At 38.9% G+C, this 240,614-nt stretch overlaps 1 protein-coding gene and 1 long non-coding RNA gene across 2 annotated transcripts; one reads left to right on the forward strand and one right to left on the reverse strand.

Annotated features, from left to right (window-relative positions):
* Positions 1–10,865: 10,865 nt before the first annotated feature.
* On the reverse strand, positions 10,866–236,471 carry XKR4 (XK related 4). Its single transcript, XM_039703005.1, has 3 exons — positions 235,509–236,471; positions 99,391–99,590; positions 10,866–26,016 (listed from the first exon to the last, which is right to left on the reverse strand). The coding sequence occupies exons 1-3, from the start codon at positions 236,348–236,350 to the stop codon at positions 25,070–25,072; spliced, it is 1,989 nt and encodes a 662-aa protein (XP_039558939.1). The 5' UTR covers positions 236,351–236,471; the 3' UTR covers positions 10,866–25,069.
* Positions 67,645–73,593, forward strand: LOC120499325. The gene is made up of 4 exons (XR_005626848.1): positions 67,645–67,666; positions 68,499–68,555; positions 73,224–73,405; positions 73,501–73,593. It is a non-coding gene; the product is annotated as an uncharacterized LOC120499325 (long non-coding RNA).
* Positions 236,472–240,614: the final 4,143 nt, after the last annotated feature.

Genomic DNA, 240,614 nt, shown 5'->3' on the forward strand with positions numbered 1-240,614 from the left:
AGAAATAAAACCCACACAGGATGAACAGATTTCACAATGAGGAAACCTGATATTTTCAAATATAAAAGTGTAGTTCACCTGTAGAAAGGGGACATCCCAAAAAACTTAAATTTTCATACTGGGGCTTTTGTTCTGAAGAAGCTTGATTTCTTTGGCAGGCTGTCCTGTTTCAACAGTCCCTCCTCCTTTCCAGGCAGCATGCCAGGCAAGAGACAGCAGCAGAGACAGACACTCAAAGGAAAATACATGAGTGTAGTATCAGCTCTTTTGGGACAGAGTGAGGGCCTGCTTCCATCAAATTTAATCAGATTTAATTCTCAAGCCGCTGGGAGCAGCTACTGTTTTGCAATTGGAGAGAGGAAAAGATGTTTGGCTGAGTGCAGGCAGGATGTGTTGGAGAAGGTGGTGGTGATTCAGCCCAATATAAATGTGCCACTGCTGGGGTGGGGCAAAGTCAATTTTAAGAGGTGCAGCAAGTGTTGGCAGCTGCATGAAGTAAATTAGTAAGTCAAATGAAGAAAACATCACTGGCTCCAGGTAATTCATAGCCCATGACCCAAATTTCCCTTCCTGGCATGCCATACTGCCCTGTGTATGTGCTGGGTTTACCTTAAATTTTAGCAGAAAAGCTGAAGGTGTATTTCTCCCAAGAATCCATTTGTGTAACAGCAGCACATCTGGAGTAGAAATATTTGATCCTGTAGAGGTTGCTGGGCTGTTTTTTCCCCTTCCTTCATTACCTAAATTTTTTGTTTAGTGAGCACTGCTGCCCCATTGCAACCATCCTAGTATGAAATCACCAAATTCAGCTGCCACTAGCACAGACATTACTTAGCAAGGCAGATTGTCTTAAGTTAGAAAAGCTGTCAAAATGCGAGATCTATGAGAAATAGCTAAGTCACTTGGTTTATTCAGCCTAGAAAAGCAGAAACTGAGGGGAGACCTCATTGCTGTCCACAAATTCCTCAGGAGGGGAGCAAAGGGGCAGGACCAATCTCTTCTTTCTGGTGACCAGTGACAGGGAATGGACTGAAGTTGTGTCATGGGAGGTTTAGGCTGGATATTAGGGGAAGGTTCTTCACCCAGCAGTTGGCTGGGCACTGGAACAGGATGTCCAGGGACGTGGCCACAGCACCAAGCCTGGCAGAGTTCAAGATTTAGACAATGCTCTCAGGCACATGGTGTGACTCTTGGGGATAGTAATGTGTGGGGCAGGGAGTTGGATTTGATGATCTTGTGGAATCCTTTCAACTCAGGATATTTCATGATATCTCAACATGGCTTAGATACTGCAGTTATTACCCTTTGTAAGAGGAAAGGAATTTTTTTTTATATGCCCAATTCCTTAAGATGTTTCCCCTGGCCAGCCTGAAACCTGCCCACCCCATGGCGTTAAGTCTGCTCAGTTCACATTTACAAATGCCATAACGCACATAATGGAAAACCCCAAACATTGCATCTCCTTTGCTGGCATCTGAGGGCAAGGGAAGGAAGGATTTTTAAACAGGGAAGCTTGCAGTGTAAAAAGGTTTGCTAACACTTTGGCCTCTGTTTTTTTGTTCTTTTCCCCCAAGCATATTGGTGGTAAGTAAGCTTGCAGTTCGTGTTTCCGATGTCAGGAACAATAAGGGCACAGGGAATTTAAAAGCATTGCTGCCTTGGCACAAGTGGAAACCCGCATTGCTGAAGCAGAGATTATTCCTTTGAACACTCTCTGAGCACCTCTGAGCACTCACACCAGATGCTGCATCCGTGTTCTGACAGCTCTCAGGAAGAGCTCAGACGGGCGCCGTGCACCGTCCGAGCCAGCAGCAATGTGAGCTGGCACACAGGGAGCCTGTTCTTCTTGCAGCCTGATGTGGACTGAAAAAGCCAGCATGAAAAAGTTCTCGTTACAGCCTCTGCTTAAAAACCAGACATGTGGGACCTGGAAAGTGCCAGAACAAGGAGCACTGCCCTGCCATGTATAAAAGCTCAGCTCTGGCAGGGCGGCAGGACATGGTTACCATGTCCCCAGCTCCATTCGCCACCCTCCCTGCCGTGCCTGACCAGCTCTGTGTCCTTGCTGCCTCTGCTTTCTCCTGCTGCACAGTTCGATCTGTGCACTCATGCCTTGACACTTTGTATATTTGTCCCAGGCAGTTAAAGATAAATAACAGAGAGATCCTGAGCCTAGAAGCTTCTCTGCTTTCTTCCCCTTAACCAGCTGCCTTCACAAGAGGCAGAGCATCTCCTTTGGGCCTGTCTTCCTGTCTGAATTCAAATAGCAGTGCTTTAGTACTTCCTTTGAATCGGGGTAGTAGATAATGCAGAGCAAATGACTGCTTCTGATAACTCAGGTTTCCGAGAAATGTCAGATAAAGTCTTCAAGGCAAACTGTAATGAACACAAGGCTTTTATGTTCTTCCAAGATTTTTTGTTTTTCTTGAAGGCTGCCCTGTTTTTTCTGAGTCTTCCTTTAGGAAATATAAGAGCTATAATCTCAAAAGAGGTTGCACATGTGCACACAAGAAAAACTATTCCAAAGGATAAAAGTGCAACCAAAACTTCACTTCCTATTTTAATTCTGCTTCAGGCAGAAATAAAAAGAGAGTATATTATCTCTGTGCACAGTCAGAAGCATCCTGTAGCATAGGCTGCTGGTAAAAATGAATTATCTATGCAAGAAAAGTTAATTAAATAAAAGGTTTTAGGAGATCTGTATTCAAAACAACGTTGAAAAAGTGAAATTTAAAATTGAGGTTTCTCCTGTCCTACTTGCATGCACTACCAGGGCAATGGCATACCTGATTGGAAGCACAGTGCAGTGACTTCCAGTCACTGCTGAGGGAGGAGATGTGTCATGCTGGATCAGACCATGAGCCATGGCACCATCCAAACCATGCACTGGTGAGGAGTGCTGAGTCCAGCTTGCCCTTGTGCAGTTCCATAGGGCTGCATGGTAGGTGAGACGAATCCAGAGAAAGCAGCAATTGTCCTGTGCTGAGCAGGAGGCACAAGAGCCTTTAAATTGGGCAGGAGCCGGAGGTGACCTCCTGTAGGGGCTGGGAGACAGGTTCAGATAGGAATGGTCCTTTCCATTCCCTCCTCCCCAGCCCACACTTTAAAGTCTCACCATCATGATGTGTCAAACAATCAACCAAGCACCAAGAACAAATACTAAGGACCATGTTCTTTGGATCCCCAAATTTCCAAGAACATTTCTCACTTAATTGCATATTATCTGAAGATGTCTGATTCTAGACATTCGTACAAAGATGTCAAAGACAGAAGTTTCACCCTGAAATTCTTCCTGCAACAAAGCCTCACAGAGGTGCTCTACAGGCAAGGTAAAATAATTTCATGTGCTAAATAATACACCAGTATAATGAAATCTTGTCCCATTAGGGTGTTGAAGAATTACTGTCACTGAAATCTCATGTCTTATCAGCACAGACTAACAGTTTGGGACCAAATGTAAGAAATTGATAACTACATAAATGGAATGAAGTTGGATAATTATAACTTTCAATATGAGATGGGTCAGATATATAACCAAAAGCCCATCTAAAGGCTAAACCTGATTCATTATTAGTTATGAGTCACACATAGGAGTTGATGCTGCTTTAAAGAAAGATATAACCATGAGGCATAATTATTCTTCATAGCTTGTAATGCTCTGTCTGCCATCAGCTGGGGCAGAGAGGGGAGAGCTGTAACCCCTGTGTGAACACCAGTGCATCTCATAGGAGGCAAAGCAGCCCATTTCTGCCTTTAAACCATATAATGGAACTGAAGCTTCAATCTCATTTTTGCTTTACAAATACAGCACACCCTGCACTGTGTAAGCTGCTCATGGGGGTAAGATAATTGGAGATGTCATTAAAGGAGGTCATTAAGACATGCTACGTGATTTATGCTAAAGCAGAGTTTAAGCACACGGCAGTTATTCGTGTTCTTGGGAAATGCTCTAGGATATAGAACAGCTAAAGAAGGGTCTCCTTGTTTTGAGTTGGGTTTTTCTAGATTTTAAAATATGGGCACATATAAAAGTCACAGAAATTCCGAGTCAGCACAACAGATCCTGGGGTGAAACTGCAGGCAGAAAATGGCACAGAGTACCTAACAAAACATTAACAGACAGGGAAGACGAGAGATGGGTTCATTTTCCTGCTTTTATCAGGACATTGTTAGAACATTGCTCAGGACATCAAACTCTGACAAAACATCACAAAATGTTACCTGTAACATAACCACAGAGCTCCTCACAAATGCTGCACCAACACAGTCAGCTGGAATCAAAGTCAGCACACAGAGGTGACAGAACTTGAAATGTAGTCTCAAACATAACAGATGGCAAGCAGAGCCCAAAGCAAAACAAATCCCCAAAGGAAAACACAAAAACAAATATCAGAGACAAATGGGCATTTAAAATAAATGAAGAAATGTATACAAAAGGAAAATGCCTTAAAGGGACAATCTTGGAAGAGTTACAAAATCATCAGACAAGAAAAAAAGATCAGTAGGGATAAATGTAAAATAGAGCTATGTAATGCTGCTCACTCAGTCTGAAGGAGACTCCAGATGTTCCCTCTTACTTTCATTTAACTACAAGTTGTGAAATGGCTGGTTTGCAGGGGGTGGCTGAGCTGAGGCTGGTCATGGTGCCTTTTGTCTCACTACAAGAGTGAAGATGCACTTAGGGAACAGAAACTACATTCATTCCACTGCAGTGATGGATCCCCTGGCCTGGTGGAAGAGTGCACAGAGCTAATGGAGGAATCAAGTAGGGTCAATGCTGGTGAAGATATAGAGGAACTACAGGCAGCAGCTAGAGCCCCACTAGTCATGGGGCTAAAATTAAGTTAGGTCTGCATTGAAAGGATTGGTGGACTTTAATGAATTCATGAAATTCTAAATTTGGACTGCTTATTGTCTTTACAGACATAGGAAATTTAAAATTAGTACAAGACTAACATGCTTAAAACTATGAAATAATTTGGTGATGACCTGCTGGAGACCACTATATCTGTAATAAACCACGAGCTCAGTTCCAATTATTTATAATAGTAGTGTACTTAAAACTTGTCCTTCCATGCTTTGGAATATTATCAGTGATCATGACTTCTATAAACTGGTCAAAGTAAGTCCATATAGCACACATAGCAGTCACACAGCAGTGGGAAGCAGCATGTGTACCTTGGGTATGATCATGGCTACAAAGCCTGTGCTCACAGTGCTTAACAAGAACCTGATTTAAAATAAATGATCTGGCTGCTGAAAGACATAGTAAGCATGAGCATCAATTTTTTTTGTGTAGCTTCTTGTGGATGAGAAATCCTTCTGCCTTGGATGAAGCCTAGCACTGGAGAGCAGCCCCTGAAGCCAACAACATGCACAGCCCGCTGTGCTAGGTGGCAGCAAAGGCAGGGAAAGCCACCCTTCCAGTCGGCCTGGCTCTACATCCTCCGGAGCTTTTTGTCAGCAACTGAGCTCTCTTGCCATTGGAACAGAGTGCATGTGAGCAGCTGGGAATAACACCAATGTAAAGTAGTTAAAAAATGCATTATTGTGTGGAGAACACACTGTAGAGAGTAGAGAACTTGAGAGTTTGCTTACCCCAAAACCATGCCTGAGAGTAGTTTTCCAACCCATCTTCACATCAAACCTGAGTTCTGTGCTTGACCGTGGGTCTGAAATATTCCCACAGCAAAAGTGCTGTATATCAATACTTTTCTGCTTTCCAGCTTTGTTTATGAAATCACTGAACAAATGCTGCTTATACCTGTGCAACATTCTGGAGGAAAATAAAAACCTTCTTATATCTAATCTACCTTTCCAGGTTTCCCATTGCTATAGTAGGAAGACACTGCTCCTTCCCATGCACACAGGTCTCTAGGTGCATTATTAGCACAGTACTAAGCTCAGCCTCTTACTAGCTCCCAAACTAAGTAAAGTAGGAGAAAAACCCTGCTTGAATAATTCTGCCAAGACACCCAGGACTTCTATTACCAAATCCCTATATTTTTCAGATTTTCTTTTTTTTTTTCCCCTTGAAACTATAGACATGTCAATTTGTTTAAGCCAGGAGAGACAAGTTCTCTGAATAAGCACTTTTCAAGCCACTTGCAGGTTTTTTTCTCCCCTTCTATTGTAAAGAATCTAATTAAACTGTCTACTACCTTTGTTCAGCCTAAAAAGAAGCTGCTCTGATTCTTTCATGTAGGGATGCATTAAAAGTCCCCTGAAGAAAGCTTTTTCCCTGGAGGTAAGTAATTTGCATAAACCCATGCAAAATAAATCCCTTTTACCCCAAGCTAACTAGACCCCACTGTGGCAGCAGCCCACCCAGTTAATGTGTCCCATGCAGCCTACATTTGGCGAGAGAAGTAGGAAACCATGCTAGGGGAGGGGGAAATATTTTAAAGTATGTTTCTATTACTGGCCTACTGGTTTTGGAGCCTTTGGTGGCGATTCACAGGGTTACAGGGACTGAGGATTTAGGACTCGCGTGAAACAATCCCAGTAGTGCTGCTGGGCTGCTGCTCTCTTCATCATGTTTTTCCAAGTTAAAATAACAAATTACTCCCTTCAAACCCTTAGCCACACGACAGACACAAATGAGAAGCAAACCCTCTGGGAATCTGTCAGTCACACATCATCCCTACTGGCAAATTCACTTACCAAGATACATACACATATATTCTTTTGTCTCTTTGAACATGTGACAGTTATTTAATTATTTTGTGGGTTGTTTCCCCCCTCATCTCACTTTCTTGATCACCTGAGGAAGGTCAAGAAGCAGCATCTAAGGAGTGGGAGCCTGGCTGTGGGACAGAAAGGCTGAGGGATCTAGGAGCTTGCCCTTCTACTGCTAAGCTTGCCCTTGCCTTTGGCTGCTGCTTGAGGTGGCGTTGCGCACACAAATGTGGCAATGACTTCCAAGAAGGTTATCAAGGATATTGGAGATGCTGCCAAAGACAGCAACAACTTGTGTAATAGTTCAATGATTTAAGCAGTTATCCAGGAAGCAGAGGTAGAACCATCTGCATCTTCCCTGGATGTTTTCCCAATTTTTGGGGGCAGGAAAAGCTTGGGTTGAGGCTCAGCTCTCCCTTCTCCACTACTCAGTGAGTATCACTGAAAGGTGATCCTTTCAGGGGTCTGAAGGGGGTGTGAAAACAACAAAGCGCCTTCTTCTGTCTCCTGTGGCTGGGGCCCTTCTCAGGTGATGGAAGAATCCTGGGTTTCTGCTGGTCTGTTCCCTGGGCCAGGGCAGCTTTTTGGAGACCTTTCAAGACAGCACAAGGAGCCCCATCCGTGGTGGCAAGAGCACCCTCTTCTGCTGCTCTGGGTGGGATGTCTGCTGGGGTATCTCATGCCATCCTCAGTGTCCCTGCTGGGGCAACCACCTGTAAGGTTGTCCAAGCTCCAGGTAAAGTCTTCTCCCAGTCCCAGGGGTAAGCTGGGAGCCACTTGCATCACTCTCACGTTCAGGGATGGGAACTCCTGTGGTAATGCTGCTTAGAAACACAAAATGATTACTGGTGGAGAGGATCTCTAGAGATCATCTGTTCCAAACCATTGCCCAAGCTGGACTAACTTTTTACTAATAATTTCACAAAGGTTAGCACCCTTTTTCTGATGCACTAGGATAAAAAATTTTAAAAAGGACTCAAGAGACAGGGTAAAATGACCACAGTGTACTTTATTTAATGATTTTGGTACCTTGTGTTGCAATAAAATAAAAAAAAATCTACAAAATCCAAATATATAAAATTTTCAAGTTTCCCTTTTAAGTTTTACAAGAAAAATCAAGTTGTAACCAAGGAAATTTGTTAGTATGAAGCACTACTTTCAACTTCATTTCATCACAAATTGCAACTTACTTAACAGACCAAAATAACTATGGTACTGCAGTACATCAATTACTTCACACACTGTGTTCTTTACTATAGCACATGTAACCTCCACCACGGGAGGCAGCGGTCTCTAGCCAATAAAGACACTCTTCACAATCTGAACTCTAAGGGAATGTTTGTATACATGGATTCAGAATATATATATTTACAGGAAGATTTCTTTTTCTTTTTCTTTTTTTTTAATAACTATTTCGATTCTTCATTTCAAATAAAATACCAAATACATTTTTACAATGTTTACAAGTCAAAGCACAAAGTTCTGCAATGATTATCATTCACCTATAGTCACTGTGCTTGTACTGGGGTGGGGGGGTATCTACACTGTTCCATGAAGACAAATGTGATCTTCCATCACTTTATTTCCGCAGTGGTGACTAAGGAGTATAAGCACAGTAACAATTCTTTTAGCACAATCAGTGTATAATGCAACAGTTTACAACAGACAACTGAAAAACTATTGGTCCACTCTGGTCAATTTGCTGTTTATCTGCCAACTGTTATGTTAGTCTTTGTCACATAAATTGTGTACAAGAGAAGAATTAAATAACACAACTTGAATAGGAAAGAGCATACATTTTTAAGGCAAATTAATAAGCAGCTTATGGTGGTTTTTTGTTAAACTATACCTCAACACAACCTAAAAATAAAATGTATGTTCTGCAACTGTCAATAATTATGTCTTCTTAAACTGATCTCCTCTATAAATTGATCAGCATGGCTTTGAACCTGGTTATTCAAAACTGAAATAATTCCTCCCCCCAAATCCCCAAATATAGAAAGTGCATGACTTCATATGCGCCAAAACAAAATAAAAGGTAGCTGAGGTAGTTAGATGTAAAATGTATTTATGAAAACTAACTGAAAAATTTAAACAAGGACATATACAGTAAAAACCCACTTATTTGGAATTAATTTTATATCAGGCAACAACTTAAAGCAGGAAAATTTATGACTTCTGAAAAAAAAGCAATAAAAACATATGAATGAAAACAGAATATACTATTGTAGTTTTAATTTCAAGTATTTGAGTGTATTTGCATGTGCATTTTTTTTACAGGCTTTGTATAGTATTAGGAAGTCATTTACTTTTTATCAGGCATCACATGAGATCTGGTTGATCTCTGGGAATGAAGCTCCTGGAAGGTTGAAATGTACTGCGGGTGCCTGAAGGAATGCCACCATGTGTGCCTGGAAGAACCACCATCTCACCTTGGGTGAACTTCTACACACCCACTCTCTGCTGAGCTCACCTGAGAGTGACTGGACAGGGATCCTGTGCCTCCTGGGGACTGACTGGATAGATGTCCTGGGAGCCTGCCTGGGATGTACCCACATGCCTGGATCCATGCAGGATGTGTCCATGTGGTGGGGATCCCGCACGTGATGTTCCTGCAGAGCTGGTGTGTAACCCAGGCAGTGACCCTGTGCACCAAAGAGAGGATCAGCTTCCACTTTGGAGCACAGTCACAGCTCCTCATGGGCCTTCCTGCCTGTGCATTTCTTCCTGCACCATTGCATTTCAGCTCTCACGGGGACCTTTGCTCATCTGGAGAGGGGGACTGTTACCACTCTGGCAGACAGGACAGTCTCCAAGTGTTTGCTTGATTCCACTGAGGATGAATTGGGATTTTGGCTCACATCATGGACCCAGGGCTCCAGAAACAGCCCTGGCACAGAGGCAGATCCAGCTTTCCCTTCCATTCCTGTCTAGAAAGACAAGCATGCAGATTTCTTTAATGAAATGCTCAAATGGAGTGTGCAGGTGCATGGAAAGTCTTCAAGCTCTGGGAATGAAATTCACAAAAAAACCCACCTACTTGTAGGAGACAGACCAATTTGGAGATGTGTTCCTGCCTTCAGTAACAACAACTCAAACCATCACATTACTAAATGTGCAATGTGCTGGCTTTTCTGAGCCCTACTGTTAGACCCCTCTGCTGATGGCCACAACGTGGGTGTGTGCAATTTACTTTAATGAAATCTGCACCTGACTTGAAGAGCATCACAGCAGTGAGCATCACAAACTGAAATAGTTCTCATGTGAGTAGTCTTTCTTTTTTTTTTTTAATTGGCCTGTGAAAAAGTAGGATTTGTACTTCTGAACTGTGTGCATATGCCATCATTTATTCTTATTTTCTATTAAACAAGGAAATCCCGAAACCCTTTTTTCCCCTCCTTTTTTTTTTCCCTTTAATTTTACCCTTCTAAGCTTACTGTATTATAAATATAATTTTCAAAAGTGAAGTGTGATTTTGGCCAACTTAATCTCTGGCAACCCAAAATGAGGAGTCACTAATGTTCACAGAGTGCTGAATGTATGTATTACGGTGGCAGAGATGGTAAAGGCCAATTACTGTTGGACATCCTGCACATCGTGGCCTTTTAATTTTTCCTACTAGAACTAGATGGAAAACTAGAAGACTGGACAGTGAGATTTCTTGATGTGGCATGATATTGCAGCTCTCCCCAAAATTTTTGTCAGGAATTTCTGCTCAGTTGCCCACATTGTTTCATCATGAGAGGGAGTTTCTCAGAGAAGTCATGGTTTGATAACTTTATATAAACCTAAGCAGAAAAAGACGCTCTGATTTTAAAGAGGGGAGAAATATTTTTTTTCAGGTCTGATTTCATAAAACAGAAAGATGCTAAAAGGCACACATTTGAAATGGATGTAAAAATTATTTTTCTGCTTGTGAAACAACAGAAAACAATCCTCTACAGCCTAGCAAATCCAGCTTGATGTTTCAGCATGTTGGCATTGTGGGTACTTGGCATATGTAGACATCCTCTTTACTGTGTCAGAACTTTTATTTGCCACATTTCCTTTCAAAATACAAATAATATTTCCAAGTCTCAGTACTCACAACCAACATTTGTCCCGAGAAGCAACCCCCCTTCCCATCCCAATTCAGTTGTGTCACTGATAGCCAATTTTTTTTCAGGTCTGATTTCATAAAACACAAAGATGCAAAAAGGCACACTTTTGAAATGGATATAAAAATTATTTTTCTGCTTGTGAAACAACAGAAAACAATCCTCTACAGCCTAGCAAATCCAGCTTGATGTTTCAGCATGTTGGCATTGTGGGTACTTGGCATATGTAGACATCCTCTTTACTGTGTCAGAACTTTTATTTGCCACATTTCCTTTCAAAATACAAATAATATTTCCAAGTCTCAGTACTCACAACCAACATTTGTCCCGAGAAGCAACCCCCCTTCCCATCCCAATTCAGTTGTGTCACTGATAGCCATTGGAGAAACTGGAAGAGAAGAGGATCTACCTGCACCTCCCTCATCCCTACCCTTGTGCCATTGAGCTGCCTCTGTCCAATTGCTGTAAGACTCAGCAGCAAAGAATGAGATTAAATTTGTCAGGATACAAATGCTAGATCCATTTTCAGTGATTTCAGTGGTGAAGAATGGCAGGAAAGTACCATGGAGGGCTGGGTAGCAGGCTAAGTAGAAATGCAGGACTCTTGCCTGATCTTAGGATAAAATTCCACTTCCCAGGTTTTTCCCTGAAGTCCAGTGGCTTGGACTTCACAGAACATTTGTCTTGAAACCAAAATTGAAATATATAGCTCTAGTGACAGTTTTTATTTCATAGAAAATATTAAAATATAATTAATATATTCAAAAACTATATGAAAATTTAAGCAGACATTTTAATTTATCCTGGAATCCAGTGAGGTATCTTGGCCTCATCCAGTGACTAACAGAATTGGAAGACCTAGAAGTGCTTTAGTATTATTTCCAGTAGACTCTTATTTTAAAATATAAAGCCTGATATTTCTTCGTCAGACATTTTCAATAACTTAGCCAGATCAGTATTAAGTGCACAAAGACTGAAAATTTCACTTGACAGTAAAGTTCTAGTGCACTGTAAAGTAGCTACTGAAGAGATTCCTTAAAAATAAATTCTACTTAGTCTGGCGTTGCAAAATTTAAAAGCAAAATGCCTGTGTGCTTTCTCCTGGGGCTTATTGGACTCCACTAAAGTCAAAAGAAAGTTATTAATTTTCTGTGGTGGACCTTCAGGGAAGCCCTTTATGATTATAAACTGCCTGTAATCAAAGCAAGTCCCAGTATAATAAATGCTTCTGTCCAGAGCATTGGTGTAAATATGACTGATTGACTTATTGACATGTGCATCAGGCAAAGTTTCTCCATTAGTGTTCTAAGAATGTCTTTTGGTTGCCTTTGGTTTTGTTTTTCTTTTTTTCTTTTCTTTTTTTTTTTTTTGCTTAGCTGTAGATTATTGAAGATGATTTTGTAAGCACAGCTGTTATCAAGTCTGTCTTTTAGGATTATTTGCCTCTTGTGAAATTGCTTTGGAAGGCTCCCTTGTTTTACTAACAGCCAAGAAACACTTTTGCACATTTCCCCAAACCAAATCAAATCCACCAGTCAACCTGAAAACAGATTTGGAGTTCTGTATATTAAGAAATAGAGGGTGGAAAAACACACAAATTAGCCTTATCTGAATATAAATTTTTCTGTAATGAATGGATAATATGTTCTTTTAAATTATTACTGGATTAATTAATATATTTTGTAGGAATCCATTTGAAATATTCAATATGAATTAACTGACATGCTCCTAGTGCATTGCAAATTTCAAGAGAACAATGAATGCTGAGAAAGAACAATTAAAAGTTGAGGGTCCACTTTTCTTTTCTTTTCTTTTCTTTTCTTTTCTTTTCTTTTCTTTTCTTTTCTTTTCTTTTCTTTTCTTTTCTTTTCTTTTCTTTTCTTTTCTTCTTCTGCATAAAGTTTCAAAGCATAGCTGTACTCTGGAAAATTGCTACAAAACCAATATGATAATGAACTGTGTTTATTGCATCCCAGAGGGCACCATTTCCAATGTACTCAGCTTGCAGTAAGGAGAGGAATCTCCCATTTGCTAATGCCACAGGTCAAATCCAGAAGACAAACTGGGTTTTGCTTGGCTCTGCAGCATGTGCAACAACAGTTGTTAACATTTGATTAAAGAGGCAGGTGAGCGGGAAGCATGGGAAGAGCAGCAGAGGCTGCCCCTGTTGAGACTATCTCATACACAGAATGGCACCTGCAGGAAAACACAGTGATTCTCATTTGTTAGAATAAATATTAGCTTGTTAATAATGCAGAACTTGGAGAAGACACTACAAAATATCTGTCCCCTCAAGCAGAACAAATTACACGTGGGACAGTTTCTGCCCTTGAGAATCAATGGGAATTGATTTAAAGGAACTGTGGTCCTGGTAAAGGAGAACTGTGGTGGAATGGCAGATCCTTCTTTGCTAATCCAACATGATCCCTATTACAGGCTGTTCTGTGAGAAATTACCTCAGAAACAAGAGATACCAATTTTTAGGTTGCTATGGGCACATACCAAGGCTGTGGAATGATGAAGTAAAATCAGCTGACCTGAAGTAAAATCAAGATATGACAGCGGTCTTTAAGAAAATTCCTGCTTTGCAATTGAGAAAATTACTGCAGTGTTTGAATTTTAACTCAGTTTTCCATCTTAACTATAGAAGTTACCCCATAGCCAGGTGTTATGCAAAGGAATTTTTGAGTTTTGTATTATGACATGAGAAAAGAAAGTTTCTTAGATAACCTGAGATTGCCTTTTCTCATTGGTGAGGTTTGTATATGAGACTCATACACACAAGAAAAAAATGGAAGCAAGGAAAAACATCAGAACAGTATCTAGCAAATGTTGCCAACCTTTCTGAGTAAATCTTTGCAGAAAACAAATCTATTGTAATATCCCACACTTACAGATCATGCATAAGGTTACAGATAACTTCACAGCGTTTTCTACTGAAATCAAAATGAGACTGTTTCTGCTACTAAACAACAAGAATTGATGGTAACATCTAATATAACTGGAAGTCTTTCAACAGTAATTTCCATGAAGAGCTGAGTGACAGAATACCTGAGCATGAACAAACGCTATGAAGGTTCACCTACTCTAAAGCTTCACAGCTCTTTCCTAATTATAAGGCTTCTACCATATCTACTGATCTCCATTTTCTCCATTTTTTTTCCTGCTCTAAGCCTTTACACTGTCCCATGCATGTGTTCCTCCGCTGTGCATGAAGAAGTGGATGTGAGGACTATTAGCAATAAAGGAACATGTACCTGCAAATCCACTATTTGCTCATGGATGTACTGTGTGAGAAATTGAGAGCATGAGAAAATGCACAACCAGTTGAGCAACCAAGCCTATAATACTTCATACACAGAAAAGACCATCTTTTGAGCCTGTTCTAAACTTTATATTTCTTGTGGAAGCCATCTGAGATTTATCCTCCATAAAGAAGGCAATGAGGTTCTCTGACCCATAATCTATTATAAAGATCTATCATTTCTAAATCTAATGATCACTGGCATAACTGACATACAAAATCCTTGTCTTCGAGGCCTTAGTTTGAGATACTTTTGTATCTTATTGCTAATAAACAATAAAGAGCAACGAAGTTATATCTAAGAAATATCTTTCACTGTCTCCCTGTGTGTTTCAGTTAGTTTGTAACACAAAGAATTTTCTCAGTCAATGTCTTTCCCCGAGGAGAGAGTAATTGCACCATAAATAGTATTTTGGCATCAAGGTTTGTTGGTTTGAGTTTTGGGTAGCTTTTTTTTGGCTGTTAAAAGACTCTGCTCCTCCTTTAATCCACTGAAACACCAGGGGCATATTTTCCACAGTGTTTCACAAATATCTCTTAATCTTGACCAGAGGAATCATCCTTTTGCTTTCATGTCTTTTTGATCTCTGGCCTCCTTGCTAAGATCACTAAAGAAGAGGCTTCTGCAGTGGAATGTGTGTACAGATCATTCACATGCCCTTCTGCACAGGGCACACCCTCTGTAGCCTGACTGGAGGGGGCTGTGACATCATCCCACCTGAAAATTCTGTATCAGGAGGGTTCCAAGCCAGAGCCCTTGCTGAGTCCCATGTTGCCATAATTGTGTTCCTATAAGTACCAGAGTTAAGTTAAATATTAAACCACCCACTCATTCTTGCTGATTTTTATAAAACTGCAAATGGACTAAGCTACAGTGTTTCTGATAATGAAAAAAATTAAATGCTTTGCTAATCACAAGCCTTCCATTATTGAGATACCTCTGTAAGCAGCATTGCTTATTTTTTTAATAAAAAATGTCATGGCAAAGTAGCTAAAATCCAACCGTGTGTTAAAAGCAGTGAAAACCAATATTTTCTTCATTCATTCCCCTAGTTCTTACAGCTGTTGCCAAATGCTGTATGTTTTTTGTTACAGTAATTTCTCCAGGATAAACTGTTGCAAAATCAGTAAAGTAATCCCAAAAATGAAATTGTACTGCTGCTGGATGGAATGGCTTTTTGGCTGATAAGATGAATAAATGACCAGAAGGAAATGTGGCCATTTTCACACTGATGGTAACTAAAGCTGTCTCAACCCTAACAATCCACTTTAAAATACAACTCCTTGCATATATGAAACAAATCAAATAGATAAATATTTCACAAGATGAAAGCTTAGATAGGATGAATTCACTAATGTTGCATTTCTTCTAGATCTCTCTTTCCAGTGTGGGGACCTCACTGAACACAGCTAACAATGGCTTTTTTTTTTCCTCCTGAACTGATTAATGTTTGCTCACAGAACCTTGATTACTGTATTACAAGCCACACATTTGCAAGATTTAAAATGTCTGCTGAATTAATTAGCTGCAAATCAACCCAGGCAGAGCTCGACAAGTTCTAAGCAGTTCCAATAAAATAAAAAAGAGGGAATCAATAGCAACCACAAATACATGACAATATGTTGGCACTTTGTGACTATAAATAGTGGCAGCTGCCCTCTCTGCTGACAAAGGAAGATTTTTCATTGTCCATATAGTGCTATCTAAAGGCTAAATCCTGTCCAGATTGGTGTGGCTGTCTCACTGACAGCTTAGGTGTTCTCAGTGAAATATATCCCATGGGCCAGCCCAATAACCCAGCGAGAACTGGAGCTGGAAACAACCTGCCTGCTTTGTCTTCACTTTGAGCCAGAGTGAACACCACAGTGCAGGTGCCAGGAGTGATCCCAGCACACATGGATGTTGGCTGACAGGAGGACGAGGTGTGTCCCAAAGTGGAAATTCAGGGAATGATGTTGAAAGTCATTACTGACTACTTTTGAACTCTTCCTCTGCAGTAACGGTCATTATCTTACCCAGTCATGACAATTTTAGATCTCTCTGACCATATAACAGATCTCCTTGGAAACGTACTAGTTTTTTCAAACATTGTCCTTAATGCTGAATTGTGACACAGGTCAGGAACTCTAAACATATGTCTAGAGTTCATATATATCTGAACTTCAGAGAAGCATCTGCCTTCACTGGCTGGTAGTCTCTTCCACAGCTTCATAAAATTTAAAACTAATTTTCATCAAATATTTTCTGGGAAACAGTCTGGGATTGACACATAATAATGTAGAACATATTGAAAAAACCATCAGTGGTTAGAATTTCAGAAATAGTTACTGCATATGTATGATACATTTAAATTGAGTATAATTTTCAAATACATGCATTTGAAATTTATCTTCAATACATAATCTGTGCAAGAGCAAATCTTTCGTTCCAACAGCTTGCATCAGGAAACTGCATATGTGTTGGATAACAAGCCCAATTAGCATTCTTCAGTCAAAATGCAAATAAACCATCCTAATTATTGCAGGTTGTTTCCTTCATAAGCTATGACAATGATAACTGATAGTGCAGCAGATACAACCAACATTACATTACATGAAACAAAAGTTTAATTGATCCCTTTGCCATTTTTTATATGATTGTTTTTTTCCTTAAGTAAATGTGATAAATTCTTTTTTTATTTCACACAATTATCCCTGCTCTATACCATTACCAAAATATTTAAGAAATGAAATATAGTGTTAGACATATATTCTCCATAACTTTTTCTTAATGTGCTGGCACATTAAATCACAAGGCTGTTTCCAATAATGACTGGAATGTATTTTCCAATAATATAATTTTTTTATTTTGCAGTTACCACTTGGTTATCCTTGATGACAATGCTGTTGATTATTTTTTGTTTTAGGCTTAAGATTTGAATGAATTGTAAGATTGAATCCTAATAGAATCTCAGGACTCACTGTTGTGTGGCTACACAAATACACACACACACACACACACACATATATATATATACACACATGTTATATATATATATAAATAATGCATTTGAAACTGTAAATTTGCTCCCAAGCATGAGATAAGGTCCTACTATTTTTACTATGATAAAACTGAACACTTCCACACAGAGTATTCATTATAGTGTGCTATGGACACTGAATATGTTGCATTCACCACAACCTGGGCAATCTTCACACAACAGTGGTCCAAATGTCCAGAGAAACCATGTCTGCTCCACATGCTTTGCTAGATGGCACAGAGCCTGTTTGCCTTTTGCTCAGCCCAAACTGATCCTTGTTTGGCAAAGTGTTGGGATGTCATGTATGAAACTTGGGCTCAGGGAGCTACAGATAAGCTACAAGTGTAGCTCTGGTGCCCATACAAAGTCTGGCTGAGCTCCAAGGAAAAACCACGCGAACGTGGTCAGAACAGCACACAGTGCATTAATAGACCTGATTCAAGGCAGCATGTAGAGATTCAGGCTTTGTCACAGTGCTAACCATGTTCATACAGCTTTTGGTCAGGTTGGAAGGTGAGCAAAGTGATTTTTGCTTCTGCCCCAGATGTTTACTGCAGACATTACCCTGGCTGGGTGTAGGCCATGGCACTGAATGTGCTCAGCAATTTCAGAGTCCTCAACACTAAAGGGACTGAACATGTCAAGATACTAGAAGTATGTCTACACTGCACACGTCTTCATTTATATGTCCACATTTACATTTTCCACAAAGAGGAAGAACAGTTCAAAATATGAGGCAGAGAGCATTGCCCTTCTCCTCACCAGCGTGCAGCCCTATATCCCTCCCCTGAGAGACAGCAGCTAAAGGTATGAATCATTGCTAGCTGAAGAGATCACTGTACCTGGCTCACCCCTTGGCCTCTGCTTACCACCATTTACTGCTGGAAAAGCCCTCAAGAGTACTTCAGTGCAAAGCTCTGTCTGATAGCACCACAGAGGACCCAAATCTTTCAGGTAAAATGGGCAGGAGAATATCTGCTCACAGGATCCTGGCAGCCTTAGGTGGGAGATAGCAGCTGAGCTAACCTTGTGCTGTGAAGGCCAAGTTGTATCTGACCAAGTCCAGGAGGCAAATCTGAGCTCCTTGAACATCTGGCATTAAGATGTTCAGGAGCTGCCAGTTAGTGCAGTTTGGAGGAGCAGTATGAGCCTGAGACCCCCGACGTGCCTGCGCCCACCTCTGCACCTGCGCTGCCATGGGCCGGCTGTCTGGTCCCCACGTGTTGTGGCTTTCATCCAGCCCATGCACAAGGTTTTCCTCTCTTCTATGAGCTCTTTGGCGCATGGGGTGGGGAAGAGAATGCTGGACTATGGCCAGGCTTTGCCCTGAGCAGGCTTGTAGCACACAGACACAGCCTATGCCTTGCCTTAGCACTGTGTTATGTCTCTGCAGGCTCTTCTGACCATTCAACTAGCAGCTTTTTTTACCTTGAGGAAATCACTTCTCTGTGAAATTCTGTTTTGCAGTGATGTTACACACGAGGTGGCTGAATGGACACACCTATTTTATGCTAAAAATGCTTCTGTGAGGTTTAGTTCAGTGGGAAAAAACTACCCCAAGCTCAATGCTTTGTTAAAAGGATGTGCACTCTCCTATAGCAAAGGGATCTTGTGTAGAAGAGTTGCTAGCATTCCTAGAGCTGCAGCATGCCAGAAGCAATTGTTTCCAAAGTTATCTGAAACAAGAGGCTGAAACCTACAGACAGAGAAAACTTGCAGCAGTCATATCTTTCTTTCTATGAATGTTGCATTTTGTTACAAATTGACAAATCTGTTACATTTTAAAATTTATTCCAACCATTCCTTGAAATGAGATTTTTGTTTACACTTTAAAGTTTCTTGGCTGATTTTATTTTACCCTGCCTTGCACATAGAAGTTGAGATTTGATCTTTCTATTAGCTGGTCACTTATATCACAATTTATTGTAAATCTCTCTCAATGAATATAGCAACTACATGTATAAGTCTGTTGCAATTATACACAAGCTTCTGTTTGACTTCTCTGGCTCATGCAAATCACCCTATAAGTGTGCTGAAGAGGACTTTTTGCCCTGAATCTTGCATATCTGTTGCCTTTGCCCCAGGATTCAGAGTAGGCACACAGTTTACTAATGGGTGTATAAAATCCTATGCATAAGAATGAAATGCTAAGCATTTAGAACAAAATTAAATACAGGAGCCAAGCTTACACAGTTCGAAAAAATTCCTTTGAATGAATGTACTGGTCAGGAATTGGCTTTTGTAAGAATCACTGGAAATGATTGGTTTCAGAGACATTTTTCAAAGTCTTCTTAAGAGGATCACAAAACAGCAACTCAGTCAAAGTGGGTATAATCTGGAATGTTTGAACTAAAACGGAAAGAATAAGAAATCTTTGATTCATGCTGAGTCAGCACTAAGTTTAGTGCGTGTATTTCAGCTGAGCCAAGTGCCATGCAGGCTTTTTGGCATTCAGCAAACCTCCAGCTGAGCTCAGTTTGGAGTGAAGAGGTGAAGACTTCCACTACCATGGTCTGAATTCATGTAGTTCACTCTAGGCCAGGGTCTGATTTTAACATATTCATACCAGTGAAAAAATCTCACCAAAGTCCTGAACTGTGGTCACTGAGGTAAAATAAACGGTAGGGGACCCCTCATGTGTTCAAACAGCCTTGCAAATCATCTCTTCATCAGTGACACCATTCCCCTAACTTTGCATGAACAAGGCCTTGTATTGTCATCTCCATCTCTCCTGTAATGAAGTCTGCTCGTGCCAGATGTGAGAAATCATCTCAGAAGCAGATCACTCAGCAATCTGCATCCAAGTGAAAATGATGGCAGAGTTTGTTTTAAAAAATCACTACAGGGGAAATGCAGTAATCTGTTGTGCCTTTTTTTATTCCTAGATTTAAAAGAATCTGTTCTCATTTTGCATTTTATCTCTTTTATCAGAATAAAGAGGAATGGATTCCATACCATAATGAAAAGACATAGTCCAATAAACAATCAAGTGAGGATTTTATAGTTTAATGTCTCTGGTATACAAATGGCTGTTTGCCCCTTACTCCATTTGGCTTTCTGCTGAGAGCATGGGCTCTATGTGAGCTAGTATAATTGCTACAAGTAGTGAAATTCAATGGCTTATTGTGTATTTAGACAATTCTTCTCATGTCCTGCATTGTTACACTGCAGAATTAGTAATTGTGGTGTTGGGCTTGTAGATTTATGGACAAGGATTGCCATTAATAGCATCACACACATCTTGTAGGGGTTTAACTTACACAGGCTTGTTTAGATGGATGCACAGATGCAATTGACTCTGCTTCCCACCATGCACAGGAGTAAGAGAGGCAGCAGTAGGACCCCAGGAATCTGCTGAAGTCTTTTCCTTGGCATTGTGCAGGCAGTGCAGGGGGTGCAGAGTAAATCACAGAATAAATCTCAGCCACTCTGGATTGCACAACTTCAGGCAGGGATCAGAGAAAGGGCAGGGACTTTGGAAGATGATTCACTGGCAGAGCCAACTAAAACTCAGTACAGTGCCACTTTTAAGGCTCTTTAGGAATGATATGATAAAATCACAAACACTTCAAACTCATTTAATTTGTGTTCTAAAAACCCCAACAGTCTAGTTATGAATATTTTGCTGGCCAATAAAAAGTAAATGAACATATTGCATGATTGGGAGTCCCTTTCCAAGTAAAGAAGCACTTCTACTTTTATGAATTGCTCTTCTGGGGAGATAATGATGTATTGGAAAGACCATCATATGGTTTAAATTAATACAGGTTTAATAGCTATTCACCACATATTAAAAATTAAATTACCAATAAAATTGTAATTTTCCTCCTCTGCTTAAAAGTTTACAAAATCAGGCAGATGAGACCTAGAATTAAATTTTGGAAGGAAAATTTTCTCCAATTTTATGAAAATTAATTAATAGAAAAGTTGTTGGTTTGACAATGAAAACATTCTATATATGCCATCAAGTCCATAATAACCCAAGAAAAGAAACATTGCTCTGTCACAGGAAGCATATTTAAATTGACATAAACAAAATTGGATACTAGTAATTCCATTATTAAATATGCATGGAAAGAAAGTATTGCACATATTTGTAAAGAAATTTTTAAAGAAAAATTATCCCATTACAGAATAAACAGCTTTTAAAATAAGTAAAAAGTTTTCTCTTGCATTTTCTTACATGTTTTCTGAATGAACATGGGTATACATTACCTTTACTTAATTAGTGATAGTAGCTGAATTGTCTTTTCTGCAACAGACAGATCCACAACTCTCCAAATTTTAGGACCAAGTTTTTAACCAGATAAATTACAATTAAGTCTACTGCTAAGTTTGTTTGGTTAATTAGAACAATGCTCCCGTAAGTCTTACTGCTAACAAATAGATGTGATTGCTTTTCTTTGCCAGAATGTAAATATGAAAATGTGAACTTTTTTATATTCCTGTATTCTGCTGTGAAATTTAAAATGCTTGATGTTTTCATTATTTGAAAAGCAAAAGTTCAGGTTTTTTACAATTCCTTTTTTTAAAATTTTATTTTTGCTATTGCTGTCTCAGTTGAACTTTATTGATTTTAAAACTGTCTGTGGCAAAAAGAAGAGTGCATATTGATTATTAACTGTCCATAAGGCCATAATGGAATTTCAGCATGGACTATGTTTATTCTTGGCAATTTCTATAAAAAATTCTTACAGCTTTTAATATGATGACTCACAGTAATGCAAATTAGGAAACTGTCCATGCAGTCATCAGTGTTAATATTTAAGTCACTGCCCTGTTCTCAGTGTGGGTGACACTGGTGTTATGATTGTAAGAGAGCAAGATTTTGAAGAGCAAATTTTGACTTAGTGCATAAGGACTTCTACCTCTGCTTCAAACCATCAGACTGAATTCTGAGGACAAGGTGTGTATATGTAGTGCTGCATATATATAAATATATGTACACAAACACACATATATATCTCACTCTGCACTCACACCCTGCAGTAGTTTCCTTTAGATAAACTTTTTTGCAAACATTAGTTAAAAAAATTAAAAATGCTGTGAGAGTAAAGAAAATAAATGCTAGGCATGAAAAACCACATGGATAAATAACATCTCTGTGTCCTTCCTTCCAAAACCAAATAAAAGCAAATCAAACAAACTCATCCCAAACCTTCTTCAGAAACCTTGCAATGCAAGCACTGGTGAAGACCTTAACCCTTTAAATTCCATACAAAGCAACTTCTCTTCAATTCTGTAAGCCTGGCCAAAGGGCTCAGAGCTCTGAGGAAGAGCGAGAGGATGCGAGGGACTTGAGAAGAGGCAGAGCCTCACTGACAGCAGTGATGCTGCCTCTGTCCCCAGGAGCTGCTGGTGGGAGAAGGCTGCCCACTGTGCCTCACTCAGGCTGCAATTTCCGAGCTGTTAAAGCAGCACCAAACACTTCAAACTGTCTCCAAAGGAAACCCTCACATCTTGGATCACAGAGCTTACATTTGCCTTCGTTGTAAAGAAAAACAGCAATTTTCTTGCGTGAACTGGAATTTGGTTCTGGAGTGAAGGGTCTATTGAATGCAACAGGACAAAGGACTTGCTTCCAAAATATTTTTTTAGCATTTTTTGCAGGGTATATTTTCTGAAAAAACATGAGTGCTTTTCTCTGAATAATCAGCTGTATCTCCATGAGGAAAAGGGTAATCACTTTGTAAAAAGCTTCAGGTTTGGACTATCAAAGATTTGATTTCTTTAAAAAATTTTTATAGAGGCAGTTGGCAATTGCTTAATTTGAAAATACCTAAGAAACCCCTGAAGCATAGGTTTTTTTCTCATCTGTGTAAAGTTCCCTCTGCTTTGCAGATTCCTGCACTTCCACAAGTTTTTGTTCAGAGGAACTTGCCCCAGCAAAGAACAACAGGTATTGAATATTTCGCTAATAAAAAAAGTCAACATTAAAAATGGCTAATTGAACACATACAAACAAACATAGTCTGTGTAACCTTGGCCATTTCACAGTACAAATATTTGTAATAGGAAAGACAGAAATTTACCCAGCAGCATACACAGCAGTGACTACACTGGATATATCTGACAGTCCAAGTATCAGGTCTTCTCCATCCTGACAAAGCCATTTATAACAGTAACTCTTCAGTTCAGCTTTGCTCTCCTAAAATGGATGGAAATAGTTATAGCAAATTGTTTCTCATGGAATCACTTGGTGTCTTTACAAGCCACTTACATTTGAAGCAGGATCCACAGTTTATAGAGTATTCTAAAAGTACCCATGTAGGCTTTCATATGGCATTACACTGCAAAACAAATCCATAATGTGTGAAAAGCAGGTTTATGTCAACCTGCAAAAGCCATTTGATAAAATTCATGGACCAATTCTTAAAATCTAAGCTATAAAGAGAATGAAATGTATTAAAAGATTTGAGGTTTATAAAAAGTAACCTTTTATACCATATTTTTACTTTACAAAAATATTAAAATAATCCATGAGTTTTTAATTCTGCACCAGCTTTAAAAAAAATACTATCAAATTTTGACTTGCACCTTTAATGCATCTGAAAGCACCATCAGGGGATACTTTTAACATAGAGTATAATATCTTTAACTAGATTTAGGGAGGTATTTAAAACCCAAAAGCTTGCATCAAAAGTACTCTGTTACAAGAGATTCTAATTTTTAGACACGTCTGGACACCAGTCTTGAACAGGTAGAAGAGGCTCTTCCACATAACTTGTTTATATTATACTTCTGTGAATATACTTACTAAGAGGTGGCTGAAAGCCTTTAAAAGACATCACTTTCACCTTCAGGGGGAAAAATCAGAGCTGTCTCTACACATTGAGAGCTTGCTTGGTCTTTCCTGCTTCTTTTTCTGGTAGGGCTTGTGCCACTTGTTGTGTCCCTCAGGCAATATCAACCTTGCAGTTATACAATGTTTGGCACTAGAAGGGTATGGCATGTCAGTCTCTTGTCACACCTGCATACATTCACACACTGAATCATGCGTTCTCAGTCCTGGAACAGAGAAGTTTCAGTGTGTCCAGCTCCTTGTGGTTTCTTCTGAAATATCTGAAAGGGGTCCTCCAAAAAGTTTAGAATATGAAAACTATACTTCCTTGTTCTTTTACCTTTTTTTTTTTTTGCAAATTGTACACTGAATCATGATTATCATTTAATGAATATCACTACGTGCTAGAGCTCCTTATTTCTCCTCAAAACCAGAAGTGAGCTGCATAGAGTTTCTGTTGAAAATAATATCGAGAAGTTAAATTACATTTAAAAAAGACTTTGAAATTCCACAGAAAACAAACAGTTCTGGTAGTGTTAATTTTAATGACCTAGTTAATCAGAATTTAGTTTATTTTCCATTGACAGCCTTATAAACATGATGACGTTTCTTTTTAATTAAGAACTATTTTGCAAATCTATTCTAACCTGAATGGTTGATTTGTGGGAGTGTTGAAGACTACTAAGCTCCTGTTTTTTGCCCCAGAAAACAGTTTTCCTAACAGCAACACTGTGTGCTACAGTATTTTTGAAAAAGTGTGGTTTGTTTTTTTTTTGCCATTGATTATGGAAATATCAATAATTCATTTCTAAAATAAAATGCACTACTGGCTGAAGCTGAAAGCTCTGGTCAGAGCCTTTATATTGGTTTGATTGTAAGTACTGTGCAGTCAGAGTTTCATAGCAGTGAGGGGTGGTGGGTGAGTTCCCCCTGCTGATGTGACTGATCTGTATGTGTGGGTCAGGGTTTGGGTTTTTTTGAGGCTTTCAGACGATGCTGCTGTATCAGTGTCCTGCAGACAGACTGCACACAGTGGATCAAATGATAATCATGATGATAGCCAGACTAAGAACGCTATAGCTTGCTGCTCTACTTGTAGTACACAGTTTGGTTGTTCCTACAGCCCTACTGTCAACCCTTAATTTGGACTGTAACGTTGGAGCTGCTCCAAGCTGTGTTTTTGCTTTGTTTACAACGTGGTTTCATATTCCAAGCGCTCCTGAATAAGGGCATCATCTTTATACTGTAGCCGCGGAGGAGCAGGGGAACATTCAAACGCTAAGATCGCCTTCCTTAGGCTCCTGTCCAACACATGTCTCTCCCATGCTGGGTACCTGTTCCTGAACAGATCGATTTTAATGACAGACTCCTCAATCCTTGGTGGCCGGGAGGAAGGTGTGGATGGTGCAGTGGGTCTCACCTGAAACACCGGCACACACCCGTCCCTCTCCGCAAATTTTTGATCCCGCTCGCTCGTGACGCTCCGGTTGTTGGAGATGGAGCGCAGCGTGCTCGTGGCCACTTCTGGGGGAAGGGTGAAGGCAGCGGCAGGGTCCTCACAAGCACAGCTTGGTGACTGCCCAAACCTTGGTCCGTTGGGGTGAAAGAAGGCATAGTACATTAGCATAAAAACAATGCCTGTTAAAAAGCTGCTGAACACTACACACAGTGCTGGTATGGCAAATGCATCGGAGATTGGAGGGGCCTTGTACAGATACCAGAGAACACTCAAGGCGGTGTTTTCTAAAAGGATGACAAAATAGTAAATGAAAAGCCTACAGCGTGTCCTCCCTTCCTTGACGTTGAACCAGCTGAAGATATAGATTATCCCAACAACCATGTCGAAAACTATCTCCTCCCATTTAGTGATGCAAAACTCTGTCTCGCAGTGAACGATCCAGAAGGTCATGATGCACCAGTGCAGCACGATGAAGATCCCAAAGTACAGCTGGAAAACCGAGGCAAACAGAGCAAAAGTAATGACCCTTGCTGCAATCGTGAAGAAGTGCCAGCAAAACTGGATTATAACAGCCATATAACTGATGGGTTTCTTGTCATCGCGGGAGTCACGGAGGGCCTTTTGGTAGGAAGCCAAAGCCCAAGCCAGGGATACAAGGGATGCTGCAGCAGTAAGACCTAGGAGGAAACAGGAGATGCAGTTAAGGTATAATTAGTATGTCAGCACTTGGCTGAAAACAATGAGATCCTTGCTGCTTTAAATATGTTCTCCACCACTGGCACAATAAAACCTCTTCCCTCTCCTTTAGCTCAGAGAAACGAACCTCTGCTGCTGAGATTTCATTGCCCAGTGCCAGATACACACAAACAAGAGCAGCTATTAAACCACACTCCAAACCTCTTCTCTAGCAATTGCATCTTTGAAACACATTAATTCACAACTTTGAGCAAGTAGGTGTCTCTGTCACCTGGGTGATTTAAGGGGACCTGCTGTGGTATGTGTTTTCAAGAAAGAATATGAATTTTCTGATTTTGATAAGTCATTAAAGAAGCCTAATATAATGCAACCAAGTTTTTCTAATTAACATGCCAGCATCATCTACATATAAACTAAATCAATGACAATGTGAGCATAAATCTGCATTAAATCTATTAAAAACAAATTTATGTTTCTTTTGTTACATCAAAATTTAAACTGACTGCCTTACTTTTGATGAGGGAAAAAATGCCCATATTGATATTTTCACCCCTTTTAAACAGAATTTTAATAAGTAGAAAATGTCAAAACTTACTGTCTCCCATCTGGAAATTAAATTTATTTTAAAAATGTTGGAAATTTTTACAGAATTAAAATAGTGAGTAAAGATACTCTTAAAGTAGGGGGCTATTTATTTTAATTTACATAGCCATTCTGTCTCCAATATATCTCAGAATTGCCTATTTACAAGGCCCTAAATGACAATATTTTAGTAAAACATGACAAATATTTAGAACATTCAATATGAAACTATTTCTCATGAGATTTAAAACATTAGTTTTGTGAAAATACAGAAACTGTAAAACAATTGTTAAAAATAGACCTTTCTATGCTTATTTTAAATGTGTATTATTCTTTTCTCCTGAAGGGAATTTGATTCTTGTCAGTAGGTAAATTTAGGAAAAAAAAAGTTGCTTTGAAATGAATCTGACCTTCAAACTAATCTGCTGCTTCCATACACTACCAGAAAAACACCTTACATTCCCATTTCAAAAATGGTATAGATCAGTATAATTATTCAAATGATAAATACTTACATAGCATTCTGGTAGAAATGCATGATAATTCTTCTTTACTAGAAGATTAATTTTTATTTACTTACGCCTTGTATCCAGCTGCTTTGGATGGAAATGGGAATTGCAATTGAAATGCAAAATCCTTGCCTTTCAAGTGTATTTATTATTTAAATAAAATTGCAATAAATGTTGTATACAGAGGAAAAATGTATCAAGCATTTTATATTTAAAACTGGTTTACTACAAAAGCTAATTTTACATACAGCTAATGAATGAATTCATAAGTCTCAGGATCCCAGACTGAGAATTTATTCACAGGCCATTTAATGATAATGATGCTTCAGCTTATTCTATTTCTAAGCAGTTCCTTAACTTTGAACTAGTTATTGAAGTAAATCAAACTGGCATGAAGAAAACATTTCTTTTGTCAGCTGTTAAAAGGTGTTTAATCATTTCAACAAGCTTTAGTTTTGGATGCATAGCCAGTATTTTTCTTTCCAATTAAACAGCTTTCTTTAGAACTTAACAATCAAGAATATATTTTGTAAATATTATAAATTTTAAGAAGTTGTATTAATAGAAAAGGTTAAATTTAAGCCTAAATACATGTTGCTATTTATTTTGAAAGAAAACAAAAAGGAATTATTTTAAAAGAGAAAAAAAGTAAGTTTTGGAGATAAAATCTATTTAAACATTTCACTTGGCATAACACACTAAGATTTTGCTCAGTATGTAGTATAGAGAGAATAATTGCTTTCAGGAGGGATTCTGTCTGCCAGTGTTTCTCTCTCTCTGGCAGGGTGCTAATAATGTGAGCTCCCATGAATCCATGAATTGAAAACCCCCTCATTTTAAAAATAAAAATAATAACAAACAATCAGCAGAAATATAAGGTGAACTTAGGATTCCAGGGAGAATTTTTATTATAAAACTTCATTGTTTCTCTTCCCATGCAGATGCCTGCATGAAAAACCACCGAAGTTACTTCTGGAATCTTCCTTCATGGACAAAATAATCTATCAGCAATGAAGACAGGAAAGAGACGTGGTATAAATTGGTGTTTTCATTTCTGACATGTATATTTGCTTTTTCACACTGAGCAGCATTTCTGTATCCATTATCTCTGATGACAACCCTGGGAGCTGAAAATGTAAGTTCTTGTTTTCCTGTAGGAATGTTTTAAGTATTGAAAAAACACAGTTCATTTCCCTCATGAAATGAAAAGCTGGGAAAGGTAGATGAATAGGATAAAGAATCTTTCAATACAAACAAGCCACTCTGAACAAGAACTCAAGAACAGCATTATCAGCACAGGAAAAAATAATGTGAGCGAGAAATCCATATATTTTCTTTGCAAACCTAACTATAATGACCTCACACACTCCCCCAGAGGTTTGAAGAGATATCATCAGTTTTGCATTAGGAAGTGTAAAATCATTCAACAGTGCACACAAAATACAATGTTAAACTCACAGGAATTTCCACTGTTCTAATGCTAATTAATTCATAGTCACTGTCTGGGACATAAAGAAGCAAGTACAATAGCTATGTAATTCTGTTATTTAAATAGTCATTAATAGGGAATCATCATCTGCTTTTACAGAACAAACTCAGGGATACTGGCATACAGGAGAGAAAAGGAGACAAGGGAATGTAGAAAAGGGAGGAATTGCCAGTTAATATATTATGTATCTGCTCTTGGCTATTGACGGTGGTATTAGGGATATAGAATTAAGATAAAGTTAAATGCTTCATGGACTCCATCCACTTTTCTTTATTGAGGAGACCAAGCACTAAAGAATTCTTGAAAGTAAATTAATAATGAGAAGAATGATGTAGAAGTGATGCAAATGGCAGTTTGCTAATAAATGCCACTATATAAATAATTCACTGGGAATAGTTAGAAATAAAGTGAATTATTCTAGTACTAAATGGATAATTAATTAATTAGAATATAATGATGCATTTGCTGAGTATATGTTCATATAAACCTCTTTATCCCTATTTCAAAGAGGAACTAAAACAAATTTCTATTACTTTCAAACAAACATTGTAGCAATGCAGTTGCAAGTCAGGATGACTTATTTGCCACTCAGAAATGAACAGAGATTGGATAAGATCTGTGGGGCCACTGTTCATGAAGAATAAGAATCAGCTTTCCCACTTGCTCATCTGCAATCTCTGCACTTTTTTTGGATACTGCAGCAACAGCTTTCCGCTGTATTTGACTCTCTTGTATTATGAATCTTATATTTAGGGTCTTGATCTTGGAAATTAACACTAAATAGCCATTCCCAGTGAACATGCACACAAGCAACTATATGCTCATCCACTACAGACTGTTACAAGAACCAGAAAGCAGGAATTCTCTAAAATGGCCTTGGGAAGCATGAAAGGCATGCTCATGTTTCTTTCTTTTCTAAAGCTCAACCTTTAAACATTTTCCACAGTATGTGATTTGATCTCTGAAGTTATGTCCTGAAGTGGAAAGAGATGCAGGCTTTGCACAGGAAAAACATCACAATTTGCATCAGCAAAAGGATGCTTTTGTATGGTTCTAAAGTGGACACCTAAAAGACTCTAAATAGCAAAGAGTGGGAGTGTACATCCCCACTTTCAGACTTTGCAGCATAGCCCATCCACAATAGTCACAACAGCAAGAAAATAGTGCATTGTATCAGGACCACATTCTGCCAGGAACTAATTATAATCTGTTTTGAGTGAAAAATACAATTTAACCTCTTTTATTCTGTGAATGGTTTGCATTACTTAATTATATTATTTGAATAAAAGAATGACATTTTTTAATTAAAAATGAGTTTTGGATGTTCTTAACATAGTGAGAGCATATTACACTTTCTGTCTGATAAACAAAGAACAGGACTGCTTTGATTCAATCATAATTTTAATTTCTTTCCCAGAAATTATTAATTTCCCCATATATGATATGTGCTTGCATTTTATAGATCGTGGCATTTCTCTATGTATACTTTAAATATAATACATAATACACTACAATGAACTACAGCTCATTAAAGGCAAGATAAAAAACTAACACACGTGACTTTCACAAGTGAAAGCAAATGCATATGAAGGAAAAGATAATGTATAGAGAGATGAATACCTTCACAAATGTAATATTGTTTCAAGGAAGCAAGCAAGCTTGAATAACTAGATGAGAATCAATGGAATTCTCAATGGCATTTTTGAGAAACCTGATTTGGACTTGAAAGATTAAAGGTATCTCCAGGTCCATAAATGACTTTTTTTTCTAATCATATCAGTACATAAATCCAATATAGCACAAGGACAGAACAGCTCGAGTCAGCTGGAAACCCTACAAACGAATGAACTGATCTGAGAAAGTGCTCCTTGACATTCAGCCTGATTTCAGAAACCAAACTCCTGCCAAGGCGTCTGTCTGCTTTATCCTTCCTTTAAAACTTGTACTCATCTCACCATTTCCAGAAGTAAATTCATCTAAAAGCAGGAACACCAAATGCAGCAGGACATCTAGGTGTGAAAACAGTGCCTGGGATGTGAGACTTTGAAACATTATTTTAAGAAAGCCTATTTTTTGATTTTCCTTCTCAGCTGGAGAAGTGACATTATATGCATCCAAGCTTCCAGGTGCTTCTCTGAACCACAGCCAAGGATCTCTAATATTCACATCTTAGTCCTTTAGGAAACAGCACATCAAGACTGTATCCCCCCAGCTTCAGAAAAAGTCTTGCTATATTTACACATCTATTGCCACACTGCTCTGCAAGTATAGGCACAAGCTAAAGATTCATGTGGAGGCAGCCTTGCAGGCAATTTGAAAATAGCCTATGGGTTTCTGCACGAATTCTTTTGTTCTCAAACACAGTGTGCGAGAGCAATGTGTGTCATGGTGTATATACTGTGCTTCCATATGTGGTTTAGTACACAGGAGGCTTTGCAGGCTTTAAGGGCAGCTTTTGGTCATATCAAGGGCCATGTGGCCAGGTCATGTTGTCAGTATTTCATGCTCATGGATCTCATTCCCTGATCAATACAGTGAGATGAAACCTAAAGATGAACCTTATTTTTGTTTCATGAGTTCCTGTTTTCTAAAGGGATAACAGTATAAACTCTTGCCCCCACCTGGGCTATTTTCCCATAAACATATTGCCAAAATAATCCTATTACTTTCCCACATCAACAAGTTTGTCACGTATTAGCTATCATAAACCAAGATCAAAGGCTTTCTGTTCAACTGAAATAAGCTTCCTGAGGTCAGAAAAGCACTTTTTCCTTTTTTCTTAACTCCCACTATATCTGATTGTGACTAGATTGAAACGGCACCCTACTGAAATGTTCCACTCCTGTGGTTTTAACACTCAGACTGTTTCCTACCCGCAAACATGGGAGTGTCAGTGTCTGAGGATGAGTCTCCAGTAGTTCACATTTCCAGTTTTTGCCACAGGCTTCATTTATAGCTGAGGATTTTCAAGGCAACATAGATGGTTTCATCAGCTTGCCAACATTCAGCTTAACTTTCTCCCACTGCTCACTGGTGTAGATTAATGCGTCATAATCTGTGTCAGGAACTCCTCCTTGTTGAAATGTAAGTCAGAATTACATCTGATATTACTCCTCCTATGTGTTACACAATACTCATATATCATGCTAGCATATATATAGGAATAATGTCTCCCATGATTCCTCTCAGCTGCTTTCAATAGACACTTCTGGTGTTACAACTTCCAGCTGCTTCTTTAATTTGCCTCTCTACAACTTGTCATTGCCCTGAAAATCAAGAAATACTCTCTGTATTGTATTACTTTCAGCCTTATTCATTTTACCTACTCCTAATTTTTACCAGAAGTAGTTTGGATTCTGTGTAGAGGACCAAAGTTAATTGGCAAAAGTTTGGCTTATTGTATGTATTTTTAGCAGTTTCTTAGGGTCTGTACAGGACACCTGTTTAATGATTTATCTCCTGCTGCACTCAGAGTCTTATCCACCTTAGCAAATCTAACTTTTAGACAGTGTTGAGAAGCTCCTGCTGAGCAGCAACTCTGGTCATAGCTTTAAATACATGGACAATGGTCATAATTTTATTTCAAGATAAAATCAAGCACGGTTTCCCTTTGTCTTGCCTCTAAATGCAAACTAACTCTTTTACCCAGTTTTTGTTGTTAATGTTTCAGGAATTGTATTAGAAACTATGAATACAATCAATACACATAGAGAGAGAAAACTTGGTATGCAGGGACCACAAGAACTATGAAAGTTGGCTCTCTCCTGTCTTTTAAAAGACCCCAGTAAGTAATTGAGATCTCTCTTTCTTCACAGACACCAAAAGCTCCACTACCTTCTCCTCTATCTGTAGAAGTAATTGGCTATTTCAGATACTTGAATGGAAGTCTCACTGTCAGGATACCCCAGCTAAGGCCAGTTACTAGCTCACATGCTGGGTGATCTCTTCCCCTTCAATTACATTTTTCTAAGATTTGTTATTTTCTTGCTCTACTAAAGATATGTTAGACTTAAAACTTTGAGTATAGGAGTCCTCATTAGCCACCAATCAAGTCCAGTCCTTCACTGGCAGTGACAACCACCAGGTACTCATGTGTGCCGAGCAGTCTGTGTGCTGCCAGGCTTGGCAAGGCAGCATGAGATCATTTTGCCTGTTAGGAATCTAAACTTAGATTCTGTACTTTCACAGCTAGACTTCTTGTCTGTTAGGTAATTTGGTGTCTTTTATTCCAGTGAAGTACGTGCAGCACAAACATACCCACTGACTCCAAGCTCATTTCCATGATTTCTACATTTCAGGGCTTTCAATACCTTGAGCCTGCTGCAAGAAATCAAGGGATTATCTAGAGGGTACAGCAACCCCAAGCAGAACAAACCCCCTGCCATTAGCTCTTAAGAAACATCATGACAACCTAATGCTAAGTTAAATATAGGGCATCACCTACGGGAGACAGCTCCACCTGTGCAAAGCACTGCGCGCACAGACACCTTCCCCAGCACCACTGGCAGCAGGAGCAGCCCGCTCCCTGCCACCCAGCAGGAGAAAGAGAAAAAGATGGAGCTTACTAGACATGTAAAAAATCCTGTTAGAACTTAACTCTTGAGGAAATGCCTTTCTGCTGGCCCACATTTCTGTGATTTCACTGGTATTCTTCTGTTGAGCCTTTATATGCTTTTGCTTATGCAGCTTCTGTACAAATTCTGTCCTCATACATTTCACTGATTTGGAGGAACCAGCCACACAGATTTTCTTTCCATGGCATCTAACAAGAACAACTGGAAATCTTTTAATGGGAAATGCTTTGGAAAAATATCAAAGTGACCCACCCCCTCCACCCCACATCCTGACAATATACACAGTAAATGCCATTTGGATTATTTAAGTCTTCTATTAAAGAATACACAAAATTAAAAAAAAAAATACATTACTTATCTGTGAGAGTGCATAAGCAGGAATAGGGAGAAAATTAGTATTAGCATTTGTTTCTTTTGCAAAGTCACTGTGTTACCTGCCCCAAGCTTTGTATGCCATCCTCTCAGCTCACAGGGCAGGGGTCTGCCAGACCTTGGTGGCTGGCTTGGCACTGCTGCAGGTGTGAACTGAACCCACAATCAAAAAAGGGCAAGAAAGTAAAACTTTGGACTAAAACCTCTCAGAGCAACAATACAAAACTAGAACTGAAATGATTACAAAATTTGGAAATAAATCTGTTGAAGCAAAAGTATGGTGGTGCTACAAACAGTAGTGGTTACCCAATCAATTTTCTATAAAACTTTTTCCTAATTGTTTTCTAACTGTTTTCTAATTGGGTGTGAGGTGCCCAAGTGCTGTCAGGGAGGCACATGGGGTAGCCTCCATGAGGAGAGGTCAGAGCCTGTCCTGTGTGGGACACAGTTGCTTCCAGCCAGTTTCCAGCTAGCTCCAAAGTGACTCACCACAGGAAGCAGCTAAGCCCACCAGCCAATATGTTGGTGCCTCTGGAAAACATATTTAAGAATGGACATTAAAAATGTCTAATAGGCAGAGGAGGGGGAGGGGAATAAGGATGAAAGAGCAGCCATGTAAGCACTAAGGTGAAAGAAGAAGGAAGGGGATGAGGTTCTCCAGGCAACTCTGGGAGAGAATCATAGTAGAGCAGCTTTTTCCCACTGCTTGTGAAGGACCATGATGGAGAGTATTTACAGCCTGCAGCTCCTGGATAATTCTTGAAGGAAAGTATGGCCATTGGAGAGCCCATACTGGAGCAGTTTTTTCATGAAGGAACTATACCATGTATGAGGGATACCATGATGAAGCAGAAGAAAAGTGTGAGGAGAAAGAAGCAGGAGAGAGAAAATGGTACTGACTGACTGCAACTCCCCATTCCCCATCCTCCCATTCCACATGGAAGGGAAAGGCAGAAAGGTCAGGGATGAAAGAATGAAGTTTATTCTGGTAAAAAGGGAATACAGGGGGGAAATCTTGCTTTAATTAGTCCATGTTTCTCACTATCCATGTGTTTTCAATGTCAATAAATTATATTAACTATTATATTGAAAGTTGAATCTATTTTGTGGTGGTAACTGGTGGGGTAACTCCCTGCCGGAAGGGAAAGGCAGAAAGGTCAGGGATGAAAGAATGAAGTTTATTCTGGTAAAAAGGGAATACAGGGGGAAAATCTTGCTTTAATTAGTCCATGTCTCTCACTATCCATGTGTTTTCACTGTCAATAAATTATATTAATTATTATATTGAAAGTTGAATCTGTTTTGCCTGTGGTGGTAACTAGTGGGGTATCTCCCTGCTTTTACCCCAGCCCACTAGGTTTTTTATCCTCTTTTCTCACCCTGTCCTGTTGAAGAAGAAGAGTAAATGAACAGCTGGGTGGGTGTCTGTCTGCAGTCCAAGGTCAACCCATCACATGAATCACCTCACTCCAATATATTTTTGCATGCACAAACTGTACATATGGCCATGGCTTTAGGGGCCAGGTTGTATCTGTTCCCTCCAGGACCACTCAAGAAAATTATTTTTTCCTTGCACAGGGATACATGAAACATTCCACAAAATACTGTAAACCATCCTCCCTCTGAAGTGTGTCTCACCACCTGCCAGTGACCTACAATGTACTGGCTGCCTCAGGAATGGATGTCTGGGAATATCAAAGCTGTCACATTATTTCCTGAGATTTAATGAGAGGATGTGGGAGAAGAATGCACTGAACACCCGGGAGAATTGGAAGGTTACTACAAACACAGTTTTTCAATGCCTGTAGAAAAAAGTACAAATTCTGTAAAAAGAAACACCTATAACATTTTTGTGTTTTAGTTTAACATAGTCACAACAAATTCACCATCTTAATTTCTTTAGTGAAACATGTAAAAGATTTGATACTTTAGTAATGTGCTTCATAAATGCAGAGATATATTGAAAGTGAGATAGCACTGTAACAGTGTAAAATATAAGCCACTGAGTATTGCATCATGGACACCGAGTGAATCCTATAGTTGTGTTCAAAGAAGTGAATAAGAATTCAAAAGTTTCAAACAAAGACAAAACATCCTTCCAAAGGATATTGCCTTGACTTTAAATACACACTTTTTTCAGTCTGAATTTATCTACCTTTGATTTTTGGCCATTGATTTGGCTGAAGTTCCATAGGGTTCAAATGATTTAAGGATAATATTTCATGGAACTTCAGAGTTTTAAAAATTAAAGGTTTCCAGGGCATCCATTTTTTACTCAGAAACCCTCAGTACTAAATAGCTGAAGACAATTTTCCTAAGCCTGAAATGAGCTGATGAAAGATATATATTTTTACTATTAACTAAGATTTCTGATGTGTTTTCCACAAGCATCCCACAAGCAAAACAGCTTGAAATAATCATACTGGCTGCAATATGGTGGAACATATCAGAAATAGTATCTAGCAAATTCAAACTATCTCTTCTGAGTATTTTTTCCAAGACATAGTAAATATCCTAAACTACAAATAGTACTATCACACTGGCTCTAGAAATGTCTGCTGAGGATTTGGAAAAAGAAAGGCTAAATCAATGTTTCAAATGCACCAGAGATTTTAATTTTTTTTAAGATACTACACTAGGTGTGGCCAGCATCTAACACAGACAAGACTAGAAGCCAAGAAGCATTTTGGTGTGAAAAATACCCCAAATATCTTATACTAAGTTTTATTACAAATCAATAACAACGGACCAGGCCACTGGCAAAAAAAAATATTGACTCCATACAAAGATAGCATGGGGCCCTTAAATCTCCTTAAGTCATGATTTTAGAATTGGTTTTCAGTGGTTCATAGGCTCATATTGGCTTTCTGAAAGGGGATAAATTTCAGCCCTCATTAAGGAATTGATATTTCTCCCACTTGCACATTAAAATCAGTCTGAAGTTAGTACCTTATTTGACACAATTTCTCTAAGAAATATTTTGTATACGTAGCATTTTTTTGTGTTTGTCTTTTAAACTTTAAGCTCATAAGAAATGTTGAAGATAATGCCTGATATGGTGCTCAGGGACAAAACACAATTAGTATCACTCTGAAAAAGAAATCAATTTAGTATTTGTTCAATCCCACTAAGCCAAGGAAAAACTAGACCTGTTAGTTCATGTTAGTACATGAAGAAGTTTCCTTTGGATCAAATTCTTTGCTATGTTTCTTTCACTTCGATAAAAGTCCAAGTGTATTTTCACAGTAATTCATTAAATAGACTTATTTTTCTGTTTGTGAAAAAACAATCACTAACCTCTTCTCCTCCATCTCAAAAGAAAATCCATATTTTCACCTACTGTGGAGATAATGCAAATTGAAGCAAAGCCTAACAAACTGTTTTGAAAAATATTCAGTGTATTTTGAAGATTAATTCTGCTTCCAGCTCATGCTATGCTTGGATTATTTTAGTTCTCATATTTACATCTTTGTCTTCAATATTAGTTGCAAAGTTATTAATTTGCATTAAGGAAGATCTACAACTATGTATCTACTACTCATATATACCTATGTCTCATATAGTTGGAATATATACACACAATATATGCAGGTAAGTATTACACACATTCTGTATGTGTGGCATATTTAGAGTTATATACTACATGCACACAAGCTATACTACTATAACAACAAGCACAACTTGAATATACCAAGAAAAATAATGACTCAAAATTTCCTCCGAAAATCTTTTTCAATATTTATCTGTGTCTTGTGCCAAAAATTTGCTCCTTGTTGCAAGTTTAAATGAATCTAATTTCCATTTCTGCTGCTTGTCTAGAAGATTGAAAAAGTTCCTCTGGCTCCTGTCATTAAGCTTCTTTTCCCCCAAATGTATAAGTACCCAGAGAGAGTGATTGAATTACTTCTTCAGCCTTTCCCCAATATTCTAGTCTTATGAGTTCCTAAAAGACATATATCCCAATGGTTGATTGATGGCCTCTGAGACCATTTTTTCCTGTCCTTTGAATTTCCTTGAGTAGCTACTTCCTCCAGGAGGTGTGAGTCACAGAACAGGGCACAGTGGTCTTATTGATGGTGTTCAAAGTGGCTTGATCTTTTTAATGTGTCTACTGTATATTTTTTTTTTTCTCTTCATGCATGGATCAATATAAGGTTCCAAGTGTCAACTTGATACTGAGATCTCACAAAAAAGCTCTTCTCTCTCTTGCTATGCCATCTTCTGAATTACTGTTTTCTAAGACAGACAATTTCCCATCCTATGGGTGTGTTTCTGATTGTAAAATACACTTTCCTGTATTAAACCATAACCAGTTGGTGGTGATAAGTTTTGACCAGTCAGTGAGATCAGCCTGTGATGGCAGCTCTCCTAGGCACTATCAGCTACCCTCACATCTCTGTGCAAAGCCTGGAAATGCCAGTCACCCGAAACCCAGCTGGCAAATGATACATGTCATCATCCATAAGGCTATCAAACAAGATGAGAGCAAGGACAAGCATTTAGTAGGTACTCCTGAACACTCCCTCACTTTTTCTTTCCTAATTTCCATATCCATCTAGATGACAGATTTTAGTACACTTTAAATGAGATCCACTCCCTCCTGCTTCAAGATCTCATGTGATTTTAAGTCATATGAACTTAAAAAAAATATTTATACATTATTCATTGTAGTTGCTGTGATTGTTCTGATTTCTGAGCTTGTCAGTGAACGATTACAGGTCTGGATAACAAGACCTGATATCCAATAAACAAAAAGGTTTGCAGAATTCTACTGTCTCACTTCTTTGTTACCCGAGTACACAGTTGACATTTGTATTATTTTCTGCTGAACTAAAGTCAGGATAATCTATATTAATGTTTACTTCTGTGTACACTTCCTTTTAAAATTTTAGATTTGTTTCTTTATGCATCTGCACATCAGTGTGCTCTATGGCAATTTTTAAGAATGACCAACTGATTTCAACAGAATTTGTCACAGAAACAGATGTCTCAAAGATACTAAATTCGGTGATGTTTAGGGAAGACAGCAGCTAGAGAAGGGCCCAAAGAAATGTTCCCACTTAAAGTATAGTGGACTTCAGGCATTTCATTTTAATGCCTGAATTTCAGGCATTTTTATGCCTTCAGGCATTTTTTTTGCAACAGCTAGGGACCAATTAGTAAGTGAATAAATATGTCCCTGGCAGCTGGCAAATTCACAAAGATGGAACTTTGAGCAAATCCCAGCAGATATTGCCTCTTAGCCATCCAAAGCCAAAGTCATGAGAGAGAACTCAGAATAAAGCAGGGAGTGAACAGCACAGTGTGACAACCCAGGGGATCTGAGAAAAATTGATATATTCTCAGGGCAGTGGTTAAGGCAGGGAATGAGGCTTCATTATTTTTGCTGCTTAAAGAATGTATGTTAATAGGCACTCTCCTTTTCTTGAACTCATTTACTTCTCCAATATTTTGTTAAAATGTAATGTTTCAGTGTCTCCTGACATACACGGCAGGGTCCTCCAGGCTGGAACGTGAAATAGTTTAGGCTGGACACAGAACACAAAGAGGGCCCTGCAACTGGAGTTCAAAGACTTAGATCATGTTTTAAAGATTACTGAACATCTACCTCAAAGTGCAGATAAATGAGTATTAGTTTTAACACCAGTGTGACTGTAAATCAGATTCTCTGCACACACAAAGGGGGCGGGGGGAGTGACAGTCAGCTGCATGCCTAATATTTATATGATTCATTGTTTTTTTGATACAGTGTGACAGCAGATTAGCAAGGCATTTTTATGACACTGGTGACCAAGAAGTTATCAATTCACTGGGACATTTTAACAAAGATTATAGCAATAATAAAGCATTCAATCTATAACAGTTACCTAAGTAAAAAATTTGATATAATAATCCAGTAACAACTGATAAAAGCCCAGAAGGAGTAGTTCTAAATGTATTGGTGAAAATACTAGACTAATAGGATATGGTTACTCTGGTCCACCTTATTAATTCTGATTTGGAAAGGAAGGAGGATAGTGTGCATGCCCTCGACTGGGGGAAGGTGTGCTAGGAAATATGCTATTTCCCTTCAGCTCTGGTAGTTGTTTGGATGTGCAGCTGTGAATGACTCTTCATTCAGCCTGCAGAAAAAGAGCTAATCTCTGCTACTGCACCTAGATAACTCATCCCTCTCTTTAGAAACTATTCTTTAGAAAACAAAGCTCATAGAAAGCCCTCTGAGCCATGCCATTAACACACTGCCAAGCAAAGAATCAAAATCAACACCATGACAAACTAATATCCCATTTTGAGATTTGAAAGGTAATATGAAAATACACTTCAAAGAGTTCAGATTCCCAGTTAGAGAAAAAAAAAAGCCATGATCTATTTGAGTAAATGATCTTCCACAGAGAGATGAAATAAATAGGTTAGGCAATTTTACATTTTTTAAAATAATTGTGGTTCTTACTAGAGTATGCACAAAACACCTTTCCCCAAACACTGAAGCACTGGTGGGAAAAAATATTTCACATTAATCAGAAATCCATTCAGTTTGTATGTAGATTGTCTCTATGTCTCTACAAGTTTTAATGTTAGGATACCAAGATGAATCCTATTTTGAGCTCCTAGCATTTAATTTGAACTCTTAGCACTTCTGGCCTGGTTATACTGTAGTGAGTTTCAGATTTTTCTATTGCTGTTCCTGATTGGTTTGAAACAACATATTATGGGCATTGATACTAGTCAAGGAATAAATGCAACACATTTGCAATAACCTAGCATACTTAAATTATTACTTTATTTCCAAATATTAACCTGATCTGGGAAACAGAAGACAGAAATTTTGTTTTGATCATGCTTAGAACAGTATATGAATACAAAACTGTCCTTATTTTGTTCTTGAAAAGCAATGTCTATCAAGGGGAAAGAGTGTGATTTAATTCATCTTTCTGAGATACTAAACTCTTCCTTCTCCTCTCACAAAATAATTAACCATCTTGTCCATTTCAGTTCTACATATTTTCCTTCTACTGTTTCTGACCCCAAAAGGATTCAGCATCACCTCCTTCCCAAATGCTTCCTGACACACCTTCCTTTTTTCTGTCGCCTCATCCACAAGGTTTCCAAACTGCTTTTTTTCGCAATGCTCCTTATATTTCTTGCTTTCCCACAGGTTTCCCAGCTCATGTATTTGTTTTCTGTAGAGGTGCTCCAAATTCTTAGCTCTCTTCCTCCCTTCCTATGTCCATCTCATCTGGTATCTCCACATCCCTGTACCCATCCCATCACTGGGACAGAGTGCCCAGGCATCTGCATTTAGATAAAAATTCTTGATGGCTGGAGCATTGAGATCAGAGCTGTCTGGTTCAGAAATGTGTTGTGGTCTACCATAAAACCAGAGACCTACCTTTTCATGCTCATTCTTCTTGGCAGCTCATTCCTCCTGTCCCATCAACTCACTGCTCTGGTTTCCAGCCTGTGTGTAGTCAAACACAGGTAGCACCTATTTGCTGTTCTTCATGCTTTCCCTCCAAGTCAGCTCATCTGCTTTCCTTAAACAGACAGGGTTTTTTTTAAGTCCTGGTAACTGTGGTTATTCTTTTATTTTTTTTTTTTTTTTTTTTTTGTTATAAGATTCTGCTACAGCAATGAATTTCATAGGAAACTAATATTCTTATGAATTTTAAAGCAAGTTTTACTGGTGCTACCTGCCTCATATTTTAATACAAGATGTCCTATTGAGGACAAAGGTCTGCTTGTGTGAGTAACTGTCAAGCCAGCAAGGAAACTCACTACTTTCTAGTTTTTCCAAAGCAGCCTTTATTATCTAGGGCATTTCAATTCACTTTCTTCTGTTCTGACTACCACTCTTGTTTCCTAAATTATGTCATCAGAATAACCCCTGCCCTGTGCCTCTATACATTTTATTACCTCTCTTTCTCATAATGAGGTGAGAAAACTCCCAATACAATAGTCAAGTAATCAGGTAAAGTTCCATAGACTGCAGGAATATATTTGTAATTATTTGCCATCACACTGTTTTTCTGTCTGCATTAAAATAATTTATGCTATTCACAGAGTACCTAGATCCATAAATTCATAACTTAACATTAAAATAGATAAAGTCATAGGCATGATCTCAACACTGCCTATTCTCAGTGCAAAGAGTTCATAAACTGCGTACCTCAGAGGCTTCTGGGAAATGCAAAAGACATTTGTACAAAAAATTGTGTCTGACAATATTCAGTTAATAAAACCCATCATTTCTGTCCCCAGTATAAGATTCCATCTCCTTTTTCCATGCTGAAAAGGTGACAAAATTTATAGCTCCATTGTATTCCTTTAAGCTCTTCAAGAAGAGCAACGTTGGCTCCCAGAATGTACATGTTCCAGTGAATGGGATGTTTAACAATTCTCTGCAGATCTAACACCTTTTCTCAAAATATTTTAGTAGTCTCTGCAGTCATCTCATTATTCTTAAAATAGCTGATGAAGAATGTCAGGATGACATCCATTTTCCTGATGCATGAACCAGAGAAAAAGGAGCTGAATGATTTTTCTGAAATATCAACCTACAAAGCCTTTTCATGAGTAGGAACCCAGGAGTTTTAAAGCAGAGCCTATTATCCCAGGCACAAAGAGCACGGCTTCCATGGCACCTCAGTACCACGTGGCAGCAGACTCCTTGGCTAAACTTTCACACACCAAATTATCTGCCAGCACTACAATCTGTGCCGGCACTGCAGACATTGGCTCATCAGCATTGAGCTGGATCTTCGGACTTGGTTTATCTCAATTCTCTGGCACCTCAAAACTTTCTAATAGAAGAGGTATGAAGTACAAAGTACTCTCAGTGGCAAGGATGGAACAAGTTCCCCATAAAGAACCCTCCCAAACAGTCCAACTATAACACATTTCTGACCTCCCACCTCTAAAATAAGTACAGAACACTAAAACCTCCTAATAATACTTCCAAGACAAAACAGCCCACTCTATCTCCTTCTTCCCTAGAGAGAATGAGAGAACAAACACATGATACATTAGTCATAGGCTCCAAGATCAGAGGAGACCAAGATCATCTTGTCTGACTTGTTGTGTAAGAGGTCATTAGGATTTTGGCAGTTAATTCAGGCTTCTTTCCTGAGCAATCAGTTTACCAAAAAAGATATACAACTTGTATATTTTGGGAGCCAGTTGAGTCCCACTAAATCTATCAAAAGCAACTGGGTTTTGAAAATAGGTGAAAGCATGAAGGAGAGAATGTTTTTGAATGACGCTTTTTACAGTTGTGGGCAGTGACAGGTATATATTTCATTCTTTCAAGCACTTGGCTAGCAACTACAGTTCAGAATTATCACAACTGCCATTTCTCAAGAGCTATACAAATCAAGCTGTCTTACCAACTTAGCAGCTCTCTACATTCTAGATCAAGAAGGGCTTAGTTTATCTTCTTACAGCTGGAGGTGATGCTTTGTGCCTGTGCTCACCCAAGAGAGTGTTTAACCACTGTGTTTGAAGCACGCTGAGAATGCCTGCTGCGAACACTGGTATGCCTTTGGCTGAGTTTGAGAGACATTTTCCTGGAGTTTTTCCAACCTTAGATGCCATTCACAAGATTATGACAGTGGTGATATATTTGTTCAAGACTTCACATTTGTGCACGCAAATTTCTAACGGGTTTTGGGCCAGTTCACTGGCACTGACTGTTAGGTGAATTAATTCTAAGATTAGTTTTGCAGAGGCATAAAATTCCAATGGCTTTCCTCATCTGAGACACTTAAGGACTGAGCATAAATTCTATGATCATAAATTCGATGAGCATAAATTCTATGGGCCATTAGTGATATTTGGTTCACTAAACCCTTATGGGCCTTATTTTAAAATATCTTGCCTGGTATACTCAGTACAATTATTCAATCAAACACTGCAACTTGAAGTCATCATTTTTGGCCAATGGCACATTCCACATCCATGTCTGGAATTTCTGAGCTATACAGGGTATATACTCTGATGTTTAAATAGCAATTTAATAGCAACACTGTCTAAATAAGGATATTTGCCTAAATCAATTATTTTCTGAAATAAGAAAGACTTGCCACTTGTCTTTAAAAATTTCTTTTGTATCTATAGGAATCAAGCAGCAATTTTACTGATATATTTGCAAGTAGAATATTAACAAATTTCCCTAACTCTACAAAAGCTATTGTATTCTAGGTATCACCAAGCTGAACTGAATTATTACTGCATGGTAAAAATGTCCTCAAAATAGAAGTCTATAATGTGAACACTTAAAATCATGTAATGAATGCCAATTTTTCTATTACTGGACTTAGTGTATAATTACAGAAACTGGAGAATATTCTGGGCTTACAGTTTCTCTATTGTTGGACTGTTTGGTAAACTTGACTGGCAGCTTCTCTGCTAATTTTTTTTTAACCAGAAGGGAATCAAGCCATGCAGATATTTTGAGTGACAGCTAAAGAATACTGACTAATGAGCAAACACTCCACACTGCATTTTAAAAATGCAAACACCATCCAGTAAAAGGAATTGAAGTAGCCAATTTGTATAATAAATTACTTTATAAGGCATGCATGATAACAGAACTGAGGAAAAATGGGATGCCAATCTAGGTGGGCTCGATGCAGCAGGCATCCACAGCCAGGATGCCTTTACATCTTGAAAGGCAAACACCACATACCTTGGCTAAATTTTCAATTAATTAAAGAAGTTGCTAATATAATTAGCTCGCTCATTTTGGCTTTCCTAGGATGAAATTAATGAAAGAACCCTTTGCACTTTTGAAGACAGACACTTACATAATCACACGCATTTGCCATAGGAAATGTAGGTCCTTGGCCTTCAGAGCAGGAGGATGGATTGAGGGAGTCTGCCAACACATTATCCTGGCATAAATTAAAGGAGCTTGAAGGTGGCTGTCATTTGCCTTTGCTGCTGACAGTTTTAAAGGATTATTGACTCAGCTGACAAGCTTTGGAGGAGTGTAACCACATCTCCTTTCCCAAGGCCACAGTCTTTGCACAGGAGGGAACAGCTGCTTGCCTTCCAGAGCATCAGGGGATTGCTGCACACCAGAAAGCTCTCCTGCAGTCCCTGGCTGTGAATTAAGGGCTGCTCCACCGTGGGAGTAATTGCCTGTGTTTGTGAAATAGGTCAGCCTGCCAAGCAATGCACGGCTCTTCCTTCAGCTGCAAAGTATCAAAGCCTTAGAGAACCACCTAAGTTAAATGTTTGTGAGAGACCACAGTAAGGGAGGGAGGAAAGCTAAGCAAAGGTCTAATGCATTGTAAGCAACCAGAAAACACCTGTGAGTCTTTCTGTGAGGAAAAAGAAGGCTCACCAGAACTGCTTTTCAGTAGAGGCACATAGTCACACAGAAGGAAAAGAGTATTGCTGGGGAACATAAAGAGCTGGTTTTTAATATAAATTTCTCTTCTGGTTGTACTTGCCACCAACATTTCACCTTAGGGGTAAAACTTCTTGTTTGTTGACCCCTGATACAAGAAGGTGCAAAGGAAATGCACCATAAGAAATGCATCATAAGAAATTTGTGAAATGTCTGGTTTCCAGTTTCAAAAGTAACTTAAGCTTCAGCAATAATTAAGTGCTTAACGCCCCTGCTGTCAGTGGGAATTAGACATTAAAGCACTTCAGATGAAATCCTATGGGCCAAGATCTCAACATCTAAAAATATCATTGATGTTAATCTTGCTATAAGACTCCTACTACAGCTCAAAATAAACCCTTACCTTGAATCCTTAGTGCCAGCTCCAATTCAGTTACAGTTTTGGAAATGTAACCTGAGGGAATGTTGACCCAGTCCCTTGCTGAGAACTTCTTCACTGCCTGTCTGGGAAAATTAGGTTTTTCCAAGACTTGAACTATGTTTTCAGTGGTAGTGTTGTTCTGCTAACTATTAAAAGCTTCCTGTGCTGTTTCCAGGGTTCTATCCAGCTAACGTATCTGTGTATCTCTTTTCTTACTTTGGTCATGAGCTTGCTTTCCTTCTGTGCTGAAGATCCTACTTAAACAATAGAACTCAATGAAAAGGCCAAGATAAGGCTAAAGCACTATTAGAATGATCTTCCAGGAGGCAAAGTAGACATGGCCAACTTTTCTTCTGAATTCAGTCAGAATAATACAAATGCTCAGAAGAAGCAGCAGTATAACAAATGGCTTCACTAATGCTTACCCAGGTGAAACATCAAATAACAAGCCCAGAATATGTTTAAAAATCCTATCCATGATTCTGATGGAAGTACAATTTTTTTTACTGGTTTTGTGAATATCTCCTGTAATCCAAATGAACCCTCTGCCATGTTTCTTATTTTAAATTTTTTTGTTTTATTCAGAAAAAATTCAATAGATGTTGAACATACTTGGGGAATTTTCAAGGTTAATTGTCAAATTCTTCATGACATCATGTCAACTTCTCTGTGGTAAATATAGGCTTGTGATCAGCAGACTGTCAACTGTATTTATTTATAAGCCAGTGTTCCTAGAAACACATCTAAAGGCTATACTTAGAGGTTGTGCCACAATACTGCAGTGCTGCAAAAACTGGTCACATATGGAGGTAAACAGTTTTGAAAGGTTAACCCTCCTCACTTGTGATATGCTCTGACATCCTGTGGATGCCAACTGGCTGAACACAACACAAGAGGAAGAGCTGTGGGTATGTCAGAAAAACAGACAGTTGCTTATTCCGATGAAAATTTACAGCTTAAAGTGGTAGGAAGGAAAATCTGCAGGGTACTGTAGGAAGGTCAATGATATGGATGTTAAGACCAGGAACAGACTCACAACTGACTTAGTCCTCAGTGAGTTTTATGCCTGAGATCCTGAATATTTATTCTAAGTAGTCAATTATTTATATTACATAGCATGCAAGTACATTTATTATAAATATGTTTTAAATACAGCATTAGTTAGGAAAGGCAAGGCACCTAGTCACTCTAGACAAGCATGCAAAAATTCTCAAAGAGATTTTCATGGTCTAATTTTGTGCAGACTTAAAATAAACATGTCTCACACTCATCTGTTCTGAGAAAATCTCCTAAGCAAATATGAGCTGAGAGTCAGTAAATTCAGTTTGGTATGCACTCCTCTTCAAGCTAATAGAGCCTATACTATCAAACAACTCTCTCAGTTAAAGTTCCCTCAGTATTTATGACTGAGCCTCAAACATCCTTGAAAAGTATTATACTATTTTTATTCTCATTTTATAAATTAAAAACTGAGACACTTCTTTAAGAAATGTGGCTTAAGCTTTTTCTTTAGTGTTTGGCAGTGATGAACCATTAGTTCATCTCGTTCTCTCTATGCAGCCAGGTTAGCTATTTTTAGAAACCAAATGCGGCTGGGGATATACGGATAGCTGGACCTTAGATCCTATGAAACTCCAACTGTCCCAACCAGCGTAATGGCCTCCAGGAGAAGTTGCAAGATTAACCCATTTTCCCATGTCTCTTCCCATAGAGACCTGCAGAAAAGGTCCTTTTCTACAGGGTTCTGTGTTCTCTTCCTAAAAAGAACAGAATTCTGTGGTCAAGAATATTTTACAGAAAGCATCACTCTTTTTGCCTTAAGCCCATCAAAATCTGCAAATATATGCACTGCTGTGATATTTCAGAAGGCATATTCCATGGAGACAAAGATAAAATAATGAAAAGAACAAAAACCCCTCACCCAGTAGATAAGGCAAAACTCATACCAGTCACATGTAGTCCAAGATGAAAATACACCACTTTGTTAATGTCCAGTGAATTAAAGAGAAGTGGTAGGTCATTGTTTATATATCCTTATTCTTTCCAGGTAGAATTGTCCTCTTCCTACATTAGCAGCCTTGTTCAGGGTCATTGTAAGGACACCTGGAACTGTTCTTGATGACACTTAATATGTTTGAGAATATGCAATGTTCTTTTCCACAGAAATGTGTTGTGATGATCACAAAAGTACAATTCAGAGATGCAAACAACCTGTCCATATAACTCTGCAAAACCAGATTGTTCAACTTGATTGATACATAAAAATGTAATAGCAATATCATCTGATCATTGAAGATATTAATTTAGAAAATTCATCAAAAATTAAGGAAAATTCACCCAAGTTTAAATCTACACATTTCCTAGTAGAGTGTTTTTATAACAGTCTAAAAATAAAAGAGGTCTTGTCAGAAAGAAGCCTTGAAAGAAAATACTGTCCTTAAGGGTTACTAAAAAAGGAAAGTTAGTTCACAAGAAAAATGTTCTGCCTTGTGCAGGCTAAAACAGAAGAACCAGCAAATTCCGTACAGGCCAATGTAGTCTTCCCAGCAAAGCTATCTCCAGTGTCTTCTCTTCAGACCAGCTGGTAAGGTGTGTGGTTCTGTGTTGCAGGGTATGGCTGAGACTGTGCATCATTTGCACAGCTCTGCAGCACCATGTCCCAGTGTGTGCATGTCCCCCCATGCTTTGCCTATTCCTTTGGGCAGGCTGTGCTGGTTTTGGCTGGGGTAGGGTTAACTTTCTTCCCAGTGCCTGTGGTTTGGATTTGTGCTGGACACAGTGATGATAATACAGGGATGGCTTGGCTTGCACAGAGCCAAGGCCTTTTCTGCTCTTTGTGCTGCCACACTGGTGAGGAGGCTGGGGGTGCATGGGAGGGTGAGAGGAGACACAGCCATGACAGGTGACCCTAACTGACCCAAGGGACATTCCAGACCTTATGGCATCATGTTCAGTATAGAAAGACAGGGAAGAAGCAGGATGGAGGAATGTTTGGAGTGATGGTGTTTGTCTTCTCAAGTTGCTTTTATGTGATGGAGCCCTGGTATCCTGGGATGGCTGAACACCTGCCTGCCCATGGGAAGCACTGAATTAATTCCTTGTTTTGTTTTGCTTTTGTGCATAGCTTTTACTTTCATTATTAATCTGCCTTTATTTCAACCCATGAGTCTTCCAGCTGTTACCCTTCTAATTCTCTCTCTGATCCTGCTGGTAGGGGAATGAGAGAGGAGCTGCGTGGGGCTTGGTGCTTGCCTGGGGGTAAATCATGACACAGACTGTGCTGTGCTGGCTCACCTGACTTTATATTGACTCCATGATGATGATAAGGGAGCATCCTCAAAGATAATGGTCCTGACAGGACTATCATTTAAGGTTAGGATAATTTTCAGATGGCTGATGTAATTTCTACAGGAGTCCATGCTATCCTTGAGGCAAGGGAGTGAGGCTGATGGAAACCTAAGCCTTGCCTTCGCCTCACCTTGAGAGGTGATAGCCATTGAAGAGTCATACAGAAGTGTTTTTTTGCTTAGTTGAGAGAAGTCTCAGAAAAGGTATGATATTTAGAGGGCTGATTCAAAAGACACAGAAATCATCTTGTGATAATTCCCAATTTTATAAAAAATTTTAAAAGTACCCAATTACCTGCAAAGAACAGTGTTAATGAGTAATTATTTTTTATTATTAATATAACAAGAGAAAAACATAAACAGCAACGAAGAAAGATTAAGAAGATAGAGCTGCCACACAGGCTCAGGCAAAGATGCAAGAAGCCTCATATGTGAGATGTAAAGAAGCCTCTGGCAATGGCCCAGATCAGTCACCTAAGGAAAGGTACATAAATAGGACAGCTGTACTCTTCTCTTTCCCCAAATGTGAACATAGAGCATTGAAGGCAACTGACACATTCTCTTTCATGACTGCTCTCAGCTTTGCTCTGGACTTGTCTAACATTTACCACCCAGAAGATCCTCACACCTTAAATATACCCTATATAAAAACCACCTCTGTTTTTTCATTCTTAATGTATCATCTGCTAAATTCCCTTCTTAGTCATCAGACAACGTACCAAATGAAAATGCAAACCACTGGTTACTTCTCATTGCACTCTCAAGTTCTTATTTCACATACACCATGTGAGCTGTCAGATTTCAGAAAGGGCTGAAAACACGATCCATAAGTGTTGAATGTCTTCAGTGCAATAATGCACCCACTTTTGTTCTCCAGAGAAGAGGAGCTGCCACTAGGACAAAGACACTGCAGAGCTGAATCAGGCACCATGTGATTGACTCATCCCTGGTGGACAAAAGCCAATGTTAGGTTTTTCCTGCTGCATAATGGGCTATTCCAGTCAGAAAGATGAAGGAGAAAGATGACACAGCTTTTCAGAAACTCCGTAAGGATGAGACCAACCCAAAAGGTCTGCCTGTACAATACTTTCGATTTATTTGCCAGTCTTCATTTTCATACACAGTAAAGAGCAGTGAAATAGTTAATAGACTGGTCTCAGTTCAATAACTGCCACTAAAAACCTGACAACATATTGACACAAAGAAAATATTTCATGGTGCTCAACACCATTTATTCAGAATTTCTGAAAACACAGGCATACCTCACCTTCTTCATCTGGAGTTGTTTCCATTTACTTAACAACTAGAGGAATTAGGAACTTTAGATATAACTCAGCTGAGATTCTGGAGGACAAAATACCAACATCAAACAAAACCAAGATACCTTTGAACTCATCTGAACTGAGCTTCTGGCAGAAGCAACAGAAGCTTTCATGTGAGATTTTTCTTACTTTAGTCTCAGTTTCTGAGACTGTACAATTTCACAGCACACACCAATATGTCAGATGCATCCTGTTGAAGAGGGAAGAAACTGGAAGATAACCAGGATGATTAAAGTCAGAAGATTTGCATATATGTCTTATAGACATAGGAAATAACATGACAAAATGGAAACCTTTAATATATCAGTCACTCAGTATCTCTGTTTATAAACCAATGAAGTTTGAGGCATGAGGCCTCCTGATGTCATTGATAAGAAAAATCAAAGGAGTTAAGAAAACAGTTAAAAGCCACATATACTCTCAACACGTCCCTTTGCAGTGGCCTTGCATAGAAAGCAAAAAGAAGATCTTAAACCTACTTACCCGAACTTCTTTCATTACTAGATTATTTTTCTGGTTTCCTCCAGGAAATAACTGACATTTCCTTGTAAAGTAAGTGATTATTTTGAATTGATGGCAAAATCAACAGGATGTGTATGGGACCTACTGCCCTCAAATTCCCTAAATGCTGCTTACTTGGACAATTGTTCTAGGTTCAATTTTTGCAATTAGGCATTTAAAAAAAAAACCCCTGTTGACCCTAGGGCTGTCATGGTATTGTATTCTGAACCAGCAGTTCCAATTAACTTTGGCAAGTATTAGTGACAGGTACGTTAGCATGAGGGTCCAGGCAACAAGTTTTTCTTTTTCTGAAGCAGTTCCATGCACATATTTCTACACATACAGTTTTCTACATATTTCTACACATACACTGCACATACAGTTTGTATAGGAAATTTCCCCACTGGTTAACAGAGGGGCTATGTATATATACACCATAGGGGCTGAATCTGTCACTGATTTCTTGGCAAAGATGACCAGCTTGTGGCTTTTCCAGAACTTCATCATAAGAAACATTCTGCAATGAGAGCAATGTTCACTGTAGTATACACCACCAGTTGAAAATACATACAGAAAAAAAACCCATATTCAGTATTTAGTACCTTGCACTGTTACAGCATGTAGCAAAAAATGCTAAGAAAACACCTTGCCTCAGTAATCCTTGGCTGCAACTTAGGAAAAAAAAGAAGGAACCTTCTACCTGGAAAAATCTGTGTTGTTGGAAATAATAAAGCTCTATTGTATGGAGTCTGAAGGGTTTGCCATTTGAATAGACTACAATGCTCACCTTAGTTATGGTAGCACCTTGCTCACTACATCAATTTTCATCTTCTAAAAAAATAGATTTTGTTAATAGGGGAAATAGCATTTTTCTGATCAACTTGCACTGCCTGCATGATGTAATAGATGACATAGGGGAAGTTTTCTGCTTTATGGTGACCAAATGGGGCAATAAGAGCCTTTGCACTAATTGAGGTTTAGATTCTTTATCAGACAAATCCTGACCCATTTCAATATAGTATACTGATATATAGATATCACTAAAGATATCTTGTATAAAGTCTAGCTTTACTTCTTCCTTGTTTGCCAGTAATTGATGGCCAGGCCAACTCTGATTCATGGGTCATAAATATATCTTTCATTTAGCTGATAGAACATGCTTCTTTCAAAAACATACATAGGATTCATTGCTTTGTTGTGAAGAATTACTAATTATTGCATTATTTAGATTCTTAGAACAAATAGGTTTCTGTCCCATGGTCTCGGTATTTTCATGTCATTTAATCTCACAATCAATCTAGTGTCTCCCCCAGCCAACAATAAATGCTGTGACAAACAAATTAAATAAAATCCTAGTCACTATGCCTAGACCCCTCTATAAGAAACTTATGCAAAGATGAGTTTTCCAGAGAGTTTATAAGACAGACAGAGACCTTAATCACACAGGAGATGCAGCCTAGAGCTCAGAAGTTCATGATAAAAAGCATTTTGCCAAATGCACAAACCTGTACCAAGGGAGTTGCAGTACTTCAGCAATACCAGCTGCAACAGTACGAAATGAGTTGTACCAAATTACTCAACTTAAAGTGATAACAGCTGCTGTTTTGGCATGTTACTTGAAAGGGAGAACATGGAGAAGTCTTGCTTCCTGAGCTATTTTGGTATCTGCCTGCTGTGTGGTGAGAGACTGAACTCTGCAATGACAATGTGAGATTAGACACTGTGCTTAAATGCCCTAGAAGCACAAGGAAATGCAGTTGCTTATAGGCAGCCAAAGGAGAAGGAGAATACTGTATATGCCTGTGATAAAAATCGTGCTGTCCCTGTTTGCTAACATCAGTAAGATCCCTTGCTCTCTCTATGAGCTTTCCTTCCATCCATCACCTTTCAGTCTGGATGGATTTATGCATGCCTCTTACAGAACACCACACAGCTGTGAGCACATCACGTCTACTTGTAACCCATACTAAAAAGACCTCATGACAGCAGAGCAATTACCCTCAGGAATTCATTAGGTTCTGCCTGAGGACAAAAGAGGAACATTGTAAGGACCACATCACCCATCCTGTTAGACCTGTGCTTCACAGTAAGACTGCCTTTCACAGTAAGAGTTTGCAGCTTCTCATAGCCCTACAAGAATCAGTATTTACAACTTGTCCCTTCTCCTGCAAGGAATGGGTGAACAGGTCATGTAACTTCTTTTCCACATTCAGATTCCAATCAGATTGCTATCATTTCAGTACCATTTTGAGGATAGTATAGATCTGAGATATTTTATTTACAAAATAACTAAATGAGGAAACTAACAACAACCACTGGGACCAGCCTTCTAAGTCCATTTGTGAGCAGCAAAACAAACCATTGTTGATGTGGGGAACTGCCAATGCATATGAGAGTTTCTCTGACTATTCATCTGCAAGTCTGTGAGTAAGAATAAAAGCCAGTAAGGAGTTGCAGAAATATTCAAGATAACATCGTGCTGCCTGCTATTGAAGCAACAGCAATAGAAAAACTGTTCCCAATTGCCACTGTAATAATTCACCAAGAATATGACTTCAATAAACACATAAACTTGTAGTGCTGCTTCATGGCCAGTGAACTTGGGATTTTCTGAATTAATTAAATTGCAGGAAAAAAGCATAGTCTCAGGGAAAATTCTGCCTCTGGTTGTCCCAAATACAACGGTTGGCTTGGTAGGAGAAGCATTATAGTGTGTCTGCATTGTAAACATTATTCATTGGGAATACTAAATGGAAATTGAAGCTAATATTCATTCCAGGGTTGTCCTATCTACAAGCATCAAATACATATCAATGGGAAAAAACAGTACTGTAGTGGCAAATTGTATTATTTTTCTCTGGTTTGGATTAATACAGTCTTGTAGTCTGAGCAAATTTTAATTGCCAAACAGCTTTTAAATAAGAAGAGTTAAATGCAAAGAGCAATTAAGCATGTGATAAGTAATTTTTCTCATAAACAGCTGTTGAATTTCTAATTCTGACGTTTCTTTGATTCAAAAACTCCCAAATGTTCTTTGGGTACCAGGTAAATATTTAAAAGAAGAAATACAGCATTTATATGATGTGGATGATCTCTGATACTGTTGCTTAATTAAACAATAAGGTTTACAGAGGCACAGCCCAAGGCACAAAGCTCTGTTTGATTTAGAATCTGGCTATCTGACAGTCATCAGGGTGTGGAAAAATGTTCTTAAACTAATAGCCACCTATCAGTAGTTGACAGGCATCAACCTTACCTGTGGTAAGGTATGTCAGAGAGAGACCCTAGAGTCTAAAAACTCATTTTGTTTTAGTGACAGAACTAGAAAGAATTTACCAAAGGGTTTTCTGCTGGATTTGTGCATGAGTCATGTTTACATTCTTATGTTGGGTATAGTTTCTGAAGAAAGTGTAAGATGTGCATTTCATAATGGTAAAGTTTCATTTGGTATCTATCACTGTAGTGCTGTGTAGCTGAAGTATTTTGATACTGGATATCCATGCTGGCCAAATTCTTGAAAATTTAAACTGAGGAATACTATAGTTAAAAAAAACAACAAACTAAACCAAACCAACAAACAAACAAAAGAACGTGCTACAATACTACAACCTGAGCTAAAGAATCTAGATTTGCGAGGCAGCACTGTAGAAAACTAGGCACAGCTGCAAGATGACCTCCTATTGCATACTTCCTAATGGGATGCACAACATATTATTGACCCAAGTATAAATCAAAACAAGTTAATAACTTTTAGATTGATATGTTTTTGCTGCAAACTCTTTCAGGACCTTTGGCTCATATGTAAGAATACTTACATATTCCAATTAAATATGAAATATAAATACTAATAATATTATGTGTATTTGCCAGTGCAAGCTGACATCACAACTGTAAGTGAATTGTATTTACAGTGATTTATTCACAGCCTACTAGAGATTTGATCTTTCTCATACTTGTCTCTGAAGATTTTATAAGCTATGTATGATTAGACTAGGTCAGATTTAGAAGCAATTTAGAGGTGCTATGAAAATTTAGATATTCTGGTTGAATGTCTCAATGCTAAAGATTTGGTCTTTTATCCAAGTATTTCACTTAAGCTGAACTGTGAGTATTGAAAATTTAGATATTCTGGTTGAATGTCTCAATGCTAAAGATTCAGTCTTTTATCCAAGTAATTTCACTTAAGCTGAACTGTGTGTAGGTATAGAGACTTCAAAAGGACTTTTCCTAATGTTTGAAAATTGAGTACAAAAAGCAGTTGAAATGTAAGCATGGTGTTTCTCCACTAATATGAAAAAGTTCTGCTAACATTACTTGCTTAAATGTAATTCAGTGCAATTTCAAACAAAGGACTTCAGACTTCTCCAGAAATCCCAGTTGCAAGTATAGTTGATTCATGGAAGTGGATACAGTGGACACACAGCAAGATTTTGGCACGTAAGCAAGATGAATGCCTGATTAGTACGTGTGGCAATAAACCATTTTTAATTTGCCAGAAGCAGAAGAAAGGGCACTGCTGTCTTATCTTGTGTTCACAGTCTGGCCCACTTTTCTGCCGGCCTCTGCAATACTGAGGCAATGCACTGAGTGCCTGGCATGAGCCCTGGGGCCTCCATCTATCCATTCTTCCATCCCCAGAAATCCTCTTCAATTGCAAGGTTCCCTGTGAAGGCCATGTCAGAGGTTAAGCTGGCACAGATGGGTGTTGCACTGGGCTCAGTAATAACTCCCTAGGGATCAGCCATTTTACCAACTTGTGTGTGAGACCTGGCTAAGCTCTCCTTCCCCTCTTTCCTCTGCACTTTGCCCACTGTGGGTTGGCAATGCCATTGCAGAGGAAACCCTTTTCTTTGCTCTGGAAAGGTAATAAAAGAAGCTGCCTTGGTTTTCTCAGCCCCTGCTGATACAAACACAGTTAGATAGTGCACTACTTAGGCACTCATGGATGTGAAACAGCTCAAATGCACCTGTTGAGGGGGTATCAGATAAACACTGGGACTGAATCATCACTGCCATTGCAGCTGTTAAGAGGACTTATACAGCAGATGGGATGCTTGGAATTGCTAAATGAAGGTTACATCATTCCCAGGTAACATTCAATCTCTCTAGTGCATTTTTTACAGGAATGTCAGGCTCATTTCTAAGACCTGTTTTGATAGTACTGGTAAGACTCTGATCAACCAGGCTCTTTGTAGACAGACTCAATAGTTTGCAGACACATAATGGTCACTACAGATATTGAGAGTTGCTGATAAAATCTTAAACGAAGAATTAGTTTCTGCGAAGTTGGTCATCTAAGGCCATGTCATTTACACTTATTTCAAGGCAGCAGTCATGTGCACATCTAAACACATTTTAAATGTTGATTTTTTGATACTCTTAACAGCCTGAGAAATCCTTATTTTATTATTACTTTTACCAGGTAAAATGTTAGAAATGTTGCTGGTGGCCTTCTTATGTCAAAATGTCTTGTCTTTCCTTTCCTGTCTTCCTCCTACTCTTAAAAGTGCCATCCTTAAGAATGAACAAGTAGCTTTCATTCCATAAGATGTGATTGAAGATATTTATTAGCTATATAGTCCCTAACATGGACAAATAAAAGTGCCCAGATTCAGCTGAATACATAGATGAATATATAGCTTTAAACAATCTAAAGTAACCACATTTAGGAAAGTATTTGAAGTGAGGTGTATTTTATAATAAACTCCAACAAAAGCATTCAAATACCTAAGGCAAATAACTTGTTTAAGGATTTTGCTGAAGCAGAGTCTAAAGGAGAAATACAGATTTGAAAGACAAATAAGGTGATCTACAAAAAATTGACTATGGAGTGCTAGGGTGATTTTTTTTCTTTAATTGGTTTATATTTTAATTGGTTATATGTTAACTTCAGATATGTATATATTAACACTTAAGATACATAAAAGTTTGTGTGTGTGCACCTTCCTACTACTTAGGTGTGCAAATGATTAGTTTATGCAAAATAAATTACACGCTGACTATTTACATGCTGACTGTGGATTTCTTTAAAAATGGTGCCTTAAGAATGGTTTTTTGCTGCAAAGGTACTGGAAGAACAATATTGCAAGAAAAGTGAGGGTCACGGTTTGTTTGTTTCAAATCAAATCAACTTAAATGTACAAATTAAAAGTGCACTGCTTTTGCTGCCAGTTATTTAAATTTAAGATATTCTTAAAAGTGACATTACTGTCTTACTTCAGCTACCATGAGAATTGGGCACCTGAAATTTAGGGCTGAACCCTGGTTCATAGAAAGGTGTCTTGGTGCTCTTTTGACTTTGTAAGGGGTAAAAAGCTTTCCTAGGACTGACACACTGCTGACTGACACAGAATTTTGACCATAATACTCCAACATGCATTGAGTTTCAGGGACAAAACCAGATGTTTTTCAAGGGAAGAATGGGGAGCAGTAACCTGTCTTGCTGTGCCCTGCTAGCCATTGTTTAAAGGTGCTTGAAGACTGAGAAAAAAAATGAATTATTTAGACCATGCACAAGCTGCAAAAGCAACACTCCTTTCAGGTTTGTTAGAGGCTGAAGGACCATTGTGGTAAAGGCTGTAGTGGTGTTCAGGTATTGTGTTCTTTGTACAGCTTAGACTGGTTGGTCATGAATGACAGCTGCATGAAACTGCAATAAAGGAAAACAGGACAGATGGTTTATAGTCAGACTCACAGTGTGTCACCCTGACTCCTCTAAAATAATATTATTGGACAAGAAAATGGACTGTCTGTGTAGTTCAATGAAGAAACTTCTCAATGTTACTTGAGGAATTGGAAAACATCTGTGGTTTTTAATCACACCCAGAAAACCTAGCGCTGTTAAAAATCAGAATATGTATGCTTGGTTACTTTACATCCCAAAATAACCATGTGAGCCTAAATTGACAAAAATCTAGGGGGAGGAAAGAAGCAATTAAAGCTGCACAAAGAATTAGGTTGGCTGTGGTTATTGTAGGGGGTTGCTATTTTCTTCTTTTCGAGGAAGGATTGAAATCAGCTGTAAGTTGTGTCATTATCTGCAATTCTTTTAACAGCAGCATGGTGGAAAGCTGCCAAAGCATTTTAAATTAATTCAATCAGGCTAAGAGGAGTATGTCAAACTGACTTCTTTGCCTGCAAATTACAAAATTATCTATAGTTAAAATTAGCTTCTAACCATCCTGGAGAGGGAGGAGATGAGCTCCTAAAAGCCACTGTATGCTGTGATGAGTCTGTGATGGAGACTTGATGTCCCATCAGCAGGACTTGCACAGTCACTTGCTGTTGGTAGAGCTGTTGAGGTGTGTACATGATGCACATGTGATTCCCACTGCAAAATGAAGAAGGTGATAATAGTAACTGTAAACTAAGAATAGAAGATTATTAACATGAAAAAAGATAAAAACATCTAGATACTGAGTTATGTTCTCATTAAGAAGGTGATAATAGTAACTGTAAACTAAGAATAGAAGATTATAAACACGAAAAAAGATAAAAACATCTCTTGAAAAATCAGCATAGCATAGCCTACTTAGCTCTTGTGTAAAGTAAAATTAACTTTTTGACTTATTACTATTGGCTAGAAATGCCAATAAAATTTCCCTTAGCAAATTTGGTTTCGGCCACATCTATCTTCTGTCCTTCAGCACAGGGACCATTACAGTCAATTACGTTGTTATCTGACTCAAACATGTGGACAGCTCAGTCAGTGACCTTAATTACTTTCTCATCAAAGCCATGTTGGACAGTCTCTGAAATTCCTTCTTTGCCTCCTAGGACATTGTAAAGGACAAATGATTTTTGCATTCTGTTCATCAAACATGACAGGAAATCTTTTAGTTTAGTTATCTCAAGTCAAGTTCTACCAAAAGAAAGGAACTATACCTGGATTGTCAGTGGGCTCATATCCTTTGAGATTTGACAGGCATTGTATACCTTCAGCTTCATGGTTTATTTTCAAAAATAACAGGCAAAAATACACATCTTTACTTGAAGTCTGAAATCAATCTATATGAACAGAATCCTTTCCTTAAATTATTCCCTTCACAATGCAAACATATTTTGAAGTCGTGTCCTCTGGAATGAAGGTTCACAACATCCTGTTCTTACATGCAAATCAGTTGTGCCTTGCTTTAGCCTTGCCAGATCTGCTAGATGGGGCATGTATGTTTTTCCACACTGACTAGGGCTTCTGGTCCTAACTGTAATTGCCAAGACACCTCTCTGCAGTTATTTTCTAGCTTGCTCTAGAATTTCAAAATATCACATCAACAAAAGCAAAAAAAGCACCCTCAAAATATTTGTAGATTATTTTGAATGTGCAATGAACTTAATAATACTTAAATACTTCTTAATGTTACTAAAGTCCATGGACACGTGGATAAAGAGAGAAACAGGATTCAATTACTGGGTGTTCATAACATCAACAAAAGGATATTGCATTATTGTAGAAAGCAGGACAAATACCTATAGCAGATGCATCTCACAAAACTACTGAAAATAATTGCCCCAAGGGGCCATAATTAAAACTTTTCAACCAAGAAGACTTATTTCCACAGAAGGTGTATTTGAAATGTCACTGATTTCTGTTGTATAGTTATAGCTGCCAGTCCATGCATCTAAAGGTGACATTTGAGCCAATGTTTGAATAAAAATAATCACTGTCTTTGACTGAAGAAAATTTTATGAAATTATAGTCTAAATACTGTTGCCTTTAGAACAAACAAAACTGCAGCTGTTCATTTCATAAAAAACAGATTTAGACACGTGCAATCAGGGCAAGAACTGCTCAGAGATGTGATAGCTCTCTGATTGCAAAAGGGACAATTACTCCTACAAGGTTTCTAGAATCAATGAGGGACCTGGGTTACCTAGTCAAACTCCTGTTCAGAGCAGCATCAACACTGAATACAAGCCAAGACATTCAAGTCTTTTGATAATCTCCAAGGAGGAAGGGTTCACAACCTCTCTGGACAATCTGTTCCATGATTGTCTTCTTGATGAACTTTTTGTTCCCTCTTACATACATCTTGTTTCAATTGATGATGACAGATTCCCATACTCCTGTGTTGTGCAACACAGAGGAGAGCATGCCAACAGGAGGGAACAATATTTCCTACACATTTTTCCCAAGTATATCTACTACTGGCCACTGTCAGAAATAAATTATTGGTCTAACATGACCTTCAGTTTCATCAGGTGCAGTGCCTCAGGCTCCTATGACAGAACCTCCATCACTTTTCTACATAGATCACTGAATAATAACTACAAACATTACTAATATTACTAACAATACTAAAATTATAATACTACAATACTAACATTACTAACATTACTAATAATTTTAACACTTCTGCTGAGCTAATGACTAACATATAAAAAAATGAAGGAAAATAAATGGTCTAATCTACAGATATTACAAAAGATGTTCGCCATTAAATGCCTTGCATATAATCTAGAAAACTGTATTGATTTTCTTGAGAAAACAACATACAGGATTCATAATTCAACAACAGAACCTGGTGTATTACAGAACAGGGATGAGGAATGGGAAAGAGCACTGGGAAAGAGCATGCAAAAAACCATGTAGGTGCCAAACTTGCATTTGTTAGGAAATATGTCACTCTGATTCTGAAGTGGAAAGTTACATCTCCCATTGCTGTAGCACTTTTGCACCTCTGTCCTTACATAAATGTGCAAGAAGAAATTGCAAGCGGTACAATGGAGGCGGGGGTGCATGATTACAACCACCCCCACTCTGGGAGGTACCCAGGCATTGCTGAAAGAAACAACAGGTTTAGACCTGAAGGAGTGCAGTTTGGAGGTGATGCTGAAGCTGTTGCAACAAGTGACCTGACAAGTTGATTAGCATGGGACATAAGCATGCATACCATAAAGGGTTTGGGCAATGCAGTGGAGTGCTATCAGAAGACAAGACTGATCAATAGGGCTTAAGCAGAACTGCGGTCAAGCATAAAAGTATTGGTATTGAGTTTATGATCTGAGCACACTTGCTTGATCTCTTCAGAGAGTTCAGATGGACTAGCAGAGTGAGCTCAAATGTACCATTTAAATATGTCATATTAATTTCTGTGTTTGAGTTGCATATAGAGGCACATGGGGCACTGTAAAACCTGCTACTTCTTTAAGAAAATAATTTACTTTAGGGTAAGTTTGTAGAGGGAAACAATACCTTTTTACACAACAATACCACTTATATCCTCAGAGCATCATGCTTCCAATGTTATTTGAAATTCTTTTAGACAAGAGAGAAGTGGATTGTATGCCATCCTTAGAACTGTGATCCTCATAGGCTCTATCAAACCATACAGTAGCAGTCCTCTACTGGCACTTCCCCCCCAACCCCCCCCCCCCAAAAAAAAAAAAAAAGAGATTTGAAGTACATGTTATACAGAAAAGGCTTCCAGAACACTTACTTGAATTTAAAGAAAGCCAAAATCTAATCCCAAGTAATTTTTTGTTATAAACACAGAGTAACTTGTATATACTCATTAGAAACACAAAGCATGGCAGATCTTTTGCTGGTTTTAATTTTAATTTCTTAGGTTATAAAATATTTTAGGCTTGGTTTATAATACAAACAGTAGTGGGGTTTGTTTTTTCTTGTTTCTTATTGAGGTAGTGCATGGAAGAATATATCTTTGAGCATTTATAAAAAAAATAATCATTGAGGCACTGCAAGTAGGATATGGGAAGTTTGTACAGACTTCACAGTTGTGCTGTGGACTTCCTCTTTTACTCTGGACAAATGTTTAAAAAAATCTAATAAACTCCTCCTCCAAACTTTGTCTGTTTGCATATTAATTTCACTTGAGAAGAAACAATAACGTAACAAATGAAGGCAGAGTACAACACAGACCAAGAGAAATGCAAATCCTCTGCTTACTGTAACTACATGCACTAGACTGACAATGGTGCCAGTTGGTTAAAATATTAATTGCTGCAAGTATGTAATTTTCTCCCTGAATACACAAATATTTTGTCTAGGAAGCTGTAGAAAACTTTTACAAGTCCACATATGAGCAAGCTTCTTATGCATTTTTGTGTGGTATAAGGGATTTCAAATTTTAACATTTAGTGCATGCCACTTATGTGCATACATAAGTGGTGCCACTTAAACTGGTTTAAGAAGTTGCCACCCTCCCTTCCTAGAATTGGTTTACACGTCCACACCTCCCCCAGTGTTGTCATGGCATATCTGAAATCATGGCTCTGCAGCAAACTGGATCAGTTATGTCATCCAGCCAAAACTGCTTCTGTCCATTCTGTTATTCTTCAGCAGGATTAGCTCTGCACAAAGAGAGAGTGAGGGTTGCATGGCTGGGCCCAGAGGTTGGTGGTTAATGGGTTGTGTTCTGCATGGAGGCTGGTGAGAAGCAGAGCACCACAGGGGTCTCTCCTGGGACCTTTGTATCTTTGGCAATCAGGTGGAGGATGCAACACTGCTCACTCATCAGATGAGCTGATGGCACCAAACTGAGGGGCCAGCCAATATGCTCCGAGGCAGGGCTGTTTCCTGGACACGCTGGAGGAGCAGGGCAACAGGACACTTATGAAATTCAGTAAGAACAGCATAGTCCTGCCCCTGAAAAGGAAGAATGGCTGGCAGCAATGCAGACTGGGGACAGATTGGTGGGGGAGTAACTCCAATGAAGAGGCCCAGAGAACCATGGCAGACATAAAAGTGGGACATAAACCTCATGTTCCCTGGTTGAATGGCATCCTGAGCAGTGTCATTAGAAGCACAACGTTTAAATTGAGGGAGCTGGTGACTCCATTTATACAGCAGCTGTTAGGCCACATGTACATATGCACACACACATATATATACACATACATACATACATACATACATACATACATACATATCTACATGTAGAGTTTGGAGCCCGCAGTACAAGATGCATCAACTGGGTGGAGTTCAGCAGAAGTTCACTGCCATAGCCAGGGGCTGGAGCCCTTACCATGTGGGAAGATGCTGCAGGACCAGAACTTATTCAGTCTGGAGAACCTATGAGATTGCCAATAAGATGGAGGCAGGCTCTTCACAGAAGTGCAAGGTGGAAGGATGAAGACAATGATGTTAAGTTTAAACACAGTGCAGAGCTAAAAACCTTTTTCCCCAAGAGGACACAGGCTGCCCAGGGTGGTGGTTTTACAGTCCCCACCTTCAGAAATGTTCAATATCTGACTGGATAAAGCCTTCAGCAGCCTGGTGTGACCATATAGTTGCATTTGTTTTGAGCAGAGGCCACTTCCAACCCCAGTGACTCTGTGATTGACATGAAAGTCAGGGAATGCTTGAACTGGCTCTGCTATGGATGAAACAGATATGGAAGTGTGTTATTTGTCTCCAGGATCATGCAGTGTATTATGTCAGCAAATGAAACACAATACTTTCAACCCCTAAAAACACATGAACGAGAAATACCATGGTATTACACCCTTTTCATTAATAACCACTGGATAAGCAACACAAGGAAATTCATTGCTAGAGATTGTGTTCATCTCTTTCCATATATACAATCTATATTTTTTTTATTTATATCTGTGAGTATGCAAAGATATCACTGCTTGAAATGTTTATCCCATGCAAAAATTACTCTGTACAGAGTGTTTGCTATGGTGTTGCTTACATTTCATAGCTGGCTCTACAGTGAGAAGAGTTAAATGTTTTAGAAGCTTTTAGAGGGCTAGAACTGGTAATAAGGGTGTGGAGAGATCTGGATTATGCATCCCTGATTATATGAAATTAGACAAGCTGATCAATGAAGCTGATCTCGGTATCACACTCGTGCTGTACTACACGTGCATATAACTATCTTGGATATATTAGGAAATAATTGGTTTGTTGTGCTTGTGTGCATTGTATTTCAAGAGATGGATAAAATGCCTGATTTAAGAAGAAAATAAATATCAAACCTCAATTCTAGCAGACTCTCCCATGAAGCTTGATATATAAATTACCAGTGTTCCTTTCCCATTGCATTATAAGGCAGGCATGCTTCATCCTCACCTTCTCAGACGAAGAAAGAGATGAACTGAAATTGAATGGCTTGCTCAGGATCACATGTTAAATCTCTGATGAAATCACAAAGAAAACCTGCATATTAAGGGCAGCATGTCCTATGTCTTTCTAAGCTTATCTTCAGTCATCCTGTTCTGCTAAATAAGAAGGTTACAGGCTCAGAGAACCTCGTTTTCTACCTGCATGTGAACCACCAATTACAACTTACCATATTACCAGTTATTAATTCAGTTATTCCTTAACGTAAAACTGTTCCTGTCTGTGCAAAAACATGAATGTCAGCTTTGCCCTGGCAGGCAGCATCTGCAATTGGAATGGAGTCTCTGTGAAAGATGCTGATATCCATCGGATACCATCTTGTAATTTAGCTTTGTATGAGCAGAAAAAGAGATCTTGGGAAAGGAAGAGCAAGAGAGAAAAAACAGAATGAAAGGGAACACCTTTGTGTGTTATTATATCTGCAATTTCCAAGTTGTGGCAGAAAAACCAAAATGTGGAAAGGAAAGATTAATATCAACAGTCATACCAGGCCACACAAAGTTCAGCCTGATCTGCATTGTAAACTTTCTGGAGACAAACTTATGCTTAGTATAACAAAGTGGAAATTTTTTTGTATAGTTCACTGTGTCTCCTAAAGTAAATCCATAACAAAGTACACTCAAAATACTGTATTACATGATAATATGGAAAGGGAAGCATCAAAAAGCTTTATGACACCTTTTTTTTTTGCCTGGCTTTTGCAAAACACCTTCAAAGTTCATTCTGAAACACATACACAGATTTTACCATGTACACCACCACAGGAACAGCTATTATTTGTTCATTTAATTAATTTAAACTGTCATAACTTCTTTTAAAGATGCTATATTTGGGACTTTAAGCATTTCTCACTTGATTTTTTTCCCCAGCTTAACAGAGCAGCTGGAACATTAGTAATAAAGAAAGGAATCAAAGATTTACTTTTCTTCATTCTCCCCAAGGCTAAGCAAATGTATTTAGACAATGTATTTTCAAGTGAAACAGATTATCATGTGTAGATACTTCTGTATCAAGCTGGAACTAAGGTATTTGTATTAAAAGATGATTCAAATCTACTTTGCAGAATTTTTCTTACTACATTAAGAGATTAGGCATAGATAACACATATTCAGAGAACCAGATACCATTACATTATGGTATGAATAAATACCAGCTAAAAATCTCGCAAATTGTAAAGTTTTCTCAATCAATAAAAAACAAATGTGAAAACTTAATTTAGTGGAGAAATATGCATGTAACCATATCTTCCTTTTTTTTTTCTTCTTTTTTTTTTTTTTTTCCTGTGGATATACTTTTCTCACTTTCTCTCAGTCAATTTTGGAAGGTATAGCCAGTTTAGCCTGACTTCCTATGAAAGTTTCTGAGATCCTTTCAATAAAGTAGCACAGGTGAAGAATCATATCTTTATCTGTGTTCAGAGAGTGGGTGGGCACAATGTGCTTTTGCCTTAGGTCTGGTACTTCTCACATACATACTCTGTGTCTTAACTTTTCCCATTTGGAGGCACTGACTACCTTCACTCTTCTGGGTAAAGTACTGTCTTTCTTCTTGCAAGGGCGAGGACACTGACATTGGTTCTCATCAAGCTTTAATTTAAAGAGGAAAAAAATAATCAAAACATTATGTGCACACTTGTCTGCCCTCAGCTCCACAATTCATCATAATTCCAAAACATTTAATCTGTGTTTTCATCTGAGAATGGGTCTTCTGGGCAAATGACAAGCTTGTGTTTTTTTGAGGTTTGCCCTGCAGGACATGGTAGACAGGAAACAGAGATTAAATAAAAATGACATTAAAAAAATCCTAAGTACATCAGTCTCCTAGGAACTTTGCTGTCACTACTTTTCAAAGATGACCCAACTTAACCCTGCAGTGGGTGTCAAATGCTACCAAAACACAGGAAGTTCATTTATTTTTGTCTGCTGTGTGAGGGGAAGGTGTGGAACGGAAAATTTGTCCTTTCTGAAGAGCAAAAGACCAACAAATTCATAGAAACCTTAGGAAATCTAGTAGTGAGGCAGTGCTCCAAGGCTGACAACCAAGTAAATGCAATACATTCCTCATCAGCTTGAGGGACATAGAGAAGAAATGAGTGAAACTATCACATGTGAAGGGATACAAAACATTTCTTTACCTCACGCTGACCTCACCTGATTTCTGCAAAGGCCAGCACCAACCCAACCCATTTCTGTGCACCCAGTCTTCAACTGGGAGTGATTATCTGTGTTTAGAAGAGGTGGGCATGTCTGAAAGGTCAGCTGTTCTGCACCTTGGTACCTCATTTCCCAATCTGCTGGGAATAAAACTAGTTTTGATTGGGGCCATTCAGTAAGAATAAATGTGAAATGTGGTATTAAATACCATGAGTCGTAGTCCCCCAGAATGAAGCAGCATGATTTTATGCATTAACCACATTGCTAAAGCATTCCAGCCAGGTTTAGAGCAGATCCTTCCAGCCTACTCAGGAACAGGGGCCTGCCCTAGCTGGCCTCCAGCAGGTACCCTGTGCTGAGCTCCCTCCCACCACTGCTTGTAGACAAGTGATTGCTCCTCACAAACCCACAAACCTCACCAACCTCAACAAACCCACATCATCATCACAAGGGTGACCAAAGTGAGGTCAAACCCATCATCTACAACAGTATTTAGGAAAAAAACATGTAGCGCTCAGGTGATGGCTGCCTTGTGAGGGGCAAGACCAGATAAAGATGATTAGAAACCAGTTGTAGGTATTTCTCAGGGTGGTCTCAAACTGTTTCGTCTTTGCTTTTACTGGTGCCCAGGAACCAGTAAAATTGATTTTTAAACTGCTCATAGTTTCAAAAGGACCACATGTTGACGTCAAGAAAACGATAACTATCACTGAGGGTTCAAGAAGGAGAATGGTAGGACAACTAAAGAAGATAAAGTGGTTCCAAAGATCAGTGCATGAAAATTTCAAGTCTTGAAATAAATTTGACACAAGGATGATACCTGTTTTGAAAACCAAATTAGAATTTTCAAAAGCAGGCTCTGGCCTGAAATGACTTTGAACACATAAAAATGCCCCCACTGAGATAATTTGGGTTTGAGACAAATACAAAACAAAAGAACAAATTGCTGTTCCTTGGTCTTGGTCTGATTTTCCAAAAGTTACCACACTATGCATACTATTTTCAATTCATGAACTGTTTAGGCATTATTTCACAGCTATAGTACAGAGAATTAAAGAAATGCAGTGCTGAAATTACACGCATCCACAACCTGCACTGTTTCTCCTTTATAAAGGTGGGCAAAGAGTTGCTCTCATCTTGATTACATCTGTGCATGTCAGCAGGAAACTGAGGGTGCACGTCTGTTGAATCACAGGACTGGATAAAAATAGATTTATTTAGTCACTGGTACAATTAATCACGTGTGTATGTATATATCGATACATACACAAACTATTTAAAGACTTAAAATTTCCGTAGATATGCATGCACTTCAATACAGCACAATGTTAACAAGCAAAAGGGTCACAGTAATTAAAAGCCCAAGTGTAAAACACACTTACTGTTGTGTGGCTGATGAGAGCACTGAAAATCAGATGGTTTTGGTGTTAGGTGAGAGGCCGCCACACTGGCTGTTGGGTAAGGGTGGAAGGTGACACACAGGCACACCGTCTGGGGGAATGACCTGACTGGCTTTTCTGCTGCCCCCATCATGTGTCCCACCACCAAGGAAGAAGGTGAGGAGGATTCTTCCCGTCGTTCTTTCCTTCTCCTGGGCTCAGACTCCCTCTCCTGGCTTCTAGCACCACTGCACCTTGTCCCCCCTTTTTAATCCTGTGCAGAGATTAAATGTGCCTTCAGTGTCACTGCTCCCCACAGAAACGTGGTGTCAGTTTGCCAGGGCTCCAGCACAGCCCCTACGTGTATCAATATGGACCTGCCTTTTGCTGTTTTCCCATGTTTTACCTCTAGCATAGAGCTACCCAACACAGATGTCACCAGAACAGGGGGACAGTTCACAGTATGGGGATCTGAAGGGATTTTTGGTTTCCTAGGTGGCCGTTGCTCAGAGACTGGCTGGGCATCACTTTGCTTTTGGAAGCTGGTGAGTGATTTGCAGCAGCAGTATAGATTTTTCTCCTTTGCTTCACTTATTAAGCTGTCTTTATCTCAACTGTCAGGAGTTTTCTTGGGTTTACTCCTCCTGTTCTCTTCCCTGTACTCCTGGAGGAGGGAAGAGGAGTGAGTAAATGGTTGTGTAGGTACTTGGCTGCTGGCCAGGGTCAACCCACCACAGCAGGATTTTACCCCAACCTTGTAAAACTTTTACAAAAGTGTACAGAATGTTATGCATATTTTTCTGTCGTGCATAGAAACACAAGAGATATCTATTTAAAATATGATTTTGTTAATTAAAAGGAAAAAGAGAGGGATTATTTAATTGCCAGCTTGATTGTAAATTTTAACATTAAAATGTATATTTAACCAAAGTTGTCTTCAATTATATGCCAAAGTTTAAATGTGCAGAAAACTGCAGAAAAACTGTATTTCCTAACCAATCTTTTACCTTTATGACTGTAACACTAATCAGCATAGCCAGCTTATTTCTATTGCATAGAAAAATATTACCGTGAAGAATCTGAAGGATTTTTTTTCATCAGAGACAAAAAACCCTCAAATATCTAAAGTTGGAGACAAATTTTCACTCCAGTTCCTACTTGCTATAAAGACTCAGGCATAAAAGAGAGAAAATGAATGTCCTTCCTCAACTGAAGATTTTACTTCTCAGACTTATTTATTGACGTATTTATTGGAGTGGGCAGAGTGTCATTGTCTTTTAATAATCTTTGTAAATTAAGTTTGTATGTAATATACTTTTGCTCAATTATGTCCTTAATTTACAACAATTCTACTAATATTATCTTCTCCTTCTGCAGTCCTGTTTTGGTGATGACTTCTGGAACCAGGCTGGGTTGCTGCATCTCCATGGTGTGGTAGGAAACACAGGCATCACCTGCAAGTCATGTCCCAGAGAGTGGATAAAGAAAGCTAAAAGCCTTTAGAAAAGGAAATTAAATTTCTCTATTACTTCAAGGAAAGAATTTTATGACCTAATATTTTGTTCTTAACCAAGCTGTACTGGCATAGGAAAACACAACCAATTTTTCAATTCAGGAAAAATTGCATGGAAAAAATGTAAAGAAATGCCACAGATTTCCATACATTATATTGTAGTAATTTTAACAGTAAATAGTCTTCAGAAGCTTCCTTTTTTCAAAAATTAGCTTCCTTTTTCTAAAATTAGCAATTCAATTAATTTGCCATGGTTACCTGCATGGACATTTGTTTTAAAGCAACACTTTCTTTTGGGTGTGCCTTTCCACAAAGAAGCTCTCCCCCCTAACATGTGAAGTGCTGATGGCGGCACTGGGCACCTGGACACCTGCTCATCCATCACTGATTCAGCAGTCCTGCTGCTCTCTGCCCACAGTGCAAGTAAATCCACCCTCTGTCTCCCAGGTTCCTTTGGGCAGGAGCTTGAACATGCTGTTTTTGAACAGAGAGGGAAGTATTACTGAAGTGTGGTTTGCAAAGATCCCAGAAACCAGACAAGCTTCCTCTCTTGTAGAAGGAGCTGCCTACCTCCTCCTATCCTTCTCAAAGGTACAGGAACAAGGGCTGTCTTGGCAAAGATTTCTTCTTCCTTGTTCAGCCAAACGTTCTTTCCTTTTTCCACACTCTACATCTTTTATTAAGAGTTTATGCAGACCTATGGCAATCTTATAGGTTTTCTGCATAAAGGATTTTAATAAATAGAAGGCTTGGTGGGAAATCTTATTAATGTATGTAAGTAACTGAGGGGAGACTGTAAAAAAAAAATGGAATCAGACTCTTCAGGACAAAAGTCAATGAGCAGAAACTAAAACACGGATGTTCCCTCTAATAACAAACACTTTTTTTTTTTTTTTACTGTGAGGGCCATGGAACATTGGAACAGGTTGTACACAGAGGCTGTGGTCTCCATACTGGGAGATACCCAAAAACTCTCTGAAAATGGTCCAGGTCTGTCAATGATGACCCTGCTTTGAGTAAGAGGGTTTGACTAAATTACCACCAGAGGTTTCTTCCGCCTTAATCTAATCTGTGATGTTATGATTTGCTGTTTGTTTCTCCTCCTAACCATTGTGGGAGGAAATTTTGGACCCTTCCTTTTCATTTTGCTTTGCTATCCAAGGCACACACATCTGCAAACATGGATTTGCAAACTCCATAAGGGATTTATGCAGGTTTGTGTGTCTGTGGTGGATGTTCCTCTGCTTGGTTCTGGACCCTTTTCCCCTCTCCTGGACAGTGTACTGTAACATAATATTGCACTACTAGAAATGGCAGGACCCCTCTCTTGGCCTGACTTGTGTTCAGTCATTTCTTTCCATATCTCAGGAGGCATTTTAACCCTCTCTACATGACTGGCAGCAGTAAGGGATCATGTACTACCTTGCAGATGGTAGATCCAGTGGTTCATTGTAGCTGGTTTGTGCCTGGATTCAATGAATGAAATGAAGCTCTTTGGCCAGAAGTTCTTCAGCCTCCTGTCAGTGTTCAGATGCAATTTTGATTCTCTTTGTATTGTGGTGTCTGGTCCCAACAGAGCTGGGTCAGCTTCAGCTGAGCAGATGTTCTACTTGATGTTGTACTAAACAGATCTTTCTCTCTGCACAGTCTTCCTCTGATAGACCTCTCTCAGCTTGGAAGGCTTGCCACTATGTTGCACAAAGCCTTCAAAATTCTCCTTGGGGTTTTCTTCCTAAATTCTTTCTGTCATTTGCTGTCACCATGACAGCTTAAAACTAATCTTCAATGTTTCTGTCCCACGTCTCTCTTAATTTCTAGCCACGAATAATTCTTGCTGTTGCTTTCTGTTCATATATACCTGCCAGACACTGGCTCTCAAAACATAATTTGCTGATGCTTTAGCCAAATTAGCAATCTCATTTTCTGACTTTATCCCAGTAGATAAATTTCTGAACCTCCACATGAATGATTCCGCTGCTGACACGTTCTTGTTTCTGATCCTGTTTTTCTCTTCCCTGAGCATAACTGGCAACTTCTCAACACTTTGAGTTTCACATTACAACCTGGTCACCCTGTTCTTTTTGTCTTTTTTGAGCTCGTCTGGTCAGCTAGCATTTCAGCCCCCCACACCATCAGCAATACACCCCTGTTCTGCCTGTGTTTAATGCACAGAAGTAGCTCCCAGCTTGTCTTTTCCATACTAACAGCACCATCCTTTACAATTATAATAGGCAGCCCAGTGAAAGGAGGTAGAGTGTACCTGTTGTGATCAGGGCAGATTGTCCCCATCACTGTTTTAGGTTGCTGACATGACCCAGGGCATTTCCTGCCCTCCTGAATGCAGGGCAGCAGGGCTTCACACAAAGAAGATGCAGAAGAATGCCTCCTGTCAGACTTGGGGCTCCCTTACACTGTGACACTCACACAAATAGGACAAAGAGAAATTGAGGAATGCAAAGAGAAGAGTGAATGCTTGTTTCAAAGCCATGCTGCCAGTTAAGTAAATATTACAGAGCTACCTCCAGATCTGTGATGTAGAAACAAACAGCTTCTAGTTCCCAGGTGTCTGGGTTGGGGTGATTTCTTAAGCTTTGCTTACAAAAGCAAAAGTGGTTTGTGTTACCAAGGTGTGCTAGAGGAAAATCTAAGGCTGCTGTGGTTGAATAAATAAATATAAAGGTGGGAAAGGATCCCTTGTGCCACTACTCATGCCACAGAGGGAGGTACTCCAGGGCACTTGATCTTGCACTGAGCTCTTCAGCTCTTGCAGTGTTGAATTTCTAAGAGGCTCTTGACTTTTGTTCCTTTTTCCAGATTCTAGTAAGCTATGGTCAAGAGTTCTACTGTGCTAGCCAGCACTAGCCACCAGAAAAGAGAGCAGACAGCCACTTGGAGCCATTTTAAAGAAAATCCCTGTCATTATTATTTATACTAACTGCAAACCCCAAATATTCTGCTCCCTATTCCAATGAATTTACCATCCTGTTGAGGACAAAACCTGTCACAGCCTCCTCATAACTGTCATCACACTTATCTCATCTACTGTCTCTCTGCCTCTGCTTTCCCCAGAATACAGCTCCTCATTGTCCATCAGCCCACATCTTCTTGTTGCTCTCTTGTAGTGTCTCTAGTCTCTTTCACTTACAGCAAGAACTTCAATAAAATACCTGGATCATAACAAAATTTTCCTCTCTTTTGTTCTCCTCTTTTTGTGCTTCCATCCACCTCATCTTCATGGATAGGTAAGGAGACGACAACCTATGAAAATTTATTATATTCAGTGGTGGCAAATGGAATGTTTATCTTCCCTTTACATTTTTTTAATGTTTCTGCTTTGACCTCCACATGTTTTAATTCACTATGAGTTACTGCTTTTAGTATATGTAGGGATGGCACATAGCCCAATTTGGCAAGTTTGACAAGTAGTTATAAATATTAGCAAAATACTAATGAAAGACAGGGAAAGGAATTCTTACAGTAATTTCTGTATGTGCCTTGGCAGAATCCTGCTTACTTAAAACTTCTTCAACTTTCTGTTACTCTTCTATAAAAACTCTTATGGTATACCCTCTGATTCCAATTTTTCCTCTTTATGTTCTCAAAGGTACACTTTGAATTTCACTTCAAAAGACAAGACGTCATGAAAGAGACACTGTTGAAATTGTAGTTCTAGCAGACCATTTGTGAGAAGAAAACAGGATGCTTTAGTGTATTAACTTATTTTACCCAAATGCTCTGCTCTGAATTCATATAGTTCAAAACAAGAAACTAGAATTTTGATTTAACAACATAAACCTCTCTACATTTCCTGATAAAGTCTGAACAATAGTAATCATTTAGCTGAACACTGTTTCAGTGTAGAAAGCGATCAGTATTTGAGTCTGAGTTTGTTATGCAACCAGGGGCAAGAGCAGGCAACTTGAATGTTAAAGTGAACAATTTGCATTTACTGTAACCATTTTGTGGCTGAACAGTGTCATGTTCCAGCATATCACTGCTCTCACCATCACTAGGAGTTTGATTTCTCATTGCTTTATGCCTCTTGAAGTGTTTCATGCCTGTGTAAAGTGGGTATTTAAAAATACTCTTCTGGTTTAATCATATTTCATACCTTCTTTGTGCAGTATGAAGAGAACAAACTTTATGTCACTCCAGATGTCCATTACCGTAGACATGATGATCTCTTAACTGACTAAATCTGTCAATATTTGGAAGCATAAAACCATACTCATTTCAGGAGCTAGTGCCTTGACGTATAAAATTGCCATTTTAAAAATAAGTTGTCTTGCTTGGCTCTTGCACCCCCATTTCCTCTTCCCCATACTAACATCATAATGGGAACATGAAGAGGTTCAAACATGCCAGATGGCACCTCTGGGGATGAGGGAATGCCCTGCCAGTGTGCTCCTAGACCATTTATTCTCAGCTTGTTATAACAAAACTGAAGGTTCCTATATTCTAAAATGTGATTGTAGTAGACAACACCTGGTTGCAGAGGTAGCTCTTAGGAAAGCCAGCAAATACAGGAGATATGCCGTACCTCAGTCCACAAAACCATTAACTTAATGAATGCATTTTCATTTTTGCAGTGTTCAGACCATTAGACAACAGGATAAGATTAACAGAAGAAGAAAGAAGACAACTTTAATCAGAGCTTTGTGAAGTGTGCTAATTATCTTCAGGGAATAAGATGCCACAGTGAAAGACTGGTTTAAACTCCCTTTCCCGAGACTCTGGAGCTTGCATTTGTTCTGAGTGAGCAGTGTATTAGGTAGGGACTCTGGGGTAAACCTAGAGTAGATGTGTTTTGTGATCAGTGGACTGTATAATGAAATACTGATGCAATATATTTCCCTTTTTCTTCAGGGGAGCTCCTCTGGGATTTGATACAGCTACATTTGATATTATAAAGAATTTAAAACTGGTAATAAATGTGTGCATATCTGTTCCTAAACAGCAGGTATGAATTTTGATGCACTGACTACTTATTATGTGTGGAGTTTGTTGGATTTTTTTTGCCAAGCAATATCACAAATGTGCCTTGCTGTGCTTTCTTTTAGCAGTTTGGAACAATTTTATATGCACACCATGTATTAGCAGCCCCAGCAAGAAAGCTGAAGAAGCCAGCAGGATGAGAGAAGCATCCAAACAACTGCAAGCCTACATGACTACTCCTTTGATAGATCCTCCTGCTCATCCTCCCCAGATTACAGCTGCTTTCAGCTTCCCCTTCATCCAGCTGCATTGCTGTTTTCTGGTGGTCTATTGACTCTCACAGATGCAAGGAATGAAGTTTGACCTGAATTCCCATTTGGACTTTTTCAGCTTTTATAGCACTCTAGGTTATGTGCCCAGTGGCATCAATTCCATCCCCAGACATCCTGAAGAACGCCGCCAGAAATGAAGAACTTCGAAGTCTGAACTTCCAAGTGTCTCCCAACGTTCCTCAGCAGTTCTCTCAGGTAGTGCTTAAAAGCCAAAGCGTGTGCTTTGAGCTGCCGGAGCCATCCTCTCCTCTCTCTCCTCCCTGCCCATCAGCAGCGCCGCAGCTCCAGCAACAACTTCTTAGCACCGCCAGGCTGCCAGGAGACGGAGCAAAGCCCTGTTCCGTCCAGCGGGAGGGTCGCTAGGGAGCCCTGGGGACACAGCACAGCGTGACCCCGAGCGGGGCGGCCCGAGCGCCGCTGGCTGCGGGGCCGGGCTCGCACTAGGTGGCACTGCGGGGCTGCGGCGGGACCGCGGCTCGGCACTCCGCACCCCCGCCGCTAACTTTGTCTCAATGAAGCCTAAGCGAGCTAGGAAGGCTGTTCCGTGTCTTTCGACAGCGAAAGATAAACAGGGTCTGGCGGCAGAATAGTCCTGTTCCCTCTCTCCAGCGTGAATGACGCACCGAGAAGGATTTTTCTGGGCTCTTTCTTCCAGCAGGCACGAGGAGATGGCTCTCCTGGGTTGCTCTCCCACAAGAAGATGTGTGGCCTGAAGGAGTGGGAAATCATACCTCACAGCTCAGTTTTGAATTGTACCACTGAGCTATGCCAATGTGCTTTAGGAGATCCTTGGGCTCACAAATGCTTTGCGTCTTTCAAAATCCCCCCAAACAGATCTGACCTGTTACCAAGAACTTGCTCTAGCCTCTGTAGAAAATTCCCTCCCAGACTGAACATGCACATGCAGCAGCTGAGAAACAACAGCATTCCTGATGTACCAGGGAAAAGCTGGAACTTGATTCTGCGCATGAATGAGCTAGCTGGACCCAAACTGCTCATTACAGACTCAGTCAGAGAAGCTGCATGAATGACAGGCTGGAAAGGGAGGAAATTCCATTTTAATTGCAGAGGAATCACCTTTGGCTAAAGTGGGGCACAGAGATGCTCAGTAAACAGCAGAGTTAGAAGCAATACCAGCCTTTTCATACTCTACTTCCCCAAAGTGGAGAAATAAACATACCCTGTTAGTGAGGCTTTGAGGCTGAATATCTGATGGTAGCATTAAGCTTTAAATTAACACACTGTTCAAATATCTTTAAAATGTTTGGGATTAATTGAACACGTGACCTGGGCTCCTTGGCATTGAAGCAGCCCTCAGTTTAATGAAACTCCTGGAAAGTGTTTGTTGTGATGACTAAGAAGCACTCTCTGTGTACAGTGAGTAAACTCTTCACTAGTAGAGGTGGCTCCTATTCTGACTGACTATGATTCCATTTCCATTGACCTATTTGGCAAAGGCTATGATGTGATGATTTCACATCCATACCACACAGGTAATTTAAACTGCCATTATGGTAATTTTTGAGGATGTTCCACCTAATTATGGACATTCCACCTATTCACTTGAAGGAATATAAAGCATTGGTCTCAAAAAACTTCTAGTACTAGGATGATGACTTAGTATTTACACACACACACACACACACACACACACACACACACACACACACACACACAGAGTCTTGTCTCTGCAAGCCTCTGTCAGTAGTATGCCTGTGATGTAAATATGACTTTTTAAGGAGTTTAGTCAGGGTAGAGACGTTCTGACATAATGTAAGAGGGGGAAAAGGTCTTTGGAAATCATGTGGTCATTTGTCACAAGGGAGGTGGTAAGGAGTTTCTGGAAGGAATGGTGGTAGTTGTGATAGGAAAACAGTGCTGTGTCTCCCAACCACAAGGAAGATTTCAGACCCAGAAAGGTCTTGCTGCTTCCTGAACTCTATTTATCAGAGCTCACAACAGCTGGGACAAGTTTCTAAATAAGCTCTCATTATGTAGTCACCTCAACAATGGCTAAAGAAAGCAACCCTGGTCAACCTTTACTAATGTGTTCCTCTCTACACCTTTTGTATAACTGTCATCCTAATCAATACCTGAATAATTGAAATCCCCCAAGACCAAAGCTGTGACTTTCTGGCTGCCCTCCTCCTGATCTATGTTCTCTAACTCCTATAGTGAAGGAGAGCAACATGCAGAGTCAGATGATTGACTTTGCTGTGCTAAATGATGACCAGTCTGCCCAAATATATCCCCTCCTTACAAGCTCAATAGAACCATTCCATTTTCTGCTTCTGAAATCTCATTATCATTTACACTTTAGAAATTAATAAATATACTGGTGTTTCTACATGTAAGTTGAAATTTCAATTTTTTTACCATAAATTGAACATGCTTTTTGGGCTCAAAAGCTTTTTTAAAGAATAATTTTGATAAGAATAAAATCATGTTGCTGCAAATCCAGTCTCAATTCTTATCTGGTTTGCTTCTCCTGGTAGAGAAATCGTGGCCACATGTGAGTGATGATAAACTTCAGGTGAATGGAATGACTCTAAGGTTTTCCTTGTAAGCATTTTTTAAGGTGTTGTAGTTTACAGGAGAAAAATATCCTCAATCCCAAGAATCTGAAACTTAAAATGTCGGTCTTGTAGTGGAAGCCAGATCCCTGACTCCACCTGGTTCCTCAGTGAAATCAGCAGGTCTGTATGGTGTAGGAAGATATACAAATCCCATTTCCAGACTCAGCATACACTCATGATGAAACAGTAAAATGTTGCTCTTAGACAACGGTGGCTTTTGTGGGTTAATGGGATATGGCAGTAACAAACATTTTGGTATATATTTTCAAAATCTGTTTTGTTTTTTCAAACCAGAAATTCAGTAATCTTTTAAAATTATGTGGCTTTTATAATGTACCTCAGTGCATATAAGATGGTAGCCTTTGGAATGATTTCCATGCATTAGGAAGGAACTGAAAATAAAGTATGTTACTGCTAAAGAAAATGATGGTGCATCACATCACCTAGAACTGTGCCAGGCTCTGTATATTAAACATTGTCATGGATTTCCATATTGCAATAGGACAGCTCTAGATAAATCATAATATAGGACTGATTTGTATTCAACAATCTGCTCTTTCAGATAAGAAACATTTAATTTAGATTTTTGAAGACTTGAAATAATTAGTTTTGTACAAATTTTATCTCAGAATTGTCTCGTTTGCACTTGATCTTTATTTTTTCCTAAGCTATTCATATATCTTAAATTTTGAAAAATTTCTGATGGGTTTGGGGAGTTAAGCAGATTGCTGATCACTACAACTTCTTTTTCTAAGACCAGTCTTAAGTGTGCTTTTTTACCTCTGTTGTCTGTAATTTATTCTGACTAGTTAAAAAAACAGATCTTTTGATTAATCAGCTTGAAGTTGCTGAAGTAAGGGAAGTTAGGCCTTTCCTTTCAGAATTAATGAAGGCATTTTCCATTATTTGTGTCACTTGCATAATCTCTCACAGGAACAACAATAACTATCCAAAACATAAAAGATTCAGCAATCAAAACCAGCCAGACATAATCCAGCCTTCCTGGCACCATGTACCTTCAATTCACTGATTATTTCTATCCAATATACTTCAGAAGCAACTTCACAGCTCAGGCCTCCTTGGCTCTATTAGCCTCCTTTTTATTTGATTTGAAATCACTCTAAAGGTAAGAAATCACGCTAGCTGCAAGATACTGTCTGTTAATTGCTCCTGCAGATAATGAGCACCCTAAGGGTCGAAAGAAGGTTACAAGGCCTATAGAGACACATCAGAAATGCATAATTTATGCCTCTTCCAGCAGTTAACATTGCAATGTTTCTGTGTGCACAGTCTAGCTTAAGCTGCTCAGCCTCCAGCTTTTCAGGCATTTCGTTTTTGGATGGTTCACCATTGAACAAACTAGTGAAACCTCCCAAAATCTCCTTAGGGCTTTTTCCTCCTAAATCCTCTTCTGTCATATGCTTCAATTATATGATGGTGAAGGATTTTCCGTTTCTCTGCTCTTTGTTTCTCTCCTCACTTCCCCATTTGAAGTCCAAATGAATTGCCAAGACTGAAAAGTATTTAAAATAATTAACTTGGCATCCTGTACAGCTTGATTGAAAAGCAGGAATTATTAATACAAATGAGCAATGCCTATAGGACCTTTAATATAATTGTTGTTTTGTTTATGCTGACAAAGTATAATGTTTGCATTTTGTTATTCAATTGTTATGAAGATTTTGAGACAGTGAAGTTATGTCTACAGTATAAAAGAGGCATTTATAGCTCTTATAAAAGGAACTGTAAGTTGTACTGCAGGCTTTGCAAATGACATGTTTGCCTGTGAGAACCTGTTAAACCCAGGCTCTAAGGATGGGACAGAATTTCATATTTCATCCCTAGAGAACCAGTTACCTTATGGATGCCTGTGATACAGTGTGATGATACAGGCCCTTGCAATCAAGCAGTTTGGTTTGGCCTCTGTCCTCACCTCCTTTGCCCCAAGAGTTCTCTGAAGAAGCTGACAGAGGCTGGTAGTGCCTGAGTTAATCTACTGAAATGATCTCACTGATGAAATCCCATGTATCTTCTGATTCACTGAATTCAGATTGTGTCTGCCAGTTTGAATTAGGCAAACCAGTTATATGAGGATAATCCCAAGGTACCATATTGGAGCATTTTCTGTACAAGGCTGAAAGGCTGATCTTGTGACAGGTGGAACAATCTGCTCCTTCCTCAGAGAGCAGCACTGTCATTTTTTAGGGCACAATAGATATTATAATTCACTGTATGACCTGTAGTAGTATTAAGTCACAAACATTTGCAGTGTTTCTTATTGCTGAAGATGTGACACAACTGCCGTTGGTTCAACTGTAATTTTTTTAAGTGCAGCATCTTTTTTCATACTCAAACTTTTAGTTTATTCTTGTATGATAATGCGAGAAAAATTTCTGTGGTGAAGGAATTCAAAATTTCTTAGATTCCATAGCAATGCAAATCTCTGGTATGTGCACAGAGCCATGAGAAATCTCTTTCCACAAAATTTTCAAGCATCTATCTTGCAGTGAAAGACATAGAAGAAGTAAATGTGCATCCATCTCCCCAAATTTTAGCCATGTTTAAGTGAGATACTAAAACTAAATTAATTATCTGAGCTCCAGGTAGCTCATTTCTAGTCCAATGAGAGATGTGAGATTATCTATAGGGAATGTCATCCCATCTGTATTGGATGCCTCAAGAAAGGAAAAATGTCCTTCAGGTGCTTCTCTCTCTTAACTGGTTATAAAAGCAGCTTAAACAGAACATCTAATTTCTAAACAGAACTGTAGTTCAGCAAGATTAATTCCACCCTTAACATGCAGTTTCGTCAGTATCATCTTCACAATTCAGCAAGGTAGTTAAATACATGCCCAGCTTTCCACGGCTGAATAACTCTAATCACATGGACTGGTTTAAGTATCTTGTTACACCAGGACTGGATGGTTTCTTGAAAAGAAAGCTTAACACTCTGTATGGCTGTCTCTGTTAGACTCCAGGCTGCTTGTTTATGACACTAATTCTCTTTAGCTTTCTTGAGAGGAAGTGTAGGTATTTTTGAGAGCAAATGGAATAAACAAAACAACTGTTTTAGGTCTTTTCAAAAGAAATACAAGGCATAATTTACTGCCTAGCTCTGTGCTGCATGTCTGACTAAGTGTTTGAATTATTTCTGCTTTCCTTTGCCTAAATCTTTTAAATTTATTTATTCTCTGCTATTATTTACTGAGACTGTTTTATGTAACTCTGTTAAGTGTTTGGGGACATTTTCATGGTGTGAAATGTTCCACACATAATAAAGAGCCATTGCTCAGGCAGCTCCCATGGCAGTTGATGGTAAGGATGAAAGTACTGGGCCATAAATTGTATCAGTATAGTGTAAGCAGGACATTGTTGACACTTTATGTTCCAAATTAGAAAAAAAATTATGAAGACACCTTGCCAGTTTTTGAGCAGCTTCCAGTAATTTCTTTACATGAGAATCTAAGAAGCATGCTCAGACAGTTGACATGTCTACATTTGGCATTATATTTATTTCAGGCAAAATCTTCCTCTACAACTGGCTGAGGAATACCTAGTTTAAGGCACTTTTTTCTCTCTTCTTGACCTAACTATGCATGTTCTTGCACAAAACCCTGATGACAAGAATTGGATATTCAGATGAGTTTCTACAGGAACAGTGGATCACTGAGACCAATGGAATATGAAGCCCCAATCCAAGAAGAGAACAGAAAGAAGAACATTCCTACTACAAGCTCATTTAAGATAGCTTGAATTCTGGCAGAAAACAAAATGAGCTAAAACAAATATCAGCTCATTTAATATACAAGTCAGAAGAAGGGCCTGAGCCAGGTGATCAATGGTTATGTGAGAGCGTTGGCATATTCTACCAGAATCCTCTAAAATATTAGGTCACAGTGATGTCATTTGGGTTTTGCCCTTTTTAAAAATATATTCTCTGTATTCTTCACACATATATTTGTAACCCTGTCACCTACTGTATTAGAAGCTAGTTTTCCCAGTACTTTTCCATGGTCTTTTCTTAGGCAGAAAGGCAAAACAAATTCCAGAGCTCCAAGCCCCAGGAGGTACAAGACCCTGTGCTATCTTGGTTCTTCCTGGGAACCAAGGCCAAGAACAACTCTTGGAGATACCTTCTCATGGACAAAGCACAACTGGTGCTGAACGGGGGGCTCAGATAAGCGGTTTGACCTGGGGGGGGAATTGCATCACCACTTGTCCTCCTAATTGGTGCTTTTTATCAATTATGCTAATTGCCTAAAACCTATAAAAGTGTACTTACTCCTGGGTGGGAGGATCTTTTGTGAGCATCTTTCCATAACTGCCTGTGAGGGCCTTCAAATAAAGATCCCCTTTTATATTATCTCCACACTAAAATTATTTTGAGTTCCATTTCCAGGTTGGGAAAAAGGCAACAACAGTAACCCTGTGACAGTGCATGGTGTCTGAGAAACATAAATGAAAATCACTGAGCTGAAATGAACCTGAACTGGAGCCAAAATCAAGAGCAAATCACTGTCTATCAAGAACTGAAGGTGAAACTGAACTTCTAGTGTGAAATCTTAGTAGAATTCCCTCGTGTCCTCCCTCTCCTCTGTCAGACACCCATGAAAGGGCCCAGGACTGTTTCAAACAGCTCCAGTGTGATGAGGGAGCAGCGTGCCCCTGGGTAATGTGAAGCTGGCTGTCCTAAATGTCCCAGCTTGGAGTGCCTGTCGAGGCTCACGGGACCATTGGCACTGACATACAGGGTACACCAGGCTGCCCATGATTCCTGCAGGTCTTAAAACAGGAGTTACACTGGGATGGGAGGTGTGGATGGGATCCCCTTGTAATGCGGGCCTCAGATGGGTTTTGGGGTGTCCCCGGCTGGCTGCCGAGGGCCTGGATAGCGCAGTCCTGTTCGGAACAGCCTCCCAGACAGCTCCCAGCTGCAGGAAACCTTAGCAAGCAGTTCAGCTCTTAGTGATTTCAGCTCTTAGGTGATTTCTAGTCTTTAGTGATTTCAGCTCTTTTGCTTTGCTAAGGCCGCAGCAGCAGCAGACAGGGAGAGAGAGGAGAAGTGCTGTGTGAGGTTCCACAGAGATGTCCTTTAGTGGCAGCTTCTGCAAAGGTCCCAGTGACAGCTCTTCTACCAAACTGGGCAGAAGTAGGGCTTTTTATAGAGTATAGGGGTTTTGGAAATTATCCAATGGTGAGGGTCGAGGCGAATATGACCTATAGGCTTACAGAGAGATAAGCAAGGGTCTGAGGGTGGAAGAGAGGGGCTTCTTAGGTTCAGCCATCATGACTTGGCATTTCCTATTTCAGGCTGCTGACCACCATGGGGGCATTGCAGGCCCTGGGCCTGCTGCAGCCGTGGGCAGTGCTCAGCAGAGGTCAAGGCCATGCTTCTGCAAGGCCACTGTGAGGCCTGGGTGCCGCCCACGGGGCAGGTGTTGGGACAGCTCAAGATGAGAGGAGAAGCGCTGTGTGAGGTTCCACAGAGATGTCCTTTAGTGGCAGCTTCTGTGAAGGTCCCAGTGACAGCTCTTCTACCAAACTGGGCAGAAGTTGGGCTTTTTATAGGGTATAGGGGTTTTGGAAATTATCCAATGGTGAGGGTCGAGGTGAATATGACCTATAGGCTTAAAGAGAGATAAGCAAGGGTCTGAGGGCGGAAGAGAGGGGCTTCTTAGGTTCAGTCATCATGACTTGGCATTTCCTGTTTCAGGCTGCTGACCGCCATGGGGGCATTGCAGGCCCTGTGCCTGCTGCAGCCGTGGGCAGTGCTCAGCAGGGATCAAGGCCGTGCTTCTGCAAGGCCGCTGTGAGGCCTGGGTGCCACCTAGGGTGCAGGAGTTGGGGACAGCTCAAGACGGAATCTTGGCTGGAAGATAAGATATGGGACTCATGCTTTTCTTCAGCAATTGTTGCAGAAAGACTCAGATCCACGGTGTCTCACAATGGCTTTGAGCAAAGCTTGTGTAGAGGCAGAATTAAAATGTAAATTCAGGTTTGGCAGCTCAGTTGCATGCTTGCACTCTGCTGGCCGGTACCTTTATCTGTTGCCTCTTTCTCCCCCGCTCATAACAGCACATTTCTGCTATTTTAAATCTAGTTTTTCATATCCTGGGGTTATGGCACTTCATAGCAGGAAGAAGGTATAATTTTAGTGTATTTTAATTGCTAAACCATGCTCTCCCAATCTGCCTCCTTATCTCCTTTTGTTCTTTTTCTCTTAAGCAGAAAGGCAACAGAAATCAGGCACTGAGGAAAATGAATACTGCTCCCTGACAACAAAATCCAGAGCCAACTGTTGCAGTCAGTTTCAATTTGCATTCTCTGGTGAAACCCTGAAGCTTACTGGGACATGGAAACAAACAGGCTAGAGCAATTTATGATCATGCACGTAGCTACTGCTTTTTTCTTTTAAACTTCTTTTTTCTCGCAGTTGTTTAAAGGAAATGTTAGAGATGCAAACTCCTGCCAAACATATGTAGCTTTTAGGATATTTACATGCAGCATGAATTCTCAGTCCTGGGTGAGGAGAAGAGGGCACATTTCTCATGCCCCTGCTGGGGAAAAATGCAAATTCAGTGCCAGCTTGCACAGACTTCTCAAATCTCAGTCCTAAGTCCCTCCACCCATAAATACATGAGCTACTCTGCACAGTTTGTCTATTCTTGTCTCACTTTGGACATAGTTAATGCTAATTTTTGTTGATTATTGTTTTGCATTTTGTAGCATAGTATTGTTTGCATAGTATAGTTTCTTAGTGTTGTTTTTGTATAGTATAGTTTCTTAGTATTTCCTAGCAGGAGAGTGAGTTTTGTGATGCAAATATATTCCTTATCATCTGACACCTGACATTAACTATTGGGAGAGGCCATAATAAAAACACCGTGTGAGTTGTACCATAACGGCCTTGGTAATGGCTTTAGAGGGCTGAACATATTTAAATGATTCTATTCAAAGACACTCAGAAGATAAAGCATCTGGTTTTGACAACAGAAATACTGGTTGAAAGTGTTACCTCCCTTTTCTTCAAAATTTATGACATTGTCATTAAAACATTGTCATTGACTTTTGCAAACAACAGTGAATAAAAAGTGTGTTTGGCTGGGGGAATAGAGGGGAGGAGGAAAAAGAGGGAATAGGACTTGTCATCATGGATTAATAAGCCAGACAATGAATATTTAGGCAGTAGTGCTTAACGGGAACCAGCATCAAATAGTCACTGTCAAGAACTAATAAACACTCATTGGTGAGGTGCTAATGAAATAGTATGTGTGTTTTTGTGTCCTTATGGGGGAAGCAATCAAAACCTAAACGTTAGCTAAATAATTATACTATCCTTAGGAAAAAAAGTTGTTCCTTTTGGTCATCTTATCAGACAACAAAAATGTAGACTCCTAAGTAAGTTCATAGTCTGATAGGTACAAGATACATCAATAAAAGAGCAAAAAAATTAAAGAAAACCTAATTGTACTCCAGACAAACCTATTTATTGAAAGAAATATATATATTCAAAATCAGGTAACTATTTTATAGTGCTTATTAAGGGAGTCATGAAAGCCTTTTAAGTTGTAAAATATATTGTGACTGGATTATTACTTTTACAAGACTACAAGATACCAATGGTTTCACAAGATATCATAAAAAGACTCAAATATTTTCATGGTTTTCAATGACATATGATTTCAGTTTTTTAGTGGGTTAAGATGTCATTTGGATCAACAAGTATTTAGAAAATTCCTCTGTAGCCTCAATGTATTTACAAACAAATAACTGCAAATTTTTCTTTTGGTTACACATACTTACCCATTTAGAAAGCAGACATATTTATGTGCTTAACTATGGATCCCTTTTCCTAGCTTTAGACATGCAATTTTTAAAGCTTTTTCAAAGTAACAGGTTATTGGTGTATTATAGGAAGAAACCAAAATATCACCCCAAAGATGTGATCTAAAAGCCTGGTGTTCTTTTCATTACATTCCAGCTTTCTGAAGATTTCAGATCTTATCTTCTCTTTACGGACTTGGCAATTTTAATATACAGTTCTTGGAAGCAGAAATTTGGTATCTGAGAACCATCTTTCTATAGCCTTCCCAGCAGGACTATTTTACTTAATAGCAGGTACAGCTCATATGTAGAAAAATGTGTGAAAGCTCTGACTGGAATCCTTTCTTAGCTGAAGACTTTGTTCTACAAATTACTCATGTTCAGATATTTGTGTAACCATCTTCTATAAAACCTTTCAATCTTACTTTTAGCTTTTGTATATGCAGCTCTCCATCTCTTCTGTTTCAAGACTGCATAAAGAATGCTCTACTTAGAATCAAATCTGGAAATTGATTCACAGTATGTACAGATACTGTCAAAGCAGAAGATATTCTTAAAGTGTCTGATCTTCCTAATTTTTTCTGCAGAGCCAGTTTAAATACTTCTGAATATATAATGTGAAATATTTGGTCTTGATGACTGCTATTGATGAAATCTTGAGTAGGAGAAAAAAAAAGCCCTTAATGCATAAGAGTTCCCCAAGTGTAGTAACAAACAAACATAACACAAGTCAGTTGTGGTGGACTTGCTACTTCATTTGCTGATAACAACTAGAGCAAGACACTTCACTGAATGGTATAAAAAATTCTACAATAAACAGTTCAGGAATAGCCTGCCATGAATAAAAATGCTTTTTCTATCTCAGAAAGCAGAACTCTGAAAAACACAATGGCTAGATTGTAAACATTTGCTGTTAGAATGCTGAATAATAATAACAGCACTCATAATAACAATAATAATAATAATGTTCTTCAATCCTTGGTCACTTTTACTGGTTGTGCTTGGCCTCAGTGATGTCTAACAACAGAGATACCTTATACAGGCAAATGTTTTAAAAATAACACTTCCTCAACACACTTTGCCACTGTTCAACTCAGTGGTCCTTCAGCTTTCATGTTAGGTGAAGTATAGCTAATGTGCTTTCCTAGAGATCATTTGCAGCTCTGTACATTTTATCCAGCTGATCTTTCTGAAAAGCTTTTCTCAAAGCTCTGTTCTTTCTCATTGCCTCAATTGTATCTCAGTTTCAGAAACAAACACAGGACCCTGCCTTTGGGGTAGCAGATTTTGCTGCCCTCTTATATTTAAACTTTTTCATTCTAGGAAGGCTTTCATAAAGAAATAAACTCCTACTGCTTTTTAGATTACTCTAGGTCTTGGCCCATGTCCTTGCTCAAGCCCCAGCTAAAAGTGAGTTCTTACAGCTGCTTTAAGTAATTGAGAATCAAAATTTAGAAGTGAAATGCTGATACCTCCTTCCCCATTACAGCATTTAACTGCTTCTGTCATGAAGCAATCAGCCGTGTATTGTAAGTGACTGTGTTGTGAGCCTCTCTGATCTAAACATGTGTTGGCTTAAAATATCAATTCAATTGCAATGCATTATGCTCTGCTCAGAAAACCCATCTGGCTCCAAAGGCTGCTGCCACAGGATGTGCTGCTGCTGCAAAGCCAAAGATCTGTTTCTGCCCTTGTTTGCATGGCTCTGCCTCTCAAGGAATGGCACTGAAGTGGCTGAAAGTGAGCCACCCCAGAGCAGGTGTGGCAATGAGTCAGCCAGGTGTATGGCTACATCATGCAAATTTCCCAGCTTGTTTCCCTGATTTTGCCACTACACTCATTATCAAGGAAGTGAAAGAAAACCCCTCAAAAACAGAGAATACCTTTGGATTTCTTTTCAAGCAAATGACTGTGACTCCATTTCTTTCCTACTGAATCACCATTCAAAATACTTTCAGGCATTTCTGTGCTCTTTATAGCAAAACTGACTCCATAGGGGTGGAAAGTAAAATCATGCGTTTTAAGGGAAATGCCAAGAAAAAAGAAATAAAATATTCATCCCCTAGCAGAATTTCTTTTTACTGCAAATGATTTTAGTGTCTACTGTGCTTGCAGGTGAAAATACATCATTGAAAACCTGTAGATGAGAGTCCTGGTCTCTTGGCGTGAGGGAGACCTGCTGGGACTACAGCAGGTCTCAAGAAAAGGCATGGGGAGCCATTTTCAGTTTACTGTTGCCTTGGACTCAAGTTGCACATTTTCTGCCTTCTGCTGAGCAAAACCAGCACAGAGCCCAGTTACTGAGGAAAGCAGTTACATTCTGAGCTATATTTAAGGATGACAAGCTGCTATGAATATACAGAGAGTAAATGCTACCATGTCACTTAGGGTCAGGATCAAGAAGATCACCAGAGCTCAGTTTTTTTTATGGCTTTGGGGCATCTTACTTATTTAGCTTCGTTACCAAGAGTGACTAACCTAGGAGCTCAAAATGAGCTCTGAATTCCTTTCTATGGCACAGGACACCTGGCAAAGATCCAACTTTGCTAGATGGTGCTCGAACAGCTCTTTTCTCTCTGTCTGTCTATCTATCTATCTATCTATCTATCTATCTATCTATCTAATCTATCTATTCATCCATCTTTCTGGTAATGATGAATCACTCAATATACATTTATCCAGAGAGCAGGAAGGAGACTATGAGAGCACCAAGGGCACACATTAAAACCTGAAAACAGCCTGAAGTTGCATAAGCTTTCAGAGGGCTTTGACGCCGGGGTGGCAGCAGATGGCTGAAGGAGGGGTACACCCTGTCATTCACTGCCCCTGTGATAGGGACGACAGCACAGCTCACGAAGCAGCCCCTGAGCTACTGCAGATTTTAGTACAGCATAAAGCGCGAGATGGGGGTTAGTTTATTTCATTTTGCAGACTGAAAACTGCAGCGTTTTGGGAGGTTTTTCGTGAGTCACTCTGTTGTCCCCACTGCCGGGGACACGGCAGCAGCCTTGCTCAGAGCGATACGGCAGCTGGCAGAAGGGGTTTGCTGCTGCTGATCTCTGCTACACGTGAGCTCTGAAAGCTCTGTGGTCCCAGGGCCCAGCACCTGCAGGATGCTCCCAATCAGTCCCTGGGCTGCTCTCTGACCCTGCCACGGGGCTCCTGGGTCTTCCCGGTTTCACTGGGTAGGAGCTCCAGGGAGGTTGCAGCTGTCAGAGCTCCTGCAAAACTCTGTGACAAACCTGGAGGGCTGCTGGAGGATGACAGGGAGGACTACTTGTGGCTGTGCCAGGAAAAGTCACACTGAGGGAGGATTCAATTCACACTTTTGACTCAATTATGGGAGTATGGAAGAATTCCTCTGCATTTCGAAATGTCCAGAGGGTGGGGAAGAACATGCAGAGTCACTGTCTATTATCTATAAGGGCCTGGGATCAATAGTAATTGAGTAGCCTCATACCACGAGATTCTTCCTGCCCAAGCTATTTAACTCCCGAGAGCACACTGGCCACCTATGCACAAATGATATGCTAAAAGCCCCACTCAAAACTAAAACTCAAAATTTCTCTTCAGCAGCAACACAAAAGCTGTTAATGATTTGTTTTTAAACTGTATTCATTATATACAGAGAACAGAACACAGTTTACCACTTTATTAACTGACATACTGTGAGAAATAACCCTCACTGGAAAAAGAAAAATATTTTAAATTAATTTTCATTATAATTTAAACCAAAAACTAATAAAATACACTTAATAGGTTTTTATCCCTGTTAGGTTAGGTAGAATGTCATGCTTAACATAAAAGACAGCTACTTGAGACCTTTTTGTAAAAAAATGCTCCTATAAATCCTAGCCTAGCAAGTAGATTTTATTCATTAAAACAGTTCCACTGAGTTCAGTGAGAAGGTGCCCACAGGGGTGAACCTCTTGTGCCTGACTGGACTTTTTTGTTTGAGTCTCACTGTAACACTGGTTATTCACTGATACTGGCAAAACTGAGCACAAAGCAAAAATACAGTGGGGTTTTTTATATTTGCAGCTTGATACTCATCTAACATACAGCTGAAAATTACTCATATGTATAAAACTAGTTACAGGTATGAAATCCCATACAAATGTCACCATTTGTAGTATATTCTGTATACCACTAGACTTGGATGTCATGCGAGGCACATTTTAAAACGTGCATTCCCACTCTGACATGCAACTTGCAGCTGAAATCACTCTCATCAGAAAAGATTACATTTCTGGTTAATTTTGGCATTAAAAAAATTCTGTAGATTAACAAAATAATATGCATTCACATGCTCTAGCAATGAAAATGACAGAAAATTTCAGATCTGTGGTTTCAGCGTGAAGCTGGACATGCATTTTGGCTTTGTGACTGAAGATTTAAAGGTCACTGCATGATGACAAATTCACATTAATTCTTATCTTTGAGGTATTGTGCAGTCTTTGGGTAAGACACAATCACGACTAAAATTTCTTACAGCTATATTAGACACAGGAAAGCTTTTTCTGTGCCAAGCATGCATCACTTTTTTTCCCATCCCTGAGCAAATGTACCAGTCATAAAAAACACAGGAACCCAAAAATGAAATTGGAAATTTTTTCCTTGGCAAGTTCACTCATAGCACAACAAAAAGGGAGCAGAAGGATATGCCACCAACTTTCTGACATTCCCCAACAAATAAAATTCAGTGTGTAGGCAATATATCACACTTGCAGAAACTAAATGCACTACTTTTTGTCTCAGGATGTCTTTACCACTGTGTATACATTAACAGCTTTGTGAAGGCATTATTAAATTTAAAAACATGTAGATAATGTGAAAATAATTTCTGTTGGGTTTTTCTTTGCCATTCTCTGCAGCAGTAAAGAATTTCTTTTCACAATACCTCCAGGCTCATAATGCCCTTAAAGCCTGGATCCATCAGAGGGGAGCAGCTGATCTGCATGAGAGCAGGGCTGCCCTGCAGTGGGATCTCAGAAGACTGAGAGGATTGACAAAAAGACTTAAAAAGGCAAAGGAATGTTGCATGTTCATATCACTTTGGGCCACCAGTACTGGAAATACTGTCACAAACTGGAGTGAGGCCAGTGAAGGGTCACTGAAATAAGAGCATCACAGAATGTCAGTCCATATTCTTGTAAATGCTCTCTTTCCATCTGCCTTGTAGGCCTCCTTTGGGTACTGAAAAGCCACAACTAGGTCACCCTATTTCCATGCTGAACAATCCTAATTCTCTTATCCTTTCCTCGTAGGAGAGGTTCTCAACTTGATGGCCTCCTTTGGACTCACTCCAACAGGTCCGTGTCCTTCCCATGCTGCAGGCCCCAGAGCTGGATGCAGCACTCCAGGTGGGATCTCACCAGAGCAGAGCAGAGGGGCAGAATTCCCTCCCTTGCCCTGCTGGCCATGCTACTTTTGACCCAGCATGGGATATGGTTGGTTTTCTGGGCAGTGAGTGCACATTGACAGGTCATGTCCAGCCTCATATCTACCAGCACCCCCAAGTCCTTCTCATCAGGGTTGCTCTGGATCTGTTCATCCCCCAGCCCATGTTGATGCTGAGGGTATCAACACCCCAGTATCACCTCACCTGAGCTAGGTGCAGCACCAGCACCTGGACTTATTAAACCTCAAAAGCTTCTCATGGCCCCACTTTGTGAGCTTGTCCAGTTCACTCTGAATATCATCCTGCCCTTCAGGTGTGTCAGCTGCACCACTCAGCTCTGTGTCATCTGCAAATTTGCTGAGAGTACACTCAATTCCTTCGTCTATGTCCTCAATGAAGATATTAAATAACACTGGTGCCAATATGGACCCCTGAGGAACACCACTCGCCACTGATGTCCATCAGGATTCTGAGACACTGACCACTTCCCTCTCAATGTGACTGTCCAACCACTCCCTTGTCCATCTAGCTGTCCACTCATCAACTCCATCTTTTTTCAATTCAGAGATAGGGGTGTCATGGGGAATCATGTCAAAGGCTTTGCAGATGTCCAGGTATATAACATCTGTAACCCTTCTCTTGTCCACTCATATCCACAATGTTAGGGGCTATGGTGCCTGAGCTGGGTTTGTGTAGCCTGAGGGAGGACTGGTAGAGAGGACTGTGAAACAAGAGGAGAGATCTAAATGCCATTTTCTCCTGCCTAAAAGGAGGATTATACAAAGCCCTCAAACTTAGAGGCACACAATGAGTCAAAATCGCAGCAAGGGAAAATCTGATTTGCTATAAGAAAAGAGATTTTTGCCAGGGTGGTGAGCACTGGTACAGTTCACCCAGAGAAGCTGTGGGCTCAGCAACCACAGAAGTGCACAAAACTCAAACAGACATGGCCCCGAGGAAGCTGATTGATTTTTGAACATGGTTGTGCTTCCAGAAGGATTTGAACCAGATGATTGATTGAGAACCCTTTGACCTATCTTATTCCTTCATTCTGTGACAAGACACTTAATTGGTGTGAGGTGGAAATATCACCCAGAGGTGAGATTATCAGGTTGGTACTTGAAAAAACTGAATCAAAAAGCCTTGGGAAACCAATCTTTAAATTACATTCCTATGCAAACATGAGTTTATAAAACCATTTATAATTATTTTCTTTCAGACTGGCATAATACCTCTAAGGTATGACAAAATATGTACCTAAAATTGTGTTAGAATATCCAAATGTCATGATTTTTCAAAATTTAGTGAAGGCGGCACCTACATACTATCTTTAGTAACCAGCTGATTTACTGAGACCTTCCAACAGGTTTTTGAAGCTTAGCTAAAGACTCCTCTACCTGCAAATGTAGCTAGGATAGCTAATGTGAGAAAAATAAGGACAAAAAGAGTAGCAGTAAAATGTGTACTAAATATTTTTAATACTGTTTTAATTACTTTTTTTTTCTATTAAAATTACATTATTAAAATTACATATGAAGTTATTATGCTGGTATGTTATGAAGCCTTATTACTATTCACTCAGAATGGCCTGAATAGTTTATTCATTTTCCTATGATGTAATGAGTGGAAAAAAATGTTAAATGAGTGGCCAAGCTTCACAAATGATATTTTTTGCATCATAATGCAAACTCACATTTATATATCTACATAGTGCTGTGTGATCCTTTGGTCTTTTTATCACCAGTTAATAGGTAATAAACATATAAGGATAAAGATATCAGTATAAACTCAGTAGAAAACAGTCACCAGAACATATTATTAAGAAAAAAAAGTTTGATGCAGTTCCCCTCATTACTAATGCGGCAAGAGGAATTAGGGTTATTTACTGCAGCTAAACAGAAAAACAAAAATGTTCACTAGTAATCTCTGATTGACTTTCAGGGGTTGAGGTCCTGTAAAATAGGTTTGTTAAGAAGACAATACCTGTGTACATTGCCTCTTGCTTTTACCAGTTGTATTGATGTATCATACTCTTAGATAGATGAATGGCCAGGGACAGGACATAAAGCATTATAGGGTTACAAAAAGACCTGTAGGGTTACAGAAACACCTATGGCCTCATAATCACTCCCTGGACATGGGTGCTGAAAGAGAGCTGGTATTCAGAAAAGATGGAAATAATGGCAAAAGCAGTGTGTGTGAATGGAATGACAGCAGGATGTTTCAGAAAGGGTTCCCTGATAAGGGAACAGATTCTGTTTGCATACAAAATCACTTTGGGGAAAGATTGTGGGTAGTTGTTAGAGTCTGCTGTAGAATTCCAGAGTTAAATTTGGATATGGATTGAGCTGTTCAAACTATTATTACAGGGAGAAATTCTGCACAGAATTGTCTCGTTATGGCAGCCTCTGATTTGTCAGATATAGGCTGGAGAACAAGTGCTGCTGAAGGCAGCCCAGATATTCCAGGGTGTGACAACTGACAGCTTTTCTGAGAGAAAGCGGAGAGGATTCTTTCTAAACTTAGTTAAGGAAAGTATTAAGGTTGTTACAGGACATCTAATTCTAGCAAAATAGCATTGAATCACATAAATGTTCGTTTAATTTATACACAATGGAGGGATAAACAAAAATAGACCTCTTAGTAAGTCCAACAGAATTTTAGAGAAATGAGTGAAGGCAGCAGAAGTTAATTGTTCTGTTTCCCATTTCTCTGTGGGGGAGACTAGGATTTTCTTTGAGGCAAAGCACAGAAGGATTTCTGGAGCTTTTGAACACTGAAACCCAAAAACTTTCAGAAAAAAAAGCCTCAAAACCTACATCAGAAATGGTTCTTTGATGGAAATGAAAAAAGAATGATGAGCAATAAAGGTTTTGCTTTATAAGACAATTTTCCATAAGGGCTCTTGAAATAAGAGCTCAAAGACAGAGCCAGCTGATAGAAAATAAGAACAGAAAGGAAATTTGTATTACTGTAGATGGAAACAAAACTGGAAGATCCCTGTTTTCACTCAATGCTTCTCTGTCTCAGGATTCAAAATTAGCCAATGTATGAAATCCTGCTGTTGGTGAGAAGCATCTAAACTAGCCCCACGCAGAAGTGGTGCCACGTGACTGAAAAGGAGGCATTTCACAAGTACCTGGCTGAAGCAGGGCTACAGTGCAGGCTTCAATACAACACAAAGATTTAGAGCAGTTTTTAAAGCAATAACTAACTGAAAACAAAGGTAAATCTAGAACCATTGGATGGCTTGGGTTGGAAGGGACCTTAGAGGTCATCTAGTTCCAAATCCCTGCCATGGGCAAAGGAACATCAGGTTCCTCACAGCCCTGTCCAACCTGGCCTTGAAACATGGAAGTGTATGAAAAAGAATGGATACATTAAAAATGAAGCAGATAATAAGAGAGCTAGAGTCTAGAATAACTCAATAGCTTTCTTATATAACCCCTTTCTCAACAAGCAAAATGTGGCAGATCTAATCTATCAAATGGCAGAATGGTGACTACAATGCTAATGGGAAAGTACTGGTGATGCTTGAGAGGTTAGCAAATAGTAGAGAAGAAATAAGGCAGGTAAAGGAACTAATTAAAGAAAGATACTGCAGATTATGTTGAAATGCTAATAAAGAACCCTTGAGGTGGAGTAGAGTTACTCTTACTTTTTCAATACTGATTACACTTGGAAACAATCTTGTCTCAGCACTTATCTTAATGACCTTTGTTTAAAATATAATGTACTAGTAAGTGTTTGGGAGATATTTTCAATGCAGGAAAGGAGAGTGATATGTGAAAAAATCAGGGGCACCTTGCAGGCTGGAAAAGTAGAAAAGAGATGAAATTTCATTACATACATTTAGTTGCTAATACATTTTTATAATGTAATTGAAGCCTCATCAGAGTGACATGACACTTGAAGAGCCAGTGTGTTTTAAAGGATCATGAAATAACTAGACTTAACTAGTCCAATACCTGAGTGAAGAGGGAATTACAACCCTAGATCATACCTAGTGAGATATTGCCATGACAAATAAGGGAGATCTGGATAAAAGTCATGTGGAGTCTTCTGTGCATCCTTGGTCATCTGTATACACCAAAGATTAATTCAGACTGGGACTGAGGAAGAAAAAGTCTATGAAGAAAATTCAGAACCTCTCATGAGATGAAAGAATGCACAGCAGGAGGAATGATTCCACTTTTCCATCAAAGTATTTCTTATTCCCCAATCCCATTTGTCACTCAGAACAGTCCCACTAGGCAGGGGAAAGCAGTGCAATCCTTTGTCTGGAAGGATGACTGGTGGCTGATAGGTAATAAAAAAATATTGGCTGAAGTCTGACTGTTTTTCCCTGTAGTGGAGGCTCTCAGTTTTTAAATTTTTTTTTTAGTTATACTTATTTTTATTTATTTTTTATTTGTATTGACTGGGGTTTTTTAATGACATTTAAGAAAACATAATTATCTTTGAGAGGTTGGTTGTTCTCTTATATTGATTGAAATACTGCAATGGATCAGAAGTTCTTAAAAGCAGGACTGAAGGACAGAAATGGGCTATATAATTGTACAAACCCCATTTCCTCAGGGAACAAGTGTAAAAAGAGGAATGGCACTAGAATAAATATACACAGACTGCTGATAAAATTAAAAAGTCAGGACAGGCATCAGCAGGTCTATATCAATCAGAGAATTAAACTTTCAACTGGTATATTAGATACTAAGGGTATAACTAGTTTTAAGATTGTAATCAGGTTATGAAATAGATTGTATGACATGATTGCCTTCAGGAAGTCCTCTCCTGGACTATCAGAAACAAGGGTATGCTAATATGATGCCGCTATCCTAATGAGCACAAGATAACATTTTTAAAATTTGCAAAAGGACCTGCAGATCGGTTTAAGAGTCATTTCCAGAAAACACATTTACTCCGTAGTATATCATACTTGTTGATCCTTGTCACTGGAAATCTGATTTGCAAAGTATCAAGTAGAATCTGTAACTATAGATTGCTCTGTTTTAATTTCTCTGTGGAAAGTTTGGGTACTGGACTGCAGTGGTGCAGAACCTTGACAACTCAGAGAAAAGTAATGGCAACTTGCCCAGAACTCAAGTGCTGCACCTGATTTCCATACAAATACACATTGAATTGTATAAAATATTGCATCAGAGTTATGTATTTTATTTATTTATTTATTTATTTATAGGGCACTGCAAATGTAGGCAGCATTTTACAGAGCAATCCAAAATTGTTGTGAAGGTAACAAAAAAGAAAAGCTGCGCAAAAGCATAATGTTTTTCACAAAAAATTTGTAGACTAAATGATTTTCAGTTTACTGTGCTGATATGAAAAGTCTGAATTCCTGATGCACAACATTGAGCTTTGCCAGAGGATTTTTATAAACAACTAGTGAACAACAAAATTTGCTTCTGCCAGATAAAGTTAGAACCTATCAGCCATGTCATAAACTGCTATCAAATCTCTGAGCTTCTTCTTCTTCAGCTCAGGCAGGAACAGCAATTGGTTTGGAGTAGAAGCAATGGAGAATGGTGCTTGGTGGCACTGTAAATGTTTGTGCACTGGCTGTGGTGTCAGCATATGAACAGTGTAGGGTTTCCAACAGAGTTTGTAGAAAATGGGAAAATGTTTGGCTAGGGAGATTTCCTGGAAATGCATTTTCAGCAGAATCCAGTAGCTTTGTGGTATGTGGTGATTTCAATGAAACTTGATGAATTTATAAACTGGTCTAAACTTTTTGTTTACTTCTGGCACTACTGTCAGTCCCCATTAAGAAATGCAGCTTTATATGACATAAACTTTGGTTAGACTTTGATTAAACTTTGATAGAGACTTTGATTAATAGCACTGTATGGAGAAGCCAGAACAAATCTCCCAGGGGCTGATGAAGAAAAAATTGTCAATGCAGTAAACAGGAATGAGAAGCTAATCTATAATTTAAGCAATATGTTAATTAATACAGACTAAATAATGAAATCTGTGGTAAATCCAAGGACTAATCTTATCTATCTGCTCATCTAGGTGTGGTTAGAACACATACCTTGAATAGGAAAGTAGTATCTATATCTGTATGATAACTGATGGGAGTCGCTTTCAGATGGTCAGCAAGATTTTTTGCCTTCTGGGAGTTTACTCATTTTAAGATAAGAAGCATTTCTAAAATCAAATGGCATAGTGCGAAAACTGAAGTAAGTAAAGGAGTGCCAAGGTATGGCTGCTAGTCTGTGAGTAGGAATCCATGATGAGGTGCCACATAAAGGGACAGCCCTGACCTTCCTGACCTACCCTGATGCCGTGTCCTCCCTTGCCTCCCCAGGGCTGACATTACCCATTGTTGATATCCCCCTGTCCCAGAAAGCTTGGCTGTGCTCAGAGCAGAGGCAGGAGGAACAGACTACCGTGAGGAAAAGAGGAAGGAATTACCTATTTCAAGGCACAACAGTCAGTCTTCTAGAGATATTTCTTCAAACTCAAAGGAATCACCAGAGTGGAAAAGGTGGAGGTAATAGGGGTATTAGCACAGCTCCAGTTTAGTCCACTGTCAAACTGAAGTTGTTCATCTTCTTGAGAAATTTGCACCTAGAAATCATCAGCTTCCAACATAAGCAATTTCACTCCTTCCACTCAGGTGAGACCTGGCTGCTGGTTGTAAGCAGAATAAGAGTGAACATTGCCTCTAAATGTGCCAGTTTTGATGAAATCTTAAGAAGAATCAGGTTTTTAGATGATAATTTAGCTATTGTTTTACTATTACTCAGATATCTCTGGATGAGGATACAGAAGAGAGACGACATTCCATAAAGTCTGTTGATGGCCTCCCACACAAGCCTTTCTCTGCTCCAGGGTCATGATACAGGGATACATAATCCTTGATAGAAGCTTACACTGCAGTTTTAAAAGTCATGCTTGGGGAGCCCAGGCAAATGGTGTATCCTCGGGGCTTTTGAAGTGGTCCTTTCTGCAGTGCATGCGAGACTGAGAGGAAAGGTTTCACAGATATTGCACAATATTGTTCATGATGCCCATAAAGATGTACTGGTCTGCACATATTTCTTCCCTTGATTAGCAAGGCTTAGTTACTGAAATAAGAAATAGTCTGAATCAAGCCAACACCCATTATAAAACTTGGAATCTTCAGTATTCTATACTGATAGTATTCTATAGATACTACAGATACTTTACTAGCTATAGATACTATACTATTCATAGATAGTATTCTATAGATACTATACTATCTATAGATAGTATTCTATAGATAGATACTATATGCTGATAGTATTCTCCTGTTGGAAATAATGCTATTTTGTTGCATTTGGAATTAAAAATATAGAATTTCATAAATAAAACTTTCATAAAAGTTTTTCTCGCAGTAATTCATGGATTAATATTAGAAATACCCTGCTTACAGATCATTCATTTCCCATGCCAAATTTGTGGTTTGTGAAAGTCATAAACTCTTAAGAACATGGACCAGTGATGTCACTTAACAATTCTCATAATAAGTTAAACTAAAAGAGAACTAAAAGAACAATAAAAACAATAAAAAACCAGTTGCATTCACTAAACAAAGAAAATCAATCAAATACCCTGCTCATTGATCCATGTTGGAAATCTCTCTAACAGGCTCAGTGAGAGGACAGGTAGCTGAAGCAAATACTTTATGGCTGGGCCTTTTAAAACACCCATTTGTAGCATGATACTACTGAGAAAAATTATGCTCTTCTTATGCAGCCTCACAGCTAATCCACCATCCTATGGTGTAATGCATTAGCCTTATCATTTCTTTGAGAAAGGAGAGAAAACAGAAAAAGGATTTTCACAGCTGGCAAGATGCTAAAACATATTAGCTTTTGTCATGAGAGTATAATGGTACTACTGTTTAAGAAAATGCTAACATCTTGTTTAATATTCTTAGTTTTTTAAAATGGATCCTTTTCTCTATAGAAGCTGGAAAAAAATGGGGGAAGAGAGCATAAGTAAATACCTTCAGCCTTTTCAGCTGAAATCCATAATTATAGTTCTATTACTTTCTGGTTTCTGATATATAGGTTTCACAGAGCTGATTGCAGAGTGCAGGAACAATTTTTGCCTTTTAAATTGAGGCATTTCAGGTCTTCTCTAATTAACAACCACTTGCAGAATGTATCACAGGCTGAATGTCTACTCACCAGGCTTATTTCTCAGAGAGAGATCTGTTATTGCACTAAAATGAGGATGAGAGGCATTCTGTATTAATAGTTTATGAAGATAGCTGAATTACAGCTGACCATACAGTATTCTGTCTATGTTCTTCTCCTAAGTCATTCTCTGGACTCGCTTTTTCTGGGGAGACAAATCTTGAAGCAATAATACCTTCTCCACAATGATAATAGTTGGAATTTTTTGGTGTGGGGCCTCATCATTTTGAGAAATTGCCGTAGGAAGTGCATAGGCAAACTTCCTTGTACAGAGCCCCAACTAATTAAAATAGAAACTTTGGGTTTCTTTTCCCATTAAGGTGGCAGAGTTTTAGATCTAATGATACAAAAAACACAGGAAGAAGTACAGCTCTTTATGACATGACAGTTCAGAGCTCTGTAAAAGTAAAACCTCTGATTTATCCAAAGGAAGCTGCCCTGGATAAAGATCTTCACACAGTTACCCACTTTGTGCCCAGTCCTTTTTTATCCAATCACACTCTCTGCATGTTACTCATAATAAGTTAACCAGACCCAACATTTTCTTGCAGCAAGGAGCTGTCACATTTTCTTCTTGTACAGTAGTAAGCACATGAGCTGTTCCTCAAAAGCAAATGACAAAATTCTGCATTTCTTTCCTCCCTCTGTCCTTCTCATTCTTTCCTCCTCCCTTCACTCCTCATTGCCTCATGGCATTTTTGTCACCTTCTGGATTCCAAGTCCTCATTCACTTCATTCCCTTGCTAAAAAAATCTGTCCAGGTGCAGCCATAAGACAAAACAATGGCACAATACAAAAGGAGAGCTGTCAGGTAGCCAAAAGCAGCAGGAGAAAAGCAATACTAAGTGAGATATTCTAATGTCTGTATCACCGGCTGACAAAGCCATGTAGCAGGACATATGCATGCATTTACCATTTTAAAGAAGTAACCACACTTGCTGAAAGCATCAACCCTAGAAGGAAACCCAGAGTGTGAAGGAATGAGTACTGCTGGAGAGATGATTTGTATTATTTCAGGTAAGCACGACTGAGAACGGATGGGCATAAACATTGGCATTTTCTTCACAGAATTGCTGTTATCTCCTGTGCCATCTCCTGTTTTGCATAATGCCGTATGAACCTCATTACTGCAGTTTGCAGGGTTTTGAACATTCACAGAAAAAAAGCATAGGGAGAAGAGTAATAGTTTGATTGATGCAATTTTCACATTGGCCCAGTGGATAATCAGAAGTGCTCTTCTATTACAAGGACATGCAGAAAGCAAAACATTTTAAATCCTATCCACGATCCAGGGCCATTAAGAAAGGCTAAAAAAACCTCTAATAACACCAGCTTTCTTGACAGAGTTATTGTTAACAGCTAAATAGCAGCTAGCAGGCAAGACCTGCTCTTATGCCAGGACTACAAGGCACACAGCAGTCTGAATGAAAGATAAATATGTATGTGTGGAAATTACATCTTCCAAAAATTATAAAAAATAAATAGATTAAATGAACCCCTACCTTGGAGAGCCTGGAGTGTACGAGTCTGAACAACAATACAGAGTTGCAGGACCAGCTGTGGTGCACTTTCCAGAAAGGTGGCTAGCAAATGCAGCATACTCACATCTGCATACTCATACACCATTTTCCAATAAAACCTCCATCTGTCATTCTCTCCACTTTGTCGACTCCGGATACCCAAGTACATTGTGTGAAAATACCTGGAAATTAAAGAAAGTGGTTATGGAAGCACAGAATGATATTTTACAGGTTAGACTTCTGTTTGCAAACAATGTTTTGTTCAATGTACTTCAAAATAATGAATGTTTATTGAAAAAGATCATTGTATTTCAATTTGTAATAGTTGATGTGATAAGAGTAAACCAAACTGAAGACAATATTAGCCTTTAAACTCCATTTAAAAAGCTAAGCATTGTCTTATTTGTTAAACAGTATTTCTTTCAAGGACCCAGTATTCTAATTTGAAATATAGGGGTGATATCTTGATTATATGGCCTTCCTCAGAGGTTTTGCAAATAATGAGAGGAACAAAACTGACTCTTTAATGAGAACCTGTAAACAACTAATCACCTAATCTCCTTCTGCATGGCTCTATTAGGACTTGGAGGACCACCTGCACTGCAAGTCTGAGGTGGTCTTAGCCTGTATCTCTGCTATGGCTGAGCTTATTGTCCTGCTTTTCCACCCATCTGACACACCGAGTATTTCAGATACTGCCAAATGTATCATGGTTTTTTTCTTATAGTTTGGTTATTTTAGTCGGAGAAAAGATGTAGCTGTGAGTTCCTATTTTAGAAGGCGAGGAGATCTGGCTGTGGGTTCCCTTGGAGATCAGAAATGACTCACTATGGTAGCTCCCATGCAGCAGTAGCAGTGAGCAGCAGCAGGAGCCCAACAGGCTGCTACTGCTCCCCGTAGTAACCAGCACATAAAGGGAGCAAGAGGCAAAGCCCGTCAGCTCTCATGCCCTGTGCAACCAGCAGGAAAAACACCTGGCAACCAGCTCATTAAGTAGATTTTGGTGGGTACAGGAATAATGAGTGGTTTAGGAAGCAAGGGAGGTCTTCTGAAGGCTAGTACCCAGATGCTGTGATGCCTGTGGTGACCCTCACAGAGCATGCAGCAGCCTCCCATGACACACCTGAGTCACAGCACAGTGATCACTCTGGGTGGCCTTTGATCCGCTATGTTACTCTGATCTGATCTCAGATATTCTGTGTCAGAAAAGCTCCCACATTGTTCCTACAATTTTAGTTCCAAACTAATTAAGGCTGGCTGAAAAAAAAATCCCCAATCTCACTCAATGAAAAATTTTGAAGATTAAGGTATTGTCTTGCATCAGGGTGCCTTGTGTCCTACAGTAGCAGACTGGGGGGTTACTAACTGAAGTAGATCTTTTTTTTCCCTTTTGCTTGAGGTATGTTTCATATCCTGTTCCTGACATCATTTTCTTATGCTATTTTTATTATGTTTTCACAACAATTTTTTAAAGTATGATCCTATTTTATAATTAGAAAAAGTTAGTAAATTTGAACCACTTTCCATATGAATTGTTTTAATTAGTTAGGGTAAAGTATTTCAGTATTTCTTCTTTCCCCAAGTTTTTGTCTTAAAACCCTTTTACTAACTGGTGGAGCATGGTGAATTGTGCAATCTCTTTTACAAAGGTTGTATGGAGCTTTTAATCTATGTTCAGCTGTAACTCTGGAGGTGTCTTATGCTGATGAGAAGACTTTTGGCTTCTGACTGGCAAAGAGCCCAAGACTTGGTTGCCCCCTTGAAGAATGACCCAATGTACCCTTGTACCCAATGCACACTCTATGCAGAGCAGCAGTTTTTATTCAGGAACATTCACCAGACAAAACCAGGGAGCAGCAGAGGGAAACAGCTGAGAGGACAGATCTGAGCCTGCAGCATTTCTCTTGACAATGCACATCACAGCAATATGAAAGGAAAACACATTAAACTCACATTTAAATTAAAATCACACCAGGTGGCTTTGAATTTTATCAAAGTCCCGTGTGGGAGTGAAGCAGCAATGAACTGCTCAGAGATAGAGACCACAGAGGTACAGTAAACAAGGCACCAACTGTAACTCTCATGCAAAACACTGAGTAGGTCTAGATGGGTCAGAGTGTGATGGCATAACTGAGGCTCTCTGGTGTCTTTGGGGTTAGGTAAAGTGGAATGGCCTGCTGCCCAGATCTGAAAGCCACTGAGCTGGAAAGGCATCTTTTGCTGCACAGTTCTGTTAATGGGGTCCATTGGACCCACAGATTCTCAGTCACGATCCATTTAATTGTTCCTGGACCTCTCATTAAAGTCCTGCAGCACAACAGGGACAGGTAAGGCTTGTATTTCCTTCTGCAGTTTATTGTTTGGGTGGGTTTTGTTTGTCCTGCCTAACATGTCCTCCCAAGAGGCACACCTTGGAATATTGTGCATAGTGGGAACAGACAGCATCTTCAGTCAGCATCATTCTTTTAAGATAGCACTAACCCTTGCTATAAATTCCTAAAGGAGCTGTGGCTGCTGAAAATTGTGCCAGGAGGCTCTAGCTCTGCCAGTGGAGCCATCTGCAACTTCAGTTCTACAACATTTGTACAAAAAATACTTTTCCTATTACAAAAATGACATACTGTGGCAGGTGAGGACCCCTAGGGTTCTTTACCTGCTCTGCAGAGTGGTTGTGCATGGCAAATATGTTGTGATTAATGAACCCGTATGGAAATATTTCCTCTCCCATTGCACTTTATTGTGAAACACTGGCAGTGAGTTATTGGGGACTGGGGAATCATTGTTCTTTGTCTACTTAGCTCTCTGTAATTTAAACACAAGACATAGAGGACGAAGATACTTTCTGTTTTTACACACTGGGGACCAAATTTTAGCCTAGAGTGGTATTTTTTTCTGTCCTTTCAATTTTGACCAAATTAATTGCAGGCTGAAATGAACATTTACACGCATAATTACTGTCACTGATTTATAGGCACAATCAGGTGATTAGACAGCTAAACATTCTGATTTGCATCCACAATTAATTGCACCAGCAATTGATGTTAGGTGTGCAAATTAGCAGTTATTAAAATAAAAAGAAGGTCTAATAAAATGATTCATATATCAAAGACACTTTTTTCTGATTGTGAAATATAGAAGAAAAATAATGGGAGAAAGTGCTTTGTTGTAGTGGCTTCCAAATATAGCTTAACACTGCAGCAATGACACATTCCATTTTATATATATATGCATTATGTAATTCTACTTCAGACACCCTCACTGGAGGCCTATTGTCAGCAAGTGCCATACAGACACAGTCAGAGGTAGTTCCAGATTTAAAGGGTTTTTATGTTTTGGTGTTCTGTTATAGTTTCAGTAGAAATTCACATTTTTTTTGTGAGTCCAGGTTGTGACTCTTGCATGCAGTTATTTCAGAAAGATATAGGAAAAAGTAGCATAGAGTTCTGCATTGTAGAATGTCTTAGGTAAATTGATGTCAATGAACCTGAAAGAGCAGATGTGAATATTATTCTTTTGGTTGTGGTTGCATTCAGTCAACTACAGTCTTCTGCTGGTGCTTTGCAAATATACAAAACCTGCCTATCCATGTTCCCAAAGAACATTTAATTGATATGAAAAGAGATGAAAAAGAGTGAAGAATTGAGTTTAAAAAAAGGGAACAGAAGCAGAAATGGGAAGTGTGATAATAATACTGCCATCTAGTAAAGTAACTACTTTGTCTAATAGATCAAGTTTGTCTTAAAGTCTCTTATTTCACTAGAGGAGTAAACCCAAATAAAAAGACACCACTCCACAAAAAGACCCTACAATTCCATAGCTCTCTTTTTTGTGTAGAAGAACTTAGACATAACTGATTTTCTTAGAGAACTTTCAGTTAGAGGATTATGAAACCTCTCCTGTGAAGTCAGGCTGAGAGAGTTGAGGTTGTTCAGCCTGGGCAAGAGAAAGCTCCAAGGAGATCTTATTATGGCCTTCCAGTACCTGAATGAGGCTGAAGGTTATGGCTTCAAACTGATAGAGGATAGGATTAAATTAGTTATCAGGAAGAAATTATTCATTGCAAGGGTGGTTGAAACACTGGAAGGGGTTTTCCAGAGAAGTTGTCAATGCCCCCATCCCTGAAAGTATTCAAGACCAGACTGTGGGGCTTTTAGCAACCTGGTCTAGTGGAAGATGTCCCTGCCCATGGCAGGGAATTGGAACTGGATAATCTTCAAGGTCCCTTCCAACCAAAACCATTCTTTCAGTCTGTGATGAAATGTACTATGAAAAAGCAATATCAAAACATTTTTATTTCAAAATTAATCTTTTACTCTCTCTGTGTCTCTTTTTTAAAAAAAATTTACCATTTTTTATGAAGACAGACAGCTGCTTGGGATCTCAATGATGATTTAAAAAAATTATATTCAGAATAAATACAATGGAGTGAGAAGCACTATATGACTGATAATCAATGGCAACATATATATCGTTATTTGAGTCTTAATGTCTTAACCTTTGAAGGAAGTAGAGAATTTTTCAGCATTTAATTGTCTTAATTTCAGTGCATCACACAGCACAGTATACAGACCTTAACAAGCATAAACCTCAAGGATGTGAATCTGAGACAAGACCAAAAGTGACATTCTTTTTCCATTATATTAATGATGAAAGGCAGTAAAGTAAAAGAAACAAACAGAAAACCAGGCTATTCCTTATGTCCACAACAGGGTCCAAGATGCAAGACAAATAGAAATAAAAAATGGCCTACATTTGTATTTGGGAAAAAAAATGTATTTTGGTTCTAAGGAAAGAGACATTCATTCTGATAAGACAATGGTTCTCTAGTATTTCCAAAATCAAGAGCCCTCATTTTGCAATCTTGAAGATGGTCAGCATAGACTGAGATACCTACATTTGAAATAATTCTGGTAACAATTCACCTATGATTAAAGCATGCCCACTTGTGTATTTAATTGAGATGAGGTAGTGTAATTATACGATAATACCAAATATTTATAGGAGTGCTTTCCACGTCTAAAGTGCTGTACAACCACTGCTCAATTAACTAGGATGAATGAAAATAATCTTACAGAGTTTCTTCCTCAGGAGTTGGCAGCTGACCAACCTAACACCTTCAGGAGCCAGGTATAACTTTCAGTCAGCACACTCAAATCCAGTTGACATTTTGGAAGCCCATGATTGGGAGGATGTGCCTTTTTCTTATGTGAAGAAAATTCTAACTCCCTTCTCCCTTATTCTTAGGAACTTCTCCCAGATCTTGCACCAGTACAAGTCAGGCAAGGAGGCCCCCAGAATGCCTACCAAACAGGAGACAAATCCTCAGAGTCAGTTATTCTGGAAGGCTGTGCTAAGGATTTCCAACCTGGCAACTATTCATCTACTCTATTATAAAAGACCTTTGGTGAATATCCTGGTATCATTGAAACTGAAGATGCTTTTGGCAGTGATTTAACAGAGCTTGAGTTTTTCCCCAATGTACTTCATAGTATCTGGGTGTCATTTATGCCTATTGCTTCTAAGAAATTATTTCAGAAGCTGCTCCATTATGCTTCACAGACACCATTCTTTGTCATACAGATAGCTGAGGCTTACTATAAGTGGAAAAGAGAAACCAAACCCTTATTACTGGTGGATATGTTGTTCCCAAACATGTGGGACTTGACTGCTCTTGCTGTGCATACTTTGGCTCAGTGTCTTCCAATTTTCTGAGCTCCTCTGCGATTCTCACCCCAAAGTTTGTTATTTGATTTTACCTCCATTCTTCCAGTCCCATAACTTTTTCAAATCTTTAGCTATAAATTTAGATTTTTGAGATTTGGAAAAGTTATGTTCATCTGCTGCTCATTTAGACAGCGTGCACAACAAGTATGTGCATATGCAAGTGCAGAGCCATATGTGAGTCCAGTCTGACTATGGCTCTGAGCACTTGCTACAGATTTTCACCATAATGAAATTATCCATCTGATGATAATTTATATGGCTCTAGAAAAAAATTCTTCAGTTTAGAAGTGTCAAAGACTACATTGTTACCATGTGCTTTATCTAAGAAGTCCTTAGGATGATACACATGAATAAGACACCATTTGCATTCTTTGTAAAAATGAAATTGTTCTGATTTCATGCCTCATGTACTCCATTTTATTGCAATTGCCTAAGTCTGTAGAGGATGCCTGCTTATGTTGCATAATCCAGTGCAGAACTTGTGAGAAGACCAAAAGTCATTAATGGCCATTTGGAGCAGTCCTAGACATTTATTCTGGTGCCTAATTTGCCCCTACATCAAACACTATATTAAACAATTTAGCTGTACCATAAACAGTTCTTTCTGTGTGTGAGGTGTAAAGGATAAAAATCACTACTGCAGAGCTAAAAATCAGTAGAATAAACAGCAATTCGGATAAGTGGTATTTTCTTCTGTTGCTTAGTTACCAGAGAAAACTTAACTGTGTTTGTATCTCAACAGTATTTGCCATGTTAAATAACAACAGATTGTTCTATTTTACTTCTTATGTGCCTTTTTATTAGGTGTGTCTGAATACTTAAATAAAAAAAGTTTCTTTAGAAGGAATACTTACTGTGTTAGCAGTATATGCTAAAGCTTATTCTTTTTGTTCTGAAGAAACAAAAAAATCCCTTCAGTTTTGATTCCTTATTCTAGGAAGGAAAAAACAGCCAACTTTTAATTTTCCAATCAAATTATTTTTGATGCGACCATTAAGGTTTAATGCGCAAAAGGAAACTGAAATGCATTCTGGAGCACAGCAGTGACAAAAACTTGTCCAACTAAGCATGGTTCTGGCAATTTACCAGCAGTTAAAAGTCTGGACTTAATTTACTTTAAATTATGAGTGCAGCATCCTCATCTGTGTCACTGAGATGAGATCCATGTGAGGAGAGATCCCACTGGGGGATATTTCATCATAAGAGACATTAAAAGCTGATTTCCAGAATATGCATACCCTACAAAGATTAAAAAAAAACAAACTAAACAACTCCTTGTACTTAATTTTACTTTGCAGTATTTAAGATATCAGAAAAATAACTGCTTTACTTCCTATAACATAAAGCAAGGCACTTTACGAGCATAAACACAATGATTACATCTGTTTCATTACGACCTATAAAGCATTCCCCAGCATCTTCTATGACTGGGTGATCCTTCTCAAATGGCCATGAGTCGTATTACAGCAGCATTTTATGGTCATCTAAATTTTTATGGCCATCTGAATTTAGCTACTTTATGAATTCCCCAACTGTAGCCAGTCATACCCAGCACTTTCCTTCCTTTCCTGCCATGTGCAAAGTGCAGACCTCCCATTTGTGAACCAGTGGTGGAGGGAGATGGCAAGACTGAGTTGGACTAGGTCCAGGTTTAATGAGGAGAAGGCAGGCTGGTCTAAATAAATCTCTGATGCAGCCTGCTCCCCTACTCTCCTCACCCATGGGGTACAGCTGCTGAGCCCCACTGCTCAGCCCATTGTGGGATTTAACCATGTGTGAGGTGACAAATCTCCAGGAAACAAATCTCCTTGTACTGGAATGAGGTGCAGCCTGGGTGCTTGCACTGAGCAGCATGGATACCGGGCTGTCCTCTGCAGGCATCTCTAGCTTTACAGCAATTTACTGTCTCTTCCTTTTTTTCTGTACCCTGCAGGCTCAGGTGAGGCAGGCAGCAAACCCTCTTCCTCTGCACACAGTGAGGTGATATCCCCACAGCATGCCTGGCACATGCTGCCAGATCACACAGAAGTACTCCTGCATGTTTGCTGTTTAGTTTAATTGTTTCTCCATGTTCCTCCTCTCAAAACTGGGATATGTCCAGGATGCACTTGCCTCCCAGGGCTCCCTATCAGGCTCTGTTGTTTCCCTCTCAGCCTGTGAAGTCCTGTGCTTCTAAGGCTGCCCCTGCCATGCCTGTGGTGCTCATCCCTGGGTCAGCTTTCCCCTTGTACAGTGCTGGGGACCAAGGGCAGGGGGCAGATAGAGCTTGGTGGCCATGGACCCATCGGACAGGCAGCTGATGGTGCCACTGCCAGTGATAGGGATGGCACAACCTTGTCAGGCAGTATGACACAGCCACTGGCCACAGCTCCTCTAGATGCTGCCAGATACTTCTAAGGAGTAAGCATCAGTGCATTTTTTTGCACTATAAACTACAGGCTAGAATTGAAAAGGAGAATGCAGAAGTGAAATAATAAAAAAATTCACAGTATGCTGCAGATGTGTATAGCTTTGTTTTTCACAGTTTCTTCACCAGGCATTGCCACTGGTCCTGCAAGGCAGCTGCCTTTCCTGTTTCAATCATGTGACAAGGCCATTCAGACATGTTCAGTAGCACAACTGAGGAGTTTTACTGCACTGTCATTTCCTGCATGGCATTGTACACCTGTGTGCTCCTTAACTACAGGCACTGCTTCATCAAAAGCTGATGAAAGTGCTTCGGACCTCAGAGGTTCTCAGAGGCTCCCTTGGTTTCCATTTGTGGGAAACATTAGAGTTTCTTATATATTATCAAGGCTGCAGCCCTGGGAGTGATGTCTGTGTCAGATCAGATCCCTAAAGGCAAGCAGCATCCTGAGAGATTAGATATCTGCCCTGCTCTCTGTCCTCTGAGAAACTGAGAGCTTTCCTGCTTTGTCAAAAGGGTCCTTATGGGTGCCTGAAGCAATAGTCCACTGAAGCTGTTAGGAAAACATGGCTCTGCTGATAAATGCCAGGGCACTCTAAAGAGATCAGCTAAAACCCCGATTCATAGCCTGCTCTGCAACTGTCTCCGTTTGGTTTCATCCCTGCAGCCTTACATGGTTTAGGGAATGGCTGAGTGGAAGGCTATATCTGTCCTATGAAGAAGAGCTGAGATTCCCAACCAATAGTGGTTTACAATGACTTTCCTCTCTTCTGCTCCCTTCCTCCCCATGTCATATTTTTCATTTGCTTCTAAGCCTGTCTGACTGTTAGTCATCCTAAAGCACCCCAAGAAGTGAATCCTGGTTTGCCTCTGTCTCAGTTGGGACATATCAAGAATAATCAGGGATCAGAAAAGCCCAGAAACCCCCAAGGAGCTCCAGACATTCCCTGGAAAGGCAATTAGTCATGGCCAAGGATCTGCACCATGCAGCTGTCACAAGAATATAATCATTATCATAGGCATCCTCACTTCACCAGCCCCTGGGGCTGCAGCAGGAATTAAATTGTTTCCCTGTTCGCTCCCAGCTCTGACAGACTTATGATGATAGCCCTTGGAAAGGGTCCTGAGATCTGCCATGTGAGACTGGCAAGGAAGATGCACCTGTGTCCCAATCACCTATTTGATTGCACTTGAAGGGACTGCTTGTAGAGGTAAGAGTGGAATGGAGACAGATGGAGAGCAGTGTTTCTGGCTTTTCAGCTTGGGGCACCAGGTGTATATCCCAGATCTCTGGAGAAGCAGCCAGGCAGCCTCCCGTCAAAAGGGAGACCATCAAAAGGATAAGACCAGTAAAAGGTACTAAGGTACCTTGCCTACGTTACCACTGTTTCCACAGGAGTAAAGTGTACCATGGCACACTCTGCAAACCAGAGTTCTATGTCTGGAGACCTTGCAGTCTGGAGATAAGTGCTTCCCCTGGGTACCAGTGTTTATCATTCACACTGCGCACAGGGAGATGCTCAGTCCCCTCTGGGACAGCTGAGTTTCTCCCAGCATCCATCTCTTAGCCCAGGCCCATGGGGACACGAGCTATTTATCAATCTGCACAGTTCACAAGGGAGGGCTCAACACAGAGGTGGAGAAGCGAGCAGCTGGTGAGGTAAATACCCTTGAGCATTCCTGTTCCAGTCACAACTGCTTTGTAAGGGAACCCTTCAGTGTTCAAGTTCTCAACCTCATGGTCAAAGTCACCATCTGGAAGAGGGAATACCTTTGCATGGGTATCCACTAGAACCCACATTGTTTGTCGCTTTCCCTGATGCCTTTGATAAATTAAGTAGACTGATCTGCCTGCTGATTATGTAACTTTCCAATGACAACTTTCACAGAACAAGAGCAGACAATTGTGATTACTTTGATCTAGGAAAGGAAAAAAAAATGCATTTTTAAAGCCAAGGAGATGTCTGCAGTATCTTTTGCAAAAGTCAAGAGTAGCAACAGTAGGGCAAACACTAGAGAATCAGAATGGCTAGGGTGGACGCTATATTTTATCCCCACAGACAAAATGTAATGTGTTTCCTTCCATATAAACATCTTTCTTTCATGACCACTGGTGTGTGCCAGGATGAATCTGGGTTGTGTCACTCTGGGGGCCTAGCATGTAATTTCACACTATGAAACAGCAGGAGCTAGCTGCCTCCACTAACCAGTAAAACTGAACTATTGCCAACCTTCCCCTTCCTTCCTCCAAAAAACCTTCCAAATTGCTTATAAGAGCTTTTATAGGACCTGCTTGCTCTTTCTGGCTCAGAGAAAACACACAGCTGAGAATTCTGTTTGGAAATATCTCGCTGTAAATAACTTTTTATTCATCCTATTTATATAGCAGTCTCTGCTTCAGCTTTTTCTTTTGAAGTATTCAGGAGAAGCCATTAGCTAATCCTGCAGTAAAAAACTCCTAATAAATTGAATGGTCATTGTTTGGATGGAGCAATCTATAAACACTCCGGAAATAATGTGGGATTAGTCACTCATTAAGATATAGACAGGTAGTGCTTGTGTGATCTTTATGTGATATTCAAATGGCTGGCAGTGTTATTTAACAGGAATTCAGGCTAACTTCCTCTTGGTGCTTATCAGTTGTCTGGACTAATGGAGAATGTTCTTTCAATGTTGCCTGCCTGAAGAATTTTATATAAGAATCAATTCAAAAACAAATTTGCCAGCAAATAGCATTAGTAGGGCTGAAAAGAATCTCACAAAGAAATGGTCTTGAATACCAAGCTGAACACCTCACCATGCACTATATCTGCGTGCTTTGCAAATCTAGTATTCAGAAATCTTAGGAATAACATTTCTGGCCTGGGTTTTCCTAGCGAAAAAGCTCTAGGGCAAATGACAGCATTTTCATGTCAGCCTTTCATCAATTCCCATAGGTCAAATCCAAAGGGTATCTGTGAAAAAAAAAACACTCTGAGGAATCTAGAGGGAATGTTGCCAGTTTACGACCTCCTAGTTTGCCCCTTATCAATATATTATAGAAAAAGAAGAAGAGATATAAGAGGTGACATGCTGGCAGCATACAAGCCAATGGACAAAATAACATGAGCTGGCAAGACAGCAATTACATTTAGGACTTGAAAGCAAACTGTGGTCATTAGAGATCTACCGTTTTCAGTCTAACTGGAGTTCTCTATTCCAATGCTAGTTCCATCTTAAAAAATAGCATAAAGTCCAAGAAGCACAGAAGGATAGTAAAGTGCCTTCAAGAAAAATGCCTGTATCAAAGGGCATGAATTTATATATGCTGAGACGGAGTCTGAATTCCACAGCCATTTTGCTTAAAAACTTATTCAGAAAAGAAGGCAGAGAAAACACAGGCATGAAACAAGAATTAAGAAAGATTTTTTTTTGCTATGGCAGGAATAGAAGAAAGGTTTGAAAAGGTTCAGCTAAGGTTTGGTCTGTGAACATTTTTGAACACTATTTTTAGCTGGATGTAGGATCAGTTTCACAGTGCAAAACACAACCATATTTGCATATATATGCATATGTATAATCTGTAATTTCCATGCAGTTTAGGCATCTTATTCCAGCAGAGAAGGATATAACATCTGATAGAAGACTTGTAAAACCTGGGAGACCATACTGTTGAAATGCTACAAATACAACTAATCAAACCTAAAATCTGTGTGCTGTTAAGTCCCAAATGGACGTACCTGCACATATAAACAAGAGCAGCACTTTCAGTATCATGTCTGAATTCACTATTACAATGAAAAATTGCTAAGATTAAGAGTCTGATGTAGAACACCTTTCAAGGTGGTCAAAGGGGGCAGGGAGCACTTTCAGTATCATGTCTGAATTCACTATTACAATGAAAAATTGCTGAGATTACGAGCCTGATGTAGAACAGGAATGCTTTCAAGGTGGTCAAAGGGGGCAGGAACTTGAAAGGAATAATAGGGCCATCTGCCCCTCACCAGGGTGAGCAGGGATATGCCAAAGCTGGAAGGCTCTTTTGGGACTTCTGGAGTGAACACTTGTGCTCCACAAAGCATCTGGCACTATCCCTTGGCAGCTGGGCAGGAAACATTCCCCAGTTCTAATTCTCCTAAACTCAACAAAGGTTAAAAAGAGCTATGAAGGATGTCCAAACCCTATTTTGCCCATGGTATATCCACTGAACTGGCAAACTCAGTGTGATCTGCTTCACCCTTCCATTGCCATCTTAATCACAGAATAGCTGAGGTTGGAAGGGGTCTCTGGGGGCCATCTGATCAAGGAGAGCCATCACCTAGAGCAGGTTGCTAAGAGCATGTTCAGATATCTCCAAAGAGATCTTTGAATATCTCCAAAGGCGGAGATTCCACAATATTCCAGACCAAAGCAACTTGTCCAAGTGCTCTGTCACCCTCACAAAGTGTTTCCTGATGTTCAGAGGGAACCTTCTGAGTTTCATTTTGTTCCCATTGACTCTAACGAAGTCACTGGGCACCACTGAAAAGAGCCTGACTTTGCCCTCTTTGCACCCTCCTTCCAGGTATGTGAGATGGTCCCATAGCCATCTCTTTGTGCCAAGCAGCCCAGCTTTCCTCAGAAGGATGCTCCTGTCTCTTAGGTATGTTTGTGGCCCTGTGTCAGACTCTGTCCAGTACTCTACATCTCTCCTGCACTGGGGAGACCAGAACAGGACACAGCACTCCAGGCATGGCCTCAGCAGTGCCGAGTAGAGGAGCAGGATCACCTCTCTCAACCAGCAGGCAGCCCTTTGCCTGATGTTGCATGGGACACCACTGGCCTTTGCTGACACTCAACTTGGTGCCAACCAGGACCCACAGGTTCTTTTCTGGCAAACTGCCTTCCAGCAGAGGATACACTCCAGCAGAGTACACTCCCCAGTACTTACTGGTGCATGGAGTTGTTCCTCCCCAGGTGCAGGACTTTGCATTCTCCTTTTTCAAATCTCATGAGGTTCCATTTCTCCAGCCTGTAGAGGACCCTCTGGTGTATCAGCCGCTCCTCCCAGGTTTGTGACATTAGCAAACTTGCTGAGGACACACTGTGCCCCATCATCCACATCATGTAGTACTTCTCAAGATGCTAAAGAGGAGCAGAGCTGGCACTGACCCCTTGGGTTCACTGCTGGCTGCTGGGATCCAAATAGATTTCATGCTGCTGTCAGAGCCGTTTGAGATCAGCTGTTTGGGTAGTTTTCAATCCACCTCACCAGCTTCACCTACTTCAGGCCACACTTCACCAGTTTTTACAAGGATCATGTGGAGACAGTGTCAAAAGCCCTGCTCAAGTCTACATAGAAAATATCCACTGTTCTCCCCTCACCTACTAGGGCAGGCATTTCAGCATGGGAGGTTTATACAAAAACTAAGATGAGATTGGTATGGCAGGACTTCTGGTCAGATTTGTAAGTACAGCACTGGTGAAAATGAAAGCTTACCATTAAACAAAAAATTTAAAAAGTATGTTTAAGAAGCAGATAGATATTTTAACTATCCATGCCCACCACTGCAAATCCCTCAGACATATGACAGATGCCAGTGATAAAATTCCTTATTTAAACTGACACCTCATTTCCAAAATGCCACATGCTACAAGTCTGATTCTCAGCCTAGACTATACTTTATGACTTTTTCAAGGAAAATATGAGACATGTCTTCCTGGATCTTTGCAAAATGAATAAAAATTCTCTCAGAATCCTAAGTGCAACTGAAGTAATATATAACAGTAATAATAATACTATTAATAATAATAATAATTATAAGGCTGTTTAGCATTATTTGCTTAAATTGGAAACCATTCATATTAATACAGACAGAAAATTGCATGAACTTCCTTTAACCTCTGGAAACCATTATGAAATTCAGTGTTTTTGGCTAATTACAGTTGCAATTCATGGGACCTGCTTGCCTTCTAAGCTAGCTAGGTAAAATACCACTGTCTCCCTGACATTTCCTTCCTCTGTGTATCCCAGTTATCCAAGTGCAGAACTGGCTTTTCCACATTTGTGATCACTCTGAATTTAAGGAGTATTTGAGGTGAAGGTGGAGAGGGATGTAAATGTGCCTGATAAAGGAGGCATTAAAAACTATGAACTGCTCTTCTCAGCTTTTCAAAAGCACAATTAAGAACTTGCTTTATCTGCTGGTAAAGATGAGACCAGAAGCTAAAAGAGCTTGGGAAAGCGGGAAAAAGTAATTTTTGCAATTACTTTCTTTTTTTATTTTCCTATGCAGATTATTTTAAAGAGACGCTTTCCCTTTTTAGACCTACCAGTTTCCTTTCTAACAGCAATCTGCCTGATTGCTGCTGGCTCCCAGGCCACACATATGTCCTTGGTGTCCAGAGGAAATTCAAAAAGAGGTAATGTAATTTATAAGACTGCTTCTCTACACAGAAATGTGCATGTATAGAGAATGTAAAAAAAATATACAGCGATACAGTGAACAGCTCCTTCTGGGTCCTTTCAAGAAAACAAGGGACTTGTGAGGGATTAAGAGGGTGAAAGACCGTGAAGATGGCTTCACCACACCCACAGCCATGGCTGGTCCCTGTGGGTCTCTTGGCACTTGCACCATATTCTTGGGATTTTCAGCCTTCCCTGCTCTGCAGACAAATAAATTTCAAAGGCCTAGTAAGCATTACTAAAGCTAATTCTACCAAAGGCCTGTGTAATAGTGTTCAAAGATGCATATCATTTCCTACAGCTAGAGGCAGCCATTTAGTTTTGGCAGATGTTATTTTATTTGTTCAGGCTGAAAGGTCACTATAATTCTGTCAACTTTATTTTCTGTATTTAAAATGTCACCCCAAACAGGTAGCTAAGGTAACACATTTGCTTTCTACATGTCTTTAACCATTTTTCATGTCAGAGAAGGTCTTTTATGTCTTAGGAATACTAATTAATGTTGAGAACTGGTCTTTGAAAAAAAAAACATTCGAAGGAAGTGAAGCGCCTTTTTAAGACAATTGTCTCAGTTCCAGATGTGCATGGTTCCATTGTTTTTCTAGGGGCTTTGACATGTTTGCTTCTGGCAGGATTTCTTTGCTTTCTCAAAACTTCTCTTCATGTAAAAAGACAATTATAATGATCTGAAAGGTTTCCTGCTACTTTTTCCATTTCTCTGATCACATTGCACACTCTGTAGGTGCAAACATCTCTGTGTTTGCACCTACAGAGATGTGTAACAAAGGTGACCCTGTGCTTTGAAGGCAATTTCAAAAAAAGCAATTAAAGCCATGGTTGTAGGGACAACTTCATTGATCTGTCTGCTGATGTCCACCATCCATGAATCCTGGCTGTGCAAACCAACTCCCTCCTTTACGCCAGCCTCCCGAATATGGCTGAACCTGTGCTAAGCTATTTTGACATGTCATGCATGTCACCACTGTCCCTGTTTTTCTAATTTAATTTGGGCTTGTTTTCTGTCATCTTAGCATGCTGAAATGGCTTCATGAGGATCACAGAGCACTAGAACCACAGGGAGAGGGAAGAGAACAACAAGCCATGGGCAAAGGGAGGAGGAAGGTGGAACCAAGTGGAACCAGCACTTCCATGGAGTCCCACTGCCATGGCAGGACATCTTCAGTTATTGGAAAGACCTTGGTGGCTCCAAGGATGCAGTTTTTCCTTGCCCTATTTCCCCAGGGAATACTTCTCTTTCTACTTAGAAACCCCCTACCCTTTACTGACATTTGAAACACAGGTATCTAAATGCATTTGAGCTGACATGTTGGTCAAATACGGGTAACTGTGCTCTAGAGAACCCCATCTGCTTATTAACTAACTCATAGCAGGCACATAAAGGCAATAAAGACCTCTGCTGAATTGATTAATTCAATGCACTACAATTTTATTTTTTGAACTGAAGAATTAAAGCTCTTATTTTGTGGCATAAATGACTTGAAAGGAAGATAAAAACATTCTGGTTTTGGGATATAGTTATGAATGGTTTTCTTCTAATATTCTGTTTTTCCATCTTGTCCTTGTCAAAATGGGCATGAAAGCAAAAAAGACCAAAAACAACTCCACAAAAGAATACTTATTTTCCTTGTAAAATACAGTGATGATCAGTGCTGTCTCTAAGGACTTGTGATTTTTTCTTCCATACTGTTGTGCAAGTTCTAAACCAAGCTGCAGACTGGCATGATAACTTGTGAAGCACTGAGACCCTCGGTCAAGATAAAGACCATCATTCACTCTTTTAATTTGCTTTTAAAATTAAGTTTGAAAAAGACAGCAGAAAACCTGTTCATTTTGTACCAACTATTTAGATATTTTCACAAATGTGTTTTTATCTTTTTTTTTTTTTTTTCTTTCCTGACCACATGGTTTGGACACACAGGTCAATGTGACCTTACAATGTCCTAGGGGAAAATTAGTTGCAGAGAGATGGCAAGCAAGGAAAACGCCACTGACAAAGAATCAGTGGGTTTTCTGCAAAACACATTTACTGCTTCTTGGCAGTCTCTGCCCTCAACTCCCACCTTTGCTTTAGTAGCATCTGCTCTGATTTTCTTATCTTACATGGAGTGGTCCAACCAGAATTTAATAATTTGCAAAGTGCATTCCATTCACTAATGTGTATCTGATTAAACTTGGCTCCGGATTACCTTAAGTTAGAAGCACATTATAGCTACATCATCACTGAACGCTGAAACATCCCACTTCCCAGAAAGCATTGGCAGAAGCCCAAATTTTACTGAAATCACCAGGACTGAGACCTCTAATTTCCTTTAAATATTGAGACAGTTTGATAAAATGGGACAGACTCAGGATTGTATATACAGGCATACACATATATGTGTGAACATGTCCCATGCATACACACTGACATGCTATTACCATACTGTTATACATCTGCTGGACCCTCTACAGGATTCTGCATGCTTGTGTCCTGACTTTTTTTTTTTTTTTTTCCCCAGAAGCAGAGCGATCTTCACCAAACTCTTCAAGGTAAATGAAGGCAATGAACTGACCCGACCCCAATCAAAGCTCTCCCACCTAAATCCAACAAAACAGTAAATTCAGAAAGTTCAGACAAAGGCAAAGAACAGGCCCCTGGCTGTTTTTTATGCCAGTCCACCTTGCAGAGCACATTCCCCCACTGTGGTCCCCAGGCTCATGTGCTACTTCCCTGGACTGAGCAGAGTTCATGGTACCTTTCTCATGCTATGATCCACTGTCTGGCTCTGAATGTTTCTGCTGCACCTCACTGCCCACAGGGGTGAATCTGGCATTTAGCATTAAGCTGCCATAGGTAGGCTTCGGCCACTTTGTCTAAAAGAAGAGTAGATTAAAAGGAAGTGAACTTGGTCTCTGCTATTCAAAATGAAAAACAAATAAACAAACAAAAAGGCTGCTCTGAATAAGCCAGTCCAAATCCCTTCATTTAGCTGGCTTTCAACATTTATTTTTTTCACACTCTGGGACTCTGGTATATCAAGCAGGCCTGGAAAGTGATGAAACAAATTTCAGCAGCCTGGGAATCTGGCCTATGTTTGCAAGGGGTGGACCTTAACTAGACACAGAGAATGCCAGAAGTCATAAAGAAAACTGATGATCCTCTTGCGATCTCCAAATTAATTTTAATGAACTGAGGAATTTGACTAAGCCCCTGTTAAGCTTTTCACATTTGGACTGCTGTTCCAAGGCAAACCTATGTAGTTTAATCCATCACGATCTTCCTGGCTTGATTTGAACTCTATCCTGATGACAAAGGGAAACACTTCAAGCAGGAGGGAGGAAAGGCTCTTAAGATTGGCCTCAGCAGTGAGCAAAATCCAGTCCTGATTCTCATTCTGTATATTTCTCATAAGCTTGAAGAATGTCACTCAAATGGAGATAGGCTAACAACATATTCAATATAAAAGAGAAGGCAGAGGTTCACAAAAACCAGGTGTGCTCATAGAGTTGAATGCAACTCAAATTAAACACCTTTAGCTGAAGACTGATGAAAATCTTGCCTACTCCTCTGAGGAAAAAAACTACCAATGATATCTCGAGTTTCATCCACTAGGAACACCAAAACAATGGGAATGCCCAGAGCTACCACCACCCTGTCCCAGCTGAATAGCTCCATATCTTCTCCTTGCTCTTGTCCATCCACAGGGCATGTACCACAATTTACATGCCTGCTACTCTGATACGGGCCCAGTGCTGGCTATAACCTCAGTCTCCTGCCTAGTAACTCCCAGGGGGTGTGAGACTGGGGCTGGGATACCCCAGGCTGGGGAGAATCTGCAAGAAGCCCATGCATTCCCTGCACTCTGCTCTGCCCATCACACTGTAGGTTGCTCCAGTTACTATTTCTACAGCTTTTAGACAATTACCAAGAACCAGCAGATAATCTTCAGCATCCACCATGTAACAAAAAGCAGGTGAGATTTCAGATACCTTCTCAGTATGCATTTCCTCCCAAGATTTCTCCCGTGATTAAGGTAACACAATATGAGCCATTAAGTCTGGTTCAATGTAGTAGCTTTATCTCCTTGTACATCTCTCATCATGTCTATGTGGGAATGGTACTGTTCAGTAACATTGGAGGTATGTTCAGAGGCTAATTAAATTAGAATCTGCAAAATACTAGCTCCCTGGGATAGCAGGTGCTATATAAGTGAAAGATATTATATTTAAAAAGTCAGGCTAAGAGAAAATTCTTTTTTTTTTCAGATTATCTCACAGAAATCCTCAATGAGTTTTAAAGCTGAAATTTCATTAGCAAGCTGTCAACACCAGCCCATCCTCCCAAACCCCTCTTTTCCCTCCCACTCTTTCCTCAAAACACCACCCATCTTGAAGCATCTAGAATGGCAAAGGAAAACCTGGCATTTTTGAAAGAGAAAAAGAATCAAAGCAACATGAAGCTTACTTATTTTTAGGGCTAAAAATGCTTCCCTGTCTCACACGTACAGTTACCTTATAGACAAACACGTGTATGAACAAACACACTCACAGAATGCTTATGTTCCATGCTTGATGACAGATGAGTTTATGCAAAGAAATACAATTACCAGCTAAATGAAACAAAACAGCAGAAATGGCTGAGGACTTCAGCCCACCTTGTTCCTCCATTTTGAACTCTTTTTAAGCCTCATTTTCTACTCAGTAAATTCATGAGTTAGCAGAGGACTGTTCTAGTTCTTCTAAACGAGCTAGATGCAAGTAAGGCTCCTACCAATTCAATTTTGACAAAGAAAATAATCACTTCACAGTAGATACTGATTATAAATCAAAATTGCATGTGTCCATTCCATTCATGGCAATCACAGATACTTCCTAATGAAGATTGCTACCTGTATCATATCAGGAACTATTTTCTCCCTTGCCTTTTAATGTATACAAGAGTTCCCAATGGTTATTAAATGCATCATGACCAGACATTCTTTTAAATTAACATCCCCTGTAAGATACAATATCCTCTTGAATTCCCCCAAGAACCATTGCAGCTGCAATCTGCACTTAATATTGAATTTGCACTAGAGAAATTCATTAGCTATGAACAGTATAAGACTTCCTTTATCTCTGTTTTCTTTTCATTCATCCAAACCCACCTTACCCCTTGGCTGCAAACAAATTGGCCTCTTCCCAGTAAAACTGACAGTTAATGCACATACTGAAAAAAGTCCTATATATTCAAAAATTATAAGTTACATCTTGGATCCAGAGATTTTATCCTGAATATCTTTTTAGGCTTTGGCAAAGGTTTATAAGTTAAAATAATCCTCATCATGATACTCATTCCACTTATATTCTTAGCAAAATCTGGGAATATGATACAGAACTTAATAGTTGTGGACTAAATTTCTAAAATCAGAGCTACATAGATACTAGACAGATTTGAAACATTTAAATGTTTATTCTTCCAACAGTAACTTGAATATCTAAGTTGTGGAAGCAGACCTGCTCTACTTTATTATATATAGAAAACACAGAAAACAACACACTATATACACATAGACAGACAAATATATAAAAATATTCTGGTTTTGAAACTGTGTGTTGCTACTTGGTGCTAGCTCATATTCACTCAGAACAGGTAGTGAAACTAATATCCTGCTCTTTAAAAGGCTTGCGATGTAGTAATCAATTACTACCCGCTTTGAGATGCCAACAAATGGGAAAGAGCCTGAAAAATTAGTCTTGCAAAGCTTAAACCTAGGAGTGGGCAAGGGTACTGACTTGAGCACTGCAGTATACATAAATTAAATAATTTGTTACTGTTTGTCTTAAACACAATGAAAACTTGAAAAATTACCTTTTCAGATTTTTTTTCCATAACAAATGTGACTCTGTATAGTATAATTCTTTGAAATGTTTAGTCTTAGGAAAAGACCTCTAAAATCATCAAGTCCAACCATTAACCCAGCACTGCCAAGTCCATCACTCAAGCATCTCCCCAAGAAGTGTTTTTTAAATACCTCCAGGGATGGTGATTCCACATGGGCAGCCTGATCCAATGCTTGACAACCCTTTCAGTGAAGAAATTTTTCCAATTTATCCAATCTATACCTCCCCTACTTTCTTGTACTTTCTGGACACAGGATTTGAGGTGTGGCCTCAGCAGTGCCAGATGCAGGAGGAATTATAGCAGCATAACTACAGACAGAAACTCTCCAGCCCTCCATTTCAAAGGATATAAAAAAATCCTGTAATTGTGTACCTTTCAAGAATGACTGTGCATTTACAGAAGTGCTGAAAGCAATTATCATGGCAATCTAGGATTCTTGACAGCTAAATTACAACATCTGACATAAATGGGGATAGTATGCTTCAATACATGATATTGTGCCTTTTGGAGTGAACAGACTCAGAAAATATGTAGGTTTCTCTGTATATTAAAAAGGCTTACTTAAAATTCATTAATTAATTTGGACAGGTTAATTCTCACACTTTTTCCTGAATGCAGTACTCTTTAATTACTATAGTTTATTAAAAGCTTTCTTAAAATCATATGCAATGAAGGTACAGAACCAAAATGAGTAATGCTTTTCTAAAATGCAATCACTCATGAAATTTAAGAGAATTCAGCTATATCTGGAGTAGATTGTCGGGGATCTCAAGGAGCTATATCCCCTTTCTTTTTCTGCATAGCATGGGCTTCTCTAGGCCATACAAACCAGACCCAAACTGTGGCAACCAGAGAAAAAATCCATTGATGCATTGTATGGCTAGTGCCTTTAGAGGTAAAGTAGCCTTCAACTGACATAATCAGGAACTACAGAAGCTCAGTATCTCCTCCACAGAAGTTTTGCTTAAGTTTTACTTTATTTGAAAAAAATGAACACAGGTTACCTTTGTGCAAAATAATAGGGAAAAATCTGACTGATTTCCTTTACTATGAAAAGATTTATTATATCTGTAGCAGTTCTATCCACATCAGTGCAATTACACCAGTATTTAGCCCAGACTTACATACAGCAGAGCAGAAGTAGAATTACATCCCACTTTCCTAATTTTACACTTATTTTTCTACTTCTGAATTATTTCTCAGGAGTGCAAGCTTGCCTTTTGTCCTCTGCTTCATACTTTCTGTATCACCAGGTCCTAAGGTGACATTACTAAGCCCAAATTAAGTCCAAAGTTCTATTTTGGTGATCATTAGCATACATTGAGCATCTTTATATCTCAATGGGGAATCAATCTATGACCTTTTAAATCACATCTTCCTAGTTTGTAACCACTATTAATATCTTGAATTTTCCCTCAAATACCATTATAATGATGTGACTTCTTCATCATGCATTTGATTAGCCTTACAGTCAGCATGAATGTCTAATGCTGTCAATAATCTTGATGGTTCAAAAGACCAGCATCACCTGTATATTTTTCTGTTTATAACAGAAATATATCAGCTGTAGAGTCAGTGGTTTAGGGATATTACTGGAATGGTGCTCCCTTGCACTCCACAATCTCCTCCAGGCAATACATGGTGTGACTGAAAATTCAGGTAGCAGTAATAAAAATGTAGTTTGAACTAGTGCACCTCTATTTTGTTCTTTTATAACCCAAGAACTTACACACTCCAACTGCAAGCAAGAAAATACAGTAAAGGGATGTGTTCAGCAGCTGCCTCTACTATTTAAAATGTCAAGTTCACATTTTCAACTATTGCCTTCAGTTCTAAGGCAGAAGTTAAACTATTTTAGCTTTTGGGGTAGAAAAAACATATCAGGGATTATGTTCCATGTTCGATTTACAGAAAAAGCATGAGATATCCCACTGGTTTTTTGCACTTGTGTATATCATGTAGCTTTTCCATGTGTTCAGATCTTAGTGGCACCAGCAGGTATATTCACAATTCAGATCTATTTATTCACCAAGTTCTTAAAATAATTTCCAGACTATACTCTTACATATTTTTCTTCAGGAAAAAGAAAAGTATTTTAAAAATGCTTAGATAATATTTTTAGCTTGCTAGTGTTTATTGGTTTGGTTGGGGTTTTTTTGGTTGTTTTTTGGGGGGAGGGTGTGCTGTTTTGGTGCTTTTTTTGGGATGTTTTTGGTGCTTCTTTTTTAGTTTTTTTTTTTATTTTTTTTTTTTTTTTTTTTTTTTTTTTTTTGTTTTGTTTTGTTTTGTTTTGCTCAGAAATTTCATTTATCCTACATGTTCCAGACTGGAAAACTTTGTGAGAATAAGTATAACTAAACAAAATTTTATTAAATTATTGTTTATTCTGGACATAGTAGCATGGATTTTTCATTTCACTGATGCACATTTTGGTTTCTCGTTTCATTTATTTTATGACACAAATATTTAAACTGCTCGAGTGCCCAGCTGGTGCATACAGAGTGTACACCTAGGACTGTCCCATTGATTAGACTGTCTAATTTGCCTGCCTATTCCAGAAGCCACTGACAAACTCTTCCCTCTTCTGAGTTAAATCCATGCATGCAGACATAGCAGTTTTCAAAACTTTTACTGAGTATTGAAAGTTGAAGTATTTTGCAAATACACTTCAAAAGGTTTTGTGGTGACTAATGTGGACATCATTTGCTAAAAATATGAAGAACTCATGCACTTGAGTGAGCTGGTACAATTTTCTCTCCTGAAACACATTATTTCATACAAGCCTGTATGAATTTACATTACCACAAGTATTCCAATAAAGTGCTGTATTTACCCAACCAACTGAACCTCATTACTGTCCTCTGTCTCAGAGTACATCTTACCAGGGTTTTAGTCTTCATGTCTTGGTGCCTTTACCCAAAGCAAACACACTCAGACCCAGGCATCAGCCTTCTGAGCATTTGTGATCATCTTGAGACATACTGGAATGCAATAGACTCAAGAGTTTCTTTTCATGCTCTCTCTGAGACAATGAGAAAAAGTCTCAAGATCATCCATTCAATTAAGTTACTTAAAAAGTCTTTAGAAGCAAGGTTTCCAGGAGAAGAACATCAATACCATATTGTGTGCATATTTAGCTTTGCATTTTTCTGGAACAAAATGGCCCAATTCTGCTGGGCTTTCTAAGCCAGCTTGTCTCTACAGACAGCTGCTCACACATGCCAACCTTTCACAGCTTTTCAGGTTTCCTTTCGACTTGAACTCTCCATTGGTAAGACAAGATTTTCAGTATCTTTGAAATCAGGAACAGGGTCTTTTAAGCTGACAGCTCCTTTCACTGTCTTGGCAATGTATATCAAGATGAGAAGTGGTTGTGATGTTTGGTATGGATTTAAGATAGACTAATCATGAGGGAAAAGAATCTTAACACTATATATTAATCAGTTTTTCACACATTTAACTTACATAAGGTATTGACCTTAAGTTAAAATAGAAGACAGAGTTTTCACTGTCTAATTTGTTTGGGAATAGTCTAATACTTAGTTATTGTCAGATTTTACACAATCTCACTTCACTCTTAGGCCATTAAAGCGCATGTGGGTCATCAGCCCTTGTGCAATGCCCTGGAGAAAGGTGGTAATTAACCTACTTCCACACTGACCAGAAGCCATCTACAGCTCCTCTTTGTTTCCCTCAGTCAGTTTATAGTCTATAACACTGCTTTATTTTGGGCTTGCCAACCTTGAGTACTTAATTTCTTTAGATACCACTGACAAAACCTTATCTAAAATCACAGGACCGTGGCTGATTTTGTCCACTCTCTAGGTGCAGTAGCACTGAGATGGGAGAGTTGCTTTCTAAGAAGCCTAGAAAGAGTAATTCAGATTACCAAAAAGATCCATGAAGTATCATGCAGGTATGTGGAGCATTTATTTTATTTCCTCCTTAGCATGTCCTCTGCAAAAGTTGTTTCTTATATCTCCAATAATACTTACTCTCCTGCCTTAGACAGCCTCATGGTATGACAAATGTCAGACATGGAATCCTGTTATAGAACTTTGGCAAAGTCTTTTCAAAAGTCTAGATAAAGATCTGGCTGGCACTACATTTTCTGCAATTGTAATGGCAGGCTAAAATTCTATGGAATTAGTAACATTAGATTTCTTTTCCTCATGGAAGCTGGAGTGATTTGTATCTATAACACGCTTAGTTTAGTGTTTTATAGGCTCTGCCTTGCCTTTTTCAGCTATTGTTCTGGATCCTAACTTAAGAGCTTTATGCTCCTCAAGTGACCCCCTAATGTATTTTGCTTTTTAAAAACGTAGTATTTGTTACAAATTAGGGCTGTTGATAAGTAACAGACTCTAGCATTAAGCTACATTTTTATCAGCAGCTCAGCCACTTCTCAAACATTCCTGTAATTCTCGTATGAACAGTGGCTAGACCCACTATTTACTTGCAGTTTATTCTACTGCTCAATTTTTGAACACCTCATCTCCCATTATGCCTAGATTTCATTTGCAAAAAAGAAGAGTTATAGTAGGAGAATATATCTCATCTTCTATGATAGGCACTAATGCAAAGTCATCATCAAACTGCTTTGAAATCACAAACCTGCCTTCCTCTGACTCAGGGCTTTGACTGCAGCAACAAAGGAAGAAAGAACTGCACTCTCTCCACTTTTCCATTGGCTGCAGGAAAACATCCTTTGAAGATGTGTCTGCAGCTTAGGCAGGATGCTGGGCTTGTGGGCAGGAAGTGCAGGTTACCTGGCAGAGCTGAAAAATCTCTCATTTTCCAGGTTTTTCTAACCTCTGTGTTTAGAGGTAAAGCACCTGTGACCAGATTTGAGGGAGGAAGAAGTAAAGGTCAGGCTGTGAACCATTATCCTTTGAGAGGCAGCAAGCATGGAGGAACTTGCTTCCCTCTATACCATGGCCCTTTGGCAAAGCCCACAGTGCTGTGGGGTTGCAGGGTGTCTGTGTAACACTCTCTTCATGTGACACTGTAATTCTGGGAGATGTTTAACTTACAGACAGGAATTTTGTGGTGGCTGGTGTAGCACACACAGGCTGGCTTTTCCTCTGGCCTCTTTTGGACTATTTCTCTATTATATGGTTGGCTGTGTTTGCAGGCAGCAGGCTCAATGATCCATGAACTGCCATCCATTCCTATGGGGAACAATTGGGGATAACAGTAACAAAAACTCTGTGATTTTAGAGAATTTGGGAGTCTTGTTTTTCATTTCCCTTGTGTTCTGCAAGAGCTGCTGTGAATTCTTTAGCTTCCCCAGCTTTCAGAGGTGTTAAAAGGTTTGCTAGGCTTGCAGACCTGTCTGAGAACTCAGAGACATTGAAAAATAACAACAGAATGGCCCGATGAAAGAACAAAGGGCTGCAAGCCAGAATCTGTCCTTTGCCAGATGGTCATCTTAATAATACTTTGTATAAATGTAGCATTAAGAATTTGTACTTTGGCCTCTGAAGTGGATACGTATAATTAAAACTGTTTTAAAAATGAGGAAGCTGAGGATTGAAAAGGTGCACTCAGCAGCCACCACATATGGGAGCAATGCCAAGAATTTTTACCCACAGGTTATGCAGGAAAGGTTTTGGTGGCTACACTTCAGTATTGGAGATCCTTGGAGTAAACTGTGATGTTCAAAGAAAACACAGTATGTCTCAGCAGCCACGCTACAAACCTGAGCTAAAGGAGACTCCTGACTTTAGAGATAAGATGTGCACAGCTGCTTTTGGGTATGTGCACAGCTGCTTTTGGGTATTGGAGTTTGCTCCATTCCTTATTATAAAGAGCACAGTCATACAGTCCAGAGCTACACCCAAGCATCACGGTAGAGTTTGGCACCAACACTGACCCAGATGTGTTTTACTCAGTGTGCCTCAGCAGGTCAGAAGATTTTTGTGAATTTTTTTTTGTTCAGCCTGCACATTCCATGGACAGATGAAATCTTGTTTCTGCCCATGCTGCAAGCAGACCTCAATTTAGTTTGTCTACACTCCAAGGAAGTAAAAAGGCCCATGCCCATATAAAATTGGACTTGGAATTATGCAGAAAAATTAATCTTTCCTTAAATTTCATCATGTATATCTAAACATGATACCAATATGTATGGTTTTCTCCTCCAGTAATTATGCATTGATATCTGCCCTAAAACACAAAGAGTAAGCACATTTCCAATCTAACTCTCCTACACTAACTTCTAAGTAGGCTTCAGGGTTTCATCCTTCTCATGTGGTAGTGAATATAATTTTGAAAGAATGCAGAACTATGCCTTTAAGGTGTTACTCAGTAAGACATACTGCCAAGAACACTGCAAAATGTCTAAACCCAAACTGTTCTTCACTTCGGCTCCTTTATGTTCAATGTCATTTGTCCCTTGGCGTTCAAGTACAATTTGATACAAAGGATACTTTAATAAGGATTTAGGGCACTACTTCTGAACCAAAGGGTCACAAACACAGAAGGACAGTGAAAATAAATCAGGATGACTTGAAGTACTGTAAATTTTATTATATTATAAAGCAGAGAGAATGCTGGTTTCCAATTCTACACACATACCCCAGTCATTCAAGGTCAAATAATCTGTTAACCTCTCCAAACAGATGCACCAACATAATCTTAAATGTCCTTCTTGCTACTGTGGATATATTCTTTGTTCTTACATCTACAATAAGTAGAAAGAAATCATAAATAATTGATTAAGACTTTGCCAAGTTGAAAAGCTTAGGAACACTGTTTCAATTTATATTTTAAGAAGGAAAAAACCTGCAAATATTTAATCTGCAAACAGCTGCTGAAAATGGTGAGTTAATAGGAAAGATTCGTCTTTGAAAAAAGCTAGGCTTAAATAACAATATGTGGAAATAATAGTCACTTTAATATTTTGGAAAAAGTATCATAAAAAGTTTGATGCTCTAAGTACTATAGTTATAAAAGCCTCAGTAAGTACAGCTTAACAGTGATATACTGCTATGTGCTCCTATTTATGCTAATGGGATGTATGCTAAATACTTTACTGAGTACACTGAGGAAAAAAAAATAGCATAAAACCAAGTAAGCAGAAATTATTCTCACACGGCATGTACACCCACTGACCCCACTTCAGCTCTGAAGTGCCAATACATTTGGAAATGCTGTTTCAGGGAGACCTTCAGAGAGCCAGCTGAAGATCATGAGACAAATAACATTTTGTGATTTCACCTGTACTTCCAAAAAACCCGTTGCAAACTAGCTAAGAATCAGTGAAGTACTGTGACATATTCTTATAATGCAAAAAAATGAGAAGCAGAGACATGAGCTTACCAGGGAAGAGAAAGCACCTGCTACAACATTAGAAACATAGGTATTAAAAGCAAAGAGGTGAACTTCCCACCATATCACCCATACACATGAATGACTTGGTTTTACTGCTAAACCATGGAGGAAATGGCCTGGTATTGCAGTGGCAGTGTTGCTTTGTTTAACATGAACTACTTCAGAATTATACACAAAAAATATGGTATCATACAGAGTCTGGCATCTGTTTTAGCAGCTGTCACACCAGTCCTGCAAGGGAGCATTCAGAGCTGCAAAAGAGGCCAAAGGGGACTATATTCTGCACAATCATCACCAGGAAAAGAGGGTGCCAAGTGGGTATTTGAGTCAAATTTATAAACCAACTAGCTTTAGAACACTGCTGCTATTTTTAACATGCAGGGATGAGCCAAGAAGCAGTGAAATAATGCATTACAAATTACAGAAAGATATGGTTCTGCCCTAAGCTTCTCCCTTGTGCTTTTAATATTTGAGCTTGAAGGCTGCATTCAGCTTTGGGGTAGGTGTGTGCTGCTTTACTTATAAAAGGAATAAAATGGAAATTTCTTACAATAATTCAAAACAAGTGCTTAAAAAAATATCATTTCCTGTCAATGACTGCTTAGCAATTTATAAATTATTTTGGCAGGCAGTAATGAGTAAATGAGCTAAGTCTTCACTTAAATAAATCAAGCCATGTCTTTTGGTTCAATGTTTCATATTTTACATTATGCTAATGTCATAAAAGAGTATTAAAATTATGTTCCTCTTTGCCCAAGACAAGGCAGCACCTGATGTTCTCATGTTCTCCAGATATCTATTGCATAAATGTAAAAATTCTAGACAGCAGAAACCCTAATGCCAAATTTCTGAAGATTTTTTCATTTACACCTTAAATAATTTTAAAATTTAAATTTTTAGAAAAGCAGTGTAAACCTCTCTATTTACACACTACTTTTTTTGGCTTCTGATTAACACAATTTTAATAACAGTCCAACAGCTACACACAGAGGTCTTCGTATCACTGATTTGGATCAGCCACAGTTTCTCAATATGTTGGAATCTTTTACCCAAATTTACACTGTGGATTTTCATTTGGGTTTTCAATAGGGTCAAAATATATCTCTTAACCCCCATAGAAAACATGTGTCAGTGAATAAGCATATGTAGTCCCATTATTTGACCCAACTTGCAGAATTCTGATAATCCCTCACCTCCTTATGACTTTATCCAAAGTTCACTATAATTTGTGTGTCCAAAGCTGCAGTATCAGTGGAAGACCCTCATATTAAATCCAGGCAGAAATTAGTTGCCTTCCTGGTACCAATAGCCTGTGTTGCTGCTTGTTGTCAACCACAGCTTCTGGAACATCAAGTTCAGCAAATCTTTTTTTCCCATAATAGCGAATGTTTTAACAGGTCAACAGGGCAGCTTTCAGCACAAATGCATGTGATCTCACACTGATAATTCATGCTCAAAGCAGCTTTTTGTGAAGAGGTGAAGACCTGCTGTCCTCCATCTGACTCTTACATACCATTGTGGCATTCCTTCTGTGTGTTATGCCAGGTTAAAAACTAGGGTTTGAACTCCATCCTGGCTTTTATTTAAGTCCCCCAGCCTAGACCCCTGTCTCTTGACCCTTGTTTTTGAAGCACACCGCTCTTCTAAGGTCATATTAAGGTCTACCAAACATCAGCAAGGCAAAGAACCTTGTTTTGGTCTTTATACTCTCAGAACAGGTCTGCCTGCAGCAATTTTGTTTCAAGTATCCTCATTCCCAGGTCAGTACAATCTATTTTTGTTGTGAATTTACCCTGCCTCCCTGCCACAAGTATTTACCCTTGGACAACACCTAGTTCTCAGCCTCACCAGTATTCAGCTGCTACTTTGCAAGCTGTCAAACAACCACTCAGGTGTTAAAAAACCCAACCAAGTCTCTCTAGAGCCTTAATTTAAGTGTTAGCAGGGAGCTGAAAATTAGCAGCAACGTTTCTGCCTGCAGCTACGGGAAAAAGTGTGAAATGACACTTTAATGATTGCTAAGAAAGGGTGGGTAGTGAGTTTGCTACTTGCTCTCCACTTCACCTTCCCTGCCAACTGCCGGATGCATAAGCACTGAGCCTACATTCCTGCAATTTCTCGCATGAAGGTAGGAATCTGAGCTATGGATGCAACTTTGAAAGTAAGTGGCCATGTCAAATACATTGGTAAGGCCCAGCAACCTGTTTGGGAAACTCAGAATATTCCTCCCACTGCTGACTGCACTGAAGAAAGTTTTACATGCTGCTGGTTTTGAGTGCATTAACGCACACAACTCCTTCTTTGAGATTTCAGAATAGTCAACTTCTTCAGCACCTACTGTGCTGATCTACCTGGAACTCCTCTATTAGTTTTTTGAAGCTGTTCAGGCATTTATTTTCAGGTCCCTGTTCTTGGCCTCTGAGAACTTATTGCCTCTTTGCTGTGGACTTAGCAGCTATATCCCATACACCATAGACAATGCTTGCTCTGCTGAATGCTTTTAAACCAGTTGTGTGTGCTTTTCACTGTCAAATCGTCTTCCCATGTCTTCTTGGTGTATACTGCTTCTGTGGGCACAGAGTAGCAGCTGGCTCTAATACACGGAGAGTACATCTCAGCCCTTGCCTTGATAAGGCTGATTTTCTACCACCAGCTGATAAAATTGGCTACCAAGACAAGATGGGAAATACTGTAAAAGTCAAATTTGCTAATCTGGTGAGGGAACTAACACTCACACCCTTCTGATATTTGCCTGATTTGCTATTTGCCACCACAATGGTCAAGGTCCACTTGTGTTATGCTCAAAGTGCAGTTGTGTGCAGCCACGTACTCAGATACTGTGTGACCCAAATCCTGACTCCACGCTGTCGCCACTCAGCAACATCACTCTGCTGCACATCCACCATGAAGGTTTTTCAGCTTGAGTAACAACACACCCCTAACTTCCCATTGCAGCTTTCTTTCCCTCCTCTCTTCTTCTACTTCATCTTAAATCTGAGGATCTTTGATGGCCAGTTTAGCCATGTCATAACTTCTTAGTGGCACAGTAGCATTTTGCCAGCAGAAAAAATGAGTTCTGATCTGCTTCTGTGCTGAGAGCCTATCATTCAGACAAGGGTATTTGACAGACTGCATTACCTCTGGTCCTGCCTAAATTGCTGGTGACCACAACCAATGTGTAGGCAGCCCCCACAGCTGGGCTTTCAGGACAGTCTGTGTTGGCTACATGGCCAGATGCACATTATGATTAACAGCACAGGGAATGGTCTGCTGGCCAGGGAGGCTCTGAACACACTGAACACTGCCAAGTTTGTCGTGGTTTGGTTTGGCCACTTGTGCCCATACTAAAAATAAAATTGCAACAGTAGACACCAGGAAAAGCAGTTAACTTCTGACAGAAATCTGAGTGACAAGTATCAAAATCTCACGTCAAAAAATTTAATCCAAGACATCACAGGTCCAGCTGAACTCTGAGCCCAGGAGCAGTTTCCATCTGCTGGCTCTGCTGTGCTCCTTGGCTACGTGACAGCCCAAGGCTGATGATGAATTTGGGATGGGGACAGCTACCCTGTGCCCTGGCAGGTCTGTACACCAGGGGCTAAGGCTGCAGGTCACAGAACTGAACATATCCCTCCTGTGGTTTTGGCTCTGTGTAACAGAAAATGGTGCAGGAAGCAACAAAAACCAGAGAATTCATATCTTCTGCAAGTCATATCTTCTTCAAAACCAGCTTTCTCTACATGAACCTTGATATCTCTTAATTACAGTGTGCAGTTTTTCATAACAGAGAAGGTACTTGGGATACCAGAGGGATACTAGGTTGGTGGAGTATGGGCAACTTCAGAGATAATATGAGCAACAACCCTCAAAATATGAGGCATTTGAGAGGTATTGGAGTAAGTGTCTGTAGCAGTTTATGAACAGATTCAGAGATGATGGTTCACAGTTCACCTATAAAACTGTAAACAGTTTTGAGAGATAGATTAATTCCATGGAACATCTTGGAAATGCAGTGTTCAGCTGTGATAGTCTCCTAAAAGTTAGATGTATCTGTACTGTCTAATACATATATCAGGGGGAAAAAAATCTTTTTACCGGAATGAATAATCACTACACAGTGTTTAGTAGTGCAATTCTCCCTTTAATTGTCTATTCCCTACTCCTGATTGTTTCAGTGACTCAAGAATAAATATCAAAGAATAAATAAAGTGGCTGCAGGAGATTTCTTAATACATAACAAGGCTTCACTTTTTAGATGAAATCTCAGACAATTTAATTCTTACATAACCGAGTCTCATGGTAATTTGGGAATTGCTGTAGATGAAGTCTGATTTCTCTCTCCTCTGCCTATCCTCACCATAGCTTAATCATATTCTATTTCTGACTTAAGTTACAGCACTTCACTGACAACATAACGGGCACCGATAGTATCTTCAAGACAAAGGAAAACTCTCTCTCTGAAGCACTGCAAAACTGAGTCATGCATAGTAATACCCATTTTTAAATCAAGTACCTCATAATTTACACATGCATTTCAAAGAAGAAATCATTTCAGTGACTAAAGAATACCCCACCCCTAGAAGTGTTCAGGGACAAGCTGCATAGGGCTTTGAGAAAAGTGGTCTTGTGAAAAGTGTCCCTGCCCGTGGCAGTGGGGCTGGAACCAGATGATCCTTGAGATTCCTCCTAACTCAAAGCATTCTGTAATTGATACTACGCTTCTATGATTCAAAACAAACCCTGCCATTTTTCTCTTTGCATGGCTCCCAGGAAGGCAGTGGTGTTTTGGGTACACTCATATCATAGTCTGATGACATCCCTCCACTCTTCATGTATTTTCTGAACATTCTGAGCACAAAAGAATGGCTGTAGGGCAGGGGGGCATCAGAAAGCTCACCTATGCTGACCATCCTTACAGGCTTGTTTCCCTATAGGTTTTCCCTCAGGAGCATTCACGCTGTGCCCTGCCTTTGCTTAAAGTAACCAGAACCAGTCCCAGTCTCTTTTCCCTGATACACTGCATGCCTGTGACTGAGGTGGAATTTGCAGTAGTCTGCTCATGCACACCAACAGGTGGCAGGAGAAATTCTGCTCAGTATGATAGACCTTGTACCATTTCTATCTGAACCTGAATTCATATACTTAATAGGTTCTACTTCCATCACACTTTACACTTAGTGATATAATGGTTTAAAAATAAAATTTTGAATTTTATGGAACTTAGAATTACAGAAAAGCTTCTAATTACCCTTCAGCCTTGCTATAGACAAATATATATTTTAAAACGTGAAGACACCACCATACCCACCTAGTTTTGTTTCCTGAATAACAGAAGCTAAAAAGATCACCCAGCAATTAGCTGGGAGGTCTAAATTTTTTCCCTGCAGGCACTGTTTTCTCCTATTATGTAAGTGCAGGCACTGCACTGACATTGAACTCAGGTCTCATGATTTTTACAAGCTTCAGCTGTCTCAGTGCCTTGTCATTACCCTGTGATTGGCAGGAGGAATGCAGCTGGTCCAGTGTGAGGTAACTTGACAGCAGTGCCAAAGGGGTGAGAGCCCAATACACCTATTATCATCATCATCATCATCATCATCATCCAGGAAACTGCATCCTGAAACTTCACATCCTGAATAATAGCCTCAAAAGCCAGTTTAGCACAGCAATGACATCTGAGGTAGCAAACCCAGACCTGAGCAGACATGCCTGAAGAAGATAGAGACCATAAAGAGAGCTTTAAGAGGGCCCATGTCATTGGTGTAAACAGATGGACGACAAGTGCCTTCTCTTAGTTTCTGAGGAACAGATACTTTGTTATCTGTGCTCTAATTACACTCTATTTTGAAAGTCAAAATGAAACCCTGAGCCATGCTCTCATTACAGAGCAGTTATATTCCTATAGTCTTTAGGTAAGCAGCTAATTTTAAATGGCTGGAACATAAATTAATTACATTAATTTTAATAACATTTCATTTAGAAGTCTAGGAGAAAAACTAAATGAGGCCAGTTAAATAGATAATGTTATAAACATTCATTTCATTTACTGATTTATTAGAGACATTCAATGTTATTCAAGTAGCTCCCTTATTAGAAAGGCTGCATTGTATGAACCATGGTCATGTGTAGCAGCAAATCAAGAGGCTTTCTCCCTTCAGTGATCTAGCTACAGGGCTCTGACATGGGCATTGTGAGCTAGGGTCTGTCTGATCATCACTGAGCTACTCAGTGGATTTTCTCATTCATCCCCAGCTAAAACCAGCTAGACAAGTGTAACAAGCTCCTTGATGCTACTTTGCTTTCTAATAATGCTAATTTAAAAATTAGAATTCTTGATGGGTTTTGTTACTGCCTTTTAGAGCAGTAAATAGAATATAAGTAACTACTGACCCCTGAAACTGAACTTTTACTGCTTTTGTATACAGTGTTTCTTAAATGCATAATGGAAAAGTACAAATATTTTATTATTTTACTTTTGAAAGCTTTCTGAAACTCCATACTTGTTTTGCTATCTCAAATTTTGCAAAATATATGCAACCTTACTGAAAGGTTTTGTTTTCATTTCCTGAACTTTGCTTCAGGACGTGTAATGAACTGATGATGTAAACAAAATCTGCTATGATCTAAAATCAAAGACTAAGATATGCAGTTAGGGCAGTAATATTAATGAGGTTTATGTTACGCAATGAAAAAAAAATATTACCAGCTTGGACCAGTTTGAAAGTTTTTTCCCTCCAAAATGTAAGATTGAAATTTATATGTCAAGTCAAGGACACAAATGTTTCCTGGAGCAAAACCTCAAACCCACGTGTCCACCTCCCAATGGAATGCCTTGCCCACCAATCTCCTGAATCACAATCTGCCTGCCCCTGGATATTCAGTGTGCCCAAGGCCCCATTTGGTTGTTTTTTCAATTACTGTGGCATTTTCAAATAGGGGAATCTGTCAGAGAAGAGGAGGCACAAATTTCAGATAGTCCCACACCCTCTCTCACAATGTTTCTCATGTTAAAAAATTTCTCTGGCTCCTGCACAGCTGGATCAGCCTAAGTAGCATGTCAGATACGGTCTCTGTTGCCTCAATAAAACCTAATTTGATTTTTCCTCTCATGGGTGTTGCACATTGACTCGTGCAATGATTCCCCCACAGTTTTTTAATTAGAGCCTAATCTTACCTTCTCACACATGGCTAGACTTCCTTGTACTCATAAACTGCAGCCAGATATTTGGCAACAGTGGTGATTTTGCTGATATATGCACTTTTTCCTCTTTAGCACCTCTCTGGGGCAGGATGTGCTGTTCAATTCTTGCTGCCACTGCCCTGGTCAGCCATTCAGCAAAGGGAATCAGGACAATGAAATCCATGGTCCAGGGCAAGCCACATCCAGCAGGAACTGGGACACAGAGGAGAAGGAGCAGGCAGGTATTGATGATGTAACATACTCAGTTCTGGGGAAGGGGGTGCCCCTTCATCATGGGTGAGGAAAAAGGAATGGAGCCAAGAGCAATTTGGGCCAGTTACCAGTTTGTGTGACACTAGGGCACTGTGAGGCTGTTAAATGCTCATCTGAAGACAAATGCTCACAGCTCCATTACCTGTTACTCCATTACTCCAGTTAACTCTTATCATCAACAAATTAACTCTTCTTCAAATTAAACAAGTTCTTTTAAAGCAAATAAGAAAAAAGACAAGGGAAGTGTAGATTTTCTCTCAGGTGTGTTTTTATAACATTCCATGGGATGAGCATCCATGCACCAAGTGCAAAACAGACTATATTGATGGTAAATTACGTTAGTATAAGACTATTTATTTTTCTAAATTACTACCTGGTAAATTTTTCTAGTGCTATTACCTAGAGAGAAAAGAGAGTATTACTAGGCAAATTCTCCTGAGTGTCTATACAGCTTCCTCTAATGCACAGGGGAAATGCACACCTTTCTTCACAGCACTTTTGTAATTTTCCTTGTGTTAATCACTATACTTAAACAGACCAAACCTTCCCTAGCATTTTTGGCAGACTTTTAGATTTCTTATTGACATTCTGTAAGCCCTAAAAGTATGCAGATTACTTTACTGGAACAAAAGCATTTGTGTTTCCTTGGGACTCTGCCTGCTTCTAGTTCAGAGCATGAAGCATGTAAGCCACTTGTAATAGCCAAAAGGGAACCTAAGCAAGAGTGAGGATCATTCAGAAAGCTGACACAGATGCAGAACATAGATAATCTCCTTTCCACCATGAATGTCCTGAAGGCATCTTCCTGTAAGCAATATTCATGGGAACATCTTCAAATATATAACCACATGCCAGGTTTCCTCTGAGAAGAGGCATCTTTGGAAATGAGGTAGAATTATCAATCAACAGGTTTTTTATTAATGCAGAATGGAAATTGTATTCAAGTGGAGCAATCTTCTTTCACACTATCACTGTCATCTGATTTGTGCTATGGGCTAGAGGTTTAAGTATAATGTATAGGAAAAGGATATGAACTGTATTAGTGCTTTGAATTACATGTGTTGTAATCAGAATACACACTCTAATGCCATACTGATGTGCCTTCTGTGCAGTAGAAGATGGAGAAATCCACAGCCTGCCTGGATTGACACTTGCTGAAGTGCTGAGCTGGAGATACTGTCCCAAGTACTGATAAAACAAATGGGGGGAAAATGCAGAATAAGCCTAGAGTAGATGAGGGGGGAAAGTGACTGATACAATGAGAAAGTGAGGTTGTCAAGGTCCATAAGCACAGTATACAAACCAAGTTTATCAATACAGTCAGCCATCAAGCCAAAACCTGCTGCACACAAAATTTCAGATGAGAAAATAAATCCCAAAAAAGGAGCAGAGCCTGGATAAATGAGGTAAGGCAGCAACGGATCTATCTTAACACTTGCAGAAGGCAAGATAAGGAGCCAAGAGGAGGAAGAGGCAGTTTGTGATGTTCAGAAGAAGCAGGTCAGAGCAGATTCCCAGGCAACCCACAAGTTCCCAGCATGTGTTTATTGTGACAACAGTGCTTAGGGCACAGCTTCTCTGCAAGAGTTCAGAAGTCAGTAACCTGGGGAGTGATTGCCCTCAGCCAGCCACAGCTAATTACAGAGACCATTCAAGGCATTCACTGACATATGCACCAATTTTTATTTTATTTTTTCGCTAAGTTGCCTGTAGTAACTTTACAGTTTTCCCAGGCCTACCTTTTGAAATTCCAATAAGGAATGGACACAAAAGGCCTCATAACCCCAAAACCTTATTGATCCCAAAAGAACAAAGGTATAGTTTTCTCTCCATTCAATCCATAGTTTTGTCATTTTTATCTCATCCTGTGCTTTATTGCATAATCTTGTTGTGAGTCACTACAATTCTGAGTACCCTCCAATGAGAAAATGAGTAAATATCTGATTTAATATTTTCTATTTTAAAAAAAAAGCATTGTAAGCATCCTCCTGTACTATTTGTTATCCATAACTGGGAATTGGTTTTATCACAACCTAGCACTCAGTGCAAATTCTTGTGCATGAAATTTTTAGTAAAATAGCCTAGACAGCAATAACCTAGTGTTGGACATATTTCCTAGTGCTCTGAATTGGTGAAAAGAACATTTATGAGAATACTAAAATTACAACATACTATGGAAAGACCAAAACAAAGCCTTGTTCTCTTCCAGCAAAACACTAAATGAAGCCTTTTGGAGAACAAAAGCATTGATCTTCCCATGCTTTTTTTCCTGACTTAGCTGCATTGTCTTTTTTTTTTTTTCCAGAACTCTTCTGTCAATTTGCATTGCAAAGTTTTATATGAGAAACCTGGCCTCAGAATGGAAACACCAGGCAGCCTGATTTTAATGTTGCATTCTCATGCCTTTTAAATATTTTTCTTTTCCCTTTCTCCATAGGTCCATCTTAATTGCTGACTCCATCAAGTATTACCTATTTATGGGGCATTTTTGGTGCACTGTACTTGTGTCCTGACGTGACCCAATTTTCATAAAATCAGAGTGGCTTGGGTTGGGAGGAGCCTTAAAGACTATCTAGTTCTAGCCCTCCTGCCATAGGCAGGGACAACTTCCACTAGACCAGGTTGCACAGAGCCCCATCCAGTCTGGCCTTGAACAGTTCCAGTAAGTTTGTGTTACATCTGGGCTTACAGTGTCCTGGGCGGGTTATTCAGAGAACACTGCACTTTTGGAAGAAGCCAATGGGCATTTTGGAGAGTGTCTGCTCACAGACACCTGAATGTTCTGCACCACTTAACCTTAAGCATGTGCTTTATTAATAGAAGACCTGCCTACAACTCAGATTTAATACATCATCTCTGTGGGGGCTTTCCTCCTTTTACTGCGTGCTTGTGTTGGTCCTTCATTCTCCACACTTCTTTTCTGCTGCTTAGTCACGGATAACACTGCTTTTCCAATCACATTAGTTAAGCTGTATTTTAATAATTACAACTGTCTCTGGAATGGAGCAGGCTTGGGGTTGAGTCTTATATTTGCATTTGCTGTGTTGTTGTGAGCAAAGGTTCTGTCATGGCTCTGTCTCCTTCCACAGAAAAACGTAAGGATAAACACTACAATTTTATGAGGGTTGGAGCAGGAAAAGGCTCCACTAGCTGAAATAAATTAAAAACTGGAAAGTTGCCAAATCCAATTATGAATCCAAGAAATCTAACCCAAATGTGTTTTTTAAAAGATACATTAACTATTTTGGGTGTTTGTTTCTATTAATTTGGCCAAAAGTTTGACTTGATGATCTTGGAGGTCTTTTCCAATCTTAATGATTCCATGATTCAATTCTGTGATTGTGTTGCCTGGAAAGAAAAATGCATGCTTCCCATGGCTTCAAATCACTGAGTGGAGAAGTGTAAATAAGCTCTGTGAACAAAGTTAGCTCTAAAAATTACAAGATCCATTGTAAGTCTGAAATAAAGCATTCTACAGCAGGAATGAGGAAAAAAAAAAAGAGAGATAACAGGGGTTCTCATGTGTCTGTCTCAAAGACCATTACTTGTTTATCACTTTATACCAATGCCCATTCAGAGCAAGAATTGCTCTAAGTTGATTGGACATGGGTTTCCAGGTAAATTATCCTCATTCCCTATATTTTATGTGATATAATTTTCCTAATCTACAAATTTAGTAATTAATCAAGCATAAATCACATTTTATTAGAGGAAATAGAGCAGTCCCTGTGAATATATGGTTACACACTGATTATCTTCTTTCACTCTAAATTAAACAGCTAATTTCTACTCTGTGGTAACTATTTTTTGTCATACTATTTCTATAGTTAAGACTGATTAATTTTGGTTTTTCCCCTGTATGCTCATTTCTTCCTCAGAAAGTTTTGGTTTTTCTTTTACCCTATAGAATACAAATAAACTTTTCACTTGAACAGAAGTTAAGACCATGAAAATCTCATTTTAAGGGGGTAGCTTGTCCAGAAGGAGTTTGATCTCTAACCAGTGCACTATTGGCTCATCTCAGATGCAAGGCAGATAAACATATTTGGATAACATTGTGGGGGGATGCATTTGGAAAAAGAGTGCAATGCTAACACTGAGTGGAAGAATTACTGCAGTCCTAAAACAATTAGGCAGATTCAGCTTCTTGATAAGTCCTTTTAAAAGTGATTTAATGGAAACATTTAAAGAACATTGTGCCAGATTAATTAGAGGGGTTGCCATATGTAATATGTATCTATTAATTGTAGTAGAACTCTATCTCTCCATCTTAATCTAGTGCTGTAAGATAAATTTGAGTAATAGGTGTAGGATTTTAATTTTGTATTATTTTAACTCATGGTGACAGGAACTGGGATCCATTTCACCAATTTTTCAAAACTGTCCTAAGTAAACTATGGTCCACAAGGGCTTGCATACAGCAGAAAAAAAGTGCAATGAGAAAAAAATTCAAACAGTCTGGCATCAGACCAAGTGCTGGCAGAGCTGGAAAATAGACCTCAAGTCTCTAACACCTCATTCCAGGCTTGTATCAACTAATCTCTCCTGCCTCATTTATTTACACTGGTTTTTCTTTTCTGCTGCTTAAATGAATTACAAAATCTACGTCCATAGCTGAACTTACAAATTGGGTATATCATTTTAATAAGAAATGTTTAAAAATTTCATTTTAATTGTCAGTGGTCATACATCTTGCACTAGCTCTCTTCCTTCCCCGAGCACAAACATACGCTGCTTTCATTTGTGTAAGTTACTGATCATTCATCTAAGGCTGGAAAGGCAGTAATAGCACTCATGATAACAAAAATCAATAGAGCTGTAAATAAGCTTTGCTACATCTCCCAACAATTTTAAGTTATTCATTTATCTCGAAACATAATGCCAGCCAAGGAAACATACTGGTTTCTACACTAGTTTCTACACTTTTCCTGTATTTGTACCCATCACCTCCAATGTGTGGGTCAGAAGAGAGGATTCTGTAGACCTTCTAAAGGCAAGGAGCATGCTTCCCACCCTATTTCACATAATGTGATGATTTTGCTGAATAAACACATAGAAGAAGATAATCAGTGTGTAACCACATATTCATATTCACATAATAGACTTCTCTATTTCCTTTACAGCCTGCCTTTTGGATCAACTCTTTTTTCCAAGCTCCCAGACACGTTTTCCAAAGGCCTCTGGGAAGAACAGAGTAAGTCATTTAAATAAATTCCGATCACATTTTGGCCTATGGATGGACAGTCAAACCAGTCAGGACACAAAGAGTTTACACTGCTAGGATTAGAAGGTGAAACATCAGAGTGTAAAAGGACAAGGCTTCACAAGGGAAAGAAAGTATTTGAAAACTAAAACTGTTGCTTAAAATGTGCTAAAATGGAGACACTGAATTTGAACCCTTTCAGGAAGGCAGTGAGCAGAAGGGGAATTTGACAATCTGACTGGAGTAGTCCTGGGTAGGAGAAGACTCAAACACTGCAGAGGTAGTAAGGTCAAATACACCGGCCATGGACTGCCACACTTTTCATTTTGCCTCAAGAGAACCAAAACACACTGTGGAATGATAGAATACTGCATCAAGAGACAAGACAGGCGAGGAATAGGCATGGTATTTTGAGGTCCTCTTCCAAATTTCTGAGAAAAGTAGCGTTGTAAACCATATCCCATACCATTTAATACATTCAGTTCTGCTCTTTTGATCAAGAAACAGAACCTTGGAAAATTTCCACAGGCTTTTTAGCAAGGAATACCTCCTAATTGCCAATTTTTTATACTTTAGTTGAAATTTACTTTTTTCTTACCACAACATGAAGTTCCAGCTCCTCATACACTTTTGCAGAACAAGCTGGAATCTGTGGGGTTCAATAAATACAAGGGAAAAATGTGAAGCTTTAGAAATCCTGATAATCTTGATGTGTTTCTCATAAGACCATGAAAGAAAGCTGGATTCAATTGCTTGCCAAAGAACAGAGGAAAAGGTCTTTAAGCTAAATCTTCCTGGATCAAAGATGACATCTGACCACTGAGAAACAAATCCTTTGCAGTTTAGTAAGTAGCAAAAGCCTAAATAACTCCACCAGGGCACCATATATTAACACACATCTGACAACTTTGCCAACAGGAGCTCTTACCATTTAATCATAGAGGAATTTTGGGCTTAGCCTCCCAGGCAGAGATATAAATATTTTCTGAGAAGAAAACCTGAAATTTCTATGCGGAACGCACTCTTACTTTGCTTCCCTATACCTCTCTACACACAGGGTAAAGAGGACTGTACTATGTCGGGTATTTTCAGTCTGGGACTGAATACACAACCTCAGCTTTCTCATGTGAGGCTCGGACTGTCTGTATTAATTTAAGGTTGATGTTCACAGTGGCTGAGTTCCCTCAGCTTCATCTAGCGTTAAAGAGTCCAGCACTCATAAATAAGCAAGTAAATCAGATTCCCATGGTTGATCAGTCAGACTTACTACTAGACATGATAGCAGATATTTTCCCAGTGTAGCTACCCACAAGGAACAGCTTATCTCCTAATCTAGGAGTCATTAAATGAGGAAGATTTAACTTGAAGAGTGCTTGTGTCCTAGATACCTACAAACACATTTGTCTTGGAGCTCAGGTGCACCTGTTAATTGGCACTGACTCTATATGGAGCCCCTAAGAATATTCATAGAATTGAGAACACATTTGTAAATTATTCATGTTACCGATTCTCAATTACCCCTTTGCAGCACCATTGCCAGATTAAATATGTGATGTTATGTGCACTCTTCATTGTGTTCAATGTTATCCTTTATTCTATTTATAGGCCAAAATCTGAATCTGAAACAGACATATCAGTTTCTGGGAAGCCTTGTCATAATTTCAGTGACTGAAAGCTTGATCAGGGTTGAGTGTGGGGGAGGGGAAAAAAAAAAAACAGAAAAAGAAAGAAAACAAAAGAGTTTGACAGCAAAATCATTCTACAGGCAAGACAATGGAAATATTGCTAGAAGTTTATAAACCAGATTAGCTTTTCTTTCATCTGCTAGCATGAAGCTGTATCTACCGTTCAAAACCTAGATTTGAGAGATCCTGTAGTATCAGTTATTCTCAGACCAGATTTCATCATAGGCACCACCCTGATAGAACAGAATTTAATGTATGCACAATTTCAAATTTCCTCCCACACATATTAGCGTGCATGGCTTATGCAATGTGTCTCACTTCAGAATCCCCAAGCCAAAATTGCTCAGCTATATGCGGCTTGAAAATAGCTCCAATGTGGCTCCAGTTTGGGAGACAGAGCCTGCAATTCATACATGGTATGCCTGACAGGACAGTTAACATTTTATTGCTAAGGCCCAAGATTGCAGCCTAGCTGTGCCCTTGGGCAGCCTTTGGAGACTGGCTTGATACTCCTGGGACAGCCTTATGTGGGGAGCAATGTAGGCTGCTTCTCAGCATCCCTGCATCTGCCTGCTGGCCCAGCATTTAGCTCAGAGAGTGCACAAAATCTGAAGACCCAGGAAAACTTACAGCTGAAAGTTAAACTTAGTAGGACCAGAATAACTTTAGCAATGGAATGAAGGAGTTTATGAAGGAGAGGGTGAGAATTAGAAAAGGTTGCATGCTAATTCAAGTACTAACCAACCAACCAAAAAAACCCCATACCCTGCTGAGAAGCAAAAGTGAAGGAGTATACATCTACTTTTTGATTTTATGAATATTTTAGTGCATGTGATACAACATATCATTTTGCTAAATTGGGAGTTATTGTGTCAACATTTAAAGAACAATTTAGATCTACATGCAGCTTTTGCCTGTATGATCCAAAAGTTAATGTCTTCAGCTGTCCTCAATTGCTCTGAAAACCAAGATGATGACTCCTCAGAGCTTATTTAATCTAGATTGCATTAGTATTTTGATAACTGCAACCCTGACATTATTTTGATAGCTGCTCCTCAAATACAAGTCCCAAAAGAAGTCAAAAGGTCAGGCTCAGGAAACCTTGAAGGAACACAGAGAATCAAGGCTGAGACAATGCTATTTAATTCCATGAGAAAAATGGTACATTTAGGAAAAACAATAGATGTAAAATTCTGCCTTTTTGACCTGTTCCTTCCTGCTTGTTATAGTCTAATGAAGAGAAAAGCTTTCTTTTGAAGAAGCTGTTCTCCATAACTATATTTTCACGGAAATCATAGATCTGTGAAAAATCTATAACCAAAAGCCTCTTCAATAATACATTTGCTAAACAGGGGGTCTCATTATCTATTGACCTAGGTAAGTAACAGTGACTCATGTGTTTCCACTGTGTTAGAAGATTTGCTCAGGCCAATAATCTGGAAAGAAGTATTCATAGAGAAAATCAAAGACACTGCACGGTCATCTCATAACAGCCAGCTCTGTGTCATCACTGCACAGCATGAGAGCATGACTGAGTGATCAGGGCTGGGAGCTCTAGAAACATTTTCTTTCATTTTGGAGAACCTGTGGCTTCATCTGTACTAGAAAATAATGTGGTCTGAGACCTTACCCATACGTCAAGTGTCCTTTGGCATTGTGTTAGTGACCAGTCACATCAATGCCTGTCCTTGATCTTGTATGGGAGTGACAGCTGGCCCATGCCAAAGCTCTCAAGGATGAGGCTCAGGGTGAGGGCAGTCCCATGCTCATGCTTCGGCTTTGCTTCATTATGAGTATGTACACAGCCAGTGCAACCTGTCCTGATGTCTGACAGGGACATCCCACGGGCGTCTTGAGCTGTCACCCACCTGCTGCCAGCTTCCAATACTGCTAGATCAGGAATATTCCCTGGACACCTATGTCTCTACCACTGATGACCTGAAAAGCCATTTAAACTTCAGCTCCCATAGCTCTGCCCTATGTCTTGAGACACAGAGAACCAGGGAGACTTGGAAAGGGACCATGATTCAGGTGAGGGAACACATATTTCAACAGCAGTCGTCACCACTCCTCCTGTGGGCATGCCTTGAGGGGACCTTAACATCCTGCACAAGGTAGGTCACAGCTGGGGGCGGGGGGGACAGGAAGCTTGCCATCCAAGGCAGAGCAAGGAATACAGGTAAATAAATGCAAATATCTATGAGTGAGCATGAAACTGAGCTAGTTTTGACAACAGAGCATGGGCTACTTAAATACTTGATGTGAGTTATATCATCAGTACTAGAAGTTATGGATGCTTGAGGACAAGATGTGAAGACAAGAGAAGTGACATCCACCTTGGCTTACCAGCCACCCTCACAGCCTCAGGTGCTGAGGTACTGCCCCCTCTCTTGTACACATCTCTCCCATTTCACTTCTGACTCACTTACAGGACTTCCATCAGCTAGACATTTTTAGAACACCTTTCTTTGGAATTCATCCTGTGCACATATTGTGCCGCTGTACTGAAGCCAGCAAGGGTAAGGTTTTGTGACAGGGAGTAAAATACCAGTTAAATGCCAATAAATGTGGACTTTGGGAACCAACCTGCAAGGAGCTATGTGGTCAATGTGCACATATGTGACCAATTGTGATCAAGCAATTGAAATGAAGACATGATTAAGGCCCAATCTACACTGTGAAAATGTGTGGCACTCAGGTTAGCCCCATATCTAGTACAAATGCAGAAACCATCAAAAAATAAAACTGTAATCAGGGCAGCTTACTTTTGTAATGAACTCAAATTTACCCTGAGAGCTGCACTCAGCAATTTCCAATTTGACAAAATATTCATGCATAGATATTCCTACCACTAACCCAGTTTCAGCAGAAATTATATTTAATGAAAAATGAGAGTTGAGCAGTAAATATTGATAACAGAAACTGAAAGAGAATGAAGAATACAAAATTTAGTTTATCACAAAGGAAAAGCACATAACCTATTCTGACTTTTTTTCTTGTACTTTTTTCCTCCTGTGTGCAAAGGTGAGAGGAAATCAGAAAATGATCATAAGAAACATGAGAAGCTTTGGAACTTTGTGTGTAGAATGCCTTGAGGGTCACTGCCATCCTCCCAGCTCTCTGCAGAATTTTGATAATTTGTTGCAATCTGGAAACTTTTTGGTGCCAAAGAACAGCGGCTGCCTTCCATCACCCGAGTTTACTGATCTGGTTTCCAGTTTCAGTGATTCAACCCTTCCTTAAGAATAATGCCATTCTTGCACTTATTCTTCTTGAGGAAGGTATTTTTCTTGATTGTGTTATGAGGGAGTGAGTAATTTCAGGGTACAATTTGTACTCCCATGTACACATTGCAAAATACCTGCAAGTAGATTGTGATTCCCTTCAGTTTAGAATTCAAATACATTTGATGCATTTTTTCTTCTGTGGATTAATCATTAAATTATTTCCTGTATGTGATATCTGACCAGTGTGGTTTTATTTCATTGGTCAAAGAAGTCATACAATCTTACTTCAGTCTATTTCTGGTGCTAGATCTTCACCTGTGCTAAACAACAGCCCTGCATCTATTCAGGCATATTATTTCACAACAGTGAAATAAGTCACTGGTAAAACTCCATTCCTTGGAAGTTGAAGAAGGAGCAAAAGTAAGGCTGACATGCTTCCTGAAAATCTGGAATAAATAACTGGTTACAAAATTACAAACTAGACTTGAAAGAGAATGCTTAAAAGGTGTAATTTCAAAATCTTATTCCAAATGTTTGTGAAGACTCCAGTGCAGCTGCCTTCTAAAGTGGCAGTACCAAGGCTCCCAAGGCACTTCCAGGTCAAAGATCTCCCCTGGAGGCAAGAGATCTGCGCCTGACAACACACATAATTCCCAAATGCCTCTAGGTCTGGCTGTCTGACTCAGTGCAGACATCCACAGCATTTCATCTGCAGAATTCAGAACATTTTGAGCAAACCCTACACTTTCTTTTCCTTTTTGTGGAATTTTCAGAGTGGCTTTGTTTTTCGTTTTTGTTTATTTGTTTGTTTGGTTCATTGGGGATTTTGTGTTTGTTTTTGGTTTTGATTTTTTTTTTTTTGGTTGGTTGGTTTTGGGTTTTTTTGAGGGTTTTTTGGGTGTTTTTAGTTGCCAGGCTCCCGGAAGAATGAATTTGCCCACTCTGTTCTATCTCCAACTCCTCCCTCTATATGCACTGTTCTCCTAGGGGAAACAAGCACAAGGGAGGAATAGCACCAAGAGAACTTTCCCTGCTACTGGGCTGCTCTGGTGCTGTGCCCAGGGTAATGAATCTGCCTGAGAGAAAAGACTGGTGCAGGCATGCTGCAGCCATGCTGTCTGTAAACCCTAGCAGGTAAAATCTGTCTGGCGTTGGACTAAGTGTTCGTAGACCTCAGAGGAATACACACTAGCTAGTGGAAACTTCTACAGGATGGGCAAGAACATCATAAAGGTAATAGGAAATCCCAGCAGTGGAGGACTCCCACCAGAAAATCCTGTGTGGGGCTAAATAATCACTGTGCCTTGGCTTTCATTTACCTTGGTCCCTGGACAAATTGCAGATGTTTGCAACTTGGAAGCAGTTTTGTCAGACTATCTGTTAGAAAGTAATTAATCCTTTAGAATAAATTAAATCAGAGAATGCTACTGCTGTGATGAGAAATTTTAATGCTGAGTTTCTTTAGACAGGGAAAAAAAAATGCCAAGGCTGGGGTAAATACATTCCTCTATATATTAATGAACTGTCAGTCTGTGATAGAGTCCATAGTATAAATGTATATTTGGCACTTGTCTTAAAGTTGAGTACTATTTAGCATTCTATTCTATTCTGCGCTTTATTTGGGCACGTCTACCCCAGAGCTGCAGAAAGAGAAAGAGCCCATGATGAGTGAGAGAAATCTGGCACCAGGCACAGAACATAGGCATGAGCACCATGTATGCTTAAGAACCAAAGAACTCTCAGGACACATTGCTGTCAGTATGGATTTTTTTTTAGTTTTTATCCTCTGCCAGATGGAAATGGGTGTTCTTTTTTGTCACAGTGATTTTAGAGAGTTACTGAGCACCATACTATAGCACAAGCATTTGAGTGGAGTAGACTGTTTCTTGTTTCAGGGTACAAACTGTCTGCCACTGCCTCTTGTGCATCCTCCCCTGCAGTCCTTTTGGCTCTTCTCAGGAGGGAAGTGACCCAACCTGACTCCCATATCATCAAGAATTTTTTGTTCATTCCCTTCAGTTATTTTTCATTTCCACTTCCATATGGTCCTCCATATCTTTCCTTCTCTCAGTTCCATCATGTTTTAAAAAAGGAGTAGGAATCCTTTACTCCTGATGCTGTGCCTTAGTGGTAGTCCAGATTTTTTTGGCTTTATCTTTGTTAATGATTGCATTATAATCACTTTTCTGGCTGTGTTTATTTACTGCATCCATAGCACACATATTTGCAGAGATGTCTCTGGTACACGAATGCCTGTTAAAGTAGTAACGGGAAGATTCAACTTGACATTGCAAACATGCATTTTCACAAGCATTAGTCACATCAAGGAGACATTAATTATTTGCTACCTGGCAGAAATCACAGGGCTTGCTAATACTCATTCTAACATTCAGTTTTTTGACAAATATCTACCCACAAATACATTTATTTAGATTTTTTAATAATCTTTAGATAAAACATTAGGCATATCAAATGGAAGCCTTGGCCATACACAAAACTAAGCAAATAGCTTAGTGATAAGCAATATCACTTTTTAGAAATAGAGTACTTGACAAGTTGGCTCTCAACTGCCAAGAATATATTTGTTATGATGAAGCAACACAGTTTTCCTTCAAAAATGCTTATAAGAGATATATCAGTTTTGTGAAATTATGTTGACTGTTAATGTTGCTTTTCAATAGAAGAAAATCAGAATTCAAATTTCAAATTTCAATTTCAATTCAAGAGTACTTGATTCCTGCTTTTAAGCTATTAAACTTTAATACTAATTAGGTGCCTACAAACATAATTTTAAAATTCTATATGGATGCTGCACTAATGAAAAAAACTCCAAACCATCAGCACTTATACTGGAGATAATGAGAAGAAAAAGGATTGTCTCTTTCATAAGAACCTGAAATTTGGGGTTTCTTTCCATTTTACATTAGCACAAATCTGCCAGCAACCTACGCTCCAAATGTTGGAATTATGCACAGATTTGAAATGTCTACTTCCTACCAACTCTGGTTCCTATTACTGTGTCAGTCAAAGCCTTCAATGTGCTAACCACTGCTCCCTTCACAAGAAAAAGCCTTGTGAAAGAAATAACCAAGCCTTTCACAAGTAACGGGGGGTGGCACAGTTGAACTTCAACTACAGGCTTAACACAGATTCCAGCTCCTCTTTGGAAACTCCCTGCAGCCCAACCTCTGGACACCACGAGTGTGTCATCTCCAGCATGACATGCAGACAGAGCTGTTGACAAGTAGGATTCCTGATGGCAGGAAAGGGATATTTTTCCTGTTGTTATTGAGTCTCATTTTGGTCAAAATGAGACTAAATGCAAATGTTTCTGTATTTCCAGAGAACCAGAATTTCTCTTAGCCTTGCAGCTGCTTGGTGGAAGAGACTTTTCCAGCAGACACTTCTGATGCCGTCAGGGAAATAGATGCGCCTCTTTTGAACTCTGGTTTGGTTTGTGGAAGATTTAATCAAACACAACACCTTGTGAATCAGAGATTTTTGCCCCAAGGAATGAGAATTTCAGGATGAATCTTTGTTCCGTCAGACATTTTCTTAACATGGTACTCAGAGATACTCAGCAACTGCTACATCATATGAATAGGAAGAAATTTTTTTCAGTAATCAGGAACCAAACTGAGTATTTGCACTCAAAGGGAGATGTAACTAGGAATTTATTTCCTTTTTTTTTTTTTTGCCTTTATAGATGTGGTGTCCTGCTGTAACCTTTGCTAGAAATTTTTAATCTTACCTGGTCACTTTTTAATCAAGACTACCTTTACAGCATAATTATATAGTATATTTGCCAGGTAACTTTGTACTGAAATACTACCTGTTCTGGAAAAATCCAGGATATTTCACATATAATGCATAAGAAGATGGCAGTCAGCTTAAAATGGGAGTTTGCAAAGATCAAGCATTCCTTACAATCAGCTTGCTGTAGCATGTTCTGTGAACCTTACTGCTTGCAAAATTGCCTTTGGCATCAGTGCACTCTTTGACAAGTTCAGTGTGTGACAGTGCCTTAAACCAGCATGTTTTCCTGGATATCCTTTGGCTTACGATCATTTTAAGCAGAACTATCTTGTACAGTAAGGTGCAATCACTTAGCAGAAGTGCTTGTCACAGATATTTAAAAAGAGCACAGAGCCCCCCAAACCCAACAAGCTGCCATTGTCACCTCATCCAAACCTCAAATGCAACACTTATGCATAACCAAGGCTTCTCACTTTATGAAATACATGTGCTTCTACAGGCCTGATGTAGAAATGTGGAAGTGTAGATGATCTGGAAGGAGGACATTTGCTCTCCAGGGTGATTGCATAGCCTGAGTCTACCCAGCAAGGAGCTGCATCTCAGCCCTGCCCTCATAAATAACACAGGCTAATGTGCCACGAAACAATTTCATTATCTAGAGGCTGAGAGCTGCTACCTGGTTTAGACTAAATTTGTTAAATTAAGAGCTTTAGGCAGTTTCTATGAATGCAATTAAACACAAGGAGATCTGCAAAGAGGACCAGAAAATGAGGAGAAATGTTGCCTCGTTGAGGAGTCTGATAAGTGAATTGTCCTAACAGTATTTGACATTTCTATTTAAGATATCAGCATATTCACTTGGGAAACATCTTCAGATGAACATAAAACAAGAATGACATTTATCACTCATTTTATCTCCTTTGCTAATTTAGTGTCATCAAACTTGACTCTATGTCAAGATCAGAGAACAACTGTTCCTGGGCAGTTTACAATATAAAATATTCTATGAGTCTATCTTTGGTTTGATCTGCTAGTCTTCCACTATAAACACAAATTAGGTAAACAGTGTCCAGAATGTAGAATGAGGATGACACACAGAACTGTGTTTACTCAAACTGGACTATATCCAAAGAGCCCTTATTGGAATAAAAAATATTCCATGTGCATTTTCTCATAACATGAACAGTGCATTTTCTTGGGAATCACTTATTGGGAGTTATATTCTCCTCACTGAAAGCACTGGAGATGATTTTCATTGCAGAGTTTTTGCATAAAGAGAGCAATTGAGAGAAGCACAGCACAAGTTTTCTTCTTGCAGTGTGATGGAGATTTTATAACTATCTCCAAGGATATAGAATGATAATCTTCCCTTAACTTAATCAGTTTCTCATGGTTTTATTGCTTTTATGATCCTAGGTTTCTGCAGAGATGTAGTTTTAGGATGAGAAGTTTCTCCATCACCTGAGTGGTGATTTAGAATAAGTAAAATTAATGCTACTTGTACTTTAGTCTTTTCTAAGCTACTAAATAGCATACAGGTCTAGCAGGGAGACACTGTTAGCAGTTTTGTTTTTAGAAAACCATTTGTAATGCCTTATTTCTGAAAGCATGACCAAGATAGGAAGGGAAAAAAAGAGGGAAAAGGCAGAAAAGGAAAAGAAAGAAAGGAAAAAGAGAGAAAGTCAACACTGATTGATAGAGATAAGACAGCACTGTCTGACTACACTGAATTTCCATTCCGCCACCATTCTGTTGACATAAAGGACGTTAATAAACCTTATCCTGCAATTGCAAATCATATTATTAATAACAGCAGCTACCTTCTTGTTGAAGACTCTTTTAACAGCTATCCAACTCATCTGAATAGCATTTTGACAGAAGGAGTATGTTACTACTCTATATTTTAATGAAGATATGGAAACGAAAAATGTAATGAAGCTGTAAGCAAAAGGGATGATTCCCTGAGAGGAGTTTATGGAGTCCTTAGGGCCACTGTTGAACTATAAATAGAAAACTCCAATCACTACATTGCCATAATTCATTCAGGTATTTGCCTCTTTTCATGAAAAACGCCTATGCTTTTATCTCAGCCCACAAACAGGATAGGATGAGCGAAACATGCTTTCCTCATCCAGCAATAAAATTGAGAAACATATGCTTTTCCATTATAGAAGCACTATGTTATGCTCACTACACCACTTTGTGAAGTCTGTGATGGCATCTGGCTGATGTCTAGGTTATTTAGCATAAGCAATCACATCTATCCATTATGCTAAAAGAATAATAATATCTTCTGGGCTATGAAATGACAGAAATTCATAGTTTCACAGACTTTGAACAGGTTTTTGCTGATTTAGCAGTAAGAAGTTCCACCATTGAATACTCATTCAACTTTAAGGGAGCACTAAAAGGGAGAAAATGTAGATGTTTGTCTCCTTACTTCCCTTCAGGAGAAAATTAAACTAGAATAGCAGTCAGAATAATTTCCTGTCAAAATAAATATGTAAGTATGGCCATGTGCATATTATTTCTTTATAACAATAACTAAAATGTCTTTCATCCAAGACAGAAAAATATCTACTTAATCTAGGGCTTCACAGATGGACCAGCCTCTATAAAGAATGAGCCTGACTGCACCTTTTCTTCTGGAGAAGGCTTTCTTTGAACGCAAAATAGAAGAAATCTACTCAATGAACTCTACTCAAAATCACAGGTTATAAGATGTCTTGTATTACAATTCAAGATGTTGTCTGATTTATTGTCCTGATTTTGCCTACATCTAATAATTTCCCAGTGACTCTAGAAGGCTTCTACTCCAAAAAGCATTTAAGATTCAACCCCTCAGTTGTATTTAAAAAAAAATCAGGTTCTTGGTCCTGTAAGGAGCTGAATTGGAGCTCTCTGAAGGGATCAGCTGCTGCTGATATGCAAAATGAAATTCAATCACCTCCATTAGGGTTCATTTATAGTAGCTTGATCACAGTTACTTTGTATTTAATAAGTGTTAGCTTCTTTTTAAACATTAATCAAAATCCAAATCCAGTGAGTAACCCTAGGTATGAAAATTGTGTCAATTACCAGCTTTGAAGAACTGCATCCGCCAAAAGTAGGTCTTTTGAGGTACACACTTTATCTTTCTGCCCACAACTACAACATAAATAAGAACAAATATGCATTAGTAAATGCAGGTCCTATATTTACAGATTTAAAAAAAAATTAAGTCGCAGCTTGAGTTTGGAATATTAAAAACTGAAGGGCAATTAAACCATTTAGATGCAATTTTAATTCTGCTTACAGAAGCTGAGTAGCACAGCTGGAGCCATGTTTCTGTAATTCTACCACAGGATGGCTATAAGGTATTAAATAAAGAAAAGAAAAAAAAACAAACACCCTGAATTTCTCAGGCTATTACAGAACAGCACCTTCTCCTTCTTCCAAAAAGGCACTTAGAGTTTTAAAACCAGTGACATGGCATCCCTAAAGGAAATTAATTTTATCACCACCGTCAGTAGAGACGTTCAGAACTCACAATTCCCATACTGTTGACAAAGTCAATATTTAGGAAAAGTTTCATTTCAAATTGGAAAGATAAATGTTTCTGGGTAGGGATGCTTTCTCAGAATGCCTACTGGCATGACAGAAAGAATTACACGTTAGTCAGACTTGTAAAAATTAAAAAAGTAGAGAAAAAAGTAGAGACCCCAGTTCTGAATTGCCATAAATAATAAATACTGACAGTTTGGCATTTCAACTCCTGTTAATCCCAAATTAGAAATATCAATATAAAAATTAATATATGTTTTATAACAGGATTTATGTTTAATTAACATAAAGCATTCATCCTGTTAAGAAAATACACAGAAATAAACATTTATCAGGCTAATATCACCTGTCCTTAAGCAGCTGGCATGAAGCTGACTAAGGATACGAAGCTGCCCTAAATTACATACAACCTAGTTCTGACCCATTTGGCATGTTTATACTGGCCCCTGATCCAGCACCACACAGTCAGCATGTGCAGGACCGAGTCCCACAAGCTTCCACACAGCCCTGATCCCGACACCTCAAGGTATTGGTGGGGCTGACAAAACCTTCATCACCCCAAGCATCCCTCAGGCTCAGACCACCTCGGAGCAGAAGACCAGAGAAGTGATGGGGAGGGGTTTCTGTGAGGCAAAGTATGAGGAAGAAACCAGCCCCCAAACCTGAGAAGTCTTCAGGGAAGAGGTGATTTGGGTTTGCAATGAACTTTTTTCCATAACTCCTCTCTGACTGTCAGTTTAGTTTATTTATATCATAAATCAAAAGGTTAAGTATGAAATGAACGCAGAGAGTTACTTAAAGGCTCATAGCAACATCATCAATACTTTATACAGAAGTCAAAAAATCAGCAAAACATTAATTTTAAATGTGTAGACAAATAAATTATTTTAACCTGTAATCAGAAGAGAATTCCACCTCCATAAAAACACATTAAAATCTTCAGGAGGCATAAAGTTCAGTCTTGGACTACATAGCCTGCCAAATCTTACATTAACAAATCATCAAGAGCTAACGGGGATGTCAAATATTTTATACCAGAGTGGTTAAGTGCCTTGAAAACATAGTATTAAAACCTTTGAGTTAACATCCACCATTAAGGAAAAAAAAGTGTAAAACCAGGAGTGATATGTCTTAAAAGTAGAAATTTTTATACAGCTTCTCCATAATGTCATGACAAGGCCAAACCTCAAAGAAGATATAAGAACTCCCTGTTAAAGGTTAAAGTAATAAGCCCACAAAATGAAAGGTATATGCAGATTAGTAGTAGTCTAGTCCCTTTTTCTGATTGAAAAAGATCCCCAGTATAATGATTTTTTAAGTGTTAGAGGTTGCTATGCATTATAAACTTAAATTCATTTGCATCTCCCTTCTTAGAAGCAAAACACTGTTGTTGTAAGGAACTAGGATAAAAAAGATATTTCATTAAGGTCCTCACAGGCTGGAATCTCGCTGCATAAAAATTGATACAAACAAAATCTTTATGTGCTCTTGCAGAAGGGCACTACTATCCAGATAACTCTGGACAAAAAAAGGTAGTTGTTTTTAACAGCACAAACAATTCACAGATAAAAGGAATGTATCCATGTATACTCTACCACTCGTATCCAAATGGACCTGAGAACAGGAAGGAAAAAGCTCTTCCTCAGCATATGGAGGATCACCCTACTTAATAATTTAAAGATTATTTGAACACAAATAAGGCAGCATCTGTGAGCTCAGCTCAAGGCAGTGACAGTGCATTTGGTGACCCTGGCAAAAATTCAAGGACTCCGAAGGAATCTGAACAGACTCTGTTCAGTAGGTTATGATATGCTTTCACCAAACCATCCTCTGGAGAAAGCATTTTGTGAAGTTCATGTGGGATTTTTCAAATAGATCAAATTTGATAAGGTGTGTACAATTAAATGTCATTGACTTTTTCTGTTCCTTAAAACAGAAGCAAGAATGTGATGCTCAGTAGGGAAAACCAGAGCACCCCTCTCCCCCTCCCAAACAAATATGACTACTCCTTCTTTCTCAACACTCCTAAAAATTCAGAGGCCCCTCCATGTGTGAGCTATTCACACTTTAAAGCATATACTTGTCTATATCTTAGGTTAGCAGTTATCTAGGAATAACATTTAAAAAACCCCATTGTCTTGTGGAGGTAGGGTAATATATCAAAATATGTGAGACACAGATCTGCTGCTCATTGTCCCTGAACACCATGATAAACTATTGATGGTGAAATATAGAAATGGATTTGGATTCACCAAAACAATTTCAAGCTGTATTTCTCAGACGGTGCAGTACATTAAAAACAGTGCAGAAGGAATAAATAGACTGTTGCACCTTCTGGATGAAGGAGTTCATGTGGTGTCTGAGAAAAGGTCGTACACGTGACTCCTCCCTCCAGCAATAAGGTTCATTACACAAAATTTCTCCTTGGCAAGGGTGACATGAAATTTTGCCATTCGCAATATTCATACCGCAGGAGACTCATGCCATTTCATTCAACCATCTGGCCACAGAACTTTGTTTTTCAGGGTATTATCCAGTCTGCTCAAATTTGGATATTGCATCATCTCAGTTTTACGTGTTTGGCGAGGGAAGGCAGTTTAGCTTGCCCAGCTTCTCTACAAATCAATGGAGTCAGATACCTTTGAAGACTTGTAAAAGTACATGCAGCCTTCCTAGCTTACCTATTTTTCTTTTTTTTTTTTCCTGTCAATATATAGAATTCAGGCATTTCCAGATATCATCAATAGATGTATGATCTACATCAAAGTGTAGATCTTTTCACTTGAGATCAGATGAAACTAAAGGAAAATTTTGCTCTGCTCCATTCACTCAGTCCACAGAGTGGTGGCACTTCACAGAACTGCATTGGCAATAAAAATGTGTGAAAGAAGTGAAGATCTGGATGCCAGGCTATCTGATCAGAGCTGAGGTCATGTCTCAGAAAAGTGGCCTAGTGATTGCTCAACCAAGAGCTGTGTCCAATTGCCATGTCACTGTGTCCAGAACATTGAAGGGAAGCAAATGCTGGAAAAGCCCAAGTTATTAGTTAAAACATTCAGTTGTGAGAGGACTTATTTATGCATTTCTCATTAAATCACATCCTTGTCATATTGCTGGTAACCAGGGGCAGAAACTTAGATCCCATCTCTTTCTGCCTTCCCAGCAGTCTCCTCCTAAGAAGAAGCCAGACAGACACACCACACAGTCTAATATTTGGAGCTTCTTGCTTCTGGTACCTTTCTGTCTCATCTTAGATTGCAATATACCATTTTTCACTCAATTCCCCAGAAAGAAAGGCTCTTCTGTGCACACACACTGACAAAATGTTAGTGCCCAGGGAATATTCATACTACATGGGAGGCATTTAATGAATTTCAATGCCTGTTGGATTTAATAGCCTTAGTAAGTAAGCAGGCTGGATCAGTGTCTAGGATTCAGCAGGGTTAAAGCATTCTAATCCTATTGTAGGCAAGATTTAGGCAGACTGGATCATAGCCTTTCATTTTAATGCCCTTAAATCAAAAAGTAGCAACAAATACTCCAAATTGCAGTCCACAAGGTATTGTAAAAGTTCACAGAGACAAGCTTCACCAGAAGTCAAGTTTCTGACTTCATATGCATATATATGTTTGCTGAAATTATCAGTAGTCAGCTGAGATCTGATGCAAACTCTACATAAATTAAGCTGACACATTTTTAAGGGTTAAGAGGCTCCAGAGTTATCAAACATGAACAGCTTGCTCCCACTCAGCTAGTTATGCTACAGAGCACGTTTCCATGGTTAGAAGCTTCATATCAAAAGGATAAAAACAAATGAAAAATTCTCTCTAGAAAGGCCAGATACAGGTTATCCTACTGCCTGAGACAGAACTCCTGACCAGTTTACATTTTATAGTGTTGGACAAGGCAATAAACTATCTATACATGATCTATACATGAAAGTCTATTGTTCTTTCCAAAACCTCTGATCTTATGCCTTGCTCACACTCATTAAGCCTAATGGTACTTCCTTTTACTAAGGTGTCCTCTATTTTTTGTTGAGCACACTTTCCAAAACAGAAGACTCAAACACAAATTCAAGTGATAAACCTGCAAATTTAAGCATCTTTGCTACAAAAGCCACTGAAGATTTGAGCTTGAATTTCTTTCAGTCTGTGAACCTAACCCATTTAAGACAGGAAGCATCACACCGAAGTGGCATGCACTTCTAAGAGATCACAAATGTAGTTTGCTGTATGACTGTGTCATTCTCAACTGCAATATTGTACACTGAGTTAGTTACTCCTTTCAAAAAGAATATTGCTGAACCAGTGGAGTTGCTCAGGGAAGAGAAATGAGAACACATTTCAGAAAAGAAAAAAACTTCCGTCCATGAGTATAATTGGAAAATACTGTTACTGTCAGCTCAGTGAAAGAAACAGGAATGATACTAAAACAGAAGTGATGCTTTGCTTTGTCTGCTGAACAGAGAGTTACATTGACAGGACCTGAGAAAAAGGTAAGGACCTATAGCCTCAGTTCATTCCTCAATTTCTGCTATTGATATAAAAAGAAGAATTCAGGCTTTAGACTCTTCCTTTTTTCCCAGTGCAGATCAGGTTAAGTTAAGGAACAGTTTTCTAGAAGTGAATCTAAGATAACCTTTTCCGAATGTTTTATGCAGACTGGTGTTAAAGGTGTTCTCTTCCAATGGTAAAGGACATGGGCTGAAACTCTCCCAATAAGGAGAGGGATTTATGCCCAAATCCTGTTAACTACTGCTCTCAATGGAAGATACTGCTAGCAGTGGTAACAAAAAAAAAAAAATTAAAAAAAAATGTAAATTAAGCATAATTGCTTTGGAATCAACCATTTTTCATTTATTTTCTATTTGTACTATTAAAGCAGAAGAGAATAGAAATAAACAAATACGCAAAATAATTCTGGTGGAAGTGCGAAAACAGAAGTTAGAACTCATAAACATGAAATTAAAGGGTATCCAGTGAGACAGAAAAAATAATATTGCTGTAATTTTTGGCAGCAACGTTGACTCTCAAATTTCCAGATTTAAGTCATACTCCTATTAATCAGAAGGAAACTGAAAATGGTCTTCATCTTTGTCTTTCCTGGATTCTTACATCCTTTTTCTTAAAAAAACCAAAGAAACCAAATGTCAAAAAATTGACATACCACCACCACCAACAACAAAAAAACCAAACCAAACAAACAAAAAAACCCTTGAGAGATACTCACAATAATTGGACTTTGTTAACATTGGATCTGATGTAAAACAAACACATCTACCTTCCTTTTTTTTTGTTTTTGGTCAAAGACATCACAACTTCTAGTCCATTTTAATAGGCAAATTCTTTTGATCCTAGATTTTGTGTCACAATCTTCTCTGTACATGCAGCCAAACTATAAGCACAGCCATGGTTTATTTTGAAGCCAATTGGTCTGCTCATGACTAGTAGTTAAAACCAGGAAGAAGGCAAAAAGCCAACCAAACCTCACCAAAAAAACACAGCAAAAAAAGTGTGAAGGATAGAAAGAGAAGGATATGACCATTAAGAAGAGTGATTCGTTTTCAGGAGAATCTCATGAGAAAGTGGTTTTTCAGAAGCATGCTGGAAAGATTATCCGGGGGAGACAAATGAAAGGAGCCCTTGTCTTTATTCCAGCCATCAAACAGCTGAAACATTTATAGTCAGCACATCACAAAGTAGATGAGACTGTAGTCAAATTTGCTTTTATCATTTAAGTATATGATCTTGTTTGGCAGCGTTATACTAGAATTTGTATTCAGATTTAAGTCAAAACTTTTCCTTGCTACATATCTCAGCCTATTCTACTTCAGTATTCAAGCCTGTCAGCCAACATGTCATTTTGTTTTTCACTGCTATCCCTAAGAGGAAACAATAAAGCTTTCCTATTTTACAGTTACCACTAATAAATTTAAATGCTGAAATGTCACTGATCATAAGAATACAAAATATTTTTCTGAAATAGGAGACTAAGACAGCATTATTTTTAAACAGAATATCACATGGTATTTCTCATAAAAACCTCTGAACCAATTATAAATGTATGCAAATGAAACCAGATTGTGGCAAGGCTAGCAAAAGCTGGGCACAATGAAAACCACAGAAGCACATTTGATTCTACAGAGCTCCTCTCCATCCCTCTGTTGAAATGTTAATAATTTTAACATCTTCACAAGACATTTCAAAGGTATCTATTCCACTGCACACACGGTACTTCATGACCTTAGAGCCCCTCCAAAAAGGGAAAAGTCTATATGGCCATGCTGCTCATCCCTCTGTGGGACAGAATGGCTGTAATGTTTATGGAAGCATGTCACAAACCCCACCTGGCATTCTCCTTTGCTGGCTGGAGCATATCTCTTATAAATATCATCTTATAGTAGCTAGACCAAATCAAGGGACATTAAGATAAGAATATGAAACAGCCAGACATTCTGGTAATGTGAAGAAAATTTTTCTGTTCATGGAGAACCATGGGAAGAAATCCTCATCACAGCACTTTTTTCTTCATTAAGAAAAAAAAAAAATAGCAGCATGAGCTACAATTGCTGCACACTTAATAACTCTCCTTGCAGGAGCTGCTCCAGTGTGTATCTTGAAAAAAAAAATTATGATGAGTGAAACTGAAAGCTAAAAATTCCCCACTTAATCATGAGTTTGACTTTAAAACAAATACGTTAACTGTGGCTTAAATTGCTTTTTAGACACATTGCATTGATAAAAATTGAAAAAATACCATAATTAATTCTGAAATAAAAATAAAGAAAATCCTCCTGTCCTAGAGGAACAACTCCACAAAACCAAGGTGATTACATTAAGTAATGCTCTGGCTTTTTATTTACATTTTCATTTTCTTGCAAAATATTTGGCCCAAAGTTCAAGTGTAAAGGTAAAAGAATTACATGTTGTACTGAACTCAGTGGATCATCAGAATATGTTGGGAAGAATACTGGACAAGGCTAACAGTGCTGCTCATAGGATCCATACAGCAGGTGAAAGAAGACAAAACCAAAACCTAAGCCAATCTCTATTGCTGATCATTTGGAATTTTAAGCACAGGGTAGCACAGTAAGACATTTATGTAAATTAAAACCCAGACTTGGTCACCTGGATCTTCACAGTCACCAACTGACCTTCCTGCAGGTCTTCCTGGATTGACACTACTGACTGGGAAAGAACCCTGGAGGCTCTCAGAGCACAGAGCCACAGACACACAGAGGCCACAAGAGAAACAGGCTCTGATGTAGGATCCTCACATTTGGCCTCCTCTAATGAGAATACCCACTGCTCCACACAGTAACCTCACAGAATACTTCATAACAAAGAGAAATATAAATGCCTCCTCCAACTCCTGAGCATCCCGTGTCTCTGAGCAAGATCTAGGAGTTATTGGAGAAACGAATGCTAAGTGTATTTCATAGCAGATTTGAATATTAAACAAGCAATTTTATTCTGCTTGGCCCTGCAGACTATAAAGAAAATTGTTGCAATACTCTGATTTGCCCTACATACATTGCTTCTCACTTGCTAAATACCTGTTTAACCTGCAGTTCAGGTTGTTGATATAATTAATACATTGCTACATTAAACACAAATATTACAGCATTAGTAAAATAAACTAACAAAACTAAAACTCCAGGACTGAAATGATCAGGGATGTTATTATGTATAAATAAATGCCTCAGAACTGTTATTGAGTGCTTTTTTTTTTTTTTTAAACACAGAAGAAATACCAAAAGAGCAGCTCCTATGCTTCCCCTTCCTAATCAGGCATTCCAGTTTGGCAATGTCAGAAGAAAGGTTGCCTGTGCAAAATTAATCTAGTCCCTTTGGTGATACCCATTATGGTACAGGGTTGTAATTACACATTCATGCACTGTTTTCTCCCTCAGGACCCCTGTTGTATTCAGTTAACAGGAAAGAAGAGTGCTCTGCTAAAATTCAGCTGGACAAGCTTCAGTTTCTCTTTTGTTTCATCTTCCAGGGCTGATATGTGGTCCTGTGCCATCGTATTTACTGCTTCCTGACCATCCTTGCTCCAGTAACAGAGTCGGCATCCTCACTCCCTTTTCAGCAGTGCTTTTCACTGTGGTACTCAAATGATTTACACACATTAACTGATTTATTTTCTGAGCACTTCTCTGATTATAGATATAGTATTATAACACCTCCTATTTGGCACATGAGGAACTGCCTGGAAATTCAGGTATATAAGTTTCCACTCACCTTGAGTGGGCATAAACCAAGAGTTAATGAATTCAGCTGAGCACCCAGAAAAAAAGAACAGATACAATCAGTGTCCATTTGTGGAGATTTGGTTTAAAAGATTTATCTAGTGTTCTATCGAACTTATGGCAGGTATAGAATCCAGGTTCACAAAGGAAAATTTAGCTGTCTTGATCCTGAAACTCTTTTTCTGAGCTGTCTTGTGCTATTCAGAAACTTTCAAATTTCACAGAAGATCAAAAAGCATTTTACAGAAAAAAACCCAAGCTCTGTTACTGCACAGCCCAAATTCATTCCATTTCCCTCACTCACTCTACAAAATTTGGTAATGAGCTCATTGTTTGACTCCTTCTGCTCTTTCTTACTCTTGATTCTCCTTGTAGTCTCTCCCCCTACCACCACTTTTGATGGCAGAATAATTTCAATCTAAACACAGTCCAAATCCCATTGAAATTTTGGAAAGACAATCCACAGACACAAATTTGCAGACACTAAGTTCCCACCATAAGCAATTTCTGCTGGCCACTGTAGAGCCTGGCACATGCACAAATAAACATCTTTAAAATAAATTTAACAGAACTTTCATGTCATTTTAGTGAAAATTGGTATTTTTATTCAATAGCACACACATGGGGAAGGAGACTTTCTTACAGTATCATCCTTTATTGAAAAAATAAGTACATCTGCAGGAGCTGGGGACTGTTTATTCCTAAATTTCTTTGGGTATTTCTTTGGTTTCTTTGGAAACCTTTTGTTGACTTGTGCACTTCTTCAGTTGGGGACATTCAGTTAGTTTTCTTATATAAATCATATCAGTGCATCATTTTCAAAGCATGAATAGTAATGAAGTTGCATTTATGACGCTTAATTTGATTTTTAATTTGGCCTCTGTGGGTCAGTGCCTCAGAAATACTGCTGCTGCTGATAGGCATCATCATGTGAAGAAATCTGCATTCAGGCCAGCTGTGTTTATGTATCATTCACACTGGTACCATACAATGAAGAAAATCACAAATTTGACTCTAATTGTGGCAGCTGTGTTCAGTGAAGTGTCCAAATTAGAAGCGACCTATAAAAGACTGTATTACTTGTAAAAAGAATGTGCTCTGGGGCATTTTCTACACAATGGAATATTTGAAAGCAAGCTTTCAAAACAAATAGGAGATTATATGTGAATAAAAATCATGAATGATGCATGTAACCATGAATGAACTTTCTGAATGTACCTTCATGCCCTTTGATAAAAAATATTTGTCAAAAGTCTCAAAAAATTTGCATTTCAAGTTCCAGTAAAACTGATTGAAGCAGGCCCTGACCAAATAAAAAAAAAACAAAACCAAAAACATTAAAGAACAGTTTTAAGAGACAAGGATAAGAATATTCTAAGAATATTTTGCAAAAATTAAAGTTACAGCTCTGCATACATTGAAAGCAAAAAATGTCACTTCTGCAGCATAAACTGTCAAGCCAAAAACCATTACCTCATCCAGAGATCTGAATCCAGGAATTCCAGCCAATTTGCTAGTCTACCTGGTGGTTTTGTCAGCTGTATGCTGGATTTACTTATAAATTGAATCTAAACTCTCCTGTTGGGCCACACAGATCTCACTGACTGAAAGGCTTACTGAAAATGCTGTGCTGGAATTAATGACACTTGCTTTGTGTGTCAAAAAAATCCCAAAACAAGACAAAAAAATCCCAAAACAAGACAATTATATTCACTAATTGTCTAACCAAAAATGAAATGATTTTAGTTCACTTTTTATTCAAAAGTGTCTTCCCTTATTCAAAAGGGCTTCCCAAAAGTGTCACTGTTTTCTACACATTCAAGAAAATAGATTTATGGAAATTTCAGCATTCAGTATTTTTTCTATTTTGGTACAGTGTTCACCACAGTAATAACCTGGCACTTGTTTCACTGAGTGCCTAAAATACTTAGAGAATAAAATAAATTTAAAATGACTGAAGCCTGTCTTGACTTCAAAAAAAAAAAAAAAAAAAAAACCAAAAAAAAAACCAGAAAAGTTTTAAAATTTCTGAGTGAATCCGACTCTGACAAGATTTGGAATATGCATGTCCTGGTTATGGGTTACAGCAGATTTGTTGCAGAAAGATTTAAATAGAACATTCAATTTGTGGCTTGGTACTTCAGCACTCCGAGCATTTTTTGCTAACTCCCCAAAATACAACTAAATTCTCTATCTCCTAAACATAAATTCCACTCTTAAGTCATTAAGGTTAAGTTTATGTAAAGCAACCCATAATGTGAAGAAAGCAGTGAGACACTCCCATAGGCTTAGAAAACATGCTCTAGATAAACTCCTCATAACAGCACATTTTCTGCTTGAAAAAAGCTCTCCCAAAGACTTCTTAAAATAGGGTTTTGTCAAAATGAAATGGTTGTCAAAAAAGACTTCTGTGTGGTTTCACCTGAAACCCATATCAGTCTTCTTCAATGGATGATGGAACAAAAGGGGCAAGAGTTGCAGATATTCCAGAGGAAGGATGAAAACTCAGTGGTACAGGGAATTTCAAGGAATAGCCTGAATTTGATCCTATGAAATCCAAGATATGAAATCCCAACATGCTTGGCAAAAAATACAAAGTATATCAATAAATGAGTAACAGCTCGCTAGACAGTAGTGGCATCAGGAATAATATCAGATTATGGACAAATACAGACTAAGAGCATGATGATGTTTCACACATGTATCCAGAAGAAAACCTTCTGGTCTACTTAATTAGTACTGACAAAGCTGGAATACCACGTCTGTTGTTGCCCAAAATATAGAGTAAGGCAGTGACAGGCACACCGGGGAGAATTCAGAAGACAGCAGCAGAAATTGTTGGATATGGTGTTTGGAAACACAATGTTGTGAGGAAAACTGGAAGGCTTATGCTGGTGAACATGGACTAAGGACAGAAAGGGACACATAAGTAGTGCACATATAAAGTCATTAATGAGGAAAATAAGGACAGTGTTTTACTGAATTATCTCAGTCTGCTGCAATATTGATACATTAAGCACATAAATAATAATTCAGTTGTGGGTACTGACCCACTAAGATGGCAGCACTTCCAGCTATTTTTTTTCCTAGACTAGTTAAAGGCTCAGACATGTAAATACAGGACTCTGAAATACTGTTATGCAGCACCTGGATAGAATTATATAAAAAGGTTTCTGGAAGGTTTTCTGAGGTTAGGTGTAACCCTCAGCTTTCACAGCGGGAAGATGTAGGTGCTGAGTGAGGAAAGAGAGACCCATAAATGAGGGGCCTATGTCTATATTCAGACAATATGTCTATATTCAGACATAGCTTGGGCTGTTGAAGGTAAACCGTAAGATGTCATATACAGAGGGTTCAAAATGTGAAGCATCACCACCTCAGGAAGGGCCCTCCTTCTGGGGCAGGTGTTCATTATGCATATTACTGCCAACTGCAGAACTCAAACCCTCCAGCAAAGGTGGCAGGCAGGATTCAGGGAAAATTGTCTTAAGTAAATTTCTGCACCCTTTCTGTTCAAGCCTGAACAGGCTTCAGTCACATGTTGTATGCTGTGTAAGCTAACCTCTGCCTCACAGGAGAGGGCAAGAGCATTTCACAGCTTCTGTTGAAGACCTTGAGGTACATTCTACATCTTCAGAGAGCAGCCTATGCCTGAAGTCTCTCTTAAGGGAGCAGCCTGGCTGGGCCATGTTGCACTGCTGACTTCTTGCATTCCAGTGTTACCTGCACAGAATAAAAGGCTAATAGGACCTCCTGTACTTGAATAAGACGCTGGAGCTTTCATTCACATACCGACATGATTCTTCTTAAAAAAGGATTTTTTAAGTTACTTCTGAAGTTTGGTTCTATTTCTCCTTGGGCAATATATCATGAGAACAAAATTAATTTTCATTGTGCCTCTCTGTTAGCAGCAAGAATGCCTTGCTTTTTTGCTGTACTGTGTTGTCTCAATGGGAAAATCGCTTGAGCAACAAGTGATAAAAATGCAGGCAGTTTAAATCTAAGACAAGGTACTTCTTTGAACTGAAAAATGGTGAAAACAGAAAATTTTTAAGAAATATATCTAAAGTTAACTTCTTTGTAATGGTTGCAAAATATATACAATATACTCTCATGTTTGAAGAAAGGTTGTATTTTGCTGAAATACTGACTTCAGCTGCCTCATGCCTGAACAAAAGGCAGAGAAGTTTTTTCCATTTTCGGTGCTGCCACTAGAATATCAATTTCAAGAGAAAGAAAAAAAGAATAGAAATAAAAAGTCTGTAATTTATAGGGAAACTCAGAAACTGATAGGCATACCTTTGACTTGCTGCTTCCAAATCTTCAGCTACACATATTTTTCCAAACAGAGCTAGCTAGTTTGCTGGTTTAGTTATGTGTACAATTACAAAGCATTGTTGTGAATTTAGTCTCTGTTACTTTCACTGCATTTAATGGACTGTACTTGTTCTTTATGCTGCAACATTATTTCAGACCTCCCTGGACTGAAAAGTAATCTTCTTGGATGTTTTTTCCACTGCTGTTGTAATCACACACCATTCAATCATTTGAGACTCTTATCTATTCCTCGCTCTCTTTGGCAGCTCTAATGGATGACCCTTGTTCCAAGTTCGTTCATTCCCCTTCCCTGAGAATGGCACCCAACAAGACACATTTCCATCTGCCTGGCAGTGGGTAATACAGAACCAAAACAGACATTTGCATTGCATTCAGCTCACTCAGAGCAGTGCAGTTGAGCCAATGCAATCCTACCTGACGTGTATTCATTTGAGTGAGTTCAATTTGCAGTCTGCATTGAAATATGTTGTGAGACTTCCTGGCCTTTTTTCTTTTTTTCTACCAGATTGTTGTAAAATTACAAGTAAAAGACACATTGTAAATAGAAAACCCTTATACATGTACACAAAGGTAGTAATTTTTTACCTTTTCTTTTGTCTTTTAAGATGAACTAAAATATAGAAGCAGAGGAAAAAGAATTGTCTGCTTTCACATGAATGTAACTCAACATGCATGTTTCAATTATAGTATGGCTAATGTGACTCATGGAAAAACCTAAGGTCAGGATTTTCTCCCATATTAAGTCTTGATGGACCAGAAACAGACATTTGCTTATACAATTTAAGTCTTTGAAACCATATGTTAACAGAAATATATCCAAAGGTCATGTGAATTCTATCAAAGAAAATCAACAATAAGAGATACAGGGAGAAGAAAGGAAAGAGTGAGGAGAAAGGAAAACAATACTTTCATTATTTAAATACTTACATTAGACATAAAAAAATACATCATAGGCACCTCAGTTTATGTGGTCCAATAGTTTTAAAGAATAGGAGGCTAGTGTAGATGAAGGTATCAGGAAACTGAACAAAATCAGAGATGAAGTCTTTTCACTGAATGGTGCCTGGAGCTATTAATTGGAGAATACTGCTGCTTGACTATAACTACTCCAGCAAATACTTTTTTTTTCCTTCCCTTTTGGAAAAAGGCAGAGAAAAATGAAAGACTGGTGATGAAGATGAATGGGGCTATCACCAGAAGCCTGAGAGAGTTCTGAAAAGGAAAAATCACAATATCTGTGGTTTTTGGGTTGTTCATGAAAGCAGATGAGCTGAACAGCATTTCCCAAAGCTTGAGAGAAAAGACTAAGATTTATGTGAAAGCAAAGTGTGATTTGAAGCTTTTTCTTTTTACCATTTGTTTTGATGACCCTTAAGCAAGCAGCTAAATAATGTTCTGTTATTCTGTTTTGAATAAATTACATCTGAGTTGCCTTAATTTAGTTGCAGGTATGAAAACAAAAGAAGCAAAGACAGCTGAGATGGCGTATGGAGGTAAAAGATGCATATATCAGAAGTGAAGGTCTTCAAAAGTCACATAAAAATTATTTCATTCTTCTTTTACCAGAAGTGACTGAAGCACATCTAAAATACAGTCAAAACACAGCCTTCTCAAAGGCTGTAAGCAGTAACAGTAATAAGAAAAAATGGATTTTTCTCTGCATTTCCCATTGCCATTTAACACATTCATTCTTCTTTTACCAGAAGTGACTGAAGCACATCTAAAATACAGTCAAAACACAGCCTTCTCAAAGGCTGTAAGCAGTAACAGTAATAAGAAAAAATGGAGTTTTCTCTGCATTTCCCATTGCCATTCAACACATATGGATGGTTGGATGGATGGATGGATGGCTTCTATTAACATCACAAGAGAAATCCTACAGTTCACAGGACCTAGTCCACTGTTCAGAGGTCTCAATCACACACCATTGCTCCATGGCCCCTCCACTCAATAGCCAACATGGAAATGTAGTATTGAGAAACCTGCATTAAGCATACAGGTTTCACATGCAGTATGTAATACAAGGTAAAATGTCTCAGCACAGTAATTCAAAAAGCCAACACATCTGAACAATTAAGTGCCCAGAGTTTATTTCCCAGAAATACTCATTACAGTTGTAACGATGAGATGCTTATATTCTCTCCTAAGTTAAAGTACCTGATTCAGTGCTACACCAACAATACTCTTGAGCACACATTGTGACTCTGGGATGGTGCTGTGCAGGGCTGGGAGCTGAAACTGATGATTCTTGTGGGTTCTTTCAACTCAGCTTATTCTGTGATTCTGTGATCTCAGGCTACCAACACCCAGAAAGCCTTGTTCTCTGCTGAAGAACTACCTGCCCCCAAAATCTAACCCAATACACTCTTCCTTTTCCCAGTGAGGGAGTATGTTAAATTATATCTTAAACCACGACTGAGACCAGTCTATAATGTAACATCTTCATGATTAGAATGACACTCACACATGGGAGACATCCAATTTTTCTCTTCCAGCATGAGGCATTTCAAAGCTAAGAGTGTGCTACAACTACCCTATTAAAAGGGGCTGAAAATCATCTTCTTTCTGAGGTGGAGACCATGAATGAATCCACAGAAGAGAGTAAAGCCTCCAGGACTGAGTCCTCTCAGCATGGTTCCTGCTCAAAACACAAGTGTTATATAAAAGACAGGTACCATCATTACTTTCTCTGATGGATCCATTTAAAAGAGTGCATAGCCTATCTCCTCATGGGAAGGGTCTGAATCCATTATTAATTAATTCAACAGTTATCCTAGTGCATTAGTAATGTGTGGTAGAAGTACTACAAATGCCTTACCATGCTGCATCCTTCACCTACTCTTTAAAACCTTTTGAAAGGTATTTTTCTCATAATCACAGTCATTAAAATGCTCTTATCAGCAGAAGAATTGCTGATGAAGTTCATTCTCTGAAACTGGAAAAGCATTAGAGGCTGAAGTCTCTGAACACAGTTTTGAATGGTGCCAGTGTTAAGACTTGTCTTAAACTCAGTGCTCAGTGTGAAAAAAAACAATTTAAGAGTCAAATATTCCTATAATTCCTTTCAGTGCCTCAAAGTCATGTAGGTCAAAATGGTTCATTCCCTCCGTGGTCTTCTTTTTGTGGAGGGAAGGCCAGGACTGAACAAAGGCTTGGGCAAGGGTAATCTCCTGGGAGTTACTGCTGCAGCTCGTTTTCCCCATTCCCAGTCATTGAAGTCAAGCACTGGTATCATAAAACCACGGTGAGCTGGAAGGGTCCAAAAAGTAATCTTGCCTACCACAAGAATTTGAATTAGAATTTGCCAGCACAAACTGAATGCTCTTCCCTCTATCCTTGAAAAGATGGTTAAAAAAGAATAAAAAAAATCTTATCATATACACTTCCAATACACAAGAAATGTAATAATCAGGTCCTTTATGAGACACTTGATGGTCTTTTACCATCCATGTAAATCACTCTTCAATACTAAATAGCCAAACTCCCCAAAAGGCAGAGTATTTTCAGACTTCTCTGATTCAGATTTGTGTTTACTGACATCTACTGGCTGTTCTGGCTCATACCTTCATTTGCCAGTGGAATGAGAGAGGTGAGTCCATTTGGCGCTGCTCTAAGTCCAGCTGCTTTGGTAGCATGAGCTACATGAGGGGAATCTGGCCCTTCCTGTTCCAATGTATAACACAGACAATCTAATTTGCATGTACTACTTCTAAAAATGATCCTTCTAAAAATATGGTTCATTAATAAGCTGCCTATAAAAAAACCTCAGGTAAAATGACACACTGTGGAATACATTTGCCAAATTCATCTCTCCTGAAACATTTTTATCCTTTGTGACACCCAAGCAGAATCCAAGGAGAATCTTCCTTTAACCAGGCTATACACTTTTTATAAAGAAATATTGCTTGTAGCATTCAGTCAATAGAATTATCTATTGGACCACAAGAATGAATTAGATGATGCTTCTTTCACAGTGTGTTTTGCCAACAGATAGAGAAAAAGATCATTCATCATAATGAGATGATTCACTGACACCTATTAACTAATTAGGAAAGAATACTCCAGCTAGTACACTCAAAAAAAAAGAAAAAAAAAGGCATAAAATAACAAGCGTAGACTGAAAACCAACAAATGTTAAATTAATTCAATGTGATAGATGTTGCAGGAATTTTTTCAACTAAAGTCTCAATGGCTTCGTCACCTCACCTGAAAGGTAACAAATTTTAGAGAAGGTTCATTGCACATCCTTCTTTTGTGCCTTGGTATTTTTTGGAGGTAGTCTAGGAGGCACCACTGCTTCTTGTGTCAAAATCAAACAACCTTCTCTAAAATACTGTCTGAAAGGAGAGGAAGTCAGAGTTGGCTCTTTGAGCTAACACAGCTGGTCAATATGAATGGCAAAATTTGAATCATCTTTAAAGAACTTAAGAATCACAAATTTTCTTTGCTATAAAAAATTCTACTAGGACTTGAATCAATCTTCCAAGAGAAGTATTCAGAAGATTAGCATTTAATTTACTTCTAAATCAGCTAAAGACTTCACAAGAATGTTTTGCAGGGTTTCAAAGGAAGCAGTTTATCTCCAAGATGAATTTAAGACCAATTGATGATTCAGTCTATAACATTTTCCTACCAAAACTGACTGTTCTTCTAAAATCAGCCAATGCTGTCTGATGATATCAAAAGTTGAGCAAGTAACAAGGTTCATAACAAAGTGTCATTCTGCCATTACCAATGAGGAAAGAATTCTGGTTTCCTGAAATTCCATATTTTCCTTTCTGTCTTGCACACTGAAGTATTTCAATAAAACTATCATAGCCATTAAAAGTATTTACCTCCATCACTCTTCCTTAAGTAGATAACTTTTAAAATATAGAACACTGGACAGGTGTCTGCTTTAAATGAATCATGCTTTCATGAGGTTCATTACTTGGTGCAAGAGTTTTAGATACCTGGATTCTTTAGGCCAAATTTCCTAATTTTATAGAGGAAGAGTTAGAAAGAGCCCCAGTCTCTTGTGGATGCATAGATGAAACGGAATACTTATTGATAAAGAGCAATGCAGAAGAAATATGCATCAAACTTAAGGCAAAATATGGGATTTCAGGCAAAAAGTCTCGTAGGAACCCAGTAGATATGAAGAATATCTGAATAGACACTGAAGGGTTGGACAGTTCACTATCAAAAGCAGTTCAACTTCAGTTCATACATTTATAGTCTAGAGACTAGTAAGAAAAATTCAAGTTATATTCCAATAAACTGAGAAGGCTTATTGGTATTCTGTACCATATGCTATTAAGAAGATTCCAAAATTCTGTTATTACCCTCCTTTGCATATATACCAAAAGGTTTTGCAAGGTTGAACAACACTGAATGCCAGAAAATTCTCATGGTGTCTCATTGTCAAATAATATTCCTTTTGTTTCATTCTGTTAGGTGCTACCTCAGATGGCAAGGGCAAATTAGGGAACTTAGTAATATCACAGATAAATGCTCCCTTTAAATATGGAAATGCATTCTACAGCTCCCAAAATAAATTCTCATATGAACACACATCATCCTGTGAAGTTTAATTAACTAGTGTTTGGGTTTGTTTATTTTTTTTAAAAACAGCAGCCTTTATGGAGCACTCTATAGGAGATCCTTTCGTTGGCCATTTAAATGTTCAAGGTCTGATTTTCTCTCTGAAAAAGAGACACTGGTTTCTGAAAACTTAGCTGGTGAAATCTTTTAGCATGAAACTATGAAAAACCAATATATTTTCATTAATAAAATATCCTTTCCACATAAGCCTTCTAATAAAGCTGAATGAGGTGCAGTTCACTAACTTAAGTGGAGTATCAAGCGTAAGGTGTTCACACTGATTTTTATTTTTGAGTAAATTTAATTCTGTCATCTAATCCTTTAGCTACATTGCTAAAACCAAAATTTCTGTCCAGTACATAATTAAAGTTTTATCTTTAAGTACAAAATGCTATGATAAAAATTCCATTGTTAGAATGACAAACATGAAGTGCTATTCTTCTTTATTCCTGGAGAGGGACAGACACCTCTGGCTTGATTCACCTTGATGGCTCCTCTTGGAGAGGTTTTCAGAGAAGCACACAAAAGAATCATAAAGCATGGTTCCTAGATCAACAGCAACAAAGAATTAATATTTCTCTCATTTGAGACACGAGTTCACTACCATGAACAATACGTTGTTATAAGCTTCATAAAGGAATGAACCCACAATAATGATTTTCTGCTTTCCTATTTTCTATAAACTGTCCTGAAACTTCCCTTAAAAGAATGATGATAAAGCACAGAGGCTGCATACCTTGGGGATCACCAGCACCTTGAAGATGTACTAAATAAGAAGAGAAAGTATTCTAAAATTAAAGGCCATTGCTAGTACCCTGGTGCTCTAAATTCCCACCTGAAGAACATCAACACTACCTGAGAATCCAATCGACACAGCTCCTGAGTTTCAACCAGAAATTAGCAAACTAACAGCTACATGGCAGATCAGGAGGCACACAGGTAATACACTGCTTAAAGAAACACCATCACAAGGTAAGATGAAAATGTAGTACTGAATATATAAGATAATCCTAAATTAATTTGGAGGAGTACCAGAAATAGTGAGGACATAGTATATCCTGTTTTCTGAAGGGTTACTTTAGAAACCTAGACCATCTTTGCTTGATTATACAGGCAACATTTCATTCTTTTGTCAACAGATAAAGCATATTTTAAAGCAGGAGCAGTTATTACAGATATTATATAGATTTAAATACTCGTATGTCACCATAATTGAAGGTAGCAAAACTATCTCTTTTTAACCAGGTGGTACTTTAGCCTTCTTCAAAGATGGAGGTATACAGACCACATGGGATAATATTGAGAAGGAAAGGGGAATTCTGTCCATCCCTTGCTGAAACATGATACATTTTCCCACTACTGCAAGGATCCTTGCCCACTTGTGAATCTGAACAGCTGAAGATCCAGTAAGACCAAAACCGCAAGTAGTAACAGCCTACCACAGACTTCTTGGGGCAGAGTGCCTTCTGGAATTGCTAGACCAAATATATATAAAATTACAGATTAGCTTGCTTACTCACCCATTACACCAATACCCCTATTCTTGACTGTCGTTATTTATAAATAAACATAACCTTGCTCTAGAGCCTTTTATTGGTAAATCTCAAAGCACTTTTCAGTACTAGCATTTAGTTAACTCTTTATTCTTAGAGAGTGAAGCACAGGATAAACTGATTTCTTTGGTTTCTCTGCAAGACACACAAAGAGGAAGGGAAGAAAGTTGATTAAGGGACTGTAGCATTAAAGATACTACCCAAGCAGCAAGGTCTTTAACTTCAGTATTGAAATAATTCTATTTTCATCCATCCTTACCAGAAATCTTTTTACACTTCCTGAAGGACCAATGAATGCCCCATCTAATTTCTGCCTAAACATATGCAGTGCCTTTTAGAAGAGTCCTACTTTCCTTGGACAAGAGTAGGAATGACAAATAGATTCACAGCTGTGCAATAACAATCTAAAAAGAATTTGTTACCATGGTTTGTTTTCAGCAAGCCATGCAGCACTGTATTGAAAATATACAGTATTTCATCACCTGATTTACAGAGTTGTAAAGAGTTACAGAATGAACTCTAGCATGTGTCTCATACTTTGAATCCTATAATATTTCAAAAGAGGCCTCTTGCCCATGTTTATTGCTTCTCAGTGATCACAGATGAACAATATCATTGTCGGGGAGACAGCTCTTATTGTTAGCCCTGTAAATAAAGTCTGGAGCTAGAAAAGCAAGCTGTGTTCATCGTGATCATTTATCAGCAAGATTTTGACATTCACAACTTCATTAAATAATTTTATCCGTGTCACAAGACAGACCAATGTTCTTGTTATCCTGCAAGGCATCATCACTATCAGCATCACTGAAAGAGTAAAAGGTTTTCAAAAGAATTACTCTTATTAAAGGAAAGTTCTACAATTTAGTTCTGAATACACACACAGAGCAGACTGATGAAGAATAGATAATTTTAGAAGGCAAAAAAGGCCACCATCACCAGTCTAAGCCTCATTTTAAAAATATAGGCATTATTTAATCCTGTTCCTACTGTAAATTGCATACCAAAAGTCCCAGTAGAACTTTTTTGTGACATTACTAAAAACAGTTTCCACCCAAGGAGTTTACAGTCTAAGGTAGACCAAACAATCCCATGAATAAAACCTATTTTTAACTAAAAACAACAACACATATGATTCTCATATCTGTTTTATATTTATAATGAAATGGCACTCTGGGAGTTGAATTAAATCAAAAGTTTTCTCAGAATATTAGAAGATAAGAAAACCTTTTGTGAACATGTTTATCTAATATAAAGCCTATTTTATATATTCACATATGGATATATATATTTACAAGCTCAGATATGATATTAGATCCTAGAATATATTTCTGAACGAAGCACTGAAAACAATGCATTGACAAATTTCATATCTCAAGTTGAGATATTTCATATCTCAACTAATACTAATACATTAAATTGCCACTATTTTTAACTTCAAAAAAGCAAGAGGACACATGCAAAAGGATGTGCAATTGAAACCCCCATTGAATTTCAAAGCAGTTGGGAGGTATGGGAGAAATTAAGTATACCTGTGTGGATCCTCTCCACTTCCCATATTGCTCATGAGATATCAGAATATCTGAAGCTAACTTTTTGGGCACAACTAGGTAAGGATAAAATGAGAATTAGCTACAATGAGACTTTAGGAGAAAATAAATCCATGATTACACCAAACATCAGTATAAATTCTGACAAAATATGCCATTTCTTCTGTGCCAAATGCAAGCTTACAGAAGTTCAGCTCCTGTACCTGCAGAACTCTTCTAAATATCTTAGGGTAACTGGGCCAAGAACTTTACAGCATGACACTCTTCATTGACAGAGACCATGGAGCTGCTCCAGAGTGAACCCAGTGATTAAATTAAATATTTTGGATCAGCTGAGAGGAACATATTTCTGTGTGAAACACAGCCAGAGCAAACTGGCTTGTGCAATCTGCATACAGCAAGAGACTCACTGCTATGTCTTCAGTCTCCCTCTACCAGTCACCAAGAGGAGCATGGACCTCAGTCTGGCATGCTGAGTATGGCTCCCTGGCTTGAGCTTACAGAATAGTGCTAATAATTCTCCTCATGCTCATCTAGGACTCCTATATGCCAGACACAACTCTTCAGTGAATGTCATGCTCCATAACTTATGTTTTCCAAAGGTTCATGGCCCTGGCAGATGGGACCTGCCATGCTGAAGTGCAGCAGAGTGTGAACTGCCAGCTCTGTGCTTGAAGAAACAGCAGCAGAATCCAAATTTTCCTCTGCTGCAACCTAAGCCTTCTCCATCAAGTGACCTTGCACACATGAACCATGCACAAGCACAGCATGGTGCACCTTTCTGCATACATGAGGTGCTCAGTGTTAACAAGAGCTAAATGGAGATATCTGCTGAAATTCAAAATTCCATTTAGAAGTCAAAATCATGGAACTAGAAAATAATGCCTGTAGAAAAGGCCTAATGGAGGTCATTAGGCTTCTAACTGGGGGCAATTTTTATGTTATATCAGGTTGTTCAGGGTCTTTTCCAGTCACATTATGAATGTCTTCAAGAATGGAGATTTCACAAGCTCTCTGTGTAACCCACCCTCCTGTTTCACTGCCTTTAAGGCAAAGAACTTGTTCCTTATGCCTGGCAGTGATTTGCACCCATTGTTTCTCATTCTTTCACTGCAGCCTCTGAGTCTGTCATTTGCCATGGTATATCTGAAGTCAGAAAGCAGTTTTGCTCTCTGTAAATGGTCAGGAATAAGATCTGACTTGGAAAACATTTTCAGACTTTACTCAGGTTTTCCTAGTTTGGTCAAAGCAGTTTATTTAGAACCTCCCAGCGACTAAAACATAACCTGCAGCTTTCATTTTATGAGCTATTTCACAGTTATAATGCTACAATAATTTTTCTTTGTAAAATAGGCTATTGGCAACTATATTTCTTTATTTAATTATGCACAACTTGAGAAGTGGTGCTAAAAGACATTTTTAAGCATTTTTGATAAAAATCCACTAAACTGGCTCCATGTCACATCATATGTGCTCAGAACATCTGCATGGTGAGGAGAGGGTCACAGCAGCTCTGTCACAATTTACATTGCTACCAGAGAGGGCTCATCTAGAATGGCTACCTCACCAATGAACCTCACCAAGATGTGGTGAGCTGTACATAATGGAGGGGGTAGCAAAAGTTGGAAAGGGGTTAGAGCTCCTTTTTCTGGACCCACACTGTCAAAGAAGCAAGTGCTTCTTCTCTGAATCATTAACTATTAAATGCCAGGGGAGAGGCATTGGTATCACCACCAGCCACAAGAATGTGCTTTGTGGCAAGAAATAGGCAAAACTATAACTCCAGAAGATTTTTGAAATTGCATTCTCTCCTCAATCTGAATTGCATTCCTCTCTGCAGGCTGGAGAGAGCAGAAAGGGGTGTAAGTCACAAGTCAACAGATTTACTATAATTTGCTGTATTCTAATAGGTAAGGTATTGGCACAGGTAATCTTTGGATCAATTTTCTTACAACGCACATCTCAGTACAAACCTGCAGTAATTCTGTTTCAGTAACTGGTATTGTACTAGTGGAGAACAGCTGTTATTTCGTGAGGATTCAGACGTTTATCTAGTTACACATTCACAGTTCACTCAGCTGGGTCACGAGTGCACACCACAGTGTCTGACAGAAAACCTACAGGGTGCTAAGGCTTTGCCCCAAAGAAACAGCGGAGAAAATATATTCCAGAAGGGTCAAGAGAGAAGAGAAAAAAGATAAGAAAACAATCACACATATAAAGTGGATGTTTAAATCTTTTTCCTCCTGGAAATGTAAAATGACAGTTCGGGTGAATGTCTCTCACATGATGCTGTCACCCTTCATTCTGCAGCTCTGGCTGAATGACGTCTAACAGAAAGCTCTTTTCACCTCACCTTCAGGGATTAGATTCTTGAAGCATACTTAGGTAACTTCTAGATAAATGTTCAAGGCATTCAAATCTGTAAAGCAAGGAATAGTCTAACTGACAAATGCCTCATGCTTTATTCCAGTATACAGCTAATGCACTGCAGTGAAGAGCAATAACTATTGGCTTGTACAACCTCATTATATCAATAGGCAATAAATCGTTGTTCTTTCTTTCCAGTAAGAAAATGCAGAAATGAAATGCATTATATTTAATATACCATTATTTACAGTGTTTTCTGTGTACAGCCCATTCCTAATATGTATGACCACCATTAAGTATCTTCCTCAGTACAGTTTTTAGGACGGGGCTCCTATGTGGCAAGGTCGTTGGCAAAAAGATCATATTATAGGTACAGTGTTACACAGAATAATCTATTTTTCCTTATTGGAAGTTCTGTTAATTTAAAAAGTCATGGTGCTTCCATCTTGCATTGAAGTACATTCTTTAAAAAACCCCACAAATCATACCTGCTCAGTGTATGCTAGGTCAACCTTTTGTTATGCATCATGATCACATCAGAGGCTATTCTCTGATAGTCAGATGAACAGTGCAAAGCCAAAGCAAAGCAATGCAGCACCACCCAGAGATACCAAACCAGAGCTAAATGATCTAAACCTGATCTGAGTGTGTGCACTATAAGTGCATCAGCAGGACTGTAATCTCCCAACTCACAGAGCTGTGTCTCTTCAAGTGCCTGGGCTGTTCTTTATATACTCTGTGTGGTGGCTCCTGACCTGATGAGTCCACAGACTGAAAAAGCAAAGTCATAAATGGAACATGGGAGGCAAAGGAGGCAACGTCCTCAAGTCTACAAAGCCTGACATGAACAGGTAAGCATGTGCTAGACCATGAGAGCTAACGAAATGACCAGGGTAATAGCAGGCACAGGTTTTTCTCAGCTCTTGCAGGGATTTGTAATTACTTTCTGTATTGATTGCTAAGCAAAGGACACTGATGAAGGCTGGTAGTGAGAGTACTAAGAAGTAACTTAAGGTAATACAAGGAGTACTACTAAGCAATATCATCACTGGATTATAAAAGTTGTGGTTTTCTGTCCTACATATTCTGCAAAACTACTGCAGATATTTATTTCTGTACTAGTCAGATTCTTCAGTAAAAATATTATTTATTTAAAACCTCTTTATCATAATGAAAAGCAGAAGTTGCAGATGAGTGCACAGACAATCCTCCAAAAGGTCAGACAAGTCAAGGCTAGCATCTTAAGGAGGAGGATAGTCAGATTCCATGGCAGGAATGTAAATGTATCAGTTACCTGATGTTAGTTAAGCAGTAGTTCAGCAAATTTTAATCTCAATAATGTCTAAATGCTGCAATTTCATTTCTACAGCAATAACAAGTATTCAAGTCCTTTCGTGGATGAGCCTGGTTATCTGCTGTTAGTACCAAAGTTGTAGAAGACACATCTGTGAGGATGCCAGAAGCCACTCTCTAACATCAAAAAGAAGTTTTATTTTGTTTATTTGCTTCCTTCTCCAGAAATACCTGTTTGTTTTATAGCTATAATGGTTCTAAGATTATTACTCCATGATAAAATTGATGTATTATCTTGAAATTTAGGACATGTGATGGCTGGTGAAAAGGTTTTGCAGAGGTCTTAAAATTCCACTACTTTAAAAATCTCAGAATTATGGAAATGTTCTAAATGGAGGTTCTTTGAAAGGCTAGGTAAAGAGAAATGCACTGAGTGCATGAGAAAGGTCTTTTTCCAGCCAGCAGAATGAGACTGAAAGCCTAATTTATCACTCACATTAGTACAGTAGATTAGCATGCTATGTGGCATACATTTCTCAAAGCCCAAAAGTCACTGTAAATTATGAAGACAGCCATTCAGGTAAGTCAGCTAATGTATATTCACATTACTATATGTGGGGAGAGGAGGATGGCTCCCTTCTGAGCATGGTGCCAGCCTGGGGAGAGTGGGCAGACACAGAGAACCATGACCTTGCCAAACTTCCCCAAAACCCAGGGGAAGAGGGAAGGTCACAGCACAGGACCACCCTGGCTCTGCCAGCCGTCATAGCTGGTGGTGGCTGTGGCAATTTCCTGAGCTGCTATATAAGGCTCCTTGCCAGCAAAGGAACAGGGAAGGGGGTTTAGGGTCAGCTCTCTCATGCAATAAGTGGAAATATGAACAGAAAAAGAAAAATGGTGTAGAAATCTCTTGGTGATATCATCCAAATTGATATCCAATGCCCAGAAGAATTCTTTATCTTTGCTTCAGAGATATTATACCGCTATCCTAGCAATGTTGCTCAAGATATGCCTCTAAATATTATAAATCTACTTACATCATGTGCAATCCATCTATCTGTCAAAAATATATTGCAATTATTTTGGTTACTTCCAAGTAAAATTTTTCTTGTCTATTTTTTTTTCCTGAGTTACTATACTAAAAGTAATAGGTCTTTTCTGTTTGGTGGTCCAAAATATTGGGTGAGCACAGAAAACACAGTATAAACCTCAAATGAGCATTTGAAAGGAGGATAGTACCACTCCAAAATAAAAGAACTTACTAAAAATTGCACAAAACATTTTAGATAAATTAGCAAAGAATTTTGCCTAAACCCAATCTGCAAGTTTTGGCAAATGACCACTGAAAAAAATTTTGCCTGCATCTGCATCTTGTATTAATTTGTACTCTGTAAAACCTAGCTACACTTCTGCCCAACAATTGTGTCTGTACACCTACTGGATTTATATCACAGCTGCTTATTAAAGCCCTATCTTGTAATCTGATCCCAACTACTGACACGTAGGCTTCCCCAACTCCTCCTGCTGTGTTAATGCTACCCAAGAAGGAGACTTTTCCTGTACTAAATCACAACCAAAACATCCATTTTTGCTTATACTTCAGGAGAGGTCTTGGGTTGGACTAACAACTGCTGACTCCCTGTAACCTTGGGCAGATTGCCTCACCCTTGCATGGCTCATTTTAATCTTCTGTTCAACATGAATAATAACACTGGGGAGCACTTTTATGTCTTTGTATGAAAGACTTAATATAGTACAAAGTATTTTTATTTAATATCAGAATATAGCTTTCACCGTAACATCTTATATGGAGTGGAAAATGATGATCTTATATAATCTGTTGTATACGGACACTGACAGTTTATCCTTGAGGGTCTGGCAAGAAATAACTATGAGAAGGTAATGGCTGTGAAGAATAATTTTCTCTGCCCATGACACATCCCCTAGGACACAAAGGTCTCAGCAATTAGTCTTGTTCCTCTTTTGAGAAAAACACATGAAGGAGTATCAAGGAAATACTGTAGTCATTTGGGGAAACACACCAAAATCCCAAGTGCTATTCTGTATGGGCAGAAATTTTTCTCATTTCTCATATGAGCCCCTTCCAAGATAGGCATAATGAATGAGCCAAAAATTGGCACCCTTTTATGTAACTTTTCTCAAAGACACAAAAAAATTAATTCTGGTTGTATTTTGAACACAATCCAAGGAAGAGCTCAGATTCAAACTCAAATTGAAAGAGTACATCAGTGCAAGCCTACTCCCATTCAGATACCCAGGGCAGCTCCTGGCTGTGGGTGGGTGGAAGATTCACTCCCTCCACCTGGATAGGAGATGCACACAGGCTGGCCCATGCACCTCTGGATATCCTGTGGCTGTGCAGGAGCCATGCTGGAAGGGTCTTATGAGGTATGTCACAAAGGCAGAAGGAGTTTCTAGCCTGTGAGCTTTACACTAAAGAAATTTTTAAAGTGCATGTGCTTGCAAAGCACCAACCTACCAGCATCCTTCAAATATATACAGCATATATATAGGGACAAGAAATTCTCCATATCTAGACCTCCGGTTAAAGCCCTAAGTCAGACTCTATCAGCATGGAATGTGTTGAAGGGAAATCCCAACTGAATGTTTATGGAGATGCTTCACCCCACTATTGGGAGAAAACAGAGCAACTTATAGTTGGATACCAAGTAAATATTTGGGGCTTTAATGAGTTTGCTTCAGTCTTCCAAGTCTTCTCTTCAGAATATGTCTTAAAGAGAAAGTTTAGAACAGAAGACAGAATAATCTCTGGCACTTTGATGTATAAAAATCAGACCTGAAGACAACAAAAGTATAAAGAATGTACAACAAAGTGCAAACCCTTCTAAACTAATAACACTGCAAACACTGTCAAGCTGAGACTGTTCTCCTCCAGGGTATTTCTAGATACGTTGAAATGTCTTGGTGAAAAAAAAAAGCAAAATAAAATCAGCATTTCTGAGAGCATTTTTCTGTAATTTTATATTTAGAAATTGGGATGGAATAATAGAAAGCCAGTTAAGATGTGTTAATTCAGAAAAAGGCAACACAATCTTAAAAAAACAATTCTGGTTTTATCTGTTTTTTGGGGTTTTTTTGTGTTTGGTTTTCGTTGGGTTTTTTTTCTTTTTTTTTTTTTTAACAGATCTGCGTATCTGTTTTAAAAAAACAAAACCACCAGGTTTTGGTAGTACGTTGATTATTTACTTTTCACCATCAGATGACCAAGTCAATAAACTGTGTGGGTCACACATGGGAGACCTGATAAATGAACAACTGGAAGAACTTAAGGCAAATGTCAGCTTCTCCATTAAGGAAATATTCAAGGTATCAGAATACAGAAATACTGAAAGATGAGTCGGAAGTATAGTGACACAGCTGGTGTTCCACAAATAAATAACCTTAGGAAATTTGTATCTACTCAAATGGAGAAGAGGTAGTAAATATTACCTGTAAATAAATCTCTAGCAAATGCTTTTGTAAAACAAACAAACCTCTCCAACACAGTAAATACAGATGTTTGTTAGCATGCTGCTGAAGCCAAAAATCTTGAATAATTTTGGCCATTAGAGTGTACTTACTCTACTTCTATTTGTCCTTTCCTTTAAATAGAAATCTAATACTCCATTCTCCCTTGAAGGCTTATTAGAAGATAAAATGCCAAAGGATAAAACAAACACAAATTAAATGGGGTTAGGAATCCCAAGAGAAGAGTAATTCAGTTTGCATTTTGGGGGGTTTTAATTGCTGGTAAATTACACTTCTGAAATCATGTTCAGAGGATAAAATGATTTCTGCTCTGCTTTTTAAACCATTTTCGCAATTTTCAGGCATGAAGCCAACTGACTAGAATGATATATAGAAGTCCAGAGCTCACAGGATCTGCACTCCCTGTATAGTCACTGGCATAAAGAAAAGTTCGAAGCATGGAGTTTATTTGTTAAGACAAAAAAATTTTTCAAGCTTACATGGTCATTATCTACTCAGCTACACACCAGTTTCAAAGAAAAAAAAAGATTAACTGATGATAAGCAAAAAGAAGCAAAGAAATTAAATAAGAACCTGACTATACCTGATCATATACTTCTAAACAAAATAAAACTAAATATTTTTTTAATTAAAATATTATTGTTTCTTGTGTAGCCCCATCGCTAACAGCAAAATACAGCAAAGTATGTAGTTAGTGAAAGGCAATTTTCCAGGACATGGCCCTATTTTTTTACTTAACTTCACTCATATCTGACACCTGACATTTCAGAACAGGAGTTCTCTGTTGCTAAGGTCAGCCTTTATGTACCAAACACCCCCAGTGGAATACAGATATTTTATTAAGAACCCAACAAACTACAACATGTAATGGCTACAAAAGCTGGCAGTGAGAGAGATGGAGTTATTTATATGTCTGGTAGCTCATGTTATGAGCAACTAATAAAAATGAAAAGGAAACAAATACTTTGGTATTCAGAAATGGGAATTATTCTTTAAACATTTGTGCATCTATCTGTGTATTGCAGCACCTTAATTATGGGATGGGCTGGGATGCACTGCATATTAATAAAGGTGAGGTAAAACAGATCTTTCACCAAGTTTAATGTTCTTAGCTCTTAAGGGCCTAACTCTAATCCTGTCCTAAATGAGGACTGTTCATAAAAGATCCATTCCCACAGTCTTAAAATTAAAATTCCTACCAAGGTGGATCTTGTAATAAGATTTTGTCTTCAGTATTTTTCGTTATTATTGTTATACAAGACTAAGCTATTGTTAGACAGCAGGACTCAATCATGTGAGTACTTTAAAATATCATGAGTCATCCCACTAACAGCAGTGAAGTTAAATAAATCCAAGTCACAGGTGCTATGCTGGAAACAAACATGGTTACAAGGTAAAAATGTGTTGTCCATGGGATCTGTCAAACCTCCATTTCAACAGTTTCCCAGACATTCAGGGATAGAAGCAGGGAATGTGTTTTAAAGTTATTTTCTCTCTTGACATAGTCATATGGCTCCTAAGACCTCACTAACTTTGGTTGGTTCATAAACAATTGTTCAGCCAATTTGCACACTTTCACAGCCATTAAAAACAAGCAATGCAAACTTCCTCACCCAAAGAACAGGTTGTATTTTTTTTTAATTATCTAAATTAAAGAAATAAGAAAAAAGTATTAATATAGCAGTGGATTAAATTCATTGTTCTTTAACCGTATAAGAATTCTTTTCATGTCAAAGCAGTGCTTTCTGATTTACTGGCATTATGAAGGGATATCTATGTTTATGCTAATTTACAATGCACAGAAGAAAAGGTCTTTTGATCAGACTTTTTATTTTCATCACTTTGATTGACTGTCAGCCATACTAATTATCATAGAACCATTGATCATCATTTGCTGCTAACTAGAAAATGTTGACATGTTTTCTATGGCATTATTTAGCATGCAAATTTAAGAAGAGATGGTGCTAGACCTAATAGGCAAAACTTTCATGTCCACTTTGTTTAAGGAAGTCAATATCTATTTAAGAATAAAATAAAGTTCAGCAAGAAAAGCCCCTCACAAAACCACACAGAGTAAAGAGATAGAATTGTAGACAGTATAGAAATGCTCTCTATTTATTTTTGCTCATATTCTCTCTACACCTTTCTTGCTGGAATCCATTCCTTACCCAAATCCAGCGCCTGAAGCAAAAAAACCTTGACAATTTGATTTAAAAAAAAGAAAAAATTAAGATCATTTCAAAACTAAGAATAAAGTGCAAGCATAACTTCTTCAAATATATTTTTGCTTTAAAGCAACACTTAAAAAACATACCATATTCATTGAAAAAGTATTTTTTTCTTCTTTATGCACCAATCCAATATATAGAATGAAAGAAAAATATTTTGATGCACCACAAAAGGAACATTATCCAAAATTGTGGACAATTCCAATGGTGCACTGTAGATTGTGGTGCTCTAATATGTTAATTAATAAATAATAAACTTTAGTAATAATAATATATTCTAAAACTACATAATATATTATAATAATGTTTAATAATATATTGATTGATTAATAATAGATAAATAATGAATTGTCATATCTTTTAATCGGTCCATAAAAACTCTGTGCAATCTCACAGAACTGACACAGCAAAACCCTGTTTACTCCCTTGGCAGCTTCTTTATTATGATCAATACGAAAAACTAGGCACAGTTCCCATTCAGGAGCAACACAATTCAAACTTGCAAATGTGGCTTAGAAGAATAATAATTTTCTATTAAAACGTCCTCTAGTAACCACAAAAATCCTGCCTCAGCAGTCACCTAATCATCATTACAGCATTGTAGAAGCACTGCACAGCTAAGAGCAGGACCTCACAAACTCCTGTGACTGTGGGATGCCCATGGTGCTTCTGTAGCACTGAGAAACCACAGTAATGTCATGAAAGATCTCCAGGAGCAGCTGCATGGAGGTTTCACTTCATTAGAAAAGTAATCACTGCTGGCAGTAGAGTACAATATTTTTTTAAAAAAGATGAGAAGCCACAGAAATATGCTGTTCTGTCCACCATTTTTTGCTGTCCCAGATATGAAAGCTATTGGCTGGTTGAATAAAAAATGTTATACAGCAGTCTTTATGGTCAGGAGGAGAAAGCTATTGCATATCTGGCCAATTGAATATTCTGGGGATGGATCTAGATGTTTGGAGACAGTATCTGCTGAAAAGTATTCCTTGCATCTGGATACAGGGCCTTTTTCAGTATATTCTATCCAAGTCAAAGTTCTTGGTTTCAACCCCTGGTCAGGAATGAGTAAGAAGACACAAGAGATACTATTTGACACTGTGTACAATCACAAAACTCATATTGTCTTTATTTTTAAAGAACCTCATAGATCTAAAAATGACATTTTGTCTTTTTGGAAATATACCTGTAAAATATACCTCATAAGGGACAAATGATTCCATGGGTGGGAACACTTCCCTGATGCATCCCACAGTCTATGGTTCCACTCAAAGTTGCAAAAGTTTAGGAGCCACAACTGCATCCCTGTTTGATCAGCAGCCATAGCTGTCCTTATCCTTCTCTGTCAATTCAGAGAGAAGACAGATCTTAATTTTCAGTTGAATGTTGTAATCTGCTTTTAACAATATTAAGGGAAACAACTCATATTACCAGCATGTTTTATCAAATTATAATCTTCCCCCAAAGAAAAGCATTTTTTCTGATATCTTTGAAATCAACATTAAAGATGATTCTTTCTGATTACTGTCAACACTGAAATGTCTCATGTGGTTCTGTGACTATACTAGCTTTGAAATCTGGATTGTTTTTAATTCCTATGACTCCCTTCAAATAATTTTCATTAAAAGCAGTAGAGGCTTTATAAAAGTCGATGGGAAAAATAATGTAGAAGTGGCTTTCTTCTACTTGTATTTTAGAATAACCTCATTTTCTGTTTTTGAGTCAAAAGTCCCACAAAATCCTAAGATTACCTGAGACCATAATCACTTTTACTACATATTTAGTAAAAAAGGGCTGTTTTCCTTTTAGTGGATGAAAGTCTTTTAAAAACCCTATTGACAATAGGCAAGTATAACAAAGTTTGTTGCACCTTAGCTTTGAAGTACCTAGGGCTTTGAAATAAAATATTTTTGCAGTTACAAATGTTGACTTGATATTGCATGCAAGTTTGAATGTAAATATTACAGGTAAAAATAGCCTGAAACATTTCTTGTAGCTGTGAAGCTGGATTTGCCAGTGGTCTGTTTATACAGTTAAATTTCCAGAAACCAATATGGTTCAGCCAAGGAAACTGAGGGACAGAGAATGGGATGAGGCACAAGGACAAGAAAAATTCAGCCTATAGATTAAACCTGTGAAAGTGCCACATTCTTAATCAATGTTTTATTCAAACTTTTTTTTCAGAATTTTAAGTGATTATTTTGGTATAATTAAGAGCATTAGTGAAGATGAGTTTTGCTACAGTAGTACAGAGGTGCAGTAAATGAGGAGCATCACCATATAGCACTTTTGTGTATGTAGCAACATACCAAAAATCAGCTCCTGTGCCACCCAGTCTGTCACCTAACCTGCTAATTAAAGCACAGGAAAAAGGATATTGTCCCTATGTTAGTAAGGAACACAGAGGGAATTTATGGAGATTTTGTACGAGCAGATGCAGGAATTTATCCAAATCTATATTTCCTTATACCACTCCTTTCTTTAACCACAAAATCACTTTTAATCGTGTCTACACTGCAGAGCCAGCCTGACTACAGCAGAGAAAGCTTAGCTGGAGCCCAGCTTAGTGTAATTGCACTGGCTGTGTCTAGGATGGAGTCAGCCTCCCCACAGCAGTCCTTGCAGGGCTGTCCTTTGCCTTGGCAGCTGAAAAGTGTTGGTAGCACCCCAGGGCTTTGGTACTGCTGAGCAGCACTGGCACAGCATCAGCAATGTCTCTCCAGTGCTCTGCTCCCCCTTCTCCAGCAGGCTGGGGATGGACAAAGGGTTGAGAGGGGACACAGCCAGGGCAGCTGACCCACACTGACCAAGGGGTCCATGCCATATGACATGATGTGCAGCAATAAGAGCTAAGAGAAGGGAGGAGAAGGAGGAGGGGCATTAACTATTAAGGTGTTTCTCTTCTGAAGCAATCACTACATGTAAGAGATCATAGGTTTCCTGCTGATGGAAAGCCAAGATTAAATCTTCACTAAATTGCCTTTGCCTCAATTCATGAGTTTTTGATCCTATTTTTTCCCTCTTTTTCCCATTGGGGAAGAGGAGGAGAAGTGAGAGAGTGGCTTGGTGGGCAGTCAGCCAAGGTCCACCCACAATAACACATAAATACAGATGAAGTGTAATATATACATCAACTGAATAATGAAACTTTCCTTGGCTTATCATCAGAGCTTGTTTATGCTAGTATAGATAAATAGAGAATGGCAAAGTTTGATGAATAATCTTTGTTTTAGGGAGTTCTCCAGTAAGAAATCTCTTTGAAGGTGGTTAGACTACATAACTGTATTTAGTAGTCTGCACATATTTTATAGGGTAAAACTTTTAATTATAGAATGACTAATGTTAATTTGGAAGTCACTGAGTGACAGCAACTATAATCGTATTCTGTTTAATTTCAACAGTCAATTTTTAGTATTGACAGACATCTTAAACACAAAGGTGGTTTTTTTATGCATTAAAATCTATTCTGTTGAACTCTTAAAGGGCGTATAATATGTTTAAGAAGTAAAGGCAGTGTTTCTCTATTAAGCTACAATAATATTTGTTCAAACATCTTTATTCTTAGCCACATACTGTATCAAGTAATGTGATATTGTTGATGGAATTTCTCCATCAGGAACATTGAGCATAGGCAGATTTCATATCCTTAAATAGCAGACTTTTTATTCAGCAGTTTGAGCCAAACAGTACAGTCCTTATAGCCAACTTCACTGGTTCTAGAAGGGACTAGACAAATAATTTTTCAGGTACATTTCACTGCTACAGACATAACTGTCTCCCATTTTTAAGTATGTCTAACAGCTAAAATGTGCAATTTACTTTTATATTCTTTATGCCATTATATTTTTTTTCTGACATCAAGATGTCTGAATAGGCTATTTAATCCTTCCAGAATCCTTCAGAGAAGCCTTGGTATTGCCTGTGAAGAGGCTGTATTTTATGTAACATATTTTACCATGCAGAAAGAAAGACACAGTGAACTCACAGTGTTCATTGCTACAGCAACTAACCCCCTTCCTCCTGTGGGTTACCCATTCTTTTCCTTCCTAACTCTGACCTTTCACATGAACTTTGATCACACTCCCTATTGTTAATATTTTTACAAAATTGTTACAAAGGAAAAATAATCAGGAATATAATATTTTATGTCTTTCAAGATATTTAAACACCATTAGGGATAGAAAGAGATTAGGTTCCACCCTGCATGCTCAATAATTAGGTGCAAAATTTGATAGCCAAGAAAGGAGAGGAAGAATTCAGATGAAGAAGACATTTCCCCTGCTTGTTCTGCCTGGGCAGTATAGAAAATGACTGTGCTGCAGCCTCCAGCTCCAAGGCCAGTGTCTTCACTGCACTTGACAGGGGAAGAAAATGCAGAGTTATGGCATGTTGTACAGGCCATCTGCCTTTCAGCAACACAACTGCACAGCCGATGGCCTCCAGGCAGCTTAACACTCCCAATCCTCTGCTGGCAGATACCTAAATCCACTCTCTCACAAGTTGCAAGCATATCTAAGTCCACTGACTTGTTGCTGCTTTGGATTCATGTTGGTCTATGTGAGAGTACCAGCCAGATGTGACAATGGGAAGCATGGAAAGGATTGGCTGTAAAATGTTGTAACTGCCATTTGATTTTTCCAGAAAAATTGATATTCATCAAAAGTTTCGTTTTCTCACTGAACTGAGACCTCCCCAAAAATTGGGGTTTTTTATCAGATGCTGTATCACCTTAAACAAGAATATATAATAGCCAATATTAAATAGTAGTAATAATTATAAGCTGGACATTTTTTAATTCTGAGTACAGTTTATAGTTTGTGAATACTTTTCAAAGTCAACTTTTCCAAACCTTCCTCATGCCTGGTACAATGTCACTATTTATTTGTAACACATCTTCACCAAGAAATACCAACCAAAACCAGGGTTCTCACAAGACAGTCCCTGTATGAAGAGTCTCTACTCAAGGAGGTTCAAGCTAAATCAACAAAATTAATTGTGTATGGAAACAGAAGGGGTAACCCAAGGGGGAATAGATTGAAACAAAAAAAAGAGAGGGTTTAGATTAGACACTGGGAAAAATTTCTTTACTGTACGGGTGCTGAGGAACAGGTTGCCCAGAGAATTTGTGGGTGCCCCATTCCTGGAAGTGTTCAAGGCCAGGTCTGGTCTAGGTAAAGGTGCTCCTGCCCATGGTGGTAGGGTTTAAACTAGATGAGTTTTAAGGTCCCTTCCAACCCAAGATTTGAGTAACATCTTAGCAGTCTGAAATGTATATTCTCCTAAAGAGAAAGCTCCTCTCTTTGAGGATACCAAATATCTGAATACCACACAACCTGAGCTGGAATCACAAAATGGAATTCCATTATCTTTCATATGTAAGTAGACAGCTAGAGTCAGTTCAGTCTCTTGTCTTGCTTCTACATAGTGTTTTTATGTGGAAGTCAACATTCCTTTTCTATGTAGGCATTTTCACATTTCTTAGCGTGATAGAGGGGGTTTAAGTAGTTCTCTCTGCCCACAGCTCATTTCTTGCCCTTATGGTACAGTTTGTTTTCTGCTGACTGGTGACAGTACAGCTGATTATGGGCTGTTCCACAAACCAGGTCATGAGAGCATATCCAACCTTGTGTTAACAACTGCAGCAAGGAAGGGGATCAGGAGAGATACATAAAGTTGCAAATAAACTTTCTGAATAAACTCAGGTGCTGAGAGAGCTTCTAACATGTGCTCTTACAGATGCTGTCATTATCCCATATATTGATAATACTCTATTTACGTCCCTGAAGTTGACTCAAAGAGAAAGTTCAGTATTTAATCGGAGGGATTTTCAGGATCATCTACATGAAAGGGGTGGTATGACTGTCTGGGTATTGTTACAGATCCTGTCTGTGCTAGTGAAATTGCTGTTTTACTGAATAATTCTGGGTAGATAGAATTGACCAAGATTGTGTCATGTCTCTCTCTAGCCAGAAATAAGGGAAGGTCCCTTGCTACAAAGACCTATTTAAGTGGAAGTATCCCATAATAACGAGATACTTCAGAAAATCCCCCTTGGAGAGCTTCTTTGAAGGAATTGGGCCAGAAGGAGTGAAATTTCCTCAAAAGCAAAACAAAAACCAGACATATTCCTGGGTTTCAGAGGCCTCAAAGCGTGAACAACTTGAAAGGAGCTGACATTCACAATGTCACAGGAAAAGAAAAGACGACAGCTCTGCTGCCTTTACACAAAAGTCTACTGTAATTATCAGACCATGGATGGGGTAAAATGGCTACACAAAGGAATGAGAAAGTGTCCTTTTACTCTAAAGAGAATAATAAAGGGACCAGTCACAGATCTCACACATGACTCTCGTTAATACTAATTATATTCAAAAAAAGGTGAAGAAAATAATGAAAATGTATAATGATATGCTTCTCTTCAAATGTATGCACCTCCTTTATCGGTTAGTGAGGTTTTCCTATCTCCCTGCTCAAAGGTTTTCTTTCTGGTCAGTTCTGCTTTCAGATGTCCTTTGGCCAACTGATCTATAATAATAAAATGACCACATTCCTGGGGCTTTGGGGGATGTTCAGGGTGTCTTTCCTTGGAGGTTTTGGCTTCAATCAGTGGCATATTTCCAAAGAAAATCCCACAGCTGTTCTCATTTACTTTAAAAAGGCATATTATCTCTTGGTCATAAAGATATCTCAGGGCATGCAACCACTCTTCTTTTGGACATAAAAAACCCAAAGCCATGACACAAAGTGCACCTAACCCACTTGATTTTTTAGTGAGCTAGTCCAAAGAAAAACAAGAGAAATTCTGGCAGCATGGACATGAGGGCTTCAGCCAGTTTCACTCCAGAGTGCCGTGCCAGCTACTGCAAGCACATCCTTACACATTTCCACAGCCAGCTATTCTAGGACTGATCACAGATTCTTTTATTTCAGCATCAGGGTAATGTTGGGGATTGTATCTGGCAAGCTTCACAAGACGCCAGAAAACTTAAAAGCCTTCAGTGCACTAACCTGGCATGTGGCAGTTGACAACATGTCCATGCAATTTCTTTTAATTTTTGCAGCTAGCGCCTTTTAGTTTTAAATTTGCCCATTTCAAAAGTTTCATTGTCATGTTTATAGCTCACTTGATGAAAATAACTCACTGCCATTTTAGATTTAATCATAATCTCCAAAATAATGCAATTTCTATTAAAATACATATATTCTGAAGACTATCAAAGACTGACAAAGAATATTTGCTAAAATTGCACAAGGTAGCTCTTCTGTGGACTAAGAAGAAAGAATGACTGAGACAATCCATCAACATAAATTTAAGCTGTATAAATATTTTTATCTTGCAACATAATTTGCCAAGAATTAAGTGTTCTTCTGCACCAGTCATGACAGCACATTTTATTCAGAGTTTTGTGAGGTTAACTTCATTCATTTAAAAATTTTCTTTCAGAAACTAACAGCTAACTTGTTAAAGGAAATTTGATTAATCTTAAGTAAGCTACTTTTTATTTCACTACAATGCAGTATTAATGGGAATAACATAAAGGATAATGGAATTAAGAACTCAGTAACAGCTCAGACAACATCCCATTACATCAAATTCCAGTGTGTTTCTGTAGTAATCTGCTCTGCACCACTCCAGTGTGCTTATGCAATCAGAGCAAAGAGCTGTTACCAAGGAAACCAATCAACCCAAGACCCCTCGTGTGTGGAAAATGCAGATATTTAACACCAAAAAACCCCATAAAAAAATAACTTCAAATAGCAACCCAGACTGGACCTATGTCTGACATTTATAAACTCATGCAAATCTGGTCATTGTTCTAACCTTTCCATTAATCATTTTGCAACTGTGGACTACATAAGAAAGTTTCTGTAAAAAAAAAAAATTTAAAAAGGTTATTGGTTCAATAGACAGAAAATTTTATCCAGTGTTATTAATTATAACAAAAATGCAAACAGCAGAATTGCTTCCCACAATTAGTTCTCCATTGGTTTAATTAAGCCTCTAGCCAAAAAAATCTAGGTCTGCCCTCAATATTGGTCAGAGGAATGATAATTCTATTGCATAGCATGAACTGATACAAAGCGTTGCTATCAATGAACAGGTTAATCATAAAAGAAAGGCCTGACTTTATGCCTTCATACCTTGTGGTAAGAATCTTCTTTCCAAAGCTGCTGCTTAGCAAATGTTAATGCCCAAATTCCTGAAGTACATATTTCTTGTAAATGGCTACAGGAGTGGATACCAAGGAAGCTGCATTCTCCAGTAATGTACAGACTGGGCTTCTACGCAGAGAGAAGCAGAAAAGCAAAGCCCCCTGTTCACTAGGGTTCAAGTTTTTTAAATTAACAACTAATTTTGCAAATATTGGTGGCTAACTTCAGATGCTCAGTAAGACTGAACATAGATGAAATTTCAATAAATGTCCTTAATTTGCATTTAAAGATTGTTTTTGTAGAGATTGTTTGCAACACCAATGGCTACAATTCAAAGCAGAAGTTTTCTAAGATGTATGGCTCGCGTAACTGGAGATGTGAGAAAAGCTTTGTGCTAAGAGAGAGAAACTGCTGCCCATAGACACTGAGGCTTCTTAAATGACAATTAAGTCCTCCAGATGTAATTTATGAAAGCACGGGAGTACTACTTAAAATATGCATGTAGACAGCACAGAGCTACTTTTTGTATTTTAATATGTACTTTTTACTTTAATATGCATAGTACAATATACTGTCTCTAACAAGCATTGATACTATCTTATTGTAGGACTGTACCTGTAAAGGACAGACTGTGGGTAGAAAGATTAAATTGGAAATTAATTCCTTACTGAACAACAGACAGCCTAAAATGAAAAGATTTTGAACATATGGAACTAACAAATACTAATCGAGCTTAACAAAAATTTGCATGCTTCAGGGGATTTAACAATAGCTCTAAATCATTTGTGTTACTAAATATGCACACACTGCTTTAGAGAGATCAAACCTTCCAGTTAACTTCATTTGTGCTAATAAAAGTCAGAAGAGATATGGCTGTCCTGCTTCACTGGCACAAAGCAACGCCAGAGTTAGGAGGCAGTCACACAAAGCCCCAGATCAACCTCATTTTTAACACTGCAGAAGTGAAATAGTTTTTACAGAGATATCTGTCACTTTTAGGAGAGAGACATTACATAAGGAAACTGATCTATGTTTCTTGAACAGATTAACTGAAGCCAATGTTGTATATGATAATGTTTTATAATTGTTACATTTAGTGTAGGTAAATACGAAGAGAGCATCTGTCTTAAGGTTTCCTTGAAGCTATGTTAACCCCAACTGCTTATCTCCCACCTTCATCAACTCTGAGAGCTGAAGTGGTTATCTAGCAGTAAAAGATAAATAAAACCCATTTTCAGGGCATAGATGCCTTTATCTCAGGTAATCTCTGTCAGGCAAAGCAAAAAACTTATTTTTCTTTTAAAAGCAATAATTTTGAGCCTTTCTAGAGCATTGCTAAATATCTAGCATGAATTTGTGTGAAGCACATTTGCCAGGCTCATTTGTCTCTTCTTCTTTTGGCCAGGTTGGGAGGAGCTAACTGGTAGTTTAGGGGTTCAGCAGATAAATTGTGTATCACAGGAATACTAAATAAAGCACCTTTCCTTCTGTGCACACAGTGCTCCCTTTTCCCCTTCCTTTTTGAGCTAAATAACCATTGCCATACAATAAATTGAATATCTCAGTTCTTGTAAGAGTCACTTGTTTTGTAAAAGATACACGTTTCATATCCTTTTTTTTTTTTCCCACAGGGAGAGATGACTGCACTGAGTTAAATGCTAAGTGTCTCCAGATTAGTTATGTGGAAGTTAACATGGCAAAAACTCCGGCCTTTGAAAGTTAGTCTGTGTTGGAAAGTCAAATTTCATTTTTTTCTGGTGGCCACATCCTCCCTGTTTCCTTTGAAGTTCACAGTTCAGTCTGCAGGATAATTCTGATGTGCAGTGAAGTGGTTTGGGTACCCAGCCATATAGGGGGAATGGCTTAGCAGGGCCAAATCCACCCTGCTCTGAAGCAGACTACCCAAGAAGAGGAGTAAATTGTCATTGATTGTGCAGGTGAGGCCTCTGTGTATTTTTCATGTTTATTTATTTAATTTGTTGTTTCGGGGGGTTTTGTAGTTAGTTAAATTGCTAGTTAATTGCTAATTAATTTAGTTCAAGCACTTCAAAGCTACAATGAAGTGTAGCTATGTGCATCTAGCAACAAAGCAGTTAACAAAGCTGCTCATGCTATAACAGAATTCAATACCCTCCCTTGTAGTTTAATCAGTACTTTGATGCTAGCACAAACTGTAGTAACAAATTTGTTTCAGTAACAGAAGCAGATGAGTCCTGGCAGCATTGCATGTATCAAGTCTACTAACTAGTCTTTACCATATTTTATACTTGTGCTCATTCTTTCATCTTTTTTTCCAGAAAAAATAAAGGCAGCACTGCTATAGAAGGCATCCTTAAATAGAACTGAATTACCAAAACCTAGCTACCTTGCATGTGTGCTCTAACAAGCCCATGTGTTCACAGAACACACCATCAGAGCTGCTGGGCAGTTTTCATCTTATCCATCTCCTCTCAACAAATAGGAACAGATTCTTGTTGGCAGTCACATTCCAGGTACCCAAGTCACACTACACAATGCCTTATTGCATGGAAAAAGATGTTTAAGTGTAAAAACATTATCAAAAAAGCGTCTCCCTCTGTTAGCAGAACATAACTACTGCTGACCTGTGTTCAGTAAAAGTGTTAATGGAAGACATTACTACAGGATATTTTTTGATCTTACTATGTTTAAGTAAGATCAAAATGTTTAAGACCATATTTTGGTCTTAGGCAAAGAGAAGAGTATTATTTCCATGCTGGAATTATTATGAAACAATATGTGCATTATGTTGGAAAGGAAATCCTGAAGGCTGAAAACTCACTCACTGCTTTTCACAGAAAAAGCTTTCTCAAGCCAGAAATATCATTGAAATATTTTACAGCAATGCTTGCAAAATAAAAGCAAATATTGCTTTCGTATTAATGACCATTAATTCACTAAGCCCTGTTTTAATAAACTACAGTTTATTAAAAGTAGGAGATGAAGACTGGCTAAAGAGGAAGTTTCAAATAAAATGCCTAGTCATTAATGCATTCGTTCTTCTGTGACCAGCTGGATTATTAAATGCACTGAAATCATTAAGTGACTTGTAAATTAAGTTCTGAGGCTTTTGAAAGCAGGCTTGACAGATGTTTCTATTTTCAGTAAAAGCTCAAGTTGAAATCATAGTAGACAACATACATTAAGAATGATTATACAATAGATGCATTTCATATAATGAAATATTGATTCACCAAAAAAGATTAGAAGTGCAGTTTACTTCCTATCCACCAAAATTTAAGACCAGAATTTAAGATTTGTATGTATACCTAAATGTAGAACTCAGTAAAAGGCACTGGTCACTGTTGTACTGGTAAAGGCTCATTTATTTGGAGTTGAATTCAGATGGGTATATGTTTATGTGTCTTGCTGAATTACAGAACAAAATATTGACCAAATAATTATAAAAGTGTTATCAGAGGGCAAGACTTGCTTTATGTATGAAATACCAGTAATTGCTGTAATTTGTACTAGCCTTACATTGAAGAACCAGTATATTTTTGTAACTGTATTTGAGCTATGATTCCTACCAGCTGGTCAAAATCTTGAGCAAATAATGTTTGGTGACATTTTTTAAAATCAAAAAATCTCAGTCATAAAATTGATTATGATTTAATGCAGAAAATCAACAGAGATTAAAGACCAGTAGTGACTTGCTGTGTATTTGAAGGAGGATTTTAATACACACCTGTTCATTACAAGGACTAATGGTGGCTACAGCAACACACAGAGAAAACAGGATCTATTATGAGAATAGTTAATATTTCCATTGGGATTTGAAAGAAATTGCATTAAGTAACTTAAACAATAAAATTTATTTATGTCAACTTTTACATTAATCTAGGCAGAATAAACAAGCAGATGGGCTTACTAATAGTCTTTTCAGGTTTAAGTATTCACTGAGGAATTTATATTTTGTTTTTATCACTCTAGGAATGCTTGCTTCGGCATTAGCCTAGTTTTGCTGTATTGCTTCGAAATGTTAAGTCAAATTAATAAAAAAAGTAATAGGCTTAGAATATTTTGTCCATATGGATTTTTCCACTCTCATATCAAGGTATGTTACTTATGTAAACCAGAATTCCAGTCTTAATTGGTAAAGGAAAGACAAATCCCTACAACCTTTAAAAATTATGAACTGCATTTTCAGGAGACCAAGATCGACTTTGCCTTATGTCAGTTCTGCTTTAGCAAATGAATTGTAAATGCTCTTTTTGAATTAAGTCTTGAGATTACTTTTTTTAAATATGCTCTTATTTTTTAATGTGGATTGTAATTGATGTAATAAACATTTTAGTCAACACTGAGATAAAAGTTATTAACCCAAATATACATACACATACACATATATATGAAAAGACATGAAAATACCTGAGAAATCAGGTGGAAATAAAAGATGCATTTGAATTCCCTGAAGCTTGTTTTGACTTCAGAATATGTGAAAACTTGTTCTTAGTGAGAACTTCTCTAATTTAAAAATATAGTCATGGTACTCAACTGGCTGCTGCCACTTCTGATTCGGGTCCTTGTTTTGACCAGGAAGCAAAGAGTTGAAGTATCCCTGCAGTCAGCAAAAGACTGCAGAAACAGCAATCATATGATTCAGCATTTAATAGCAGATGACTGCTAAGCCATTGCATTGATTCAGAAGGCATGTTATAGTTTATGTAGATGAGAAATAGGAATATTCTTTATGTAGTGGACAAAACTGTTCCTTTTGGCACAGTACAGTGTGCAATTAGCTAATAAGAAGTGGAGAAATCACAGTGAGACCAGTCTGACTCTTATAATGAGAAGGAATAAATGCTATTTACCCATTCTCTTTGCAATATACAAATAATAAAGTGACAGTCTCTGAAAGCATATAATTGCACAAGCAAAAGAATCTAATTTAGCCATAATATCAGGGTTGCCTATGCAATGACACTAAAACCTTCTTTACAATACCAGTATTTTGCTTTCACCATTTATCATGAGCAATCATGACCTTGGGTCTGCCTAGATCCAAGGATCTCTATCATCTCTGGCTTCCTTGCAATGACCCTAATAATTCCTTCTCTGCTAATTGCCACAGGGACACCTGCCCACTTGGAGCTCTATTAAAAATATTGGGTTTGTTTCACAAGCAATTGCAAATTAGTAATGATTCTGGCTACCGTCAAGCTGGGTGGCTTCAAACCAAGAACCAAAATAAAGTGAAAACCTTGACCTCCTTCTATTATGTAGGGACGCTAGATTAAACTTAATCCATTATCTCTGGAGCTACATGGCAGCTGCTGGGAATACATCCAAGTTGTACAAGTCCTGGAAATATGACAGCATCAGGGAACTGCAAGAAACAGCCTTCTATGCTCCAAACTCACATCTTGACTCTGGCATAATAAGTACTGACAAGGAAGAATTTCCCCTGTTAAAAGGGGCAATTTCTAGTGGCAGGGAAAGAGAGGAAGAAAGAAGAAAGTGGTACTTCTGCATTTCTTTTAACACACTGTGACTAATCCAACTACATGGCATATAACAGTCCAACAAATGAAAATAAGATAGAAGGATACATTTTTTTTCATTGTGTTTCGCAGGGATTTAATTATACAACTCCTGTAAATGTTAATGGGAATCACATGATCCCATCCTTGTATGGTGCAGTAAAAATGCACCCAAGAATATCAATAATTTCTCAGACCAGAAAAGGTATCTTAACATAGCTAAATGCTGAGATTAAAAAAGGGTGTGCAGAGCAGAGAGAACATTGGATGTGAAGGCTGATTTGGGAACAGACCGAGGAGGATATGAGAAACCCAAATTCTGTCATAATCTATAAAGAGTTCAGATGAGAACAAAAAAGAAAGAGACAACAGATTGTTTACAGATAAGAAATGCTGGTGCTAACAGTCTCTGCAGATACAAATTCAATTTGGTTTAAGAATATTATAGCTAGGAGAATAGTTACACTGAAAATAGGAAACGGGATCCTGGAGCCTGTAATCCTTGGACTTTCCCAGGGTTTACCCAACATAAATGGGTATTGTAGGTGAAAAAATAGCTTGGCCTGTGAACACTGAAAACAGGCCGCTGGTAAATGAATGCGTGGCATGTTGCAGGGTATGAATGTCCAAAACTGAACTGAGTCCTCAAGCAGAAGCCTACTCTTGCTATCTTGCTAGATATAACTGGTACAAGCTGGGAGGAAAATTCAGTAACACCTGGGCTGAACAGAACTGGCATGTCCTGAATTCTCCTATTAATAAGGAGACATGAGACAAAGCCACCAATTAGGAGGTTGGTTGCACCTTGTGCTTGTGCACAGAGACTGTATAGACTGGGAAATTGAGGGTTTGTGTTCTGGGTAAAGCAGCTGCTGTCAGAAAGGATTGCTGAACAGAGGAGGTGGTCTCAGAAAGAAGAACCATATAATCATAGAATGTTTTGGATTGGAAGGAACTGTAAAGCTCGTGTAGTTACACCCCCCACCCTTTCCACTGGCAGGGACACTTTCCAACCTGGAAAGCAGTTTAAGATCTTGGCTGAAGGAGAGATCCTGGAAGTCAGGGAAGATCCTAGAGATTTTCTTCAAAGTGATGGATGCTGTGAGATGCTTAGGGACCTTGGCTGGGGATGCTTGGAGATGGGTGACTGCAAGCAGTAACACGACATGAACCAGCATGAGTTTCCACACCAGTGATCCCTCTGTGGACAATTCAAGACCAAGGAAATCAAGGGTGTGAGCTAATCAGACAGGGTAAAAGCTCTGCTCTCTTTGGCTCTGGAATAAGTCCCTCTATACAGGTCTGCTACCAGCTGCTGTTTATTCTATTTCATCCAGACCAGACTACTGCACATTTTGAATTCCATGTTAATAACATTTTAGAGTTTGCAGCAGCTATGCTGCCCTCTAGTATCCAGTCTAAAAGAGAAGTTTTATTATACATTAATAGAAATTCTATTTGATTTCCAGTGATAAGTGCCTGTGGTTTTTAGTTAAAATGATCTTGATTTTTATTCCAACTTATGATCCAAAATTCCAAGGCCCTGCTGTGTATTGCCTGAAAGAAACAAATCATTGGAGCCAAACCACTGTGAAATCAAAGACTGTGAAGACTTGAGAAGGAGAAACACTTTTCTCAGCTTTCTCAGGCAAAATAAAAAAAAGGAAGCTATACAAGAAAATATTTGTTATTACTTATCTCAAAGGTATAAAGTTAAAATTTTTCCTTTCTGTGAATTAGCTAAAGAGTTTACAGGTGGTAGGTATTATAAAAGTACTATATTAACCTTAATTATAAATATATTTCTTGGAAGTGATCCTTAGGAAAAAAACAGTTTAGACATTAAAGGATTGAACCCTGAAATAAACTTAGTACTATTTTTACCATGATTCTGTAAAATATGCAAGAAGACATGCATTTAATTGTCATCTTAAAACCTAAAACTACATGGTAAAAAATAGTCCATAAAAAAGGTTTCAGAAATTATCTTTATTCCACTCCTATATACAATCAAAACATGCTAAATAAAAGACAGACAAGGGGAGGCAGGAAAAGGGAGTGGGTACACAGGATAATAAAGGTGAGGGATCTCCCTGAAGCTTGACTTGACACCAAATAACCCTCTGCTAGTCACACTTATTGGAACCATTTGATTGCGTACTACTGAATTAACATTTCAGTGGGCCACAAATAAGGATGTAGGAACTTCCGACCACTCCTAGAATCAGTCTGCTCTTTCCCAGCATCTGTGTGAAGCAAGAGAGATCTGACGGGAAAAAAAAAAAAACTGGAAGAGATTTTTTCTGCAGTGTGAGGGAGACCCAAATTCATGCCTATACTTTGCTCAGTTCTTTGACTGGGGAAACATATATGAACCATTTCTGTGTCTACCATAAGCCAGACTGTTGAACACACATCTCCAAAGCAAATCTGGATCACTCTGCTACTACTGCTACTGGGTTTTCTTGCTGTTCATCAAGAATTTCATTCTGAATTTCATAAAAAATCACTAAGAATTATATTTTAAAGAAACAAGTTAGGGAAATGTGCCAGCTTTTATCAAAACAGCATCTCAGATCAAAATCTTTTGAGAAGCGTTTCCTAAAAAGGTTTATTAAAAAAATAGCACATAACCATATAATGGAATGGAGGATAATATATACAAAGCAACCTAATGCAACAGATATTTTTTTTTCCTTTTGTAGCTCTTAGCTCACTTTCTGTGAAAGAAAAAAAGCAAATTGGGATAATATAATTTTGTGTTTTCTTCCCTTGTTATAGTAGCCAGGGACCACCTGACTGACTCTGGGGCTGTTCATGCAATGCCATAAATATCAGAAATTTGATGGAGGAAGAGCACATCCACTTTGAAAACTCAAAGAACTAAGAAAAGGAACATTAAAATAAAACAGCAAAACAAACAAACAAAAACAAAAAAATTACCCAGTTCCATCAGGAACTAAGAATTTCTATAAGGTGAGAAGTACTTTCACATTCTATTGTGTTGACTAGGAGTTGATGGAATTGAGTGATACACAGAACAAACAGAACAAATACCCACGTGCTTGGAAGCTCTACACAGAAAACTCTATCATTTCATCTGACATGAAGTGTTACACCAAGCAGAATGCAGAACTTTGCATGGGGTAAGGATTTGGTGAATCTGTGAGGAGGTGGCAATGTTGTTGTTGTTGGATTCACAAAGCACCATAAGTAGGATTTAATTCATCAGTCATAGCATTTGTGTGACTAACAGCCACAAATGAGAATACAAAAGAAAGAAGGAAAAGCTGTTATTTTCATTGTACACCATTCTATACTGGGGGAAAAAATAACAGTGTCCCTCATAAGAACAGCACTGCTGTTCCATCCCTAGACAACATCAAGAGTGCCACAAGGGGCAGCCACTAATTAGGAGATGATGGTGATTCTGGGCTTCATACATTAGTAAAAAAAACTAAATTGCTTCTATATTTAAATGTTTGTTTGGGGTCAGCAATTACCCTAAATGTTATTATATAGGGATTTCTTTTTCCCTCTTATTTTTATTATCTCTGAAAAATACTTGAATAGGTTGGATGGGGTTTAGAGCTACGTGGTCTAGTAGAAAGTGTCCCTGTCCATGGAAGGGGGTTAGAATTAGATGATCTTTAAAGGTCCCTTCAAATCCAAAACATTTTATGCTTTTTTAAGTTGCCCCGAATCCATCTTTCTTGAAAATAATTGGCTGTTTTCAACCACTGGCAGAACTCTGCAAATACAGGTGATGATAAGAAAAGTATTTTGACCCCTATTTAGCTCAAAATGCTATGTATTCTCTATTTCCTGAGCATAAAGAAGAAAATATTTTTAGAAGTGCTAAGACAGCAAAAAAAAAGCAGAGTATTTACTGATACAGATATTGCATATTTTTCATGAAGGTCATGAGATAAAATTGGAATCCATTTAAAATAGCTTGTGCTTTGATTAGCCATTTTCAGCCCTGCCTTCCTTCACACAGATTCATTAATATACCCCTAGAACTATCATTATCCCAATATTCAGAAGGCTTCTAATTTCAAATTAAATACATTCAGCATCATTGTTCCTTCAACTGAAAAGAGACTGCAGGAGTACATGCATTACTTTTTCATAAATATTTTGCTGTGATAGCTGCCTGAAATGAGATGTTTTCCTAGTCCTTCTTACCAGAATACTATGATTATTTCAGTAGAACTGTGAGGATTTTCCAAGATCAAACACCTAAAAAAACGTTCACCTAACCTGTTCTAGCTGCTGTTCCCCTTCCATAGCCCAAAATGCTACCACCACAGAGGCTGTGCACAACTTCTTGGGCAAGTCAATCTTATCCACTCAGCTGCTCCCTCTTTTTGCACAGGAAGTCTTTCCTAAGAGTTACTCCAGTCTGAAGATTTCTTGGTCCTCTTGGCCACTGAGTACAAGAGATTACCTTTCATCTTAAAAGAGCCATTTGAAAGGGAGTTATTTGTCTTCTCTTTCCTTTATCTTGACAGGGCCCCTGAATACTTCTGTGAAGTAAATATTGAAATGAAATCAGGAATACAGCAATAGTTACATATGTAATAAATGCCAGAATCACAGCTTCACAGAATATGCTGAGTTGGAAGGGACCCACAAGGATCATTGAGTCCAACTCCTGCCCTGCACAGCACCATCCCCAGGACCACACAGGCAAATTCCATTACTTCAAAATCAAACCCCATGATTACAAGGTATAATCTCACATTATACCTACTATCAGAATGTCTTGTATGCTCTTACAGTGCCTTGAAAATACCCAGGCATGTGATGCTTTTACTTCAAGAGCTTTAATACTGACACAAACCCAATGGAGCTTTCCAAAGGCCCTGAACTTTAGTCTCACACTAACTGGCATTAATATTTCCACTGAGTGGTCTGGGAACCCAGCTCACAGAGGAGCCCTCTTGGAGATCTCATCCTGAATTATAATATTTTCAACTACAGTCTATTAATTAAACAAATCATAATTTGCCCTTTCAGTTTAGCTTTAATCAGGAAAGCTTGTGGGCATGATCTCAGTGAAAACCTGCAGTATTATTAATTAAAATCAGCAAAGACACCTCGAATTTATGAGAGGGTAAATGCCAACAGAATTTGGTCTCTTGCATGCTACTGGTCTACTCAGTCTCTACCTTGGACGATAAATCCATAAAGACAATGAAATCACAGCATATTTTAAATCCATAAAAACCTTCAGCTTGCCAATTGAAGCACTAAATGAACATACAAAATGAGCTTTAACTCATTATTCATGAGTGTTAACAGAACTGGTAAAGAAAGGTTGTGATGCCTATTTTGAGAGGTATGAATTTATTTAAAAGAATTCTAGAAAGATTTCTGTGAAGAGTGGCAATGTTTAAAATATGAAGTAATCAAAAAAGGCATTCACCTATGGGTTTTCTTTTGTCTGCTCTATATCTGTTCTTCTTATCACTTCTCATGGGATCCAGAATAGAGAACAGAAAATATTGTCACATTATTCTCTGTAAGCTTTTAAGACTTTTTTTTTTTAAATACTTAAAGGGTCAGCAGTGAGATTAGCACTGTCAAGAAAGGGGTTTCTCAAGATATCCCCCACAGAAAGAGAATTAACACAACAGATTAGTCACCTCAGTGCAGAGATATTAGCATATGATACACTGCACCCTACCACACTACCATTTCAGTGTTGCCAACTCATGCAAATCACACAATAATTGGTATTTTCCCTAAGGCTGGTATAATGAGATTACATAAAAATAATGCGTCTTTAAAAACTAATACAATTCTGAGCCCTGAGCCATATGCTTAGGAAAAAATCTTGAAGTAATTGTTCTTGATCTTAAAAAGTCAACAAATAGAAGGAAACAAATTGTGAAATTCATTACAGTTAAAACTTTGTCCTTTTTAAGGCAATAGAGATCACCTAAAGATCAAGTTGTCAGTACTGCAAGAATGCCAGCACAGTTAATGACCCCATTTCCAAACCACAACTACTGTTAACATTTTCTACTCGCTTCTCCATCATATATTACATGGATTAGTTCTGGATTGGAGCTTTTTTTATCTTAGGTACTCATCACAAGTTCAATACGTGTCTTTGTGGGGAAAGAAAATCTTATTTAAATACAATAATTTAATTTTTTTTATTTACTGGACACTGTCTGATGTTGCTTAACCAATGAAAGACTACACGGTTGTGTGCATTCTCCCTCTTCAGTGGAACAAGATGGAAAGCCAGCAAAAGGGCCATGTCAGCAAGTGACAATGTGAGAAGGAACAGGAAAGAATTCACTGCAAGAGGTGTCTGGGAGAAGCCTCTTTGACTCAAAACCTTCAAAAGAGAATGACATGGCACAAGCTGGAGTGCAGCAGGGCTGACAGCAGATAGTGGCTACTGAAAGGGTTTTGTAGTTTCAGTTCATCAAATATTGCTAGTGGCAGTTTTGCTACTGTGCTGTGTGTTCACCATACAGGCTTCTTTACTTCTCCCAAAATTCTTTTAAGTTACACAATGGAATGCATAGAAGTATGGGTATATCACCAAAATCATCCTCTATTACACTTACATTGTTCTTTCAAGTACAGTAAGAGACGCCTGCCCTCAAGTTTCTAGACCCCTTATTAACAGGATTGCTCACCAAACTTAAAGCAACATCAAGCAACTTATTCTAGCTATTCGTGCCATGACTCTGCAGATAAAACAGCTAACACAATATATCTCTAAGTCATTTGGAAACCAAAGGCAGTAAAGCACAGACTTGCCTGTGTCACACATGTTACACAGATACCCTCATATGTATGTCTAGAAACTCTTCAGAGGCCAATAAAACGTAGAATGTGAATTCCGTACAGATACAAAGAGCAAGATAAGGAAATTGATGTAAAACTGGTTTGGGCCAAGACAATCAGAGAATTTAGTTCTCCAAATGATTCAATGTCAGCTGGAAGCAGCTAAAAGGCACAATCTGAGAGCATCCCCTTCCGTAAGCCATGACCCCAGGATTCCCTTCCTTTGTGGTCCTGTCTTTCACTCTGGAAGGTCAATAGACCCAGATCTGCCAAAGCCAGGACGTTTTGCAGGCTGTGGCATCTCTTCTCTTCTCTGAGATGATGGGTGAGAGTTTAGCAATTATTGTTTATAGGCTTTGATGCTGGCTGACCTTACACACATACATTGTGGTAGACTTTGGTGTGCTGCTGTCAGCCTGTGTTTTATGTGTACATATCTCAATTTAATGGCATAGATTAAGACCCAAAAGGGAGATAAGAAGTGAGTTTTCCACTGGTTTTCTCTATTTTATAGGTAGCTCCTAAGACCGGGGGGCATAGAGAGTTTTGTTGCACATTTTCCAATGCAAAAAGAAGCAGGCATTCGGAACCTGAATTACTTAAACCAATAATAAATCATTTGCAGTTTTTAAGTTTTTCATGGCATTTATACTGTTTTCTAAAGCAAGTGCAGAGAGATGCCTTGTAAAATTGATCTGATTGATTGATGCTAGAATTTTGCTTCCCATTTGTCTTTTATACTATCCTTTTCTACCGATAAAACTGCATGAAGTTGGTTATGCTTCTGCTCTACTCAATGCATAAGAGATTTCATCTGCCTAGGGAATTTTTTAAGAAAGAAAACACACATATGTATACATATTTTTTTTAATAATACTTAGCATCAGAAATAAAATAGCTCAAAATCATTTTTTGTTGTTTTTTTTTGTTACAAATTTGGACTTGAATTTCCATCAGGAAACTTATCTTCCTAAGGGAATGAATTATTGCATTTAAGTCCCGTTAGTCAGTAATTCATTGTTTCTGAGTAAATGCAGTAATTTAAAAATAATTATGATGAGACTTAAACTAACTTTTACTAAATAGTAGTTAAACATTATACAAATAAAGATTATTCTATGCTGATGGAAATGTTCCTTCTTCCAAATCTTTCCCTGGTTACACTCCAGCATAAAAATTACTTATATGTTCTTGGCAGATCTACAGCAGAGAGACTGTACATTTGATTTTACAGAGACTCTTTTCTTAAGGCAACCCTCCCATACAGAACTTATCTTTTCCTGCTTTATAGAAGGGCCTGATCTTCCTTCACCTATAGAAATAAGCTACAGCAGTGGTCTTCAAAATTTTTTGATGGTGAACACCTATCTGTAAAAACATTTTCAGCAAAATAAATTTCCTTCAATCATTCATTATACTAATGTTAATATATTATACATATTGCAAAGCATACACAAAAATTAAAACAGAAAAGGATGACCTAAAGATGAAATAAGTACTGTTTTGAAAAATATTTCATTAATAAATAAATAAACTATTATTATTTAACTTATTAATGGTACAAAATGTATTTTCTACCTACACCTCAATGGACTGTGGACCCCATTTGGAGATAATTGAGGTAGAGCACCAAACTGCTTATATATAACACGTGGCGTAAATGCACACCACAATCCTACCTGGAGTTTTGGCCTCTGTCACCAAGATCAACTGATGTGCTGGTATGTACCTTAACTCTTTCCATTCACATACCCAGGTTTATTTGCAGAGACACCAGGGCTATACAGCCAGGTTTCATCAGAAAATAATAGCAAGGTGTGTTCCAAGGGTGAGCACCCTAAAAGCAAAAAAATGTCCTGGGTTCCTCATCAGTTAGATGCCTTCACTGTATACCAGCCTCATTTTTCAGCAGGTCCTAATGAGTTTGACACCTGCAAGGGACATCTCTCTGGAGAGAAGGCAGGATGATAGATGCAATAGCTCAGAACAGCTTCTTCAGAAACCATAAGAATAAGCAACTGGAGAAAACAGTGACACAAAAGCCAGGTTACATCTTGTCTTCCCTAACTTCAGTGTTCTCCCTGAGGCTCCTCTCTGGCCCTTCTGAGTCTGGACAGTTTTGTTTCTCTCTCTCCCTCAGGGAGCAGGAATGCAGAGTCACGACTTTCTTCAAAATTAGCTAGTTTCTTACTTTTCCTCTTAAATGCCAGCAGAAGGGTTGTCTAAGGCCATTGCCATGTTCCTCTGTGTGTCAGTTGTCGGGCAGAAATTAACTCTTTAAAACCAGGTAACAGTTCAATAATCAAATTGTCCAAGACACACGAAAGTCATAGGACCTTCATAGTTCAGTAACAATTTTTACTGTCTCTTGGCTCTGACACAGTGTGAACACAGGATCCTCAAAGGCTGTAATTCAATCTTCTATGGGATATACAAAAATCGGTCTTTCTGCTAAGTCCTTTAAGCTGATTCACATTTTACTTTAGGTGTCCTTACAAAATATCAGCTAATCTTTCAAATGAGTACATTACAGTCTTACAACTGGAAAAAGATTAGAAGTTTCTATTTCTAAGTATTAAAAGAGATTATGGACTCATAGCAACTCAGATACGGTGTATTTGCTCAAAATCCATCTCATTAGAAATGCTGGGTAAAATTCCTCAATCCTGGAATGCTTCACAAAGTATGCATAATAAAATGATTTACAATCAAATATTACAATCAAGCAGTTTTAATCAAAGTGACAATTCTAGAGAATCATCTCAAATGATACAACATCCTGATGCCAGGATTTTATCACCTATCTCAATCAAACATTTTCTCAGCACTTCTGGGATGTTCTCTCCCTCATTTCCAAGTCCAAGGACCTAATTTTGCTCCTGAGGGAGTCATGCAACCTGAAAAATTGATTGTTGGAAAACACTCCCTTTATTTCACCAATCTCAGATCCCAAAAGGCAATATGTAATCTTGTCAATAACGCAACTAGCAAATGTTTTTTTCTATAATCCAGGCCAGATTTATTTGAAGTAGATGTTGTCTATAAATCCATTATCTATAGAAATCACTAATGCAGAATCTCAGTGTCTAGATTTTTCTTGTGCCCTCTTGTTTGATTAAAAGCCCTGCTTCTGTACAGGAGGAAGTTAGGCTGAATGGCAGTAAAACCCTATCAGCAATTCACTTTACAGGCTACAAGCAAAAAACTGGACCAGACTGCCCCTCTGCTCTGATGTCACAAATCCCTGAATTTGCTGGTTTAGGTGCAGTCATGACATTTTCACTGCTGTCCTCTGAACTCAGCTAAGAAAGGGGATGAAATTAGACATCTTCATTTGAAGACATCTTATTTAAGACTTGGATGTCTTTTAGATGCTCCAGCAAATTCTGTAACCTGAACTGACAAACTTTCAAGCCTTATTCTTGCCTATCTACACAACTTAATGTCCCCAAAAGACATTAACAAATTTCTTGACATCAGGTCAGATATACTCCAAAAATAAAAATAAATTGGTCTCTGTACTTTAGCTCAGGTTAAAAAAATCAAAGACTGCAGAATCTGGAAACTCTCTCCCTCTTGCACCCGTCAATGTTCTCTGAACGTCAGCTTGTCCCCGCATTCTATTTTAGTGTATACTGCCTTTTTTTCTGACAAGGTGCAACCTTTTGATAAGGCTGCCTTCTGATTACTCTGAATATGTCTAACATATTAGATCTATTTAAAAAAAATACTCCAAAGCATCCAGGTTTAAAATCCTCCAGACACACCTAAATCAACTAGTCTTTAAAGAGAGCTAGAAGGAAATAATCTCTTTAAACAGCTAACAGTTTCTGTTTCAAGGATTAGTGCTTAAATTTCTAGTTGGGAAATACTTGGCTACCAAGACAACATCTGTTATATGGAAGACAAAGAATAGAGTCTTCAAGGAGAATGATATGCATGCATACAAGCCTTTAAAAACAACTTTGTAGCTCAACACTTGTATGTTTTTTATTTGTGTCTGGTTCATAAAGCAATGAGTTTTAATGCAGCTGCATTTGGTTTAGCCTTGAACGGATACTGAAGAAGGGAAGAGCACGATTATTTACCAGCATGCAAGTTCTTCCAAATCACAGATATCTAAAAGATAAAGGCTCAGATTCACCCCACAATGCATGAAGAGCCATCTGTAAATCTGCCAATGTAATTGCTCACAGAGCTCCCCAAAGAGCCAGATGCCACCACTTGAACACGTTCCCAACTTAGTCATCTGAGTACTGAAGACAGGAGGGAATAGCAGGAAGTTGAAGGGTCAATGGTATGCCATTTATATTCTGAAAAGATGAAACGGATTTTTGGAGAAAATTAAACTGAAAGGACGTCATGCCAAACAGAATGTGCTTTAGCAGCACAATTTAATACTAGAAATAAATGTGTGTGTCACTCTGGAGTTTTTAGAATATGAAAGGCATGAAAATTGTGCTCTGATAATAATACAGAATGAAAATGTGGCAAAATTTCCTCATAATTAAAAGATGTAGTGAAGACACTCTTGCAACTCGTTTTTGATTCTCTCCACTTTTCCAATCAGAGCTTTGTTTCCAGAGCTTATTCTTGCAGTAAAATTAAAGCAGGCATTCAAAATCCCATTTTCTTATGCACCTGTTTCTCCATTTTACTGGCAATAGCTGCTGTAATTTCTGTAAGTGCTTGGAGGATGATAGTTGGTCTTAAAACCTCTTGCAATGGACAAAGGATAACAAAAGTGGGTAATAAGGACAAAGATTCAAAGTACAATTAAAGCATGCATTTGATATTTTCTCAGCTCTGTAGCTTCTTTGTATCACATTACCATTACAAAGCACTGAGTCCTGAAGTCTCCAGGAATCCACAAATTTCTTACCGCAAAACTTATGACAAAATAGCAATCAAGAAAAAAAAGATGACCAAGATAAATATGTTAGTCTCTGCATCAGTGGAGCAAGCACTGCTTCTGCAAGATGGCAGCTGAGACCTTATATTTCTTTATACATGGACAATCTTTTTTCTATCTCATCCCAGTTGTGGCCATGACTTTCTGCTCTTTGCTTAATAGTACTTGGGTCTCATATGGTACTAAACTGGATTGTCCTTACACATTCTTTGTATTCAGCTGAAGGAAGAGGCAACATCTTCCTCTCCATGCCTGTAGCCGAGATGGTCAACGAGTCCAAAGCACCACAGCAGTGCCAGGAAAAATGGGACAGATAGTGGCTCAGGGAGGCCCTTAGGGGCATGGCTTACTGAGGTTTGTCACTCTTCATCTCTTTCACCCCAGCCTCGGCCTTGTCAGGTCCAGTTAATGCTTCATAGCTCATTTGGGAGACCCAGGCTAAGGTGGGACATCACCACAGGAATCTGCACCATTGAAAGACCTGCGCTCCTCCCGTTCCTCTTCCTTGTCAGTCCCCTCTCCATTGTTGTGCAGATGTCAATCCACATTCACAGTTCTACCTGGCAGTATTGTAACCTATCCTAACTCACATGATTTGATCATGAAAAGCTTTGATAATAATTTGCTTTTTCTTTATACCATGGCAGCATTTTCCTCTTGACATCCTCATCTCAATGATTCCCTTCCAGCTTATTATCAAGAGTGGGTTAGGTCCATGGTGGTCTATTATTCCTTTCCAAAACAAAAAAAAGTTAACTGGTCTTCTCTATCCTCCTTGCTATTTGTGAAATGCTGTTACTCTGTTCTTGTAATACCAGAAATACTTGTTCTCTCCCTGCTCTGATATGCAAAAACAAATTACATCTAGCAACTTCTTATGGCAAAACCAAGTATACCACTATGTGTACTTCACTTCTGGAGCTGCACAACTATTTTCCTTTTCTTTGACAGAATTAATCATATTAAGGAAGAACAATTTCTGACCAAAGAAATAAAGCTCCTTCTTGGTTGGACAAAAGTTCTAATACAAATATCAAGTCTGAACTACTAGTTGCAATAACAGTCTTCATTTTATTTATTTTTTTTTGAGCATTAGCCTTTCTTTGACTTTTTATCAAGATACCAAAGGTTTGCCAGTGCAAGGGTCACTCAGGAAAGTTAACTGAATTAAATTTTAAAGTGGATTAGTCAAAACATATTAAACGTCTGTGTAGACACTTTTGTTGAAAATTGCAGCACACTTAATTAACTCATTTTCTCTGGAAATTAAGTTAAATTGAATCAAGACACTTTTAATTCTGATTCATAGTATCCACATGAGAGTTTAATGTCATTTAATTAATCCACTGTGAATTCACACTTCTATTTAATTTGGATTACCTTTTTGGAGGGTTCCAGTACACAGTAGCTGTGATGCTGGACTTGGTCCAGGATCCTCAGAATTTAAAAATAAACTATGGAGCACTGATACAATTAAAATTCATGACAGAAAGCTACCCTCATTTGATTTCTGTCATTTATGAAGTGGTAAGCTCAATGAGTTAAAACAAAAGAAGTAATTTGATAAACATTTTCATTGAAACAGTACATTTAAAGCATCCTGGAATTAAATTCAGATGAAATTAATCTGTTTATTCTTGGCATTGATGGAAACCCATATCATTCACAGATATGGATAACATTTAACTGATTTTTCCTTGCCCCCATTCTTGACTGTTTACTTCATCTGCCATGCTTTTTGTCTTGTTATGTTTCACTGTACTGTTGGGGGGCTGTGCTCCCCACCTGCTTCCAGGAGAATCTTTCAAGGCAGAGCTCACCAGTAACAGCACTGGGCTGCCACCACAGGCTGAAACAATTGCTCTCCTTGACTGAGAGCAAATGGTCTGAAAAGCTTTTGTTACAGGGCGATTTAGTGAGCTTCACAAACACGCAGGTCCCACAGGCTCTCCAGCAAGCCAGCAGCAGAGATGATTTTCCAAAGAGGTTATTTCTCCTTCAAGGCAGGCCCCAATGAGGGTTTATACTAAAACAGCAGGAGGAAGGACCGTGAGTGATGTTGTGCAGCTTGATGGTCCCAAGGGCCACGAGGAACACCATTCTGGCCCACAAACGTGAACACCATCCCTCCTCATATACAGCAGGCAGGATCATTGGGGTTCATAGGGAAACTTCTTAATTTCCATCAGCTGAGATGATACACAGTTATTAAGCAGCTCTTTTCAGCCATTACTGCAGGAAAACTGACAAGACACCAGTGGTGGAAATTGGAACTAGTCCAAATATTAAGGGACATTTGTAAATGTCTGAAATTCAAGGCATCACACAGCACCAGAAAAAGGGCTGTAAAATTAGTGAGAAACAATGGATCTGAACGTGGTTAATATTATCATATGTAGGCCTGTGCATTAATCCTTCTGCTTATGCCCTCTCTTATGGCAATCAGCTAGGGAAGGTCTGTGTGTGCTTGCAGGGATACAGATGAATATGGGGCTTTTTTTCTTGGATAGAACTTTCTCTTAAAAAGAAAAAAAACCTATTTATCTCACTGTCTAGAACAGAAGGGGTGTTGCCTCTTGGCAGAATTCAAGTGTCCCTTAAAGAGAAATTTTGCACTGACAGCATTCAAGTTGAAGTAATGCAATTAAGCACTTGCAGAAAATATTTAAAGAATTGATAAATTTTTAAAAATACTATTTTAATCAAAAGCTATTAGGAAAATTTACTCCATTTACTAGAATGGCTTTGAAAAAAAGTAATTTTCCTGCCAATAGTACCAGTAAAGATTTTAAGTTTCTAAGTACTGCAACAAAAATTGCTTCAAAATGGAAATGTAATTGTTAGTGTCACTTCTTAGCAGCAAAAGAACCAACAACACCATGACCCATCTGAACAAATTTAGAAGCTAACAATTTTAGAAGTACATGTTGGGGTCAAATATTTTTTGCTGTACAGATGCTTGCTGACAGCTGTCAATAAGAAAACTGGCTCTTATTTTTAGTTAACTTCTAATTATGTTCTTCCTGACTTCAGCTTATGAATAGAAAGTTCTTTCAGGAAAATCTTTCACATCTGCTCTTTTAACATTGGCAACACAGATGAACAATTTATTTATCTTTTTTTACCAAATCATGCTGTCACTTGTCTGCAGTTTTGTTAACTCACCAGAAAAAAAAACCAACCAAAAAAATGTGTTTACTTTTCCCTTATGAATGTAGTGGTGTGCATACAAAACATAATCTCTTTCATCTGAATTTATTACACTTGCCCTTCAGGAATCATACAGGAAGGACTGCTACAGGAACCATATCTTAACACACTGACCACTCACCTCTGCCTACCTCAGTACCTTCACCCCTGGCTTGTGTCAGTTCTGTCAGGTCAGTGCTGTTAAGCAACTCCCAAGCATGCAACACAAATCTCTCTGTGACTGCCTTTTGGTAGTGCTGCTGGAGGCATGATGGCTTCACGACAAAAGGTACAAAGCCTTGTAGGAGTGGGAAATATCTTTTATTAGTCTTGCTAATACAGAAGGTAAAGCAGCCAGTTATTAGGATATGCTGTCCCTTCACTTGACATCACACAATTCCCATGCAAAACAATGTTCTGACTAAAAAAAGAAGGCATCTTTATCGTGAGGAGCTCAGACACCCTACTTGATTGTGTTAATTTCTGGGCAATCCCCTCATTACCTTCTGGTATTATTTTATGATTCTAGGCATATTACCCATCATTGCCAAGACACAAATTTTATAAGCACTTTAGTTATGGTCTCTGCCTGGCAAAGTTTACAGGTTAAAGGTTCAGCCCTGCTCAGCAGGCTTTCAAATGGGGCTACTTAGTGTAATTACCCATAGAAACATATTCTAAGACAAGACTGGGAGGTAAATGATACAAATACATAAGGGAGCAGAATTTGCTGAGAAGGGCTGAATTTCAAATTAACTGGGAGCTGACAACACATTTTCTGCCTTACAGACATCTATACATACTTGGGGAAAAATTACCAAGATTTTGTTTGTATATCAAACTTCATTTTGCATGAGTAAATAACTATCCAGCTCAACAAAATACGGAAAGAAACCTCAAACATTTTAGCATGGCTTATCTTCATAATTAATTTGTAGCCAGTAAGCAACAGTGATCACAACTCACAACTTGCCTATGAGACTTCAGACATCTCATGTCTTGTTTACAAAGTCATTAGAACACCTATTATAACAAAATACCCAACTGTTTAAGAAGGAAACAAAATGGGAGTTAAACAAGTTTTTGCTTAACAAAAAACAGACAATATTTGTTTTATTGTAGATAGTTTTCATCTGTGACCAGTTAGTATTAGTAGTACTCATTTTGTAGAAAAATAAATTATCTATGAAAATAAAAAAAAACAAAGCAAAATATAATGAGAATTTATAAGTAAAAGCTCTTTATAGACACTATAGTTTACATTTATGAAGCCTACTACATAACTGGTATCATCATCTGTATTCATTCTTATAGATGAAGCATTTATCTTTGTACTGCTTAACAGACTAATGAGATATGTCAATTCTTTTGACTTTACAGAGAAAGACCAATGGCTTTTACAAAAAGGCTTAAATAGCTCATTTACTGCTCTAAATTTTGAAATCTGGTAAAAAAATTGCCTCCACAGCCTACAAAATGAGAAAGGACAGCTACCTATGCCACAGAACAGCTATATTTCTATCCTCCACACAAATTGTATCATCAATATCACAGGATATGACCACCAGAGCTGGATCAATGTTACACAGAGGCATTTGTGAACAGGAAAAGTAACACTCCCACCTTTAATCTGGTAACAGGGTACAAGAATGATAGGGGCAGGCAGCAGGAATGTCAGGAAATGCAAGAAAGGGACAGCAACTACAGCCCAGGGCTAGAAATACACAAGAAAGCAAGACAGCAGGGAAGGCCACTTGGGGAGATATTTACAGTGCCTGACTTTTCTCCCTGCTCCCTAGGTTCCTCCTACAGGCAGCAGAGGAGATGGGCTCTTCGAGGGTGATAATTCAAAGCACCAAGCAGCTATAACCAGTCTTCTGCCATCAACTCCCTTCCTGGGGGAGACTCCCTCCTCCAAGCTGAATGCAAGATTAGGCTTCTTTGGATAAATTCAGTCTTTGTGAATTCCCATACCACAGATTTTCAAAAATGTCAATCTCCTAGCTCTCATTTTAAAGGCTCTGGTAAAATTCTCATGGATGTGAGTGACAATACAGTTTGGCCAAGGCTGGTACTTACGGGTACCCTGTCCTAAGCCCCACTCTGTCACAACCACGAGGTGATCAGAAGCAGGTGCTACACCTGCACAAAGAACCTGAAAAAACACCTGAGCTCATGATTTCAGAGGTTTTGATCCCATAAATATCCACTGGCTACCTTGCAGGCTCTCTGTCTCACTGCATCCTCACAACAGATGTGTGGAACACTTCTTAATTTCTAGATCCCTGGCAGGGCTAGGGTGACCCAGAACAAGCTGACCAGCTTTGTTAATGCTGAGATATTTCTACTTGTCCTTTTCTTTTCTTTTTTTTTAGTCATAAAAGTGTAGTTTAGAATAAGATGCCCACAATGTTCCCAGAGAGAACATTTCTAGAGAGATAGTGTCTGAACTGAATTTCAGATTGAAGTTTGGATGTAGATGCTCAATTTCCAAGATACCTGCCTTTTTTTTTTTTAATTGGTGGCATATTTTTATTTATTTCAGTTCTTCCTCCAGCAAATCGAGTATTATCTAATGATAGTTCAGGTCCTCTAGAGCAGTGTTATAATTAATCAATTATTCTTTCTTGTTAGGGAGATTACAAGAGAATATATTGTATGAATAATGTGCTAATAATTGTGTTACTACAGCACTTCCTAATAATAACTTTTCATTTGTTTGTGCAGCAAATGCTTGCAACCATACCAAACTCCTGTGATGCTGGAGATATCAATGATCTTATACTCTATAGAGCAGGTGGAACATGCAACTCAGTAATCTTCAATCCAAAAAGTACAACCAGACAGGATAGAAAAATATGTGACTTTGGTCATACTGTCTCACATTAGCAGATTATCCCATCAAATAACAACTAGAGTTTTCAAACAAAACAGATCTGCTATTATCCTTTCATTAGAATCCACAGCCATATGTCTCATTAGGAAAAAATTTTCCTTTCAAATTTGCTTTTTTTGTGTTTAAATTTTCTTTTATGGAACTTTTAGTATTACATCAGACAAACAGCATTTATTTTTTCTAAAAATAAAGAAGGGAAAGAACATTCCTGGAGATCTTGTTGCCCTCTAATGTCTGTAGACACTATTGTCTTGCCTGCTTTCCTAGACAATCCATAACTGGGGAGAATATAGCTCTATTAACCTTGCTTTATCAGCCAGCATGTCAAAATCTGTGCTATAAATCTTCATCTTAATCATTTATGATTAAATATTCAGATGAGATTATGTGCAACCTAATTCTACACATCCATCTTTACATCCCTAATTAACAACAGACAGCAACAGAGGGGAGAAACCACCACCTCTCTGAAGTAATGAGACAAAACCGAGCTTTTGCAGACAGCTTTCATTTCTAAGCACTTCTTTTTAATCACCATTTAAGAAAGAAATATGATTAATGAAGTTATGTATATCAAATTATACATCTGCTTCTTCAATAGATTGCTAAATATTGCAGTGTTAGTCCCAGTAGCCCAAAAAATTCTTATTTTTATGAAGCTTCACTGGTTTCAATTTTCCCCCATCTATCAGAGAATTTGACATCCATACAATGGAAGATGCATGGGAGAAAACCATCCAGGGCTCAGTGGGTAAAATTCCTCCCTATTCAGCAAAGCAATCTAAGACTTAAGAACCACTAAAAACTCTCATGGTCTATCACAGTTTTACTTCTGTTTAGAACTGCTTTAGCTCTAAGCACCAATTTTGAGATATTTAAACCCTAACTTTGAGAGAGAACGCAAAAATGTACCTTATACTGAAACTCAAGTTGTTGACACACATCACCAGATTTTCAGAAAAATCAAACTTGAAAGCTACTAAAGGCATTACTTAAACTGAGACAGCCAACTCAACCTGTAAATCACAGGCTCTAAATCAAACAGATCTCCTAGGAAAAGACCTGAAGTCTGTCCTTCTATCAGCCTGAAACTGACTTCTCATTATATTTCTAGAACTGTGCAAATAGCAGATTCATTGTCTGTATGGGATAAAAATCTCATGTTGGGAAAGGAAAGAAGCAGGAAAAGAAAAATATAATTATGTACTCTTGCATCAACCTGGAACAAGTATGACCCAATTCATAAATGAAAGCACTAAATTTCAAAATGACAAGTTGCATTTTTAGCATGATACTTTCCTCCCTAATGTGCAGGCATTTTCACAAAATTACTGGAATAAAAGATCTTTAAATTTGCCCCTTCTAGCCAAAACTACTTACTAAATTCAACCTGACTCCATTATATTTCCCCAAATGACATTTTTCAAACTTATTTGGGGAGGAAGCAAAGGAGGGCGGGGAGGGGGAATTGCCTGGCTCCATCCTCTGCTGGTTTTTCTAATTGCATTTAAATGATCCGTGCAACTGGTCTCCTACGACTTCCCTGAGGGGTAATATTTCACAGTCTAGCTAATCTCACTATTGAAATGTGTCCTGTTTTTCAGCAAAAATTTCACTAGTATAAAGCACAACTGGAATAAGTTTTGTTGACTTTTAAAAGTTTTTAAGTTAGTTTTAAGATTAAGTATATAAATACAGAATATCATCAGGATACACAAGTCCGGATGGTTTAGCAGGGCAAACTAATCTGCCACCCAAGGTGCCTCATGTCTATTCATGAGTCCAAGTCTTTTGGTCCAACAATATTTTGCTGCATGTGAATGAATGAAAGTTACCTTTCTAAAAAGAAAAAGAAAAAATAAAAACAACAAACCAACAAAAACCAAAAAATGAAACAGAAAAAGAAGCAATGTAAGCCCCAACACTTTTCACATTGCACACAATTAATGCTTGATTTATTTAGTCATCAATTTCTCTGTCTCACTTATGTAACTGAATTTGTCTGAGTTTAGTAATCACAGGCCAGATTGCTCATCTGCTTGTGTGTCTGCTTAGCACAGGTGGCATAGTGCTTGCAGGACCAGAGCTTTGTACACATCTCCTCACTGTGAAGGCTGCTGAAGCATTACTCACCAAACAAAAATCCAAACTATATGGATAAAAAAAAGTTCTACTGGTCTACTGCTCTCAGTGGTTGAGTAATCCCTCTTGCAACTATTATTAGCAACCTTACTATACAACCTAATGGCCTGATTCTACATATATTTATTTTATTTTATTTTATTTTCCCCCTAGCTTGACTAAGACACTATATGCTTTGTGAATTCCTGAACTAGTTCAGGAATTCAGTAGGCTGGTTAAAGGGGTCATTCACATTAGTAAACCCCTGGGGACCTCCTGGGAACCTAAAGCAGGGGTGCCTCTGCCTGCAGACCGACGTGCAGGGTAATGCACCCACTCACCTTTTGTACTTCAAACTCGTTTGACACTCAGTAAAATACTACCTAATTACTTAAGGCCGTGGCACTCTGCACAAGAGAGAAGGCATTCTAGGCTCAGACATAAGCATCTTTTTCAGATTTACTCAGTTTCTGAATCACCTAGATTTACATAACACAAGGGAAAGGAGACACGTCTACATCTGAGGTTAAAAAAACTCTAGTATCAACCAGTCAGCAAACACTACTGAACACAGTCTAAAGTGCTTCAACACTATTTGACATATACCTGTGTCATTGCAATTGTAGACAAGGAATATATATTCTGGCCCAGTGATGCAATACCACTTTTTCTCATTTAGTCTCACTCTCTGGCTGTTGTGCTTATTCTGTAGCAGCAGGTAAGAATGTTTCAAAGTATTAAAATAAAAATAAAGACATTTCCACAGCAACATGACATTATTTCCACATTTTAATTTAAGAATACTACAAAATTCTACACACACAAAATTCACAAGCACCTCAGTTTGCAGGAACTGATGAAAGTACCCTGAAACCCCAAGCAGGCAGTCTTTCAAAGTATGAGGCACAAGTAAAACACCTAGGCTAGCTTTTGTTTAGAGTACTTTATCCCTATACATTGGATCTAAATGACATAGTGTTACTCAATCTTCAGTAACAGCATTTCTTCCATCACTTTGTAGACACAGAATAAACACCTGTGTGCTCCCAGGGGATGAGCAACCAGTAAACTCCCACCAAGACTAGGTATCTAAACTGAATATTGTACCTTCTGAAAAAAAGCAGTCCTGTAGATATATTGTCATGGCAAAGCTTAAGCAAGAATTTTCTGGCATGCCACAACATATGGAAAGCTCCAGTTTAACTGTGGTCTCAGGGTATGCCACAAATATACAAGCTGGAATCCTATTTGAGGAGATGTTTAACGGAAGCTTAAATCATTGACTCTGAAGTTTTTAAACCCCCTGATTTCATAGCATGTGACAATACATCTCTGTGGAGCAAAATTAAACTGTAGAAAGACTCAATTAGTTTTGACTGTATTTCTACCAGCAATTTTTTTTATCTGTTCAGATCATGCCTGGAGAATAAACAAAATCCCAATATGCTCAGACTAGGCTGTGAAATGCAAACTTCTATCTGATATAAAATTCAGAGTTTTCAAAACAAAAAGAACTATAGTTTGAAAATTCTGGCAGAATGGTAATGCAGTGATTTAAAGATATGTCTCCTGGATGAGAGGCTGAGAAGGAAGAGACTAACAGCAGGCATATCAGCTGTCAGTGTGCCATGAGCTTTGGGTCACCCAGTGAAGCCATGGCTGTGCCCACACAGTGCCTCTCATAATTCAGCTCCATTGATTGTACTTAAGCACACGTGCCAGTGAATTAGTTCCTTTCCTATTCTACAGTCTCTTGCTATTCCCCTTCTTGTCCAGCTCTACTGAAAACTTCCAGGGTGTATTACAAAATTTTCCTTGCCAGACAGAAAAAATGCAGCACACTTCCTTTCCCTATAAAATTCAGTAAAGTACTGGGAAAGTTCCCTGCTCAGTCTGGCAGTGCCAATCTTTAGTAAACCCTGTTACACTTTATTTCTTCCCCCCTTGTCCTTTAACTGTATGTCTTTATAAAAGTTTTTAAAGGAAAGAACACTTGTAGCACTTAGTCATAGATGGATAGTTGGTGAATAATTTTATTTCTCATCTTCCTAAATATTTAGCTGTTCTCCAGTCTTACAGTGCCACATTTATATTAACAGAACACAGATGCAATTCACCAGCTCTTTCAGTATTCTGGAATTGGAATTATTAATTCCTTTCGATTTTTTTCCAAGACCTCATTTACTGTTGCTTTGACTGCAGTTGTGGCTATTTCTGTTTTACTGTAACTGTTTTACTGTGATATACATTATATATATATATATATATATATATAGTATATATTTATGTACATATGTATGTATTGTATTTACTATCATCATATACATGATATGTCTTCACTTTACCACCATGATAATAGAATTGTCTTTACTTAAAAATTAGGGAAATTACCAAGTTTACCTAGATTATCTTTAATTATCTTTAATATCCCTTCTTCTAAATTAGCAGCTGACTTTCTTCCTTTTTTTGTCCCTATTACATAGGTGAAGAGTGTTTTGTTATTTGTTGGGGGTTTTTTTTTCTGTAAAGACCAGATCAGCTTGGTTTTGGAAAGTCTCACTTTTATCTTCAAACCTCTTGACCTCTGAGCCTCAGTGTTCCTTAAACAACTGGGAAGGAAAGGAGGCAAGGTAGTAAGCCATTATTTGCAGATTCCTAATGGTGTTGCAAACACACACTTTGTTTAAGAGCTATACCCCACAATTTTTTCTCTTTTTTTTTTTTCTTTTTGATGTTCAGATTCCCTGCAGTGTTAGCATTATCAATTTCAAAGAAATTTATAATTTCTTTATATATTTGCAGGAGCAAATTTCTTTTACTAGCTGATTGCCTCAGTTATGAAATTTTGCTCTTTTGGGGAAAACAAAACAAAACAGAACAAACCATGTAGAAACTTCATTTCTTCAAGAAACATAAAATGAAGTTATCTGTCATCATGCTGTTGAAAGTTATTCAGTGTTATCAGTCTTCCATAGTGTCCTCATTCCTTACTGAGAAATTCTAAAGTTCTAAAATATCCCCATCAAAAACAGAGCACTGCGACACATCCTAATACATTATCTACTTGATGAAGACTCCACATGAAAATATCTATGATGGTTACTAATATGTTGTGCTCTCCAGTATCCATTCAAGCAGTTTAAATACCCCACAATGGATAACATTTTCACAGATTTCTGGAATGTCTACTCTTTGATTTTCACAACACTACTCCAGCAGCCCAATGCTAGGCCAGGTAAATCACCTCTGCAGACCTTCTAAAAAATTACTTTTTAACCACACATATCCCACGCTTTCAATTTATCATATCATTAATACTCAGTAGAATACCAGCACGTCACTAATTTCAGTTCTCCTTTCTTGGTAGTGCACAATATACAAGTCCCTATTTCCAGTCAAGAATTCACATGCTTCAAGTCCTGCACAGAGGTTTCCTGTTCTCTTTTCTTGCACAGGCTTTTGATGGGTCTGTATCCACGTTTCACCTTTTTACTTATGGACAACATTCAGCCACTGAACAGGTCAAGCACCATTCTAGGAGCAGTGTGCCATTGACACTTTATCAGCCCCTTAGTTTTCTTTGCTAACCAAATTCCTGTTAACAATTCTAGATCCACTGTTCTATCCTCATTTTCCCCATTTTCCTCATTTTACACCTATTTTATACATACATACATATATATATATATATAAAAAAATATATCTATAAATATATATAAATATGTTTGAAGTCCTTCTTCCAGATCTGTCAGCACCAACCTGAGACCAGCTTCTAAGTCAGACAAGAAGAATACATCTTTAGATGTCTCTTTCATCCAGTTGCACAATAATAGCTGATGCTTCAAAACACATCCCTGGTAGCCTCCTGAGTTATGTGCTGAACACCAGTGCTTCATCATGCATCCAATCTCTCATCCCACTGGAATATAAAGGAAATTTCTGAACATCTTAAAGACATTTTAAATCAAAGTAGAAACGCATCCACCACTGACCTAATGTTCCTTACTTCTACATGTCACTGACCTAATGTTCCTTGCTCCTTCCATGCATGCCATATGATCAGCAAACTGTTTCCAAAATGAAAATCTCTGGTGGAGTTCTCATGAAAGGCCAAGTTAACCAGGGAGTTAAACAACATGACCAGCATTACATTCATATTCACAGCAATGAGCCAAAACCTGTGGCATTGCCTTTCCTCCAGGAAGCAGGGATTTTTATGAAGATGGAATGATTTCCCTTGAAGCATTCCTAAATCTATTCAGATTATAGTGGAACTTTGGAGAAAGAATTACTCATCTATAACCTTCCTGGCAGGTAAACAGGTTGTGAGGGAAGTCCTGGCTATCCTTTTTTATGTTATTGGCTGCATGTATTGGAGAATACTGTAGAAGTTTGAAAGGCAATTATTTTCTTCACAACAACACAGAAAAACATGTTACTCCTCAGTTTCAGTTTCAATCTGTTATTTTCCTGGAGAAATATGGAAGTATGGTCCTGGGCTGCCTCTTATCACCAAGACAATTACAGCTCTCTTGGTATGATTTCATCACACATCTCTGGCATAAACATAGATAGAAGGCTACCTAAAAAAAGGGCTTTCTAGAAGATACAGGCTGTAGAGAACACAAAGGGCAAATGCATAAAATTAAGCATTGTACTTAACATTTCTTGGCATGCCTTGCCTTCCATACAAACCCACTTCCAAGGATAGAAGATAAATTGCTATGGTTTAAATGATTATAGCCCTAAACCTTCGTAGGAGTGACTATTGTTATTCAGCCAAAACAGAAGAAAATTAATGCCGAATTTGTGACAAACCAGTGTGAATACGTTTGAGCCACTCCAGAAAAAACAATGTATGAAAAGTCCCAATCTGAGTTCAGATATGACAGTTCTAGTAGTAAATTATATGTCTGCCATTGATATACTACCAGTTTTACATTTTCCTATCAACAGGCAAAAGCATTAGAGTGAGAAGGAATTTGTCTCTTTTTCACCACAGTTATTTATGACTGTGAGAAAACACAAATCTTGCTCAACCAATAGCTAACACTCAGTGGTGTTGGGTTACTAGTGGGAATGGAAGGGGAAAAAAAAACCTGACTCTTTGAAAAAGCAAAAGAGGTAAAATTTCCAGAAAGCACGTTGTCCTCAGCTGATGGATCCCATGTGTCAGACAGTTCAGGAAGGGTAGGTTCAGCCTTTCACCCATAGGATAAATCAAAGGTAACTAATATACTGAAATACTGCCTCAAAATAATAAGTTAAATTTTAAAAAGTTACAAGTTTGTGAGATGCTAGTTAACAAGGTTCAGAGAAAATATTCACATGCTTTAAAGCTGGTCCTGGGCTACAATTTGGATTCAGAACACAAGCAAGCAAACTCTGATTTAGCATGTAATTAAGAAATCCTCTCTGAATTATGCAACTTTCATTCACTTCTTCAGAAGATATGAGAACACTTCTTCAGAAGATATGAGAACACTGCAACCACTTGCCAAGTTTGATCCCAACATGCCATGAGGCAAATGGAGACCCTAAACTGTCATATTCTATTTAAATCATATGTAGGCTAAAGTGAGTGCGATTGCTTGGTATATTAAATTACTACTAGTGTGTTGATAATTCCTCATGAACAATCTATGATTCTGAATTATTTATTGAGGAGGAAGTGGCTTTTGAAGTGAACATTATTTCTAAGAGCTAATGCTTGAATATGATAAAAATACTTGCCAAGAGAAAAAGGAAATTAAAGAATATACTTCTACAACTCACAGTTCTGAGATTCTACCTTATTTCGTCATGGATTTCTTCTCTTTGTGAAGCCTATAGGCAAAACTGATGCTCATATTAAAAAAAAAAAATTAAAAAAAAAGTGGGACAGCCTATGTAAGGAAATTGCTTGCATCAAATCCCAGGTATATACTCATTCAGTGATGGCAATTAATATCATTCCTAAACTATTCCCATGGCTTTGTGCTTCCTTGCTTTTAGAATCCAGTACAGCTTCAAGGGAGCCACAGAGCAACTTTTCTCTGGCATCATGAGTGGTAGATCACAGAATCAAGAGCTTTGGCTTGTAGTGCAGATGAAGGACACTTAACAGAGCATGGAGTGACAGCAGGACGGAGAAAAGGACCCAATTCTCCCACTGGTCCTTCGAGTTTGCAGACAGACTTTTCAAAGCCTTGTCCCCTTAAAAGACTTCACAGGTTTTTGAGGATGGGGAATTGAAAGAACAGATGAAGCAGTGACAGGCTCCCACGTAGTAAAGATAAATCCAGTGTGAGACATTCTCCATTATGGCCAAATTAGAATTTCATTGCTCAAAGATGTAGTATCAAAATAAGATGCATTCTTGAGTCACAATATTATGGCAATATTTATACCCAAAAAAATTGCTTGAAATAAGCATAAATCCTGCTGTCTTCTTCATATCTATTAAGGTTGTTGTTCATGAAAAATTTTCCAAAGAATGATTTATGAAATGCCATTACAAGACATATTTCTGTCGTTTATTTATTTGCAAATAGTTTATATAGAGTAAGCATGCATGAAAACATTCAGTAAATTTTCTGTGAACAGATTTGAATGTTGAGTTTATTCTTATTTCAAGGTTATTCTTAGTTTTCAAGGTGCCAAAGTTAATTTCTTTGACAACCAATCCTTTGTTCCTACTAATTAGAAATATCCAAAACAATTTGCTATTTAAATCATATGTCATTGCTTCTGATCCTTGATTGGATGAGTAATGAAATTAAGTAAGACCCATATGAATTGGAATATTACTACTGAATATGTAATTAAGGTTTTGATTAATATTCTGGCACTCAGGCTTAAAATACACCTTCCATAAGTATTTGCACTCATAAAGCTCAAGCTGAAGAAATCAGTACAAGTCATTAACACAGTCAAACTGAATTCATAAGTGAACTTCAAAAGAATACTTGTAGGGTTTTTCTTATGATGACGGGTATGTACAGTGTCCTTTTAAGTTTGACTCCTATATTAGTGCTAGCTGTCAAATAAAGCTATTGGCCATATTTTCTCCTTAGGTGCTGGTTTAATATTAAAAACTAGGGATATAGGTTTTGCTGAGGTATTGAAAATATCCCGTGTTAATACACGCTGATTATGTAAATGCCAATTGTTTCAAAGCTCAATGAATCATTTTGTGGATATTTAAAATGCTTTAAGACATAGCATTACAGTTAAAAACTTGAAATTTTATGGGGTTTTTAATGTAATGCAACTCCATTTCCCACCTAGAGAATGCATTAGGAAAATGTTTCATGTCCTTACTGAAATATACTTAATTAGGGTGGCAATCAACATTTTTCAAAATATTCTTTCCATCCAATACTTTCTGCACTTCAAGAAAGCCAGAGTACCTGATACTTTAAAAATAGAAAGATATTAAAGCATAATTTCTTTTATTTTTGTTTTATAAATCACCCATTTGTAAAACAACATAAGAATTAATGATAACCTATTAACATGAATTCTGACACAGTATGGTATTCCACACACCTGTCCTAATAAAAGATAGACCTGTAGGAAAATTCTGGTTCTTAGCAGAGAATGGGTTGACTCCCTTGTGAGTTCATCGTGTGTAATAAAGACATGGACAGTGTAAAGAGTCCTAGACTCAAGAAAAAAGGACTGAGTCTAGGTCTGAAATTGATTTTGGGATGAATTAGGAAAAGCACCTGCTCAAAAATACTCCCCTATCTTAAACACACGCTTAAGCCACCAGAAGTAGTAGCAATTCCTCATCACTTCTGTTTCAGAAGTATCCCCAAACCAGCATATAATATTATCCTCCTGCTGTTCTAGGAAGTTTTTATAGGAACAGGAGAATCCTGTTCCAGCTTGCCACCTTTTCAACATGGATGAGGCTGGAGGCTGTTAATAAGCTCTACTGGAAGAGCAGAGGACACACAGAGATTAAAGATTTGCTCTGGGCTATCTCAGGCAAGTCCCACTTGAAGAACCTTCAATGGCCCAATTCACAGTTTGGTCAGGAGACCAGCATTCTCTCTCTAAAGGAGCTATACTTTTTCACTGATGAGTGCAAAGCATCCATAAACTCACAAAGCAAGCCAAAATCCTCAGTCTACCTGACAGCACACAAGTAACAGGTACACACTGACAAGGGAACAAGTCCATTTCAACTACAGTCTTCACGGTTCCTGAGATTTTGTGTTCTGCTTCTCCAAACCAACCATCAGGGGCTAGTAAGCCTCTTATGAGCCAAACTCAGGAACTGATGGGTGACTTATTTTGCACTCTATGATAGTTTTCTGAGAAACTCTCTTGATTTAATCCAACTACGAAGAGAACACTCCCAATAACTAATTAATTCGCTAACCCTATTGGATTATTAATGGAGTAGCTCCTTCACAGAAGTGACACAAAGAGAATGAAGACAGGTTATAGAAAAATGTACATGTCCAAAACTTTATTTTTTAGGTACAGAAAAAAAAAAATTAATAACATACTTAAAGACTAAATACAGCCCCTCATTCAGAAAGGTAATTTTCATACAATGTTATCATGAGTTCTTAATTGGCCTGTGTGGTAAAAATTGCTAACAAATGGTTGTTGACTGTAAATGCAATCCTTCCTTTTGACACATGCATTAACACACTATTGTAAAAGTTCAAAGCAGTTATTATTGAGTTCTCTCTGCCACATTAATTATCCTCTGCACTGTATTTGGTTTCACTTCTATAAGTGCCCAATCTTAACATATCCATTTAATAGTCTATGAGCTCTGTTTACATTCATGCTTTTTTTTAATAATTCTGCATTGAGTCCAGTTTCCACCAATACTACAGGCAATGTTCTATCCTCAGCCCATTTGTCTGCTATCACCTACTCACGTCATTGTTTCTGAAGCTGAAGTGTCTAGTGCTTGGAAACTTCAGGTTGAAGTTGATTCTAGCTCCTCCACTTAGTTTAGAAAAATTCCTAACCCTTAAGACAGTTTCCCACAGCATCCTGGATCCAGCTTAAAAAGCAAAGTAACAAATAAGGAAAACAGCTCAAAAGATGAGGGGATGAGCTAACCTGAAGCAGCAAAAGTAGTAGGTGAAGGAAATGAGGTGAAGGACAGAACTTTTTTTAAGCTATACAGTATATTCTGGGTGTAATAAGCATAAGGCCTTATGGAAAGAAATCTTTAAAATATTAAAATCTTACTTTAATAGCTCAATACTGTCCATTATAGAAAGATGCTCATATTTCAACATATTTAACTTAAAACCTGTTTTGACAGACACATTGAAGTAATAATTGATTTTGAATTGTTTCTACATAGATAATTTTCCATCTGAGTATCTCAAAGTATATTACAAAAATAAGGCTTCATAATATCCATAGACTAGACTGCAAATATGGACTAGATAACTAAAGAATAACATCCTCAGAAGTATGCTCTGCTTTTGACTACCCAAGTTGATCCTTTAAATATCCTTCTCTTTTATGAAAAAATAATATAAAAAGCTTCACTCCAGTTGAATTAAAAGGGAGCTGCAGTTCTTAATTTCTGATATACAGACTAAAGGCAACCAAAAGCCAACTGAAATTATGCATACTGAAAAGCTGGGGTCCACTTTCTGTGGAGCTTGAGGTGAGTTGGGAAATAAGAATCTGGGACATGAAGATCAGGTTTTACTTCAGCCACTAAACTTCTGCTTATGTTGATAAAAATCAACTACAAAAATTGTATCAGGAAATCAACTCAGAGAAAAAACCAGGAACTCAAACAATTTTTAAATTGCAGTTTTAAAATTGTTATTTAATTCACTTTTGCAAGAAATGGCAGAGAAAATGTGTGGAACTACTGGGTGCATACATCAAAACCAGCTTTTTTCTATCTCTTTTTCTAAGTTTGATTACATATGACAAAGAAAGGCTGATGAAAAAAAATGAATAAACCAATCCTTCAGCTAATTCAGTTCATCTGGAGCTACTCTATAAGCTTAAGCAGGGATTTGCATGGATATCTGTGTTATGGTGCTCTTTGTGGTTATACTATACATGAAATGTGAATGTTTGTAAACAGAAATACTGGTAATGTACTTTTAGGGTAAGAGAAAAAGAGAAGTTTAAAGGGTGGGAAAAGGTAAAAAAAATTAAACCATAAAGAAGAAAGGGAAATCTGGTTTTGATCTCATTACAAGACCCTATTAGGTCTTCCTCTGTGTTCTCACAAACATGACATTTCTCTGTCAGTGTTATGTCACAGCTCCAGCAGGAAGGGCAGTAAATGTCCCCATCCAGCCTTGCCTAAGCATCAGTGCAGAAACCAATCAGGGAGACACGAACTGACCCCTCACAGCTGGAAAGGGCAGTGGACTCAAATCTCCTAAAACCTGAGCAAATACTCTAATCACAAGGGACATTTCTCCAGTAGTATAAAACAAGGCTGAGTCTGCAATATTTGTTGGGTATATAAGCTTGTCATTGCTCATAAAGCAGATTTAAACAATGCTTGCCAACTGGAACCACTAAGGGATTTTGGTGCCACTGCAGCCTAGCATCTGGTTTGCAATGGGCTCAAATGAGGAGGAACTCGGGCTGTGTGTGCTGGGGAGGTTCTGGACACAGCTAAAAGGCAGGAATACAAGCCTCTAGGCAGCTTTCAAACTGAACATTATGGTCCATCATTTTTAAGTTCCTTAAGTAACTTCATACAGAATCACAGAATAACAATGTTTGGGGTGGGAAGGGACCTCTGGGAGACCATCCAGTCCAAGTCCTCTGCTACATCAAGTTCACAGAACAAATTACACAAGATCACATTCAGGCATGTTTTGAATATCTGCAGAGAAGGACACTCCACAAAGTTTTTGGGGAGCTTGCTCCAGTGCTTTGTCACCCTCACAGTAAAAAAGCTTTCCTCACAAGACTGTTAGGCCAAATTTTCTAGGTCATCTTTTCAGGTCTATATGCCTGAAGAACATCTAAATTCTTCTTTCAGAGCAAAGTCCTATTATAGATCTGTCTCACGGAAATATTTGCATATAAAGAGAGACTATAAAGGTTAGGGTTGGAGAATAAGAAGAAAAGACACAATTGCATCCATGCCCTTCCTATAGATAAAAGCCCACACACATTTATAATGACAAATCTTATCACTCCACACAAGCCACTATTAAAATGTGAAAATATCAGCATAGTGGCTTTCATTGCTTTCTGTGCATGTATAGATCTCTCTACAGATAGCTGATGTCTGGTGCTTTATATTTAAGGGTACTCTCCTTGGTCCTGCAGGAAGTAATCTACTGATCCTATGTACTATGCATGGGAATGCACCACCCAAAGAAGTTGGCAGGTTCCTAGAATAGATCAGATCTTTACATGAAAACATCCCATTAAAGCAAATAATGTTGAAAACTGTGGCAATGCTAACCTTCACTTTTAAGGGCAGAAACTAATCTGATATATAACAGCTGATAGAGATGAGGAAAACTGTCCATCCAACTGTAGGTTAATTCACTTTTTATTCACCATAAAACATCTGCATCTTTCTCTAAAGCAGCTGGCACCATCCTTGGTACATTAGTCTCATCTAAGTCACACCTTCCAACTTCAGAAGAACAAAAAGTAGATACTCTCCCTGTCATACCATTACCTGCTGAAATTCCTTTGAAAACACCCCACAAAACAGTCAGGCTCCATGTGCTCAAACTCGTGACATCAAATCATTTGGGATTGATAACATTAACCACCCCCACTGATTATCCCTGCCAATCAAAAAGATTTATACAGCTCACCACACAAGCCTTTTACCATGAACATACTGAGCAGCACAGGCTTGTTGTCAAAGGAAAAGTAATAAAAATAATAACATAATATAGCAATTATTTTATCTTGGGGGAAAAAGTACATTACAACCCATTTCAGCCATTCAGGCAGAGAAACAGAATAAGAAGGAGAGTGATAAGAAACCACTTCAGCAACCAGAGCCCACGGGGAGATGATAATTCATGTTATGGTTGTCAGAAAATTCAGGTAAAATATCTTGGAAAAATATATACCCAAGACCTATTATTTTTTAATTCTAAAATTTATGAAAAGATGTTTTATAGTACTCTCTTTCCTGTCAGCTTATGCCAAACTGATATCTCACATTTTTATTTATCATTGTTCAGATGACTACTCACTGCAGTGAGAGTTTATCTAGCATTTTCTCCATGTATCTAACATTTTTACTGTGAATTTTCCCAGACATAGAACTCTTCTGTTTGCCTGCCTGCTTCTACAGTTTCTCAAGCAGTCATTTAGGAAATTATTCAAACAATTCCTCTTTGGTCAGTGGCTGAAAGGAAACAAACTGGAGTTAGTTTGGTTAGCAGTATTAACTGATATTCCCATGCTTTTTTCAGAACCTTCTTTCTTTTCTACATGCCCCATCATGTGCTCCTTAATATGAGCCTCCATTCATTTTAAAAACCAAGTAAATTAAAGCAGTTCTTTTTATAGCCTGTTTGCCCCTTCCACACCTATATCCACTCAACACAATGCATACAACTGACAGCTGTGCTAAAATTGACAAAAAAGACACCTCTTCGTAAATGTACTTTAGCAAACAAAAAATTTTTCTTGAAGTGCAAGCAAAAGAGCTATTGATTTTGTCTGTGCCTAACAAATTCCTCCCAAACAACCTGTTTACTGAAAATGTAAGTCACTGCTGTGATTTATCTGCAATACATTAAAAGCTACTTAATTGGAACACAGAGACAGAAGAACAAGGTAACACCAAGTGACAGAAGAATTGATTTAATTTTAGTTTTATTACAGCTTTTGTATCCTTGTGGTCAAGTCAGTTCTTATGGATTAATATTAACAACTAAGCCAGGTGACAAGGAGAATACTCTTCTGAACAAATTCAACTGTGATGTAAATAACCTGATGAATGAAGGAGGATCACTGGGGCTATAGATTATGCTGTGGCGTTACACTTTCTTGCTTTCCCACAAGAGATGTGGACATGCAAACTGACCTTTCAGAAACAAATACTTTTTCTGATATAAGTAACAGAGATTTAACAATAAAAACCAAAAAAACAAAACAAAACAAAAAAAAAGAAAAAAAAAAGAAAAAAAAAGAAAAAAAACCCTATATTAACATGAAATCCTCTGAAACACAAATCCCTGTAATTTTACTAATTTTCCACTCTTGGAAAAAGGCAAATATAAATTCTTCCCATATATAAGTTTCTAGAAAGCATTCTGTGTATAAAATATTAGTTTTCCTACTAAGCCAATTGTGTGATCAGAAATCAGTGCTTAAGCAGTCCTTTGACAATCTGAAAACTTATATAACTGATAAATATTCTCTACAGAGAGAACGCTTGTTAATTATTAAAGTCAGTATCTTTCTTCTAAAGTACATCAGCATCTTTTACACATAGCTAAGGTTATTAGAATAAACTGAATACCAAATCTGATTTGTATGCAGACTTGTAAGAGATTTTTAAGAACATAGTAAAGCTTCATTCCTGTGTTTCAAAAAAAGATATGAAAGGCACAGACTTCATCTGCATACCACTATCTTCAGAAAAGAGAACAAAAAATAAAGAAAAAAGGGAATGAAAAGAGTAAAAAATTTTGAATATTTATTCTGATGAATAAACCAAGAGTTTAAGTGTGGTCAGGCCATTTACAGCATGGGCTGCCCCTTCTAATCCTGCTGAGAGGGGAAAAAACACACAACTTTATTTCCTGTTTCTGACAGCCCATAACCTTTCTTGAGACCTAAAGACACAGCAAGCAAAATAGTTAGTCAGTAGGATTTTAACTCAAGCACTGCAGTAACTCAATAAAAGAAATATGGCATTGCTGAGTGGCAGCATTTCGCTACACTAAGAGACAGATGGGGCGGATATGCAATAATCTTGTCTAGGAAATGGTTGTGATTCATAAATTTGGACTCCATGTGACAAATTATCTGACAGATTTCAAAACAGTGAGAAAAACTGGTGTCAAATTGAGATATTATCACATCTTAGTGTGAAGTCCAATGGCAGCTGGAATTATTGACCACATAACTACACCAAACTCTTACATTGCTACTGAGCAAAAGTGTCAAAAACTACTATGTAGATCAAAAGTGTTAAAAGAAATAAACCTATTTAAATTTGGAGTCAAGCTAAGACTGATGATGTTTTTCTTAATTTGAACTACCTTGCTGGCACCTCCAATTTAGGGCGTCAGTCATGCTCAATAGTGAGCATCTGAAGAAGTCATCAGGATTTCTCACAGGCAGGGCAGATGCCCTTTACCCTTTTTTTTTATTGTTGTTTTGTTTGGGTTTTTTTACTTCTAAGAGTGTCAAGTTATTGCAGAAGTGAAGCTTATGAGCATAAGCAATGACATTTCTTCAGCAGATGATCCAGACCTGTGAAAAATGTTTCCACAGGGCACGAGAGAAATTACAACTCACCCTGGTCTCAGAATCCAACATCACCTTTACAACCTTGCCACAACTCCTCTTTTTTCCAAATTAGAACCAGGAAGGATGAGGAAAATAATGGCTTCTTAGTACTACACATAAACAGATATAGCCAATCCATAGCATCATTCCACTTAGGAACTGTCCTGCACAATGCCACCAGGAAGGACAAGTAAGTAACTTGATGTGTCCTCCTCCTTCTCTAGGTGGTTTCCCATAGAGCTAGAAAGTCTCAGTCAAACTCCCTGACTCTGTTGAGAGGGATATACTTAATCATCTCAGTATTGCTTCAGCTATCCAGAAATAATTTTACAGGGTAATTTCCAGTCCTCATCTTTTCAATGATTCACCCTTCCTCTGGCCTTGTTAGCTACAGAAACCTGACAGTTCCCTTTCAGGCACATTGACTGCAGCCTTTCAAACAAAATGACAGATACTGCGGGAACTCCCAAGCACTCTGAGCACCAAGGCAGCCTGCTCACACCACCCTGCTGCAAGGCACAGGAGCTGTCTCAGGGAGCTACTTCTTGCTATCCAGACACCACAAGATGGGCACCAGCAAGTGCTCCAGTCTCCTCCTGCTGTTCCCACCCAACTTCCCACCTCCACTCCTCCCAGGGCTGACTGACCTCTTTACCCAGCTTCGGGAGCATGGCTATCTGAATCCTACCAGACCAAGAGAACCTCAGCAAGAATTTTTTTTTTAAGGAAATGAACCAGCTCTACCGATGCCAGATGAACACTATGCTCTCTTACATCCAGTCACCAAGTCCTGCCATCCACAGCAAAATCTGAAAGTCATGGCTAAGCCTGTGAAGTTTAGTGAATCAAAGGGATGCTCCAGGGCAGTGGTTACAGTCTCAGGCCAGGCTCAAAGGGCCATAGTTTATCTGGATCCTACTGGCTCATATACCTCTACAGAGGCCCTTACAGACTCCAAATTTAATCATCTACTTCCATTTTTCCTTTCAATGGGATAGAAGCACCCCGAGTATTGCATCCAGAGTCTACTAATAATAGGAGAGGTCTCACACATCACCTGCTTGGGAGAAGAGGGCTCCATAGTGTGATTTCCATGGCCAAATACTTGTGAAAAGCAGAACACAGTGGAAGTATGCATAAGGAAACATATCTGTATCTATTTCTGAAGGCAGAATCTCATCAGTGATCACATTTCACCATGAAATTAGCTGCCAACAAATGCCTAGTTCCTGCACTCTGCTGTGGCAAGCAGATCCTCAGAGACTTCACTGGAATTTTAAAAGGTGGTCGCTGCCATCAGGAAGTCCATGAACAGCCACACCCCAGAGGAAAATAAAATTTTTTATATATATATATATATATATATATTCTTTTAAAAGGGGCCATTTGATATTTCAAAGTTTTTTTGGGGGGAAGCTACACCAATTCCAAAAGAAAAAAAATCACAATTTCATTCAGAACTGATTGGCAGCTTAGCTGCTCCTGCAGTTCCCCTTTTTCACACTCAAGGAATAAAAACTGTTTTAGCAATTTTAGATTGCCTACTTCTAGAATTGTTCCATTCCACATTAAAGACCTCATTCATTTCCCATTAGCACATTTTAGTTAAAATTAACACATAATAATTTTCAATGATCTGGCTTTCAGTATGTTTGTAAACAAAATATTAATCTCAGAGGAAATGCTTTGAAATTGTTAAAAGTCATTCTGACAGAATTAATCACTAAAAACACATTCTTACAAATTTTTTATTTAATTTAAGATTGTTAAGAGCACTGGGATTGTCAGTTGTACTGCTCTTTCCTCAGGATAGTTTTCTTAAATAAGCAGTTGACACCATTGCCCCCAAAACCTTTGACAATGAGACAAATAAAGGGAAATTGAAGACCTCAGGATTCAATTAATTTTAAGAGGAGACAGAAGACAACAAATACCATGTGAAAACAGAATGATCACCAATTTTAGTAGCCTGAGAATCAGGCACAAGCAAACTTTTTCCTCATTCCCTGATAGAGAAATGAGAGACATATTACTGTCATTTTTACTTGTGGGAGATTCACTGCAATAAGTAACAGAAAATTTAAATGTAGCTACAGGAGAGCTTTAACCAGGGGCAAAAGAAACAAAAAAAAAAAAGGAAAAATGTGAAAGCTAAGAAGAAACATAATGAGAGGCACAGAGCAATGGGTAACAGGTTTTGTCACTTGTTGGGATGTGATCCCAGCACATGTGCACCTGTGGTGCTCACACAGCCAGCATGGTCTGCTCAGCTGTGTCAAAGAAGGAGTTAAATCTCCAAACACAGGCAACTTGAAAACACTTTAGATCATCTTTCAGCCTAAATAACTTGAGCTATTTGCTCAAGGCAGTACCAATGTTACACTACAGAGTAGAAGTTCTGGACTATTAAGTGTCTGATTAGAGATACTATTTCCAGAAAATTTCTACACATCATGTTAGTTCTGACACCATGCTTATGTACAGAGTTTCTCAGGGTTTGATGTAACCTCATCTCTTTGGGGCTGATTATTAGCTGTAGATGTCTCCAAAGGCTCTCCCTAATCAAGAATATTTGTAGGGAACTAAAATGGAGCCACTTTAATCAATTATGGAATGGTGATATGAAACACTCCATACTGCTGACCATATAACTTCTAAGTTTGTAGCAACTGCAAATAACACTACAAAGTTACTCACAGACAGGCAATTCGATGGCTCTGTTTCACTGAAAAAAAGTTTGTAGCAACTGCAAATAAACACTACAAAGTTACTCACAGACAGGCAATTCGATGGCTCTGTTTCACTGAAATTTTTTTTTTTTAAAAAGTGTAACAAGCTAAACCATAAATAATGTCCTAACATGCCTCATCAGTTTAATATTCTGGTAGTCTTACACTGCTGCACATAAAACATGAGGAAAAGCTACATATGATCAAAAGAGACTCATCTAGTTTTAAATATAGAGAAGTAGGTGCTTTTGCAAGGAGGAAATCTTATGTTAAAAGACACTGCTTCATCAAAAAGCAAGCAGCTGGCGAGCTCTAAATCCCAGACACCTCATCTGACAGAAGTGCTGTACAGTATTGGATCCCACCCTGCTCCACCCACAGCCCTCCCTGCTCTTTGTGTTCTCCAATACAGAGTCGTGACACCAGACCTCGTAAAACTCTCTCCTCTATCACTCAGCATGAGCCACACTGTTTGACTTCTATCTGTATGAATATCAACACGAATTTCTAAGGACAATTTAAGCCAGTGTACTTACTTTCTACCTCTGCAGGGTGGGGACTAAACATTACACAGAACCCATCACATTCAGAAAGTCCTAGCCTTAACTCGCGTTAAACAATTCTGAAGGTAGAAGATAAAGGAGCATATCAGCATTCAAGATTTGAAACAAAGCATCACTTATTGTTCAAAATTCTGCTTCCCTTTCAAGCCATGTCATTGTTAATATGAGCACACCTGTAAGTTTTAGTTAGTTTCACAAGTTTGGAAAATTGAATTTGTAACGATGAACCAAGTACTCTGGAAAGCAAAGGTACTTAGTTGTGGCATTCCAAGATCTTTGGTCAACTATCTTGGACTCCTTGATTTTTAAGGGTCACAGGCAGAACTGAGCTGTACTGGATATTGTGCTGACAGAGCAAAAGACAGACTTTGCCCAAAAGGATGAGACATATTAAAAGTACTGGCATTAGAAGTTTACAGTAACAACAAATTAAACTCCCTAATGAAGCAGCTATGAAAAGTCCCGAGTGTTTCCAAAACAGAAGGATGACATAATTTCTTTCCATTCATCAGACAAAAAAACACAGAAGGCATTTTCCACTGTTGCTTTAGTGCATTTGCCCTACGGCATGACCTGCTTCAATACAGCATCTATCTTCCAAAATTTTATGTGGAAGTTTTACCTCTTTATACACTCTGCCTTCTGAACTCTGCACTTTTCAGGCAGCACTAAATGTATTTGCAGGGCATTCAGCCTCCATATGAATCTTTCCCAGAAATTTGCTAAAACTGAAGGAAAACTTTACTTTTGAAAACTATGATGTCATCTCCTTTTCCAGCAAGTGCCTTTCCCAACCCACTTCAGCACATCCTTTCCATAATGCACAGTACGTCGCTTGCAGATGGTTTTGAGAACTGCTACTCAAAACTTTGATTTAGAAGGCATCCAAATGAATGAATACATCACGTATATAGAAAATGGATATGCACAGCAAGGAGATGACTGTTTGTAGCATATGTACACACAAATCTCAAAACTCGGCATCAGGGCGTTACGGGAAAGTAACTCTTCCCTGCCAGTGAAGTTCCCTGCTGGCGGCAACGATGTGCTGGCCACATGTGAGGAGACCAGGAGATGTACATTACCGGGGTATGCCCACTTTTCCCCACCGGTTCCCTTATTTTACCGAGCCTCCGGCGCAGGTTTCCCAGGAGGTTCTGGGCACTTAGCGCTGCGCGGGCTGGAGGCAGCCGGGCGCCTCCCGGGGCGGTCACCCCGGCAGCACAGGACGCTCCGGGACCCGGCGGGGCTCCCCTCGGCACCCCGCGCCCGGTCAGCCCTGCGGGAGCCCGGTCACCCCGACGGCCCGGCGGGCCGGGGCGCCCGTCCCCACGAGGGACCCCGCGGCGGGGCAGGCGGCCGCTCGCCGGGGGCAGTCCCGCCCGCGGCCGGGCGTGCTCCCCCGTGGCCAGGGGCTCAAGCCCCGGCCCTCGCACCCCCCTCGCCCTGCTCCTCACCTCCAGACCTGCCCCAGCTGCAGGATGTGGACGAGTGACTGCAGGAGCCAGATGCAGAAGGCGCAGGACGCGGAGCGGCCGCCGCCAGCGCGGGGACCGGCGGCGCCGCTGCCGGCGGCGTGGCTGCTGCTGTTGCTGCTGCTGTTGGTGGCGTTGCCCTTGCTGGCGGTGGACGCCTGTCTCTGCGGCGTGCTGGGGCGAGCGGCGTCGATGTCCGCGGCCGCGGAGCCGCTGCTCACCAGCAGCTTGCTCTCGGCGGCGGGGCAGTGCCCGGCGGCGGCGGCGGCGCTGTCCTCGGTGCTGAAGTCGTGCGCGAACCAGCGGAAGCTGAAGACCTGCACGGACAGGGAGCCCAGCAGCACGAAGAACAGGGTGAGCCCGAACCACCAGCGCTGGCCCCGCAGGTAGTAGTCGACCGCCAGCCAGATGTCGGTGCCCACGTCCGCGAAGTACACGGCCAGGGCGGCCAGGATCCAGAGGCAGTCCCACAGCGAGTAGCGCCGCTGCTCCCTGCCCAGCCGCAGGCACAAGGAGGACGAGCCCCCGCCCGAGCCCCGGGAGCCCCCGCCACCGCCCCCTCCGCCGTCTCCTCCTCTGCCGCCGCTGCAGCAGCAGCAGCAGCACCGGGAGCCGCCGCCCGAGCCGTCCCCGCCGCCGCCGCCGCTGCAGCACCCGCCCCCGGGCGCCTCATCGTCGTCGCTGCCGCCGCCCGGCCCGGCGCCGGCGGGCAGCCCCGGGGCCAGCGCCTGCACGGAGCCCGAGTGCTCGGAGTTCTGCAGCGGCGTGAACGCCACCTCGCCGCCCTTCTTCATCTTCCGCCGCCCGTCCGACTTCGCGGCCATGATGCCTCTCTCAGCCCCGCTGGAGAGCGAGCGGGAGCAGCGAGCGCTCCTTTATCCCGCGCCTCCTCCTGCTCCTCCTCCTCTGCCTCCTGACTCCTGCCTCCCGCCCTCCGCCGCCGCGGACCCGCCGCTCCGAAGTGTTTTTGTGAAACCTATTAGCCCGCCCGCCCCGCCGCCGCCTCCGCGGGGGCCGGCGGTGCCGGGGCCGCCGCCGCCGCGCTCCGCTCGAGCCGGGAGCAGGCAGGGCTGCGCTGCCCGGAGCAGCGCATCCCGCACCCGCCTCCCTGCCCGCCTCCGCCCGCACCCGCCGCCGCCACCACCCAGCTGACTGACGCCGGGAAAGAGGATGACCTCATCCCTCTTCCCTCGCTGCCACCGCCCCCCGCCCGGCACCGGCACCGGCACTGGCGCAGGGGCGGGGAAGGGGGCGCTCGGCGGCCGGGAGGGGAGGGCGCGGCGCTGCCCCGAGGGTGCGGAGCACGGCCCTGCGGCGGCGGGGCGGGCGGTGTCTCTGCTGCCCGGCCCGGGGAGGTGGGCACGGCGGCGGCGAGCGAGCGGGTCGGCGGGGAGAGGTGGGGTGTGGCCGGCTCCCCCCGGGGCCGGGGCTACGGGAGCGGGGGGTTGCGGCGCTGCCGCCGGCTCCGCTGCCGGTCTCCGGTGTCCTCCGAACAGTTTGGGTTGCGTCTGCCCCGCCGGCGCGGGGGTGGAGTGGCGGAACGCCGGTGGGTGCGGACGGGGCGGACAGGAGGGCGGGGGTCCCCCCGGGCTTCTCCCTGCGAGCGGGCATTCTCGGGCTGGGGGAGCCGCGGTGGCTGGGCGGCGATCCCCCGCCGTGCCGGCCCGCCCCGCGGAGCCGCGCTGAGCGCCCGGCACGGCGCGGGGCGGCGGCCGCGGTCCCGGCCGTCCCGTAGGAAGCGCTGCCGACGCTCCCCTAACTTTGTGAAACGCTGTTGCGAGATGCAGTTCTCGGGCTGTGCCGTGACTCACGCTGCCTCAGAGGCGTTCGGGGGAAGGTGAGGAGACACCGTTTTATTCCGCCACCTGGAGAAATCGTATTTTAGGCGTAAAATTCACCAGGCGAACTCACGACGCCTTTCACCGCTCCCCGCCCCTTTCCTCGCCGCCCCGGGTGCTCACAGAGCGCGGCCGCTCCTCAGAGCTCACCCGGTGTTTCGGCAGCGGAGCCGGCTCCGCCGGCAGTTCCCAGCTCGGGGCGGGGGCCGCAGCTGAGCTCGGGAGGGGATGAAGAAGGAGCAGCCGTCCCGGGCGGAGCCGGCGCCGCTCTCCGCCGCGGAGCACAGAATCCCCCGGGCGCCCTCGGAGCCCGGCGGGGGCCACAAGTGAACGATGGCTACCCGGTCACGGGAGGCCACCAGCATCCGGCCTCCGAGAGTCACACGGGCATCGCAGGGCTCGGGCTGCTGGCGGGCTGGGAGCGCATTTACCGCCCACCCTTGGCCCTGCCGCCCTCTCTGTCCTCCAGCATCTTCAGCCATAAAGGATGAGCAACTGATTGACACCTCTTCACCTTTTTAATTTTTTTTTTAAGCCTCTGCAATATTTTATGAGCATGCCCTCTCCTTTCTTAAAATAGAGCAGTGAGTTCGTTCAACCACGTTGCTGGAATATCTTAATAGGAACGGCAGAGAGACTGATAGGGTAGTGTTACATTAAGCTCTGTGACTAAATGTAGTCCCTTTAACTTCATTAATTAAACAGAAGAAGTCATATGGACAGCTGAGAAATCTGCCTTCTAACTCTTAAATGTACATGGTAAGTATAAAATTGCCTTTAGGAAATTAGCTTTTACTGATATATACCCCAGATTTCAAGAAAAGACTGCAGCATGCATTACAGTACTCAGAGTGCTGAACACACAAAAATCAAACTTTGGAAGGTGAAAAGCACACATGAAACTAATTTGACTAGTTATTTTGCATGTTATCACACAGAGTGTTTTAATTACATTGTCACATAATAGTTCTTAAATAATACACATTTGCTATTCAGTCTCTGTTACAATGATATAACTGCACTTTATTTCTATTCCTTTTGGAAGCCTGTATTTTATTCTCATTACAATCTACATGATCTTTCTTGCCTGAGACTTGTAATACAAATTGCTTCTTTCTCAAGATATCTTTTAATAATTCAGTCAGCACCTATATATATTACAATACAATCACTTAAGGTCCCTTTCAACCCAAACCATTGTATGATTCATTCTATGATTCCAGGATTACCTTGTGAGCAGAGAAGGTGCTTAATGATAAAGCTAATTTAGCTGCAAGTTTGTGGTTTATAACCAACAAGTTTTCAGTGTTACTCTATTTCGTAGCATGGTTTGGGTTTGAAAGGACTTTAAAGACCATTCAGTTCCAATTCCCTGCTGTGGCCAGGGACACCTTCTACTTGACTAGTTTGTTCAAAGCCCATCCAAAGTGTCCTTGAACACAAACAGGGACGGGGCCTCCCCAACTTTTCTGGGGAACAATCTGTTCTGGTGCCTCACCACCCTCACAGTAACTGGGTTTTTTTCCCTTAATGTCTAATCTAAACCTGCCCTCTGTCAGTTTGAAGCCATTACCACTTGTCCTGTCACTACATGCCCTTGTAAAAAGTCCCTTTCCAGCTTTCTTGTAGTCCCATTCAGGCAGTGGAAGGTGCTATAAGGTTTCCCCAGAGCCTTCTTGTAGTTATGTCTTCAATAAAATGGTTTAGTGTACACTGTAGGTTACTTTAATTGAGTCTGTTTGACATATACAGGTCTAAAAGATGCCCCAAACTTATAATGGAGGTTATAGTGTGATACATGGGTGGCAGAAGGGGAACAACTGTGCTCCTAGAGCTGAAATCCTAACCCAAATTGCTTGGGCTGCAGGTGGGGTAAGAGAGTAACTCAAAGGTGTCAGATTTAAGAAGGAGAGAATGAAATGGAAGAGATCTAAGTCCAACATGCTAAAAGGGCAGAAGGTGGCTCTGAACAATGCAGGAGACTTTTAGGAACATAAATGGCATCAGTCTCACTGTACAGAAGTCATGGGATCCTGCTTAAGGCAAATCTACTGCTTGCCATTGGAAAAGGTAACTCCTGAAGCCAAATGTCCCTACATCCTCCCCTCCCTGCTCCATATGTGGGACAAATCTTCTGGTATATTTTACCTGAACCACTTCACTAAAGGATAGAATTTGCTAGAAGTAGGAGCTGACCCATCTTCCAGGAGGACTTCAGTTCACCCTAGTGGGCTCAGACCTGTAAATCTGAAGAGTGTTCAGTTTGCAAGACAATTTGTTAGAGGTGGGGGACAGCTTTATACTTTCTTTCCTATATATTTACATCTCCTCTCCTCTCCTCTCCTCTCCTCTCCTCTCCTCTCCTCTATTGCTTCTTGGTTGGTTAGTTTTGCTCTGTTTGGATTCAGCTACTGTTGCATTTGAGAGGGAAATAATATTCTTTCACACTGATTTTCATATTAACAATAGCAGTCTGTGACAAGAAAGGCAGTGCAATAGATGAACATTTAAACTTAAATTAAAGGCTGTTTGATACTTGATAAGAAGAATGTCTTCTGGTTTGTTTTCTCACTTTAATGATAACAAATGAAAAGGATCCCAAACAATAATAATGATAATAACAACAGAACCAAATTTCCTCTCTGTTAGACTGGTATAACTTCTGTGGAGCTGTATCAAGGCCAGAAGTGTTTGTATACACACTGTGTACAAACCAGCATGCATTCAGCAAGCCAATGTTGTTACTAAACCTCAGAAATTATTAATTACAAAATATAATTGAAGGACAAAAATGAGATCGCAGACATAAATACATATTTCATAAACTAAGTACAGACAACCAAGTACATTCATTTCTCATGTAAAGCTAGTTTTTCTCTGAAGGAGATTTTATTTGTGGCTTCCTTTTTCTTCTCCTTTATTTAAAGAAAACATTTTTATGGGTACACTGCTTTTGCTTTGTTCTCAGTTACAACTGTTTTCCCTTTTTTCCCCTTAGAATCTTGGTCTACTTTAGGAATATATTTGTGTGTGTATGTCCTTCTGTCATTTCATTCTAGACCATTATCAACTCAAACCTAAATGTCCAGGAAACAAGCTTCCAATCCTCTTATCTTTACTCTAAAGTACTTTTAGTTCTTCACATCCTAACGATGATGTTTTTCCATCTCTTCTTTAGCTGTGTTGTGCAGACTGCCCTTTCAAAATACACTTGAACTTTTGCTTGTACATCTCTCATTTTGACTTTAGA

This window comes from Passer montanus, unplaced genomic scaffold (genome assembly GCF_014805655.1).
Source record: "Passer montanus isolate IOZ18808 unplaced genomic scaffold, ASM1480565v1 scaffold16, whole genome shotgun sequence".
In the NCBI taxonomy this organism is placed as follows: Eukaryota; Metazoa; Chordata; class Aves; order Passeriformes; family Passeridae; genus Passer; species Passer montanus.

Bases quoted from the DNA above. Each gene is read 5' to 3' on its own strand.
- XKR4 (XM_039703005.1), bottom strand. From the start codon at position 236,350: ATGGCCGCGAAGTCGGACGGGCGGCGGAAGATGAAGAAGGGCGGCGAG. The intron at 99,591-235,508 runs GTGAGGAGCAGG...TTTAATTTCCAG, and splicing joins CAGCTGGGGCAGGTCTGGAG to GTATTTTCACACAATGTACT. The intron at 26,017-99,390 runs GTAGGGGTTCAT...GTTTCCTCCTAG, and splicing joins TACACTCCAGGCTCTCCAAG to GTCTTACTGCTGCAGCATCC.